At 35.3% G+C, this 245,067-nt stretch overlaps 12 protein-coding genes across 13 annotated transcripts in view; 7 read left to right on the forward strand and 5 right to left on the reverse strand.

Moving 5' to 3' along the window:
- Positions 1-6,179: 6,179 nt before the first annotated feature.
- Positions 6,180-19,692, reverse strand: ssh1b (slingshot protein phosphatase 1b). Its single transcript, XM_056457978.1, has 15 exons — positions 19,174-19,692; positions 17,677-17,714; positions 17,468-17,568; positions 15,080-15,144; positions 14,874-14,995; positions 14,724-14,792; positions 12,708-12,773; positions 12,373-12,567; positions 12,114-12,207; positions 11,892-12,020; positions 11,326-11,372; positions 11,080-11,226; positions 10,749-10,949; positions 9,781-10,408; positions 6,180-9,597 (listed from the first exon to the last, which is right to left on the reverse strand). Exons 1-15 carry the CDS (start codon positions 19,243-19,245, stop codon positions 8,683-8,685), a joined length of 2,889 nt encoding a protein of 962 aa, XP_056313953.1. The 5' UTR covers positions 19,246-19,692; the 3' UTR covers positions 6,180-8,682.
- Positions 19,693-26,124: 6,432 nt separating this feature from the next.
- svopb (SV2 related protein b) lies at positions 26,125-40,135 on the reverse strand. The gene is made up of 16 exons (XM_056456943.1): positions 40,006-40,135; positions 39,666-39,799; positions 38,783-38,868; positions 38,584-38,682; positions 37,351-37,422; positions 37,132-37,256; positions 35,473-35,536; positions 35,058-35,183; positions 34,178-34,306; positions 31,298-31,371; positions 31,131-31,207; positions 29,671-29,775; positions 29,452-29,563; positions 27,187-27,268; positions 27,002-27,091; positions 26,125-26,909 (listed from the first exon to the last, which is right to left on the reverse strand). Exons 1-16 carry the CDS (start codon positions 40,065-40,067, stop codon positions 26,700-26,702), a joined length of 1,647 nt encoding a protein of 548 aa, XP_056312918.1. The 5' UTR covers positions 40,068-40,135; the 3' UTR covers positions 26,125-26,699.
- A 1,655-nt stretch (positions 40,136-41,790) lies between these two features.
- ungb (uracil DNA glycosylase b) lies at positions 41,791-45,675 on the forward strand. The gene is made up of 7 exons (XM_056456944.1): positions 41,791-41,860; positions 42,097-42,266; positions 42,337-42,432; positions 42,510-42,607; positions 42,753-42,841; positions 44,760-44,938; positions 45,535-45,675. The coding sequence occupies exons 1-7, from the start codon at positions 41,851-41,853 to the stop codon at positions 45,673-45,675; spliced, it is 783 nt and encodes a 260-aa protein (XP_056312919.1). The 5' UTR covers positions 41,791-41,850.
- Positions 45,676-46,125: 450 nt separating this feature from the next.
- Positions 46,126-76,302, forward strand: myo1hb (myosin IHb). The gene is made up of 32 exons (XM_056457979.1): positions 46,126-46,447; positions 54,121-54,282; positions 55,009-55,124; positions 56,922-57,120; positions 57,203-57,283; positions 57,363-57,542; positions 57,646-57,744; positions 58,577-58,690; positions 58,804-58,875; positions 59,681-59,800; positions 59,903-59,970; positions 60,923-61,028; positions 61,157-61,237; positions 61,618-61,709; positions 62,552-62,646; positions 62,726-62,772; positions 62,855-62,935; positions 65,339-65,444; positions 65,542-65,659; positions 68,820-68,933; positions 69,045-69,121; positions 69,797-69,865; positions 69,941-70,025; positions 71,315-71,477; positions 71,568-71,651; positions 71,748-71,841; positions 71,970-72,025; positions 73,218-73,353; positions 74,151-74,221; positions 74,306-74,403; positions 74,500-74,599; positions 75,166-76,302. Exons 1-32 carry the CDS (start codon positions 46,199-46,201, stop codon positions 75,190-75,192), a joined length of 3,360 nt encoding a protein of 1,119 aa, XP_056313954.1. The 5' UTR covers positions 46,126-46,198; the 3' UTR covers positions 75,193-76,302.
- Positions 76,303-77,282: 980 nt separating this feature from the next.
- On the forward strand, positions 77,283-84,494 carry ppp6c (protein phosphatase 6, catalytic subunit). The gene is made up of 7 exons (XM_056457982.1): positions 77,283-77,396; positions 78,126-78,221; positions 78,336-78,401; positions 78,514-78,655; positions 78,739-78,818; positions 82,767-82,976; positions 83,573-84,494. Exons 1-7 carry the CDS (start codon positions 77,322-77,324, stop codon positions 83,819-83,821), a joined length of 918 nt encoding a protein of 305 aa, XP_056313957.1. The 5' UTR covers positions 77,283-77,321; the 3' UTR covers positions 83,822-84,494.
- Positions 84,495-84,753: 259 nt separating this feature from the next.
- scai (suppressor of cancer cell invasion) lies at positions 84,754-132,685 on the forward strand. The gene is made up of 17 exons (XM_056457980.1): positions 84,754-85,004; positions 99,762-99,876; positions 114,948-115,043; positions 115,251-115,337; positions 115,424-115,522; positions 115,611-115,707; positions 116,106-116,204; positions 119,578-119,730; positions 119,907-120,008; positions 120,196-120,297; positions 123,441-123,519; positions 125,374-125,473; positions 125,607-125,688; positions 128,064-128,136; positions 128,336-128,509; positions 129,579-129,679; positions 131,427-132,685. Exons 2-17 carry the CDS (start codon positions 99,770-99,772, stop codon positions 131,571-131,573), a joined length of 1,698 nt encoding a protein of 565 aa, XP_056313955.1. The 5' UTR covers positions 84,754-85,004; positions 99,762-99,769; the 3' UTR covers positions 131,574-132,685.
- Positions 132,686-148,003: 15,318 nt separating this feature from the next.
- arpc5lb (actin related protein 2/3 complex, subunit 5-like, b) lies at positions 148,004-159,860 on the reverse strand. The gene is made up of 4 exons (XM_056457990.1): positions 159,485-159,860; positions 151,875-151,946; positions 151,608-151,784; positions 148,004-148,652 (listed from the first exon to the last, which is right to left on the reverse strand). Exons 1-4 carry the CDS (start codon positions 159,623-159,625, stop codon positions 148,590-148,592), a joined length of 453 nt encoding a protein of 150 aa, XP_056313965.1. The 5' UTR covers positions 159,626-159,860; the 3' UTR covers positions 148,004-148,589.
- Positions 159,861-161,444: 1,584 nt separating this feature from the next.
- Positions 161,445-165,958, forward strand: zmat5 (zinc finger, matrin-type 5). Of its 2 annotated transcripts, none has more exons than XM_056457987.1 (5): positions 161,445-161,883; positions 161,973-162,035; positions 162,142-162,222; positions 164,208-164,316; positions 165,664-165,958. In XM_056457987.1, exons 1-5 carry the CDS (start codon positions 161,757-161,759, stop codon positions 165,875-165,877), a joined length of 594 nt encoding a protein of 197 aa, XP_056313962.1. In that variant the 5' UTR covers positions 161,445-161,756; the 3' UTR covers positions 165,878-165,958. The 2 variants fall into 2 exon arrangements, with proteins under 2 accessions (XP_056313962.1, XP_056313963.1); XM_056457988.1 differs by having other exon boundaries at positions 161,466-161,883; positions 165,593-165,837.
- Positions 165,959-170,654: 4,696 nt separating this feature from the next.
- cabp7b (calcium binding protein 7b) lies at positions 170,655-179,616 on the reverse strand. The gene is made up of 5 exons (XM_056457986.1): positions 178,662-179,616; positions 176,564-176,707; positions 176,072-176,184; positions 175,523-175,670; positions 170,655-172,829 (listed from the first exon to the last, which is right to left on the reverse strand). The coding sequence occupies exons 1-5, from the start codon at positions 178,768-178,770 to the stop codon at positions 172,702-172,704; spliced, it is 642 nt and encodes a 213-aa protein (XP_056313961.1). The 5' UTR covers positions 178,771-179,616; the 3' UTR covers positions 170,655-172,701.
- Positions 179,617-214,139: 34,523 nt separating this feature from the next.
- On the forward strand, positions 214,140-222,924 carry tescb (tescalcin b). The gene is made up of 8 exons (XM_056457985.1): positions 214,140-214,493; positions 215,651-215,720; positions 216,334-216,414; positions 218,200-218,339; positions 218,472-218,533; positions 218,643-218,750; positions 221,617-221,664; positions 221,833-222,924. Exons 1-8 carry the CDS (start codon positions 214,430-214,432, stop codon positions 221,908-221,910), a joined length of 651 nt encoding a protein of 216 aa, XP_056313960.1. The 5' UTR covers positions 214,140-214,429; the 3' UTR covers positions 221,911-222,924.
- Positions 222,925-227,436: 4,512 nt separating this feature from the next.
- On the reverse strand, positions 227,437-231,686 carry m17 (IL-6 subfamily cytokine M17). The gene is made up of 3 exons (XM_056457984.1): positions 231,359-231,686; positions 230,925-231,076; positions 227,437-228,738 (listed from the first exon to the last, which is right to left on the reverse strand). Exons 1-3 carry the CDS (start codon positions 231,414-231,416, stop codon positions 228,280-228,282), a joined length of 669 nt encoding a protein of 222 aa, XP_056313959.1. The 5' UTR covers positions 231,417-231,686; the 3' UTR covers positions 227,437-228,279.
- A 4,063-nt stretch (positions 231,687-235,749) lies between these two features.
- taok3b (TAO kinase 3b) overlaps positions 235,750-245,067 on the forward strand; it is an 18,484-nt gene continuing 9,166 nt past the window's right edge. Inside the window, exons 1-6 of the mRNA XM_056457983.1 lie at positions 235,750-235,937; positions 240,267-240,503; positions 242,026-242,154; positions 242,286-242,489; positions 243,691-243,930; positions 244,057-244,269. Coding sequence (XP_056313958.1) covers positions 240,318-240,503; positions 242,026-242,154; positions 242,286-242,489; positions 243,691-243,930; positions 244,057-244,269 — 972 coding nt within the window. The 5' untranslated portion in view covers positions 235,750-235,937; positions 240,267-240,317. The remainder of the gene's footprint in view (positions 235,938-240,266; positions 240,504-242,025; positions 242,155-242,285; positions 242,490-243,690; positions 243,931-244,056; positions 244,270-245,067) is intronic.

The following is a 245,067-nucleotide window of genomic DNA, read 5'->3' on the forward strand; positions in this document are numbered from 1 at the left end:
TTTATATTAGTTTGACGTATAATTTGATTGTTTATATTGTTTATAAAAAGCGCATAATTTAAGAATGTGGATATCTGTCTGTCTATCTAAATGCAGTATAGAAATTCTAAAATTAGCTTTAAAGCATGTGATTGATAACCCAGTTTACAGTATAAAAAGAACATTTTTGAAATGCTTAAATCTCCAAAATGTTAAACCCTTTTGTCATTCTGACCTTTGAGAATTCTCAAATCAACATGTGTTTACCATACAGCGTTTCATTATAATAAAATGGATTTACAGATCTACTAATCTGGCATCATATCAGGGTCATATGAACCCTGTGACCTTTGACTATAAGTGTCAGAGCTTTGTATCAGTGACCTTTTAAAACTTCCATTGCCCAGCCTGAGTGCTTGAGAGTGAGAAGTAACCCATAATGATCAGCTGACTGTAGTGTCACAATGTGTCTCATGGGAAGACTAGTCTAAAATAGGCTCTCACGTATAAGCGTATGATAAGGTGTAAACAGGTCCTTTGTCCTCTGCTGACAATGTTTTAGTAAAACATACAAAAATGACAAATAATGAGAATAATGTCACATTAATAAGGTTTGTGAGAAATCTTAATGGATTATGTTTATTTTGCTAGCAGATATTGTTATTCTTTAGATAAACAATTAGTCAGTGCAAATTAATCCACAGAAAAAATTGTTTTAGTAGTCTTAAATCAAAATATGCCTATTTTCTTTGGCGTTTGGAGTCACGGTTCTTCTTTGTTGACATCATTTATCCACAATACTGTTAACCACACCCCTTTTGCCATTAGTTTGCTATGAGGGAATGATGTGCAAAAAGAAAGCCCCGCCCCTACTTAATATTTTATTTCAGTTAGAAGTACATTAACACTGAAATAAAAGCAAATTTCAGTTCACCCTGGCTTTTAAAAGTGTAGTTCAGCTAAAGAGTAAGAAAGTGTCTGCAAATTTGCACTATAGACACTTTCTTAATCACTCCATGTCTCTTGGAAACATTGGGCATTTCAAATTGTGCTTCATTCAGGCGAGTGGGATTGACAAACCACCTGTAGAAACACTGTAGGAAACACTCTTCTCTATTTTGCACCTGTCACTTTATTTAAACTCCATCTTACATGCATGGACTCAATAAGGAAAGTGATGCCTACTATAAATGTCCCACAATCATGCTACTCTGCTTGCTTCATCCTTAAATAACTCTTGCACAATATTAAACCTTAAATACCTCTTTTGCACAATATTCACCTTTAATATCTCTCTTGCACAATATCCCGCACAACATTGTTCAGTCTCATGTAAAAGTACTTGTATAGCTTGTCTTATGTGTATAGTTAAGTATCTTATATGTATAGTTAAGTCTTATGTGTATAGTTAAGTATCTTATATGTATAGTTAAGTCATATGTGCATAGTTAAGTATCTTATATGTATAGTTAAATCGTATGTGTATAGTTAAGTATCTTATATGTATGGTTAAGTCTTATGTGTAAAGTTAAGTGTCTTATAGTATATGTTAGTTATGTATTTAAAATAGCTCTTATGACCAGTGTTGTGTTTGTATTTAAGATTAATTTATGTAGCATTGTTGTCCTACGAGACACGACGTTTCATTCTTCTGTACGTCAACACATGTAGCAGAATGACAATAAAGCTTGAGTTGACTTGACTTAAAAATGAAGGTTTACTCAACATTTACTCAAATGGTTCCAAAAGTTAATGACAATCTTTTTTAAGTTATGCTAAAAAGAGGCTATTTTGAAGAATGTTGGTAACTTATAGCCACTGGGTGAATCTCAATCAGCCCCCTAGCTCCTGAGGTTGGGTGGGTGATGTACACAAAATGTACCTCGTCTCACTACACATTGGGACACTGACAGTGACATGAGATCATCTGCGTTGTACATCATCAAAACTGAAATTTATGAATAACAGCAGAACTTATATTTTTGACATATGTTAATTTGATAAAGTTTTTAAAAAGTGCATTACAGATAAATAATTTCATCGTTTCATATACCAGCAACATTTCTACCATTAATCAGTTCTAAATATTTTCTGTTCTGTAGCTGTCTAATTAATGTTTGCTTATTCATTCATTCATTTTTCTTCGGCGTCCCTTTATTAATCAGAGGTCGCCAAAAATATATATAATTTTTGGGTGAACTATTTCTTCAAATGTATAGTTATCCCAAATAAATTACTAGCTATTTACTTAAATTAAAAATATCACTGTAGATATTTTGAAGAAAGCTGAAATCCTGTAACTTTCCACAGTCCGGAAAACAAATACTATGCAAGTCAGTGGTTTCCAGGTTTATTCAACATATCTTGCTCTTAGAAATGAAGTTAAACAGGTTTGGAACAAGAAAAGGATGAGTAAAAGATGACAACATTTTCAGTTTTGGGTAAACTATCCCTTTAGGTAGGTTAAGTGGACTAGTGATTAGCAATTTAAGATATATATATATATATCAATCAGGGGGCGACGCAATGGCGCAGTAGGTAGTGCTGTCGCCTCACAGCAAGAAGGTCGCTGATTCGAGCCTCAGCTGGGTCAGTTGGCGTTTCTGTGTGGAGTTTGCATGTTCTCCCTGCGTTCGCGTGGGTTTCCTCCGGGTGCTCCGGTTTCCCCCAAACACATGAGGTACAGAAGAATTGGGTAGGGTAAATTGTGTATGTGTGTGAATGAGTATGTTTGGATGTTTCCCAGAGATGGGTTGCAGCTGGAAGGGCTATCCTTTATCCGCTGCATAAAACATGTGCTGGATAAGTTGGCGGTTCATTCCGCTGTGGCGACCCCGGATTAATAAAGGGACTAAGCCAAAAAGAAAATGAAGGAATGAATGAATGAATATATATATCAAAGCTCATGAATGCGGGTTTGTAGATAAGCATGAAATAATACAGTGAATGTCTAATTTGTGCATGATGGGGTATTTTAAGGGTCCAGTGCTCTTGTGTTGACAGTTTACTCTGTCTGAGAATGTCAGCTGCAGATGTAAATGCTCAACTGACCAGTCTGCTGGATGAATGGTGAACTTATATTATGGTTATGTCATAGCACAGGCACTGCTGTAAATCTAATAGGCTATTTTGAGGCTCAGAGTATCCCAAGCAGCTGGGCTGGGCCATCCATAAAACCAGACTCTCTCTCTCCTTTTAACTTGAGTACAGATTTTAAGGCTTGAGGAAAGTAGACACACTCAGTATGAAGATGTGATTTTGTCAATGCAAAAGTGGATGAAGCTAAGCCTGTCACTATCAATTTACCAGCTTTCCGTGCAATACATGACCTCAATAATTTTTGGGTGACAGTACACACAGTATATAACCCATCACATTTAATGATCTATAATTTTAGCAGATTGCACAGCCTCTGTCATCTCATCTAAGTGATTTTTCACATTTTCCAGAAAACTACAGATGTTTAGAGAAGTTTTTCAAAGGAGCTCTGTTTCAAAGCTGCTGTCACTTCCACAAACGTGAGTGCAAAATGGCCCACATGCACCAGTAATGTTAAATTCATTTTACAGTGACGTTCTGTCTTCATCATTGCTTATATTAAGATTTACATTTAACTTTTAATTAACAAATTACAGAATCTAAATTACCATAATAATAAAAAGTTTTTGTTCCTTAAAAGTGTTTAAGCATGATTACGCAGTTGTATAATCATTATAAATTCAGTGGCCAAAAATATCTTGAGATGACACTAATGCGCACCTAAGATTTAAGATAAGTCTTTTGTGTGTCCAGAATGTGTCTGTAAAGTTTCAGCTCAAAACACCCATCAGATTATTTATTATACCTTTCAGATAATTGGATTTTCTTCTCTGAACACAATGTAGCTGTTGTGGCCTTTAAAGTTAGTTCTCCCCATCCACCGTTCCCACATGCCTGTCAGAGTGTGCCTCAATCTCTGGCTGCATCAGATAAACAGCACAGTGACAGACATGAAGTTAGCAGATCTCACGTAATGTTTGTGACAAATACTACAGTTAGAACTTTACCGATGATTATTTGATGTATTTGTTGTGAAGTTAATTCAAGCCTTTCTGCAACGATGAGTCACACACAACGACATTATAAAGTTAACGCACACACACAGACACACAGCAAATGTTACAGGATACACAATAATATCCACTGCTGTATGGATATCTGTTATGTTAATGTAAAAACAAACCTGATTTAACGTCCAAAAATGCACGTCCTGTCTTGTTGATTTGATTATATGTGTTACTATGGAGACATGTTATACGAGAGTGTCAATCAATTCAGTGGGCGGGGAAACCGCACTCCTACGTCACATTGCAGTGGGCCTTAAAATGTGAGGGATTTGGATTCTATTTTAACATCAGGAAATATAAAAAAAAGACTTTTGTCTTTATATCACCCCTATATGACTGTGGACACACTATACCAACACCCAGTTTTGTCCAAACAGCTTACAAAAGATGATTTTCATCATAGGTGCCCTTTATATCACTTATCACAATACATTTTGTGACACTAATCTATCACACATCAAAAATGTATAGCCATACCTAAATAAATACAGATGTAAACAAAGTATGAAATGTTTTGAGCTTTCAAACAGCTACTAAAAACCTCCCATTGACCTAAAAACAAAATGCTTTATCCTGATTCCTCACAACAGTTGTTCAGCCTATTTTTGACTGTGTTTTTCCATCACCCTGTATTAATGCTCATTTTAAAGTATCTGTTTCTATTAATAATAATTAGTGAGGAAACCTTTAGAGCTGAAATTCCTATCTAGCCTTATTGAAAATACGTGCCTATTTTTTTTTGCTAAATTAAAAATACGTTGCTCGTTTCAGATGTTTCAGATGACAGATCCACTAGAGGGCGATGTCTAAAGTCCAAACTACCCTTCCCTTGTTTCCTCTGGGAAATTCCTGCAGCCATTTTTAAGTGCGTTCCACTTCGTCAAGTGAACAAGGTAAGTTTACATAGACATACCCTAGATTCTTTAATTTTTTCAGCAAGTCGGCTTTATATAGCCACTCCAGCACCTATATGTTGCAGAATGCAATGCGATTGTGACATCACAACAGTGTAGTATTCAAGTGATAAAGAGTTTAGGGCATTCCATTTAAACTCATTTAGATGTTCAGCCAGTAGTCGACACTTTTGTAGCGTAATCAATGACGTACATCCAAGGAAAAGACAGAGGGAAGTTAGCAAGTGAAGGGCATAAAAAATGTTACTTTGACTACGTTGTTATACTAAAAACGCTGACCTTGTATGTATGTAGACCAATATAAACTAAAGTTAGGAACCTCTAACTATTTATAATTAATGGGACACTTTTAAGACACTTTCTGAAATTGTTCACCTTTTATTCAAATGACAACTATAACCATTTATCTTTTTATCTATGCAAATATAATCCACCGAGCGTTAAGGTTTAGTGAACACAGAGACCGGTGTTGTATTTAGAAAAGAAAAATGTTTTGAGTTTTTCTTTGGTGCATTTCTTTTTGTAAATGACTTTCTCTCCTAGGTTACTAATTTATATGAGCAAATAGTAAGAATATATTGTTACACAATAAAAATAATATGTATATTTACAACAAGCCTTCTATGATAAAATATTAAAGTACAGATCAGAATTATTTTGACATTTTATTTTCAGAAATGTCATTTGAAACACTTTATTTACATTTAATAAGCTTCCTATGTATACAAAATCACTTGTAAATGGAATTTAAAAGTGGACAGCAAAATGTCTGACCCATTTATGTCTTCAGCAGATGCTTTGTTTTACAACACAGCAGAAATCAATACTGGCAAATACATACGCATTAGAAATACAGCTGACAATCTCACCGTGTTCATGTATTCCAACAGAAGAACAAATCCTCAGCACTGAAACAGCAGAAACGTCTCAGAACGGCAGTAAACACACTAGCAGTAGCCTGTTGAACAGACTCCAGCCTCGGTCTTCTGAACTGCTTCAGTGTCTGGTCTTGTGATGTCAGAATCACATTTGCCTAATTCAATAAGAGTTCCTTCTGTGAGGTACTCAAAGGTCAGGAAACACAACCCTAATTCGTTATTTAGTCTACTTTATTCTCATTAAATAAATGAAGAAGTGTAGAACATATTTGTTTATTTTAATCATTGGTTATGGCTATAGTAAATGAATGAAAAAGCGGTCCATATCTGATGCAGACAATAATCAATTTATTTCTATAATTAACTGTACAGTACATTATAAAACAGTGCAGCACAACTTAAAATGGTCAAATGAAGTACAATATACAGACGGTGTATGTTCCAAGTCACTTTTAAGAGCTGTTAGGTTAGGGCTAAAGGCAATCCTCTAGTTTCTCCAGTTGATTTTATTGTTAGCCTATAGTAACATGTCAACATGACAGTAATTAAATGACTTTGGTCTCCTCGATTCAAATATGAAATGCAATATCAAAACCAAAAAGACAAACAGTCTTGAATAAGCCACGAATATGCATCTGTTTAAAATAAACTTTGCTCTATAAAGACCGCAACCAGGTGAAGACAAAACCTCAGCGAAATGAAAAAGCGGTTTTACCGAACAACCCTTAGACAACTGATTGCAAATGGCAACAGGTAAGGCACTTGCATGTCTGAAGAAACAAAACATCTAGTACTGAAATCAGCAGCAGGAGGAAGTATGACGAGCCATGAGCGAAAACAAAACAACAACTTTACTCTCTTTGGGAGTGATCCTTTTGGCAAATACTTTTATGACCACATTATATGTATTTTTGGATGTATTTTTGGAAATATAAGGGCAAAATTAATAAATAAATAAATATATAAATAAATAAAATGCTAATTTTAAGTTCCAAATAACTGACGATTTGAAAAACAAATTAAGTAGGTTTAAAACTAAACATCAGAATATCAATCCTTTAATACAGAAGTGACTCAGCCCATGAGGATCAGATAGAAAATAAAACATTTTCACTCAAATCTAGCTCATATCTGATTTTCATTCTTTCATTTTCTCACTGACTTTCGCTTTCATTCTTGAAATAAAACTAGTTACTTTTGACATTATTGTATAAATAAAAACTATTCTCTTCAAATTCTTGCGTACACTTATTGCACAGGCCACTTTGCATATTTTCATTTTTACCAACAAAGGAAAAACATAATAGACAACAAAGACAAATAACATTAATTATTCAATTACATAAATATATGAAAAAATAATTAAGGTCAAGTTTAACCAATACAAGTCATCTGCAACTTCTTTTATACATATCATACACCATCATGGTAAACTGAGCAAGTCCCTACACCCACAAGATAACACACTTCTCCAACTTTTATTACCTAAACTGTCATTATCAGATGCCAAGATGTCATTTCGTATAGGAGACGTTTTAAAAGGACCTTTTAAAGGACAATAGTGACTAATTTGAACATCTTCTGATCAACTTGAAGACTGCATTGTACTAATGTGTTGCTGCTAAAGCCTTTTTGCACATCACAGGCTACAATTTGTACAATAAACAGCTTAAGCTAAATTACATGACAGGAGCTATGCTCTATTAGCACATTTCAGATGGAACTGACCCTATAAACACCGGCTGAGAAGCAAATTAGAGAACTGCAAGACAAATAGCCAACCACATTCATGTCGCAATTTTTCTCTGGAAATAGACAATAATTTTGGGGCTTTGTTGATGTCATTTTTGCAAATGGCAACATTTAAGGATTTAGTAACTATCAAGGTGGAATAACACAGTAAACATAATCATGACTTTCAGACTAAACTTCCATGTTAAATTACTTTTTGTGGTGCGACAATTTACTGAAAATTTACTTTTAAAGGTCCCAAAGGCAAAACCGAATGAAAAATGTACTGAAATTTTCATGACTAGGGGGTTTCATTTTAACGGGAGCTAATTTATAGTTTTATGTGTGTATAAAGCTCAAAGTTTTGGCCTTTTTTGTATACATTTTAATTAAGCCACCGCTGAAATGGGCACATGTCAGAATCTAAATCTGGTTCGGTTTTTATGCGATTAACTAATAATTAGTAATAAAATTGCAAGCAGTTATTCTGCAAAACCTACTGATTTATTTGAATCATAATAATAATCTAAAATGACTCTTTTTTTCCCCCATCGAGTTATCAGATCTGATCTGCATGATTGGTTCAATTGCAATAGTGCACCAAATTAGCTAGTAAACTATTTGGCAGGCAAAATGTCATTAGTGATTGTGCTAATAAAAATACAAACCAAATGGCACAAAAATGTGTTTTAAATGGCAAGTAATTTAGCCATTGTTGAAAAAAGATGGCAGAAAATCATTACTAATTTAACTAGGTCTGATTATACAACCTATAAATGGGCCGCACTCATATTAAAACCTTAACAGGTGGGGCTTCCTTCAGCAAGACAAAGAAAAGCGGTATCTATCAACAAAGCCATTAATGAAGGTCCAAGCCAGAGCATGCTTTAATATATATGTTAGTTAAAGCACGGACAGACACATGAAGAATGCAGTGCAGTTATGTAAAGGGCTGCTGGAAGGACGTCCAAGCCTGGCCTGATTGTTCTCATGAGGTGACTTGCAGCATCAGCCTCCACAGTCGCTCTCGATGGCTGTAGGACTCACTGAGAAAGCATTTCTGACATCTTTGAGTCAGCTTTTCAGAGTTAAAGAGAGCTTTGGAGAGCAGGAGGACTGCACACACAGAGCAGGTTCTTGCTCATCATAGTCAGTGGAGACGGTGGCAGAAAGTGAGAGGTCCTCTGTGGAGATGGCCAAATCCCCAAGCTTGGCCAGCGAATTAGACCTTTTGAGTTGGGAGGACACCGTCAGTCCGGCGAGCCGCACACGGGTCTCAATCTCTCGGGTGCGCTGGCGTACCAAGCCCGGTTGAACTCTGCGAACTCTCTGAAGACTGTCACTGCTTGAGCTGCGCACCAGGGACAAGCCTGATAGAGGCGTTTGCTGGATTTCACTGAAGTCAGGGTGCACGTAGGGGACGACGTTCCCCTCATCAACCTCCATGTCCTCTGTGGTACTGTCCTCTACGCTCACATCCATCTGTTCGGACAGTTGCTCTGGTCTGTGCTGTGCCTCTAGATGTGGCCCCTGACTGAGCTCCACCGCAGGCCTCTCACCACCCAGGCTGAGCTTCAGGAGAGTGAGCTCTGCTGTAGGACTGCTGGAGCTCCCCTTGCTCCCCTCGTCCTCCCCCTCCATTTTGTCCTCAGTCTCCAAGGAATAAGGCAAAACCTGAGGAAGGTCTTTGCAGCTCCGCTGCTTCCGGTAAGTGTCCAAGCTGACCCACCTGGAGCAGCGAATGCATTGGCAGTGCCCGCTGCTCATGTGATGCAGAGGGGCAGGAGGAGGCACCTTGTTGATGGAGAGGGGACTGAATTTGAGTCCTCCAGGGGCCTGGATGGAGATACTGGGCAGGCCTGTGTGGCGTGGCAGGTTAAGGCGATGGTTGCGACGTTCGCAGCGGCGGCCACTGGGTAGGCGCAGGCAGTCTCGGCACGACTGATATGAGGGCTTCACTTTGAAGGGGTTTCCAATGCTAGCACTGTCCTAAACCGATGAATACACACAGGCAGGGAGAATGCATGGTTAGGTTTTTTAAAGGTGTAAGAGTACGGGATGCTTTAGAGAAAGTAAAGCGTTTAGGATGGATTCACAGAAAAGAGCTCTTTGAGCTATAAGCTTGCATACAAGCCAGGAGAGCTGCCGCTACAGCTAAGACGTCATACTCACGTCAAAGCCAGAAGGGCAGCTGCGCTTCCCAGCCAGCCTGTTGCTGTTGTTGGCGTTCTCGTTGTTAAAGCGGTTCGAGTTAGCCAGGCTCTCGTCTTCCCTCGGCGTCTCCTCACCGCGAGCTAAGGCCGCCATCTCCGCCTCCTCCTTTTGTGCTTCCTCCTCATCCTCCTCCTCCACCGTGCTAAACTCCAGCCGCAAGCGCATGTCCTCCAAAGGCTCCAATCGGCCACAGGTCTGAGCTGCTGTGCCCTCCCCAGGAAGGCCCAAGTGAGCCATGGGGAAACCTTCATCATCCAGCAACGCGTCCCTCTCCACGTCTTCAATCTCGATAAAGACTCGCTCCATGCCTAAAAGTGGAGGACCCCGGACCGGCGTGGAGGGTTCACTGTCCAGAGCGGTGTCTGAGAGACGCCGGAAGTAGTAGTTGTAATTGAGATGGTCTGTGGGCTCTTCTCCACAGCAAGGGGAAGCACTTGCTCCTCCGTGGCCCCAAACCCTCTCCTCCTGATCAGGGTGCAGCAACGAAAACTGAGGAGTCTGATCACCACTGGCAGCGGAAGCCTGGAGACCTTCTGGTGAACACTCATCCCCGTCTGGTTTCCAGAGTTTGTTGTGTCTTTGCTTGCTACAATGACAGAAAAACACAGGTACCTGGTCACCTCTTTATAACGCGAGAAGAAAACACACCATCAGAGAAAATTCTCAAAATGCAAATGCTATGTTTGCTCCATTATTACATTTCAATGACTGTACTGTCACTAACAATTGGTAAGTTGTTTGCTAGCGTCTTCAAATGAGCATAAACCAACCTGAACCGACAACAAAATGTATGGTCTTTTCACATTATTCCCGCAAATATTCACAAGGATTCAAAAATAGTCAAATACTCTGGATAAAATAAATGTAATGCAAATACAGCAAATGCAATGGAGGATTTTTAGGTAACATTATCTCAGTTTTCCCACCTGGCATCTAAAATCCCCTCGTACTCGGCCAGCTGTTTCATAAAAGCTGGATTTGGTTGTGCTATATTCCTCTTCTGTTTGACAAAATTGCATGCCTTCTCAAGTGACCATCCATACTCCTTCATAGCATATGCAATGACAGTAGATGCTGAGCGACTCACTCCCATCTTGCAGTGTACTAGGCATTTAGAGTCGTTTTTCCTATATGAAAGACAGAAAGCAACCATGTCAAAATAAATACTTAAGTGTCCAATAAAGGTTTACCATGTAAAGTGGCACAGGACATAAATAATAACATCTTTTTTTACCAATATCTTTAAAGGTAACTCACTTGGCTCTAACTATGAAGTTGTAGGTTTCGTTCCAGTGCGCCAGCAGATCAGTAGTCTCATCATCATAAACACGGACATTACAATAACAAAAGGTACCTGGGAAAAAGTTGTCAATTTCTCTTGTGACATTGAGGATATACCCAACCCTGCACAAAAATAAATGAATGTTAGACAGTTTACTGCCAATTTGTGTTAGATATACACAATCTTAATTCAGCACACAGTCGATAGGTATCAGCACTAACCCAGAGTCTTGAAGCTCCTCCAAGTTGGATGCATTCCACTCTGAGCCCTGAAATGAAAAACGAGTACAACAACCACAGCTGTATTAGCTTTAGAATCTTAACGCTTTGGTTGATTTTGTTGTAAATTTAGTTGGGTTTGTGGTGGAAGTAACTGAGAATGAGGGTGAGCCACTACAATATGATTTTGGTGTGAAATTGTTGTCCATTTAAAAAACAAATCAAATAACTATTGCAATCTAAGCTTTTAATTTTCATAGTATGCATAGTGTAAACGCTACAGAGGGGCTCTTAACTTGTGTGTTTATCTGCTTCTCTGTAATGTTTGGCTTTCACCACAATGCCGAATAATTAACTTTAAATTATGATCATTATTGGTTTTAGTGGATTAATCCAGAATCCTTTTGAAAAAGCGGCACATTGCATTAGCAAATCCTGGCAGGGTGTTCCCGTTAAAGCCTTATCTGTAAACTAGCAGTATCTGCTTTGCTTTTTAGGCAAGCGAACATCTTGAGAAAGCAAAAAAAAAAAAATCAAACATAGCAAAGAAATCTTCAAAGAAGCTTTACCAGGTACAGATGGTCAAATATGAGCGTAGCCTTGTCCATCTGGCCCAGGATAAGCAGCATCTCATTGTCAATAAACTCTTTATACTCCCTCAGGTTGCAGCTCATATGTTGTTCCAGCTCATTTCGGATCTACAGAAGTGAAAGGATTCCATTTAATGCTCTGTCCGTGGCTGAAGCACTCATGTAAACCACGGCATGAAAACCTCATTACATATACTGTACCTCCTTAGAAGTAATATTCTCCAGGTCCTGGAACATCATTATGTTTCGGAGTTTGGTTTTGATCATACACTCTGTTCTTTCTCTCTCTGTTGGCCTGGGCATGACACAAAAAGCAGTTAATGTACTCAAAATCATAATGATTCAATCTCTTATTAGAGTATTATATTTTATATTGCTATAATCAGTTCAAACTGTATTAATGTAGCCATGAAGATTTATAACATTATTTATTTTTACTATGCACTAATATACAACTCACTGATCAGAAAACATGACTGGAGAATCAGGCCGGGTCGTTTCCAGATCTGTCATTGCATTCCACTCATTGATGCAGCTCTGCTCTGAGGAGATACAGCTCTCGTAATAGCCCACCCACGTCAGTGCCATTCCTCCTGGGAAATAGTTGTACCTGCGGGACACCTCGCATGCTTTGTGCAACACCTGCAGCGCAGACCTAAAATAAACAGCAAGTCAAGCTTAATCGGTTTATCAACAGAAAATAATACAAAAACATATCAAAAACACAATATAACAAGGTATGTAATTGCTTGTATATTTAAACTTCCAAATAAAATATCACATAATTGAACGTACCACATGGCCTGCACTGACACCGGCTTAAAAATGTGTAGTCTTCCTGCTGTGCTCACGCTGAAACCCCTAAGAGAAGAGATGGAGGAGGTGAAGTGTTTATTATGCTACAATTTGTAATTATATGTAGGAATATATAAGCAGGCATCAGGATGATGCTGCTTTCTCAGTCAGTGGAACAATTTTACACTACAAACCAGTGGAAGATTCTCTCTGTGTCCCCTAGGTCACATGCACAGAGTGTAAACATGTCATTTCAAACTGAACCTGTAGAGGTCAATCTCCGTATGCACATAAGATTTATATATTAATTTAAAGGTGACTAAACATAAACAGGCTGACAGAGGGCACATCAAGTATATTTCCAAGTCTAAGGTGTGCTTATAAATGGGTAACATTATTTATTATTCATTATTATTATTCATTATTATTTTGATGGTCCATTTGAGTATTAGTAGACTGTCGGCTTAATATCTGTTGATATTGCTCCTTCAACAGACATTTAACTGACTATAAGAAACTTTGCAAGTACATGTCAACTTACACTAACCCTAACCCCAACCTAACAGTCTACATATAATCAAATGAGAATTAGTTGGCATGTAGATACAATGTCACTTTAATTAAAAAACGGACCATCAAAATACAGCGCAACTAAATAATGCATTGAAACTATCAGATAAGTAAAAATTGGATGGATGAAGGTCTTAGTTCGGCCAAATCTGAAAATTTGGTCGTTTACTCCTCCTTCACTTGTTCCAGACCTGTTTTAGTTTCTTTCTTCTGTTGAACACAAAAGGAGATATTTTGAAAGCAGGAAACCATTGATGTCCATTGTATTTGTTTCTCCTACTGTGGAAGTTAATGGTTACAGATTTCCAACATTCTTCAAAATATCTTCTTTTGTGTTTAACAGAATAAAGAAACTTTTTGGTTTGAAACTACATGAGAGAAAGTAAATAGTGCTTGCTTTTTTACTTTTACATACTTGTTTTTGGAGGAACTTAACTATCGCTTTAAAGCAAGTTTGCAATTGAAATTGAGTGCAAATATGAGGTTTAAATTATATAAGTTTTCTGAAAGAGATATGCCTCTTTGATTAATGACAAATGACAAGTAAAAATATATAAATAAATACAATTAAATAAAAACTGAAGACAAAAAGTACAGTGGCAGTGTTGCCAGATTGGACGGTTTTGAATTTGATTCTGCGGGTAAAAAAAAATGGAATGTGGGGGTCGACAAGATTTGTGTGGTTTTGAAACGTAAATTTTATATGCAACTTATTTAACAAAACATAACTGTGTGCTCCTACTCCATTCAGTTAATAGTGACCAGTGCATAGTGCAAACCACGTGGGCCCACCCGCAAGAGGAGGTGAAAGCTGTATCAAAATCTGATTCCCCTTCGTGTGCACGCGGATCACAGAGTGCCTGCATTTAAATTCACAGTGGTTCATCACAAACACTTTTATCGATCTTTTTTTTTCCGCAACTGACAGCAAGAACAAACATAGAAGCGTTGTCTGATCGACAAGCACCACCTAATTATGTTCAAAAGAATTTAAAAATGCCAAAGGAAACGAATTTATACCCCATTTCAAAAGTACAACATACTTGAATAGGTTGTGTAATCTACACAAGATTAAGTGCAGTGTGTGGGTTAGAGGGGGCAGTGTTTCAATGTGAACAGTTAAAAAACTTGGTTAATTTCATAAAATATTTCAAATTTAATAAAATATTAATCAATTTTGGACATTTTTTGTGCGTTTGGGTGGGTTTTGAACAGCTTTTGGGCTGTAAAAAGTCAGCTATATCTGGCAAGACTGTACAGTGGCATCAAATCATTTTGGTTCATACCTTTTGTAAAACCCTCAATAAAAGCATAAGTTTTTTCTTGATCATATTTTACTGGCCAAGTAATTGGCCATTAAATTATTCCTATGAGCTCAACTAAAGTCAACACACACACACTGAATTAGGATTTAACCTTTGCCTTCGAGTGAACTAGGATATTTACCCATCTCCATCCAGATGAATCTTGGTATCACTCCAAATCGGAAGAGCCATCCCAATGGAGCAACTTTTACTACAACACACAAACATTTCTGTCAATAAATAATTGTGACACAATATCTGCCATTAATTCCAAAAGGTACATGGTATTTACCTATCCTTATCTGTGAAGTCCATCCCAAGTAGAATGTTTTCTTCAGTGTCTTGACGGCCGTTTGTGTAGACGACCACCATGTACCGCACATGGTCCGTCCATCCACTTTCTAACCTAACAACCTGTTTATGAAGACAGAGTACATTGTTGTATGCACACTGAAAGCAGTAGCTCCTTCATGATGTTAGATAGTGTGCGTCACTTACTAATTTAATTCTATCCTCAGAGCGGAGGGTGTTTATCATTACTTGTAGATGCTGTGGAAGATCCCCTTTAACAACGACAAAAAATAACTGGATGTGAGAATCTGCAATACCCCACTGTTTTAAATTAACAATAACATCACACTGTAACAGAGGATAGCTGTCGCCTCACAGCAAGAAGGTCAGTGGTTCAAGCCTCGGCTAGGTCAGTTGGCATTTCTGTGTGGAGTTTGCATGTTCTCCCCATGTTCGCGTGGGTGTCCTCTGTGTGCTCCGGTTTCCCCCACAGTCCAAATACATGTGGTATAGGTAAACGTATGTAGTAGTATATGTGTAGTAGTGAATGAGAGTGCATAGGTTTTTCCCAGTGAGGGGTTACAGCTGGAAGGGCATCCGCTACGTAAAACATATGCTGAATAAGTTGGCGGTTCATTCCGCTGTGGCGACCCCTGATTAATGTAGGGACTAAGCTGGAACGAATGAATGAATGTAACAGAGAAGGTCAATAGTAACATTACATACAGTTGTGGCTTAACACCACTGACACTAAAGTCCTTTACAAATATTAAGAAATGGCCAAAATTCCCCCACCAAATTCTCCTATTCTTGATGCTGCTCTGTTGCACACTCAGTTATGCTCTGTTTGTTTTTACAATGGAAAAACAATGTTACATTTTTAGTTTGATCTGCCTCAGCAGTCTATTTGCACTTGTCAGTGCCAAAGTGATTAAGTTGGCCAATCAAATCACAGAAGAGGGCTTTACTGTTCACAGAAACCAAACTTGAACTCCAGAAACAGTTTAACAGTGAACAAAAGAATCAGTTACACATTTAATATTTCAATATGCAGTGATCCACTTGTCAACTCACTTTGTTTGTTTTGATTTATGAAATATTTAAATGATTGAAGTATTTCATAACCACATTTCACCAGACAGTAACATAGTTGGTCTTGACATATTATGCGGATTATTAAAGGGATGGTTAAGTCAAAAATACTAATTTGCTATTAATTTAATGACACTGACTTTTTTTCTTTAGTACAACATTAAAGCTAAACATCCGTACCTGGATGGGAAACCACATAGGAAAGCTAGGTTGCTGCCGGAAGTGGTGTTAGTGAGGCCAGCAGGGGGCACTCACCCTGCGGTCTGTGTGGGTCCTAACGCCCCAGTGTAGTTAAGGAGACAATATACTCCTCAGTAAGCACCGTCATTCGGATGAAACGTTAAACCGAGGTCCTGACTCTCTGTGGTTGTTAAAAATCTCAGGTTGTCCTTCGAAAAAGAGTAGGGGTTTAACCCCGGCATCGTGGCCTAAATCTGTTTATCATGGCCTTTTGACCATCCCCATATCATAATTGGCTTAATTATTCTGTCTCCTCTCCACCAATCAGCTGGTGTGTGGTGTGCGGTCTGGCACAATATGGCTGCCGTCGTGTCATCCAGGTGGATGCTGCACACTGGTAGTGGATGAGGAGATTCCCCCAATGTGTAAAGCACTTTGAGTGTCTAGAAAAGCGGTATATAAATGTAAGGAATTATTATTATCATTATTATTAAAGAATTTAGTGTAAACTGCGGTGCTTGTAAATAGCTTAATCTGATATTTAAATATGAAATGTTTAACTAATTATTTTATGTTGCATGTTTTTGCCATTTTCACTGTTAAAACTGTTGCTGGAGTTCATGCTTGGTTGGTGTGAACAGTAAAGTCCTCCATCTGTGATTGAACTGATCTTAATTTTGTGTTGGCTTAATGACATAGAAAGACTGCTGAGGCACACCTGCCAAAATGTGAGGGTTTTTTCCAGTTTACTTCATATCATTCCCTTATTAATACATTCAAGTAAGATTCAAGTTGTAGAAATAAACATGAATTCTAATAATTAAAGCAATTGTGAAATATGAAGAAACATTAATTAACAACTAACTATAGTAAATGTTATATATTCATATTTATCTAGAGTAATCAATTGTAGAATAATTCATTTTTATTTTTATTCAGCTTAGTCCCTTTATTCATCAGATGTTTCCACAGCGGAATGAACCACCAACTATTCCAGCATATGTATTACACAGCGGATGCCCTTTTAGCTGCAACCAAGTACTGGGAAACATCCATACACTCTCATACACACTCACGCACTACGGCCAATTTAGCTTCTTCAATTCACCTATAGCGCATATCTTTGAACTGTAGGGAAAACCGGAGCACTCAGCAGAAACCCACGCCAACATGGGGAGAACATGCAAACTCCACACAGAAATGTCAACTGACCCAGCCGGGACTCGAACTAAGCCACCGTGTCGCCCCTAAAGGAATGAAAAGTCAATCCTACAAACTAGTTCAGCTCAGTGTTGGAGACCTGGTTGTTTCCTTGTGGCTTACCTGCGTTTTTATGATGTGTGGGTGTTCTGGGCTCTTGTGCACTGCTGCCTTGTTGTAAAAACAGAGCTGCCCCTTTTACCATGAAGAAACTTTCACTCAGGCTGAAATGGGCCACACACACAATTATGCACACACTCCAAAGTCAAGATTAATTATCATTGTTAAAAAGGAGGAATGGATTAAATAAGACGACCAAAAATAGCACCGACCTTAGGTTTGCCTTTCGATCATCCTCACTGCCGACATCCTGAAAGATTAAACAGAAACAGAATTACAAAAACAGTCCTGGCAGAAAACATTTTGTATGAATTTACATGCATACGCCAACTCATCACCATCAACAGCAATAATGTCAGGCTGTTTGGATAGGATGGACCCTGAAATTCAAGCCCTAAACTGAAGACATGCAGGAACATGTAACATTTTACGCAAAACAAAAACAACTGGGATAGATTTAGGGCACATTAAAAGCTGAAAGCCCTAGGCATGTACATTACTGTGGGTTTATGCTATAGTAAGCTTGCTATCATTAGTGTGCTGTCTCTAAGAAACATGAACAGCAGAATCTTGGGGGAAGATATGACAATATTCTGGGTGCCATGATTGGTCACCAGGCAGAGTATCTATTCAATGACATCATTGCAGTGAGAGTACTGAGAATAGTGAAGATAAGACTCGGTTCCTTCGAACAGTTCGGTTCACAAAACGATTCAACCACCCTATTGGATCATAACGTCACTGCGTCATCACGTTGTTCTTGTTAAATACTTTAACCCTAACCCAAAACGTATGTAAACACATGACTGTTTTATTCTCATTACGTTTTATTAAAAAACCTGTTTATTGCCAATTTATGTGCCGTAGGTATAACTAATGATTTAGATTGATTAATTTAAATACAATATAGAATTTGCATTTACATTAAACAATATTATTAATTTGGCGGGGAACGTGTTTGCAAAGCAGGAAATGCTAATATTAACTCTGCTATGTTTAAGGTTAGGTGCTGTAAGACGCTTATAATATCGGAAATGTCCGATAATTATTTGTAATATCTACTCTTTAATAAACAGAGAACTTCTAATTCAAACTTACAATGCAATTCTAGATAACGCTCAGCTCCTTACGAATCGCATGCCCAGTTCGACTCCATGAACGATTCGTTTACGAGAACAGCCGAACCCTCAAGTGGTTAGAAGTATCCAATATTATACCAAGAAAGTGCTGTGATGCATGTAGGTGGTGCGGCTGAACCGACTTACAGCATTAAACAAGGTAGCCTATTTATTACCACTTTAATCCACGACATAAACAAGACGTTACCAAATGTAGGGCACGACAAACATTTCAATTTGAACCGCACCATGTGCATTTTAACCACATACTGTACAGATATACCATTTCAGTTGTGTATCGGCATGCTTTGTTTTGTTTGGTCAAATCAAGTTAATCTCCATCCTCGCGCGCGCTCTCTCTCTCATTCATTCACGCCGCCCGAAAACAAGCTCACGCCTAATGTGAGAAGTTCACCGTGCTCCTCTACACCGCCAGCTGAACTCGGTGACTCCTACAGCTGACATCGCATTCGCACATCCTCAGAAAAGAGAAATTACCCGAGGAGCAACAGGCCCGGCTAACATCAGCGGTTTATTTACACATGCATTTCCCCGGCCGGTGTAGTCAGCAGCCTCCTCTCTCTCACTCACCTCCCCCGCGGTGGTGCTGGCTGAGGATGCGGCGCTGGGTGTCGGGGAGCGCTGCAGAGTCACCAGAGCCATGGCTGCGCTGCGGAGCCTTCAGCAAAACCGCACAGGCGATCCGCTCCGGTCCCGTCCCCACAGCACACGCCGAGATCTCCTGTTCCGCGCCCGCCCGCTCGCCCGCCAGCCACGGGGTTAATGCATTCACAGGCGCATTAAATCTATTTAGCGGAGCGATAAACCCATCATCGGCTTTGTCATCCAACTCGGCGGTTCTGCAAATTCTCATTCACGCCGCGACGATGCCGATAAACAGCGGTATGCGCTCTATGTCTTCCCGGCTGGACCGTTGATTTAGTGGTCAGACATAATGGACCGTGATTCGGGACCGCCGTCAGTGGTTGGTGTAGTTGTGTGATCGTCTGCGTTAGATATGGGCTTGTGGGCCAACCGCGTGAAGGTGACTTGCACTTCTCCCTGACAACAGTGCATCCTATGCAGACTCAACACCCAATCATCCACATACTACTGGAGCCCTGTGATGTAGACTGACTCAAAACCAACGTAATGCTGCTGGATCGCGGGATTTTTCCCCCCTTCCTCTCTGTGACGAAGACAAATTTGTATGGTTCAGCAGTCAAAGATGGAGCTGAGTGTGTAAACCGTGTTTGTGTTGAATCTCTAGTCAAATTACCCATCAAATAAACAACGACTTATGTGTATCTTGGTCCATGTACCCTACTAGTTATAGTCTGTAATGTAACATTAATTGCTGACTTTAAGTTTACCAATTTAAATGTTTTTTATTTTATTTTTTATTTTAATAATATTTATATGTACAATCAAATACTGTATTATCTGGAGCAAGAAAGCTCCTCCCCCTGTAGTCTGTCAGTAAACACCAAAACATGGCAACTAAAGTGGAATCAGCGGGAATTGTGAGAAAACTAAACAAAATTTCATCACCCATTGTCTATATGGAATCTGATCCCTAATGTAATTTTTTTTAATTATGTGGATTAAAATTTTTTTTAATCTGTAATTATAATATTGTGAAAATCCCCATAAAATTGTCCCATTTTCATAGGCAAATGTTATTAGCTTGGTCCCTCATATTTAGACACAATTTTACATCTCATTCATATTATTTGGAATAATAAGAACATCTTGTATAAACAAATCTCTATTCTTCAATAACTGGTTTAAAAATTATATAAGTTTTGTGTCTCAACTTCTCAATGATAGTGGTTTACTTTGTAACTACTCTGAATTTTTAGTTAAGCATGGAATTCCTGTGAGCCCCAAAGACTTTGCTATTGTTGCTGATGCTATCTCACAAGGTGTTTTATGCTTTTTAAAGGACTTTCATATCCAATTACTTGTCATTCAGTGGACCTTTGGCAAACATTTATTGTTAAACACTGTCTGTCTTTATCTAAATCAAAATGCAATAAGAAAATAAGAGCCCTGTTTCAGGAAGATTCTGTTACTGTGCCTTATGTAATGTCATATTGCAATGGTTTTGTGAATGATATTTCCTGGAAAAAGCTTGGTCATTACCCCACAAATGTTTTATAAGAAACAAAATAAGAAAAGTTACCTTTAAACTGATTCATACTGTAGATGCTATCTAGACAAGTGTAATCTTAAAAGGCTTAAGAATGATATTTACACCAACTGTTCTTTTTGCTTAGTGAATCCTGAAACTTCTGTTCATTTATTTTGGAATTGCCTTCATTCAGTAACATTTTGGTGTGATGTTCTTGATTTTATAAGAGATTATGTGAAGGCAGATTTTGAGTTTATATATCAGAATGTTATCTTTGGTTTCCATGAACGTGAAAAGGAAAATAATACTTTTTTCATAAACCTTATTTTTATTGTTGGAAAATTTTCTTATTCACAAGAGCAAGTTTTGGAAGTGTAAACCCTTTGTTTCCTAAATTTAAAATCGAAATGAAAATGTATTTTGAGTGTATTGTGGGATCAACAAACTTAAAAGTAATACGAACAAAGACTTTGATGAAGGACTTGGCACTTATCTTAGACTAAATGACTGAAAACCCCTGGATTGTTGTTGTTTGATTGACATTTGTTGTTAATGTTTTTCAAGCATTAAATAATAAAAAATAAAAATAAATAAACAATTTAATCTTGAGGAGATGTCACATGACAGGACAAAGCTATATTCATATTTGAAATGCAGAGCTTCTCAAAATATAATTTTAATATAAAACTTTTTTGATTCTAGTAGTAAAATATACTATATTTGTTGCACAATGTATCGTTTCAGCGTTGTTATCGCAATGTGCACCTTGCAGATTTTGCTATATCATGCCCGTGGCTAGCCTAGTGAAAGGGGTGGGTTTTTTATTTCTCTCAAAATGTGAACCTTTTTGCAGTTATGCGCCTCATTTTCTTTTTAAGCACATTTTTTGCTGGATTAGCTTGTCTTATGGTCACACTTTTTGATGTACAAGAACATTTTCTAAAGATTTAGAATAAAGAAATATGAAGGCTACTTATTTTTAGGCTACTTTACAATGTATCACTAGGGGAAAAGTAGCAGTCTGTTAAAGTTTGAAATTTTAAACTGTAGTCTATTGTCATTTATTAGGCAAATAACAAACTGGCCAGCACATTCAACTTTCCTCAGTTTCAGAATTTGACCATTTGAATAATTTAAAAAAATCTAATAAATAAATATAATAATAATAATGGCAGCATGGTGGCGCAGTGGGTAACACGATCGCCTCACAGCAAGAAGGTAGCTGGTTCGAGCCCCGACTGGGTTAGTGTCATTTCTATGTGGAGTTTGCATGTTCTCCCTGTGTTCACATGGGTTTCCTCCGGGTGCTCCGGTTTCCCCCACAGTCCAAAGACATTTGGTGTAAGGGAATTGATAAAGCTAAATTGGCAGTAGTGAATGTATGTTGGTGTTTCTCAGTGTTGGGTTGCTGCTGGAAGGGCATCCGCTGCGTAAAACCAAGCGGCAACCTCCCGCTCTCCCTCGGGAAGCCAATACGGAAGTAACTAAAACTGCAATTCATCAAAATTCCGCTAGTCCTGGCTCCATAAAGGCCCGTTTCCACTGAGTGGTTTGGTACGGTACGGTTCGGTTACGGTACCAAAAGGCGGGGCTAGACGCGCAGCTGCACGCTATTGGTTTACAGAGATACGTCATTCGCTTACGCAACAAGCCAGAATGAAAACAAAAAAACCGCCATGTTTAAAATAAACAGCTGAGAGATTATAGCGGAATTATTTATACGTATAATAACAAGCCATGGTCGACCTGGGCTCAAACAAACCTTGTCGTCGTCTTGATAAACAGCCACAAAGCCATAGAGTAGAGCATATTTACCCTGTGCCCCGTAGTTTTTTACGAGCCAGTCTGAGGCGCGAGCGGTTTCGCTTTTTTGCTAGCGTTCGCCGCGCGTCTAACATTATATCTGAAATAACAAACTTCTTGAGCTGATGATAATAACGTGCGCTTGATTATTGACGTGCTTTTGGAACCCGATCCTGTCAGACACTGACAAACGCGAGAGTGAAGCGCGAAAAAACAAAGGAGAAGCCGGAAAAAAGGAGCACATTATTTTTTCAGCAAACATGAACAAAATGCGATGATTAACTAACTTATTATCTTCACATTTTGGACTAATATGAACCGGGAATGATGGAATTGCTCTCTAACAGAGGCTACATGTGCAGCTGAAGATTACAGACACAGATAAGAAGTTTTCGCTGACTGTAGGCTATATTTTGTGTTGTTTTGAACCTAAATAAGGACGAAAATTCTGTTGTGTGTAGTTCTTCTGTAGTTGGTAACATATCGGAGACTGTAAGGGGCTGTTTGTGTTTATATATGTTCATTTATTTAGTTATTTAATATAATTACAGACGTTACAGTAGGCTGTTTTGCACTGTCATTGATTTGCAGTTATAATCAACTCATGTTCATTGAAAAGTTAGTAATAAACATTTCTACACAAGTATTTATGTGTATGAAGACTCTGTTTTGTGAGAAGTGCTTCTCATATGATATGAAAGTGACCCATACAGCTTTATTGCAGACATTTCCTCGAGTGAGAATGACGTCGACTGAAACTTTCTGTTCTACACCACGCCCACCAAAAGGGTACCCTTGTTAGTGGAAACGCAAGCCTGATAAAGGTGACCCGTACCAAACCAAACCGTACTGTGCCAGTCAGTGGAAACGAGCCATAATAGAGCAAATTGCAATTGAGCTCACTGTTAGAATGGCCAACTTAACAGCAGAAAAAAAGGTGTTTACAGCCTGGTACAAAGAACGATTTTGGTTCATATAGCTATTAGTACCCTTCATGACAACTGGGGGGGGGGGGGCTCGCTGGTCTCGCTGGTCGCCGTCACTTCACCTCAGCTGAATCCGGCAGATTAGCCACTGATCTCGGCATATTCATCGTATTTTTGTTCTGTTTTATGTGGCTTTACACAGTCAGTTGCCTTTTGGACTTATTTCTTACAATTATCAGATGATATGGGATGCTGTGTGCACTTAATTGTGCTCACAAACCATTCGTGTGCCCTCGTTTCCCCTGTGAGTAAAGTTATATACTTGTATACCATCTCTATAAATGTATTTGTTTTATTTAAGATAATTTATCATTAATATTTTTCTTTAGACCCGTAAAGCACTCCAGAATGTGACAGATTGATTAGCTGTAGGCTCTAGAACAGTCATCTGAAGCGTTATCATACAGTGTTATGCTGGAGTTCATCAAGAGTCTTGCATTTACTAACACATACACTATATCTGAAGTGTTTGGAAGTAATTCGCGTTTTTCTCCTGTAGAAAAACATCATAAGAACAATGTTTAGTGGCTCAATGTGTTACAGCAGTGTTTTAAACATCTAAACACTTTATTGATATAGTGTACAGCCAAGCACATGTGGTCAGAACACAAACGAGTTGCAGGTAATAAAGTATTAAGTGTTTTTCCCAAAGTAAAGTCTGTCTGCCAGGTCTAAGCAAAGTGCCAGCAGGTGTCTATAGCTCTGCTCACTCTCCGCCTCTTTGCCCTTGTTTGGTATCCCGTCGTGGGTGCGATGACGCGCGAACAAAATTGCGACGGTTGGCCGCGCCTACTTGTAGCTTCTTTTGCAGTGTTCAGAAACCTATGGGTGACGTCACGGATACTACGTCCATATATTTTACAGTCTATGCGTAAAACATGTGCTGGATAAGTTGGCGGTTCATTCCGCTGTGGCGACCCCAGATTAATAAAGGTACTCAGCCGAAAAGAAAATGAATGAATAAGAACAATGTAACGTTTCACTATTTTTCTAGCTTTTCTTGAAGAGAAAAAGAACATTTGAAAATTCATGGATAACAACAATAGACAAATAAGTAATAATATGGGCCGCTTTTGGTGCTTCACAACTTTTTTTATTGGTCATTTTGTCTTTCAAGAATAAGGTCCAAGATTTAAAATAAAAATTACGTGTAAAATGTTTATTCTATAACAACAATAGAGTAAAAGTTGACTTGCATCAGATTCTGTTTGGTTTTAAAGACTTTTTCGTTGGGTTACTTTCATAACTTATGATGGCATGAAGTCAAAATAGGACAAATGAGTTTATGTATGGGACAAACTCTGGATCTTTGTCAGTGATGGGGTGGGATGGGTGCTTTAGCTACTAGCAGGTATATTAAGTTGAATTTATAATTGACCGGTTATTTTACATTTGATTATTGAATTTCTGTACATCAATACTATTAGACTTTACAGAAAACCATAAAGTGATGTTTATTCCTTTTTTTGTTTTCATCTGTGCTTTTATGTGTGTATTGTATATTTCCTAATTCTATATATTTTATGCAGATGAGCTTATCTACACAATTATCCTAACCAATGTAAAACTATGAATTCTTTCCAAATAGTTACTCAATCAAATTGTGAAATTATGTTTCATATTGTTGATCAAATCACAATATATATCAACTAAATATCGCAATATAAATTTTTTCCAATATCGTGCACCCCTTGAATGTAATATAATATGTGTTGTAATCAGTATTTATAGTCATTTGGGGAAAATATTTGCTACAACTGCAGTTTCCATACCTGAAGCATCCATAGCCCATTGGATTATCATTGTAATGTACACCCTTATCGAAAAACCATTTCATATTATTTCCACATGTGATCAGATGGCTTTCTCATACTCACAATTTCACAAGTTTATACCATTAATATTAATTAATTTATTATTTATTAATTACTAAAAAAAGTGTTCCTTATAAGGCCCGTAAGAAATTAGTAGAGAGTACATTCATGTCTATAATTGATTATGGTGATCATCTATTTATGCATGCAGCTGCTTTTCTGCTTTGAAAACTAAATTCTGTTTATCACACAGCAATACGCTTTTTTACAGGCGCAGACTCACAAACGCATCACTGTATTTAGTATGACTCCTTTGATTGGTTATCTTAATATCAAAGGAGAAAATGACATTTGTACTTATTTAGTTTAAAGGCTCTCTTAGGTAAACTACCATCCTATCGTTCTAATTTGCTAATATTTCACATAAATAACCAAACACTAGACTTGGTTCCTGCATTTGGGTAACAGAATCAAGGCTATTGTAAGAACTTGACGAATGTGCTTTTTCCTTTTATGCCCCTAGGGCTGATCTGATCTTTTTTTATACGAATGGTGATTTTTGTAATTTTGTGGTCTTGTTTTCTGTCTTGACCAGGTCTCACTGGAAGAAGGAAATAAAGAAAATAATAATAATTAAAATATTATTATTAAATATTAAAATATTAACAAAACCACACATAAATAGATAAATCATTCTTAATATTTTCCATCTATGATATATAATTTCAGAGACACACACACACAAACACGTTTATATTTACAGTGTATACAATACATTGTTCACCGTAATCTAACTCAAACATCAGAATTCAACAAAAATGAGCAGGAATGCTTTATTAGAACTAAATTCCTGTTGCTACGATGTGATTTCATCCTCTTAGTAGGGTCTTCAGGCTCAACATTCTAGTAAACAAGTCTCAAACTCTTAGTTTGTGTGTGTGTCTGTGTGCATTTATGGCAAACTCTTGATGTTTTGTAGAGTCAACCCTTTAAATGCTGTGTGCTCATGGCTGGTTGATAGAATAAGTGGCCATTACAAAAGTTTCTTTACGGCCATTTGTGCTTTTTCGTTATTTAAGTTTTATTAAGCACAGCAACACCAAAAAGTCAATAAATAAAATAAAACACACACAGTTTTGTAGCCTTTCAGTGAAGTAGTGATGTTTATACACTTGAAACTTAAATGAGACTTTCTTTTCTTCTATCAAAAATGAACAAACAAATCCAGGGGGTTAATGTAGCATAAAAAAAACTTAATATGGATAAATTATCCTAAGTATTTTAATATGTTGCATGATTTTTGAATATTTAGAACGGCAAGATCATATAGCTTTGGTAATCCTGACATATTTTCAGTTTTCTGTGTTGTTAAACGTCTGCTTATTCCCCATGTGCTGTGTTTCTGGATGATTCGGCAGTCTCAGAGTCATGTGTTTTTTCTGTGTGTTTTTGTTCCGTGGAGCGCTGTGTTGATTCCTGTAGGCTCCGACCTTCTGTTTCCATGGGTAAAGCCCAGCATGCTGCTGTGCCCAGCAAGCTAAATATTAAATACACAGACAGAGTCAGGTAAACCGATGACTTCAGAAGGACCTGAAGGGACACACACACAAACACAACCCAGCAAAGCATCAAAACATGTTCAATACACTTGATCGTCTCAGGAAACTAGAAGACGGCTGTACCTGAGCGATAAATGGTGTGACGAGAGCTCCAACACGAGACATCCCGCTGCTTGTACCAATGCCAATTGCCCGGATTGCTGTGGGGAAAACCTAAGGAGGCCAAGACAAGAGAAATGACATTTTAAATGAATTCTGCTGGGATTTACTGTTTAAGTATAATAAGCTGCTTTGTGATGAAGCCTCACCTCAGGTGTATAAACATATGCAATCTGCCAGCCTCCATTGATACTGGTTCGAGCAATGAAAATAAAGACTGTGAGAACTATCCTGGAAATAGTCAAGAGATAAACATGTTATGTCATTTTCAGGCACTTTACAAATATTTAGCTTTAAATTTGTGCCTTTTCTTTGCATGGAACATTGACGTTACAGTACAGAATAGCTCTTTCCGCATTATATTGAATGTGTTATTGCCATTCATTTCAACTTCACATCCTTTGCATTTTCTCTGCAAATATTTCCAGAGTCATTCACATAAACAACAGTCTAGACAACCTATGAAGTTGGGGAAAATCTCATTCTTTTGTCTTCAAATTTTATACAGTAACAAGATGTTTTGCATTGGCTGCAATAAAAATAGAGATTAATTCATGAATAATCACACTGTGAATACTGTATTTATACACTGTAAAAAGTAATTAGTTCACACAAACAATAGTAAACTCAATGCCTTATAATTATTAAGTAAATTATGTGCATATTTATTTAAAAAAAAGTCTTAGTTTCAATGTGTTTAGTCAGATTTTTAAAGTAAAGTCAAGTTTTTTTTTTCTTTTTTAAGTCACTTTTTAAGGAAGAGTTCACTCAAAAATTAAAATTACCTCATAATTTACTCACCCTCAAGGCATCCTTGGTGTATATGACTTATTACTTTCGGACAAATATAAAAAGAGTTGTTTAAAATGTTTTCAGCTCTTCAATTCAGTATATTGGTGTTGGATTGAGGCTTTTATTTTGAAAAATGTACTTTATTTTTATTTTAGTCTCAAACTCAATTCATGGAGGGTCACAGGTCTGCAGAGTCTAGCTTCAACCGCACCTGCTTAATAGTCTCTAGTAGTCTTGAACACCTTGATTAGTTGGATCAGCTGTGTTTGATTAGGGTTGTAGCAAAACTGTGCAGTGATGTGGCCCTCCAGGAATCAAGTTTAAGACCTATGACATAGACCCCTTCACAAGACGGTTAATGACACATTTAACGATCATCAGCATCTTAAATCATTAAAAACATTTAATATTTAAATAAAAAAATCATATGTACATTTATAAAGCCATTGTATTATTATCTTTGCATCAGATTTGAAAAACAAAAATGAAGTAGCACTTATGCGAGGTGTTTCTAATGCCATCTATGGGCGAGACAGTAAATTTGATCTTATTTTCTCTTCTGGCTGCTGTTATCAGTCTGTTATCTCTTAAATTATAAACTATCTCTGACTTCCAGTAGCTGCTGAATGCACATAATGTGTACTTGGCATTGTAAAAGCAATATACTGTATAACATTATACAGTCTTATATAAATTTGTAATGTTACATAAAAAACAGTTTCCCAGTACTGGGTTGCAGCTAGAAAGGCATCCACTGTGTAAAGCTTATGCTGGATAAGTTAGCAGCTCATTCCGCTGTGGCGATCCCTGATGAATAAAGGGACTTAGCCAAAGAAAAACGAGTGAATGAACATTAAAAAACATTGTGTATTTATGAAGTGTGCTTCACACAGGTGAGTGGGCTTGACAAACCACCTGTAGAAACTCTCTCTCTCTCTAAAAAAACACTCCCTCCTTCTTACTCTAGCACTAAATTCTCTGAGCACAAACAGTTCATGTGTATAGTTAGTTCATGTGTGTATTGCCTCTTCTTGTTGAGTCGCTGAATTCCTCATTAATTGTGAGCCACTTTGGACAAAAGCATCTGCTAAATGTAAATGCATTTTACAGCAATGCCAAGCCAGTTAGTTTTCTTGTTTGTCATCATGTATTGTGGTAAACAAACTGTGTGGCAAGTAATTCCTGCAAGATATTTATTTTGCAGAGCTATTTAGCTAAGAGCTAAGATATTTCATTTTTATTTCCAGAGCTTCAGCTTTAAATGCGTCTTCATGCATCATAAGTCGTATATATCAGTCGCAAAAAACATGCATTCGGCCGCCGCAAGAAGTCAGTTATTGGAGTTTATAATTAAAAATATGAAATGATACTTAATAGGATATGTGTTAACACCCTGGCAGCATTTGGGTTAGTTTGAAAAAAAATAAATGGCACTATCCAACGCCATACAGCATGGAGGAGTCAGGATAAAATTGAAAACTACACTGACTTTGTTTGTCTGCAGAAAAAATCATATACAACTAAGGCTTAAGGGTGAACTATTAACTAACTAAAGCAGCAGGTTTATTAAAGTAACTAATCTCTTTTTACAGTGACATATTTATTATCTTTAATAAACGTACCTGTGTGTGCAGGCGTATAGTGGTAAAATACACACAGTGAATAGTGAAAAACAAATCACCATGCTTTTTCTCCGGCTAGTTCTATTAACCATCCACAGTGCTACCAGGAGACCTATTATGACATCAAGACACAAGTTAGTTTATAGCTTATACGGCAATGTCTGCCTTTAGATTGATTAAGAACATTTGAGAGGAGAGAATATCCGGGAGTCACGTCACCTGGAAATTCAGCAAAGGTGGTCCACAGGAGGTCCAAATAATCATTAATAGTCAGATATTGGCACATCAAACTGCACTGATGCTCCATGTTTGAGTTTTCAGTGACTGGAATAAGACATTTTGACATTGAAGTTCACAATATACACACTGACCAAGCGTTTGAAATGGATGTGAAATTGAAATTAAGATTATTAAAATCATAAGAACACAGTAAAATACCACTATACCACTAACTGTACTCTCTCTATACCACTAACTGTACTTTCTCTCTCAAAAAAATAAAATAAAAATTTACTAATGCTTAGCTTCTTAGACTTTACACACCTGACATTTGTCTATAGCACTTGTTCACTGCTGCTCTTATAGTTGTGTAAATTGCTTCCTTGTCCTCATTTGTAAGTCGCTTTGGATAAAAGCGTCTGCTAAATGACTAAATGTAAAAAATATCTGTATTTTGTAATTTTTTTTCATTTATTATGCTTTTGAATTGAATCATATGATCTTGATCTTTGCTTCAACAAGTTTTGATGTTGAATAAAAAAAAAGACTTTTATTGACATTAATGAATAGTTTGAAGTGATACAGTTGAAGTCAGAATTATTAGCCCTCATTAGAATATAGATATTTTTTTTTTTCATTTTTAAATATTTCCCAAATGATGTTTAACAGAGCAAGGAAATTTTCACAGTATGTCTGATAATATTTTTTCTTATGGAGAAAGTCTTATTTGTTTTATTTTGGCTAGAATAAAAGTTTTAAATTTTTTAATAAACATTTTATGGTCAAAATTATTAGCCCCTTTAAGCTATATATATTTTCGATTGTCTGCAGAACAAACCATCCATATTCACCTCATTCTTCAAGTATGAGCGGACACAGCCATTTGAAGCTTTTTGACTGAGACTTCAGGTCCCATTCACTTCATTTTTAGACGTTAAAAACAGCTTGTTTTGCTGCTTGATGTTGCAAAGTGATATTTTCTTTTCATATTATTCTGCTTTGTCAGTATAGTCATGAACACACTTGTTTCTAGATCAAGTAGAATGACTGTTTTCTGCGGTTTATTATTCCTAGTCATTTCTCTCATAGGCAACTGAATCGGAAGTTCTAAAACAATCGCAAAAACGAGCACATTGAAGAATAAGGTCAATACAACGATTTGCCTAATTATCCTAACTTGCCTATGTAGCAGAGGCCAGCTAGTGAAGTGCTGTGCAGGTAAACCTCACTCCTCTGACCTCTAAAAAATGTGCTCTAGTGACAGACACTATGACCCATGACCCAGTATGCGATAATATTATTTCACAACATTTTTAAAAATCTCACTGACTCCAAACTTTAGTTTTGAAAAAAGTCTACATTAATTACATACAAAAACCTTCTTGTTAAAGTCTTGTTTTAAACGTGTTTGCACATTTCATGATGAGCTTAGCCACAAAAAGTGATTACACAGCACTCACCACCACATGCAGATCCTGCTTGGAACAGCTCAGTGGTCAGCAGCACAAGACCATAATATAAAAAAGCACTGAAAAACCTGCACATGGAAACATAAGTAAGTAGTCAGTCATATTTTCCCAAGGTTTATATGGAACAATTTGAAATCTTTTCAAAATAATCTCCATACCAGATACACCAAACTAAAAGTGTCGTCCTGCGGTATTCTGGAATAAACAGATCTTTAATTCTCCCACGTTCAGTCTAGAACACATAACACACATGTTGTAGTTTATTTCACGAGTTCACACTTGCAACAGTTTCAGAATAAAGCGTATTTGGCGTGCTGTCCGGAGAGAGGGCTCTGAGCTCAGGGAAGACACCCAAACTCGAGTTATTCCTCTTTTAGGAAACAGAGAGGAATTGGGATTTGAGCAAAGTATCTAGCCCGGCCCCAGAACGCTCCCCCTGAGATTGTAATGCTTAAGAGGTGAGGTGACGGGGTGGTGGAGGGATGCTAAAGTCGTAAGATGCTGCAGGTAAGACAGCTTTGGTATATATAGGGGTTTGGTCAAGAACTGATTGGATAATAGAATAATTGTCAATGACGTATTTGATACTGAAACTTCTGCGCGTGCTCCTCCCGAAATTTGTTTATAAAACATCACTAAATACAGCAAGGCAAGGTGACACACTACAGGCAAAATCAGTTTTCATGAAGTTTTTTTTTAATTAAGTAAAAATGTCTAAAATACACACTTTTTAAGTGTCAATATCAATGTCAATTTTATTTATATAGCACTGTTAAACACAACTAAAGGTTGACCAATGTGCTGCACAATACACATCACAAGAAAGAAAAATATTAAATTATAGATAAAACAGACAATTTTCATTGATAAAATGCCAAATCAAAGAGGGAAGTTTTCAACCTAGGTTTAAAAACAGACCTAATACAGAGGGGCAGAGCATTCCACAACCTAGGACCAGCTACTGCGAAAGCACGGTCACCCCTACATTTCAGCCTTGATTTAGGATTACATAATAAACTCTGGTTAGATGACAGAAGAAACCGACCAGGCTGAAGCTCAATTAACATGTCTGACAGATAAGAAGGTGCCAGACCATTTAGAGATTTAAAAACCAAGAGAAGAATCATTTAAAAGTGACTCGATAGTGCACAGGCAAACAGTGCAAGGAGCATAAAACTAGTGTAATGTGGTCATGTTACTTGGTAGCAGTTAAAAGACTTGCAGCAACGTTTTCAACTAATTGTAAATTAATTTTGTCACACTAATTAGCAATTGCATCACCTTAGAATTATAAGGTTCTACCTGACGTTTTTGTCAAAATTGAGTTATTCACATATTCTTATTAAATGACAGCTTGTTTACATTATGTGATGTTTAGTTGTTTATATTTTAAGACTTTTTATTTAAAAAACAAAAAAAAGGTTTTATTTACAAGGTTGAACTCTAGCTTGGCTCTAATGTTTTTTCTGTGAGCCAATCAGCATTTTGAATAGGACCAATCAGGATCAGCTTTCTTGTCATTTCGAGAAAGACCAGATAGAAACACAAAATGAGAGTTGATTAAATAATGCAGCACCACACAAAATTGAGAAGAAACCTGAAACTGAAAAGATGTGAGTAAATCTGATGATTTAGAAGCTTTTATTTGACATGAGATGAAATGTTAAATTTTACATTATTAAAATCATTTTATATATTACATGTGAAATATTTTATTTGTGTATATATAGTCAGTGAAACATTTTCAGTGTTTATTAAACTCATTTGCTCATTGTCTTTTTTTCTTTTAAAGTCTTTAAATTTGATATTAGGTCTTGAAGAACAAATACTAAATTTAATTCATGGGGCATATAGTTCAATAAATATAATTCAATAAATATTACCATATTAATTACCTAAAATTAACATCTGCACTTGACAAAACGTTTAGCACAGCCTTGTATGCTTAATTTGAACAAGAAAAAAATATTAATCCTAAAACATAAAAAAAATGTTTTAGAAAACAAAAATTTTACTTTCTCAAACATCATCATATTGTTACAACACTAATATATATATATATATATATATATATATATATATATATATATATATATATATATATATATATATATATATATATATATATATATATATATATATATATATATATATATTGTATTTGTTGAAAAGTAATGCTTCAATTAATGATCTGCCAGATAAAACCTTATAATTCCAAGTGGAAAAATACTTTTTAGAACTAGAAGGTTTTATCTGCATTTGCCCTGAATGTTTTACCCCAATTTGCAATCTTAAGAGAATTTTAAATTTACATTTAGAGTACATTTAGGGTCTCTGTCATGTTGTCATACACGCATATTGTTTGCGATATGTAATGCAAAAACTCAATATCTTAAAATCATTTAGAACGCAGATGAACCTTATAATTCCAAGGTGACGAATTGTGCCTCTAGATTCAATTACAATAAAAGGCTGTTTTTTTCTGCACTGAGCAATAAATCTCTCATTGTAAGCTGTTATATACCTATTCTGAAGGTTACACACTGCAAATTCCCACACACACTGCAGAAAAATGCTTCCCTTATTTTTGGTTTGAAAGAAGATTATTTTACTTGTCCCACTGCAGATAATTTAGCTGTTTTAAGAGGGAAACAAATAAAACTCAAACTCAAAAAATGTATTATTTCTGTAAAAAAACTTGTCTAGAAAATGCTTCTTGATTTAAGAGCTTTTAAATATTTGGACTACAAACAAGACTTTTTTCAGTGCATAATTTGCCTGATTATATGCAACACTTTATTCAACAGAAAGTCATGGTTATTTTTTTAATTTTTTGTCTGTTTGCAATATTATAGAGTGATAAAAATAATACACAAACCCAATTTGTAAAAACCTTTGACTGCAATCTTGAACCTAACATCATCAAAGTATGCAAATTAGCACACATCTTATCAAATTTTGCCTCAAAAAGTTGAATTTCTTTTATAAGATTTTCAATAAAAGATGTCATTGTAGTTTTGTAGTCATACTGTAAATACCTGTGTGTTTGCTATGAGTCTTCCTGCAGGCACTGAGCTCTTATTATCTGCTGCGATGCGTATCAGAGTGTTCAGGGCCTTGTCGCTTCGCCCTCTCAGTACATCAAATCTGGCGCTCTCTGGTAACCACTACACAATATATGCAAAATGTAGAATTAATACAGTTACTATATGAATATTAGACACTTTAAAGGAGACCTATTATGCAAAAATACCTTTAATAAGGGGTTAAAGCACAGTGGCAACAATGTGTGAACATAGTCAGCCTCTAATGCTAAAAATTAATTAATAATATTTTTATAATCACACTTGATAAAAACAGTCTGCAGAAACACTTTAGCTGACAATCTTTATTTGTACAGTACATGTCATCAGAGGGGCAAAGCCCTGCCCCTTAGTGATGATATCTCCCTCATTAGCATAGACAGCCCTGAGTGAGAAGGAGCTATCCACCATTAGAGTTTTGACCTACTGAAGATAATGTCAGCGACTAAGAGGCATTATAAATGTAAAGTTAAGATGCACAAATAAACACTGTATAGATGACCTTCTTCTGAGGCAGTTCTTTTCACATTTTCAGTTTTCACACAGATAGCGATAGTCATGTTTTGATTCTGCCACTTTGTTGACACATATGGATTTGTAGCTCCACCCTCTTTTTAAAAGAGCAAAATCTGATTTGAATTTAAAGTGACAGTCACTAAACTGCCACAGTTTGGATCAAAAACTAAAAATGGCAGTTTTAAAGAGTTATAAACAATTATTTGTGCTGAAATTTCACATTCATACTCTAGGAACATTGAACACTTATTTTACATGTTGTATAAAGCAGCATAATAGGTCTCTTTCAAGATAAAAGCCTTGTTACAGCCATACATACACAGCAGGAGGCAGCAAACACAAGCAGAGGAAGGTTGGAGAAAGCCAGCAGCCATTTCCAGCCTAATGTGGGCATGACCAGTAAAGCCAGAACCACCTCAAACACAGCGCCCACAGCCCAGAACACCTGGCAGAACACAGACCCATTCATTTGACAAACTCATTGTTATAAGTATGTCCTGTTTTCTTAGTAAAGTTGGTTTGACACAATTTACATATGGAAATAAAAGTGACTTAGCAATGTCTGTAAAAAAAATGATAATATTAATGTTTTAAGTGCATGTAAGGATGGTGATTATGATCTAAAACGTTTTTTAGGTCATTTAAAAAAACAATGAAAATTTCTTTTTTTTCAGTCAGGTACAGCATTAATCAAGTTAATCTAGTGTTGTAAAATAAACAGTTGTTGTAATTACCCCTAACAGTACTATGGCCGTCCCTCTGGATTTCACTGGGAGGAATTCAGTATATAAAGTCACTCTGTAAGGGAAGTAAAGAATAAATAATATGAAAGAATACAATTAAAATCAACTGAAATAGTAAGAAATAAAACAAATATTAGACTTTACATGATCAATGGATAATGAGGGATAAATGTTTAGGTTACTGCATGCATTAACATATAATGATGCAAAATCTTCAAAACATATGTAACCCTAGCCCACAAAATCAGTCATATGTGTCATTTTTTTCAATATTGGGACATCATCTGAAATATGAATGAATAAGCTTATGAGCAGTAAATAAATAAGCAGAAAAATCTTTGTTGTCCAAAGTTGTTCCAATAAAGTTCATTGCAATATACATTGCTTATCAACAATTTTTTTGAAAATGTTTTGAAGGAAATTGACAAAATATCTTCTTTGGATAACCGTTTATCAGGTTAAGAACCATATATGGTAACTTCAGTGTCATTGATTACAATATATGCAGGCCCTTAGCCAGCCTGGTGTAAGGGGTGGTTCTTTTTTTTCTCAAAATGTGGACCTTTTTGCTACAGTTATTTGCCTCATTTTCTATTTAATTATGAGATTTAAATACTGCATTTCAGTGATGTTTTAAGCACTATTTTAGCTGGATTAGCTAGTCACCATAACCACACTTTTTAATGTACCAAAATATTTCCTAAAGATTTAGAATAAAGAAATAGGAATCCGCTAAAGTTTTAGATAAAAACTGTAGTCTATTGTCATTTATTAGGCGAATAACAAACTAGCCAGCACATTCATTTTTCTTCTGTCAGAATTGGCCATTTGAATGATAAAAAATGAAAACATAATTCAAGCTTCTCTTGCAAAAAAGGGGACATTTGATTGAAAATTCACGGAGAACAACAACAGCCAAATAAATATTAATATGGGCCATTTTTGGTGCTTCACACCTTTTTATTGGTAATTTTTTGTTTCAAGAATAAGGTCCAAGATTTAGAATAAAAGTTACTTGTAAAACACTTTCTCTAATTATAAACAATACAGTAGTAAAAGATGACTTCACTTACATCCGATTGTATGCTTTCTTGCACAGCTGGATGTTGGACTCATGAAAAATAATTGTTTGCATTGGACAAAACTGAAGTCCCACCGAAGCGATTGCCAACAGAGGATTTTGCTTGGTTGTAAAGCCTTTTCAATGGGTTACTTTCACAATTTATGATTGTATAAAGTAGTATAAAGCTGTCAAAATAGGACAAATGAGCTCATGTATGGGACATATTCAAGACCTTTGTCATTGAGGAGTGGGTCTTTCGAACCACCCGAATCCCCCCTGGCTACGGGCCTGACATGTGTGTGTTTTTTGTCATTAAATGTCAAAAGTCCTTTAATAACCCCTAGTTACACTCCAGGGTTTTTCCAATGAGCATTTCAATGAGTGAGTGTTAATATTGTAATGAAATTTGTTAGAAGAGTAAAATCCGCAATTTTGACCGATATAATATAGGCAATTGCATACAACATAAGACTACTTTTGTGGTTTAGGGTCACAAATTGATTTTAATGAGTACAGAATCATATAACATGATTTAAAACAGCTTAATATGTACAAGACTAAGCTGAAACATAAATAGAAAGACTCACGACTGAGGGGCTCCTCCTAGCCCAAATCCCACAAGGCCTTGCAACACCAACATCCAGCCGTAAACAGGTGCAAAAGCACTGAGTAACCCAAAGTAAAGTGTCCACAGCATGCACAGTGTTAAACACTGAAAGAGAAAACAGCCAGGCAACAATGACTTTCTTATGAAGTTCTTATAGTATTAATTTACTCAGTTCACAACTGCTAGATATACTACATACCACTTTTCGGCCATATTTGTCTGAAATGTTTCCCCAAAACGTGGAACTGAGCATCATCCCAGAGAACACTACCTGAAAAGATATCAAATTAAAGTGTTCCACTTAAAGGTATATAGCTCACCTAAAAAATGAAACCATAAAATTCTTCATTCATTTACTCTTCATTCCAAATCCATTCGATTTTGCTTTTCAAATAATAACACAACACAATAATAATATTAATATATTTAATATAAAATAATAATATATTTTTTGTCTTTTTATTGAAAGTCTATTTACACAAAACCCGGATGCTTTAAAACATTCATAAAGAGAAACATCCTTATATGAATCAGGTAGTCTATTCTAAATGTTAAGAAATATGATGATAAACAAACACAAAAATTTAGTTTAGCATGAACATTGATGAGCTCAACTATATCTGGTCTGGTGAACACGTGAACACATGAACATACAGAAATGGACAGAAATCTCTCAAATATAATTTAAAATATCTTCATTTGTGTTCTGAAGATGATCTAATTTCTTATGGCTTTGGAATGCCTGCATAAATAATCACAGAGCATTTGGAATTCAAAATATTAAAAATAATAAAAGAGCCTAATTTTAACCTAAAAAATCAATATGTGACCCTGGCCAACAAGTAATAGTAATAGCCAAAAATACATTATATGGATCAAAATGACCAATTTTTCTATTGTTTTATGCCAAAAATCTAGAATAGATTCTTTAGAATATTAAGTAAGATATTTACAGCTGTATTTACAGTATTTTTCCATAAGTGAAATGCTAAAGTCTTCATTTGGACAACTTTAAAGGTGATTTTCTCAATATTTGGATTTTTCTGAAGTCTCAGGTTCCAAATGTTCATATTTATTTAGATTTCCAAAATGTTACACTTATGTCCAGGTTGATATATAAAATGTTATTAAACCCATTACTGTATCACATTTTTTAAATAAAATTTAGATATTTAAAGGGATAGTACACCAAAATGATTGGCCAAATTATTTACTTAACCTCAAGCGTTTCCAACCCCTTATGAACTTCTGTTGAACCCAAATGAAGATATTTTGAAGAAAGCTATCTTCAAGCTATTTTCGTATGTGTTCATCAAAAATAAAGAAAATCATATAGTTTTGAAACAAAGGGTGACTTAAATTATGACAGAATTTGCATTTTTGGGAGAACTGTTCTTTAACAGTGATAGTGCACATTAGTGAATGAACTGACCACTGCTATGAAAGCCTTCTTCCAGCTCAGGAGCCTCCATTCACAGTGCAGTTGAGGAGAAAGAACACTTATGAGCACCATTTCCATAGCATCCACCATCTTTACATACACAAGAGTTTTTGGAACGATCAGATAAAAGGATTTAAGTAAATGGAATGAACTCAACAAACTGAAGTTTGAAATTATAATTTATTCTCACCCATGCAATTCCAGTTAACAAAGTGAGCTTCCATTGAAATCTTCCAAAACCAATAGCCTCAACTGCTTCCTCAACAGTGAAGATTTCTGAGGAAAAACATACTCCTTGAATCATGAAAAGGTATTGATTATACTTTAAAAACAAAACATTAGATCAACTTTAAGCTGTTTTCTTAAAGGAACTCTCATCGTTTTGTGAAAATAGACTGATTTTATAAGTCTTCTAGAGTTAAGCCATCCGGGTCTGGCGTGATCTTAGCTTAGCAATCTGAATCGGATTAGACCATTAGCATAGCATCTCGCTTAAAAATGACCTAGAGATAATTTTCATTTTTAAAACTTGACTCTTATGCAGTTAGATTGTGTACTGATGCAAATGAAAGGCACTGTGTATTATCATTGTGCCTCCTGACCCATGGTATGGCACCAAAGTTTCTTGATAATTAAACCAGAATGAAAGTATAGTTCCTAGGCATATTGACCAGGAAAATAGGTCTTTTTTGGTCAACATAATTTGTCAATAGATCAACATTTTCCTTCGATCTTAGTACATAATGTAACAATAGAAAAGTCAAGTTTTAAATAGGAAAATTGTTTAAACTCTTTGGTAAACTTTGTGCAAGACGCTAATAATCTAATCTAACTCGATGATCTTTGCAAAGTTACGCTAAAAGTTCTCCCGCCAGACCTGGAGATCAACTGAAAGGCATCAAAATAGGAAAAACTCAGCTGTTTAAAAACTCTCAACTCCTTTAAGACTTAGCACTTTAATGAACTAAGATTTAGGATTTAGGCTTTAGGCTAGGCTTTAAACATATGGAATAGAGAAAGGTTTTGACCTGTCCATTTATCCTCAAATATAAACGTCTAATAGAGTTGCCAACCTGAGTTTTCAGAGCTTCTGGTCGTCCTGTTTCCCAAATCCTCTTGCTCCAGATCAGCACAAGCTCCTTCATCATTAGGCTCATTATTTTCAGATTTAAGAATGCTTTTATCACTTTTCCGAAATTTCCCAAAACTAAACAAAATTTTACATTTTAGTGTGTTTTTCAAAATACTATGCAAAATCTGATACAGATTTTTTTTTACTGAATATTGAGTAATTATCATGGCCTTTTAAAAAAATTATATAGTAATTTAATGCAGTAAATTTCCAGGCCACGATTTAAATTTTTTAGCCAATGAAAATTTCTATGAAACAAGTACAAGTTGAATCAGCATTACCTGAAACTGGAGTCTTTCCAGCGATTATAAGCCACTTGCACTGATCTTGTCAACCTACTCATTTCACCTGGTTATAACGAAAGACGACACAGGATTCCATCAAAGTATAGGACATGCTCCTGGATAAACATCTGTGTTGATCCTGGAACAACATTCCAATCAGCCAATCAGACTTAAGGGATACGTTTACAGTTTATGTTAAATTTAGTGTGTGCTCCTGATTGTTATCAAACTTATCATAGGATTTTTTAAAATAATTTAGAGTTAGGTTTAGGTTTAAGGGTAGGGATTAAGTATGGATTATATTTTCAAATAGGAATGATGTTCCAGGATCAACAAAGATGTTAATTTAAGATTACTCTGGGCCAAATTGCTCCCAGCTAGAACAGGTTTGACCAGTGTGCCACTCTTACATCAACACTTCCTCAGACTTGGTAAACTAAGTGAGGAGGTTTGGCCTCAAGCAGTTACACAGTCCTCCAGCAAATAACTAACATCACTGCATCATATCTTCCACAAACAGTGCTAACAGGAACTGATCCAGGTCAAAGTGATATGTAAGACTCTTTGTTTAATTAGAAAATTTGGTTACATAAATAGTATGTTTTACAGTAGGTATTATGGTATGTTAAAGTTGGAACGAAATCAAAATGTACTTTTTTAAATGTGGAGATTACAGACAGGAAAGTGAGGGGAGTAGAGAGAGGGGAAGGATTGGCAAAAGACCTCAAGCTGGGAATCGAACTCAGGTCGCCGTGAACACCTTGTTGCCATGTGTCGACGCACTAACCACTAGGCTTTTAGCACTGACCTTATTTTTTAGATGCATATAGTAGAGCTTGTTATAAAGGATGTATCTAAAACTTTTTATCACATATCATAATCTTCTCTCCCCACCCAAACTACTTTTCCCTACTACTCCCAACTACTTTTCTTTACTTTTTAGAAGGGGCTATCAGTATGGGTCTCGTTTCTGCTCTGCCTTCATCCATTCGTCAGTCTTCTTTCATTTTGTTAGCATCCCTAATCTTCCAATGATCCAGTTAGTTCTCAAAAGATGAAATCAAGCACAGCCCTACTTTTTAAAATCATTTCAGGACCATTTCAAGTGGATGTACATGACAATAGAGGTAAAACCATAACTTCCATTTAATGGCAACTTTAAGTCACAGTGATCATCAACTTGTTAACAAAGAACATGAACCGATCCTTGTGTGTTAAACAAGAGAGATATACAAAATAGGCCCGAGGACCGGAATTGAGAACCATTGTTAGAAACATACAGTATTTTAGTGAAGGCATTCACATCCTTTGTTGAATAAGTTAATGAGGGACATGCTTTGTTTGTTAGTCTATTTGTATTATTAAAGCAAATTTAATTTATTAAAAATATTTATTTAAATTTACAGAATCAAAGCTATATATAACCAAAACAACACTATGGAAGTCAATAAAGTTTAATACAATTCAATTCATACAGTTTTGGATCAACTTGAAAGTGATAAAAATGTCAGAATTCTCATTTTTTTTGATGAAATCTCTTTTTATTTTATATATTTTTTATATTTACTTTTAAAAAAAATAATTTGTTTATACAGGAAATATATCTGATATTTTGTCATATAGTCCCACCACACGATCTGTGATCTGTCACGTCTCTGCATGGTTAACAGTTACGGTCATGGTTTAGAAAGCACACTGTAGGTTTAAAGTTTCGCTTTCAGTTTTGCAAATGAAGAGAGGATCTGAATTTGCATGACATGGCAGCATAACGGTGAAGCAGCAGTTTCTGTGAAGGGGTCTCTGAGAAACAACAATAAGCTCATTCAAAGCTTGTTTCTGAACATGTCAGAAGGTAGGTTAAGCATCTTAATAAATCCAACAAACTCTGCATATATCTAATTATTTTAGGTAATTAATGTAAAAAAGCGTTTATCCCAAAAATTTCTTGTATTTTCTGGGCCTATACTGTGTTGTAAACCTAATACATTGGTAATACTGTCAATCTATTTCATAAACACTGCCTGCCACACAGGTGCAAGCTATTCTGATCATTTCTTGTTTGTATTCATTATGATGGATCCTCTAAAGAGCAAGCTAACGGTGAGAACTTGCAGCTCAGTGAGGAGCAGCTGTGTCAGATAGAAAAGAACAGACGTGCTGCACTGCAAAGACTGGCCAGCCGAAATGTACCTGTGCCTGTTGGAGAAAGCTGGAGAAGACACATTGGGACTGAATTTGCAAAACCATATTTTACAAAAGTGGGTGTTACTACTCAGTAGGAGACTTTATAGAGACTTTATTTTCCTAGTTTGGTTCTTGTTTTTACAGCTCATGTCTTTTGTTACAATGGAGAGGAAATGCTCTACTGTTTATCCCAGCCTTGAACATATGTTTTATTGGACAACTTTGTGCACAATTGAAGATGTAAGTTCCTTAATCAGTGTGAAAAAGAAGTATGAAAGGTTTTCTGTACACACTACTGATTGTATTTTGGTTGACAGGTAAAAGTTGTCATTCTCGGGCAAGACCCCTATCATCATCCAGGACAGGCCCATGGTTTGGCCTTCAGTGTGCTGAGGCCTAAATCACCTCCTCCCAGGTGACACACTGTACTGAGCAAATAATTATTTTCCTATCATCTACACACACACACGCACGCACGCACGCACGCACACACGCACACACACACACACACAAATAGATCATACAATACATTTATAAATGTTCTGTTTTGTTCATCGCAGTTTGGAAAACATATTCATGGAGCTAAAAGAAGATATTGTTGGATTCCAGCACCCAGGACATGGAGACCTGACAGAATGGGGTAAACAAGGTAATCTAAAAACTTTTGTTTATATATTTGATGCCAGCCAGATTTATATATGTATAATAAAATGTAAAATGTGGTCAGTAAACTGATCAAAATTGATTAGATCGGATTTCTGAATTATCATGTTACATTGAAGACTGGAGAATGGCTGTTAATGTTTCAGCTTTGACACAATAACATATATTTATATATATTTGAAATATTTTTACATTAAAAATAAGTTATTTTGAAATTGTTACAATGTTTACCAAGATTATATTTCCTTTTTGTCGTTCTAATCAAATAAATGCTACATTGGTGGGAAACTTTAAAGCATTAAAAATGCTTAAGGAGACATTTGTATGGTAGTGTAAACAGTATGTCCTTTTGTGTTTCACTGAGAACTATTTTTTTACACATTTGTAATATTATCAAACTTTAGAACAGTAGGTGTGTGAGCCTATATGACTAACACATCAAGCATTACAAGTGTTAGTATAATCTGTTTTCTTTCAGGGTCAGTTCACCCAAAAATGAAAATGATGTTATTAATTATTCATCCTTATGCTGTTCCAAACTCCTGAGACCTTCGTTCATCTTTGAAACACAAATTTAGATATTTTAAATTAAATATGAGAGCTTTCTCATGCTCCATAGACAACAATGCTCATGACTCTTTCAAAGTACAAAAGTCTAAACATTAAAACTATGCTTTCAGTCCTTCAGTTGAAATATTTTCATAATATTTTGAAATATTTTTGTGTTTTTTATATGAAAATGTTTCATTATATTTTCAAAAGAATACTTTTGTGTGCACATAAAACTAAAATAATTACTATAGGGTCAGTATAGGGTACATGTTCAGGACGGCGATGTGCTCTTTATGCATGTCGCACTTGGTTGCTGTGTTGACGTATAACCTCCGATGCCCTGCGCTTTATTTCAAACAGAGGAAGTCACATGCAAGCGTCTTGGGTATACATCAGTGCACAGCACTCTCATGAATGCACACCTAATATCGGGGGTGCCCAAAATTTTCAGAATGAAGGGGCAAAAATCAAATATCACTAAAAGCCGTGGGCCGATGATAAATATACTAAACTATTTTACATTAAAGTTGCCATGGGTCATTTTTTCATGTATCTCATAATATTAAAAATAAAAAGAACACATTACATTGAATTGTATTAACTAATGCAGTATAACTTTTGTAAGTATAAATGATTGCAATAGAAACAAGTAAACATTTATAACACTTACATTGAATACACAAGTCAAGCCTTTGCCTTGATTTGCTCACCAAAGTCTCTGCTTCTCCTCTATCAATCGGGAGACAATATTTTAAACTAAATCTGATTAGTTTACACCATTTAAATAGAATAATTTAATTTCAGTTGACTGTTTTGTAGCTCATCAATAATACAAACAAAGAAAAGGTTACATTAAATTTGAAATGACAATCTCTAAACCATTCTCCCTTTCTTCTCAGATGGGATGGCATGCAAAATCAAAGGTTACCATGGGCTAAATTTGGTCTACAGGCTCATGTTTGGGTATCTCTGCCATATACTGACACAGAGGAGAAGAAACAGTTGAATACAGCTATTTTTGTTTTATGTGCGCACAAAAGTATTTTGTAGCTTCATATTATATTCATATTATATTATTCAATATTTAAATTGAAGCACTGAATGCAGGTGACCTGTTTTTAGGATTTCTTTAGTATTTTTCTGGACTTTGAACGAGTGCTGTAAATGGAGTAAGAGGAAGCTCTAAGATTTAACCTAAAATAAAAATTTTAAATATCTTCATTTGCATTCTGAAGATGAACGAAGGTCTCATTGGTTTGGAACAACATGAGGGTGAGTAATTTATAACAGAATTTTCATTTTTGAATGAACTAACCCACTAAGTTGATTGTGGATGCTGTTCCCGTCATCAGGTGTTCTGCTGCTGAACTCTGTGCTGACAGTGAGGGCTCATCAACCCACCTCTCATGAGGGTCGAGGCTGGGAGATCTTCACAGATGCTGTGGTCCTGTGGCTCAGCAGGAACCTCAGAGGCCTGGTCTTCCTGCTTTGGGGTTCATATGCTCAGAAAAAAGGCAGAGTCATTGACAGGGTAAGTTAACATGAGCAGAAGTATGCTAATATACTGTGCTCAGCATAATTGAGTGCACCCCATTTTGAAAACGAATATTTATATCTATTTCTCAGTGAATATAGGCAATGTGTTTTTGTGCATTTAAACAAAACAGATTTATTAAACAGATATATTTATTAAAATAATATTTTAGTCACCAAACATGTTTATAAATTAAAAGATAATGCAATTAAATTCAAGCAAAATATCGCAAAAATAAATTACAAACTACAAAATTTCAACTAAATTCTTCATTTATTTTGCTTTTCTTGATTTTTCCTCTTTTTAAAATGTGTTTTTAATATTTTTCTCTTTAAGTGTACTAGTTTTTGGACCGTTATCATAAGTTATTTATAATCTCCATATTTGGCTTCAGTACTGACTAATCTAATGTATATGCACAAATATAATATTGTATAGCTTCCTATTAAAATATGAATTTGAAAAATAGATTTGTGAGGGGTGTACTTATATATGCTGAGTACTGTATTTATCAAGAATTTACAAATTTTAACTAATATAAGAGTATACACATTTAGAGATCAACTTTATTCTCATGGCTGTTTCTCCCCCAGAAACATCATCATGTTCTTGAGACTTCGCATCCATCACCGTACTCTGTACATTTAGGCTTTTCTGGATGTAGGCACTTCTCTAAAACTAATATGTTACTAAAAGCATCAGGAAAGAAGCCAGTTGAATGGACAGCTCTCTGAAGTAATATGCGGTTTGTTATTTAAAATCCTTTTTTTGTTGTTGTTAAACATATCACAGCTGCATACAGCTACTACAAAGTTGACATGTGATCATCATGATGTACTGAAATAATGACATAATTATATAAACACAATTAATGAATGTACTTACTGTACTTTGTCAAATTGAGCATAAGACCTGTAATTTTATGCACTCACCTGTAAATAAAATGCTATTTTGATAAAAAAAGATAAAAATATGAATTTAAAACAAATAGAGGTTTAGAGAAACATGTAACATTGTAATACACAACCCTCAAACACTGATGAAAACATTCACAACCTCAATTGCATTTCCATAAATAGATTTTAATTGACAGTTCAATACTGATTTCAATTACTTTATTCAAATTTTGTCAAAAAACCCTGAAATGTATATTTAGATCACAACACTGTGTAGTCCGCCTTGAGCATTTGGGAACGAGGCCAGTCTCACATTATAAAAAAGAAAAAAGGAAAGAAAAATAGGACACTACGACAACCCATGCAGGGCATGTTTCATAGCGGGTTGTCCATAAATCCAGGTGATGCAGCCATAATAAGCAGTGTCCCACTTCAACTCTTCCTGGACCTTTTTTCTTCCACTGGACGCCAGAACACATACATTACACCACTGCTCTCTGCACCACTGGCACTACTCCATTCCCTCACGAGACTCTCAACTGCAACAAATCCATCTGGACTTGTATTTTGTTTTATTATCATTAAAAACATGTACTGCCTGAACTCTAAGGTAAGACCTTCTTCACAACTGCTCACTGTAGCGTATGTAGCCAGAGATCTTATTCCTTGGCAATGGACTTTTGACCTTAACCTAAATTCAATGATATATAGAAATTGCATCACTGTGTGGTGTTCACTGTTCACACATATGTGCCTTTTGTAATGTTGTGCAGGAAATATAATCTTTGGCATCTACCGTCATGGTCATTTTAATCTCTTTGGATTTGAAGTGGGTTGTGTTTAGTTACAAGAAAGCATCGGTTTCAATACTGTAACAACAAACGTATAAATTAGGTCAAAGGTGGTTGGAGACACTAACTAGGGTTATAAATATTAATATTGGTCATCTTGTGCTCCTGTGGAATTTTCGATCCATGAATTACATGAATCATTTTACATCCATCCCATAATTGACATGTGTGTCTGGTTGATTTGCAAGACATTTAATGCATTTACTTGTTTTGAATGTACTTTTCATTCATTTAAAGGAAACATGTGGGTAAAAGGTACCCACATGAAAAAATACTGTAGTTATTTATAGTGAACCATACTTTAGTAAAGTAGTGTAATTAATTAGTTGTGGTAATTCTATAGTTGCTGTGCCACAACAGTAATATAAACAAATTCTAGTAATTTTTATACAATGTGGTATTTTATACTACACCACAGACAGTTTAATGTAGTAAAAACTAAAGTTTACTACAGTTTATCAGTTCACTATAGTTAATTCTACGATATGCAGTACCATTCATTGAAGTATATTCATATTTATTCAAGTATAAAACACATATATACACATATACGCTATAGTCCTAAACCACTAGGCATTTACTATAAATTATTATAGGATGGTTACTTTCCCTTTTATTGTTGTCTCTTTGAAATTATTGGACAATTCTAAGTAAAAATCAGAACTAACAATTTACCAATAAATGTTTCAAATCGGCTAAACGCAGCAAAATTAGCTGAACCAATGACGTGGGTTTGGGGGCGGGAAAATACTTTGGTCTGACCAATGACACAAGTGTCAAGTAGATAAAAGGAAACTTCTGCTTTACTTAGCCTGCTTTATTACGTGTGATTAGGATGGATCCATGCTTTCATGTTGTTGATGCCAAATTCTGACTCTACCATCCGAATGTTGCAACAGAAATCGAGACTCATCAGAGCAGGCAACGTTTTTCTAATCTTCTATTGTCCAATTATGGTGAGCCTGTGCGAATTGTAGCCTCAGTCTCAATTGTATGGCTTTTATAAAAAATACCAGTAGATCAGCAGTTTCTGAAATACTCAGCTGTCCGACCACAAACAAAGGTTTGTTGTCAAACTGGTCTAGGGCTGTACTATATTGGAAAATCAGAATTTCTTTTTTTATTCCAGCCAAACTAATTGTCTTGAAGAACAAATGTAATAGTAAAAATACTGTGAAGTTTCCTTAATCCATTAAACATTATTTTAATTTAGTTGTAAAATAATAAGGCTAATAATTTTGCCTTCATCTCTATGATAAACACATATATTGATGCTGAAACAATATATTGTGCAGCTTTAAACCTGGACAGTGTTTATGCCAAGACGTTTATAAATACACAATATGATTTGCAGTCACCTGATAAATAATGAAAACAAATATCTCAAGACATGAGGCTAAAAAGTGAAGTAGGGCAACTGAGCCATACATTACCTGAGAGAGGCCAGTACTTAAGCATACATTTACAGTAATAAGGTAAACATCCACTAACTCGGATTTCGTCTCAACTGACCATCCTACCATTACACCGCCATCATTTTGTAAACTTAAAAAATGAGCCAATTTGAAACCAAATGGGCAAGGAGCCACGGGCCACGTTTTGGTGAGTGGGTAGTAGTTAGCAGAAAGGGATCCATCTAATCAAAGATCAGTAACTAGACTCCATCAATGTAATTTTGTGCAGAAGAAGTCAGGTAGGAGGGGAGGGAGTATAGGGTGCGAGCTCAGGTTTCCACAGCCTTGTGTTACACATGGTGGGGCAGCGGCCACTAAGGAGAGGTGCTGAATGAGATCTTCTCTTGCTGCCCCTCCATGAATCATTCAGCATCTTGGAGCAGACCATGGACTGAGTTTATTAGAGCCGCTTAAACTGAAATCATTTCCTGAGAACCCTAACAAGGTATAAAAAGATGCGTGATAGAGAAAAGGGAAAAAGAGAGCAGAATTGATTAGGACCGAATGTGAAGTGGATCGCATGTCTGTTGCTGGTCTGAGTTTCCGTCATGTCAGGACAAACTTCACACTGAAAGCTCTTTAAATTGCTAAGGACGAATACTAGGAGAACAGAGAGTCATTTCTTCTGGGAAAAAAGCAATGGATACTGAGGTAATTCATATGTATTTGTTAATTTTGTTGTATTTGTTTGATGAAAACGCAGATTATATGTGGGGAAAATATGTAGAATTTTGCTTACTTAGTTATTTAGTTTTGCTAATTATTTGACAGATTTGGCTGCAGATTTATTTGTGATTCATATGAACAGAAAAAATAGAGCACTGTACTTGATTGATTTTGAATATTAAATAATAGCCTACATGAACTGAACCAAATAAAAAAAAATAAAAAATATTTTACACAAAATATTACAGTTATATATAATATATTCTCATTTGTTTATTATTTATACCATAAGTACCTCTGTTTATTTTATATCCATTTTAGAATTGCATGTGGCTGTACAAAAAGTAATTAACATTTTGTTTTTCACAAAAATCTTAAAACTTTCTTTAAAAAAAAAAACAAAAGTGAAAAAAGTGTAAAAGAAATTAAAAAAAAAACATTGAAGAGCGAAAAATTGTATTTTGACATTCAGTGTAATATATTTCTCATGTTTTTATGTGATGGCAGTAACATAACTATGTATGCTAGTGGCCTACAGTGAGCACTAGCTCTTTATGAAGTCTTAAGCCTTATTGTGAGCTGAGAACTGGGATCCTGTGACATACTGGAGTTTTGGGACAATAGAGTGGCCTCTCAGATGATGGTCAGTAAGTCAGATAGACTTTCCTTCAAAATCAGCTGTAATGTCACTCGGAAATGTAACAGTGACACCAAAATGGAAATTAAATTAAATTACCCTTTTGTTTTTTGATTCAGACCTGATCAGGTATGCAATTACAGCTGGAAAATATCAGTAAGCTCAACTTCCTCCAGTCTTAATAACATTGCATATACCTTAAATAGTGTATGTATATATTATTATAAAGAATTATATAGTATTATTTGGTAACACTTTTGATCTTTCTCTTAACTTAAGTAATTTAAGTGCTTTGAAGAAACTGCAACTGCTTGTCATTGAATTAGCAGTTTTTAGAGTATTATGGCCTTTTCATACACCCGGCATATAATGAGGTATCATTATCATGTTCTGCACCATGTTGCATTTTTGAGGCAACTGAAACAGATTGAGCCACTGACCAACGAAAAACTGGTCTAAAATCAATGGGGCAAATTTTTTTTGTTAGTGAGATGGGCCTATGCAGTAGGGCTGGGTGATTTGGCCTAAAATGTAAATCTAGATTAATTGAACATTTTAACTTGATTACTATTAATGAACGATTATTTTATTTATTTGTCAATTTTTTTGCCCTCGTAGTTCACATATGAGTTTTGTACAGTAAATATGCTTCACAATTTACAAGTGAGACATTTTTGCATTATTTGATTTTTAATTTAATTGAAGGAAACACACACTATCCATTATCTATGATTAGTTATTGAACAACTTCTCTAAACAAATATTTAATATAAATAATCATTTTAATGTAATGGAAAATATGCCATCTCAAGGCATCTCTGGCGCAGCTTCCAATCATCGTTAATGTAGTGCAAACGTGCAATGTGTAGTTAAATTTTTGGAGAGGTGCGGGGGTATGCAAGCTTGTGAATGGTGTGGCAGACCAATCCTGTGCGTTTAACGTGGAAGTTTAAATCAGCCTTAACAGAGCGGGGTCACATGACTCCACAGGCGGCAGGGAAAGTAATTGGAAAAATTGATCTGGAAAAATTTGATCGATTATAGGGTCTGAATGTCGATTTCGATTACTTTCGGATTAATTGCCCAGCCCTCCTATGCAGTTCCAAAACATGGACACATGTCACTTATTGATGCACAGCAGCACACAAATCTCTTTAAATAGGAAAAATGAAAGGATTAAAATGTAAAAAATTTGCGTTTTCTAAATACACCAGCTGCTACATCCTCCCATGCCTTCACCTCAGCGGGCTTTGGTCAAATCCGCCACAGATTTTGACCACATTTTGTTATTTTTGTTTAATAATTAATTTGCTGGAAATTAGATCTGAATTTCAAAATTGTTTTTAAACAAATCTTTGTACTTTATAAAAAAATTATATAATTCATTCATTCATTTTCTTTTTGGCTAAGTCCCTTTATTAATCTGGGGTTGCCACAGCAGAATGAACCGCCAACTTATCCAGCATTTGTTTTATGCAGCGGATGCCCTTTCAGCTGCATATAATACATATAAAACATAATAAATATAAACTTTATAAAAAATTATAATAAAATTACGAAATTAAATATGCATTGGAGTGGAGTGCGTCTAAAACAACCACCGTTTCCCAAATCCACGGCAATGGAAGAAGCCAAAACCTCTATAAGGACAATAAGGACAATTTCTCTGTCCTTAAAATAGCAAAAGTGGATTCGCACATGCCATAAGTACATCTGCACTGTGTGCTTTAGACTATGCGCTTAGATCGTTAAAATAGAGCCTTTAGACTGCTGGATATCTGCTTACACTTTCTTTTGTTGGTCCCCTTTATAATTTAATAAATACAAGTTACTGTGTATAACTTTGCAAGTATGACACTTTATTCCCCTAACTATAACCTAAACGTTTACAAATATTCTAATTAGCGGTAGTTGACATTTCGTTGAAGAGTTGCATATAGTCACCAAAAGGGCTAAAGGGGGCCATGATAATGTGAAACGTATTTATATTTAAATATTCAGATTAGTACAATCGACTAATGTTAAAGTAAAAGCAAAGTCTTTCATTTTGGAGATCTGAACCGAGAATGAAGAGTTTCCAACTGTAAATTTTAATCTATGATGGTCTTTTAAATAGATGCAGTACATGACAAGCTGAGTGTAATGAGAGAGGAATGCTGACAGACTGCCGGAGGCTTGGCTTCTTATTTTGGCTCTAGTCTGGGCGCTCTTTGCCAACTTATAGACAGGACTCGTGTGTGATGCCAGCTTTGTCTTTTGAAACATTTCCTGTCTCTTCACTTTCGCTTTTATGGTGTACAGTTGATTCATTGGGTTGACAGTGATAGTTCATCTAAAATGGAAATACACAGTTAGTTTACTCACCCTCAGGGCACTTATTTACTTGACTTTTTCAATAGAACATAAAGAGGATTTTTAGTAATGTAGTCAAGAACTGCTAAAAAATTACATGTTGACAGTTTCCAGAATGAAAACTGCTGTAATTTATTGTGTGTGTCTTGTGGTTTAAAATGTTTTCAGGTAGTGATTTGTGTGTGTGAGGGAGAGAGAATGCGTGTGTTCCATCTGAGGTAAATCAAGCATCAGTAGCATCAGACAGGAATAGTTCATTTATTGGGAGTTTGTGTATGTCCGTGACTGACCTTGGCCCAAAATCCATCCCATGATGGGAACAGAGTAATCTGGGACAGGAATAGTTTCGCCCTCAAGTTTAACGGAACCAAGATAGGACAAACCTGCGCTGAGCTGAGCTTTTCAGGATGCAAGGCAATAAATCCATAACGATTACTGTTTCAGACAGATGTTTCTTGACATACACGCAGACCCCCGCTTCCTTAGCAAACTTTTTATTAATGACTTCCCATGGTGGAAGTGGTGAGTGTGATATGACATTGTTTCCTGTCGTACTTGAAATAATCACAGATGCTCTTTACAAAACCGGTTAAGATCACACACGCAGTTCCCACATCACTAGACAGAGAAACGTTCACTGCACTTAAGGTAAGGGCTGCTACTGTACTTTACTCACTTTTTATTATTAAATACATTTATTAGATAAATAATGAAGATAAATCTGTAATACAGGAAAACCTAACAAGTAGTTAGTTTTTTTTAAATATTATACAGATGTATATTTTAATTAGTCTTTAAGTAAAACCATAATATGAACTGTGAAATTGTGTTAAAATAATAGTGATGCTAAGGATGTTTAATGCAGCAATTTTTAATTAGAAACAGAATTAAAAGTACTTTAAAAAAGTTACATTAAAAGTTATTTCCATGTTGAAACATTTGACATTTAGCAAATTTGTATGTTGCTAATACAAATCTTGTGTTTTCAACGCCATAGAGCTAACTTAAAGCCTCTCATAATTTTTTGTAGTTTCTCGCTCCAAAAATCAAATATTTGATCATTTTAGAGTGCACTTTTCACCACAGAAAACAGTAAGATAAAACTTATATTAAATTGGAGTTTCATATGGGCTTAATTGAAACTAAATCTACATTACCTTGCCTAAAATAGTTTTTTTTACTTAGAATATTTGTCTAGCTTCTAGTCCAAATACCTACATTTCAAAGTGAAAACAAGATTATTTTATTTACTCCACTGCCAGATAATTTGGCATGTTTTAAGAAAAAAAATCTTCGTTTTGACTTAATTCTTCTGAGGTTGACGGTTCATTACGCTGTGGTGACTCCTGATAAATAAGGCAAGTCAAGGCAAGTTTATTTATATAGCACATTTCATACACAGTGGCAATTCAAAACGCTTTACTTAAACAGGAATAAGAGAGACAAGTATAAGAAAAATAAAAACAAACATTAAAAGTGATTAAAAACAGGTACAAAAATTAAAATGTGTTCAACGTGTTATAAAAGAACGGAAATACGTAAAATAAGAGACTAAGCTGAAGTAAAATGAACAAATTAATCTTCTGAAGTTACTTAATCTAAAAATATTTGTATCTATTTGGACCAGAAACTAGACAAAGCAAAGTAAAAAAAACTAAACAATTTTTTTGCATATCTGACTACTGTTAGGCTCCCCAGAAAACTATCAAATAGTGTTATTCAAACCATTCTTGTGAAACTGTATTCATATCACAATATTTATCACAGAAAAATAAAATATCGCAATATCAGTCCAGTATCCTGCAGGCCTAATAAAATCCTCAGCCACCTGTGGACATTGTCATTGTGCCAACTGGGTGGACACTGCAAAATATACAAAAAGACATACCATTTATATATAGGGTCTTTTTAGAGGACATAATGTACGATTTTATCAACACAAAAACAGTATCCTGTTTGTCAGAAAACCAGGATGAACCCTGCTATTCTCAGCGTTGATTAATGAACTGTGCAGAAAGACATTTTAGATTAGATAAGTAAGACTGGGCTCTGATGCTGTATTGTTGACAGGATTAGTTCAAGGCCACATCAAATTCCGAACTGATATGTTACTTAATATTGGACTAATATAATAAAGCTGGAGTAAATAAAACCAGGTGAAGCTTCTTATTAATATTTATGTTGCAATATCTGCCATTCAGTGAAAGATCTGTTCAATATCTATTCAATATTATGGAGTTTAATCTTCAGCCCACCATAAGAACTAAGATGTTATACCATTTTTATAATAGCTGACCCATACCTGTTGTGCTATTTTAAACAGAGTTTAGAGGAGCGCTGTCAGCGGATCCTGCAGGAGATGGAGGGCTCTCTGACGGCCCGGGACCGGGTGGGGATTCAGGACTTTGTCCTTCTGGACGCCTACACCAGTGAAACAGCATTCATGGACAACCTCAAAAAACGGTTCAATGAGAATCTCATATATGTGAGTCCTCCACTCTCTCCAGCAGGTGCAATAGATCGTGATAAAGGCTGGCAATGCAATATCCAGTATCACGGTTACTCTCATTATTGAGATGGGGGAGAGAATAATGTGAACTCTCATGCTGAACACAGGTCACTGCACACAAGAAGTCTATTAAAGGAAAATGCTCTCTGTACATCTCATTTGGCTTTTTGCAGGCAATGGAAACTCACTTTGCTGATGATTCAGCATGGAGAATTTGTTTTAGGTTATAAAGGGCACCTTGAAAAACCTCACATACGAAACTGCTGAGAGAGTCATATTTACTTGTTGTTTATCTGTAACCAATGAAAGTTCACACATGCTTGCAGATTGTTTCATTAGAAAAAGTGTAAAGTCATATTCATCATATTTACTACATATTCATAAACTTCATAACAACTGAGGTAAAAGACTGGCTTTTAACCTTTGGTAACACTTTATTTTGATGCTCCATTTGAGTATTAGTAGACTGTCTGCTTAATATCTGTTAATATTGCTCCTCAACAGACATTTAACTGACTATAAGAAACTTTGCAAGTACGTCAACTTACACTAACCTTAACCCCAACCTAACATTCTACTTATAATCTAATGAGAATTAGTTGGCATGTCGATGCAATGTAACTTAATTCAACAAACAGACCATCAAAATAAAGTGTGACCTAACTTTTTCTTAAATGTGCTTGTTTTTCTCTTTTCTGTTAGACTTACATTGGGACCCTTCTGGTGTCGGTTAATCCATATAAAGAGTTGGGTATCTATACCAAGAAACAAATGGACATTTACATGGGAGTCAACTTTTTTGAGCTGCCACCTCATATGTAAGTTTTCATTTAATCAAAGGAAAGACATAAAACTGCTCAGAAAATAAAAAAAATAAAAATAAATGAATACTTGGCATTGATGTGTTAATACTGCCGAAGAATGAAAATCTGCATACGTTTGTAATGAGGCAGCAGAGACATGTAAACGGCTGAATTTATTTGTTCAATGCAGGTTTATGCATCATGTCATATGACTCAGCTCTTACTGAGATCTCTGTCACTTCAGTTGAAATGATTTAACAAGGCAACTTCTAAATTTGTTCCTATATTTGACAAAGAAAATGTTATTATTTTGTATTGTGTGTGTGTGTTTGAGAGAGAGCAGGCAGTAACACCAGCTGCCAGCTGCCAGTAAAATCAGACCAGAGCTCATTAATATTCACAACCTTTCCAAATATGGTCAATATTGAATTTCATTCAAGGGGTCATTTCTGGGGTTTTAGCATATAAATGCATTTCTGGAGAATTTTGTAACTTGACTAATGCTGCTTTCACACCAGATGCGGCTGAAGCATCAAGCGCTAGTGATTTACATGTTAAGTCAATGCAAAGATGCGAATAGACATCCTACGGTGCGATTTGTACGAATGAGGTGGCGAAAATTATGTGATTCATTCGGGTTAAGCGTTGACATTGGCACCGCTTTAACCAATCATAAGCTTGCTCTTGTAGGGGAGTGATTATGACGTAGTGCTTGTTGTTGGTGTCCTGAGGCGAAATCCTCTTGGCTGACAGAGGACAACAGTTCATCAAACTGGCCTTGACTCAGTCTGAAGCACCGCTGAAAGCCTCCATCATCCAGGTATAGTTTCTGGAGGAGTTAATTAACTTACATAGCTGGGTACACCTCTGAAAGGATCTAGTGGACTCAGACACGGCACCGAATGAATCTATGCAGTTTTTCAGCCTTCCTAAGCACATAAAGCACAGCTACTATCTCAATAAAAATCCATGTTAGCAATTTAGCAACAAAGCTAAAGTCACCAGGCAGACAGAAGCCCTGCCCATGACGCAAATCCGAGTCTATTGTGAAGTGAATTTGATGTGTGAATGAAGTGAATTTGACGCACAAATGAAGCGAGTAAACTAAAAATGTTCACACGTCTATTTACGCATGAATATCGTTATTTATTTGTGTGTTCCGCATCTGGTGTGAACACACCGTTAGACATATACCTACTATGTAGCTATCAGAAAACAATTTAACTTATTGAATCAATGCACTTTACGTCAACTTTAAATTGTGCTAAATAAAACAGTAAAGGTATTTAGTATGTCACAAAAGACTTCTATTTTAAATATTTGTATTCTTTTGATGTTTTTATTCATAACATTGTCAAAATAATGAAATATTGAACTCTTCTACACTCATTATAACTTTAACTGGAGCTTTTTGGTCTTTACAATTAATTAAAAGTTTAATGAACAGGAAAAATCAAGACAAACATAAATATAATAAATAAACGTAAATTAAACAATATAAAATTTAGTTAAAATTTGTTTTTTTTTTTTGCAAAAATTTATTATTTTTCTATTCCTAAAGATGTCAGGTGGCCAAACTTTTATTTTAATGGATGTAATTGTTTAATAAAACTGTTTAGTATAAATGTACCAAAATTTATTGGCTACATTCACTTGAAATGGAAAGAAATGGATAAGAATATTAATTTTCAAAAGGGCGTGTGCTCATTTATGGTGAGTACTGTATATATACCATGACTAACATGAATATTGACAGATTGTAGTTGAAACAGTGATGTTTATTTATCGCTTCTTTTTTTTTTGTCTTGTCAGCTTTGCACTGGCTGACAATGTTTACCGGACAATGATCAGTGAAACCAGCAACCACTTCATCCTCATCTCTGGTGAAAGTGGTGCAGGCAAGACTGAGGCCTCTAAGAAGGTCCTGCAGTTTTACGCTGTGAGCTGCCCGAGCACCAGACTCCTGGACAACGTCAGAGATCGCCTCCTTCTCTCCAACCCCGTCCTGGAGGTCAGAATTTTGTCTGTTGGTATATTCTCAATGCACATGCTCAAAGTATGAAGTACGAAGCACAATAATACTCTGTCTACAGGCTTTTGGAAATGCCAAAACCCTGAAAAACGACAACTCGAGTCGATTTGGAAAGTATATGGACATACAATTCGACCATCAGGTAAAAGTCAGATTCTGAAATATTGTAGAATAGGAGAAAGCGTTCACTAATTGTGTATTTTTTTACTATTTTCTTTCAGGGAGCAGCAGTTGGAGGCCACATCTTAAGTTATTTACTGGAGAAGTCAAGGGTAGTTCACCAAAATCATGGAGAAAGAAACTTCCATATCTTCTATCAGTTAGTTGAAGGAGGAGAGGATGAGCTTCTTCGCTGGCTTGGTTTGGAGCGAAACTGTCAGAACTACCGCTATCTTATTCAGGTGAGAAATGCAGATATAATTATGTGTTTGGAAATTAAAGAAGAATCAGGGATATATTATCAGAGCCATAACCAAAATACATTGATTTTGTTGTTTTTGACAGGGGGAATGTGCCAAAGTAAGCTCCATTAATGACAAGAGTGACTGGAAAACTGTACAGAAAGCACTTACTATCATTGAGTTTAGTGAAAAAGACATTGAGGTAAGATGATCTTTGTTATTAACATTTGAGTCACTGTATTAGGATGTTATGAGTAGGGCGGGATGTCAATGTCATTCCTACCAGCAAATGTGCGTTTCTGATCATTTGATAATGTTTCCATATTTTAAAATATTTTGTATTAGACCTGTTTTGTTCATTTCTGCACTAACACCTCTAAGGAAGATCAACATTGATCTGCTTCATGATCTGCTGCAGTCCCAGTGTTGTGCTGAGAAATGCACCCCTGCACCCACTTCATTGACTTTCATTCTCTGTCTATATTTAAAAAAAAATAAATCAAAGGCCATAACTGATTAAAACATAGGCTAATATGATTATTATTTTGATGAATCAAGCAAGAACAAGAAGTGAAATGCGATATAAAACTAGGTTTTACAAATTAATGAACAATAAAAATATTGACTGTCGTATAGAGTGATGTAATGAACCTGTTTCTAAAATTAGGCACTTTAGTGGGTTTTAAACAAATGAAAAACATCAAATTGTTGTAGTTTTCAACTAAACCACACATTAAACAATTCACTTTAGTTAATTTAATCAGTATTGTATTTAAATTCAATAATATCTTCTGTAAGGTAAGTGTTCCAATCCCTTCAATCACTGTCATTAGTTGTCAAAACTCTATTATTATTATTTCTTTAATCAATTTAAGTTAATTTATGCACATTTCAGAGGGGGTGCATTTTACAGCACAACACCAGTTCATCTGTTATTTCTCTCTGTAATTTAAGCCTATAATACATAATTCTAAGAAAAAACCCTTAGCATTGAACTCCGGAAATCATTGTTTAATATTTTGTTTTTGTTTCAGCATCTGTTTGCGATCATTGCCAGTGTTCTTCATCTTGGCAATGTTCACTTTGAGGCCACTTTTCAGGGTTATGCCAGACTGAACAGCAGTGGGGAAATACACTGGCTGTCCAAAGTATGTTTGACTGTCACTTATATCAAGATTTGGAATAATTATGCTCTAGATGTTTTATAGTTTACGCTGTAATACCAGTGTTGGCATCTTGCTTTGTCTTATTTTTCCTTCAGTTATTGGGCATCCCCTCAGACATGCTGCAGGAGGGTTTAACTCACAGGAAGATTGAAGCCAAAGCAGAAGAGGTGAGGCAGAATTCTGAACTGTGGCTTACTATGAATTTAGTACCTTTAACTTATTCAAAAAATACTTCAATACTAAATACTAGCATATTTACTTTGCATGTGCTTGTTAATATTATCTATTTCCTTGACTGCAACACAGTTATGTAGTTAAATGTATATTCAATGACACAGTAAGTGTTGCATAGCTGTTTTACCTTTTGTATTTCCACATAAACACAAAAAAGTGTTTTGAATTTAGCTGAAATGGTGTGGTTTAAAGGTCGCAACACCAACATCCCCTACATAAACAATATATATTTTGTGATGAACAGCTTTTCAATAAGTTTAAGTTGTTTGTTTTGTATTAGTTTTGTTTTGTTTCTGTTTTTGTTTTATTTGGTAACACTTTACAATAAGGTTATATTAGTTAATGTTAGTAAATGCGTTTACTAACATGAACTAGCAATTAACAATACATATTTTACAGTATTTATGTTAGCTAACATTCATTAATGAAAATACAGTTGTTCATAGTTCTTGTTAACTCACTGTGATTATCTAATGTTAATAAGCATGAATTTGGATGTTAATAATTCATTAGTGAAAAACTATGATTAATAAATGCTGTGAAAGCATTGTTCATTATTAGTTTATGTTAGTAAACACATTAGCTAATGGAACCTTATTGTAAAGCGTGACCCTTTTATTTCAAGTAACCAAAATGGGTTTAGTTTAGGTTTTAGTTGGCTATAAAAACCCTGGTATGATTATTAATATTACTGTATTTAAGAAATGCATGATTATGTAGTATTTTTTTTATTTTCAGGTACTAAGCCCTTTCACTGCTGAACATGCAAAGTATGCCCGGGACGCACTAGCCAAAGCCATCTACGGACGCACATTCTCATGGCTTGTAAATAAGATTAACGAATCATTGGCAAATAAGGTATGCTTGGTTTACATATTCAGCTTTTTACAGTAGTTTATTAAAATACGTTAATAAGTCAATGAATTATAAGTTTATCAATCTTTTTTATTATTAATGCAGGATTCAACCAGAAAGACAGTGATCGGATTGCTGGACATTTATGGATTTGAAGTGTTTGATGTGAACAGGTAAAACTTAAACACTGTAATCATACACATTCACTACATGAATTTATTTGTATGATTTCATTCAAGAATGCTCTTAAAAGGGGTTAATATGTTAACAAAATCAATTAATAACCTTTTCATCAGTACAGTGTCAGAACAGGCCCTCTAGACACAAATAAATGGGCCAACTCCAATGTAAAAAAACACTACGCTGATCACATTATTGCTGTTTCATGTTATAGATTGTCGGAATGTGAATTAAATATTTGTAAAGTACTAAATAGACATTTTGATTTATGTTTTGTCCTGTCAAATGACTAACCGCGATGAATCACATCCAACATTAAAGTACATGTATTTAAATAATATTTGTGCACACCTTTTTATATGCAAACAATAATTTACATATATATTATATTATATTATATTGTATTTGTGCCTATACGTTAGATTAATCAGTACTGAAGCCAGATTTGGAGCTAATCTAACAAAATAACTTATGACACTGGTCCCAAATGTATATGTTAGATAAAAATGACGAGAAACCAAAAAAATAATAATAACTAGTTGAAATTTTGTAGTTTGTATTTGTTTTGCAATATTTTGCATGTTTAAATGTATTATATTTCTATTTCTGATGATATTCAGTGACTAAAATATTATTTTAATAAATATATCTGTGTGTGTATATATCCTATCAAAATCAACACATCTGCCCCTAATTTTACATGTATTTACATGTATTCATGAGTGTTTTTCAATACAGTATAAACAATAAATACAATGCATTTTATTGTGAAATGGAATCTATAAACTTTACTATAAATAATTTATAAATCTATATACCTGCATGCCTGAATTTATATATACAAACTTAGAAACTTTTATTTTGAATGTGATTCATTGTGATTGATTGTTTAACAGCACTAATGTTTATCAAGTGTATGAATACCTACATGTGTTTGCACCTCAGTTTTGAACAGTTCTGCATAAACTTCTGCAACGAAAAGCTTCAGCAACTTTTCATACAGCTCACCCTCAAATCAGAGCAGGAGGAGTATGAGATGGAGGGGATTGAGGTGAAGTACATGCAACATTTGTTTGAAACCAACATGCCTTTATCTTCAGACAGTGATGCTATATAAAAATAGTTTGTGCCACAAATCTGCTTGACCATTTGTGCTTTCTTTCTGTTGACATATGTCAGTGGGAGCCTGTGCCATATTTCAACAATAAGATCATCTGTGACCTGGTGGAGGAAAAACACAGAGGCATCATATCAGTACTGGTGAGTGAAACAGGTTCAAGCTGAAACACATTAAAGGGTTAGTTCACCCAATAATGAAACTTTCCTCATCGTTTACTTACTGTATTACTCGCGTGGTTCAACGTTGTGTTCAACGTTGAACACAAAACAAGATATTTTGAACTATGTTGGAAATCTGCAGCCATTGACAACAATATTAGGAGCAAACATATAGGGAAGCCAATGGCTGCTGCTTTCCAACATTCTTCAGTATAGCTTTGTGTTCAATAGAAGAAAGAATCTCTAACTGGTTTGGTACAAGTAAATGACCAAATTTATATTTTAATGGGTGAACTATCCCTTTAAAGCATTATTAAAGCCAAATTATCACACCTGCCATGTAATGTGTCCCGCAAATAAAGGATGAAGAATGCCTGCGTCCTGGAGAAGCCACAGATTTTACATTCCTGGAGAAGTTAGAGGGAAAGATGAGCGGCCATCCTCATTTTGTCACGTGGGTAAACTTTGGAAATATCACTTAATGTTCACTTTAATGTTAGTCTTAAGTGCAATAACACACTGTCAATTTGATAACTTACTGTTTTTCGTTTTCTTTATAGTAGGGAAGTAGAAAAGGTCTCTAGGATAACTAGAAAATTCATTGAGTAGGATTTAATCTGTTAAATGGAGTTAACGTGTTAACTAAGGTTAATTTTTTCCCCCAATTTCTGTGTAACGGAGAGAATATTTTTTCAACACATTTCTAAACACAATAGTTTTAATAACTCATTTCTAATAACTGATTTATTTTGTCTTTGTCATGATGACAGTACATAATATTTTACTAGATATTTTTCAAGACACTTCTGTACAGCTTAAAGTGACATTTAAAGGCTTAACTAGGTTAACTAGGTTAACTAGGCAGGTTAGGGTAATTAGGCAAGTTGTTGTATAATGATGGTTTGTTCTGTAGATTATCAAAAAATAGCTTAATGGGGCTAATAATTTTGACCTTAAAATGGATTTTAAAAAATTAAAAACTGCTCTTATTCTAGCCGAAATAAAACAAATAAGACTTTCTCCAAAAGAAAAAAATATTATCAGACGTACTGTGAAAATTTCCTTGCTCTGTTAAACATCACTTAAATAAATAATTAAAATAATAATTAAAAGAAATAATTAAAAAAGAAAAAAATTCAAAGAGGGAGCTAATAACTCTGACTTCAACTGTATGTTAGTATTTACTTCACTGAATCTGCCTTTCTAATATGGGAATGTTTTGATCACAACAAGAGTTTAAACTGTGGTATCTGGTGGTATTAATGTAGTATTAATCTAGAATTCTCCAATTCTCAGGCACAAATTGGCTGACCAGAAAACACGCAAGACCCTGGAACGAGGGGACTTCAGACTCCTACACTATGCTGGAGAGGTTACTTACTCAGTTGTTGGTAAGTCTTTCAATGGAACCGGTTTTAAGTCTAACAAGTTTTTTCTCTTAACTTGATCTGTTTGATTTCCTCATGTCAGGATTTCTGGACAAAAATAATGATCTTCTGTACAGAAACATTAAAGAGGTAAGAAGCTCCACCACTGCATGCATTCACTCTTTGCTTCTCATCTCTTTGAAATGTTAAAGTTGTTTGTTATTTTGTCAAGGTCATGCGACAGTCTAAGAACAGCATTATTCAGCATTGCTTCCACACTATTGAGCCTGATGGCAAGAAAAGGCCAGAGACGGTACAGTGAAATACACAATTACAAAAATGAAATCAGTTTGACATGTGAATGCATTTTAATGATAATATTCTGGATATAAGAAAATAATTGGTTAACTACAGATTTAGTAAAGCTTATTACTAGTGCAGCATTTTAATGTACTTCGATCAAATGCACATTGCTAACCATTGTAAGAAAAAATCTATGCAGAGTTTATTGTTTATTGCAGCATAGCAATTACTAAGTACATAGTACATTCGCAATGAATCTTGAACATCCTTAGCTCAAACATTTCATAGAGGTTTAGTTTAGTACACTTAAAGTGTGCATTGCATCAAAATGTACAATGTTTATTTTACCACTGTACAGTCTTAAAACAAACAATTAATATGTGCAAGTTAATCCATTAAAATCTGTTCTGACCATTTGCTTCTGCTTTGGAATGACAGTCCTTGTCTAATGATGTCAGTTTGATGGCCTGGATAAAATATGCTTAGCCACGCCCCTCCATTGCTAACCGTTAATTTGCTGCAAGTGAAAGATGAAAGGAGGAGCACAAATAAACTCCACCACTACTCATTATAGAGACAGAGCACATCTGGCCACACCCACACAGAGGGGAAGGTGGTGATGGGGGACATTCTAACCTTCCCCATTGACTTTCTATTGAGGAAAGCTGCCTTCTTGTCATTTCTGACTTATAAGGAAAACAGAACAATATCTAAAAGCTGCTATGTGACAAGGTGTACAGTAAACAAGCTACAAAACCCAGGACTAAGTTTTAATGAACCATTGACTTCTAAAAAAAAAAAACTTTTTAAGGACTCAAAGCTAGAGTGCAGCTTGTCATATTAGAGAAATGATGATATGCTTGCTGCAGAGAAATGAAATCAGGAAACATTCATTATTTTTAACGATGTCAAATGATTATTTCAGCACCCCATGTGAACCTGAGATGAGGAGATATAAAGAGAAACTTAATTCTATTGGTCTATGTCAGTGTCCTTTTCCTTAGCTTCCTTTTGTGAGACAAATGTTCCAACAACAATGTGAAAATACTTTAATATTTGCAACTATACGTATTTTCTTTACTGTTGGAACAAAGCAAGCTGTTAGCTGTATTAGCCACTTTATCTACAGCACTTGCAACATAACATGGCAGCATGTTAAAAGTTGCACACTTCTATAATAGTAGGCTACAACTTATTTTACAGAAATATATAAAACTGACAATTGGCAATTTGATTCTCCATTGACAAAATGTTCACTGGATGTGTCTGGATCACACAATTTACCCATTCTTTCTGCTGAGACTTCACATTTTATTGCCTGCATCCATTTTTATGTCCTTAAAAACGTATTTTTTTGCAGTCAACAGCTTACAATAATTTAGTTCTGGGTTTTCTAGCTTGTTTACTGTAGACATAACAGCGTTAAGATGTTGTTCTATTTTTAGTTATAAGTCAGAAATGACAAGTATAGGCAGCTTGTAGCACACAATAGAAAGTCAGTGGAGCGGGGTTAATCTGTATGTTAATGATTTTTAGATACCCCTTAGTCTGAAATGGTTTTGTCTCTCAACTGTTCCCATTCCACAATTGATTACCAATGGTGTAGTAAACACAAAAGTTAATTTAGATCCTACACTGTATCTTTATATGAAGATGTATATATCTTAATATAAATTGATTGACAGTTTCCATATTTTGTGATTCATGATTTTTTTCCACTTATTTATGCTTTTGAATTGCATTGTGGGACTTTGATATTTCCTCCAAAAGCTTTCAATGCTAAAAAATGATGAAAATTTTATTTTATTGACATTTTTAATAGTTTGAAGTGATATATTGTCTGGTTTAGTGTAGTACAATGGTCTCAAACTCAATTCCTGGAGGGCCACAGCTCTACAGAGTTTAGCTCCAACCACTGAACACCTTGATTAGTTTGATCAGCTGTGTTTGATTAGGGTAAGAGCAAAACTGTGTAGAGCTGCGGCCCTACAGGAATCCAGTTTGAGACCTATGGTTTTATACATTACTGTACAAAAACTTGGTATTAAATGTTGGTATTAAGCTTTCAATACTATTTCTATTATTTTACTTAGTCCTCTATAAATTATATCTTGTCTCAAACTACTAAAATGTCAATAAAAGTCACTTTGTTAAACTGTAGAGTTGAATTTTCAACATCAAAACTCAACAGAGCAGAGATCAAACTCCCATAATGCAAGTCACAACAGTAAATAAACAGAAAACACTATGTAAATCACAAAATACGGAGACTGCTATTAACAGAAATTTTTACAGTGTATAAAACATAAAGCTCTTTTGCTTTGGGTTGATGCAGTTATTCTATTCAAATCGAGTAAAGTTGAATCACATATCAAGAAGGTGAATTCTTACACCATGTTTTTTTGCAAAACAGGTCGCCACCCAGTTTAAGAACAGCCTTGCAGGCCTGACTGAAATCCTGATGACGAAGGAGCCATGGTATGTGCGGTGCTTGAAACCCAACCACTGCAAACAGCCGGGTGAGCCTTTCACTTCACACTTCTGCTTAGTGGTTTTGTCTGCTGAATGTTTTACAAGATGGTGCTTGTGACCTGTCTCTCTCTCACCCGACCTCAGATCGCTTTGATGATGTCATGGTGAGACATCAAGTCAAGTATCTGGGGTTAATGGAGCACCTGAGAGTCAGACGGGCTGGGTTTGCTTATAGGAGAAGATATGAAGTCTTCCTCAAAAGGTGTGTTCGCAATGTGTGTGTGCGTGTGTTTTCAACAGCACATTATCAATAATTATATTCACCTTTATGTACTTTGCTGACAGATTTAATTTTTAATCTTAGACACTCATTTTTACTGTTTTATTTTTAACCACTGCTGGGACTTGATGATGATGATGATAATTATAATAACAATAATATTTATTAATAAATTAATTCATTTTCTTTTTGGCTTAGTCCCTTTATTAATCTGGGGTCGCCACAGCGGAATAAACCGTCAACTTATCCAGCATATGTTCTACGCAGCAGATGCCCTTCCAGCTGCAACCCATCACTGGGAAACATCCATACACATTCAAATTATAATGATAAACTTATTTTAATTTATCACCTTTAAAAGTAGCATCTCAAGACACTTTACAGACATAAAATATGGAGCAGTAAAAGACACAAGGATGAATGCAAAAACATGTAATGCTAAAAATAATAAACAACATATAAAATGATAATAATAGATTTAAAATTCTTAAAAAAGTCAAATTAAATCAAATAATTCTGATCTGATATCTATTTAATGCCGAATAGAACATCATAGAATCAGACACACATTTTTAATATTCAATAGTATCTCATAATCATATTTTAATAAATGATACAATTTTTATTAAAAAAGTAAATCAAAAAATGTAATTACTAAGTCCATTATGGTTTTACTAAATGGAACTAGGTTTTATATGGTTTTAAATGAGTCTTTTATAGTTTGTTAACTTGTTTCTCGACATGAAAAGGGCCAAGCAAGCTGGCATGGCATTAAAGTGCCTAATTGTAGTTTTTTTAGAGATTACTTTATTTAATATAGGGGAGGGCGAGGATGAAATTAGCGTTGGATTTTTTCAGAGCCCTGATAACATTTGCTTTTCAGTCTATAACAGCACAATCAGCATGCAACCCTTGATGGAGCTGCCAAATATCATGTGATTTCATTACTGTGTGCCACGGTTAGATCAGAATTTCAGTTTTTAAATGCAGAAAGTAAATTATTGTATCAGTACCCTTTTCCTTATTACAAGTTGTGTTTCTTTTTTCACGTGTCACAGGAATCTACAGATTATGAGCAGGGGCATTGTTAGACATAAACCTCTACCCCCTCAAAAATAAAAAATAAAACATATATATATAAACACACACATACATATATATATATATATATATATATATATATATATATATATATATATATATATATACACACAAATATTCATTATAAATAAAAGTATTATTGTTATTATACAATTAGTATTCTAAATAATCTTAAATGTAACTGGAAAACAATGTTAAGACACAACTGGAGTGATGCTAAGATCATTTAAGAAATATTTTGCATGAACGTTAATTTCATTTGACAATTCAATAGAATACAAAAAAAGGTGTTTTATAGAATTATTTGTTGTCTTAGACTTGACACATTAAGAATTAGGTCTTACCTCCCTGACTCGTTATCCCTCCTTTTTTAATTCATGCAAAAAATAAGGAGGCATGCTTAGTAAGATCACCATCAAATTGTTTAAACTTTAGCTTTGTCGACTTGCAAAACAAAAAAGGCTGTTACGCCGGTTTTACAATGCATGAGCAGCGCTTGAGCAGCAAGTTTTTTGGCGTGCATGTTAATTACCGGGACTCGAACCGGAGTTCTCTGCTCACACGTGGCGATGCGTCAGTTTGAGTTTTGATTAAACTACATTGCTTTCACCAGCGTTGGTTCGACTGCACATAGGGAATAACGTCTTTATTTCGGAATTATCATACTTATTAAATACACTTGCATATGAAGTAAATTATATCTCAAAGCATTTACTGGAGCACTGGCGATTTTTACTGGGGCACGTGCCCCAATAAATTGGGTCTAGTGACGCCCCTGCCCCTGAGCACTTTTTGTTTGATTTTGGATACTTTTTTTTTTTTTTTTGATGGAAATGAAATTGTACAAAATACTACCTGATATTGATAGACCACACTTATGAGTTAGTAACCACAGCACTGATATATATTTCTATTAAAACATTATCTTAAAAAAATATTTTTAATGAAAAATGGTTATTTTGTCCCCACTCTTCCCTACATGTTGTAAATGTAAAGGTCTGCAACATACCAAACATCAAAGTGTGTAATAAATTAAGTTATTGTTTGCCCAAAACAAGAACCAATTCAGCCTGAAACAAGTCATCAGTAACAAGTCATCAGTAATTCCAGTCTTGCATCCAGCCCAAACCTAAGTAAGTTTGTTATAAAAGTGCCCCCCCCCCCCCCCCTTTTTTTTAGCGAAGTTTTAAAAGAGTTTGGTTTGTGTAGTCGACATGTTAAGGTGATGTTTTCTGCACATTGAAAAAATGAGGTCTCTTGAATATGGTAAAGCAGAGTCCATCATTACTGCTCATGTCATAGGGTGACCAATGCCACATGTCCTCTTTTTTTCTAGACATGTCCTCTTTTCAGGACTAAAAAATGCCTCCAGCCATGATTTCTAAATCTCCTAAAATGTCCAGGATTCGACTTTTGTTTCCTATAGTCATCACTGTATGTCATTTTTGCATTACTTTTACCTTTCTCTTTAGGCCACACCATTTTTGTACACTACCATTGGTCGGTAATGTGCAAATATCAGCCAGTGCATCTCAATCTCTCAGCGCCCTCTTAAAAAAAATATATGATATGAGCTAAAACATGATAATGGGTATTTTGTTTCTGACAATCTGTAAGCTACTAGTTAGAACAGACTGTGCTGTCGGACCAGTTACAGCAGAGGTGTCAAACTGGAGGGCCACAGTTCTGCAGTTGAGTTACAACCTTAATTAAGCACACCTGATCAATCTAATTGAGTCCTCCAGGCTTGTTTGAAGCCTACAGGCAAGTGTGTTGAGGCAGGGTTGGAACTAAACTGTGTAGGGCTACGACCCTCCAGGAATTGAGTTTGACACCCATGAGTTACAGCAAAGTGGACTTATGGAAGGGCAGAAGTGACTAAATCTTTGAACAAAGCATTTTCATGAGAAAACTAAAGCAATATTAGATCTTGACTTCTGGTAAATCTGTTGTTCCTTTACTCTCATCTTTTTTTTATCAGCCTGTTGTTTTTTCTTCTCACCTGAAAACATTAATCTAATCTCCATGCTGATCTGCGCAGATACAAGGCTCTGTGTCCTGACACGTGGCCACACTGGAAGGGGACACCAGCAGAAGGAGTACAGCGGCTCATTAAACACCTAGGCTACAAAACAGATGAATACAAGATGGGAAGGTACAAACTGTGCAGGCTAATGCTACGATACTTTGTTTTGTTCTTCTTGAACCAAATTAATATCCAATGCCTTTTGATGCTTTTTGAAGTATTTATTTGCTTTTTTTTTAGGACAAAAATCTTTATTCGCCATCCCAGGACTCTGTTTGCCACCGAAGATGCATTTGAAGTCTGCAAGCATGAATTGGGTAAGACATCACCAATATCTGAAAAAAGAAGGCCAAAGCTTCAGTGATAGTTTTATATTCACATTCTTCAGATTAAGTCCAAAATAAAATTTAAGCAAGAAAAATTGATTTAAGAACATTTAATTAAATTAAAAATAAACAAATAAATATAGACGTATATTAATGTAATTTATTTATTTATTAAAATAAAATATGAAAATACAATAAACATGAATGTACAGATAATTTTGTATATGTACAGTCAATACCTCGGGTATGAATAATTTTGGCCTTGACATGCTAAGTGCATGATCATTCTTTAACCCATATGCAACTTTATAAACATAACATAACGTCAACCTACATAAAAACAAAATCTAAACTTGATCAACCTGAATAAATCTTAGGTACATTCTTAATGTTTACATTGCTATAAAGATTTGGTGAGTTCTGATTCTAACTTTAAATTGACAAGAGTAGTATTTCAGCTGTGAACCTTACACTAAAAAAGATGACTGACCCACAGTAGTTCTGCATCTGCATTCCCACTTACAGTCCCTCTAGTCTTTGCCCTATCACTACTGGATTTATATTTCAACTAACAGACATTTGGGACAAAACCATGTATACATGCAATGTTCCTGCTAATTCATCTATGACCAGATTGGTTACTATCTTAAATATCTTTTGATGTAGCCACAAGAATCCAGGCCAAATACAAGGGCTACAGGGTGAAAGGAGACTACCTGAGGCAGAGAGAAGCAGGTATTGAACCTCTCTGGTATAACAGTTACTTAGAAAATCTGTGTTTGTAACATCACTCTTAAATGATTTTAACAGCTACCAAGATTGAGACATGTTGGCGGGGCCTTCAAGCCAGACGTGAGAGGGAAAGAAGAGCCTGGGCCGTCAAAGTCATCAAAAAGTGAGAGAAATATTAGAAAAAGCTTTGTTGCGCAACGATGCATTCATTTGATCATAAAAATCCTTCTGTTGACCAAAACAGTAAATGCCCTGCAACAAATGATGTTTTCTAGACCAAATATCTAAAAATCCATAAATCAAGAAGCCTTTTCTAGACATGTAAAAATATTGCTTTGTTTTCAGTTTAAAAACTCAAAATTAAGTTCGTTTTTACTTTTACGTTAGTTTTAAGTTAGTTTTTACTTTGCTTAAAGTCACATTAATAATATTGCGTGTACTGCATATTTCCACCTGCGTAATATTACTCATCTCCGCCCTTCTCTTACAACCAATAACACAGCAGTTCTCATCCATGCATTAGTTACTTCACGTCTTGACTACTGTAATGCACTTCTCTTTGGGCTTCCTTCTAAACTTCTTCATAAACTCCAACTGGTTCTGAACCGAGCAGCTCGTGTCATCTCTAGGACTTCATTTCATGAGCACGTCACTCCACTTCTTTATCAGCTTCACTGGCTTCCGGTAAAGTTTTGTATTGATTTTAAAATACTACTTCTTACTTTCAAGGCACTTCATAATCTTGCTCCTCAATATCTCACCGAACTTCTCCATATTTATACCCCTTCTCGCGCTCTAAGATCAACCAACTCATTCTCCCTGGTGCCACCTCGCACTCGAATAAGCACAACGTGTGCCAGATCTTTTAGCTCCGCAGCTCCTCGACTATGGAACAGTCTTCACACTTTTACACACACTTCACATCTTTTTAAGCAGGCTTTCTGTTGACTATTTTTTTTTGTCATGTTATTTTGTACTCACAATGTGTTTGTACCTGCAACTCCTTACATGCATTTAAAATATTGTTTGACAACGTTTTATTCATTGTTTTAATTTGTTCTGGAATGGCTGTTGATGCTTGTTGTAATGCGACCTTGAGTGTCCACAAAGGCGCTATTTACAAATATTATATTATTAATATTATATAATAATATTATTATTATTATTTAAAAAATATGCAATGGTCCAAGTAAAATCTAAATAAAAAAAATGTTCTTGCCCCATTGGCAGGTTGTTTAGTTTTATTTTTAAAAAAATCCATTCATTTTGACATTTTATTTCTGAAAAATCAAACAAACAAACAAACAAACAAACAAACAAACAAACAAACAAAAACAATGTCTTTTACTTGTCTAGAATGTGCTTTTTTATTTCAGAGTTTTTAGATATTTGGACTAGAAACAATGTGCTAAGTCAGGTTTGAGCTGTAAGTGTTTTCTCCCAATCTTACAGATTTATTAAGGGCTTCATGAACAGGAATCAGCCTGTAAGCATGGACAACTCTGAATATCTGGCCTTTGTCAGACAGAGCTACCTCACTCGACTCAAAGAGAACCTGCCAAAATCAGTTTTGGACAAAACCATGTGGCTGACTCCTCCACCCATAATGCAGGAGGTAGATCCTTCATCTTTGAAATCAAGTCTTTTAAATAGTGATTCATAAGATTAGAATCACGAGATTTCTTCCCTATAAATGAATCTACAGGCCTCGGTTCTCTTGCGTAACCTGTACACACGCCTCCTTGTTCGGAAGTATGTTCGAGGGATCAGCGCACAGAGAAAGACACAGGTAAAATGTTGTTTTTCTCCTCTCATTTATCTGAACATTTATTATCCTACTTCATTCTCTGGTTGGATATGTTTAATACTACGATTTTATTTACAGCTGCAAACAAAAGCACTGACCAGTGAAATTTTCAGAGGCAGAAAGGAGAGCTACCCTCAGAGCGTATGCCAACCTTTCGCTGACACTAGGATAAGTAAGAATGTCATTTTTTTCTTAATTATTGCTATTATTTTTCTCAACTATTGCAAGCTGTTATTAACGTTTCAGTGCGTAAACCCAAAGGTTACAAATAAACAACATTGTTTTTTTGGCTGTCTTCAGGTGAACAGGACATAAACATCAAAGTCTTACAACTGATTTGTCCTGAAGGCATTAAGGTTAGTAAAACTATTTGCTGTTCAGCCACTTTCAACAATAAAGTCCTCATATATTTACACACAGTTCTGAAGTTTCCCAAGCACTGTTTAATGGAGAGAAGATTTTTTCCCACATTTATAATATTAATAACTAATTTCTAATAACTAATTTAGTTTGTCTTTTCCATGACAGTATATAATCTGTCTTTCGGAAGAGATGTTAAACCGAGGTCCTGATTTTGTGTGGTCATTAAAAATCCCATGGCACTTCTCATAAAGAGTAGGGGTGTAACTCCAGTGTCCTGGCCAAATTCCCTCCATCGGTTCTTACCCATCATGGCCTCCCAATCATCCCCATCCACCGAATCGGCTCTATCACTGTCTATCCACTCTACTAATAGCTAGCATGTGGTGAGCGCGCTGGAGCCGTTGTCCTGTGGCTATTTAAAGGCTTAACTGTGCAATTTAAAGCATAACTGTTTAATTTAAAGGCTTAGCTAGATTAATTCGGTTAACCAGGCAATTTATTAATTAATTAGACAAATTACTGGACAACATTGGTTTGTTTTATAGCAAAAACTTTAACAGTAACCTCAACCTTAGCAGTTTCTACATTTTTAAAAATACTTTTTTACATTCTAGCCAAAAAACAAACAAACAAACAAACAAACAAACAAACAAACAAACAAACAAAGACTTTATCCAGAAGAAAAATTTATAAGAAATACTGTGCAAAATGTACATGTTTTGTTCACTTGGGAATCTGTGTGAATGTAATATGCATTGTTGTAATTTTTCTAGAAAATGACAATTTGTCAGTTTGTTTTTATTTATTTTGATTGCAAATCAGGGTTATTCCACCAAATATAGATTTTCTGACACTTCTAGAGTTAAAGCATTTGTATTGTGTTGTCTAACGTTCAGTAATAAAGTTTGACTGTACCCTTGGTTGAACAACACTTGGTAAATATTTTAAAAATAATTAAAATTTCACAGTAGGGCTAATAATATCCATTAACCTGAATCCATTTGTTGGGTGTAAACATATTTCTGTTCTGTTCATGAATCATATTTCTGTTCTTGCTGCAAGAATTGGTAGTAGAATGACTGTGTGTTTAACTCAAAGTATAGTAGACACTGGAGTTTTTTTTTAGTTGACAGATGTTTATGTCACTGGTATGGGAAAGTGATTGTGTTATCTCCCCCTGTACAGTACAGTGTTCCAGTGATTAAATATGACAGGAATGGCTTTCGTCCACGTTTCAGACAGCTTATCTTCACTCAGGCCGCTGCATATCTGGTGGAGGAGGCCAAAATCAAACAGAGGGTGAATTACAGCTCACTAAAAGGTCAAATTTCAGTGTTCAACATCTCAAAATATGTGAAATGTGCCATTCATTCGTAATTGGTGTTTTTATTGATTAAAATATGATATTTCTATTTATGAACCTTAATATTAATAGCCAGCAATGTTTTTTCTTCTGTTTAATAGATGTCCAAGCATGGACATCTTGGCTACATCAAGGCAAAATTTGGGCTGTCAGTAAAAATTTAATAGACGTTGAACAATAGTCCAAAAATAGATTAGTCATCTATTAAATTTTCACTGACAGGCCAAATTTAGCCTTGTTTTAGCCAAGATGTCTGTTAAGTTGTTTGGCAGAATATACAACTAGAATTTTACATTTCTTTTAGAGATGTGTAAATATACCTCTTGATGTAGCTTTTGTTTTGTTCAGACCAGATGTTTATTCAGTCCTATTTTTAGTCCTTTTAACCGTTCTTTAACATGTCACTGCTAAATTAACCAGTACAGTGGACCAAGCATAATGCTAAAAATAAATCTAATTGTTGATAGTAATGAAAATGAGGCTGTGGGGGACGTGAGTTCAGTGGATTGTACTGTTATTTAACATACTGTACTGATTATTACGCTAACAATAAAAGTTTTCTAGAGAGTGGAAATCAATATAAAAATTAAAAACTATTTCTGATCATGGGCCTGGATGTAGTGCTTGTTATTGTGAAGACAGTGTCTAACTTTCAAAGTCGTGTTTTCCTTTAGGATAAATTAGGACAAGTCTGTAGTCAAGTTTATTTCCATATCAATAATTTTGTTTACATAATAAACATTTGCTTTTAACAGGGGTGTCTGTCAGCAATTTAAGTGACAACTTCCTGATTCTCCATGTCGCATGTGAAGACACAAAGCAAAAAGTGGGTGAACAACGATACTATATATATATATATATATATATATATATAACCTACAGTATCACTGAAATATAATGTATTTTTAAGGGAGACCTGGTCTTGCAGTGCAGTTATCTGTTTGAGGCTTTGACAAAAATCTGTGTAGTGACAAAGAACCGCAGCCTTATCAAAGTTGTACAAGAGAGGTGAGAGATATTTTGTCTGAACTGTTGAAATACACAGAGAAAGTAATTATTGTATTTAAAATATAAACAGTGAATTTTTTGTTGTTGTTTTTGTAGCGTGAGGTTTGACATCCAGCCTGGCAAAGAAGGCTTTGTTGATTTTAAGAGCAGCAGTGAATCCATGGTCTACAGAGCCAAGAACGGACACTTGATGGTGGTGGGTCTACATAATGCAATCTAAAAAACATAATAAACACAGTGGAAACATTCATTCGTTCGTTTTCTTTTCGTCTTAGTCTCATTATTAATATGGGGTCGTCACAGTGGAATGAACCACCAATTTATCCAGCATATCTTTTACACAGCGAATGCCCTTCCAGCTGCAACCCATCACTGGGAAACATCCATACACACTCATTCACACACATACACTACGGACAATTTAGTTTACCCAATTCACCAATACCACGTCTTTGGACTTGTGAGAGAAACCGGAGCACCCTGAGGAAACCCATGCAAACACTAGGAGAACATGCAAACTCCACACAGAAATGCCAACTGACCAGCGTCCTTCTTGCTGTGAGGCAATTGTGCTACCCACTGCGCCACCGAGCTGCCCCTCAGTGGAAACATAACATATTTAAAGTTTAGTTGTGACTGGGATTATTATTATCTACCTGTGTGATCGTATGTTATACTTAATAATTTAAAAAATAATAATAAAATAAATTGACATCTCTTTACAGAGATCATTTATAGATATTTACATGTTTTCTTTTGCAGGAATCCGCACGGACAAAATCTCGATGACAAAGTTTTTCCTCACAGACTTCTCCACAGTGAAACAATAATGCACAGAGACACACAAAGGAATTCATTCATCAGCTCATTAGGAAAAAAATAACATTCAGACCTAAACAAAACATGTGAATCACATGTATGAGGCATAATTGAGGATTCTCCAGGATCAGAGTTGGGAAAAACTGCACTAGAATATTAAAAAATGATTTTATTCTTCAAGGGACAAATGATGAAACTTTGTTCAACAATTTATTCAAGCTGGTGTATTAAAATTGCTGAACTTTTTATTTGTTTCGTTTGTATAATTTATAGTGTTTAAATGATGTGTTTTTAGTTGTAAGCTGTAGATTGTTTTGTTGTGTTTTTTTATAAACTCATATTTTGTCATAAATATCCAGCATTTCATGAAAAGGACTAATATTTCTCATCAAATGAAATTGAGTTTGTCTTTGAGCTTGCTAAACGGTGCACTTTTCTGATGGACAGAATGTTATGTGTTAATTGTTGCTTGAAAGCAGAACTTTTTATTTTTAATTGCTGTACAAATGAAGTTCTGCAGCCTACATGTTACTCTCGGAGAATCATAAAATCTTATTCATTAGTGATCATGACAGAAAAAAAAACATTTACATTGTTAATTTTTGTATTTGTATCTTGTTTTATTTCCCATACTGCCAAAACCTGACAACATGTAACATGCCAGCTTCATTGCATTGACAAACGTACACGTAAGCTGGTTATGCCCAGAACACATGAGGAAAAACAATCTATTTACATAATTTGTATAAACTTTCAAATACAAAATGCCATTTAATATGAGATACAGAACATATGTAAAATCTGTAGCCTTTATAGATTTGATAGTGTCATGGACAGCCAGTTATTGTCATGCTTTATCTGAACAATCCATTGAAATTTGTGTAGCTGTTGTGGTCTTAAAATGCAGCAAACATCTATATATAGCCTAATGAAATTTAGATGTTAGACTCAATTTTATAATAATGTATTGTACTTTTTTAATTTGTGATGTCTTTTTTTCTCTTGGTAATTCAGTTCATTCATTGTATAAACTATTTGCAGTGGTCATCACTTTGTGGACGGTTCCTGATGTTTCCAATTAAAGCATACAAATAAAAGCAATGTAATAAAAGGAATTTATGAGAACTCCTGAATCATTTTTTATTAATTAATTTATTATATATATATATATATATATATATATATATATATATATATATATATATATATATATATATATATATATATATATATATATATATATATATATTGCAATAACAACAGATAGAAATATCAACAGATAGAAGTATAGTACAAATAAAACAAAAAAATTAACAAGAAAAATTTGACAATTTTAAAGAAATAAAATAAAGGTGAAGCAAAAGAAAGACATCAAGAAAGAAAGAGAAGAAAAAAAAATAAATAGATGGGCACATGAAAAAAATAATACAAATTAATGCAGAATATTAAATAAAGCATTTTAAATAAAGCAATATTAAAGAGTTTTAACTGCTTTCTTGTTATGAGAGTCTGTAATGGCTTTCAAGTACACTTCCAATTCTCGTTTAAAAAATGTAAAATTTGGCTAACATTGAGTATATTTACATGTATGTATAAAACCTTTCCATAAATAATATGAGGTTTATACAACAGGTTGAATTAAGGATTTTTTTCTTTAAAATAAAACCCCAAAATAATATGTCTATAGCTTTAAAAAAAATCACCACAAACCTTTTGAACAATCAGAGAATTCACATCAGATCACAATGATACTCGTGAATCATATTTATATTACTTTCCTATAAGAAAGCTACGCGTCAAGCAAACCTCTGTTGCCACCTCGTGGTCAGTCAGTGACTGAGAATGTTTTTATTATGTTTTAATAAGCCGAATGGAAGCAACAGCAATTAAACCACTTATATAAAAACATTTGATTTAAATAAACACCAGCCCCTTGCTAAATGAGGTTTTCAAGTTTACTTTGAGAACGGGATGAACATCTTTGCAAGTCCCACATAAATTCCGGCTTGCGAATGGCTGATCCTCTTGTCAATCATCACCACTCTGTGTGACGTAGAAAGACTTCCTCTTCGCGTCTTCCATCGACTGTTGTTCTTAAAATGGCGCCGTTGGACCTGGATAAGTATGTTGAAATTGCGAGGCAGTGCAAATATCTCCCAGAGAACGACTTAAAGGTGACTGCTATGAGTAATTTTATTTTTTTTCTCAGAATATTGCACCTGTTAGCGATTGATGTATTTATAAGCTCCTGTTGGTTGTGGCGGAAGGTGATAAAATAGCAGTGTGTCAGTGCAATGCAGTCGCTGCGTATAGGTCCAGTCTGTTAGCTTATGTTCCGGGATTGATTTTATTCGTATCGTCAGAAATAATCGGATATAACGTTACGACCGTAAGGACAGTTGGGCTTAATAAAGTTGTGTGAGGGACTATTTTCTTGTGGGCAAATAGGGTGGCTAACTTCTGTTGCTATCATGCGAACTAATTTGAAACGCCCATTTTATGCTTCCCATCCTCAACCTTGTTAAATCTTATTTCAGGATATCTGCATTTTCGTTAGCAGGTTTCAGATTTGATTGAATAGTCCTCCATTCGTTTGTCTTAAAATAGAATTCTTGTACGTAAACAACTGGGCTTCTGAATCAGTTCATAATGATGCAATGCAACGTCTTACTAGTTTCATCCAGTACCGCCAAATATGACACACAAATAGCAACAGTGAGCAAACAAATGATTATACTATGTTGAGAAAATGTGTCTTGAGGAAAAAAAGCAAATTTTTAAATTCTTTTAATAAATGTGACCTTAATGCGATGCTAGATTTGCCGCTGTCATCATCATCTTTGGCGGCATTCACCTGACAAACTTGTTCAAATCTTCTGCCTTCTTTTCTATTGCTTTAACAGAGATTATGTGACTATGTATGTGACCTTCTGCTTGAGGAATCAAATGTACAGCCAGTATCCACTCCAGTCACTGTATGCGGGGACATTCATGGACAGGTGTGTGTGTGCAGGCCCCATTAATGCATCCCTGTTATGGATGTTGAGCTGATTTTTGTCCTGTTTTGTGAAAACATGCATACTGACTAAGCTTTTTTGTGTGTTTGTAAATAGTTTTATGACCTATGTGAACTATTTAGAACTGGGGGGCAAGTACCAGACACAAACTACATTTTCATGGTAAAGTATACTACAACAATAATGATAATTGATGTTTTGTGATTAGTGATGCATTGGAAATTGTTTCACCAGCATCTATTGAGGAGATATTGGTATGTTTTCTTTCATCCAGGGTGACTTTGTTGACCGAGGATATTACAGCTTAGAAACATTCACATATTTGCTAGCACTTAAAGCAAAATGGCCTGACCGCATCACACTGTTGCGTGGCAATCACGAGAGTAGGCAGATTACACAGGTCTATGGCTTTTATGGTAAGACTGCAGAAATAAGATTTATTTGAAATATTTTTTTGAATTTACTTTGGATTTTAATTGTTTTGGCTTTCTGTCTACAGATGAGTGCCAAACTAAATATGGAAATGCTAATGCCTGGCGATACTGCACTAAAGTATTTGACATGCTCACTGTTGCTGCCGTAAGTATTGATTTTGGTATCTATCTATCTGTCTGTCTGTGTGTCTGTCTTCTGACTAATGGGCCTCACTCAGGAAACATATGTTTTTGTGTAAATCATAAATAATTTTTGGATTCATGAAATGTTTATATTTCCAAATATGTATTGTTATGAAAGAAATGTAGGAAACTATACATCCATTCATTCTCTTCCGCTTATCCGGGGCTGGGCCATCAGGACAGCAGTCTCAGGAGAGAACCTCATACGTCCCTCTCTCCAGACAGTTTCCCCAGCTCCTCTGGGGGATCTCAAGGTATTCCCAGGCAAGCTGAATGACATAGTCCCTTCAGCGAGTCAATGGTCTTCCCTTGGGCCTCCTCCTGGTGGGACAAGTCCAGAACAGTTCCAGGAGGCATTCAAAATAGATGCCTAAGCCACGTCTCTCGATGTGGAGTACCGACTCTACTCTGAGTTCCTCCCATGTGATAGAGCTCCTCACCCAATCTATAAGGGTACCCCCTGCCTCCCTGTTGAGGAAATTCATTGGACCACTTGTATCCAAGACCACTTGTATCACTTTTTACCCAGCCACCCAATCCTTTGAGATGGGACGGTATAAATGTACTGACCTCACATATGGCCCGTTTTTACTGAGTGGTACAGTACGGTACGGTTGTCAAAAGGCATTCCGAACCCTACCGTACCACTTTTTCGGCACCCTTTCGAAAGGGTACCAAACATGAGAAAGGGTTCCAAAAGGCAGAGCTAGACCTGCAGCTGAACGCTATTGGTTTAGAGAGATGCGTCATTCGCTCACGCAACAAGCAAGAGTGAAAACAAAGGAACCGCCATGTTTTAAATACTCAGCCGAGAGGTTACAGCTTAATTATTTATACATATAATAACGAGCCATGCTCAACCCGGGCTCAAACAAACCATGTCGTTGTCTTGATGAACAACTTCTTGAGCTGATGATAATAATGTGCGCTTGATTATTGATGTGCGTTTGGAACCCGATCCTGTCAGAAACTGACAAACGCGAGGACAATGCCCTTTATCAGTGTCACTCATCGGTGAACTGCGCCTGAGCGTCATTGGTAAACAGTCAATTGCAGCCCTTTCTGTTAAGCATGTGATCAGTCATAGGGGTGTAAGAAAGAACTCGCTAGACAAGGCTCAGAAAGCGAGTGGGATATTTGTTTATTTGCTGTAAATGCTTATGTTGTTCTGTGCATGTACTTGAGTGTTTAAAGGTACAGTTCATATATCTGACTGTATTAAAGGACAAAATTGTATTACAAATAGTATATAAATATATTTATACCTTTTTAATTAGTGCTGTCAAAATTAGTGTTAACGCATGCGATTAATTTCAAATATTTAACGCCTTTAAAAAAATTAAACACAAATAATGCAGTTGCAGTTTTTTTTTTTTTTTCCTGTTGTTGTCGACGTGTGTTTAACGTGCAAAGAAATATGGACAAGACCAAGGAAGCACTTTTTGAAGGCAAGTTTCAGTATAAAACAATTAATGTCGCATTACCAGGCTATCCAACGTTTCCTCCAGAGTTTCATCTAATTTTGGGTGTTTAATTGTTAACTTTCGACTTTTGTTTTAATGAAATTTGATACCGCATGGCGAACGGAAAGAAAAACCTTCACATTTCATGACTCGATGGTCCGTTAAGGCAGGGGTCACCAAACTTGTTCCTGGAGGGCCGGTGTCCTGCAGATTTTAGCTCCAACCCTTATCAAGCACACCTGAACAAGCTAATCAAGGTCTTACTAGGTATATTTGAAACATCCAGGCAGGTGTGTTGAAGCAAGTTGTAGCTAAACCCTGCGTCTGTCTGTCTGTGTCTGTACGCGCGTCTTGGCAACAAACCTGCCTAAACATCATTGTCCATAGCCACCAAATCAAAAAGTTACGAATTGCCATGAGATTGCGTTGCACTCTCAGCTCACATCATTTAAAAGAAAAGGTCCACATCAGGGGCGTTGCTAGACATAAAGCTCTACTGGGGCACTTACCCCCCCCCCCCCCCCTTCAAAATAATAATAATTACATATATATATATATATATATATATATATATATATATATATATATATATATATATATATATATATATATATATATATATATATATATATTATAAATAAAAGTAGTCTTATAATTATACAATTATTCTTCTAAATAATCTTAAATGTAACTGGCAAACAATGTTAAGACAACTGGAGTGATATGCTAAGATCATTTAAGAAATTACTTTTGCATAAATATTAATTTCATTTGAATGAAATTCTTTAGACAATTCAATAAAATTCGAAAAAAGTGATGTGATTTTGCTTCATACAAAAAAATCTATCAAGAGGCATGCTTAGTAAGATGTATTTAGTTATATTATATTTTATAATTTGCATATTGTTTAAACTTTAGTTTTGTCGATTTGCAAAACAAAAAAGGCTGTTACGCCGGTTTTACAATGCATGAGCGGTGCGTAACAAGCAGGTAGCCTGCTTTTTTGGCGCGCATGTTAACTACTGGGATTCGCACCGGCAGAAGAGCAGCGCGTGCGAGAGCAGGGCGTGCCAGAGATGCGCGGGTTCTCTTTGCACACACGGAGGTGCGTCAGTTTGCTTTTTGATTACACTGCTTTCACTAGCGCTGGTTCAGTTGCCCATAGAGAATAACGTCTTTATAAATACACTTGCATATACAGTAAATCATATCTCAATGCATTTACTGAGGCACTGGAGATTTTTACTGGGGCACGTGCCCGAGTGAATTGGGTCTAGCGATGCCCCTGGTCCACATTGTCCCCTGATAATGTCTACAGACTAGGCAGTTTTAGCAACTGGCTAAATGTAAAGGGGGACGAAGCAAAATTGTTTCTACTTTATAATTAATGTTCTCAACTCACAGCAATACAACTTTACAATGAGTACAATTGTTTGTATTCATTACTTTATTGTTATTATAATAAAATTTCATATTTGCAATGCCTGTATTTTTTTGCAGTTTACTTGGAATCCAACTTGGAAATCATTGTTTTCTTTATTGGCATTGATTGTTTTGAAATTCAAATGGCGTTAACATGCCTGTGTTTTAATTTCTGTAATAAATATGGCTGTCAAGCCAGAATCTTGATGGTTTATTTTGGGTGTGTTGTTTACATGAAGAAATCTGTGTTACAATTTAAACAAAAATTCTAATAAACTTTTATATTTTGAATTTAAATGGTTTTTGTTTTGCGTTTACATAAATTTTTACATTTGAACAGCCAAAATTACAAGATTCAGTCTTTTAAATGTGATTAATCGCGATTTATTTTATTTTTTTTAAAAGTGTGATTAATTTGTTTTTTGTTTTTTTATCGATTGACAGCACTAATTTAAATACAAGAAATGTTGTGCTGTGAAGAAAATATAAAACTGTGTATGGAAAGCATCTACTGCATCGAACATCTAAACGTACAAAAGCAGCCTCTTACTTGACAGCAGGGAAAGGCACAGCCAATCACACTGTCCGTATGTTTTTGGGGGAGGTATAGAGCTCAAGTAGAGAACATATTACCCCATAGAGAACAACACAGTTGTTCGTAATAGTTGAGTCTATGTTTATTTAATAAATTAGGTAGCTTCTGTAGCATGTACATAGAATGGATTTGTTGATTATGCATGTTATTTCAAATCTCATTTGATACTATAAATCTGAATGATTTTTTTATTTTTAAATGGAAAGAAATGTCATTAGTAGTTTACAGAATTTAAAAAAACGAATCAATTGATATTTTCCAGTTATGTACATATACAGATTCAGGAAATTATTTAATGTTGCAATACATCATTGTTACAGAACTAGCATAATATGGTTAAAATATATTCAATGCTTCAAACTAAACATCGCATCGATTAAATGGTTTAACAGCTCAACAATCTGTCAAGTGTTGTTTGTTTCTCCCACAGTTGATAGATGAGCAGATCCTTTGTGTACATGGTGGCCTTTCACCTGACATCAAAACTCTGGACCAGATACGCACCATTGAACGCAATCAGGAGATCCCTCACAAGGGAGCATTTTGTGACCTTGTCTGGTCCGACCCAGAGGACGTGGACACCTGGGCTATCAGTCCAAGAGGAGCTGGCTGGCTGTTTGGTGCTAAGGTCACTAATGAGGTAAAATCATTCTCACAGTGAACAGTCTGCTTTGTTTTTGGTTTTATAACACTTCCCTATGGAAGATACCAATGCTCTGTAATTACAGATTGAGGTCTGCTAATTATTTGTTGATTCTAGGCATGGGCCGGTATAAGTTTCGGGTGGTATGATAAACTTGGATAAAAATACCACAGTTTTACGGTATTGCGTTTACTGCTCTAAAATAAGTTCTTTTTAAACATTTTTTTTACCGTATTAAACAGAATATATTTTATTTTGAGAAACATTTATAATATTTTGGAACAGTAAACATGTCAGGCTAAATGATTAAAATACATCATTGACTTCTGCTCTCTTCATTGGTTTCAAAAACACAGATTAATTTACAACACATAAAACCGATTATCGTCCCATGCCTAGTTGATTTGCTTTGAATTATGCAGAAACTGAGTTTTTGTGTGGCTCTTACTCACTGCCTAAGTAATAAAAATGGAGACTTAGTAGTTGGCATCTGCATGTACTTGATTTTAATGTACAGTGTCTGACAAGGTAGTAAAAGTAAAAACCTCACTTCATGCATAACGTGAATCTTTTCATTTTTTTTTCTGTTAAAGTTTGTTCATATCAACAACTTGAAGCTGATTTGCCGTGCACATCAATTGGTTCATGAGGGCTACAAATTTATGTTTGATGAGAAGCTGGTGACCGTCTGGTCGGCCCCAAACTACTGCTACCGCTGCGGTAACATTGCCTCCATCATGGTCTTCAAAGATGTCAACACACGGGAACCCAAGTTATTCCGGGCTGTTCCTGACTCAGAAAGAGTCATACCACCGAGAACGACAACACCCTATTTCCTCTGAGGTCTTCATTGTTGCCTATGTCTCGCCCTCTCCTTTTCATGGTTGTCATGAGCTCTTTTAATGTCTTTATTTTCTCTGTTGCTTTTTTTTTTTTTTTTTTTTTTTTTAACAAATATTTTTGTAAAGATGGAAGTGCTCTCAATATTACCAACAGAAAACTATGGTTACAGTTCTGAACCCTGTTGAAAATGTTTATAGTTGGTCATTATTTGGTCAGTATAATCTTGTTAATGTGAGCGTAATGAAGTGAACATCTCCATGCTGTTCTTACAGGCCTTTTAAACGTCGACCTAACAGCCGTTGACCATTTAATGACAAGCATTTATAGTGTAACACCTCACCTGATCAGAACAATGTGGTGTTTGTGTTTTTCAGAGCACAGACCGGAAAGAGAGTCACTAAAACAGCTATGTTCTGGTCAGTTTGCTCCCAGTTTCTCCAAGACAAAGACACTTTTTTTTTTTTTTTTCGTAGCTTTCAAGTGTAGAAAAGGGTCGAAGCAATGATTAGACAACAGGACAAAGAAGGCTGCGATTATTTTGTACATTAATATAAATTGTATTGATTTAATCAACTTTTTTTTTCTCAGATTTGTTGTATTTTATTATTGTAGAAAAACTGCAGCCCATTTACCAATTAAATATTGAAAATAAACGCCTTTATTATTAAGTTACATTTCTGGTGTTGTGTCCTAATCAATCAAAATATTTAATTACACACAAGACAAGATTAAAGGCACTACATTAACACACCATAGGGAGGCGCGCCTCCCTTTTCTATCCAACGGGCAGAACCGTGGAAGGCAGTACTACGCTAGTCCTGCCTCTAAGTGTAAATTGTACTCAGATTGACACCGCAGCCAACCAATCAAATGCCTTGAACGTCACTAACAGACCGGAGGGAATCTGACAAGCACGCTAGTTTGAGCGGGTTGCCACAAAACAGTCAATGAAAATTCAACTGGCCAGACTGAACCGTCGACGGCAGCAGATGCCGAATGGCAGATACTCCCTGCCTTTCCCTGGGAGGGTGATTTGAATGAGTTGGATGTAAATGACGGTGCGCCACCGCACTGGATGTCTAGATTTGTGTCGGGGCGAGATTTACAAGCGCGCGCTATCTGGAGACGCCGTTCTTGAGGAGCTGAAAGAGAAGAAGCTGCTCTGAACTACATCAGTCTCAGGTTGGCTCTCAAATCACTGACTTTTTGAGAGATGCTGCACTCAGATTAATACGCTAGGGAAAAAGACAAACACTGCTCAAGTTAACAGCTAAGATAAGTCAGACAAACTATCACTTAAAGATTTTATGAAGGTTTTAATGCTGTAGCTTTAAGTAAAAATTCACAAAAATATGCGTGTGTGTGTGTGTATGTATATATATATATTTATATATATGTATATATATATATATTTATATATATATATATATATATATATATATATATATATATATATATATATATATATATATGCTGTGAATGAATGCATCAATTCAGTCATCAGCGCAACATAATTCAGGTTGCCAGGAAACCGCAGTCACAGCATCTGCTAAAGCCACAGTTTTGTCAACTCTGATGGTCATTTTGAGGACAAAACGCCGCTGCTCCACGAGCGTATTAAACCATGTTAACACAGCTTCGTTGCTTCTGTAGCCGTTACACAAGTCACCCTACAGTTGCATCTTTGACAGAGTCACACAGAGTTGTCGTGTATTACCGCATTCTGATCTGAGAGAGACAGGCGTCGTGCGAGAGGTAAGTCGTTATATACAAGACGCAGGCTCGAGTAAACGTATTTAGACGGACTGAACGGCGTAAAGAGTCACAGATCTGACCGTTGTTCTTCCTCACACCGGTAACGTAATTGATGTAAAACAACAGTGATCAGTCAGTCAGTCGGCGTTCCCGGTCAATGAACGGAACGAGCGCAATTACGCAGAGATGCACGCTGCCAAACACTTCACGTTTTGCTTGAGATGTTCACCCTTTGTCTATTGTTGCTTTCAGTCCACCCATATATTCGAGCTGGGAGTGATGTTGTGAATGGAACCCGAGCCAATAAGCATCTCTGTATTATTATTGAATGAAGACGGTTGAAAAATCATTGGCTGTCGCAAGAATTACAGTATGTGCAGCCCGGGTTCATTCTGTCCTACAACCGCACGGGGTTGAATTTTGCGGAGCGCTCGCTGTCTGCTCGGTTTATTGTTCACGTTAAGGCTGCATCGGCCGCGCGTGCTTCATTTGCGAGTGCCGTTTGTACATTATAGTAAGCTCGTTACGACTGTGTCATGAATATGCATCGCATTTTCAGATGCGGTCTTATGATAGTTGTGCGAGAATAAATGTCATCAGATGACTGGAACAGAGAATAAAAAGAGATTTGTTGCATTACGAGCGTGTTTTCTCAGCATCAGCTCTTACACACATTATTTGTGAAAAGAGCTACCAGGTTGCTTAGCTGAAATGACGTCATTCCGACTTGACTTGTTATGGAAGAATGAGCTCGTGGATGAGGAGTCTTGTTCTGTTACTATAGGTGCTAGTGGGTGAGCATTTCCCTAGTTGGTTATGGATGATTACAGCTGCACTTTATCTAGAAATGATCCTTACACTCAAGCTCCTGTGTAAACCCTGCTTAGTTGCCTGATTGTATTTTGGTAGGTGTATCAGAGGTGTAGTACCACAGGTCGTGCTGACATTCAGTAGTGATATTTTTTAAGCCTGGATAAACTCATAATTTGTTAAATCATTAGCCTTGTGGTGATCAATTACTATGCAGGTCAACAAACAGCAATGAATTCTTTTATTTGTAATGTTAAAAAGGGGCGTTTGCTAAAAGTGAACACTAATTAGAAGCTAACAATGGTAATATTTTATTCATTTTGGTGATTTCCACGTACACGGCAGCATTTTGGGGCTATTGAAATGCAGTTCAAAAGTATATAGCCATATGCATGTAATTTACAAGAAAAACCATGCTAGTGGCCTTTTCACAGTGAAACATTTTCCTTTCTAGTTTCTAGAACTACCCACAGATGTACCCTGTTTTTGCCATGTTTGCATTGCACCAACTGGGAATGATTTTAGGTTTAGAAATCCCTTTTGTAGGGACTAAATTATCTCCTGACTTAGAATTCAAAACAACAGAAACTAGCAGTGACGTAAGTGTAAATTGATTGGATGAAGAAGACTTGGATGAAGGAACAGAAATATTAGTGATGTTTGCATGCATCCTTATATACAGCATTGTGTTCTTTTTTTTGTTGTTGCTTTGATGATACATAGCAAGTTGTTGGAGCTTCCATTTCGCTAAAGATAATGGCCTGAGGGAATTATTTAGTTCTTGAGGAACCAGCTTGGTTACTATCTGTTCCTATAATAACTACTTGGTGTGAAATCCCCTAATGGCTGACCACAGGACTGTATTGGCATAATGCAGTGATATTTGTTGTTTTTGTGGATCCATATGAACTTGTATAATTTTGAAAGTAGGAGTTTCGTTATGCAAAACTTTCTAAATGCAAAAAACAAAAAACAAAATCATTTTGTTGTTTTGTTAATGTTGTCTTAATCAGAAATCGAAGTGGTGTACTAAAATCAAACTCCACTCTGTTTATCCTTATTCAGTGCATACCTCACAACAATAATTTCACACTCAGTGTTGAAAAATTAAACACTGTTTCAGCAAAAAACAATCTGGCTATTTGTATATTTAGTATGTTTTTCCCACCAATGACTGAATGAAAATGGTTCTAAAATATCAAGTATTTTGTGTCTCAAAACAATGCAAATAGGTGGTGTGAAACAGTAAATAAAAGGAATGAAATGACAGAAATTTTACCCTATCTTACTACACATTTGTAGCAAAAGAAACCATTTTGTATATGTTTCATAGTATTATACACAGTAGCAAGGGCATTTATTATTATATACTTATTATAAAGTATAAGTAGAACTCAGATATAGGGCTGGGCGATTTGGCCTAAAATCAAAATCTCGATTATGTGAACATTTTAACCCGATTACGATTAACGAATAACGAATAATTCTTTTATTTGTTTATTTAATTTTTTGCCACCTCTGCGATGGAAACAGGAATATATAGTGTGCTTTAAAAACCTCGGCAGATTAATTTTTATCTGATGCAAATACAGACATGTAAATAAACTGATGATGATGATGGAAATGCATGTATTGAGTAATTTCATTGATGCATAAAAAACTTTTGTGTTTTGCTAGGGATGCGTGATTAATCGGAGATGATTGTCATGCACATTTTATCAGTAAAGCCTGGTTTACATTCTGTGGAACAACCGCACATGCTTTCAGATGGAACACCTCACAGACAAGCCAAGCTATAAATCACACAATGAAATCAAGAATAATCATTCAGCGGTAATGGCATCTGTTTTTATAGCTTCTCAGTGAACTACAGCTCTGAAATTCTGCTTTATTTGAAATTATGCTACAATACATATTTAATCATTTGAATTACAATCGCACTTCATGATTTGGCCAAAAATCAAAATCTCGATTAAGTGAACATTTTAACTCGATTGCGATTAACGAATGATTCTTTTATTTGTTTATTTAATTTGTTTGCCCCCTCTGCGCTGCCCACACTCTTCAACGCTACCAAGCTGACCAATCACAGAGCTTGCGCTATGTGTTGTCAAGACGTGTAGCTTAATTTGTTGAGAGGTCAGTGTCGGCGTCAGTTATGGCGAGGGATATGCGACCGTGTGAAGCCTGCGCCAGACCATACGCTGCGCTCGATGCAGAAGTGTAAACAGAGCGGGGTTACTTACCTCCACATAATTAGTAAATTTTTCAAAAAATATTGACCTGGAAAAATTTGGTCGATTATAGATTCTGAATGTCAATTTCGATTACTTTTCGCTTAATCACCCAGCCCTACTCTGATATCCAATATGTTTTAATAGTTGTGTTAATTAGTCACACGTTAAGCACCCTCTGGACTCTGAATAGAGATTTACTACTGATCACAGAACAGTGCTTCCCTTATAAGATATGTGTAACCCCGCCGGTCCTACGCCACCCAATCTGCTCCGAGCTGGGAACCTCACAGTTGTCATGGAGGGTACTAATAGCTATATGAACCAAAATCGTTCTTTGTACCAGGCTGTAAACACCTTTTTTTCTGTTGTAAAGTTGGCCATTCTAACAGTGGGCTCAATTGCAATTTGCTCTATTATGGAGCCAGGACTAGCGGAATTTTGATAAATTGCAGTTTCAGTTACTTCCGTTTGGCTTCCCGAGGGAGAGCGGGAGGTTGCCGCTTGGTCCAGAGACATTTAAAGTCTAGAAAAGGAACCAAAAGCATTGTTAAAACGTTCCATCTGACTTCAGTGGTTCAAGTTACTAAGCTCAGAGAACACTTTTGTGCAGCACAAAAAGGAAAAATTACTGTTTTTTTTTCAGTGCCCGATTGCCGGTAGTAAATGCACACTAGGATCTGATGCGGAAGATAAAAAAGTGTTTTTGGAGCTTTGCATTATTACAGTTAACTACTAAAGTCACACTGAATGATTGTGAACATTTGTGACCTTTGCTGTTATGGACAATGAGAAAGCTCTCTGATTTCATCAGAAATATTTAATTTGTTCTCCAAAATGAACTTAGGTCTAGGAAGATTGTATTGACATAAAAGTGAGTTTTTAATATGAATTTTTTCTGAATTAACTGGAGAATTTAAATGTTTTTGAGTGAACAATATCTTTAATCAAATTTGTGAACTGAAGCAAATTTTTGGATAAATCAAGTACAAAGACATTAAGTAAAAAAAGCACTGTCAAGATAGCAAGCTAGTTCATTATTATAGTGGAGGCTCTCTTCTCACTTCTTCTGTTTGTGTCCTGAGTTATATAGGACACCTGTCCTATTTTCCTCTGCTTTTACATCTTACCTCATTCCTGTGTGGATATAAATACTGTTAGACAGCCTTGCACTTTTTAAACCACCACCTTTTTTTCATTCCTATGTTCACTTTCTGTTCAGTCCTGATGTTTTAGTGACAATAATAATCAACATGAGCAGTCATATGGTGTTTTGCATTGGGGGTAGATGCATTAGTCAGCGTGCATGTTTTCGTGACCTCTTAAATAGATTACCTGATTGGTTATAATTGGTTTTAATGTCACACAATGGCCAAACTCTTGTGCTATTGTTTGTTGTCATCTGACTTTGCATATCTAAGCAACCAAAATCTAGTTTCTAATAGGTTTACCTCAGCTTGATGGACTATTTGGTATAAGTCTAGATGAGAGTGAATGTGATCAGTCAGTATGTCTAATAAAACATATTTGGCGATACATTAAACTGCTAGGTAATACGGTATTGATTTAAGCATTGACTTTCAGTTGCACGTCTATGTTACGTACAGGTCATAGTCACTGCCTCATCCTGCAGTTCTTTTGCTGCAGATGCATAGCTCATGCATTTTTATGGAAGGAAAGGATATGTGGGTCAAGCGCACATCTCTGTGCAGAAGCCTTTTACCACTGCTGGCTTTAGAAAGAGCATGCATTTGTTTCCTTCATGAGAAAAGCAGATCTCTTTATGCATACCTCATTTCCACATCTTATCATCAGTTCTCTAAAGCCCATCTGCCATTCATTCCTAGATTGCATCCATAGGGATCTAGTGGACAAGTCATTTGTTTCAGCGTAAGATCACACATGGCCACGCTTTAGCTCTCGGTTACCTCTGGTTACGACCAAATATTGAGCTAAGTATTGATTAACAAGTTATTTTAGGATACTTGCTCAATCGCTGTTTGCATGTTATGTGAATGTAGTGCACCCACTGAGCACCTTCTGACCAAGATCCTGCCTGACACATCCTGCCTGACTTCGCTATTAGACTTATGATTTAATTTGGATTTGTGGTTCAGGGTTGTAACTAGGGCTGCACAATTATGGCAAAAATGTGAATCACATTTTTTTTTTCTCATGATTTCTCATGATTTCTCATGATTCTGTAGATGTAAAATAAAGGTTAATATGATTAGCCTATAATTATTGTTAATTCTCAAACATATGGTAAAACAACAATAATAATATTAGGCCTGTGTGTAGGTCTACTGTTGCTTAAAATGCAAAAGTTTGTATAGACATTATGGTGGACTTGAACAGACTTTCAATATGTCCTGTTTGATATTTCACAGTAAAACGATGACATCAGAATATAACTATTCATAATTATAAAGTTGATTTATTATGTTTAAGACATGTGCTTGTCATTTGCCATTGACAACATTATTAGACCATTTGTTTTCACTGGTAAAATGAGACATTTGTCATTATCAGATTCCTTCTTGCATTATATTCAGCATTATATATAGGCTAGGGTTGTTATACTGACACAGTAAACATTTATTTTCAGGCACAACATGAAAAAAAAACATATCAAATGCTTGTCGTAATCAACTCTAAAATGCCATATGATCATTTAAATGTGCACACAGGTTTCACTTTCACTTCCTAGTGCGTCACTGTGAGAAAAAACACATACATACAAATCAAACCTCCCGCACGGCCCTCCCCCACGATCACTCTATGCAACAAACTGAACGTAATTTACAACTTTATTACCTGTTATTCAGTCTATGCAGCTTCTGTTCACTAAAGTAGGCGTCATAGACGGGCACACGTGAGTTCTCTGAAGTAAACAAAAAGCTTGCGGTCAGCTCACGTGTGATTTCGCGGCCGCGAAAACGTCATTACATAAAGACAGAAATGACATTTTTGGGTGAATTATACCTTATAAATACAGTACGTGACACTTTTAACGCCATTTGAAGGTGTCCATGTTGCTTTGAAGACTTGTGCGACTGCCTTGTTTTTCTCCTAACCTTGAAAATATAATAGGCTGAATCATAGAAAAAGCTGAATTAGGATCGTGTGCAGGGTCGAATCGAGATTGTGATCTTTTTTCTATTAATCATGGAGCCCTAATTGTAACTATTAATAATACTATACCAAAAATAATCAGTATAACATTTATTTATACCGGATGAAATGGTGTTTGATGATCAGATTTATGAATAAGATTTTTATTTTATGAGCATGTTCAGGTTTTAGATATTATATAATGCGCATAAGACTTGAATAATACTGAGGTCTACACATTCTTCTACAATGTGTCCTTGTTTTAAGCAGCTTGTATTTAATCAAGCTTGATTCTGACGGTGCCATGTGATCTTTCATTCACATAACACTAAATCTATTTGTTGCAGTTATTCTGTTATATATTAATTAATGACAAATGCTTGTTGACATTGCATGGTTATTGTTTCATCTGGTGGAGTTAGAGAAACGGAAGTTTGCGATTTTTGAAATTTTTGATGATAGACCTACAGAGGATTTTGAAGATAATAAGATATTAAAATACAATTTTAGAAATAACATTTATGCCTTCAAAGAACATTACTTTGTCAAAACTAATGACCACACAAATGTCCACTGTGCTTTTTAGAAGCAGATGGTGTAGTTACCAGCAGGAACACCTGCAGTGTTGTTCTTTTACTTTTGTCTTTGATAATTCAATGCTAGTGGATATTTGTTGGTAAAACGTTTAGTTTTTTTGGTTTTGTTTTGAGTTTGACACAGATTTTAATTATTCATTGAATCTGACTCAAGTTCTTTTCCCTCTTTGGTGTGGATTAGGGCTGTGCGATTAATCGAAATTGGATCGCAATCGTGATTTGAAACATTGCGAATAGCTAATCGCAAAAGGCTGCCATATGAAATATATCTGTATTATTTAATTTCCCCTGCCCAGAGCAAATACGTAACTGCTGTCTGTGATAGTCTTACTAGTCAATTGAGTGAGCACACATTCGTTCTGCCCAATAAGAATTGCGCAACAGAACTATGTGGAATGCCCACAATAAAAACAAGCAAACAGGAAAGCACAGATGAGTGACGAGTGCAGGATGATAACATTTGCTACTTCTGAAGCATTAACAGACAAATTAATATCAAAGAAAAATAAGACATTGGTAATATGGAAATATTTTGCTTTCAAAGTCACAGACATGAGCAAAAACTGGTTATTTGTAATAATTGTTGCCACAGCACGAGGAAATACAACAAACAGCACCTAAAAAAGCACCACAAGTGAGTATATGAGAAGTGTCTTTCTAAAAAGTCAACTGAAAGTATTGCCAGTGACACTCAATCTAGTAGCAAGCAACAGCAAAGTACAACTTCAGAGTTGTTTCAGCCATGTTAGTTTGCTGAGTGTTCTGTATTTTTATAATTATGATTTTTTGTTTGAATAAAAAGCTGCATTATCGCCCTAATTTGAGTTCAACTTGTTTAGAGAAAGGTAACGTCCCCAAATCGCTCAGCCCTGGGATCTTTTAGACTACAGCAATCTTAGTCTGGTGCAGACCAAACAAATGTTAAAACACTCTTTTTGAGTTATCAAGATCCTAAACATTACACACTCACACACTAGTATGTCCATGTGAATTTTTACTTCATTCATTCATTTATTCATTATCTTTTTGGCTTAGTCCCTTTATTAATCTGGGGTCACCACAGTGGAAGGAACGCCAACTTATACAGCATATGTTTTACACAGCGGATGCCCTTTCAGCTACAACTTATCACTGGGAAACACCCATACACACACATACACTACGGACAATTTAGTTTACCCAATTCACCTATAGCACATGTCTTTAAATTTGTGAGGGAAACCGGAGCCACACAAACACAGGGAGAACATGCACGTAGAAATGCCAACTGACTCAGCCGGGGCTCAAACCAGCGACCTTGTTGCTGTGAGGTGATTGTGCTACCCACTGCGCCACCGTGCTGCCCAATTTTTACTGCACATTATCAAAAATGATTTGCGACCATTTTGGTCACAGTCTGCAGTCCTGTTATATGGTTGTTACTAGATCAGATATGGTTGTGGCCGGAAGTTAACGAGAATTATTTATATTATTTATGTAAAAACAGTCGTTGTATCGAGTGTTATTTATGTTATTTATTAAATTTCCCAATAAATTATATTTTATTAACTCCTACCCCCACCCCAACCCTAAACCCAACCGCCACAGCACTGTGAAAATAATAATTATTGTTATACAGTGTTTCAAAAATGATGCTATATTGACGTGTGTATCCGCAGCTGTATTCTATCTAGACTTTACCTTGTTGTATCGCGAGAAGGCAGAATCATAAAAAACACACACGCATACTTGAGTATGTGTGTAGTCACGTGCTCATAATGGGATCTTCTGCATTGTGGAAATCACAGTCTGAGGCACTAGGATTCCAGCACCACAATTTTTTTCCACAACGGATGCAATACAACTACAAGAGGCAACATAATTATTAACAATTTATTGAATCTTTTTATTTCATTTTAAATTTGATAGATTTTTTTGGTATGTAAAAAAATCCTTGAGGTGTTATCTGAATCTGTTGATCGCTTTTGAAAGGTGGGCTGAAGTTGTCCATACGTTGACCATGGTGAGCCATCTGGAGGCTGAGCAGGGGTGATGGACGTGCCCAGGTCTTTTCCATTCAGGCCACCTTGGACTGACAGCTGAATGTTTTTCTTGCTACCCACTGGGCTGGACCACATGCATGCATGCACGTGTGCACACACACACACACACACACACACACACACACACACACACACACACACACACACACACACACACACACACAAGCTGACATTGTACACGGTTTCGGGCAATAAATGATGTTTTTCCCTGCAGTGGCTTCCAATGTCAGCACAATGCATCACACATTAGTTGCCCTTATTGGTGAGAACAGGCCTTCAACACAAAAGTTCCCCATTTATTTTCAGAGATCTGATGATGCTAGAGCTTTTCATGCTTATAGACCTCATACCTCATTCAAAACATCTGTAAACTTTATTTGTTAATTGCAACTTGTAAATTGAGTTTGTACATCTGAGCTTCTAGTTGCTTCACAAAGATACACTTGGCATTAAACTGTAACATGCATTGAAAGACATATGTAAATATTAAAAATTCCATACAAAACTGTCTTGATGCTTAAAAGCTGCTTATAGTAGGATGGACAGTTGTAGTAGTCAGATGCATTGTGGGTAATTTTAACGTGGGTCTCATCTTTTGTCTATTGGAAATCCATGCCTCTTTTCAAACCCACACATAGGGCGTACTCACATTAGGTACAGTTGCCTTGAACCGTGCCAAAGCGCGTTTGTCCACTATCCCCTCTCCCTCTCGGACCTGAGCACGCTTATATCATCAATGATGCTTTGTTCAGTTTAACAGAAAGAGAAGCGCTCCCGCTCAGCACAGTGGAGATTGCTTTTCTTATAAAATTTTGTATTTTTTTTGTCGTTTGGGATGCAGTGACACATAGTCAAACGCTTTGTGGAACAGATCCACCACTTTTGACGCTCATAAATGATCATAAAAGTCCTCGTGCTTCAGGTATTAGGAAGTTTCCTGTAGATGCAGCTGACGTGCAGCAGGGGGTTTGCGTCTTTAATAAACTACGACAGTTTGCGTTCAATAAAAATTAAGAATGAATAATAAGTCCACATGAAACAATCCCCTAAAAGTGACGTTGCGTCTTCAGTTTTGGCTCAGGCGGGCTTTGCATTCACATAACCAACGTACCGCGGCAAAGCCCAAGTGAACTGCGCTCTGGCAAACCTTTTCTAACCAGGCAACTGAACCGTGCCTGAGCCCGATTCAGAGCACTCACACTTCTCAAATGAATCGGGAAACGCGATTGGGCACGGTTCGGAGGGCATAGTGTTTAGGTTTCAACCTAAAGCAAACTTTAGCTTGCTGACACATAATGGAGACCAGTTGTCCGGAATCAGTTGAATGTAGAAAACCAATGTAGGGACAAAGAAACTCTTTTCTCCTCGAGAATTGGTGCACACAGTTGTGTGGTTTTGAAATAAAAATCAAGGACAAAGTAGATCCATTTATTCTTTGTGAAGAATGTGAATTTTCCTGAGCAGAATTATTAAAATATTGTGCTGGAAGATGAGATCCATCCATAAATCATGATAGAGAAGCCTCTTCATGGTGACATAAACATTTAGTGTCCTGATTGGCTAGTGATACAATCTGACTGAACAATTTCCAATTGTAAAAGCACGAAAATCTAACAGGAGCCATTTTGGCAGCTTGGTTTCAATAAAAACAGTGAATTTTTGATTTCTGAAACTTACAATGTTTTTACAGAAAAGTGACAAAAGATAAGAAATCAGTAGATGAAGGAACATCATTACATGAACATCAGATATAAAATTTTTCGCCTTAATCTGAATAAGACAATAATATGATAAAGTGTTTACATGAGTTGCTTTTTGAATGTTCCTTTCATGATCCCGTTTTACATGTTATAGCACATAATTCGATTAACGTCATTGCTTCACAGAGCAATCCATGTTTCGGGTGTTTAATTTTTAATTTGTCAACTTTTAACTGTAGTTTGGCACTTTCAATTTCATTCAGGAACATTTCATGCATGCCCCCGTGACAAACAAGATATTGGATGGCAGTATGAACTGCTGGAAGTGTACTGTTTTTAATGGAATTCGATACCGCACATCATATGGGGGAAAAAACTCTGCGTTTCACAGTGCAGATGTCTGTGGTCCTTCACTGACTTGGTAGGTGCAGAGAATAGTGTCAAACAGCCGTGTGTGTATATAGACTATCCTGTTGCATAATGCGGTAAAAATTCTTCATGACGGAAATAGTTTGATTGTAGTGTTTACATGTCTGTATTGCACTTCAATAATGCCACTAAAATCAGCGTACTCTACATGCCTTAAAGGTGTAGTATGTAAGTTTGACACCCAGTGGTTGAACTAGGTATTGCATTGCTAGATAAAAAACAAACGCAAGCACAGGTTGCCAGATGACCAACATGAGCGAGTCTCGAGCCTAAAGGCTGATTTAAACCGTGTTCTAAATAAAAGCAACATCACTTAATAGAAGGACTATTTTACATAATTAAAGGACTTTTTGTCCTAACCAACACCTCAAATTGATATACTAGTAACAGCTTCTATTTCTCACAAGTGAAAAGCACATAACAGACATTTTCAAAGCAGGATATCTCAGCATTGTTTTTCAGATAAACAAGAATGTTCACTTCTAAAAATATCTGCAAACATATTATGGTATTTTTATGCTTTAGAAGAGTCAAAAACTTACATATAGCACCTTTAATTCGATTTCTGTTTAGTTTGATTATGACTTTAGTCGGGTTAAGGTAATCAAAAATTGCTGGTCTACATGGTTGACTCTTAATCCGAGTATTGTATCAATCGTATTAAAATCAAATTATTGGTGTCCATGTAAACGTACTCATTGTGACGATAGCCTAGTGGGCAGTGTGAGTTCAAGCTGATCCCTTTCTGATCCCTTCCCTCTCTCCAACTTCACTTTCTGTCTAATATACTGTCCTGTAGGTCTGGCCGATGTAATCGAGGTGATTTTCGTGTGCATTTGTTTTAGTAAAACCAGTTCTAGAAATTATCCAGGACTGCATTTAGATGAAGTGGAGTTTACTACACAGAGTCATAGTATACTGATAAGCTTCGCAAGAATTTGTTTTAAATTCAAAAACAGTTTAATCTGTTTGAGATAATCATTCTGCCATAATCACAGCTGTTTGCATTACTCATAAATGAATTTCCTGGGTTTCTTTGTGTGTATTCGGACAGGTTTGTGGGTTTCCACAAGAGCGCCCAATGGCCTTAGAATGAGATTTACAACAAATCCCAACATGCTTACCTTTTTTCAAATTTCAGTTTGTTTAACCACCAAAGCCCTATTGTCCAATAATAATAAAGGCAAAAGCACCAAAAAATCTTTAAAGTTCACTCTTTACATATGTATTATAGATTTTTATCAATGTTCATTCTCTTATGTGGATCGCTCCCCGCTCTGTCTTCAGCTAGTCCAGTTTAACATCTGATCTGAGCAGTAAGCACTGCACATTCAGCCTTAGGCATATGTTTGTCACACTCTCTCTTTCTTACTTTCCTCTGTGGCATTGACATCCCTTGCTCTCTTTCCCCCCAATCCATCCCCCAGAGAGAGAGAAAGACACACACACACACACACACACACACAATGCTCAGTTCCTCTCGGTGTAGCCAGGAGAAGTCCACATGTCCTTCCTATGACACATCTACACCACACGATTTTATCTCCTGCCACCACAGAGAGGCCATGTGTGGTGCTGTTTGGTTTGGTTGACAACATCTAGTCTCACACAACCACACTCACCAAGCCATATTCATAAAACTGCTTAATAGCTAAATACACGTATGGAGATTATGACATTAATTTAGCATTTAGGAGTAAATGCAGTGAATTATTCTTTTGTTACAGTTTTTAGTAAACACATGCAGATTATTTGTCCCTCAATATGAGCTGACCTTCTTCCAACTTCACAAAATAGACTATGTGCCATCTTTATAGGTCATTAAAGCTTTGAGCTTGCTTCTGAACAGGAAGACTTTGAAATATCCTATTGTTCAGCCTGAAAAGATCAGTGGGTGATGGCATATGTAGTGGGCTGTTGGCAGAACCTAAACCTCCCCTGATCTTTAGCGGTCTACTTATTTATGGTGACAAGTAAATTAAATTAGGACATGAAATCAGAACGCAAATCAGTATTTGACCTGTGTTATTTGTATTGTACAAAGTATATTTGTAAGGTTTATGTGTGTATATATATATAATATATGTATTATGTAATATTTATATATATATATATATATATATATATATATATATATAGATAGATAGATAGATAGATAGATAGATAGATAGATAGATAGATAGATAGATAGATAGATAGATAGATAGATAGATAGATAGATAGATAGATAGATAGATAGATAGATAGATAGATAGATAGATAGATAGATAGATTTATAGATAGATAAATAGATACAGACACATACATACATACATACATATATATATATATATATATATATATATATATATATATATATATGCACAAAAACCTTACAAATATACTTTGTATAATACAAATAACACAGTTTTTAATATTAATTTCAGCAAATAAACACCCTTAATAGGTTTATGCCTTTATTAAGATTTTCATGTTAATGTTTACTTTCACTGTCTCATTTAGGGAAACTCTTGAGATAAGTAGGTTATAAATCTTAATAAGATGCTGCACTTTCCACCTCCTTTATTTAGTTGCAATGATTTTTGGGACTTCTAGAGCGAGTTCAGTGCTCAAGTCTGCATCGATGCATCCTTGATACCAAGAACACTCCGGAAACTTTCACGCGTCCTCAGTTCTTGCGGTCTTGAGTTTTGAAACTGAACTTTGGCGGTTGATAATGACGTTCACGAGAACACGAGGATACAAGATCACTGAAGAACGCATATTGAGAAATAGTCTCCCTCTGTCAAGATGTTTATCTCAATCTCACAAATAGGCAAAATACTACTGGCAATTTATAAAATGCGAGGAGCTGCTTTATTTATTTAGTCCTATGTTCATGTTTCTATAGAAATTACATGAATACACTGAATATTGACTGCCTTCACCTGTAAAGACTCAATATTAGTTCAATGTATTTTATTTCATTTGTTTATGAAGTTCATAGATGGTTTATTTAAAATTCCTTTCTGAAATTTTTCTAACTCTGGTGCAAATTTGTCAGAGCGTGTCAGTTGGTTTGGAGGCGGAATTAGTCAGTTTTCGTCAAAGCTGATTCAACATCTGCCCACGTCACTGATGCAGATTCCCGTTCCCACAATATGTCAGTTTAAAGTGTTGCTTTGCTTGTTTAACTGTGATTCATAAAAATTGCTTCAGCCAACAGCATTACTCTGTTGACGGGCTGTTTAGGATTGACTTTTTTGTGTTTTGTTTTCAGCAGCTGCCATGACAGGGGTGGGGGCAGAGGATGACATCCCTCTCTGTGAGAGGAAAACTGTCACTGACTTCTGCTATCTCCTGGACAAGTCCAAACAGCTTTTCAATGGCTTAAGGTCAGTCTCTTGTTGGTGTCTGAGCATTTTGCTGTTTACTTGTGGTCTTGTTTGCCTCCCAGATTTGCAGGTCTAGGTTTTTATATTGACCTTGCGTAAACTTTCTTTCAGCTTTCTTACTTTATTGCTTTCTTTCATTCTTTCGCTTTGTGCTATCTTTTATTTCATTTCAGTTTTTCTGTGTTTCACCCTAATTCATATTCCTTGCTTTCTTGCTTTCTTTCTTTCTTGCTTTCTTTCTTTGTTTTTCTTTTTAGGGCTGTGTTTTAATGATATAAGCGCAAAGTCTAAAGCGCATGGAGCAAAAGCATTAAAGGAGTGTTTTGAGCATAACGTTCATTAATCCACTGTCATCTCCCATTCCCTTTAAGAGTCAGTTGCGTTGCACCATGGTACATTTGCTATTTACATGGTGGACTTTGTAAGAGAAAAAACCTTTTGTCTAGCGAAAAAAAAAAACAAAAACAGAACAGTTAAACAGACCATCTGCAGTGTAAGGATAAAGAACGATCCTCCTCTATTCGGCCTCTTTACTCTCTCTTTACTTTACTTTTACTCTTTACTTGACTCCTTTTGTGGAAAAGGAAACAGTGGAAACTCACTCCACTGAAAACATCCATTAAACTACATATTTAATTTTGTTTATTAAGCGCAATTTTTAAATTCAGTTCTAAGTTATAGGCTATTCAAGCAGACATCCTATTCTTATGCCCCATATGATCCAAAACCCAACAGATGGACAAATCTAAACTTGTTTTTATTAAATATAAATATGCATATAATAAATACTACTACTAATAATAATAATATATAAATGCAAATCGTCATGAATAAACTGAAAAAAGCCCCCCGAGGTGAAGTAGCCATGGAGGTAGTGGTGTTATATTTGTGTAGATATTAGTAATTTTTGTAACATTTTAATCCTTTATTTTTTTCATATGTGAAGATATTTGTGTATTGCTGTATATCCTGTGTGTATTAAGCAATGTGTAAGCTTTTCAGTCTATTTCATTTTCTCAAAGCAACACGCCAACAATGCGCCTTAACACACCTCTTTTTTAGACCGGCACCCCCATGGGTCCGCAAAGTGGCGCAAATGGATTTGCTATTTAACCAATGTGGTGCAAAACATGAAAAATAGGGTTGCGCTGGACTGAAAATAATCGCGCAATAAATCGCGCCAAACACATCTTGCTTCTTATAGCGCTGGGTGTATAATAGGGCACTTAATGTTTTTAATGACATTTGCAAAATTGAGAAAACATATTTTTGTTTTGTATTGATGATGAAGAAGAACCTCTAATTATTCTTGTGTAAATGAATCTACTTTAATGCAAGGTAACGCTTTAGTTTAAGTAACAGTTCATACCCATTGCTATTAGTTTATTGCCTGCCTATTATTAAGATATTAACTGTTTATCAACACTTATACATTATGATCTACTGCCTTATATTAACTATTAATAAGCAGCTAATTAGTAGTTTATTGAGCTGAAAGTCTTTACATTAAAATAAAACGTGACCATAATTGATTTCATTTGTGTGTTTTGGAATGTACTGGATTATTAATTTATTTATATAAACTTTTTATAATTAAAATATTTAAAATGTATTTTTTAATTTTAAAAAGATGGAAAAGGGAAAGAAGTGGTTGAAATTGTTTTTAAAAATCAGAATGTGCTAAATAAAGGGATGTAAAAAAATCTTTCTTTTTAACTTATTCAGCAGTTGTTTGGATTTGACCCTTGAATTGCTCTTTTTGTACAGCTTGTTTTCTGTTCTTGCAGTTGCCCTAAAACAGTCCATTGACAGTATAGTGACAGTGACTAATGTATGCATCAAATATGGTGTCTTGACTAACATTAGAATGTCTTATCACAATTGAGACAACCTTATTTAATAACCAAGTCTAGTCGAGGCGGCCAAATCTTAATTAACCGACAGCAACTTCAAATGCATTTTAAATTTATGACAGCATTGAGCACATCGCTTGGGATGCATTCAGACCACAAAACTGATGAGAGCACCACTGTTAGAAGACAGCAACAGAATCTAAAACCTTTTGATGACTTGAAGCTTAGTCTGGCATCTTATATAAATGAAAAAACATTTCCTGCGCAAGCCCTTTCACACAGCACACGTTTATTGAAGTCTGTGTCAAAGGCCACACACACATACCATCACTGTGGCTTTGTTGAGTTTTCACTTCAACTTTAAGTACCTAATCCAATTCTGTACACACTTAGTTCAGTAACTTACAGGAGTGAGAACTACAGTCAACTATCAAATAAATTGCTAAATGACCAACGGTATCTCATGGCAATTCGTAAGTTTTTGATTTAGTGGCTAATTCTTATGAATTTGTACGATCGTATTCATACAACTTACTATGATCTGCTCATCCCCAATGAAGGTTTGGTTTAGGGGTGGGGTTGGATGCCAACCCTCCTTTTTAAAATTGTACATTTTCAAATGACTGAAGTTGTACAAATTCATATGAACAAACCTGATTCACACTACAAACGACTTGCAGTGGCTAAGCTACAAGCGACCGTTCATTTCAACAGTGAATGAACGACTTCGGACGACCTCCGTCTACACGAGTCACAGCAATTGTTGGCGACCAGGTGGGCGTTTTGAGCAATGCAACAAAGTTAAGAATCCTTCAACTTTATGCAAATTAAGAGAGATTTTATTGAGCGACAGCCAATAGGAGCACTAATAGAGCTCACATGATCCTCTCTCAGCTCGCTCAGAGGCTGGTTGTATTTCCGTGCTGTAGACCTACCCAGACATGCATTTGCAGCAGGTCGCCACCCAGAGCGACCGGCAGCTACAAAGTCGCTGCTAGTGTTAATGAGGCATTAGCCACTAAATTGACAAAGTGTAAAATAGTTACGTTTCCTCATCCGATCCGGCTGGAAAGACTGATATTGCTGCACACGTAATAGAAGTAATATTTGAAGTATTGTCACTTAGAAATGCATTACAGAGTGAGTAGAGTGAGTTTAGATATCAATGTAAATGTATATTTATTAGCAATCCAGACCGTCTGTTGAAATTTACAACAGCCTCATTTTATATGTTTGTTTATCATGAAAAATCACAGTATAACAATGATACTGGCAAAATATGCAATATGAGATTTTATTGTTGAGTGTTGTGATAACAATATTTCTTATGATATAACTAACTGACAAAATGCTATTTTATCAGCAATTTTTTTTAAATAGTTTGTTTATATTAATATCGTATTAAAATAAACAGGTAATCGATATTTTCTGAGCTAATTAAATCTAAAAAAGAGACTTTGTTAAAGTGGAAACATTTAAGCTTTAAAACACCACAAATGACCGAACACCTGATTCTTATTGGCTTTTGTCATTTTCCTCTCTTGTCTCCCAGCATTAGTATTTATTTTAAGCTCTAACTGCACCAAACTGGAGAGGCAGGGATAGAGATAGTAAAGATGGGAAAGGCATCATCTGATTGGTCAGATTTGGATAAACAACCTATTCAATCAGCACATAAATGTTCAGCACATAAAAATGTACTTAATTTATTGCACTTCTCTACAGTATGGATATTGGAAATAGCATTATTGCGATAACAATTTCTTTTCTATGTATTGTACAGCTCTACTCACCATCAAAAGTAGCTTAACTTTTAGTCTTTTTTGACATTTGTTATGAAAAACCAAACCTAAAAACAATCCCACAACTAATGTAACATAAATCCTTTAAAATATGTAATAGATCAATAACACGGTAAATTTTAATATGTATATTCCAAATTTTTGATCTAAAACTCTAAAAGCTTAAAAAAGAAAATTTCGAAGTGCCTGTGATGTCAATATTGTCCATGATCAATATAACTGTATAATGAATTACTAAATATCAGCATATGTCTACACAGAACACACCAAAAGTGGAACAAAACAGTGCTAATTGTTTGAACTGTGCACCACAAGAAATGCGGTGACTTGCTTATAATATTTGGCAAGCCTTCTACCAACATTATGTTTAACGTGAAAATCTTTCAAACCTGATCATTATTGCACAGTGTTTGTGCAGAAAGACAAATGCTGTTTCATTTGACTTTAGGCTAGTTTAATTTGTAGTTTGTACCAAAGAGCTCTGCAACCAAGTCAGACAGCATTGTTTAGTGATCATCTGGTCCAGCGAAACACAATCTCTTGTGCAGTACTGTTTTCTTTTGAATCGAGCTGATAAATGGTGTGGTGCACAGTTTAAATAATTAGCACTGTTTTGTCCCACTTTTGGTGTGTTCTGTGTAGACATATGCTGATATTCAGTAATTCAACACATCGTTATAAGGATCATGCTCATTATTGATATCACTGACACTTCAAAATACAGTGAACAATGATTATTTACGCTTTGTGTCATTTAAGAATATTTAGATTGTTGTATTAGTGATTGTTCGCAACAGCACCAAATGCGTAAATACTTAGACAATTTATTTTCAAACAGTACCGATTTCACATGTTAATCTGGCCTACAACATTGAAAATTCTGTCACTTTTTATAGGCCTTTTGTTCATTAACTCTATACAATAAGGTTGAATTTAACTAAAGTCAAAGTAATCAAAACTACAAAAGCGTTTTATTATTTTTAGCTAATTTGAATTTCTTAGTGAATGCCTTAAGTCATTATATTAAGTAAATGTTTAATTTCATTAAATGGAGTTAATAACTAATAAAATTCAGTTGTATTTTTTTTATCAACTTATAATAAAACTATTTCTCAATACGGATTTGAATGCATTAACTAAAGTTCACTAATTAGAACTATTATACTTTATCATCCTTTTGCGCTTTAATTTGGTTGAAACATTTATTTAATCAGAACATGTTTATACAAGAAATCAATACACACCAAGTAATTTTTGCTTATTACACCTGTTAACATCTGATCAATATCATGACCATAATTCTGCATATTGTGATAAAAGCTTCAGCAATTAATCGCAACAAGAAAATTAGATTCTGGTAGAAATCCTATCTGTGATGTATTTTACGTAATTAAGTGACGTTAAGCAAGTTAAGTTATGGTTATTTACTAATAGTCTGGCGCCCTGCAAATTGTTTTTAGAAAATATATTCTCAGCCTCAGATGGTATGCTAAGCACTGCCATTCTAAATGTCAGAACATCTAAACGTTTGAGACGTATAGTACACTTTTTTTGTGTTTGGTTCAAATATACAAGATTCCCGGGAGTCAAGTGTGCAGCAATTTTAACCAGTCTGCCTGGAAACAAGTCTGATTGGATAACAAAGACTGCAATTTTTATCTACATGCATCCTACCATTTTTTCTTTTCTTTTCTTTTCTTTGTTTTGCTGACAGATCATTAAGGATATGACCCTTTTCACAAGCCAGTTATGATGTGTTTAACGGTCATCAGCATTTTGAATCCTTGAAAGTTTTAATGTTGTGAATTTTATTTATTTTTTTATTATTATTATTTTTTAAATGTATGAACACATATGTATATATGGATGTGGTGTATCATATTTGCTTCAAATGACAAAAAAAACAAACTTCTGCTTGTGCGAGGCTTTTCTAATGCAGCGTCTATGGTGCAGGACAGTAAATTTGACGCTATTTTCTCCTCTGGCTATTTTTTACTATTTTTTCCTTTTTCTAAAAGTCTTTATAACATTATTGTGGAGTTTTCTTTTATTGTTTGAGCAATTAAGATTGTAATAAATTATTTGTTGTATTCTCCCATTCACTGCGCACTAAGTTTTCCCAACTATGACGACTTGCGCTACTGAGAAACCTGGAAATGTGAAAAGGGTCTATTAGTGTTTTTTTGAAAGGCATTGGTTGATGAATGGTGCAGGGTCTCGTGCTGGCTGGGCTGTTTTTCTGTGGACATTTCCACACTCCTAAACATGATGCAGCACAAAATGAAAGGTGATTGGTTGGTTAACCTGTCAGTCAAGCATTGTGTTCCTTGGCCATTCAAAGTGGCCAGAGTTCGTGGTAGGCGTGGAACAATAACCGTTTTCAAGGTATACCGCGGTTTAGAAAAGTAAAGGTTTTAAAACTGTCAACATTTTCTGCTATACCATTCCTAAGGTATGTGTAATTTTTTTTTTTATTTATATTTTTTTTAATGTAGTTTATGACAGCAGTATCTCTAGCAGAAAAGATATACAACGATGCAATTTTAAATGGTTAAATAAATCAGTGATTTTGAAACAATTGAAGACAGAAGTCAACGATTCAGCCTGACATGTTTACTGTATACTTCCAAAATATTTAAAGTGTTTCTCAAAATAAAATGTATTGTGTTCAAAGCGGAAAAAAGTTTTTGTTTTTTTACCCAAACATTTAAAAAGAATAGATTTTAAAGCAGTAATCACAATACCGTATTACTGTAAAACCTTGAAACCGTTATATTTTTATCCAAGGTTATCTCAGTACCGTCAGAATATTATACCAGCCCATGCCTAGTGTAACACAACACGTAACATAACATATAATATAAAACATAACATAGCATATAACATAACATTTAACATAACACATAACATAACAGCATATAACATGTAACATAACATCGCATATAATATAACATAGCATATAACATCACATATAAAATAACATAACAATCATGAGGAGGGGGGGTCCCTCCACTCCACCACCAGTATGCAGCATACACTTGTATGATGCAACGGCAGCCACAGGACGACAGCGCCAGTGCGCTCACCACACACCTATAGATGGAGTGGAGAGACAGTGATGGAGCCAAATCGGTGGATGGGGATGATTGGGAGACCATGATGGCTAAGGGCAGATGGAGAGAATTTGGCCAGGACACCGAGGTTACACCCCTACTCTTTATGAGAAGAGCTATAGGATTTTTAGTGACCACAGAGAGTCAGGTTATTTGTTATGTTCGTCTCATCCGAATATAACATAACATGTAAAATAACACAACATAACATAAAGGGTCTATTATCGTTTTGTAAACCTCATGTTGTTTCAGATTGTTATGTTGAACGCAAAGACTTTTGTCTCCTTGGTTTTGCATACAATGTTGGTGAGGTTGATTAAATGAATGCAGATTTTCATATTTGGGTGATCTATACCTTTTATAGAAGTTGGTTTCTAGAATTTAAGTCTCGCTCTCATTTTTAGCTGAACTCTGCATGAACGTGACCGTATTTAGCGTTCTAAAACAGGTCTGACAATTATATTTTGAAGAGCATGAGCGTAACCTATTTCGTGGCTGTGGTTGATTTATTTATTTCTTTTCTCTGCAAACTTTAGATGAGCAGGTTCTAATGTCTCTTCTTTGCATTTGCTTTATGTATGTGTTGATGTTTGCCTGTTCATCCGTAGGGAGCTGAGAGCCCTTTATATTTTCCAATGTCTGCGTGAAGTGAGCTCAGTTTTACATCTGAATGAATCTTCAGCGCTCCTCTTCCACCCCCTCATATCTGCCAGCGTTTGTCTCTGCATTACACTCACTCTTAAAAAAACCCAATCACGTCACTCCGTGTTTATCACCATTTCTCAGTGGCCAGTAGGTTGCGTTTGAGTTAATCAGTCATTTTTAGCTAAGACTATTTATAGGACAAGTATGTCAGTAGCTGTGGGCTCTCTCTCTCTCTTTCTCTTTTAGCCTTCTCTCTCTCTTCTTCTTTTTTCTCTCTTTGCTTCTTGTCTTCACAATCTGTATTCCTTCTCTCGTCTCTTATCTCTGTATCCAGGCCCTGCGCTTATGTACAGGGTATGTTTGCTTTATTTATATTGCATACGCGACTAAGACTTCTACAGTCTAAGAGGTGGGTTTATAAAGTAACCAACCCGATATAAAAAATATAAATATTGTAAAAAAAATTTAGCATGTATCCATAGCAAAACATTGCTGAAGTTGTGTTTTTTTGCTATTAAGAGTAAACTAATGCTGTCAGATTTCATCCTTGGTTAATTTTAAGAAAACTTTAAGTATAAAATTTGGATTGCTGTGTTTGTGCTGCAAGACATGAATTATACCTCAAATTAGGGGTGAGTGATATGACCAAAATCTATGCTGTGAAAAATTTATTTTCATGATAATGATATGTAAATAGGAAATAGGATGTAAAAATGATATATTTGTAGGATCAATATAAAATATTTAGTTTTTAGACATTAGATATTGGACAGTATGCATATAAGTGTGTATATGTAAAGCAGTATACATAATTTTCCAATATTCAAGGTCTGAAGATGAATAGTCTGAACACAGACTTTTTCTGCTAATAAATGCTTTAAATGAGGGGTTCCCAAAATGTTCAGCCCGCGACCCCCCCAAAAAAACAATGGTAGTGACTCATGACCCCCTCATTCATTGGAGGTGGTTATAAATATACAAACGTTGTATGAGGAGCCGAAATGGACAAAAGTTTACGAATTTGTTTCCTTGGGTTCTATTCAATGCTATTTATTACTTGCGTGTGTCCTAAAAATTCTAAAAGTGATCATGGAATTTTTTTATTTCTAAATAGAAAAAAATGGGTTAATATCTTGAAAAATGCATTTATACTTTGTGTACTAAACTTTGAGCAGATATGTTTACACCATTAAATATGGCCACTATTATATTTTAATATGTAATAATTCATTAGGCCTGTAATATCCTTTCTTTATATGGGTTCAATTAAAGGCTATGGAATACTATAAAGGGACTTTGGTTTTATTCAGAGTTTAAAAAAGTGTATTTTGTTTTTTTTTAATCATCCAATTACTAAACAATTGCAACAGAAGAGGAAATTCTGTGAACTCACTGATGTGATGACAGCTCTAATCATTTTTATTGCAGCGCTTTCGCCATAGGCCACTGCAGTGCAACACAATAATGAAACTTAATATTAGATGTCCCCTAAACATGTAGGTAAATTAAAGCTTGAACAAAAGCTCTCTGTCTTTCTTGCGCGCCAGCACTCGATCTCTCGCGCGCGCCAATACTGGATCTCTCTTCCGCGCCTATACTCAGTCTCTCTCACGTGCACTCGGCCTCTCACATGTACATTCGGTTTCTCGCGCGCGTACTCAGTCTTTCTGCGTTCGCTTGACTTTTTTTTTTTTTTTCTCCTCTCCGGCACCTCATAACTTTGTGCACACATCAATAGGCCTATATAAACACGGGCATATTGACAACAAAAAAAAGTGCAACAGTCTAACAAACCTATCATTTTTGTTAAAGAGACTGGTGGACACAATGTTTTCAGTCTATTCGCCACTCAGAGATCATCTTCAATGTTCAGTTGTGACCTGTATTTATTTTGAATGTATTTGATTGCCATAAAGGTGTCTAAGTTTAACCTGGTGGTATAAAATCATAAAACCATGGTATAAAATCATGGTATTGCTGTGTTGTTAATCACCATATATGAAAAAAAATTAAAAGGCTGATGGCTTTTTATTTACATTTTGTGTGTGTTTTTTTTTTTTTTTAATGTAACCATTTACAACTATTTTTTCTTTTGTGGGTTTTTGGATAAAATATGATAATTCTAATAGTTTAATAACAATTATTTGACTTTTGGAAATCAAGTGATTCCTTGTCATTGTACCCCGACCCCCAGTTTGGGACCCACTGCTCTAAATCACAGGTGTCAACTCAGTTCCAGGAGGGCCGCAGCTCTGCACAGTTTAGTTTCAACTCCAAATAAACACAACTGATCAACTAATGAAGTGCTTTAGGCTTGTTTGAAACCTACAGGTAATGCCGCGGTCACACCAGAGTTTGAGCATGCAAAATTCTGTTGTACAGCGCTATGAAAGGGGCAGGATTAAACAAGATGATTAGACATTTTAAAAACCAAGCGATTACTTTATATTTAAAATTTCTGTCGTGGTTTGATCTTCGATTGGTCTCATACAGTCACGCCATGCGATTTCGCAGGTCCAGGTGCGTTTCCGGTCTGTCGCATTCGCATGCGCATGAATGGAAGTCTATGGGGAGAAAAGTCCAGTGTGACTGTGGCTTACAGTAAGTGTGTTAGAGAAGAGTTGGAACTAAACTGTGAAGGGCTACGGCTCTCCAGGAACCGAGTTTGACACCCCTGCTATAAATTATCGTATTTATGTTATATTTTGAAAACACATTGTCAGTAATGCATAAAATGAAACTAAATCTCTGATGATAGATCATACCGTTGTCACAGTATATTGTCATACAACCCCTGTTTAAACAGGTATGCTGTTACTTTTGTAAACAATCAAAAATATGATTTTTAGCAATTGGACCATAAACAAAAAAAAAAAAAAAAACACCCGCATGTTTGCATTTGAGGAAGGATTTTGCCTATATTGTCTCCATTTCTAGCTATTTTTATTTTAAAGGGTGATCATGGTAGAATCTTCTAATACTATAAGTAAAAAAAACCCTTTCACTTTTCTGAGCTGATGTCAGCGTTAGCATTGTAGCACCAGTCCAGGCTTTACTTTGCATTTAGTTCTTATTTTCTCGTTACTCCTGCATGAAATAATTTTGTGTAATGCTTAGTACAACAATTATGGTACATGTGTATGCATTTGTAAGTTTCATAACTTAATAAGCATTTGTCAACTATAAATATAGGACTGCATACTTGTTATGAGGCCACGCCCCTGTGCCCTGTTTCTCCATGCTAATTAGGCTGTCTAACCAGTGACGGCCTACTTCTGTATTTGATGCTTAGCAACACCCTGAAGTATTCAGTAATGAAACAGCTATTATTAATTGGGCCCATTTCCTTACCTAATGCTTCCACTACTTGATGGCTCTCACTATCTCTCACCTTTTTGGCATGTCTTTATTAAGCAAGCATGACTCAAATTAAGTGGCTTTGATATATTCAAGTTCAAATATTTGTATTCTTCTTTCTCTGGTCTAACGGGCATTCTCTGGATTTACTGGACTGGGTGTGGGTTTGAGTAACATAGTAATATTTATTTTATTTATATAATACACTGTTAACAGCGACGCGGTGGCAGAGTGGGTAGCGCAGTCACCTCACAGCAAGAAGATCGCTAGTTCAAGCCCTGGCTGGGTCAGTTGGCATTTCTATGTGGAGTTTGCATGTTCTCTCCATGTTGGCATGGGTTTCCTCTGGGTGCTCTTGTTTCCCCCACAGTTCAAAGACATGCGCTATAGGTGAATTGAATAAACTAAATTGGCTGTATGTGTAGGTATGAATGCAAGTATGTATGGATGTTTCCCAGTGCTGGGTTGCGTCTGAAAGAGCATCGTCTGTGTAAAACATATACTGGATAAGTTGATGGTTCATTCCGCTGTGGCAACCCCTGATTACCTTGCTAAAAAATCCAGCTTAAACCAGCCTAGGCTGGTTGACTGGTTTTAGCTGGTTGACCAGCCTGGTTTCCAGCCATTTCCAGCCTGGTCTTAGCTGATCAGGCTGGAAAATGACCAGCTAAATCCAGCTAAAACCAGCTTGACCAGCCTGTTTTAAGTTGGACATAGCTGGTTTTGGTTGGGCTCTCAGCTTGGCTAGGCTGGTCAAGCTGGTAATTTTCCAGCCTAACCAGCTAAGACCAGGCTGGAAATGGCTGGAAACCAGCCTGGAAATGGCCAAAACCCCTCTAAAACCAGGCTGGTTGATCAGCTAAAACCAGCCAATCAGCCTCGGCTGGTTCAAGCTGTTTTTTTTAAATAGGGTAATAAAGGCACTTAGCCAAAATGAATGAATGAACTCTGATAACATTTGACGTTTCTTAATAAAATGTTGTCATTTAGAAAAAATGGCAGTTGGTCTAAATAACAAATGTTTTCAATTGTTGCGATTTAAAAGGCATGGTTAATCAACAACCAAACGTTGATTTTCTTACATATCGCTATAACAGTATAATAAAATAGTATGAAGATGTAATCAGTTATATCAACATACTACTTGGCCTTTAGAGAAGTACTTTCTATCATAGTCCCTTTAAGGCAAGTCATTTCACTCGGCGGCCATCATTGAAATGCCAGTTCTCTAAAACTACTTGCCAAGCTTACGATTATATTATATATTAGAAATAACCAATACAATTTAAACAACAACTGTCTATTTAGTTTCATTTCTAAATGTTCATATCACACAAAATCTGCAGAAACTCATGTCTGGTCTGAACCCCTCCCTCGGAGAGTTGTCATTCTATAGCGATCGCTGATTGGCTCCTGTACTAGAAGGCAGGCTTTATTCTCCATATAGCGATCGCTGATTGGCTCTTATACTAAAAGGCGGGGCTTCAATTGCCATCATGACAGTTACACATTTCCCCATTCAAAAGTATACGTGTGACATGACTTGTGTATTCTATAAGCTGTGTCTTATTTCAGAGGCTGCATCCTCTGAAGGTTGAACACAGGTTGAACCGAGCATTTTATAATGAGACTATCTACACACTACAGAGGACAGACCTCATCACCAGGCGACCGTAACAGCTGCTGTTAATAAGCGCTGATAAAATTTGTATTTACTTTTTTTCAAAGTGATTTTAAAACTTATTTTAAGTGATCTGAAGGCAAAACAAGGTATACAGAAGCTGGAAATATATTTTCTTTGATCCATACATGTACACATAATAATGTAAAATAATGTTTTTTTAACGTGTTTAGATATCCAAGTAAAATAAACTTAATTCATACATTTAAACCGGAGTTTTCTTTTAAAAAAGTTCTGCTGTTATCAGCACGCAATGAATCTTGGGACGTTCAAGGCTGCGAAGGATCCACCGGTTGTGTCCTTTATTACCTGGGAAACGAAGGGCGCATTTGGAGGCTTCGTTTGATGGAACCTTCAAATTTTTTAAAATGAGACAGCCTTCGTCGTGCCGCGATGACACGGCATGGAAAGATACTCTCACGCAGCATTCTCGATTCAGTCAGCTGTTGTTCATTCAGTATGTTCACTAGCAGCTTTTTGGTCCAGACAGCATTAGACATCGCCACTACTTCTGTGATGTTGGCTTGGTGTGTCCCGGGCTTTACTCAACCATACCACATCTGACCCCATCTGCACACACAGCGTCCAATCTCCCTCCTTTCCTGCCGTCCCTAATTTACAGGTCCGTCCCTGGCTGAGCTCTGACAGTGAATCTGTCTTGCGGGTATTAATACTGTCAGAGAGGATGGGAAATTAATGGTGCATGTAGTGAAATTAAAGCCCTGCCTAATGACTGCACCTATCTCCTTTCTGACCTTGTCTCTCTCAGCCCACAAGGGCAACGAGGTGAACCATAACTCTCACAGATCTACCTCTTATAACCTCACAGCGCTTAGAAATGCATGTTATGAATGAAAGCTCTGGAAATCAAATGCACACAAGCTCTGCCGTATTGAACCGAATCGACATGAATGAAAGGAGGTGTGTTTGTGCGCAAGCGTTTAATTGACATTTGTGCCATCGTGAATTTACTTGAGGGCATTCTTGGACACAATTTATTTTTTGTTCCCTCGCCTTTCCCTGAATGACCCGTTACAGGTTTAACTGTAATCATGTAGGAGCATGTGTAAATGAGGGATTTTTGCATTACCTGCTACATTCGCAACCCCCCTCCCTTCTCCAGTCCTCGCTTCTGTTGTCATAGCAACCCTCTGATGATAACAATAGGGCCTAGAGGTGTTTTGGGAGGGTTCGGGGTGGGGGGGTGGGGGTGGTTGACGAAAGAAAGAGCGAGCAGAGGCGACGGAGCTAAAAGAGCTACTTCTCCAGCTGATTGCCATAGCTCATCAAATTCCTTCACATCATCAGTAGCACTATGACTCACCACAGCCCTGCCCAAACACTCGCACTTTCTGACTCTCTCTGATTGCTGTTTTTGCTCTCCCCCACCACCCATGTCCTCTTATCATCACTGCAATGATGTTAATTATAAGTCCATGACAGCCATGACCACTTGTGTGTTTGAAAGGCTCTTCTGCTGTTGTTTTGGATTATGAGTGTCAAGGTAGAAATGGTTTATACGTGGGTTTTAATACAACTGTTTGTAAAACAAACCAGTCATTAAAGCAATGAGTCATAGGACCTCGATCATATTCAAAAAGCAGGTTCTATTGTGTATTGTGTGGTGATAGAAGGGAAACAGCATTATCTGATTCTCCATGCTTTATTTTTTGTTCTCTAAATAAACTGATACACCAGTATTGTATGGATAGTCCATGTTCATTCATCCATTCATTTCTTTTCGGCTTAGTCCATTTATTAATCTGGGGTCGTCACAGCGGAATGAACCGCCAACTTATCTAGCATATGTTTTACACCGCGAATGCCCTTCCAGCCGCGCAACCCAACACTGGGAAACACACATACACTCTTGCATTCACACACATACTTAACTACGGCCCTCAATACACATATAGCACATATCTTTGGATTGTGGGGGAAACCGGAGCACCCGGAGGAAACCCATGCGAACACGGGGAGAACATGCAAACTCCACACAGAAATGCCAACTGACCCAGCTGGGGCTCAAACCAGCAACCTTTTTGCTGTGAGGTGATTGTGCTACCCACTGCACCACCGTGATGCCAAAGTCCATGTTAAATGGCATATTAGTAAGCAGGAAAGCAATCAAATGGAGGGAAAAAAAAAGAATATGATCAACTATGATTTTAATTAGTAATCCGTAATGTTTTGGTGCGATTTCTCAGAACACTACCCATGAAAATTACATGCTGGCTCAGTAAAGGGATAGTGGTCAGTCTTTTGTGACTGTTTGAATGCATTCAACCCTATGAGTGTTTGTGAAATGTTTGGGAAATGGACGTTTTTAAAATTCCAGTATCGATTGGTATCGAATTCCAGTATCGTGACAACCCTTATTTCCTATTTCCCAAAATTATGGTATCAAGCAATTCTTACTATATTTATAATTCCAGAGGCACATCTTTCTGTCCAAATACTGACTGTGTAAACACAAGAACTTGATCATTTAATTGGTAATTTAATGTCAAAAATTCCTAAAAGCATTACACCGATGCTTGAGTAGCAGCAGTTGAGGAGAACGTATCATTATACTGAATTTGGCTTCGTTTCTCTTGTTTGTTCTCTCTCACTCCTGCAGGGATCTGCCTCAATATGGACACAAGCAGTGGCAGTCCTATTTTGGCCGAACGTTTGACGTCTACACCAAGCTGTGGAAGTTTCAGCAGCAGCACAGGTCAGCCCTCTAGATAGAGCTATTTTTGAAACAGAAAGACCTGTTTTTTTTATCAGAAGCTCAGAAATAAAGTTGATTCTTTGGCTTGTAGATCTACTAAAGATTTAACGTGCATGGTCAGACTTGATCTGATTGTTCTTCTGCACCAATGATGTCAACATTAATAACAGATGATTTCTTTTTTGGCTTTGCATTACTGGAGAATAGACAAGTCTTGGACAACCGGTATGGTCTCAAGAGGTGGCAGATAGGTGAAGTGGCCTCAAAAATTGGCCAGTTGTACTACCATTACTAGTAAGGAGCCTTTTTAGCACAACTGTTTATTCTGCATGTTTCTTTTTTGGTGTTGTTGGTTTTAATATATTCTTCTTCTTCTTCAGCCTCCGCACTTCAGAAACAAGCTACCTAAATGAAGCCTTTTCTTTCTATTCAGCAATTCGCCAACGGTCATATTACCACCAGGTCAACAAAGAAGACAGGTGAAAAGAAGCTAAAAAAAATGTTATGAACAATCTTACATTTCTGTCTTATACAGTTGATTAATCTTGTACCGTTTCCTTTGAACAGGCCAGAGCTGGTTGTAAAAAAGCTGAGGTATTACGCTCGGTTTATCGTTGTTTGTCTGTTGCTCAACAAGATGGACCTGGTTAAAGTGTTGGTGAAGGTAAGTAAAGGAGAGCAGGTCAAATAGACCAGTTTTACACTGTTTTTTTGTCTATGGCTTACTATAGATTTTGATTTGAACGGAGGTTCTTGCCAAAGAAATCATTCAGCACAGTCTGTTGGCCACTTATGCTGCTGGAATAAAGACAAAATTCATGCCTCATCAATTTTGGCACTGTCAAATTACGTACTGTTTATTCATTAATCGTATACTTTTTGTAAAAATTGTAGCATTTAAAAAAAGTTGATTAATTTAGTATTTGTTATTATTATTTTTGTTTTATATTTGCCTTTACAAAGGAATAATTGCTATACCCACATTAAACTGTTTACTTTTAAGAAAAAGCACGATATGGTGTTTATTATTGTGTCTGAGAGCACTTGCGGTGAATTCTACAGGAACTTTCGGAGGAGATTGAGGACTACACCCAACGATTCAACACTGAGGACCAGTTAGAGTGGAATCTGGTGCTGCAGGAAGTAGCAGCTTTTGTGGAGGTGGGCTTTTGGATTTTTTTTAAGTATACATAAAAGTGGGATCAGTACAACTGCGTACAGGTCACCTGGAGATATTATTCAGAATCTATATTACTTTCATAATATAGTAACTTATCATGTGAAGTAGGATATGTAATGTAGTGTCCGTTTTTCTATTGTTAATGTTTAGAGGAAAATAAACTAATTTAGTATAATATTATTTTTTGACCCACTTAACCTTCTGTGAATGTCAGAAATTTTCAATTCAATGGCAGCTATAGGGAAATAACAAAAGGAATAACAGTTTGGATACTTGGCAGTTTGATATTTGGGCAGCATGATGGCTAAGTAGTTAGCACTGTTACCTCAACGCAAGAGGGCTGCTGGTTTTAGTCCCGGCTGAACCAGGCGGCCTTTCTGTGTCTGTGTGAGTTTCCTCTGAGTGGTCCCATTTTCCCCACAGTCCAAAGGCATGTGGTGTAGGTGAATTGGACAAACTAAATTGGCTACAGTGTATGAGAGAGTTATGGGTGTTTCCCAGCACTGGGGGTCATGCTCTCAGTGTTGAGATTGCATCTGGAAGTAATGCTTGGTTCATTCTGCTGTTTACCAATACCTTTAAGTCCTAATTCATAGTGACTGAATTTTTATTTTTGATTGAGCAAACCCTTTAACGTAAAGTAAAAATTCACCCCAAAATAAAAATTCTGTCATCAATTACTCACTGTTCTATTTGGGTTTCGTCTACTGTTGAACACAAAAGAAGATGGTTCAAAGAAAGCTGGAAAACTGTAGCCATTGACTTTCATAGAATAAGTTTTTCCTATTATGGAAGTCGATGGTTTTCCACTTTCTTCAGAATATCTTCTTTTGTGTTCAACAGAAGAAAGAAACTCATAAACGTTTGGAACCACTTGAGGGAGAGTAAATAGTAAGTAAATCTTCATTTTTGTGTAAACTATGCCTTAACAATACTAACAAAACATGTCAACAAGTCAAACATTCGACCACTATATCTGAAATGTTTTAAACTCCCATTCTTACACTGTAAAAATGATATAACAAAAAGTCATGACAACAAATGTTTTTTTTGTTGTCATGCGTGCGGCCGTGAGGGGAAATTTTTTTTTTTAGAACTTTAGAAATTCAGAACGGTTTAATTAGGGATGCTCAAAATAATCAATTAACCGTTAACCGAAAGGGTGCGTTTGTAACCGAATAATGGTATCAGTTAAACGATTCCAAAATATTAATTTATATATTTTTAAAGTTTGGCTGCATAAGGGGCCGATCACAGCGAACACGCTTTTTGTGTTGAGAGGGGCATCTGTTGAATGGTTTACTAACAGCTGTGAGTGTTTTACGCGCTGCTTATGCGCCCTGGGCGCCTCACATTTTGCTGTTGCGCACTGTGTGCTCAAACGGAAAAAGCATGTTACGTCAGTTGTGTCTTTTTCAATTTTCAATCAAATGAAAGCACTGCAGGGTTTCTGTTGAGGCGATATCAGTGTGTGGGTTGTCAAGTCGACTACGGCAAACTTTTAATGATGGAGGAGAGACTTGTGGTCGCTGTTTCAAGTTATCCAGAGCTGTATTACTTTACAGATCTTGAATATCACAATATAATTAAAAATTACAATTATAACATCGACAGCAACACGACTCGTGCACAATACGGGTCAGCTGATTCAGCTGTTTCCTAGTGACATACTAAAGGGCACCGCACTTTTTTTTTGTCAACATAAAAGGCAGTGCGGTGCGCCTCGTGTTTTTGGAAAGGAAAGGCATGCTCTTTGTGATCGGCCCCTAAATGTTCAACAAATATTTGGTAACTCGTGTCTACAGACGTATTTTGCCAAAGAAGTAAAATGAAAGTAGTATATTTCTGGTCACAGTTTGACACAGGCGAGTTGACCTAAACCAGCGCTGATGCTGATGGCCTCTGTGCTGCATGGAGCCGTGTCATAAACTTAACAAACAGGCTACTGATGATTCAGTGTACAACCAACAAACCAACCTTTTTTCCATTTGGAAAATTACAGTTTTTAATAGTTCTTGTATAATATCAGTTTTTAAAATAGCCTGCATAATCTACGAATCAAACAAATCCAAAGATTTTCTTGATTTTTGTATAATGATAACTCCGCACCCAACTGAAGCTTTCATTTTACAGCTTATAAAACATGTATGCAAATTAGTGCAATATCATATGTAAACAACAAAATTGTTATACAAAAAGTCAACATATGAGCCTTGAGGTTTATTGTCATTTTCTTTCATCTCACGCGGTACACGCACACATGAACCGCGAGTGAGACGAAAGTAAATAAGTCATAATCACAAGACATAATCTTTAATCTAATGACTTTTATTAAAAATGTTGACAGAGGTTTTGTGAAATAATAATAACAGCAGAGCATTAATTAAATGCATATTTCCTGTGAAGCGATCGATTTGAGGTAGCTTGACAATTTTATTTGACCGAAGAAAAAACATGATTGGACAAACAGCAGACCCTCAGCCTCCTCCACTGTACCGGCTCCATCTTCTGGTCCAAATGTCTTAAAAAGAAAGAGTTTGCAGGACTTTGCTTACAACCTAGAAAAAATGAGAAAAAAAGTGATAATGGCCTTGATTTCACTTCTTATCTTCAGTTTAGCAGTTCAGTTCTTTAGCACTTTGAACACTTGTTATTTAAGCACTTTAAGCTTTATTTGACATAGTATTAAATGGTGCAAAGCATAATCACTGAAGAGAGTCTATTTCAGTCTCAGTTTACCAGTTTAAGCACTTTTAAGCTCTTGTTAATTTATTTTTGTTATTATCGTCAATATTTGAAGTAAGTCCTTCTGTGCAGTTTCTCTCCAAACCCAACCCCTTATTTTAATAAGTTTAACATTATATTTTTAGTCAGTTTGACTAATGTAAGTTGAGATTACAACAAAATTTCATTTCATTCAACTAAACATGAGTAAGGAGTAAGATTTTTTTTCCAGTGTACATGATCTTGACTGTTACCTGAAGGCTGTTTAGTGCCTCCTGTTAGACTGTAAATAACTTACATTTTTGTTTTTCAAATATGTTTTTACCTTTCCACAAATGTACACATTTTACTGGGCTGTCCTGCTTTTAATGATTCCAGAAGACTTTTTTTGAAAGGAACTCTCTCAAGGACATTTTTAACAAAGTGACACCAGGAAAATTTTTTAGAATTCTTCTCATGTATTAACACTAAAAATCTTATTTAATTTATGTATTCGTTTGTTTGTTGTTTTTAATTGTATATGTATTATTGAAATGTTCTTGCCATGAAAATAGCCTTGGTTGCTGACATGGCAATAAATAAAAAATACATTATATTACATATCCACAAATGTACTATTTATCTACACAGGCCGATCCTCTGATGATCCTGAATGATGACAATGCTGTGGTGGTCCTTTCCAATCGGCTGCAGGAGGGAGGTGTGCCCCCTCTGGAGCAGGGCATGGTGGTTGGCCAGCTCACCTTGGCAGATGCTCTCATCGTTGGCAACTGTAATAACCAGGTGGGAGTACAGTACAGCAAAACACCTAACAAGTTACATAATATGTCAAATTCAAGCAGTTCTTTCTTATGTAAATGATTAGATACTTCAAATTTGTGGTGTAGGTTGTATCTAAAGTGTTTTATCATGTCATTTTTTTTTGCTATTGCAATGATTGGGTTTCTTTTGGTTTGCAGGTGAAGTTCAGCGAACTGACCATCGATATGTTTCGAATGCTTCAAGCGCTTGAGAGGGAACCGGTGAACCTGGCCACGCAAAGCTCCAAACCAGGGACACTTGTAAGAGAAGACTCTTACACTCTCCCTGTCACTCTCTATGTTGAGTGTTTCTGAGTATTTTCACCCTTTCTCCCTCGCTATTTCAGTACTTCACCTTTCTCGGTGTCTCTCTCACTGTTGTTTCTCGCTCCACCTGCTCTCTGTTTCTCTCGATTCCTCTCTCACTCATTTATCTCTCTCATTATAGGAGCCCAATGAAAAGCCGGCCAAGAGAGAGAACCCTCATAAATATCTCCTCTACAAACCAACCTTCAGCCAGCTCTACACTTTCCTGTCTGCCTCCTTCAAGGTTTGGCTGATGTCTTTGCTCTTTTTAGCACCTGTCAGTTCATTATTAATTATCCATGCTGTCATTTATGTCCATATTTGAGTTGATTCATTTCAATTCACCTTTATTTGTATAGCGCTTTTACAACGTAGATTGTGTTAAAGCAGCTTCACATAAAAGGTCATAGTAAATTGGAACAGTGTACAGTTGAGACTTAAAGTTGTGCCATGTAATGACCAGATGTAAGGTTTTTAAATAATAATAAGTTATAATAATGATTAAACATAATTTTATTCAGCAATGATACATTAAATAAAAAAAGACTTTTAGATTTTAAAAGATTTAAATTAAAAAATATTTTTCTTTCAAGTAAATGCTTTCTTTTTCAAAATGTAATTTTTTTTCACCAAAAATTGTAGAACTGCTTTCAGGATCACAATATTGAATGATTTCTGAATTTACCACATAAATTATTACAATGAATAAATATGTTTTTATGGTTTAATATAAAGAAAATTGTAAACAGTTACTATAAATTTAAATTATACTTCACAATATAACACAGCTCTAATAAGAAATGGTAAGAATAAATATGGTAAATATTTATATTTAATATAACACTTAAAACTTAAAACCCATAGGCCAGGGGTGTCCTAACCCAGTCCTGGAGGGCTGTTGCCCTGCAAAGTTTAGTTCCAACCCCAATCAGACACACCTGTGCTAGCTAATCAAGCTCTTACTAGGCCTTCTAGAAACAGTGGCTGCGTCTGAAACCGCCTACTACTCAGTAGGTACTGCATTTGAGTTTAAATGTAATACTCGGTCGTTAGAAAAGTACGTTCTATACAGTATGAACGTAAGAAGTATGAATGGAATTCAGAGAGTACTACATCCGCCATTTTGTCATGGTCACGTGACCTACCTGCGACAATTGCGGGGCATCATGGGATAGTGCAGCGTGCATGAAATGTGCACTTCAGAATCTCACCGAAAGTAGTTAGTCATCCGGGTACTTCTCGCATACTGATTTTCGAATTCTATGAATTTGGACATACTACTCGGCTTGCATACTGATTTTAGCGTACTGTATAGTATGGAAGTATGCAGTTTCGGAGGCAGTCATTTTTGCAGGTGTGTTGAGGCAATTTGGAGCTGGACACCGGCCCTCCGGGACCGAGTCTGGACACTTCTGCCATAGACAGACTGATGTCTGTTGTGAGGAACACTTCAATGGGGCACAACAGTCAAGTTCCAGAAGTAAAAAGCTGTTTGGACAGAACAAACTGCATGTATAGTGTGTCCACTGTCATATTGGACTGATATAAACACAACAAGTGTCTTTTTTTTCTCTTTTTTTTAAATTTCTTGACGTTAAAATAGGACCCAAATCCCAGTGATTTTGAGGCCCACCACAACATGACGTAGGAGTGTGGTTTTCCCCGCCCACCAAATTGATTGACGGGTGCCATGTTTCTATATTAACATGTATACACGTGTCCACAGAACCTTTTTTTTGCAAAGAAACTGGCATTCAAATATTTGTTACAACTCTGTGATTTTTATAAAAATTATAAGATTATAAAGTTTTTAAAACAGAGCATGTTTGTAATCAAGACAGTAAAATGTCTATGTAATTCTTAACCGATATAATCACCATGACTTCAGTAAACGTGTGTGTGTGTGTGTGTGTGTGTGTGTGTGTGTGTGTACTGCAAGGCATTTGTGTGAATCTCATCATTTCAGAAAGGCTTGAATAAACTCCACAACAAATACATCAAATAAACTTACTTGGCATTTTTGACTAATAAGCTGTATTTCAGCTTCATCCTTGTATCTGTCACTGTGCCGTTTATCTGACGTATCATTTGCATTTAAAGACACAGGCTACAAAAACAGCTACAATGTATTCATACACCAAAATGGACAAATTCTGGAGGCTAGAATAAATAATCTGATGGGTATTGTGAGCTGAAACTTTAGAGACACATTCTGGAGACACCAAAGGCTTATCTTACATCTTGTAAAAGGGGTAAAATAGGTGCCCTTTAAATGTTTGTTAAACCCATCTGCAAAGCACACACATAAACACACACACACACACACACACACACACACACACACACACACACACACACACACACACACACACACACACACACACACACACACACACACACACAAACGATCTTTAAATCTTGTTGCTAAATGATTTGATTGTCCTCTTACTCTTTAAACATACTAAAATACTTCATCTTTGCATCTCTGCACTTGCAGTTCAGTATTTATTTATTTTTCCCATAAATGCATTTGCTTCAAATCAAATGTTTTGTTTCAACTTATAGCTATGTGATTCGGTTCATGAGTTTTAAAAGTTATGTTTAAAAAAAATCCCTGTGTAAAATATACCTCTAAAACTAAAGCTACTGAAAAAGAACAGATTTTTCACAAGTTCCGAAGACCTCTTTCAGTACAAAACACATGAACACAGCCCCAGTAGCTCATTATAATCTCTAAAATATAAGACAAAGATAAAAAGATGTTGAAAGATGTTTTAAAAGCTGTGTTTGTTGTATTATCAGTGAATTATGGTTGACGTTGGAGTTGTGTTGTCTTGAGTGTTGCCTCATGTGTGATTGTGCGAGTGGCAGCATGGCATGCTACAGGGGTGTTGGCGTGTTACTATCAGCTCTGCCTGTTGCTCTGCTGAAGCGTAGCACCTCAGGAGTGTGAGGAAAACCCACACGCACACATGACTCAGATCTTACATGCTTGTGCAGTGTTCATTTTTAACACTCAGACGCCACTATTTTTAGACTCTTCTTTTTCTTGCATCATGTTTTGTTTAGATAAATAATTGTCACAGGATCTTGCATGTGCTTCAGTAAACATTTCCTATTATTATCTGTGGGTGTGTGTCTGCATGCAAAGATGGGTTCTTAAATGTTGCATTTGAAATATATTTTGTCTTAAGGGCTGCACTGAGATGCTCTGGCAGTGTAGCACTTGGCATGCCACTAAACTTAGTAATTATGCTTGCTGGGACTTTGCTATACTGTTTGTAGTATTGTAAACGTTCTCATTTAATTAGCTGATTAAATGGATTTACTTTTTTGTTCTAGTCATTAAAGGTTTTCTTTTTTTCTCACCGATTCTTTCATTGCTAGGAGCTGCCAGCCAATAGTGTCCTGCTGGTGTATCTCTCGGCCACTGGAGTTTTCCCCACTGGACGCTCTGAGAGTGAAGGTACACTAACCTGTTTTTAGCACATTGCTCTTCAGGTTGGACAATGTTTACAGACATGTCTTTCCTGCAATATATACAGTTGAAGTCAAAATTATTAGCCCCGTTTATTTTTTCCCCAATTTCTGTTTAACAGAGAGCAGATTTTTTCAACATTTTTCTAAACATAATAGTTTTAATAACTCATTTTTAATAACTGATTTATTTTATCTTTGCCATGATGACAATAAATAATATTTGACTAGATATTTTTCAAGACATTTCTATACAGCTTAAGTTTAAGCTTAAGTTAAGTTTGTATAACAATGATTTGTTCTGTAGACTATCGAAAACAAATATAGCTTAAAGGGGCTAATAATTTTGACCTTAAAATGATTTTTAAAAAAATTAAAAACTGCTTTCATTCTAGCTAAAATAAAAAGAATAAGACTTTCTCTAGAAGAAAAAACATTATCTGACATACTGTGAAAATTTCCATGCTCTGTTAAACATTATTTGGGAAATATTTAAAGAAAAGAAAAAAAATCAAAGGGGGGCTAATAATTCTGACTTGTATATAAATTAAATTATATAAAAAAAATTATATAAAAATTAAATATAAATAATCTAGATTAAAATGGCTCATTTGAATTCTGCCAAAGGCATTCATAATATGTGTGCTACCAAAATAATAAATCTTTGAGAACGGGTTTCTCGAGCCAGGCGGCGCAGTAGACCAGGGGCTCATCTCCTATTTCCAAAATGCATCACAAACTGCTTGAGAAACTGATCTACTATAATTGGTGATGAAAATAAATGATGTTCAATAAGATGTACTTGTGTTTACTGACTGTTTATTCAGTTAAACATGAATTTTGAACTGTAGGCCTATATAAGCTCCAAACAGCAATTTCAAAATACTTGCTTTTGTACGTACATACAGAAAATGCTGCTTCTCAATGCCAAGTTCACAGAGCCCTGGCGTTGTGTCAAACATTGAGATGTTTACATGGGCAACAATACTTTAATACGATTTTAAAATGAATACTCTGATTAAGAGTCTACTATGTTAACAGAGATTTTTGATTACCTTAATGCGACTAAAGTCATAACTGAACTAAACAGAAATGGAATTAAGGCATGTGGAGTATGCAGATATTAGTGGCATTACTGAAGTAAACACTGCAATCAAACTATTACCATCATGTAGGACTTTTCGCCATATTTTCCGACAAGATCCAAGACACAGGCGGTTGTCAGTAAAGGACCACACACAAAACACACACACACACACAAAACATGCACATGCACGCACACACACACCCCGAAATGCGGATGTTTTTTTTCTTTACGTTTGGCGAGCGTTATTACATTCTATAACACTCTCACTAGTCCTTGCTCATTATTTGAGTCTAATATACCAGTTTGTCACGGTGTATGAATGAAATGTTCATGAGTTAAAGTGAAACTGCTGAACTGCAGCTAAAGTCAGGCATCCTGGTGATTTGATTCAGAAGGGCACTTTTTTGTCTGACGGCTCACTGGTCAGGTAAACATCCGCGCTAAACTATCAAGGTAAAAGTCATCATAGCTTGCGTAGAATAGACCCAGCTTCCAACCCAACTTTGAGAATAGATTAACGGCGACATTTTTTTTTATCGCACGATAAGAGTCTCGTGTTAACGCAGCACATTAACGCCGATAACGACCCAGCACTAATATATATATATATATTACATATACAATATATTTGAATTATATACACAATTAAAAGAAAATCATATACATTTATCTAATTACACAGAAGACATTCATTATTTTTATTTGGGAGACTAATCCAATTAAATATAAACACTCAATGTTTCTCTTCATGTACAGGACCTTATGACTTTGGAGGTGTCCTGACCAATACTAACCGTGATGTGGTGAACGGTGAGACGGCGCAGAAGAGAAACCAGGCACAAAAAGAGATGCACTGGTGAGCCTTCATTGACACCCATTCTATGCCAACCAAGCTGACTGTACATAGAAACTACAATGTGCTTACTACGCGTATGAGACACTGAGCTGTTTTTTAAACACTTATACATGCGCAAATGTGTGTTTTTCAGCCTCCACCCAGGAGACCTTTTCCCCTTCACTAGGAAACCTCTGTTTATCATTGTCGACTCCTCCAACAGCACAGCTTATAAGGTGAGACTTCAGCTCTCCATCTCTTTTCTTTTCTGTCACACGCTCACATTTCATCCATCATTGCAGCATCTGTGACATCATGAGGCCATTCATTATTCAAGAGCTGCCATGTGGTTGCTCTATAAATAAGGTGATCTGAGATCTTCACGAGAAGTAGAGTAAGAACAGTCAACAGTAGGACACTTTTAACATAGAAATGTAATACAGCACTCTTGTAGGTTTTTGTTTAACCCACAGACTGATTTGATCACCCTTTGTTTCCAGTTTTTCCTCCTCAACTGATTTTCTATAGATGGCTGCTTAGTTTAGTAATGCAGCGCCCTCTTGTGTACATTTATAACACATTCACCATATGTGGAGCAAATTTACTCTTTAAAAATTTAACAAGCTTTTTAATCTAGTTCCAAATTTGTTAGATGGTTAGAATTTTTAAAAGACAGTTAACAAAGTTAAAGCTCAGTAGGAGTAACTAAAAAACACACAACTAATAAAAATAGAAATGCTCGTAATAAAATTATTCATTCATTCATTTTCTTTTTGGCCCTTCATTAACCAGGGGTCACCACAGCGGAATGAACCGCCAACTTATCCATGATATTTTTTACGCAGCTGATGCCCTTCCAGCTGCAACCCAACTCTGGGAAACACCCATACACTCTCATTCACACACATACACTACAAACAGTTTTAGCTTACCCAATTCACCTATAGCGCATGTCTTTGAATTGTGGGGGAAACTGGAGCACCTGTAGGAAACTCATGCCAACACGGGGAGAACATGCAAACTCCACACAAAATGCCAACTGACCCAGCCGGGACTGGAACCAGCAATCTTCTTGCAGTGAGGTGACAGCGCTACCCACTGCGCCACCGCGCCGCCTAAAATTATTAAAATGTAAACTAAAATAAATAAATAAGCTGACTATAAACATGAGCAGTATTTATGATGCAAGTATTTCAAATACAGATTTTAAATACAAAATAGTATTTTGTAATAGTTTAAGAGTTTAAGAAAATGGGTTTATATTTTGTAGCAAAATACTTAAGGGTCTTGTATTTTTGTGTGTTTAAAATATTGTAAAATACTTTGTAAGAATTCTACAGTACATAATGACATCATAAAAATGCGGCCTCCAATTGATGCTTTCTGAGTTGTTTGCCTAAGCTTGAGGTCAGAACAGAAAATTATCACAAAGGTGGTCAACGCTTGTAGTATGGATGGAAATTATGCATCTTTGCTTAAGAAATGGGATGGAATAAAATATCAGTTCTTAACAGGTTATGGAGCCTTCAGCACGTAATCATTCTCAGTCTCAGTGCTGCAGGTGGAAATTCAGACGAACTTAAATAATAAAACACCTAAAGATGGTGTACTAGTGCTCACTAAGGGGGTAAACTGAGACTTTTCCAGTTAATGGAGAACTAAAAAAATCTTCTGTAGCCAATTAAAACAAATTTTATAAGAAAGCTAACAATGCTGATCGTAAAAATCATTAATATAAATGTAAAACTGAATTTATTTAAGCCAAACTAAAATAAGGGAAAAAAATGTATATTTTATATATATATATATATATATATATATATATATATATATATAATAGGAAATACTTTAAAATATTTCTTGCTCTGTTAATAATCACTTGAGAAATTGTAAAATTTCACAGCAGGGCTAATAATATTGTCTTTAACTAGCTTATATTACTATTTTCACTAGCCAGTGTCACTTGTTTTTATTTATACTTTTGTTTTATTAAAAGTATAAATAAAGTATATATTTTATTTTTATTTTATTATTTTTAATATATATTCTGTCAATGTCTTGATATTTTTTTATCTCTTAATGCCATGTGTATACTGCTTGTCTTCTACTTTACCTGCTAAAATACTGTACATTATATTTATATATTTTGGTTCGAGTTCTGGCTTGGTCAGTTGCCATTTTTGTGAGTTTGCATGTTCTCCCCGCGTTGGCATAAATTTCCTTTGGGTGCTCCGGTGTCCCCCACAGTCCAAACACATGGGCTATAGGTGAATTGAATAAACTAAATTGGCCTTAGTGTGTGTGTGTGTGTGTGTGTAAGTGTGAATGAGTGTGTATGGGTGTTTCCCAGTACTGGGTTGCAGCTGGAAGGGCATCTGCTGTGTAAAACATTTGCTGGATAAGTTGGCGGTTCATTCCGCTGTGGCGATCCCTGATGAATAAAGGGACTAAGCCAAAGGAAAATGAATGAATGAATATATTAAAATCTAGGAGTCATAAAAATCATTTTATTACGTGCTGTACTGTCTGTGTATGATTATGTATGTGACAAAATTACTATTGAAATGTAAAATTATTTGTCATGTAACTCTTTTTATCTGTCTCACCACAGAATTTCTCCAATCTGTTCGGCCAGCCTCTTGTTTGCCTGCTTTCTCCAACAGTATATCCGAAGAGCATGCAAGGTCTCCTTTTTTTGTTGTGCTAATGTGTTGAGACATCAAACATTTCAATATTTGCTAAGCTTTTCTTTCTTTCTTTCTTTCTTTCTTTCTTTCTTTCTTTCTTTCTTTCTTTCTTTCTTTAAAGTAGTATTCTATTATTATGCTGCTCTTCTATTGTATTTTTTAACACTGTTGTTGACTTTTCTTGGCTCGCTCATAGACCAGTCTCAGCGTGGGAGTCTGTTTACTCTCTTCCTCTACAACCCCCTCATGGGCTTCCTATCTGTCTGTGGACTGAGCAGCATGCGTTATGGATTGTGGGAAAAAGCCCAGGAACTCCTGCGGAAGGTTTTCCATGACATTGGCCAGATGATCACAAGTTCACGAGTTATAGGTAAAGCTTATGTACACCTTGTTTTTGTTTTGTTCTAGCTGTAATGATAACTTTATGCTCAAACCATTTACTGTTATATAAAAAGCAGGTTGGCTTATTAAGATAATCAGCATAACAACTTTTTTTTATATATACACTACTTGATTAAAGTCTTGTCGTCGATCCCAGTTGTAAGAGCAGCAAATAATAACTAGACTTCTAGTTGATCATTTGGAAAAGTGGCAGAAGATAGATGTTTCTGATGAATCATCAGAAGACCTATTGGGACCCGCATGAATCAAAGATTGTGAGTCAAGTTTGGTGAGGGAAAATCATGGTTTGGGGTGTGCAAGAGATCTGCAGAGTGGGTGGTAACATCAACAGCCTGAGGTGTCAAGACATTTGTGCTGCCCATTACATTACAAACCCCAGGAGAAGGCAAATTCTTCAGCAGATAGCGCTCCTCATACTTCAGCCTGCACATCAAAGTTCCTGAAAGCAAAGAAGGTCAAGGTGCTCCAGGATTGGCCTGCCCAGTCACTAGACATGAACATTATTGAGCATGTCTAGGTAGGATGGAGGAGGCATTAGAGATGAATCCAAAGAATCTCTGGGAGTCCTGCAAGAAAGCTTTCTTTGCCATTCCAGATGACTTTATTAGTAAGTGACTTGAGTCATTGCAGAGATGTATGGATGCAGTCCTCCAAGCTCATACACAATATTAATTCTTTTTCCACTGCACCATGACTTTATATTCTATACTATACATTATTTCTGTTAAAAATAATGCATAATCTAGAGGCTTTTGCCTTTTCATATAAGCCACATGATCAACTAGAATTCAAGTTATTTTAGATCATCAAGCAACTTTAAATATTAATCAAACATAACACAAGTAAACACATCATGCAGTTTATAAATGAAGGTTTTTATTAAGGCAAAACAAAATCCAAAACTACAAAGCCCTGTGTAGAAAAATTGTTTGCTTAACCCATATTTAAACACACCACTTTTCCACACACCTGCATGTGATACATTAGACCATAGGACAGATTTATGTTTCATAACTTTCCCATTGACTGTCTTCCAGATCAGGCGTATCTGCAGTTTTATGGTGACGAGTTTCTGCGTCTGCTCATGATCCGCTTTGTGTTCTGCTCCTCCACGCTCCGGTTACACAAGCTCTTCCGGGTGAGGCTCAACTCCAGGAATATTAGACACGATCATATTAAAAAACACACAATCTGATTAGTAATGATGATCAGTAAGATGATAGTCATATTTGTCTCATGAAGCTTATATTAAATAACAAATAATGTATTATGACCATTTAGACCAATACAAATGTGTAGCACAGTTCAAATGCATATATAAATGTATTTTCATATATTCGAGAATATGCAGTAGATGTTCAAATTTCATTTTAAAACAGTGCTTTATCTTACCAAAAGACAGCTATTATGAAAATTGAGAATTGAAATCTTACCTTCAGGAAATTGACGTATCCCAACGCTGATATCAATCAGCATCCATTTGCACATAGTGTTGTTGTTGTTGTTGTTCTCTAAAACTAAAATTATTAAGTTATTGTCTTTATTTAAATTAGTTAGCAAAATTAAAAAAAACTAAATCGCATATTTTAATTTTACTTCAAGTTTTAAAATTTTGAAAATGTATAAAAATGACTGGATGGCACGGTGGCTCAGTGGTTAGCACTGTCACCTCACAGCAAGAAGGCAGCTGGTTCGAGTTCCAGCTTGGCCAGTTGTTTTTTTTTTGTGTGGAGTTTGCATGTTCGCTCCGTGTTCGCGTGGGTTCCATGCAAGTGCTCCAGTGTCCCCAAAAGCCCAAAGACATTTGCTGTAGGTGAATTGAATGAACTAAATTGGCCATAGTGTATAAGTGTGTGTCTGAATGAGTGTATGGGAGTTTCCCAGTACTGGGTGGCTGCTGGAAGGGGATTCACTGTTTAAAACGTATGCTGGAATAGTTGGCGGTTTATTTCGCTGTGGCTACCTCTGAAATAGAGACTAACCTGAAGGAAAATAAATGAATAAAATTAATGAAAATGACTTAAGCACATAAATTAAAGCTGAAAAAAATGTAACACTTCAACATATGAAATAAATATTAAAATGTCTAACATATCAAAATAATAAAGTTTCAATTTTTAATTAAATATAAACATAAAAAACAATTAGTTGTATGTGCTTTTGTCATTTTATAAAAGCCGAAATAAAATCTAAATATTGGAAAACTTTACATGGAATAGTGCTGTGGTATGGTTAGGTTAGACCCTTTATTGGGTGAAGAACAATCACTGTACTTTCATTGACGCTGATAACTGTATAATTTACATTTTTGTTTAATAATGTGACAATTTTTATGTCACAAAAGTTCAAATGTCTTGTAATAACCACAGTAACTCCAGGGTTTTTCCCATGTGTATTTCAACGAACCTAAAAAGGGTTAAGGGCTGATTTTAAGTAGGGTCAGAGTCTACTAGTGTAATCATAGATGTACTGTTTACTCTAATTACTAAATACAATGTTCTTTTGTTAGTGTGAGTAAAAGGAAATTCTGAATTAACATCCTGAAATGCAGATATGCAGTGGAGTCTTGCACATAAAATATACATTGCACTTCTAAATAAATTAAATGATCATTTTTCAGTATTAAATCTAGACTGCTAATAATTGTGAGTGTGACTCATGTTGTACACCACCTGGTGGCGCTGTTTACACCACATTTTGATGATCACTGAAAACTTCAGCTACATTTGCAAAACTAAAGAACAAATGCAGGTCTTCTCCGTGTAGAAAAAAGTGATCTTTATTGTCATATTTTTATAAGACTACATCTTTAAAGCAATGCTTTGTTCACAATATTGCCACCAAAATCAGCTGGATGAGGATGCCATTTCTGTCATGTGTTACAGGAAGCAAGGAGTTTTCCAGAATCGTATCCCCCTCTGCCAAAACAGGAGATGGTGGAGAGCAGCCTTCTACAGAAACATGTGCTGGAGCTGGCGGCCATTCTGGACGTGCAAAACCTCTTCTCTGATGGGATGCTGGATAACTATTGACCACATGGTGGCACCGTGCCAACTTACAGACACACGCACACAACACGCTTATGCCCATAAACACAATCATATACAAGTTGGTAGGTAGGTTCTTTTGAATAAGCTGAATCTAAGCATTTAGATCTAGGTAGATATTAACTGTTCAAGAGAAAATATCTCATCTTCATGGGCAGATATTTCACATGTATTTCTAGATTTTAAGGAACTACATACACCCAGATGTGAAAGCGTTGCTCCCAATATACAGCAATTTACCGCATGCATGTACCGTATGAGTGTACTGTACGCGCGCAGGCACATGGGCCTGTTGAGGGCAGCTATCGCCTTTCCTGAAGGTGTTCAGAGAGCACAAGATAACCATCTAGAGCGATCGAGAAACATTTTATATGTCAATTGGTATATTTCCAGAGAGATTCTTCCAAAAAGATGAGCCTAAGGCTTTGGCAAAACACGTTTTGGGGAAGGAAGTCTATTTTTTTCTTCTCAACACTTTGCCTCTGCAACGTTTACACAACTCTTTCTGTAGGGAGCGTGCTGCATGTTTGCATTTATTTGCTCTGTCTTGCCTTTTTTTTGTTGTTGTTTTGTTCTGTTTGTGTTTGCTTTTGTGTCTTGACACAAACTTTGCGGACTTTAGCCTGACCTTTTGAAGGAGGTCCACCGCGCTGTGCCTATTTTGGGTTATTTTGGTCATCAAGAACCAGTTAAGAACACTAACCAGTTCTTAAAAAGGATACCGTAGTTCATCCAAAAGATAACATCTGCAGTTTAATTACTCACCCACAAACATCCAGGATGCAAGTGACTTTTTTTCCTTCTGGAAAATATTACAATTTCATAAAATAAAGTTAAAACCCACCAGCATTTAGACTTGAAAAAATCATATAAAGGCCAAACTAAATTAATACCAGTGCCTTCAGATGACACATTGTGTTAGTTCACCCAAAAATGCAAATTCATTCATTCTTTTTCCTTTGGCTTGGTCTCTATTTCAGAGGTCGCCACAATGGAATAAACCACCAGCTTTTCCAGCTAGGGCTGCTCTATAATGGAAAAATTAAATATTGCAATATTTTTTTATTTGTTTATTCTCTATCTATCTATCTATCTATCTATCTATCTATCTATCTATCTATCTATCTATCTATCTATCTATCTATCTATCTATCTATCTATCTATCTATCTATCTATCTATCTATCTATCTATCTATCTATCTATCTATCTATCTATCTATCTATCTATCTATCTATCTATCTATCTATCTATCTATATATAGTGATATAAATACAATTTCACTAGATGAGATTGAATGGGAAGATTCTGTAGGGGAGTGCATAGAATATAATAAACAATCCACAAGATTAGATAAATTCACTGAAGAAAAATATGCAAATCAATTAAACAGCATTATATTGTTTTGCAAAGAGTCGAAATGTATTTACTGTATGTATACAGTGATTGAATAATCAAATGTAAAACAATTCTGCTTAGTCTTTATTTTATAAACCATTCCCTAAAATTAATTGTAATAAGCTTTTCAGTGTTACAAACGATACATTTTCTTATGCCTGAATGCTTTTAAAACCTTCACACAGCTACAGGCCTCAAAAAACACTTGTGAAATTATAAATTCATTTCAGCATTGAAAATAATTCCAGAATTTGTTTTACACGAGAATGCCCTTCCAGCCGCAACCCAGTACTGGGAAACACCCATACACACAAATTTGTTTATTCAATTCACCTATAGCGCATGTGTTTGGACTGAAGGAGAAACCAGAGCCCCCGGAGGAAACTCCACGCAAACACGGGGAGAACATGCAAATTCCAACTCTTAGCCACCATGCTGCCTAAAATGCAAACAACATTAATTAATTATTCATCCTCATGTTTACCTTCATTCATTATCAGAATGCAAATTGAAATCTGAGAGCTCCCTCTTCCTCTATAAACAGTGAGGTTTTTGACTTCAGAAAAGTACCAAAAATTCTAATAACAGACCATATACCTTCAGTGCTTCAGTCGGAATATTATCAAGCTAAGCTACACAAATACTGTCAGACTAATGACTTTATTCAACAGTTTCTTCTTCTTATTGTCAATATATTAAGCACTGTGCATCCCCCCCTGGATGCAACTACCTTTGGTTGAAACAAAGCACATGTGCATCAGAGGTGATACATCAGCAGCGTTCTCATGAACATGCACAATATACTTGCACAATGGAAAAAAACGTTAAATAAACTTATTTTGTATGTGTGCAGACAAGTACTTAATAATAGTCGACTGAACAATTGAATAAATTTGAGGATGTTTTTTGGTACCTTTTTGGGCTCTGAACGAGATCTTGATGTCTTTTGGAGGATGAGAGAGCTCTCAGATTTCACCTAAAATATATTGATTTGATTTCTTAAGACGAATGAAGGTCTCGGAGGTTTGGATTAATTAAAATAATTTTCGTTTTTGTGTGAACTAACACTCTAAGATCTTATAGAATGAAACAATCAGTTTGTGCGAGAAACGTAATACAGTTTAAAACAAAATGCTAAACTTTTAATCCACAATCTCAGCAAACAATTACGACAATATGAAGTGCGAGCTTCCTGTTGCATAAAGTATAGAATGTTTTTACGAAATAAGGGGAAGTGCGTATTCTGTTGTTCAACAGATTTCTCCTTGAGCTTATCCGATGTGCTGAAATCTATATTTAAAAAAGTATGATTATATTTGTGTATGCAGTTACAATTGAACAGATTTAAACTAAATATATTCCAGATCTCTGCAGCTCTCACATGATTGCCCCCTGAAGCCAAGCAGGGCTGCGCCTGGTCAGTGCCTCGATGGGAGACCACATGGGAAAGCTAGGTTGCTGCTGGAAGTGGTGTTAGCGAGACCAGCAGGGGGCACTCAACCGGCAGACTGTGTGGGTCCTAACGCCCAATTATATTGTTGGGGACTATATGCTCAGTGAGCGCTGTCTTTCGGATGAGATGTTAAACCGAGGTCCTGACACTCTGTGGTTAGTGTGACCAGCGGGGGTGCTTAGTCTGCAGTTTTTGTGGGTCCTAATGCCCCAGTATATTCATAGGAACTTTATACTGCTCATTGGGCGCTGTCTTTTGAATGTGACGTTAAACCAAGGTCCCGACTCTCTGTGGTTAATAAGACCAGCAGGGGGCGCTCAACCTGCGGTCTGTGTGGGTCCTAATTCCCTAGTATAATGCCTTCATCACTCGGTCTCCTCTCCACCAATCAGCTGGTGTGTGGTATGTGGTCTGGTCAGTGGCGGATTTAGGCATGGGCAATATGGGTGATCGCCCAAGGTGGCATCTTGCTGGGGGCAACACAGGAGACGGTGCAAAACAAACAAAAAAACGCCCCCCAGTAGAAGCATTGAGATATGATTTACTTTATGCAAGTGTGTTCATTTAAAGTGGTAATCCAAGAAAGACGATGGGGCCATTCACATTCGGCATCTTTTGCATGCGCAAGTTTGTTACTCTCTATGTGCAACCGTAACAATGCTGGTGAAAGCAAACTGATGCACAGATGCGCAGAAAACCGTTCCCGCGCCTCACACGCTCCTGTGTGAATCCTGGTTGTTTGCATACACGCCGCTAAAATATGTGCCGTTCATGCGCCGTGAAACCAGAGTAACAGCCTTTTGCGCAGAGGTGTTGGCATGCAGTGAGTTTTACAAGTCCACAAAACTAAAAGTGGGGTGGTTCATTTAAACTAGAACCGCCACTGGGTCCGGTCCAATATGGCTGCCATCTCATCATCTACATGGATGCTGCACACTGGTGGTGGATGAGGAGATTTCCCACCAAAAATGTGTAACATACTTTGAGTGTCTAGAAAAGCTTAAATGTTAGGAGTTTTATTACTATTATTTATTATTATTATATTCCCAATGTTTGACATACATCGTTTATGCAACAGAATGGTTCCACTCCAAACTGTTATGATTGCAGTCAAAACTGGCCAAAGTTGTGAGTTAAGGAGAATATTATTGTAAATAATGTCTGTTTCTTTCACAGACTGATCGCTTTGCTTCGTAAGCCATCAGTGTATCATGAGAAGCCATTAGTACTAATGAATTTTTTCTTCTGTATTTATTTTAGTTTTTTTTACTGGCTGGTAGCCTTGTTATATTTTCAGCTAAACAGTCTTCTTTAACGTTCCACTAAAGAAAAAAGCCACTTACATCTTGCATAGCCTAAGGGTCAGTAAATTCACAGCGAACTAAAATATTTGGCTGAACGATCTCTATAATAAATTGCTACACAGACACCAGAATCTCCATTTTGAATGGATCTCACTTCGGAAGAGATTCTTTTTAGCATGCCTCCAGTAGTGTGGTAAACCCATACTCGCATAGCTGATGTAATAACCTAACGTCTTACTCCATGTGTGCAGTGGACGCCATTAGCCAACAAGAGTTCTCTTTTGTATCGTCACAAGAGACCCACAGGCGTACTCCTGTATATAAGTACAAATCTGTGTACATATCTATATATAAATCTATAAATATATGTATAGTTCTATAAGAAGTCAATGTGATGCAGAGAAGTGTGTCCGTCTGGGTTGTTCGTCGTGGCAGATCTGTGAAAAGATGACCCTCTGCATGTGACAGGGGCAGTGTATTTTTAATTTTTCCTTCTTTCTTTTGTCTAATCTGTGAATGGACCATGCCACTGTCTCAGCCGCGCCGTCCCGCTATTTCAACTCACATTCCAGAGATCACGGCATTAAGAGCGTCCCTCCTTCATCTGTTTCAAGGACAAGTGCACTGCGTCGGTCTAATACCAAGTGATGTGATCTGTGTTTAGCTTTTTTATTTCGTCACAACGATGTTGATACTTACGATGATAACGGTTACAATAATAGCCTTGCACTTTACTTGCACTATTTAAGTTTGATTCCGATGTTATTTATTGTGCTGTTGGCAAGAGGCATGTCTGATCATTCCGTTATGTCAGGTTTTCGCTAATTGATCATCCCTTTTTAGTCGGTGATCTCAACAATGTTTTTTTTTCCCCTTGAAATGTGCGGACCAAAAGATTTCTTGCATGTGGAGAGCACAAGGTCCCATTCGATTCTACAACTTGTCATATTTCTCTCGTTCCTCATTTCTTTTAGCACGTTTTCAAGCATAGCTACTTGCTTATTTCTTTAAATAATCCTCTCATATTAAAAGAGAGATGTTTGCTAACGAACAAATCACTGCCAAACTGAATCAACCTTCTCATGAAATATCCACTGCCTGATTTATGCGGACAAGCGAGTTTGTCTGTGCTCTCGCAGGCACAAATGGTTTTCATGGCCTAGCTTTTTTCCTCTTTCTTTTTATTATGCTGTTTTAGTTTGCCAAAAAATGAGGAGGGCTGGACGGAGATGAAGAGGGAAACAGATGGTGGATGTCACCGTTTCCTCTCTGTCTGCTCGTCTGACCTTCACTGCTGGAGTGTCCCATGTTTTTGCCTTATTTAATTTGGCTAAGTGTGTTCGTTTAAGTGTTTCAACTTGAAATGAGCTCGTATGTGTGCTTCAGATTGTACCTGATATAGTGCTGTATTCACGCTAAACTATTCAAGCTGAGAGCACAGGGCTGAATACAGACGTTAAGCACTTAGACACTACCGTTTGGAAAAAAAAAAGCTGTAAATAAGATTTGTTTTAAAAGAGATGCTTCTACAGCTAACCAAAGGCTATATTTATTTGACCAAAACTGCAATGTAAGCTGTAATAAAATGTTTTCCATGTAGATATGCTTAATATAACTAATTTGATTCCAATTTCAAGTAGACTTAAAGGGACAGTTTACCTAAAACTCTGAAAACTCCTTTCACAAACTTGTTTGTTTTTCATTCTTCTGTTGAACACAAAGGAAGATATTTGGAAAAATGTTGGAAAACTGTAAGTGACTTCCTTAGGGCTCTATTTTAACAATCTAGGTGCAAAGTCTAAAAAAAATACGCTGCAGCGCATGGTCTAACAAGGTTGTTCTTATTCTCCTAATGAGTTATGGGTGTGTTTTGAGCATAACATGCATTAAACCAATCACATCTCCCCTTCCCTAAAAGAGTCAGTTGCATAATGCCATGGCGCATTTGCTATTTACATGGCGGACTTTGTAAGAGGAAAATCTGAACACTTCACTAACGAGAAAACCGTTAAACAGACCATCTGCAGTGCAAGGATAGAGAATGAGTCCTCTCCATTCGGCCTCTTTACTTTCTCTTTACTTTCATCGATAAGGAAAAGGTGTTGTACGCACTCCGCTGAAGACATCCATTAGCCTACACGTTTAATTTAGTTTATGCGCAAAGATTTTTTCAAAACTATTTCTAAATTCAGTTCTGATCTCCAGCAAAGGAATAAATGAACAATAATAATGAAGTGTGGTTGGAGTTATATCCAAACACACGTCCTATTCTTATGCCCCATGTGGTGATGCAGACTTTTCCAAAACCCTGTTGACATACTTGACAGATGACAGACTCATTTTTATTAAAACAATTATAAATATGCATATAATAAATAACACTATTAATACTAATAATAACATTATAATAAAATTGATAATTGTCATGAATAAACTGGAAAAGCCCCGCGGACAGGAAGAAGGCATGGAGGTAGTTTTTTTTTGTATTTAATAATCATTTTTTGTAACATTTTAATCCTTTATTTTTTCATATGTAAAGATATCTGTGTATTGCTGTACATCTTGTGTGTATTAAGCATTTGGAACTGCATAGGCGCAAAACAAACGTGCTTTGCGCTGGACTTCAGACCTGCTTTTACCTGGTCAATGGCGCAGTCTATTCCAGTTTTTCAGAATAGCAATGCGCCTTAACACACGTCCTTTATAAACCGACACACCCATGAGTCCACAAAGTGTCGCAAATGGATTTGCTATTTAAACCAAACCTGGCGAAAAACGTGAAAATTAGGGTTGCGCTGCTCTGAAAATAGCAACAAATTGCTCCAAACACATCTTGCGCCTTATTGCACCGGATGTATGATAGGGCCCATAGTGTTTGTTTTTACTACTATAGGAAGTCAATGGTTTTTCAGTCATTTCTAAATATCTTATTTTGCGTATAACAGAATAAAGAAACTCATAAATGTTTGGAACCACTTAGTTGGGAGTGAATTGTAAGTTATCATTTTATGTGAACTATCCCTTTAAATCGTGTCTTTAGTGTCACATGATCCTTCAGAAATAGTTTTAATATGCTGATTTGCAGCTAAAGAAATGTTTCTTGATATTAGTGATAATTATTTACTGCTTCAAATTAGTTTTTTAAATCTGCAAGACATTTATGATGATTAATGCTGTCATTCTAGCATGATCGCCTCACAGCAAGAAGGTCGCTGGTTCGAGCCCCGGCTGGGTCAGTTGGCATTTCTGTGTGGAGTTTGCATGTTCTCCCCGTGTTCGCGTGGGTTTCCTCCGGGAGCTCCGGTTTCCAAAGTCCAAAGACATGCGGTATAGGTGAATTGGGTAAGCTAAATTGTCCGTATTGTATGCGTGTGAATGAGTGTTTATGGATGTTTCCCAGTGATGGGTTGCAGCTGGAAGGACATCCACTGCGTAAAACATATGCTGGATAAGTTGGCGGTTCATTCCACTGTGGCGACCCCAGATTAATAAAGGTACTAAGCCAAAATGAAAATGAATGAATGAATGAATGAATGAATGCTGTCATTCTTTAATGAATATAATGACTGAAACTGTATGGTTTTCAATAATATATAAAGTAGAAACGTTTTCCTAATAATGATAACATTTGTGATGATTTCTGAAGGATCATGTGACAAGACTGGAGCGATGATGCTTAAAACTCAGCTTGGATTCACAGGAATAAATTCAATTTAAAACTTTCAGTGCTCAGCATAACTGAGTACACCCCATTTTGAAAATGGATATTTGTATCAATTCTCAGTGAATATAGGGAGTGTATATTGGTGCATTTAAACAAAACATGTTTATTAAACGGAAATATTTATTAAAATAATATTTTTGTCACCAAACATGTTTATAAATTAAAAGATAATACAATTAAATTCAAGCTAAATATTGCAAAAATAAAAAATTACAAACTACTTAATTTCAATTAAATGTTTCTACTTTTTTTTTTTTTGCTTCTCTTGATTTTTCCTCTTTTTTAAAATTTTGTATTTAATATTTTTCTATAACATAAATTTGGGTGTACTAGTTTTTGAACCATTATCGTAAGTTATTTTGTTAGATAAGCTCCAGATTTGGCTTCAGTACTGACTGATGATGTGTGCACAAATATAATATTGTATAGCTTTTTATTAAAATATGAATTTAAAAGATAGATTTGTGAGGGGTGTACTTATATATGCTGAGCACTGTAAAATAATATAGAAGACAGTTATTATTTGAAATAATAATTCAAAATATTACAGTTTTTATTGCATCTTTGATTAAATGCCACGTAAGCAGGCAGAAGAGACAAATGTCAGCATTGCTAAACTTAAAACCGGTAGTGTACATAAAATGTACAGCAACGGAAAACTACCAAGCTAAATGAAGGGGAAAATGCAATACACTTTTTAAACGATTTTATCAAAGTATTTTCTTACCAATTGCCCAAATTTCTGTAGTAGATGCACGTTGCAACAGCAAATCTGTTAAATATTGATGCCCTGTTTTTTTATTTTATTGCGTTGGCGGCCATGATTTGAAAGAACCAAAAGAAAACTGCGTTCATTATGTTTTTTTTGTATTGTAAACATGGGGCCAGATCTAAGGTGTATGGGTGATTTCTACCAGTTCCTACTGTTGTGGGAGGGAACATTTTCAGAAGTGATGTTATGGTCGGAATACTCTTTCTTTATAAGTTAAGGGGTTCTAGAGTTGCTAGTTGAACATACTTGCATTGTCCGATTGTCATGTGTTTTTAATCACTTAACTGTTTTGTCTTATCTGTTGCCAAATTATATTTGATGTTTGTTGTTAAATGCTGGAAAAAAAAAAGAATACGGAAAAAAATGTGATGATACCAAAACATGCAAGCGTTTTGTTTTTAAGAATGCTATTTAAGAACATTAAAAAAAAGTTTATGACTGTTTTGCTTAATTCGTGGTGTTCCTTCACCCATTCTAGAAATGGTACTGATGCAATAAATAAATAAATATATATATATATATATATAATTTAACACTCACTGAACATCTTTAAAATGCTATATTATGTAAAATTTAATACGAGTTTAAATCAAGTATCTATTATATTGTAATGACAAAAATATTATTTAAATAAGACACACTATCTGTTAGTTTTAAAAGTCTTCATTTCACAAATTATGACCATAACACTAAACAAAACAAAAAATGTTCATTAACAATCTTCATCTTCCTCCAGTAATTAGTATATTGTTGCTTTTGTTTAAGTCTAAAAGATAGAATTAATTAAAATGCAAATTGAAGATATACACTCACCAGCCACTTTATTAGGTACACCTTATTGTACCTGGTTGAGACCCCCTTTTGCTTTCAGAACTGCCTTAATCCGTTCGTGGCATAGATTTAACAAGGTACTGGAAATATTCCTCAGGGAGTTTGGTCCATATTGACATGATAGCATCATGCAGTTGCTGCGAACGTCCTGTTCCACCACATCCCAGAGGTGCTCTATAGGATTGAGATCTGGTGACTGTGGAGGCTATCTGAGTGCAGTGAACTAATTGTCATGTTCAAGAAACCAGTCTGAGATGATTTCCAAAGTGTGCCAAGAAAACATCCCCCACACTATTACACCACCACAACCAGCCGTTCAGAGATGCTCTTCTGCATGTCTCAGTTGTAACAAGTGACTATTTTAGTTACTGTTGCCTTTCTAGCCGCTAGAACCAGTCTGGCCATTCTCCTCTGACCTCTGGCATCAACAAGGCATTTGTGCCCACAGAACTGCCATTCACTGGAAATTTTCTTTTTGTTGGAACATTCTCTGTCAACCCTAGTGTTGGTTGTGCATGAAAATCCCAGTAGATCAGCAGTTTCTGAAATACTCAGACCAGCCTGTCTGGCACCAACAATCATTCCATGTTCAAAGTCACCTAAATCACGTTTGTTCCCCATTCTGATACTCAGTTTGAACTGCAGCAGATCGTCTTGACCATGTCTACATGCGTAAATGCATTGAGTTGCTGCCATGTGATTGGCTGAATACAAATTTGCATTAACGAGCAGTTTGACAGGTGTACCTAATAAAGTGGCCGGTGAGTGTTGTCATCGCATGAAGTTTCTGAAAAACTGGACAAAGTAATTTATTTTTATAACAAAAACATATAGCTGTCAATAGAAAATGGATTGAATTTGGTTAAATCTTTCTTTAAGGCAGATTATTATTATTTTACTCATTTGTAAAACATTACATTTTAAAGGGGACCTATTATGCCCATTTTAAAAGATATAAAATAATGCCCCTGGATTGTGTATGTGAATTTCTGCTCAAAATACCCCACAAGTGATGTTTCATAGCTCTTTGAAAGTGCCCCTTTTAGGCTTTGATCCTCACTGTGCCATTTTGTTGACTGCTGCTTTAATTTCAAATGAGATTGTACTCTTTTTCAAAAGAGGGCGGAGCTACAAATGCCTATGTGTCAGCATAGTGGCAGTTTTAAAAAACAAGACTAATGACTAATGCCTCCTCTGATGACAAAGGGAGAATGTCAATCAAAATGTTTCTGCTGACAGTTTTTATCAAGTGTGATTATATAAAAAATATAACGCATACATTTTTACTGTTAGAGGCTGGCTATATTCATATACTGTTGCCACACAACTTTGTTTAAACATTTTTCTTCAGCCTTTTTATGTTATATGTGTAGCTTTTCAAGGAAATGTATGTTGTGTTAAGAATCCACACCGGAAGACGATACATATTGACTGAAAAAAATCAGTTTTTGCAGTGTGGTCAGAAGATACTGGAACAGTAATTTTCTTATTCTAGTCACTGAGAGAGAGAGAGAGAGAGAGAGAGAGAGAGAGAGAGAGAGAGAGAGAGAGAGAGAGAGAGAACAGAGAGAGATAAACTCAGTCCTTAAGCTACATTTTTGGTCAAATTAAAGTAAAGGAGAGCTGATCAAAGTTGTATTTATAAGCTTTACTGTGTTGCTAATTGCTAAGACATTTACATTCAGGCCAAATGGATGCATCATATTACATTTAATTAATTATTTTATTCTTTCCTTAGTCTTAAAAGTCTTACATTTTATTTGCAGAAACACTAAAGTGCAATTTCATAAACCATTTCATCAGTTAAAAATAAGAATAATAATATTACAATCAGAAACAAAACTCCTCATAGACTTTGAAATCTTGGAACAAGTCTAAAACCCTTGACATTGAGATGTGTCGCCGTGTCCTGCAGCACTGGGATTATTACAGCTCTCTGTTCTTCAATGATCTTAGCATGATAGAAGTTATCAGTAACAGCACTCCTGATACTTTGAAGACCCTTTTATCTTCATTTCCTGATATGTATTATCTTAATTACTGTGCCCTTCCTGCTTCTGTAGGTTACTGCCCCGATAGAGCCGTCCAACAGGTTATGCGTGACTGTGCTACACTATTACCCTTTCATCACAGGGCCATAATATTATAACATGTTCACATGAAGGTTATTTTTGTAAACGAAAACTGAAACTAAGGCTAAAACTATTATTAAAAAACATTTTCATAACTGAAATTATACATAAATAATTAGGTAAATGAATGAATAAATATAAATAAATGAATAATGAAACAAACAACGGTTATTAAAAAACTGGTAACACTGTAATAACTACACACTATGAATCATCTATTAAGCATTAGCAAATACTACTTCAGTATCTGTAAATAACTATAACTACATTTATACATGCATTTAATAATTGTGTTTTCATACATTGGTGTTTATTAATTTTTCATTATTAATCTAAGTATTGCATTATTTACACATCATTTGTATTTAAGATTAGTTGGTGGCTTTTAGAATAGTTCAGATGAATTAGTAAACGATTAATAAAATATTCAAATCAATATTTATATATTTTGTTATTCAGGCATGTAGTAATGGCTACTATGTATGTTAATAAATGCTTTATTAACTCTGCTTCATGCAGTTTTGTGACCTTATCTAAAGTGAAGACTATTTAAGCTTTGTAAATCCCTTATAAATGACAATCAAAGGCTCAGTATCAAATGAACAATACATGTTTGCAATCTTATCTAAAAAATAAAATGACTGTAAACTTTAAACATTGCCGAATAACAGGAGTGTCAAAATAATAAAATACAATTGGATAAAACAACAATATAATAATTTAACAATATATAATGACACAACATTTCAATGTTGTTTAGCGAAGTTTAAACAGTGCAGTAATTTTATTTTAGATAAGATTGCAAAGATTTATTTTTCATTTGATACAGTGTGTATCTTTAAATAAATAGAAATTAATAAAGTCATTTTTCTCCTGTTTAGATTATAAGTGAGCCTTTAATAGTCATTTATAAGGGATTTTTACAAAGCATAAGTAGTCCTCACTTTAGATTAGGTCACAAAACTGGATTAAACTGACTTAAAGCATTTATTAACATACAAATTAACCATTATATGCCTGAAAAAGATATAGAAATATCAATTTGAATAGTTTATTAATCATATGCATTCTAATAGCACTAACTATTCTTAAATAACTAGTTTGTAATTGATGCAGTACTTAATAAATGAAAAAATAATCTGCAACAAAGTATGAAAATACAATCATTAAGCACATTATAAATGTCAAGAACACAGCATTAGTAGCTGAAGTTATAAACTGCTTACTAACGTCTTATATTGTAGAGTTCATGCTTAATAGAATAATGAATTAAATATTTGCTGATGCTTAATAGATGATTCATAGTGTGTAGTAATTATAAAGTGTTACCAAAAAACATTTATCAATTAAAGTAGTTATCAGCACATATACAGTAAATAATTGTTTACAGAGTTAATAAGCACTCAACCTGCTGTGGAAAATCTGACCTGTAGCTATTTAAAGAAATATGGAGTTTACCCATAACATGCTCCTGGAGCTTCTACAGCTAAAAAAAACAACCAAATGTTTATGTAGTCAAAAATTGCCTGACAATAAATGCAAATTAGATATGCTGAACTATATGTCATGTCATGAAATCAAATAGGACTATAATTTTCTATTATATGACTTTTTCTGAATGTTTTTATAATATGTATTTTACTTCTATATTTTTAAACGTTGTTTATAAAGTTTAGATTTGGATTCAAACTATTATTATTTTTCATTTATTGCTAAAAGAGTTAATGTAAAGTTTAAACTGTGCAAACACTAAGCATAATGGTTTCCACTTTATATTAGGGGACCTTAACTACTATGTCCTTGCATCAAAAAATAAATAAATGTACTTAATGTGTTCTTAATGTATTGCAGAACACTTCTGGTGCTTTTGAGGTGGGATAGGGGTTGGGTTAGGGATAGGGTTGTCATGATACCATTAATTTATGTTACAATACATACCATCTGAAGTATCGTGATACCAAGTAGTATTGCAATACTGTCGTTCATAACCCAAATCTATGGTATAAAAAAATGGTCATAAATACTACATTTTAAAATGTTATAATAGGCCTACTTGAATTCTTAATTCCCTTATTATTGAAAAAAGTATTATTTGCACGTCACTTCAGCTAAAATGTATTCGTTCCTTTAGTTTATTTTGTAGATAACTGACCAGCAAAAAACACATTAAAAGAAAGATACAAATTATACCAAACGAATTTAGTTACAAAAAAAGCATTATTCCCAAAAAAATTAGGCGATATGAAGTGGTAAAAAAAAGATTCAACGTTTCCTGTTGCTGTTTTGGGTTTTTCATCTATTGGATTTTTTGTCTTATCAGGTAAGAACCCAAAGTAATTAAAAAATTTAAAAAATAGAAAATAGATTCCTTTTAAAATAGATTGTTGCAGTTGTAGCTATTAAACCATATTGACAGGAACAGAAATGAACTGATTCAGATTTGAACTGAAGCGTCAGAAAACGTGCAAAATGTGAATTATACAGTTTTGCAACCTTAAAGGGCTCCACAGACTATTAAAATGAAATTGTTTGTTGCACAAATGTGTGAGCATTTTAGTGACTTTTCATGCAACATTACGGTATGTATTTTAGATAAACCGTTAATTTTGATACTACCATTTACAAACTACAGTAGCATCGCCAGTATTTTGGAACCATAGTATCACGATACTACCATAGTACCGGTAAACCTAGCAACCCTAGTAGGTTTAAAGGTGGGTTAGGGTGTAAGAGATGGTCAGCAGTGTAATCAGCAGAGATAGGAGATAACGAAGTATTCAAATACTTTCTTACTGTACTTAAGGAGATTTTTCTGGTATCAGTACTTTACTCCACGATTTATTTTTCTGACTACTTTCTACTTTTCACTCCTAACAATTTTACACAAATATCTGTACTTCATACTTCTTACATTTTTAAATCCGGCTTGTTACTTTTGTTTGGTGGCGTGATGGATATTATTTCTTGTCACTGCACAATTTGAACACCTTTTTGATTCAATCAATATATTTCTAGTAGTTGCGCGCCTGTGTGCTGCAGTGCGCAGCTTTTTCAACCTCTGAACACGCACCATAAGTAGGCTTGTTAATTAAGCTCACCATGAGAATGGCAAGAATGATGAACATGGATGAGACAGAGGGAATCAGCGTTGTAAACATAGTGGGTAATTAGATGCGTTTTGGTCGATCGGATCACAAGGTAACAAGAGACACTTTCTGTTCAAACCAGGCATTTAAATAGTATTAAAAAGTGTTTTGTCCACTTCCAAACATAATGAACTGCAGGCCTCTGACCTTTCAATCTATTACGCAAAAACAAAACAAAAAGTTTGTCAATGTTTGTACAGTTAGTACTAAAGCAATTTAATACTTTATGAATACGTTGTGCATTGGGATTTATGCCCTTTATTTTTAACAAGTTCATAGTTCCTAGTGTAAAATTTATATTGTTTTATAGTTTTAACATGTATATTATATACATTGCAGTCTTATTTAAATTTGTTAGATTGGTAATTAAGTATTTTAGAACATCAAAAGTATTTATAATGGGTGATTTATGAATAAAATTGTAATGCCAAGGATCAGGAATTTATCTTTTTTTAAAAGATGATGCTAAAATGATTTAACAGCATTAATAACTTAATCCGTTAAATAAAATATTCACAATACTCTAAAAAAACAAACAAAACGTGAAATAACATGAGCTGCAAGTGTTGCTGTTTCATAAAATGAAGCAGGTTTACCATAACGCAAAAATTATGTGTAGTCAAATATGTTAAGGTTTTTTTTTTTTTTTATAAAATATTTTTTGGAGAAAATTAAGAGTTAAATTTAAGACATTTATTAATTATTAAAATATAGGCAGCCTACAGAATTATGTTTTAAAAAAAGAGCATGGCAGCTGTTGTCTTTAACAGTCATATAGTTAAGTTGGGTTGTTGGACAGTATTGTAGAACAATGTTGCTTGGTTAATTTACTGCTGAAAAAGTTATAAATGTAAGTTATTTTGTATAGATGTATACATGAAACAGTATGACACTAAAACAGGTAGTGGGAATGGATACTTTTTACTTATTTCAGGCTGTACTTCTTTATTTTTACTTGAGTACAAAAGTGTAGTCAGTACTTTAACTTTTACCAAAGTCATTTTAAACATGAGTATCCAGCCTGATCTCACGAGAAAACGTAAGTATTTTACATTTTGTCAGTTTAGTGGCTAATTCGTACGAGTTGAGTCATACGAAATTGGACGATTTTAAAAAGGAGGCATGGCACCTAACTCCACCCCTAAACCCAACTGTCATTGGGGGATGAGCAAATCATACTAAAATGTACGAATTGGATCGTAAAAATTAGCCACTAAATCAAAAAGTTACGAATTGCCGTGAGATTGTGTTGGAGTATCTGTACTTGAGTAAAGGATGTTTGTACTTTTGCCATCTCTGGTAATCAGTTGTAAATCCACGCAGGTGTTGAATCAATCATAAGTACAATGTAAAAACATGTATTTCCACAATGATTCATTTCAATGTAAGCACATATTATTTAAGGTCACCTCATTTAAAGTGGGACCGCATTATGCTTTGCTACATACTGGAAGGGTCCTGTTCACTCTGATGGACTATAATCAAAATAACTAAATAGAAATACAATCACAAAATAAAACCTACACTTAAAACTAACAAAACATCAATGAAACTAAACTGAAATATATATTTTTTAAAGTACAAACAAAACTATAATAATCTCGCCTCATACTTGCACATTAAAATGAACTCATGAAAGACGAGTGACAACGTAAAGGAGATCCATTTACTTTATTGTAGCAGGCACTTTACAATGATCCCCATGTTTCCCCTTTGGTGTACATCACTGGTTCCATTATTAAATCTCTGCACAAAAATCAAGAGTATGGGACCAAAGATGTGAAATAAAATAAGAAAATAAAATGGATTAATTCAAACTTTTTTTTTTGAGCACAGAAAACACTTCAAACCAAACAACAACCGCATGTCTCACATTCACCTGACTGTAAAAGTGTTGCTCTCAGCGCGCACACACGCACTTCTTTCCCCCCCACCCCACACACACAAAACCACTGACTGAAATCTTTTTGTTTTTTTTTGACGCCAGTATATCATAGATTAATTTATGATGTATTGGCATATGAACGTCACTTCACTTTTACACAAGCATTAATATATATTTTTTTCAGTTTGAAACGAGTGCTTCGGTCTTTCTCTACCATTTGCAGTTCATTTTGTTCCTCATCAAGACAGCAGCATTCAAAACAGTGCTCTCTTCTTATTCTTCTGTCCTGTAACAGGCAAACCTGCCTTTTGTCCTCTGGGTCTCTGGGCGACATTATTTCCAGGTCTGGTCGGGTGGTCATACGGACTTTCTAGCTGTCATAACGCGAACTATACAGCCGAGTCCTCCAGCAGCAAATGCCTGATGTTCAAGACAGGAAAATTTTCAATAACTAAGATTTGTTTTTACACATCTGCATTGATTTTTCCAAAGTACAGTGTAAACAGTAATTCTGTGAAATATTATTTACGATTTAAAGAACTGATCTGGCAACACAAATACAAACTGTTCTCTTAATATAACTTAAACATATTACGATTTTAAATATAGTCTTGTTCCACAGAATGGAATATAGTCTTTGTTAGTAAATGCAAGGCTATTTATGAAATCCAGGCATAACACTGTATGACAACTTAATATAACTTCATAAAAAGGATATGGATGAGTTATAAAAAAATTCACCCCCTCACAGTTGTCATGAAGGGTAATATTTGGTTGTAAACATGTTTTTATCAACTGTAAAATTGGCCAATTTAGCATTGCAGTCAGAGAACATCTGGAGTTCCTGGAGCCAGCCCCCAAAGGCGAGTTGATGAACTGCAGCTTTAGTTAATTCTGTATTGGCTTCACGAGGGAGTGCAGGAGGTTGCCGCTTGGTTTCAACCAGTAACATTGCCAACATTTTAACTTGCAGTATATTTACTAAATACTGATTGCAAGACACAAATCCTAAACTAAAACTGTATTTATATACTAAATGAAAATGTTAATACAGCAGGTGGCGCCTTTACAGCAGCAGGAATAACAGTGTTTTCCTGGTTACTGCAGTAAACAAAGCAGCATGATGTCAAATCTAGCAGGATTTGTTTGATTTCATAAACTACAAAACATCCCAATATTCAAAGATTAAATTCAGATATACTTTAGCATACTGCTACTGAATTTAATACCTTGTAAAATAGCATTTAAGACTTTTTAAATACTTTTTAAGGCCCTTAAATTTCTCAAAGTTGATTTATTAATTTAATACTTTTTAAGACCCGCGGACACCCTGCTTACGATACGGTAATGAGCTAGTTCGCTTTTTTTTTTTTAATAATTTTTTTTTAAAACGTCTGAAATAATTAGTATTAATAATGTAATACATCTTTATATCAAGTTATATTATTATATCATTTTACTTCTATACTTTTACGTTGCATTAGCTCTTTCTCGTATTTCTTCATATGTAAATTTAGTGAGCTTATTTTCTCAATATTAGATTGAAAGTAAAAAGGCTCAATCATAAACAGGCACTTACACACTCCCCACAGAAATATCAGGACAGTGTTCGAATGTGGACAAAACAAACAATTTAACGCTCCAGGTGCAAAGTGAAATGTGACCCTGGATCACAAGACCAGTCATACTGTAAGTGTCAGATTTTGAAGTCATCTGAAAGCGGAATAAATAATTTTCCATTGATGTATGGATTTCAGGACAAGATGCATCTATATTCCTGACAATCTGAATTTTGAGAATTAAAAAGAAGCAAAACATTGAGAAAAATCATCGAAAACAAATGTTCAAATTAGGTTCTTATCAATCCACATTACTAATAAAAAATTGAGTTGATACATTTACAGTTGGACATTTTAAAGGGCACCTATTTTCCCCCTTTTTTAAAGATTTAAAATAAGTCTTTTATGTCTCCAGAATGTGTCTGTAAGGTTTAAGCTCATAACACTCATCAGATTATTTATTATACCTTTGTGTATATTGGTAATTTGAGCTGTTTTGACTTTGTAGCTGTTTTTGTTGCCTGTGCCTTTAATGAAAATGAGCTGGTTCTCCCCGCCCACTGATCCCATGTGCGTGTTAGAGCCAAAGAGATGGGTGTAGCTTCTCTTGCTGCATCTCACGCATAAGCAGCACAGTGACAGACAAGAATAAACCAGATATCCCTTACTACAGTAAGAACTTTACCAATGGTTATTTGATGTATTTGTATGGACATCCGTTGTGTTAATGTACAAAACAAACCTGATTTAAGTCTGTAAACTGGGATTGACGCTTCGTCTTTTATAATTGTACTCGCATGCGGCTGTGGTGAAGAATTATGAAGCGATTTTACTGTCTTTATAACAAACATGCACTGTTTTAGAAACATTTTAAACTTGTAAAACTCATTCTTTAGGTGCTGATGATCACAGAGAGCAGAACAGATCTTTAATCTCAGTTGCTTTGCGCACGCCCTGTCTTGTTGATATGATTATACGCGTTACTATGGAGACATGTTAATACGTGGCTGTCAATCAATTTGGTGAGCGGGGAAACCGCACTTCTACGTCATGTTGTGTGGGCCTCAAAATGGGAGGGATTTAGATTCTATTTTAACATCAGGAAATTAAAAAAGACTTGTTGTCTTTATATCACTCCAGTATAACAGTGGACAATATACCTACACACAGTTCTGTCCAAACAGCTTACAAAAGATGATTTTCGTCATAGGTGCCCTTTAAAAATGTCTTTATGAAACATGATCTTTACTTGATATTCTAATTTTTAAAAATATATATAATTTTGACTCATACAATGCATTTCTGACTATTCCCACAAATATATCTGTGAAACATAAGACTGCTTTTGTGGTCCCGGGTCACAAATGCACCTCTGTTGTCCACTTGTCATCTGACTGATCATAACGCATCTTATTAGGAAGAGTTTCTTCAATTTATTACAGATATTTTCATTAATTTGCCAAAAAGGTCTTCATTGGCAGATCTAGAGAAAAATTTACACATTATTACTCATTCTTTTGTGGTTTCACACCTTTATGAGTTCCGTTTTCTGTTGACCATAAAAGAAGATATTTTGAAGAATGTTGGTACCAATTGACTTCCATGGAAGATCAAAAATGATCTTATTCTTTGGTGTTCAACAAAAGAAAGAAACCCATATAGATTTTAAACAAATATAAGATAAATAATAACTGAATTTTCATGTTTGGGTGAACTATCCCTTTAATACATCCTGCAGAAACCCTGTTTAAAATAATAATAATAATAATAGTAATAAAATACAGCTAATACAGCTAACTCGATAGCTGGGATTTACCTTTTCGTGCCACTGCAACAATATGGCACTGCTATTGTCTGTAGGCCTCTCAAAGCCTTTGTAGATGTACTTCATGAGAAGATCAACGGCGTTCTTGTCGAGAGATTTAACAGCGGGTTCAATATCACTGCTCTTAAATGACGTCAGAACCCTCAATACCACAGTCTGTGCTCTTTCCTGAGAAAAAAAAATAACACAGGAGAGAAGCTGTATTTTAAGCAGCTGTGCAATCTGAGAATGACACACTTCATGCAGTAGAGAAGTTACCTTTATTGCTGGGTTCTTGCTGTTGATTGGAGGATTCCTAAGAGCAATGTGAAGTGCTGACATTGTGTCCCCTGTGCATTACAGATGGTTAAGGCAGACATTGATAGTTTAAGTTACCGTCATACCTACAACTACTGGTAAAAAATGGGATTAGTAAGATTTGGTAATGTTTTCAAGAGAAGTCTATTCTGCTTAGCAAGGCTGCATTTATTTGATCAAAAATACAAGTAAAATTGTGAAATATTAATTAAAAATAAAATTTCTTACTGATTTTAGCTTAAAATTTTTATTTATTCCTGTGATTTGATGAATTTTGAGAATCATTCCTACAGTCTTCAATGTCCCTTCAAACTCATTGTAACGTGATGATCTGCTGCTCAAGACTAAACTTCTATTATTATTATTATTTTAAGTATTTTAAGGGCCGGTTCATATTTTTTGTGGAAGCTGTGATATGGTGACATTAGAATGTTTTCACTTTTTTTTTTTATCAAGGACACATTAAAAGAGTGGACATAAAAACTAGGGCTGCAGAATTTATCATTTCAGCATCGATATCGCAATGTGTGCATCTACAATAGTCACATCACAAGATATGCAATGTTGAGTCTGGATTATAGTTGACCAGCAGCTAAAGAATTGTATTTAATTACTGTATTAATACGGAATTTATATGATTTATGCAAAAGAAAAAAAAAGGTTTTCATACTTAGAACTGTCTTGTTTCCAGTCCAAATATGTATATTTTAAAGCGAAAACAAGATTATTTCACCCCACTGGCAGATAATTTTACTTGTTTTAAGGAAAAACTCTTAATTTTGCCTCATTTCTTCTGAAGTTGAAAACAAATCCTTATTTTTACTTGATCTAGGATTTTTTTTTGATATTTAAACTAGAAACGAGACAAAGCAAAGTAAGAAAAGCATTTTTGCATTGAGTATTCAATTTCTGTACCTAAATACTATTAGACTCCCCAGAAAACCCTCAAATAGTGCTATTCAAACTTGTGAAACAGTATTCATATTGAAATATTTATCGCAGAGTTGCAATATCAGATTTTTCCAATATCATGCAGCCCCAGAAAATCAAGTCATGTTTAAATATTAATAAATACAAAAATCAGTATTAATGACTGAGTAATAATAACTGATTATAACAGCACCTCAAACCAGCATATCATAATCATTTCTGAGGGATCACGTGAAGAATGAAGTAAATCCAGCTTTTAATTAGAGAAATAAATTACATTTTAAAATTAAAAGTGATTTTAAATGTAAATAATATTGCACAATATTACTCTTTTTATAGTGTTTGTGATCAAATAATTGGCGATGAGAAGAGACTTTTTCAAAATAACAGAAAATAAATTCCTAATTCCACTGTTTTGATTGGTGGTGTACGGTATATCATACCAAGGAAGTTTTAAACTTCACATGAACGGACATTTGGAGGAAATATAAAATAAGAAGTCTCAAACACACACACACAAGCCCAAGTAGAAATATCTCGAAACAAATGATTCTCTCAGACGGGCCTCAACTGTAAGGAACGTGGATGATTGATTGTTTGTTATGCTGCAGCTGCTCGCCACTACATTCTCCAACAACCGAATTGACCCACTGTGTTAATACAGAGACAGAGATGGCTTAGCGCTGGTTTCATTTCAGGCTTGGAATTAGATGTCACATTAATATCAACTTTTAATACAACTATTCAAATTTTAGATGCCCTGACCTCAATATTAAAAATAGAAGGCCTCAAAACAAAAGCAAAACAGAAACGGAGTCTCAAGACAGTCATTTTCGGTGCCCTTGTGTTTCTAAATATTTTGAGCTTCTTGTCCTCAGACGTCCTTATCTCAAGCTGTGCTGAGGATAGTACACTTATTTTTGGGATCCTACATAAATTTAGTTTCCTTAATGAAAGCATTGTGATAAGAGTATTGTAATAACTTACTCTCAGGTAACATTTCACATCCTAATATAACCAGCCTTGAAGGACACTTTTTTTTTTTTAATGGTCGAAATATGGTTGATTCAATATTGAGTGAATCATATCTTTTTCATATTCTAGATTTCAAAGTTTTGATTCACACATGACCACAGGATATTTACCTGAGATACTAAAATTGAGGTCTGTGGCTCCTGAAGTTTACATAAAAATCAAAATTGACAATGTTTATTTTGCCAGCACACATTGTTAGTCTTTTGGTTAGTCTTTTCAGTAATCTGTGCAAGTTAATCCTAAAAAAAAAAGAAAAAAGTTTGTTTTGGTAATCTTCAATCAAAATCTAACCATTTGCTTCTGCTCTGAGATGGCAATCCTTCTCTGATGATGTCAGTTTGACAAACCATTAGTCTGCTGCAAGCAAAATATTAGAAGTTGAGCAAACTCCGCCCCCTACTTAATATTCAATTTCAGTTAATATTCATTTTCTAGTTTAGTCATACAGAAATAAAATTTGCAGCAACTTTCGGTTCTTTTGTGTTTTCAGGAATTTCCTTTTTTAAACCGGTCTTTACTGTCTGATTATAGAAATAATAGTAGCATTTGTTTCAGCATTTGGGGGAGGGGAGTGAGGGGTTTGGAAAGAGTTGGGGTGGCTCTGTGTGTTTGTCTGATTAACACAGTTGAGAACCGGGTTAGTAATTGTTTTGCAGTGTTAGTAATGCCGAGTTCAGACTGCAGGATTTTCAAAGTAGTCGCGTCACAGAAATTTTTTTTTTACACTGCATGACTATCTGAGCTAGTGTTTTGTCGCTGCTTTGTTCACACAATGCAAGATGGATCGGCAACAGGGGGTTTCACCGACAACTTTGTCCACAAACTACGTTTCATAACCAAACACACGGGAAGTATATATTTTGTTATTAACTACATAATGAGAAAGAAACCTTTAGTGAGGTAGAAAACGTACTTATTTTGCTCCCCTGGCTTTCGAATGGAATAACCAATTTCTCTTAAACTTTTTTTCTCTTTCCAGCTGGTTGTAGTATTACTCAGATGACATGTCAAACAGACAAGGATGCTCCTGACAAATTAACACTAGTTTGTCCTCCATTTCTGGCTTCCAAGGCAGAAAAAAAGCCCTTTTAACTTCTCCCCTATCCTGCCGCTGGCCTGCAGGTACCCACACTAGTGAATGCTGCTCTCTCATTGGCTGTAGGTAACCGCTGATGTTATTTTCAATCTGAACACATTTCACAAGGCTTGATTTGTATTGCCGACAGGTCCAGATATTTAGCTTACCAAATATCTTACGGGTGTCGGTGACTTTGGGGGGAGGAGTTTCCCGGGAGAAATAATATGGTGGCGGGAGATGGGTCTGAAATACAGGAGACTCCCGGGAAAAACGGGAATGTTGACAGGTATAATCTAAAGTAATTTCACTGTATTTCAAGACATTTGTTGATAAAATGTTATAGACACATTTTGAAGCCTGGAAAATAGAAGCTGAAAATCTCCATCACCTCTATCACAGCACAAATTTAATTACATTTTAATATATATTCGCTTGAAAAAAACAGTTACTTAAAATGGTCAAAACATTGCGCAATATGTTTATCCTTCCTTCTATCCCATAGTGTGGTAAACTCAACAAACTCCACGGAGAGCATGTATATCTCCCGAGGGGCTTCTTGTTTTTCAAAATGCTGCTTAGTGCCCTGTAATAACACTTCAGCAAGATCAAGCTATATGCATCTGCTTCACTGCACAGAAGAGCTGCTAAACAAGTCATATACTTAATTCCCACCACTGCTGCATATTCAGCCCTCTCATTACAAAGCCTTCACTGGAAACCCCACTGTCCATACACAAGGTTAATGAGGACTCGTTACAGGCTTGACACGTTCAAATGAGAAATACTGAAACAGTAAATCTCCCAATTTTAGTCAGCTGCTGTACCAAATCAATTCAACATATGATAAGCAGGAACATACTGAACCTGGTGCCACGGTAGAGCAAAGAGGAAGAGGAAGCCCCATGCAAATCAAAGGTCTGTGGGCACAATAGGGGTGAAAATGCTTGAGGTGACTGGCCTCAAATATGGAAGTCAAATATTTAATTTCACATCCTGTCAGAGCCAAATCGCAAACTTTTACACCACACAGAAAGAGCAGTAACAACAAAACTGTTATTAGCAATAGCCCTTCATCCTAAAGTCGGAGTTTATATTGAGACATATTTTACCTGTGCTCACCATGGAGACAATAAACAAATACATATACCACTGAGACAATCATACCATTGTGCTCCTCCACCTATATGGTACAAGGAAACGAGAGTGAAAACATGACAATAGCGTGTGGATTCACATCCCTCCTTAACAGGTTTATTACGGTGAGACAATGCAGGCGACTGTTTGATTCAAATGACTATTACAATGAGCGCAGTGTAACCTAATTGGAAAACTGTGACAAAACAAAGTAGCAGAAATGTCAGGCTGCTCTAGCTCTCAGCAAATGCTCTTGGGAAAAAATGAGTTCATTATATAAAACAAAAGTTGATGCTTGGTTAGTTTGGGTTGGGTTAGACTCACCCTCTTTTACTTTCTCACCCTCAGGCCTTTCAAGTTCTTCAGCTGAACATTAAGGACGTTTTTTTTTTACTGAAACTGGTCCTTGGTGATTCATAAAATACAAGTTATGCATACATTAGGCATAGGACTATAATCGTTTTCAAGGCATACCGCGGTTTGGAAAGTCAAGGTTTTAAAACTGCCAAAATTTTCTGCTATCTGCGTTCTTATGAGATATATATATATATATATATATATATATATATATATATATATATATATATATATATATATATATATATATATATACATATAGATGTACTTTTTTTAGGACAAGTGTATCTCCAGCAGAAAAACTATCCAAAAATGCCATTTTAAATGGAAATCAGTGTCTTTAAAACTATTGAAGACAGCAAAAGTCACAGATTTATTTGAATTATTTAGCATGACATGTTTACTGCTCCAAAATACTTTAAAATGTTTCTCAAAATAAAATATTCTGTGTTCAAAGGGGTAAAAAGGTGTTGTTTTTTACCCAGACATTTAAAAAGAATAAATATTTTAATGTAGTAATCATAATACTGTGAAACCGTGCTATTTTTATCCAGGGTTATCACAATCTTATAGCGGCCCATGCCTAGCATACAATAAGTGGTATTAAAATATACACATAAAAAATCTATCCCTGTGGCTCCTGATATAATATTGAAGGCTTATTAAGTTAATTTATTAGAGTGTTGAAAAAACTGGAGAATATTTACAAAAAATTAAACTGGATCAACTCAACTGTATAGTTCAGTTGTGTTCAATGTATCATCAGGACCAGCTGCATTAATTTTTAATTAATTAATAATTTTAATTATTTAAAATTTAATTTTAAATAAAGTATATTCTCTGACTTTCAAAGTGCAGGCAACTATTTTATGAACCACCAAGAGTCACAGTTAGGCATGGAACGATAACCGTTTTCATGATATATCATGGTTTGCAAAAGTCAAGGTTTTAAAAGCACCAAATTTTCTGCTATACCGGTCCTAAGGTTTATGTAAGATATTTATTTACGTTTTTTTTTTTTTTCAAAAAACATCTCCAAAGATGCCATTTAAATTGTAAAGAAATCTGTGTTTTTGAAACTAATGAAGACAGCAAAAGTTAATAACTCATTTGAATTATTTAGCCTGACATGTTTATCGATAGATTGTTATAATATCTGCATATTTGTAGTTCTTTGCTATAGAAACACTTCAATCACATGTACCGAATACAGGAGCATTCGGGTTTTCCTATCTACGGTTTCCTCGACGCTCCCTTCATCATTCCAGCTATTTCCTCCAGCGAATTCTTGCAACTCTTAACGAACGTTTTGCTATTTTTATTTCAAAATAAACTATGAAAATAAAACACATTAAAGTGAATGTGGCATTAACTACATCATACATTTATGACAGGATTGAACACAGTGACAGAAGCACTCAGTGAAACATGAGTGAAACGTGTTGTATCGTATTAAAATTTATTTCCTAATATGACATATTGTGATAGTGAAATATGTAAATTACCATGTACGTTTTTTTATATGATTATATTTATGCCATTTTTAATTTTAAAAAGTTGCAATTTTGTTTGTTTAATCCATGGAAAAAAATTACTTGAGTATAGCATTTGGGTTTTTGAAGTGTGCTTTGCTTTTGTTTTCATGATTTTTAAAAAATATATACATGTAATTTAAAGTTTGTTAACAACATACAATACTGGATATTTTTGTACAGTATTAAAATAAATACATTTTGTTAATAGGCTCATTTTACAAGTCCCCTAAAGTTTAACTGTTGGGTTTTACCACAGCTTAATATACTTAAACTCCGGGTCTGCTGGAGGCACTATTAGCTAAGTATAAATCATTGAATAGGATTAGACTATTAGCATCTCCCTTTAAAATGAACAAATTTGTTTAAATGATTTTCCTTTTTAAATGGATAATTCACCCCAAATAAAATTGTCATAATTTACTCAACCTTTACTTGTTTCAAACCAGCCTGTCTTTTTTTCCCATTGAACACAAAAGATTTTTTGAAGAAAGCTAACTACCTGTAACCATCGACTTCCATAGTATTTGTTTTTCCTTCTGAGGAAGTCAATAGTTACAGGTATATATATATATATATATATATATATATATATATATATATATATATATATATATATATATATATATATAGCTAATGACTGAAATAAACATTGACTTTCGTTGTTTCTTTGCCTACTTTTAAAATTTGGGTTGGGTGGGTAATAATACACCACTTTTTTTAGGACTACACCACTGGTTCAGTTGTGTTCAATGTATCATCAGGACCAGCTGTATAAATGTTATGTTACCTGTATATTATGTGACTCTAAAAGTGATGGTGACTATTATGAATCACCAATGGCCACAGTTTCAGCTGAAAATCTGAAGATTGAAAGTGACCTACATCACGAATGACCTTGGGTGAGTAAATATGTATTTTTGCGCAGTATCCCTTTAAAATTATTTTAAAACAGATTTCAATCATCTTAAAACCTTGTAACAGCAATCATTTATAGATCTCAAGTAAAGTTATCAGTGCAGAGTTTCATAAAAATTACGATCACATGTGATATGACAAAAAATTGTGACCAAATTTTGAATAAGTAACTTATTGAATCGAATGAAATTACAGAAGGCAAAGTCCTGCTATGTAATATGAATTAAATTAGCGTTTAACGTACTTGTAGGCTACATTTGGACAATTAACGCTAAATGTATTGCATCATTTTTAATACGCCAATTGTTGCTCAATGAACAATTCTGTAAATATAAATTTTGAAAACACCATTACTTAATTATACTTGTAGAAATCTTAATAACTTTGTAGAAATCATATAACAGCTTATAAACTTCAGCACTGAGGCGCTTTTAAAAAACAATGCGCTTTTAACTTTTGTAAACAAAGCAGCGCAACCATCACGTCATCAAGCTGTGATACTGTACGGAGCGGGGTGCGCGCTCATGTCACCCAGGCTCGCGATCGCAGCTCAATCCCCGTTACCGCCGCGCTCACAGTGAAGGATATTGCCTGAGAAGGTTGTTGACTTCCAGCGCATCAGGTCCTTGCTGGTCGGCAGCCTCATCGTGATCGTCCACGAATTTATTCTCGTCGAATTCATCAATGTCCACCTTTCTGAAGCGCGAAGACAGCGTGTTCTTGGCCATCGGGGCCAGTGTCACTCCGCCGCGGTCCCGTGCCGTGTGTCTCTGCTCCGGGGCGGGATTTCAGCCTCTGCTGCTCTCGTCCGCGTCAGGGACACCACACTGAGTACATCCACAGACGGAAGACTAGATTATTCAAAGGCGGCTGTGTGTTCAGTGTGTTATTCTGGCACTCACGAGCACATGAGCTGTTCCAGTGTACCGATGCAGAGCCGCATATTTATTATGAAAGGTGCGATGGCAAAGCTTGAGTACTACTGCCACCTGCTGAGTGGGAGTCTGTGAAGGGCTTTACAGTTAAAGAAACAGTGCATGTCAAATTAAAATTCGGTCAGTATGTAAGAGGCCAAAAACTAACGCCAGTTTACCTTTACATTCACAATCAAGCCATAATTCAACTTATGGGCCTTTTACATTTAGATATTTAGCAGACGCTTTTATCCAAAGCGAATTACAAATGAGGACAAGGAAGCAATTTACACAACAAGTTACACAACTATAAGAGCAATTTATAACTATAAGCAATTTACAAAACTATAAGAGCTTTTTTGACGAAGCTGTCATTTCACTCCTTTATAATTGTAAAACACTTTAGTATGGAGCTAGATCAGTCTCAAAAATAGAACATTTACAAGATAAAATGTAGACATGCACAGCAGAATTCACGTTTACAAAATCAAATTTGTAATTTTAAAACACAAGTCATAAATACAACACACAATTTGTGAATTCAAAAGTAAAAATCATAAATATTTTCACCAGATGAATTAGATTTGAGTATTTATGAATCGTGTTTTGAACTTACGAATTGAATTTGTGTAATTTTTAATTCAATCATTAATCCTTTATTAATCAGAGGTCGCCACAGAGGAGTGAACCACCAACTTATCCAGCATACAGTAAGTTGTATGCAGCGATTCCCTTCCAGCCGCAACCCAAGTATTTTTAAATTATGTTTTGTATTTATGAACTGATTTGTGTATTTACGAATCATGTTTTGAACTAATGAATTGGATTTTGTAAATGTGAATTTTGTTGTGGATGTAGGAATTATATTTTGCAAATGTATAATTTTTGAGACTGATCTGGCTCCATATTTTGGGTGTACAGCAATATAATTTTTTCAGCAATATAGCCTACTGTAAAAGTGCCAAATAGACATTCATTCGTTCGTTCGTTCATTTATTCATTCATTCATTCAACTGTCTCTTTAGAGCAATACTATAAAAATAATATCATACTAAATAAATCTTTTTCATTTAACGCTACAACACTTCAAAATTTGAATAACAATATAAAAATTTAATGATTGTATAGCTAGTTTTACTTAAAAAACGATCTCTGTGTTTTATTCTGTGAATATCTGAAAAATATTTTATGATAATCAAAGCTTTCAGATAATCTTTTAAATGTAATCATAATACACATGTAAGTTTATTATTAAAGGGATTGTTCATCCAAAAATGAAATTTAGTCATCATTTACTCCTTTTACCTCTACTTGTTCCAAACATGTTTGAGTTCACAACAGAAGATATTTTGAAGAGTGTTGGAAAGCAGCAGCCGTTGGCTTCCATAGTATTTGTGTTCCTGCTATAGTTGTCAATGGCTGCCGGCTTCCAACGTTCTATCAGAATGCCCTGTTTAGTGTTCAATGAAATACATTTTAGAACCACTTGTGTTGTGTGTGAGTAAAGGGTGAGGAAATGTTCATTTTTATGAACTATTCCTTTAGGAAAGAATTTATCTTTTTTACAGTCTTTCCATTTCCTTTCCGAATCGGAGCTTATTTCCAAATACATGTAATAATTAATTAATTTATACTTCAGAACACTGTGTAGTAGGCTATACAACAAAAAGTTGCCTTTTCAAACGACTTCAGTCAGTCTCAAATGTAAACTTTCTTGAAAAGGTGCAAACTAGGCAGGTAAGGTAAAGGTGTGGAAGTGTATTTGTCCGCTAGAGGCCGCTGCACGTCAGTTAATTCTGAGTCTGCGCAGTCGGCGTATTTTCACCGCCATGTTGAACTAGCAAACAGAAGAAACATGCCTGTTTTGCTAGACGCCTAACAAAACGTATATTGATTTCTCCTTAATTAAACTAAAGCCCAGATTAAATTTTAAGTTTGAAAAACAATGGGGAAACGATATTACTGTGACTACTGTGACCGCAGCTTTCAGGACAACCTCCACAACAGAAAGAAGCACCTGAACGGCGTCCAGCATCACCGGGCGAAGAAAGCCTGGTTTGACAACTTCAGAGGTAACGTTACTGCAGACAGCAACAGAAGGAAAGTGAAGCAATATCTCCAGATAAAACACGTTTAAATGGTTTTATTTCATTTTATTCAGACGCTGCCACACTTTTAAACGACGAACGAGCGAAAGAAGTCTGTAGAAAGTTTCTTCAGACAGGTAATAAATCTGACAGAAGTTAACAGTTACTGCTTATGCTTATTTAGATGAAACATTTTCCAAGTTATGAAGCAGACAAGGTAACTTTATTGTTAATGCATCCCAGGACAATGTGTGTTTGGCACGAGCTGTCGTTTTTCACACATGTCTGAGAAGCAAATGAAGATGCTGGAACAAAAGATTGACGGTGAGGATGATCAGAACTTCATGCATTTTTGAACTATCACTGATATGTAAATGAATAGTTAATTCAAACATTTAAAAAATAATTTTTCACATTCCACTTGCTCCAAACCTGTTTCGGTTTCTTTTGTCTGTGGAACACAAAAGAAGATATTTAGAAGAATGTTGGAAACTGGTAACTATTGACATCAATAGTATTTTTCATTGAGGTAAAGTTGGTTTTAAATTTACACATTCATACATTCTCCTTAATAATAATAATAATAATAAAAAAAGTATTGTTTAAAAGTTCTAAATGTTGAAATCACTTTAGCAGCTATCAAAGTAGGTGTCCACAGTCAAATAAATAGTGCTCATAGATCTATACTCTAGATATCGCATACGGACCCTGAGCATGCGTCATTAGCACAGCCACATTTGTACAGTGCTCCCAGAACAAGTGTCATTCAACTGCATTAGTCAAGACTAAAGCCAATGTGAAGTTGCTGTACTTTAGCGCTGTGTACGGGTCTAGTAACGAGCAAACAAAGAAAACAAAGCACTAAGGCAGAACATTTCATAGACAAGATTTCCTTTTTTTTTTTTTTTTTTTTTTTACGTTTTTCTATGTTATGAACTTTTGTTCTAAACAAGTATTGATGATAATACAGTCACTTACTGCACTGACCATAAGGCAAAGTAGCACCAGCTCGCACTAAATTCTAGGCTTATGCTAGTTTTGTTGGATAAATTCAGCAAACAATGTAAATGAAATATGACAGCGACGCTGCCTTGCCAGAAACTTGTATTATTAAGTGAACGCGTCGTTCATAACGGAGATTCATTCATAAACAAATCGCTTTCTCTGGTAGAATGAGAAGTGAAGGCAGGAGAGGGGGTGTGTTTCAGGACATGGATTAGATAAAATTTACAGGGAGGAAGGATAGTACGTTAGAGTTAGGGGATACATCTGTTTAGCTGTGCCTTTACTGAATGAGCACTGTGCTACGTCCGACAGATCGAACTACTATGTTTTTCTCTTTTTTTAAATTCTTTTATAACACATTTTATCAGCTTTTATTTTATTTTTATTTCTACCATTTCTATTATTTGTTTTTATTTCTCTTATACTTGTTTCTTTTATTCCTGTTTGTGTAAAGCACTTTGAATTGCCACTGTGTATGAAATGTGCTATATAAATAAACTTGCCTTGCCTTGCCTTACGTTTCCATCCACACAAACACATGCTCTTTGTTGGCAATGCAAGTGCGGTCACTTATCAATCGATGTAGAAGAGTGATGTAAAATGATCATTTTCTTAATTAAAAAAAAAAAAATTTGCATACTGACCACTGGGAAAACTCCCGATCATAGATATATGTGTATATTTATCTCTGGCTCTGGATGGTCAGTCCTACTCTGCACCTTGGTCCCACATTCATTTCAATGAAGCGCTGCCCTGTACTAAAATGGCAGCTCTATTGATGCATTCCTTCCAATAGACAACAACAGAGTAGGCGACATCTAATGTAAATATTTATGAATAGTGCTAATGTTGATTTCAAGTCATGCGTGCGTGAGATTTCATGCCGAATATTTAAATTACCATAGTAGTTAATGCAAGAAGCATGTCACAAATTGTGACTAAATATATAGTGTGAATATAAAACAACATTTCCTCAATTTAAAGTACGACATTGTTCACAGTCAAATAAATATAAGGGGCATGTCACAAGATGTCACTGAACGAATGTGCTAGTATAAAACCAACTTTACCTCATTGAATTTTTCCACTTTCTATGAATGTCAATTGCTAGCTTTTTCAACATTTTTCTAAACATCTTCTTTTGTGTTGAACAGAAAAAAGAAACTAATGATGATGGAAAACATATTTACATTTTAAAGGTGAATTCTCCCTATAAGTTTATTGAAAAGCAATATTTAATGCTGACGGCTGTTGGTGCACACTTGTTTAGTTAACCGAGAACTTTGTGGCGATTTTCCTATCAGATGAAAAGCGTCAGAAGGAAGATCCTGACCAGGATGGATCATCTGAGCGTAGCGTTGATGAATGGCTCTCCAGAAGAGAGAAGAAACTGGCTGCTTTGACATCAGGAAGGTACTTATGGCAGGATACTGCACAGAATGGTGATTTAGGAAGGCTGGAGTGTTTCCAATAAGTGTCTTGTTCACTGTGGATGCCTCAGTTCTCAATTACTTTGACTTTGATGTTGACAAACGATCACTTTTCACTCTCACACGGAGCTCACAATTCACATTCAGCTATGAAAGAATTTGCTTATGCCAGGAGTTTTGTCCACAGACCATTAAATAAAACCATCCTTGCGTGAGGGACCCTGATCATAAAATGCAAAAGGTGCCTGTATAATTTGTTGTACATGAAACTAGTTTATACAGTGCAGGTTTAATATTATTACAAATGGCTCTGAAATATGAGTTTGAAAGTATTTGGATTCTATTTAGTACCATTATTACACCATGTTCTATTCATTATAGTAGTTTGTTTGCATTAATTAAATGTATTTATTTATTTACTTTATTATTTATTTTAGTGTAATATTAGATGATTTATCAAATTCAATTTAATCATATTTTGTATTTAAAATTATTCAAATTTATTTACTCTTTTAATAATTTTTATCTTAATTAAATATTTAATTATTATTTATATTAGTCCTTTTATTTGAAGAATTCAGTTCTGTATAGGATATAATTTTTCTCTCTAAACTTTCCCCGCACCCAATCATTCTCGCTTGTGCCCTCGGACCCCCGTTTTAAAAATGCTGGCTTATGCTATAGCAAATCCAAAGACTTGTTTGTCTCTCAAAAGCAGCAGTCTTATGTTATGATTGAACATGCGGCTGATGTTAATAGGAGAGGAATTCCAGCTGCTTTGGTGCGAGTGTGCTTCAGAGCATTCAAAATACATGAAACATCTTGTTTTTGAGGTCACCCTGACACATGAAAATGAGACGCCTGCAGCTGTGCCATTTGCATAATTACCTGCATGTAGGATCCAATGCTAGAGAACACACACGCACGCTATTCAGATCAGCTTTAAAGGGATAGTTCACCCAAAAAATTGCCATTTATTCACCCTTCACTTGTTACAAACCCCTTAGAGTTTCTTTTTATTGTTGAACACGAAGGAACATATACAGAAGAATTTGGGAGGGGGACAGCCATCGACTGAAACTGTTTTTACTTTACCAGGGAAATAAATGGCTGCTTTTTCCCCAACATTCTTCTGAATGTCTTGTTTTGTGTTCAAAAGAAGCCAGAAACTCCTAAAGTTTAGAACCATTTGAGTGTGATGAAATGTTCCTTTTTGGGTGAACTGTCTATTTAACATGTTAATTCCTTTTTATTTGCAGAGTTTTAAGGATGGAAGAGGAAGAATGCACAGAAAACATTGAGATACCTCCTTATTTGCTATCTATTCCAGATCTTCCTCCATCTCTACATCCTCCACCTGCTGGTGGTTGGAGAGTGACGAAGCACAACGAATGGGGTTGAAATGGAATTTAAATTCCTTTTATTTAATGATTTTTCCCCCAGACCATGCCGCTGACTGTAATATTTACAAAGGCTTTTTTAAATCAAAAACAATGTACGTATTTCTGTCAGAAAAGAATTGCGTGCAGAATATAATTGTATAATAGGAAACATGTCTGCATGACTGAATAAGTTTACATTTTATATAAACACTCTCAATAAAATCAGTGCATTTAACTTCATAATGCAGAGTCAGTAATTTTGTGTTTCCTGAATGGAACAATATGTTATTTCTAGGGATGTCCCGATCAAGTTTTTTTGCCCTCAAGTCTGAGTCATTTGATTTTGAGTATCTGCCGATACTGAAACCCGATCCGATACTTAAAAAAATAATAAAGAAGAGCGAAGAAGCAGATCCAAGATGTTCCTTATTTGTTATTTAATTCATTTTATTTTAACATTTAACAACTCTGTTAACAAACAGAGCACTTCTGTGAGGTCGCTTGAACAATCAAGTAATAAATAACATAAATTCTTTACTTCTGGACTTTAGTAGCACCTCAATTTACAATACCCGGCAGGCAATCCCAAGTTTACATATCTCACAGTTTGCTAGGTCAATATTGTCGTCATCAACTTTATAATACCTTCAGACCGCAGACATGCTCACGCTTTCCACTTCAAGCTGCTTTCATGTTCACTTTGCCGCCATTTAACCTGATGGGGAGGTAACGTTAGATTCCGATCGAGTCTGAAACCGCGTGATCGGATCTGGACATCCCTAGTTATTTTCCCTTAAAAGGTAAGAGTTAACTTTATTGGTTGATTTTATTTGCTATATATCAAGAAGTTGACAATGTTCCCAAGCTGATTCTTTTGGTTGCCTTGTGTCAGTGGTTTAGATTGAAATTCAGATGAGGGAAGCACTTTCAATTCAGCCCTGATTGCTTGTCGCAGGAATGTTTTGTACTGTTAGCTTGCATGGCATTGGTGAATTCCTCTTGTCTGCACTGATGAATGTTACTCTTGACTGGGACGCACTGCATTTACAATCCTGCTGATGAAAGGTACTATTGGCGATGTGTTGAAGCAAAGATAAAGTAAATTAGTTGTTAAAAGCTTTGCTCTCATTCTTAAATGCATTCGTAATGAAACACCAGTATATCAAGAAGAAATTGTCCTATTTTGCTGTCTACATTGATTTACAACATTGATTTGATAAACATAGCATATTAATTTAAATAAAGTGTCTAGCATTTCAAATAATTAAAAAATTAAAAACACAACATAGTGAAAGATTGCTCCATGGTCATTCAGAGTAATATGTATTTAAGAAAATTGAAGTGCACTGGAGATCACAATTATAGAATAACTAAATTACTAAGGTCACCTCTTAATCCTATTTGAAGTCATCCTAAAAGGATTAGAATATCAGTTTTAAGCATGTTTCATGTGTTAAATTTATTCTGAAGCACAGTATAAAAAACGTAAATGACATTAGAAAATGAACACTGATCACAATTGTAGAACACTTTCAGATACCTCCCAGATATTATTAATCTGGCACCAAGTGATCATTTTTTTATTATTATTTTTAACTATTTAATTTGCAGCAAGATGGTGAGCCCTTATAGTGTGATCGAAACCCAAGTTGTCCAGATGAATGCCAAGCAGAGCTTTCAGCAATAGCAATAGAAGCTGGTTGGTTCAAGTCTATAATTTCTTCTAGAATATTGTGACTGACTCGTTCAAGCCTTCTGAAAGGCTGAGTGTCCACAAGAGGACAGAATTATGCAGAGGATCTCTGTGGACAATTGATTCAACACTGCAGCAGGAAGTGCTCTCCAGTTCAGCTCTGAACAGGCTTAAGATCTTTCTCTGCATGCAGTGTCTCCATGTTTAAGAGAGTTTGGACTGAAAGGCACTCTGCAGCGACCAAACCTCTCATCAGCAGAACAAATCAAAATGCTAGAATAACCTTTGTAGAAGAGCAAATTTGTGGAAGGAGAACCAATATAATCTTTATAAAGTTCATTTAATTAATAAATCCAACCCAGCAAGCATGTTCAAAATGCTGCTTTCTGTAGTATAATCTTTATAGAGTATTTTTTCTTCAGTCGACCATATTGGAAGCACAGAATGTAAGCCTAACCTTAAGCCTAATCCTAGACTAAACTCCAAGTCTGAGCTGTTTCAACTGAAAGAAACTAAGACAATGGCTAAGCTTAAAAATATATCAGTGCTTTTGTTTTGTCTTAAGATGGACACCAGTAAGGATTTTTCTGAGACACATTTACAAAAATGATGTTTGGAATTGAACTTTGGCCCATAACTGCTTTTGTCTCAGAAATGCCTGTAAAAAAAGACAAAATTGAGGAACAATAGGTGTTTGTGTTGGCTAAACTGAACCAGGACTTCCAGGGCAATAATCATGATTGCATACATGTGTATTCTTATCATTTAAAAATAGAAAATGTGACCCTATGTCATCTTGAGTTGATATCCGTTATCTTTTATGACATGCTCAAGAGTGCACAATTATCATTTCATTACACTGATTTGCCATAAAATGTAAGCTCTTACTCAACGATTAGAGAATCATATATGAAAATGTTTTCTTGTGTCTACTCATTGATACCCTGACACTTACAGATAAGCTGGTTCATTTGTTTGATCCCCTCCCTCACCCTCTCTGCTCAGCTTCATAGTTCCACGTAAGTGCTGGAGACAGAATATTATCTAATACATTTTTTCAGCTTCTCAAACATATTTATTAATTTTTTAAATATCTAAACATTAGTCAATTTTATAGTGTTTATAAGATGTTTTTCACAAAGAATTACCATGAAACGTTTGACTATTCTGTGGCCGTTGGCTTTGGATTGTACATCAATGGGATCTACTGTAGGAACCTTTGTCTCAAATTCCCAGGATGCATAGTGTTGTGATGACATGTTTTATTTCTTTATTGGGGTAATATTTTATTCAATACTGAATAAAAATATCTTTTTAATTATTTTTTTGCCATGGCACTACTATCAATGCACTGCACACACATACTTCTTTTTTAACCATCTAAGAAATTCAGTTTGTCAAAATATTGCAGCCGTTTCTGTTTACTACATCCTACTCTATATGATTAGCAGCTTCCACACATTTTTCACTGTGCTTGGACAAAACAACATATTCCACTGTAAAGGATTATTTGACAAAGTCATGGCAACAATAGTTTTTGTAACTTTAACTTAATTTAATAAGTTAATCAGGTTTTAACAAAACAAAATAAAACAAAAACATTTTACCCATACAAAGTTTAAGATAGTATTAGTCAGTTCGACTGATTCAAGTTGTGATGACTGGAAAATTTCTCTTGATTCAACCCAAAAAATATGGCAGAATTTTTTTACAGTGTACATTAGGGCTGCACAATATATTATTTCAACATCGATAGAGCTATGTGTTCATTCATAATAGTCACATCGCAAGATATGCAATGCTGACTCTGGATTATAATTTATCATTTGCATGTGTTTTTGAAGCCTGTTGACTGTATTATGATTTTAAAAGCATTCAAGTGTAAAAAAAAGTCCTGTATCATTTGTAACTTTAATAACGATGAGTTTTATTGAATTATTTGTATTTTTATTATTCAATTACTGCACCTGAATATTGTTAGACTCAGAAAATGCTAAAACACAGTTTTGTTTTGTTTTTTTTTTCAGAATAATCAGCAAAAATTTGTCCAAGGCACTCAAAAAATGTGAAAAAAAAATATAAAAAGCCTTTATTGACATGGCTATTCCTTAACTGCACCTATGTGTTTCGGCAAATAACTGCCTTCATTAGGGTAACAGTGATCAGGTGCATCTGGAGTTTCTTTTAAACGCTATGGTCTCATGACTCATTAGAATATCTAAACAGTACTAACATAATATTTCGAACACAAGGTCAACTCAACAATCATCATTCAGCGTTAAGAGAGGGAGAAAAAAAACACTTAATAGAAAAAAATTAAAAAGATGATGCATGTTATAGACCAGTGTTTCCCAACCCTGTTCCTGGAGGCACACCAACAGTACATATTTTGGATGTCTCCCTTTTCTGACCCATTAACTTCAGGTGTTGGAGTCTCTTCTGATGTTATGATAAGTTGATTCAGGTGTGTTTGATTAGGGAGAGGTTGAAAATGTGTACTGTTGGTGTGGCTTCAGGAACAGGGTTGGGAAACACTGTTATAGACAAATAAACTAGTATAGTGTACAAATAAATGTAAATAAATATATCTTTTTCTTTATTGTATTCTGTGCTTGTAGATTGTTTATTAGATTTTTTTGCATATACGCTTCCCTACAACATCACCTAATCAATCTAAAATGATCAATTCTGTCCAAATAGACATCATCGAGTCACCTGGTGGAATTGTATTCATATTGCAATATATAATCGCGGCATAACAAAATATCGCAATACTAGATTTTTCCAATATCGTGCAGCGCTAGTGTACATTAACTGTGCAATCCGGGCTGAGTATGGCCGGGCATACAGGTAACTAAAGAATGTAAATGCAAATCTTCTATTGTCTGTGTAGTAATGTCTCCGATATTGTACCTTTTAATGCAAAAATGATAATGAGAAATACACAATGAAAAAGACCAAAGAAGAAGCACCACCGTTTTAATTCAGTTGCTCACATTGAAATGTAACATCAGCACATTTTGGCACATCATAGATTCAAGGTTGTTTTCTACAGCTACATTGATGCAATATAAAGTTACATACATCAGTTGTATATATTAACGTTACGTCACTACATTAATATAATTATGTATGCTAAATTGTAACTGCCATTATCATGTATCAGCCATTATGTAGTCAAATATAACAGATGTCATTTAAATATATTTGCTGTAATATTCCCATGTAGAGTAAGATGATCTTATATTAAAGAAATATTGGAAAAATACAAAAATAAAACTATATTTCTTATAATCCTATAGGTTTTACCCATTTATTACTCCGATTGAAAAACATATTGCCATGTTAAATAATAACAGTAGCCTTATTAGTGTGTAAAAACAATTTGCACAGATCACATGCTCAAGCTTTGGAAATTGAAAGCATGATATGTTTCCGATGTCCTGAAATCAGTGTATCTCAGTTTGTATATGCATGTGTATGTGTGTGTGTATATAAAGAAACTGTAACTTTAAATCACAGTAAATTGTCATCAAATAAGCATAGATTGCATATTTTGAGAACAAAGGCTGACTTTAACATTGCACAATACAACATGTCAGAAAATTACAAATACATGCAACTGCAAAAGGAATGTCATTGCTTTTGTATTTTGCTCAACGATTATGTCGGCATTCACGGATCACTCAGAATATCTGAGTTTGCTGATTACACATAAAATAAATCCCTTTTTCTAATGTATAATATTAATCTGAAATAAGCATTTCGTTGTACATTGATATGTCTCTCTGCAGCCTCTTTAAACTAATATAATATTAGTCTCACTACAATTATCATCATATGCTTAGACTTAACTTGCATTATTGTTAAGCAAGGAAAATGTTAACTCATTCATATCAGTTATCTGTAATAGAACACATGTGAATTAACTACTGGCACAAGTGCACAAAAAATATAGACTTTGGACACACAGAGAACAACACCATCCAACTTACTGTTTAGGCACTGAGATTACTGACGAATGCATAAATTACAGATAGATGCTGGATGCATACGTTTATTTCAGAGTATGCATAAGCCAAATATTGCTTGTTACCATTACCACCAACCTAAAGCTATTAAGTTAACTTCGAAATATTAATTTGGATTAATGTGCACTATTTCATTACCTTTGAATAATGCTCTGTATCCATAAATGTGTACGAAATAAAAGCCTTAAACGTGACCTGTAGTTTTCCAGTTGACAGAGATATTGCGGAGACAAATTAGATAGAAAGACGAGATCACAACATCCCAGAAAAAATGAAAACCACAAGTTATTAAAGAATAGTACTTATACAGACTGGTTATTCGTTGACAACGTTGATGTTGTCAGCACTAAGAAACATTTCATGCAAATATGTAATTGTATGTATTAACACTTAGAACAGTTATATTGCAGGATATCGACAAAAACATTTAGTCTTACATGTGTGCACAATACGAATAGCCTGTTATATTTAGTCATTTATCACACAACCAGTAGACAAATTAATAAAAGACCTGTCGACAAACAATCCTGAGAGTCAAGACTGGAAGAAATATTGTTTTTGCAAGTTAAACAAAAGACAATTGCACAGGTTCCATTCAGTAACACTTTGGATTGTCACCAAATGTACTCTACTTTCCATCACAGTTTAGTACTGGTAAGTTTCTAGTACCTTACATTCATTTTCTTTTTAAATTGCTCTGAGCCTAACATTTGGTGACTTTAAGTGGATCATTTTAATCCCTCTTTTCATTCTGAAATCTCAAATTTCCCATTTTACAGTAGACATCGATCAAACCGGTGATGTTTGGTAAAATATATGATCCGGTGACTCGATGTTGTTGCAAAAAGGGGGAATATTTCTGTCATAATGTTATATAATGACCCTGACAGGGTATTGATATGAAGGGGATTACAATCGTACAATACAATCTAATATTTTAAGTATGAAGTGCTACATTATAATAGATCTCTACTCTGTCCCATGAGCCAAGAAACATTTAATATCTTATAGGACAATGATCATTACTTAGTGCTACACAATAAAGACCGTGACACCTTTAAACTATTACTCTGGGGTACATTGTTTCCTCATTTAACAACAGTCTGACTTTACCTTGAGTTTATAGTAGAATGAAAGAGCAGCCTTTGGTGTTTCTGTAAAATTGATCATTATAAACTAGTGAAATTAGTGGACTTTTTTTTTTTGCATTTTTACCTTGTTTTCCTCTTGTCAGTTATTCGTTGTATTAGAAAAAGAGCTGTTCATTTCATTCCTCTTCGAAGCATCTGATTGGCTGCGATGAGCATGACGCTGATGATGAACGCAATGGCGAAGGCACAAATCAAGCTCTTTCGCACACAGGTGTGCTTGACTTGTTGCATGGGACTTTCTTTGGAGACAAGTTGAAGAAAATGGAAGATAAAAGGTTATTATTAATCTTGCTACATTTTTCAGCCAAACATTTATACCAACCCAGACTCATTGGAAATACATGCCTCGGCCTACATTTTTTGCGATATGTAAAATAAAAAAAAAGAAAATGCATTGCTCCAGGTACATTTTGTTGTACGTTTCAGATAAAAAATTCAGTAGAGGGCGCTTCACTCTATTTTTGTGAATTTGAAATGTGCTAATTTGGGTACGTTTTGTTGTACTGTATATATCAGATACACAACCTCCTTGTACACATATTAAAATATTACTCCGCCTCAACTCAACTTTTGCTCTAAATTTCATGTTGTTGGACACAGAGAACCATCTCATACAATAAGATGTTTAAGCTGCATAACATACAGAGCACTGCTTTGATGACAGCCAAGAGAAACTTCATTTACATTTAAAGGCAGTAAATTAAAACTGTATAAATGGTTTGAGTTTAAGAATGTTCTGAGTTAATTTTGACTCCCAAGGGTAATGCCTTGTACTTTGAGACTGCTTTGCTGAATAAACATCTTCATTGAGATCTTCTACTTCCTCAATTTATTTTAACATCCACTAGAAGACTTCTAGGCCTTATACAGATCGCCTTGCAAACCCTTCCCTAAACCCACTGACCACTTCAGAAAAGTTGTCAATATGCTGATAGATAGGTGAGGCAAAATTATTCAATTACAAATTCAACATAAACACCATTAAGTTGTGTTGTGCTATTTATTTGGTGTTGGACAATCAACTTCATGAAAATAATCATTTAATTGTTGATTATATCAATAGTGTGAAAAGGAACAAAAGTTGATTGTGTTGTACTGACCCGTAGCATTCATTTATCTAGAAAATGTAGCCAAGCGTATGTTTAAGTACATTTTTCTTTTGGTTTTACAAATAGAGATGGAATGGAAAATCAAGGTTTTAAAACCGCCTACATTTTCTGTAAAAGCGTTCCTAAGGTATGTGTGGGATTTTTTTAATTAGGTTTTTCTTTTTGTTTTGTTTTTAGGACAACAGTATCTTCAGCAAAAAAGATATCAAAGATGCTGTTTTAAATTCTAATGGAATCTGTGTTTTGGAACCTAATGAAAACAGCACAAGTCAATGATTCATTAGAATTATTTAGCCTGACATGTTTACTGCTCCAAAATATTATAAAAGTTTCTCAAAATAAAAGCCATATTGTTCAAAGGGGAAAAAGTTGTTGTTGTTTACCCAAACATTTTAAAAGAATATATTTTAGAGAAGTAATCACAATACCGTAAAACCGTGCAACAGTGATTATTTTTATTCAAGGTTATCATAGCGTCAGAATCTTATACCGGCCCATGTCGATTCAAGGCTGAAGCACATATTCCAATGAGCCTGTGTTGATTTATGTAACAACTAATTTCAGCTTTAAATTTGATTGCTCAGGCAACTTTCCACTTTTTAGTGTTTGTATGACTCTGACTTCTCTCTTTTTGAGTACTCCAGTCTGTGCGTTTTGTTTCAGTGGCCCTTTCTGTTATACATTTTCAAGTGACTGTGTTTATGAGTGCACTGATTCAATCAATAATAAAACCGATTCCTTTGAGTGATTCACTGAATCATTCCTTTAACCAATTCGCTCAAAAGCACAGATACAGTCCATAACAAAACAAACAACCATATTAATTAATAAACAATAAATTATCAATCAATTTATATGAATCAATAACTAAACAAGCGACTGTCTGTATGAGGGTGTTATCACCAGATACAGATAACTGCCATGTTGTATCTAAAATGTAAGTTTAAACTTATTTATTAAAGGGGTAGTTCACTCAATATTTTTCATCATTTACTCACCATTTACTTATTTTAAATCTTTATGAGTTTCTGTTTAACACTAAAGAAGATATTTTTAAGAATGCTGGAAACCTTTAACCATTGATTTTAATAGTATTTGTTTTTTTCTACTATGGAAGTTGATGAGCTTTTTTCAAAATATCTTCTTTTGTGTTTATCATAAGACACTTGTGAGGGTTTATAACCACTTGAGGGAGAGTAAATAGTAAGTAAATTAGAATGTTTGGGTGAACTGTCCTTTTAAGCCATTGTAAGCAATTAATTTTTAATTTAAGTAACTACGCTTGCGATTATACTGTACTATTTTCTGAATTGCTGGCAGAACAACAGCATTTTTTTTTTTTTGGAAAGACGTTTCTTAACTTCCCCACAGTTTAACTAGATACAATATGTATAAAAGCTTATGAGAGGAATAAAAACACGCCAGCAGCTGGTATTTATTAAAAAGATATTTTATACCAAAGAGTACGAGGTGTTGAAGTGCTCATCAGTATTGCAGATGCACTCCCCACTGTCCTGCTTCAAACAGATTCATGAGCTCCTTTATTTCCCCGGGACTATCAACAGAATATGTTTCAGCTAAAAATAGGCCGTTTCCTACACTGCAGCGATGGCCTCTGTGTCTTGCGTTTTTAATGGAGTTGACAGACAAATTTGATTGACACGATAATGCCCAGACACTTCATAATGAAACGGATGCGCGGGCTCACATGGGGGCAGCGAATATGATGGAGACAAACAGCCAAGGTCATTGTATCATGTTCGCTGTTATCATGTTTTGTTGCTTCGCTATTGAGAATTGTTAGTGTAAAAAAAAATACTTACTGTCAATATCTACTTGGCACTCCGGGCTGTTTAAGTGACTTTCCTCTGTCATGATGATGTTCTCGATGTCTTTCATAGTCAAATGGTCACAGAAGGTCTCATACAGGAGTCTCTTCAGCTCATCCACAGTCAGCTTTTGCATGTCACACTAATCACAAAAAGAGAAAGGAGAGTAAAATTGATCTTTTGGTTAAAAGGAACAATGTTCAAAACGTCAAATGTTCCCTCAGATGATGATATAACTGCTATAAATGATCAGCGGCTAATGCTCAGATGAGTTATACTAAATAGCACATTTAAGAGAATATTGCCTTCTAATGGACTGAAGCGCCGCTTTCAACATTAATTTTAATTCAATGCTATTACCACCAAAGAAATGTCAGCAAGTTAATTGCAGAGTGTGAATAATGTATGAATAATCTCCTTTTCCACCAGTAATCGCAGAGAGTCGCAGAACAATGGGACGAAGTAAAGCCCAAGCCAGACAGAACTAATCACAGAGACCATAGGGCCAAATAATTGAGATCATTTCAAAGAAAACCTCCACACCTTCCAGAATATGGAGTCAAACTCGGCTCCGTGGAAGCGGTCGGGCATACCAGCCGAAGACAGCTTTGGTCCGAGGAGCGCTACAAACTCTTCAAAGTCAACCTGACCGTCACCTGCAAAATGAAAAGGTACAAAAACACAGGCCAGCTTCACTCTAACCTTTTTTTTTTTTTTTAATTCTGTGAGATTTAATCTCACGCTGATCCAGCAGAACTGACAAACTCTTATCTTCTGAATTGTTATCAGAAACATCAATCTTTTGTTCAGTGATTCACAATAGCCATTACCATATTGAATTGTTTTGCTGTTGCAGTTGTTTTATATCGAATTCGCTATTCCACTGTACCTCTCTGATAAATATTCCTGCAAAAAACATCTTTGATCTAATCAAAATAAGACAAATGATCAAATATCACACAGTTGATCAATGCATATGCTCAAATACAGAGCTTGTGTGTTTAAATAGTGTAATTTTTGTGAGGGATGATATACCGTCCATGTCCAGTCTCTGAATGATCACCTCCAGCTCCACTTCATTTGGCATGTAGCCAAGAGACCGCATGGCCACTCCTAGCTCCTGTTTGGAGATGAATCCGTTCCCATCACGGTCAAACACCTTAAAGGCTTCACGGATCTCTGCAGATGAGCCACGTACATTGACATGTCACAATATACAACCATTCAAACTTTTCCGTTGTTTTTGTAGCCTGATTGAAAAGCCAGACCACTTTGTTACTTCCTTCAGATTAATTAGAGGAAAGCAAATTAGAATAAATAAGTGCTTTGATTCATTGCCTTTTGAATATCAGGAGACAGTCAAACCACACATTATTGATAGCTGCTATTAATGGTTATGACAAGGAAATTCTGGACATATTTTAATTCACTAAGCTGTATTATTATTTCCTGTTACTTCATCATGGTGGATGTGATAAATGTAATGCAAAATTGCATGTAATTATTTGTGAGAGTCGGTTAACTTTAATTTATTAGAACAATAGAATACTTAATTATCATCATTTATTAAAAAAAAGACAAAAAACTTACAAATAAAATTCAACCAGGACATGATTCAATAGTTTTACAGATACTTCCTTTAACCTGAAATACATCACAACGTAAAGCAGATTTTTAAATACAGGTAAAACACCAAAACAGAAGTGAAATTCTTAAGTAAAATAATCATATTGATAAAAACCGTCCATTATTTTTGAGTATCTCTTTTTGATCTACCATGGCATAACATAAAACCCTATGGCCAAAGCACACAATATCATAATAGTAGCTAAAGAATAGACATTATATTTAAAATTCTGATGTTTGTGTGACTTTACAATGCTAAAATGCAATAATTTAATTGCCCACATCATTTTATACAGTAATAATTGAGTACACCCCATTTTGAGTACATCCATTTCTCAGTCAATATACTGTAGGCAATGTATTTTGGTGCATTCAAACAAAACAGATTTATTAAACAGATATATTTATGAAAATAATATTTTAGTCACCAAACATATTTAAATATTGAAAGATAATACGATTTAATTGCAAAATATTGCAAAAATAAATTTTAAACTATTACATTTTAACTAAAGTTTTCAAATTTTTCTGCTTCTCTTGATTTTTTTCTCATTTTTAAATTTGTGTTTAATATTTTTCCATAACATATAAATTTGAGTGTACTAGTTTTTGGACCGTTATCATAAGTTATTTTGTTACATAAGCTCCAGATTTGTTCCCAGTGATGGGTTGCAGCTGGAAGGGCATCCGTTGCATAAAACATATGCTGGACAAGTTGGCGGTTCATTCCTCTGTGGCAACCCCAGATTAAAAAAGAGACAGTCAAAAAGAAAATGAATGAATGAAGGAAGCTCCAGATTTGGCTTCAGTACTGACTAATTTAATGTATATGCTCAAATATAATATTGTATAGCTTCCTATTAAAAATATGAATTTAAAAGATAGATTTGTGAGGGGTGTGCTTGTATATGCTGAGCACTGTAATTTAGATAACATCAAAAGGCAGGCCTCTGTCTTTGAAACCCGAATGAGCTAGATCTGTGTATCACATGCTGGAAGCCTGTGCACAAAAACAATGTAAATAAAATGAAAATGAAAAGAACATAAGTACATGTTCTTGCACATTTATTTATCTGAGGACACTTGGATGGAAAAAAAATACAAGTTTAAAGGTTTAGGTAATTAATTTAGATGTCATATGATATGTGCGTCTTATGAAATCAATTTGTTTAAATGTGCATTTTTCGAAAAAGGCATTAACTGAAATAAGTGTTAAAATACTACATAGATTTTCGTCTGTATGTATGTTTTAGGTATGAAAGCCCACATTTACCTATCATATTGCAAGCTTTTACTATATATTTAATACGTGTATACGTTTGTCATGATTCTAACAATGCGTGTGTACATAGAGCCTAGGTGAAAAAACTAGCACTTTATTGAATGTGGACAGTAGAAGCTGCTGCAGGGCGCTCTCCATGGTGCTGAAATCCCACATTCACAAAGTACTGGCAGCGTTATCACCAAGATAACGTCTCTCTTCAACTCAAAATGAAATATCACTCACCCTCCACTTCATCCTCGGGGAGGCTGACGGGAGCCCTGTAGGAAAGGATATCTGGAATTGAGCAAAGTCCCCTGTACATGAACCTGGAAGTCACAGCACGCACTGGCATCTCTGCGAAGGCAAACCGACGCTTTTATCCTGATCTTCATAAAGCACCTGTAGTCCGGCCACTGCAACTTTACTACAGAGCGCTTTCTGAAAGCCCGAAGCCAGCCATCAAAACGCGTGTCTCCATCCTGATTACTGTGGTCCAGATGCGATTAGTCACTCTGCACACTCATGCGGGAATGATCGTTCATTCGATCGATTGCGGATTGCCTTGCATCAGGTGCGAAAACTATTGCCTTGTGATTTCACCAAATCGCACATTCAAGTATTGCCATTCAGATGGAGCTTGTGTGGCACAGGAACGCGTATGCTGCTGGAAATGTCCCCGCGTTCTGTACATCTTCAACTGGCTTTGAAGGATAAACGCAGAGCATCCCTGTTCAAAAACAACGTGCTGTCAGCTCTCCTTGAGATTACGGTGGTTCCATTAGCTTATGTTCATCGTTTGTACACGATGTTTCACCGATCGAGTGAAAAAAAACCCGAATTGTGTCACGTTATACTAATGCGCATTACCTCCCGGGCATCACCGCCTCCCTCACGCGCTTGATGCAATCCTACAGGTAGTCGAACGGTCTCGAGTTACACAGATTAGAATATGTTGAAGCGTTCCAATTTCTAACATTTCAGTCAATTTTAGTTGTTAATTTGATCCTTTAGAGAGATATCGAAGAAAATAACACGTTCTTAAGTAAGTGACTAATCACACGAGAAAAAGAAATCCTCCATTACAGAACGATTAATAATGTGCACATTTGCTAGAAACGATGATGGCAATTATTTTGCGGAAGCTCGAGATGAAAGACAGAAATCCAAGAAATGTTTGCTCGTCTGTGTCCTCGGTGAGCTCTGATCCACGAATGCGCGAGCGCTTGATGCTTGTCCCTTCAGCCAAAGTCACTCGCCCACTGTGCGCGCACGCTCTAACGCGCTTAGATACAAAGGGGCCACTGTGAATGAAACTCTTTCAGTTTCACCGAAAGCTTTTATCTTTTTTATTTGTCGGTAACTGGTTTACGGTGTGCTTGCTGAATAAGTGCTTCAATATGGTCCGTATAAATTCAAATCGTATTGTATCTAGCATATCCCTTACGGAAATAAACTATAAAGAAAAACTAAAAACAATCAATCATGGTTGTAGTAACCACAAATTAACTGTACTTTTGCTCCAGTAACCATAGTTTATATATGGCATTTATAAAACTGATGTAGTCTATGATGTTGAAAAGACATGGAATTGACAGTAAACAGTGATGTACAAACAGGTTAAATATGTAAATCACACACAGTTGTCCACCAATAATAATAAAAAAAACAACCTAATAATATTTGTATAAGTGTTTTATTCATCAAACGTCGTTTAAAATGCTTATTTTAATCGTATTTTGTATCCCATGTAAAGTGTAGAAAGCAATACTATGGCTAAGTGAGTGACTACTGTGAAGCCCATACTTGCAGACAGGTGTTGATTGCACATCAGTTGTGAGTATTAAAGTGAGGGTGTGGAAAACCTTCATTCGTTAATTCACTCCCTCCACTATCATGAGTCTTTTAGTACTGGGAAAGCATTAGGCCACCAACAATAGGTTAATGTAGCAGCCCACATGCATAAAGCCAATGGCAACACACAGATCAAAAGGACCTCAGTTAGGAAAACAATGCAATGTATGCTTAATCGAGCTCAAATCATTAATATTACACTATAAATCATTGATGTCAGCATGGCATCAGTAAGGCATCCAAAAATGGTGATTTGAATGTCAAACATAGGAACAGTGTTAACAGCTTGGATTAACTTATATTCATCCAAATGGATTTATACAGAAATCATACAGCAACTTAAAGTCTCTGACATCAAACAAAACCGCATAAAAACGTGGTTACTGTACACTTAATAAAACCATGGTTCATTTCTGTAAGAGATCACATATAGGACACTTTATAACACAATTTATAGCACATCTGATTTTAATGCCTGTATTTTAAAATGAGGTATGGGTAAAACAAATGTCCATCTCTGCTGTCCATCGTTCAGCTGGCACTGCGTACAGGTGTGAATTATTTAATGATCTAGAACAGGGGTCACCAACCCTGTTCCTGGAGAGCTACCTTCCTGAAGATTTCAGTCGCAGCCCTGACCAAACACACCTGTCTGTAATTATCAAGTGCTGCTTCAGGTCATAATTAATTGGTTCAGGTGTGTTTCATCAGCTGAATTCTGCAGGCTGCGTCCCAAATCGCAAACTATCCATCCTAAATAGTATTCAAAAATAGAATTAGTATGTCCCAAACCATAGTATGTTGAAAAGAGTATGCCAAAGGTTCCCGGAGGGTCAACTATTTCCAGTAAAAACTCAGTGTAGAAGCATCCATACTCTAACTGCTAATATTGCCCACAATTCATTGCACGTTGGACGTGAATTTGATTAGAACTACAAGCTCAGATGAAAAGTGTAAACAAACTACAAACATGACGTACAACCGAGACCAACCGTCGAGTAGAGAGGCTTCAGTAAAGTTGATTGAATTGGTATTAATTAATATCTAACCCACTGGAACATGTTTAAATCACGTTTTCCATGTAAAAAGAAAGTGATAGAAAGTGACCAAAATCCAACGTCAAGCCAACATCTTAAACCAACATCATATTGATGTCAAATACTGACATTTATTCATCAGGTATGGCAACCAAAATCCAACGTCTGATAGACGCCATAGGGGTAACATCAACACAACGTCAAGCTGTAACATCATTAGACGTTGATATTTGGTTGATTTTAGGTTGGACATTGATGCTGATGTTGGGTTCTGACATTAACCCAATTTTAATTTCCAAACAAAATGCACACGTCCCCACGTTGGAGTATAACGTCAATTTGACATCATGTTGACGTCTTGTGCCTACTGGTTGTTTAAGGCTGTTTCAGTCAACATAAAGTTAACATCTATCATCTTTTCGTCAGTGACATGCATCCAAACAGTCTCTGGGTCATTGCGTGTAAAGATTTTGGGCATCTTCTTCTGGACACTTTTAATGTTTCCAAACAGTTTGCTGAAATTATAAATCGCCAATGTCTTGAGGTAGTTCATTATGGTGCAATTTACCTTCTATGTGCGATCTGATTGGACAGGAATCACAGGACTGATTTTTCTAATCCCCATAGACAAGTAAAAATAAAACAGTGACTGCAGGTGGAAGGAAAGTAGTGGAGTAAAAGTACTGATACTGCACTAAAAATGTACTCAAGGGAAAGTAAAAGTATATTTTTAAAACTACTTAGTAAATAACAATTTCTGAGAAAAAAGTACTCAATTACAGTAGTTTGAGTATTTGTAATTAGTTACTTTACACCACTGGTAACCCCTGATCTAGACTGATTCAACCAAAAATCTCTTCAGATAGTGTTAACAGCAGGTTAAATTGATGGTGTTCTTTTGTGTGTAATTTTAAGGTAAGCTGCTTTCAGCTCTTTATATTGTTGCATTTTAAACAATATAATTTCCAAATGTAAGATTAGTTTGTTGTTATTTCAGTGAAGGACATCGATTTTGCATGCTCATCTTTAGACGTGAAATAAAACAGTTTCTTTTGACAGACCTCAAAACGATAAAACAGTAGTTTTTGTGCTTAAGCATATTGTCTCTGCGTTTAATTTTAGTCCAAAAGCTGTCAATATCCACTGCTGAAGTAGAAAAAATAATGTTGCTATGGCTTTGCCAAAATGTATTGGTCTGTTTTCAGAGTTATGCCTCTGAAATATGAAATTGATAGATCTTGCATCTGGATGAGCCAAAGTCAACAAAGTTTTTCCATTTTCAGAATCAGAATCAGATTTTTTTTAGTCAGTGTTACTTTCAATAAACAAAAAGATCAGTTTGAGCCAGAATAAATGACTAGAGGTTATACAAATAGTTAAAAAGGGGCTTGCAAACCTAAATCTAATTTGTAGAGCAGAACTGCAGTGCAGCCTCGAATGATTTCAAGTGAAAGGCATGAAAATTAACAGGCCTGAAAACAGACAATAAAGGCCCTCCTAGCACTGCCCTTGAGAAGTGCAGTATTTCTTTTATTTTCCCGCAAAAAGTCATATTTTACAATACGTGTTGTCTTGTATATTTATTTATTATGACTTTAAATCCAGATTTTGAAATGGAAATGCAAGTCATCTTTCCAGTGTAGGCTATACATGATTTTTTTGCGAGTGTTGAGGGCATACAGCAGCTCATTATTCTGGCCCAAAATGTGCCGTCCTGTCTCAGCTTTCAGCTTGTGGTGTTGAACTGTTTGACAGCTTGTCTCAGCATTGGTCTCTCTCTACTGCACCTTACTCTTTCCCTGTTTCTCTCAAATGTTCGTCTGACAACTGCCATCAATACGTCTGGAAGCAGTTAGCATGCATTAAAATATGGTAGAGAATTCCTCGTCTGTCCTATGTAACCTAAATGCACTAACATGTTCAAGCTTTTCATTTAACTATAATATTCTTTACTTGGTTACTTTTTTTAAATAATTTAGATCAGTTTGTAATATAATGACCTGAGCTGCAGTCGAGAGCATAGTAATAGTGTGAATACTGATGTTGGCTGCTTTCTGTATGGGGGAAATAGTTTAAAGATAACAAAGTGTTCCAAGTTTCATGAGCAGAGAGCTCTTATATTCCTCTTCAGTCCTAGTAGAGATGCATGTATTGATTTAGTTTAATTGCCTGTGACGTGGATGGTTTTTTAATTCGCAACCTCTTTGAAAAACTCTTTAAGCCTATACTCTTTAGTCCTGGCTTATATAGCAAACATTATCAAGTGACTAGATACTGTTCTTGATAATGCTCTGCAAATGTTTTTGGGGGGAGTGTACTGAAATGTTGTAGTTTTTTTTTTTGATGGATCGGTACTTGTTGACAATTTTGCTTGCATCAGGGTAAAAACATCATTGATAAAACAACGCAGTACTGACTTTCACAGCATGAAAAATGTAATCTGTTAAACTAACAGAGCATAGAAAGATACTTCAGAAGCTCATAAATGCAACCTGTATCGCATTGTAACCATTTACTGTCCCAAACGCTATTGGGAATATTGATTGCCTCTGTAATTGCCTAGAGAGGCATTTACACGGATGACTGTTCATTGGGGCTTTTTCTTTTTTTTAATAGAAATCCACATGTGTTCAGAATACAATCAGTTTATCGGTAGAAAAACAGCTTAGGTTTTACTAAGCAGAATGTGTTCATGGTGAATGATAAAACTTGACTAATTGGTATTTGCACGATAATACATACAGCATCATGCAAATTTTTAAATAACCTGAGTTTTAACATTTTGAGCAATTGCATTTCATATGAAAATGAAAAGCATAATTGCGATATAAGCATTTTGTGTGGGGTGGCCAGATTTCTCAAAGTGAATAAGAATAAGAAATTGATATATTCTTCGATCGTGTGTGTGTTTTCTCCCCCAAGGAATTCATTCAAACAGTAAATGACATCACTAACATGTTGGGTTAAGAAAACCAATGTATAATGTAATGCATTAGCTAATTATTTCTCAAGTTATTTGTCTTTATTAACAAATCGTTACCTTAGAATTATAAGGTTCTATCTGACATTTTTGTCAAAACTGAGTCATTCACATATTCTTATTGATGTGATGTGTTTTTATAAGTTGTTTACATTTTAAGATTTTTTAATTAAAAACAAAAAAGGTTTTATCTACAAGGTCGAACTCTAGCTTGGCTCTATCATAGATAAGCGACATTAGATGTCGCCTACGCTATTGTTGTCTATTGGAATGGGTCAATAGAGCTGCCGTTTTAGTACAGGGTAGCGCTCCTTTGAAATGAATGTGGGACGAAGGTGCAGAATAGGACTGGCCATCCAGAGCCAGAGATATATAAACACATATATCTATGATCAGGAGTTTTCCAGGTGGTCAGTATGCAATTTATTTATTTTTTTTTCTGAAAATGATAATTTTACATCACTCTTCTACATCGATTGATAAGTGACCGCACTGGCATTGCCAACAAAGAGCATGTGTTTGTGTGCATGGAAATGTACTATCCTTCCTCCTTGTTAAATTTGATCTGATCCATTTCCTGAAACACACCCCTTCTCTTGCTTTCATCTCTAATGCTAACGGAGAGAGCGATTCGTTTGTGAATGAATCTCCGTTATGAACGACTCATTCAATTAGCCGACAAGAATAGTTTCTGGCACCGCTGCGTCTTGTTGTCATATTTCATTTACATTGTTTGCTGCTTTTATTCAACAAAACTAGCATAAGCCTAGAATTTAATGCGAGTTAGTGCTACTTTGCCTTATGGTCAGTGCAGTAAGTGACTGTATTATCATCAATAACATTACTTGTTTAGCCCAAAAGTTTGTAACATACAAAAACGTAAAAAACTAAATCTTGCCTATGAAATGTTCTGCCTTTATGCTTTGTTTCTTTGTTTGCTCGTTACAATACCCGTACACAGCGCTGAAGTCCAGCAACTTCACATTGGCTTTAGTCTTGACTAGTGCAGTTGAATGACACTTGTCCTGGTAGCACTGTACAAATGTGGCGGCGCTATTGACGCATGCTTAGGGTCCGTATGCGATATCTAGTGTATGTATCTATGTGGCTCTATAGGGTTCTTTCTGTGAGCAAATCACCATTTCGAATGCACGCAGGAGATCATCAGGATCAGCTTTCTTTGTCATTGCTCTGGATTTGCTCTGTGACAGCAGGAAAGACCAGAAAGAAACACAAAATCAGAGTTGACTAAATAATGCAGCACCACACAAAATTGAGGAAAAACCTGAAACTGAAAAGATGTGTAAATGTGAGGATTTAGAAGCATTTTTCCACATTAAGATGAAATGTTAAATTTTACATTGTTGAAAAAGAAACAGTTATTAAAAATGTTAATATATGAAATGTGAAATATTTTTATTTGTGTAAATATAGTCAGTGAAATTGTTTTTCAGTGTTTATTAAACTTTGTTAAATAACTCATTTGCTCATTGTCTGCTTCCTTTTAAAGACTAAGTCTAAATTTGATATTAAATCCTTGAAGGGCAAATACTTAATTTAATTAATGTGACATAATTCAATAATTTATACAAAGCTTATAATTCAATAAATATTACCATATTAATTACATAAAATTAACATCTGCACTGGACAAAATATTTAGCACAGCCTTGTATGCTTACTTTGAACAAGAAGTGAAGTTTCACAAACTAATTTGGAGAGGAGCACGTGATATGATCGACTACAGCTGATCCTTATCGCTAATAATTAGCTAGCCTATCAGATCATTCTAAAACCACTATAAATATCCTGCCTAAACTTCATCCCCCTCTCCCCCCCATGATTGAGTGCCACGGCAGCTCAGTGGCTGGTGCGGGAGGGCCAAAGGTTCAAGTTCTAATTGAGCCAGTTGGCACTCTCTGCACGGAGTTTGCATGTTCTCCCCGTGTTCGCGTGGGTTTTCCCCTGGTACTCCGGTTTCCTCCCACAGTCTAAAAACTTGTACATAAGCGAATTGTAATAACAGCCACAAGCACGTAATGCATATATACTTAATCAATCAGAACCACCATATTAGCCAAAGTGTAGAACTGGTGACTATTGAGAAATACCTGATCTCGTATCCCTCTTAATGCTCATTGACCAGGCTGGAACCTTGGGCCCATCTATCTCCGAGCTCAGGGTTCTCTCCCGGGACAGCATGCCAAACCTGATAACATAGTCGAACATTATCTGAACTCTTGAAAATTTCATCCTAAAACATCAATAAATAAATGCTATAAAAAGCAAAAATGTAACTTTCTCAAACATCAACATATTGTTACAACACCAATTTTATTTTTTAAAATTAAATTAATAAGCAGACTGATTGTATTTGTTGAAAAGTAATGCTTCAATTTATGATCTGCCAGATAGAACCTTAGAATTCCAAGCACAAAATGACTTTTCAGAATTAGAAGGTTCTTAGCATTTGCCCTGTTTGTTTTACCACAATTTACAAATGTAAGATAATTTTGATCATTTACATTTAGAGTACATTTAGGGTCTGTGTCATGTTAATGTATAAAAGAAAACTGTTACACACATATTGTTTGCTATATGGAAATCAAAAACTCTGCAGCTCAATATCTCAAAATCATTTAGAATGCAGATAGAACCTTATAATTCCAAGGCGACAAATGAGTCTTGAACACTAAATGCTTTCTAGTAACACTTCTTTTATGTCTAAAGTTTTTTCTTATGTTTTGTTGCTTTTATTTCTGACGATGTTTTGTTTTAGTTTTATTACTCATTATAAATTTTATACAGCACATTGGTCAACATTAGTTGTGTTTGTGCCTATAAATAAATTGAATTTAAAACATTCCTAGGGCAAACTTGTCTTTATTTTCAAGTTGTTTTACAGTTTTCTTCCCCATACACCTCAATTGAGCATCAATTAAGTCTTAGAAAATACTTTCTAACGTTTATTAAATTGTAAGTTGTAAAATCAAAGTTTTGTTGTAAATCACTCACCATCAGGGGGTATTTTTACTCAATTTCATGAGGTAATTAAGTTTGTCTATTTTCTAGATTTTGGACGAGTGCAGTCAATGGAGTATGAGGGAGCTCTCAGATATCATTTAATACCTTATTTTGTATTCAGAAGATGAATGAAGGACACAGGGCTTTGGATGACATGAGGGTGAGTAATTAATAGTGTTATTTTAGGTTTTGGGTAAACTAACCCAGGTTGAGGTTTTTATGTTGTTATAACTAGCAGTAACCACCTTTGCATTCAACTTGATCTCCTCCACACTCTATCTATTTGATGTCTCTCGCTTTCTTCAACTGCTATTAAATTGAGAGAATATTGGGTCATGGATGATCATTTTGTTTTTTGTGTGACAGAAGATAATACTTGTTTCATTACTTGACAGTAAATAGATTTTAAGAAAGAATTCTCTGAGCACTACAGGTCATTTTGTATAATTAGCACTTACTGCATTGTGTGTATAGGCTCTTCTTGTTGAATTGCTAAATGCCTCTTTAATTGTAAGTCGCTTTGGACAAAAGCATCTGCTAAATGACTTACTGTAATGTCAATGTATTTTTTAAGCTGCCTGTATTAAGATTTTTTCATAATAATTGGGACACACACATACACACACAAACCAAAAAAAAGAAAACTGAAATATCTAACTGTCTAAGAAAAACCAGAGTGCTTGGTCACCTTAATTATTTAACGCACAGCCACTAGACTCCTTGTACCTCCCATTCTGGTTTAATGTCTATTGTCAACAAAATTTTAATGTATTACTCTAAATTAAATTTCCTACTACAAATGGCTCCACAAAAGCATATTTGCTTGAGATTTATGACTCGGATGGTGTCGTATAGAGGGCAATGATTCATTTCAGCTCGGTAATGATTTGGGTTCTATCAAACAAAGGCAACTCAGATAAATTAACCCATTAAAGAGCTCAGCCAGTCTAGATAATGTAAAATAGGTGCTAATAATTTAACCGGCGTGATCGTCTGACCTGATTCTTCTGGATCTCAAATTGCTAAGCCTCGCTAGTTGGGTCTTAGTATAATTATCGTTGTAAAATCTGTTGATACACTGATTCGAATGAATTGAGTACACATATTTTATCCTGTTTTGTGGATGCTGTAACACATTTCTGTTCCAATGATATGAATAATAAGAGCATTTGCATTGTTTTAAGTGTGCAGATATCGCTTAAGGAGGTCAGGTGTTTTATTTAAGAATGTATTTTGCATGAGATTCCTGTTGAATGCATAAATCTTCCACCTAATGTGCTCGGCTAAAGAATTTTTTGCCTCCCAGGAGAGCAGAACTATGACATAATGCAAATAAGTCTCCAATCAGTCAAAGCATGAAATCAGTCTGACATATTGAAATAAGAAATTTTCGTCATGTCTCTAAACGTCCCTTTATCTTCAGGACACTGTTGTGAATATTTTATTAAAGGTCAGTCCGGTCAAACATTAATGACTTCAGTCTTCAACAAAAGTAACCTTCTTTGTATTGCACTGTCAGTATCATTGTATAGGGAAAGTGGAAAAACATGTGAATGTAGCTTCATTATTATCATTACTGCTTTTATTTTTTCACTAAATGTATTTATTTCCTGACATGGACATCTCAATTACACTGGATATACCTTTCCACCTCAAACCATGCATTTGCTTAAGTGTTATGGCAGACATTTTCAACATGCATTTCATATTCATAATTTTCAACACCTGGGAGGCTTGTTGGTTAAACTAAATAAATAAACATAATTAATTACTGTACAGTAAAAAAGATAAACAATATACATACATGCATAATTATCATTTACATACATGCATAATTATCAATTATCATTATCACCTAATTTATTAGGTACACCTGTCCAACTGCTTGTTAACGCAAATTTTTGTTCAGTCAATCACATGGCAGCAACTCAATGCATTTAGGCATGTAGACATGGTCAAGATAATCTGCTACAGTTCAAACCAAGCATCAGAATGGGGAAGAAAGGGGATTTAGGTGACTGAATGTTTCTAGATGGGCTGGTCTGAGTATTGCAGAAACTGGATTTTACTGGATTTTCACGCACAGCCATCTCTAGGGTTTACAGAGAATGGTCTGAAAAAGAGAAAATATCCAGTGAGCGGCAATTCTTTGGGTGCAAATGCATTGTTGATGCCAGACATCAGAGGAGAATGGCCAGACTGATTCCAGCTGATAGAAAGGCAACAGTAACTCAAATCAGGGCCGTGCACAGGGGTTGGCCCGGTGGCTAGAGCCACTGCCTCTTTGCCCTCATTGGCTGAAGTGCCCCTCTTGCTCAATCGCCACCGCCCCCATCCCCCTTAACTTTGTAACTTTTTAATTTAATGTCTAATTAGTACGATTTGCTTATCTCCCCATTGACGGTTGGGCTTAGGGGTGGGGTTGGGTGCCATGTCTCCTTTTTAAAATCATACATATTCTTACTTCTGACCTAAACAAATTTGTACGAAGTAGCCACTAAACTGAAAAACCTAAAATAGTCAGGTTTCCTCATGAGATCAGGCTGGCTAATAATAGAATATTTATGTAAACACTTGTTTTGTATTTAACCAGTGCTAGATTTACATTATTTTCTCATTTTAGGTTAGCAGGTAAAGCATTCTAGGTTTTGTTCCCTTCTCAGAGAAGACCGATTGAACAAAGGAGGTTTTACACTTTGGAAGGAGACAATTACCACTAGTGTTGCTTGTTTACTGATTACGTTTATATTTACTCATCCAATAGATTACCTACTGTTTAGCTCAGAAAACAGCAATGGTATATGATTGTTCAAACATTTAAAAACCAGTTTACAATAATTAAAATTAGTGAAACTATCAAAACTAAAAGCTTTTGCTTGAGTAGAACAGCCCATCGATGTCATCACATAAGCTTCAGATCCATAAAATGATTGTGTATTTGCTTTATTGTTTTTGAAATACAAAGAAAAGCACAGCCATACTGAGCACTGCTGCTATTGGCTGGACTAATCTCAACCTTAGGGGGATTTGTATATGAGGTTTTCCTTATTTACAGTAGTTCGTATTGAAGACAACATCAAGAAAAGCATAAGCAGATTGTGCTGGTTGGCGGAATTGTTTTCTGTCGTCATTATGAGCACTGCTGCCTCATTGCAGATATCACAGCTTGGATGTTGCCCTTGACTGTCCTTGTTTACTGTCAGCTCTGTGTTTTGCTCACATGAGTTCTGAAGTCCTACAGGACCCCCACAGTCTCTAAATGCCCTCATGATGCAATTAGAGCACTTCAACTGTTACAATAATTTACTTAGAGATGCTCTGGAATGACGGCGCCGGTGTACAGTTCTCATCAAGCTCATCAGATCAGATCGGCCGCTACTTTTCATTCAGGCTCTTCTAATCTCTTCTCACATCTGGTATAACCCCTCTCCGCTGGCATCGCTATTTTACTTCATTAGTGCCAACTCATTTACATGGCCATAGGCAACTAACCTTTTGGAATTTACTGTATTTTCTGGAATTATTCACAAGTTTAAAGTGTTTTGTAAATTATGTGATGCGTTTATTGTCAAGCATGCCTGCATTTGAATTGGTGCTGATTGAGAGACACAATACAGTGCTCAGCATATATAAGTACACCCCCTCACAAATCTATCTTTTAAATTCATATTTTTTATACGAAGCTATACAATATTATATTTGTGCATATACATTAGATTAGTCAGTACTGAAGCTTATCTAACATAATAATTAATGATAACAGTCCAAAAACTAATACAGCTAAATTTCTATGTTATAAAAATAATATTGAATACAATTTTGTATAATATTGAAGTATTATCTTTCAATTTCTAAATATGTTTGGTGACTAAAATACTATTTTAATAAATATATCTGTTAAAATAAATGTGTTTTCTTTAAATGCACCAAAATACATTGCCTAAATTCTCAAAAAAATGGATAAAAATATAAATTTTCAAAATGGGGAAAACATAATTATGCTGAACACTGTATGTACAGTATATAGCACGTTTACCACGTTGTTAGTTTTGCTTTGAATTTGTTTAGCATAGTTTGGCATTTAAATGCCACTATAATTTATTTTTAATTAAATGTTATGCTTATATTTTTAATTAGCTTTCCTCTCCCCAAATCTGAATACTGTTAAATTTAAATAATTTCATGTGATGAGACCGTGCTAAATGCATGTTTTTAATGTTTGCACAATAAATCTGTTCTGTTTTTAATATAATAATTTTTTTTTAGCGTCACTGGCTTTATTATTTTAAAATGTGAGCTGCACACCAACTATATATATATATATATATATATATATATATATATATATATATATATATATATATATATATATATATATATATATATATATATATATATATATATATATATATATATATATATATATAGAGCCCAAGCACTGTAGAGCAAATCCAATGATTGTATTATACAGTGCTCAGCATAATGAGTACACCCCATTTTGGAAATGAATATTTGTATAAATTTTTCAGTGAATATCGGTCATATATTTTGGTGCATTTGAAGCAGATTTATGAAATGAATATATTTATTACAATAATATTTTACTCACATAACATCTTTGGAAATAGAAAGATAATACATTTCAATTTATGCAAAATATTGGAAAAAAACTAATTACAACTACAAAATTTCAACTAAATTTTATAAATGTTTTGATTCTCTTGAATTTTTTTATTTAATGTTTTTCTATAACATGTACATTTGGATGTACTAGTTTTGAACCGTTATTTTGTTCGATTATCTCCAGATTTGGGTTTATTACTGACCAATCTAATGTATCCTATAGAAAATATCAATTTAAGTGAGAGATTTGTGAGCGGTGTACTAATATATACTGAGCACTGTATATTATGAAGAATATAATTTTCAAAATAAAAAACTACTTTGAAATTCTTTTAAAATTGTAAATGCAAAACTGCATTTTCAGACCCACAAAAACAACATTTTAATGTAAATGAAAATGTACCCTAAATGACACAGAGAAGTCAATGAAGATAATTGATACAGAAATAAACTGTACTCTGTAAAATCAAGCTGTTGTTATTTATTCATTAGGATAAACCTCTTGAGATGTACAGTGCCATCTCATTTTCAAGGGGGTTCCGAGATTAATTGCAATCATAAAATAATAACAACAAAAGACAAAAACAAAACATAAAATTACACAACATCCAAAACACAGACACACACACAAAAAAACCCATTACCAAAAGAGGAAGTAGTATACATACATACATATACAGTTGAAGTCAGAATTATTAGCCCCCCTTGAATTTTTTTTCTTTTTTAAATATTTCCCAAATAATGTTTAACAAAGCAAGGACATTTTCACAGTATGTCTGATAATATTTTTTCTTCTGGAGAAAGCCTTATTTGTTTTATTTCGGCTAGAATAAAAGCAGTTTTAAATTTTTTAAAAAACATTTTAAGGTCAAAATTATTAGCCCCTTTAGGCTGTATTTTTTTTCTATAGTCTACAGAACAAACCATCTTTATACAGTAACTTGCCTAATTACCCTAACCTTCCTAGCTAACCTAATTAACCTAGTTAAGCCTTTAAATGTCACGTTAAGCTATATAGAAGTGTCTTGAAAAATATCTAGTCAAATATTATTTACTATCATCATGGTTGTTAGAAATGAGTTATTAAAACTGTTGTTTAGAAATGTGTTGGAAAAATATCTCTGTTAAACAGAAAATGGGCAAAAAAATAAACAGGAGGGCTAATAATTCTGACAATATATACAGATCAGTGAATCAAATCACCACATAAATAATAACATCATCAGTTGTGCTGTTGCACTGATTTTATTTTGTAAAATAAATTAAATCTTGCACATTTATGTGTAAGATAAACAAGTCACAGGGGATTAGCGATGCTTAAAACTGCCACTATATAAGCCGTCCATTGTTTATAGAGTGAAGACTTGTATATACTGGATGTGGCATTGGTGATGAATGACACGGTGTCCTCCACAAATGAATCACTTCAAAGCAATTCACTCCTCATGCTCCTCTGGTGTCCTATCAGGACGGCATAAAATACCATGCCCTAAAAGTCCTCAGTGTCCCTCAGTTCAATTAATGTTGGATGAGAGATGTACCAGACAGGCACAATACATGCCGCCCTGGAGAGGACTGGACGTATTGACCGTTATGTGTGTGCTTAAGTGATATGAAAGGAATTTTAAAAACAACAACAACAACATATAACCTCAAACTATTTATTGTGCACTTGCGTGTGCAGCAGAATTTGACCTGTAAACATTCAAGGCCAAAACACTGTGGATGGGCTGAATTGCACAATAATCGTATCAGTGTCTCTGCATTTTGCCGTATCTGTTGGCTAATGGCATTTAAGGGAAGTGGTGCATTTCCCAGAGTCTGAGGGCTGCTGATCCGCTTCTCATGGAGAGATCTCACATGGAAAGGACAACTGCAGCTTGACCCTATTACTCACATTCCTCTAAAGTGGCGAGTGATCATTTCAAAGACGAGATGAAAAACAGGGTCATTTTCGAGGTTCTTCATCTGCTGAATTTAGATGTGTCCCAAAAGGAATGTACTGATGTTCAATTTCTGATGTCAGTATCATTCATAGAGTCTTTTGAAAAATTGTGGAGCCGTAATGTCAAACTGCATAATGCCTTTTATGCATAGTCAGTTGTGAATGTGTGCAAGGGCTGAATGGAACAAAGAATTAAAGCGAGAGTAGTTTTCTCATAACTGCTATCTACTGCAAAAGGTCAGTGGTGTTCTCTGTGGTGACATTATATGCTCACAGGTCATAAGAGATACCGCTTCATAACGGATATCTCTGAAGACCTGCTGCACAAGCTTGTGTCATTAGTGATCAAAACTGGAGTTTGTTATTTAGAAAATAACGGGTCAAGTAAAAAACAATATCAACAGACCGGACTGAAACCTATATAGTGTACAGGTGATCACATTTGCCTGTAAGATATGGTTTATGGGGACATGGTGGCTCAGTGGTTAGCACTGTCATCTCACAGCAAGAAGGTCGCTGGTTCGAGCCTCGGCTGGGTCAGTTGGCGTTTCTGTGTGGAGTTTGCATGTTCTTCCCGTGTTCGCGTGGGTTTCCACCGGGTGCTCCAGTTTTCAGTATAGGTGAACTGAATAACTGAACCAACAAACTTCTGTGAATTAAACTGCACAACCCAAAAGAATTTATGCTAACCAAAAAGGATAAAAGTTGGCTCATTACAGAAAAAAAATTATTGATTTTATTTGATTTAACATTTTTGCAGTATGAGGACCAATTATGGATGTGACATATCTTCATTTTGAATGTGACAGATATGAACTAGCCACTTTTGACTTTAGTACATTAAATATAACTGTTTAAAAACACTGACAGAGACATTTGTACAGATGGCCGAGAGAGCTTAACGTGCTGCAATTTAAGAAAACATATGCAATTACAAAAACACCAGCAAAGTAAGAATAGATCTTCATCCGATTGACAACACACGTGCTGCAAATCCTCACAACGCAAACACATAAAACAAATGCTGCAAACAAATTAATTAAATGCGCTACATTTTCTCACAGAGCAAAAAACATAACACAACGGAAATGTGTCAAGCAGACCCAAAAACGAGACAAACGCCGCTGTGCTATGACTATTGCTCAGTGAAGTTGTAGGTGATCTTTGAAAGGTGAGTTTCTTTGTTTGTTTATTTTAACATCCTGATTCACTTGTCTTTTGTATTTTATTAACCTTAATAACCATAACCTAAATAGCCAGGTCCGTCACATTTTAGGATCCTTTTAAAACATTTCCAAGTTGTTTCAAGCAATTTGAAAGTGTTGTGAAAAATGCAGCACATTTTTGAAAAATATATGTTTGCGTTGTGAGGATTTGCAGCACGTGTGCTGTCAAACGGATGAACATCTTTTCTCAGTTTGCAGGCATTTTAAGTAATTGCATGTGTTTTCTTAAATTTGCAGCACGTTAAGCTCTCTCGGCCACCATACATTTGGCTATTTTTAAAGTATTGTAAAATACTTGCTTACACAAAAAACATTTTTTAAAGCTATTTTGGTGAAAACTTTTTTTTTTTATGGCAAGTTTGACATTTGCATTGAAATTGCTCTGAACAATTTTCTCCACAGAAGTTATAATGAATTATATTTCTCATTTTCACATATTCTGGTTTTCTAATTTTCAATTTTGACATTGCTATCTTAAAATCTGAAAAATTCAAGTCACAAAGTTGTCTTTTATTTATAAAGCTTTATATTGTTTTCATGATATGTCAATGCTTTAATATGTGCACTAATTGAGTATTAGCTTGCATAGTGACTGTTAATTAATAATGCCTTCAACTGCATGGCCACCATATTACACACCATATTCATTCCCTAAATCTACCCCATACCTTAACATAACAGCTGCACTATTATTATACTAATAATGACCAGTATATATAAGAGGGTTTTAGCAGCAAAAGTCAGAGCTAATCATGAATACTACTTTCCTGTTCTAAATGGTTACACATAAGATTTAAAAGAGACCTTTGTCTGTTTTAAGTAATAAAGTTGTTGTTTTAAACTGCTATAAGATATTAGGCATTATAATTGCTTTGAGAAAACCTTTATAAAGCATTATTCATACTGGTTTTATATAAACAAATATTAAACTTTGGTGAATATTCAGCTAAAAACTGTGTGTGTTTATATTGTAGGCTTATTGCCATGCCTGTATGTTGTATACATTTTCAATACATTTGATATGGTCTTTTAATAGCACTGTCTTGGTACAATAATCCACTTTTTGAATAACTGAAATACTACAGCAGGTACTTTATATTGCAAGTGACCAAAATGTGCTGTTTTTCTACAATTATTTGTTGTGCTTTCTTTGAGAGGTAATCTAAATACTTGTGGCCTGAAACTGATAGAAACTTGACAGGTCTGTGTTTTGTATTCCCTGGATGTGTTTCCCTCCAGATATCTGTGCCTGTCAGGTGATTTAATACCCATCTTAAACTTGCATCCAGTTTAGCTGAAATATAGGCTGTTCATATGTAAAATTGTACAACCTTCTCGATTGGACAGTATGTGTCTAAATGCTAAAAAAGTTTTACTTAAGAAAAGAATTGAAATTCAGCAATTTATTGAGCATAAGTCTTTTGGAAGAGCTCAGCAGCATCTGTCTAATTCACTTTGTTTGTTCTTTCAGACATCTTTGGCACAAATCCACTTATGGCTCGCCGGTATAATAGAAAATTCTCACCACTCAGAGAAAAGAAGCCATTTTAGATTCTGCTCTCGTTCCTGTCTGAGGTTTCCAAAACCTGACGGGAGTTTCTCCCAAGCCTCTCATGTAGTGAGAGAGGTGATATCTTAGCACACCCACAGGAATCATGTTGCCGAACTGTCTTGACTATATGTCCTTTTCAAGTTCTCTTGACCCTACACTGCCAAACAGATTTTTTTTCCCCACTGCTAAACAGACACACACATACACAAATATGCTTAAATGAACTTTTATATAGCATGCAATAACAAACGTTTGCCTGTTAAGTATTGTAATTGAGTATTGTGGTCTATTCTAGAGTATTAATAGAGAGTTGTCCAGTATTGGTTGAGTATTATAGAGTATACAATGTGAAAATCAAGGGTCCAAGAGCCGAGCCTTGTGGTATCCCATAATGTACTTTCCATCAGTATAATGTCTCTTAATTGACTGCTCCAATCCAGTAGGATTCAAACCATGCTAATGCTGTCCCATTAATAGCAACATAATTTTCAAGTCTCTCCAGGAGAATGCTTAGAAAAATTGCTTAAATACTTATATAATAACATAAACGTATAAAATTGTGTTAGTTTGACATAGCATTTTACCCTCTCATGTTTCCATCTTTACATCCTGCACTGAGCAAATAATGTTTGAATGCATGCATGTAATTAAGATGTTCTTTAGGGTTTGACCAGAGTGCCTTGTGGGCTTTGAAAACACAATTAACAAAACACTGTTGCATTTGGTAACTGAATGCCTGAAACCTTGATGGCTGTATTTGGATGTACTGCCTCCACATGCCTCAATACACTTTACCTTTTAAGCAGACTCAATTATCTGCCTTTAAAAGGATTCTGGATGACTTTGTTGACAGATTAGGTCGACCGAAATGGATAAATGGTTTTTATGAAATGGCTGTTGATGTCAGTGTCCACAAGTCACCCTCATGGAGGGTGACTCATCCTTCAGGTGTTTTTATGAATGAGCTGATGTTGAATTTGATGATTTCTGTTCTGGAACATTCTTTAGTTTTACTAAATATTAGAAATGTTGGTTACACTTTAGAGACTCTGTTGAATGTCAGGGTGTAATATCTGCTACCTTTAATTGATGGACAGAGTAATTTTATTGTAATTTATTGCAGAGTGTTAGAATTGGTGAGGTAGTATTGTAGATCCTTTAGCTCATTGTAGCATTGCAACATCTGTGTACCACTTATTGGAGTATTAGTTTTGAAAAATATTAAAAATATTTATGCAGTATTGGTGGATTACAGTAATCAACATTTGAAGTGGATCCAATTTCTTTGTCAAAGTTGCCCTTAAACAAGAAGGGTCATTGTTCGGTAGTTTTAGGACAGCTTTAAAAGGTTTTAATGCACTTCAAATGTAGACTACAGTATACTGGAGTTAGGTGCTGGGTGATTTAATCAAAATAGAATTGCAAAGCTGCAATTGTCATGCATGTCTTGTCAAGTAAGCAGAATTTTGTGATCAGTATTAAAGGGCACCTATGATGAAAATCATCTTTTATAAGCTGTTTGGACAGAACTGTGTCTAGGCATAGTGTCCACGTTCATATTGGGGTTATATAAAGTAAAAGTCTCTTTTTAAAAATTTCTGATGTTAAAATAGGATCCAAATCCCTCCCATTTTGAGGCCCACCACAATGTGAAGTAGTAGTGCAGTTTCCCCACCCACCGAATTGATTGGCAGCCGCTTATTAGCATGTTTTCATACTGACCGCATAATCATATCAACAAGACAGGACGTGTGCAAAGCAACAAGGATTAAACCATCTATTCAGCTATCTGTGATCATCAATCATCATCAAATGTGATCAAGAATGAGGTTTACAAGTCGTTTTTAAAATGCATTAAAGTGCAAATTTGTAATGAATTACAGTGATTTTACAGTCTTTATCACCACAGCCGAATGTCAATACAATTCTAAAAGACGCTTTTGTGGACGTTAAATCAGGTTTATTTTGTGCATTAACATAACGAATATTCATACAACAGTGTATTTTAACGTGTATCCTGTCACATTTGCCGTGCAAAAACAGTGCAAAGTTAAACATGTTGTAAATGTCTGGTTTGTGTGCGCGTGTGTGCACGTGTGTGAAATTGTGTGTGACTCATTGTTGCAGAAAGGCTTGAATAAACTCCACAACGAACACATCAAATAATCCCCGGTAAAGTTTATACTGTAGTATTTCACACAAACGTTATGTGAGATCTGATTCCTTCATGTCTGTCACTGTGCTGTTTATCTGATGCAGCCAAGGCAGAGATTGATGCACACTCTGACAGACACAGGCATCAAAAACAGCTACATTGTGTTCAGAGCAGAAAATCCCAAAATTCTGAAAGTTATAATAAATAATTAATAAATAATTTAAATAAATAAATATGTTATAATAAATAATTAATCTGATGGGTGTTTGAGCTGACACTTTACAGACACATTCTGGAGACACAAAAGACTTATATTAAATCTTGAAAAAGGGGTAAAATAGGTGCCCTTTAAATCTTTTCTGAATGCCAGAGGGTTCTCACATGCAGGGGCGGACTTAACCAATAAGCGAGGTAAGCAGTGGCTTAGGACCCCAGGAAATTAGAGGCCCCCGACCAATGCCAAGAAGCCTACATTAATCATATAGCTATTGCATAAATTTTCCATCATATGTCGTAAAATCTGTCTATAACCATTAAGATTTTAATGTTATTCTTTTCAAATGGGGGGCCCCTATGAAAAGTGGAATGTTTTTTTTTCATACTGCACATGCAAATATTAAAATTTAACCACAAATATGGCTATTTAACTGCACATAGTTTGCTTATGAACTTGTTTTTATTTGTTAATTTATTGTATTTAATTTTACATTAAGAAGATAAAGGTTCCACTTGAAATATATTTGTTGCATGCAGTTGGTTTACAAAAAACATAATAGAGATAAAAAATATCTATCAAGAAAGAAAAAGTTTTAAGTTTCAGTGCTTGGGCCCCATACTAGGAATTGCTTAGGACCTCCTCTGAAATCACTAAGTCCGCCTCTGCTCTCATGGAATCTCCAATACCCACGACCTAGAGAATCCCTATAGCATTACATTATAAACTGAAGATTTAACTACTATAAATAATAATAATATACAAGACAAATTAATTATCTCACAAAATGATACATTCAAACGAAAGTTATAAAGTGAGGTCAAATAAAGGCTTTAACTAGTGTTGGGAAAGGATTACAGAATCAGAATCAGAAAGAGCTTTATTGCCAGATATGTTCACACATACGAGGAATTTGTTTTCGTGACAGAGCTTCTACAGTGCAACAGAATTACAGAGAAGGGACAAAAAACAGATAATAAATATATTTTAAAAAATAGAAGTAAGTAATGAATGCAAATATACAAATTGACAAGTGTATGTAGAGCTATATTACAGATTTTTGTCTCATACAATTCAACAATGAATTCACCAGGAGTGTCATTGTGGAATATTAAAATTGTGAAGCAATATTATGGAATATTTGTAAAGCATTACTATTGCAGGGTACTGTGGAGTATTAATACAGTGTCTTAAGTCCTGAAAATATCAGAAATATTTTGTAAGGTGCCCTTTAGACTTGCTGTTTTTTGACATTGTAACATTTGCAACCTTTCATTGGGGAGAATTGTAGGGTATTAATAATAGTATAAATAAAATATTTGTAAAGCAGAGGTTTGGAGTACTATATTATTAATATTATAGGTTTCTACAGCATTAGTAGTTAAGTGTTGGTATAATAAATTGACATGCTGGCAAAGATACTTAAATTCAGTACTGTATAATATCTGTTGGTGACTATCAAAAATCAAAATAAATGCTATAGACTAATACTAGTTTCCAACATTCTTTAGATGTATGTTTATGTTTAACAGACAAAAAAATCTGAAGAAGTTTTGAAACAAGTGGAGGATGAGTACATTATGACAATAATTATCCAGGCAGTCTATTAATAATCTAATCCTAGTGTACGTGTCATTGTAAAGTTACTTACAGTTAATAGAATGTCAACAGAAAGTGTTTAGATAGCAGATTCAAAGATTATCATCGAATAATTGCACTTTAAAAACGTGCTGGGCTGTATTTTAACCAAATTTGGGTCAAATTGGGACAAACTTATCCATTTGGTTACATTTTCAAAATATTTTAAATATACATTTTTTTTTTTTGCTGGGCTTGCATGATTTACCCAAATTTGATTAAACCAACCTGGCAATTTTAGAGCCTATAATTTAAAAAAATCTAAACAATATCATAGACTTATGATGGAATATAGAAGCAAATATTAATGAGAGTTCTCAGTAGCCTAGTATTTTTCATCACTGTGAACAATGCTAGATGATATGCAGCACAAGACTCGCACAGTTATAATTTGCAATCAGTTGCTCTGTTCTTTCCCATTGCAAGGTTATTTGTGTAATTGTCCAGACGTTTTTCAGACGCTCCTTTTTCTTTCGGGTAGGCAATTCGGTTCCATTTTAGATGCTCTTATACGCAGACACTGCCACCATAAAACCTTGACCTAATGGACAGAAAGTAAGCCCTTCAGACTCCCTTCTGTCACGGGCTAAATTGCACTGCGCTATTCTATTATCCGGGCTTGAAACTTTTGCTAATTCATTGTCTACAAGGATCCACTATGCTACCCATTGTCTGAGCAGATTCAGCCCATCCTTCTCAACCTGGAGTTTATGCAGGCAGCCTGACCATTATTGTTTCCTGCAAGGTGACCCTGGGGACAAACCTCATGCTTTATTCAGAGTGCTGCTGGACGGAGCTCTTTGGGTTGTTCTACAGTCTCGTAGCGATTACAGTTTGGGGAAAAAAAGCAACCTTAAATTGCCTATTTAATTTTTCTTGCTTATGTTATAGATGAATGCTCTTATTATAGTGCCGAACAACACAGAGGATTTAATTAAGCGATTCATTGATATTTTATGGGCTTTGACCTTGAATTAAACAGGTGGAGGAGACGACTGCGTGCACTGATTAATCATTCTTATGATATTAATGAAAGCCTGTCTTTACTACTGTTTGTTTGTACAACACTTTCTGTCATCCGCCTTCCCTGTTTCATCCATCGTCTCTCTCTCTGAAGATGCCATTTGGGAAATATTAAAGCAGAAAGACAGATCAATTGCCACAAAGGCATCATAAAAGAAACCCCCGGCTGCCTCAAAGATCACCAACAGTGGGACAATATTCTTTTATTATCTCTGCAAACGTACTAAGGAAATTCCCCAAGGTCAAATGTTATCCCTGATGTCCAGTTGACTTCCACCAAACACAGGCAAGGGTGCTTGTCTCCTGCTGTGTGCGTCATAACCCACCGAAAAAATCAGGCTAAATGTGAGTTTCTTCGGGAAGCAGACGTTTGTCAGGGATTACCGTGAGAGAACAGCCGGAGGAAGCTTCCTCTGTATGCGAGTCACAAATGCTTGATTCATGGCACGCAGGGACTGAGCAGATGAGCTCCCTGCTGAAGAATGAAAAGAGCGGGGAGATTAATATGGCAATCCCTAGGAAAGACCAGTTTGAAAGGGGTGTTTCAAGAGCCCTGATATATCTAATTCAAGAAGCTACTGTCGCACGATTAATCTTGTTGTCGCCACGGAACAATGTCACACTTTAATTGGGGGAGCGGCAAGCTCTGAATGTGAACTTACTCAGGTTGAAAGGTGGAAATGTTCTGCTCGCTGCAAGTAACTTAATGTGTTTGTGTTGTACTCATGAATACGTAAGGTGGTTGGAAACACTTTAGAGAGGCATGTGGCATTTAACATCGCTGTCTGATGCAATGCCTGAATACAGGAAAAGAGAGCAGCGAAACATTAAAAAAGGACGTAATAAAGGAACATTCTATTACATTTAAAATACAGTGCTCAGCATGTACACCCCTCACAAATCTATCTTTTAAATTCATATTTTAATAGCAAGCTATACAATATTGTTTTTGTGTACATTAGATTAGTCAGTACTGAAGCCAAATCTGGATCTTATCTAACAAAATAACTTACGATGACGGTAAAATATGTTATAGAAAAATGTATATATATATATAATAAAAATTTATAATAAATACAAATTTAAAAAAGAGGAAAAATCTAAAGAAGCTAATTTATATATATATATATATATATATATATATATATATATATATATATATATATATATATATATATATATATATATATATATATATATATATATATATATATATCAATTTCTAAGTATGTTTGGTGACTAAAATATTATTTAAATAAATATATCTGTTTAATAAATTTGTTTTGTTTAATGCACCAAAATACATTGCCTATATTCACTGAGAAATATAGAAAAATATAAATTTTCAAAGTGGGGTGTACTCAATTATGCTGAGCAGCACTGTACTTAGGTAAATGCTATACCATTAAACTTTAAAGGGATTGTTCACCAAAAACAAACAAACAAAAAATCTGCATCATTTACTCACCCTTCACCTAATTAAAACCTATTTGAATTTCTTTGATGATGATATACTGAAAAAATGCTGGTGACTTGCACCAATTGACTTTCATATTATTTTTTCTATTATGAATGTTTATAGGTACTGTTGGAATAATTAATCAACTCCATGCGTGTTTAATAAAAAAGGTCAGGAGCGGGTTTTCTTCAATGTCAAAAATTTTAATAATTTACTGGATACAAATGAATAATTTGATTTACAGAATTCTATTATCCTTAATGCAATGCAAGAGTTACATTCAGGATGTGCGCAACAATTTTCATTTCCTGACATTTCCAACTTTTATAGGCAGCTGATATTAACAGGTGGAGTTTAGTGAAATTCGTCACTTGTCAATCATTCTCCAGTCCTCCATTGGCCGCACCCATATATACGTCCTCTTTTTATACGAATTCTCTGCACAATATTAAAAGCATAAGACTTCTCAACTCACATATTCTGTTTCAACCCATCTCTGCTCACTGGAAGTTTAGCTGCAGAGCTCAAGTTAATTCTAGACAACCAGGCCTTTGCATTTCTATCAGCTTCATCTACTTCTGCAAAAATGCTTCATTAGTATGCAAAGCATATCACACTCAAGATAAGTTTAGTTAATATATCACCTTCAAGCAATACAAATACCATTGTTTAATGAAAAGAAAAAGAGACAGAAATAATAAAAATATATATTCCTTTTTCACAGCAGTGCATTCTTTGAAATATCTTCTTTTGCGTTCAACAGAAATAAAAGATGAGGTATTGTTCATCTTTGTGTAAAGTAGATATTTGGATGTCTGAGAACATGAAATGTCAAATGAATGTTTAAACGGGGCTGTCAGTTTAATGTGTTAATTGAGTTATGTTAAATAAAAAATGCATTACATATTTTATTGCAGTTAATGCACTCATCTCCAGACCTGTGTAAGACATTTTGCATTTCATATAGAAGATTGGTGATGAACATGATGCTGGAGAATTGCTCACTGGATGGCAAAGCCTTTGGGAGGAAGATATTTGCCCCGTTAAAATTCAATAGAATTCAAAGTACTAGGGCTCTTAATTGTATTGTTTCACATGAGTGAAGCTTATGTCCTAAATAACCATGAGACGATAACCACGGTTTGGAAATGTCAAGATTTTAAAACCACTAAAATGTTCTGCTTTACTGTTCCTACAGAATATGTACGATTTTTTTTTTAGGACAACAGTATCCCCATCAAAACCCTATTTTAAAGAGTAAAGAAATCTGTGTTTTTGAAACTAGTGAAGACAGCAGAAGTCAGTAATTCATTTGAATTATTTAGCCTGACACTGTTCCAAAATGTGTTATGTTTCTCAAAATGAAATGTATATTGGCTCTGTCGAAATCACCTACTACTCGTACTGCATTTGAATTTGAATTTAATGCTCAACCGATAGAAAAGTATGCTCTATATTGTATGGATGCCATTTTGTCATCACGTGACCTACCCGCTTCACCCCCATTCATGAATTCTCTCGCAGTGCATCATAGGATAGTGTAGCATCCATAGAATGCGCACTTCTGTATCTCACCGGAAGTAGTAGGTCATCTGGGTGGTACTTGCACAATGTTTTTTGAACTCTATGAATTCGAACATACTACTCGGCTCGCATACTGTTTTTAGTGTACTATATAGTATGGAAATATGTGATTTCAGACTCAGCTGTTGTGTTCAAAGCGGAAAAAGTTCTTGTTTTTTACCCAAACATTTAAAAAGGATATATTTTAGAGCAGTGATCACAATATTCGAAACAGTGATTTTTTTTATCTAAAGTTACCAAACAGTTAGGGCCTACTCACACTATGCTATCCGAACCATGCCCAGGCCCATTTCCTGGATCGTTTGAGAAGTGTGAGTGGGCTGAATCGGGCTCAGGCACGTCGGGGGAGACGGGAGTGGGGACAAGCGTGCTTTGGCCCGGTTCAAGTCAAATGTACATAGTGTGAGTACGCCCTTAGAATCTTATACTGGCCCATGCCTAGTCCTGAATAGCAGAAGTGCAAATTCAACGCTTCAGTAAATAATAATTTTCATCAGTTTTTCAGCAAAAAATATAACCTATAACCAGCCCATTCGTAAAAGAGCCATAAGGTGGCTTCGACTTCATGCAGCGATGCACAGACAGATCGAAATCTGTCTTAAAGCGGTGCATGCCAGTGAGAAATTTTGTCCGGATTGATGCAATGGGACTGTAAAATGTGGCATCAAAGTACCGCGACAGTGCTCTGAGATCAGATGGCTGATTCAGCTGGTGCAGCATCTGAAGAGCGACTGCAGGAGCTAAGATGACGACATTGATATTACATGATTGGCTGCATGACAGCAACCACGTGTGTTTTAGGTTTATTATTGGACAAATTCTGATTCACAAATTTTAAAACAAACAATTAACTTTTCATCCAATCTCTATCCTGTATATACCATGCTTATTAAAAGACTACAGATGTTTTACTGCAGTATCATCTTTTGTTAAATAATTTGTTCATAATGACTAGATTGTTTGCATAGGTTTATTATCGACCTTTTTTGTACTGTATTCAGCTATATAAACGATTTAAATGAAATATTTAAGTGAATAACCGTAATAATATCTCAAATAAGTCTTACAGACTTATAATAAAATAATAAACATCATTGATCCTACCACCCTAAAGGTTTCTTAACAAATTAAGTTAAAAAATATTTTATTAAATAATTATAAAATGATTTATATGATTATATATTTTTTTCTGTCTAGCCGTTTATGCACAAGTTTTAAAAATGACATTGATGTACCTTGCTCTTTCTGGGCAATTTCTACTTAAAGTGTATCACACTTATTTTGGGAATGTCCTTTTGTTCAATCTTTTTGGATTAAAGTGCTTTTTTGAAAATGCTTTCATTATCCAAAATAATCTTAATCATTGTTTAAAACGTAATTAAAATGTAATCAAAACACCTTGTTTGGGCTTTTAGGCTAATATATATTGGAAAGTTTTATATCTATAATTGTAAATAAATGTAAACCCCTTTTTAGCATATTCAAACAAGAAGTATTAGCCTAAAGACTGATTTTTCAACTCCTAGAATGTATGCTTTTTGCTTTGTATTTAATAGGCCTATTCATTTCTATGGTTATATTGCCCTTTGTTTCCACTTATTTCTCTCATGTGTTTGTTATATATTTAATTCATGATTCCTTTTTGTTTAAAAATGAGCTAGTTTGTAGAGACATTCTGTTTTATTTGTACTGTAAATCTGTTGTTGTTATAAATAAAAAAATATAAATGATGATGATGCCATGTGATCGGTCATCATGACTGCCGCAACATTGAGCCTTTAAATGTCCTGCTGTCCGGCTTGACAGCTCAGTTTTCAACTCCGACCCCGCCTCAGCTTGGCTAATCTCGAATATCATTGGCTGCAGCCATGGTTCAAGTCAAATGCACCTATTAACTTCATTCTGAATGAATCAGCCATTTGAATGAATTTAATAAATAACTGACTGATAAAGTTTCAATGATAGTAATTTGTCAGCTAAATGTGCTATGCAATATGCAATTAATTTAATTAAATAATCACCACATTTTTCTAATTCAATAAAATTAAAATCCATTGAAAGCCCTAGTAAAGATGTATTGTTTAGGAAATTTAGGTTTGAATTTATATTTTCCACTGGCATGTCAGCTGTTCAGTCACTAAAAGCCATCATAATCATCTGTACATTTAACTGCAGTTGCAACATGGATCTGATTATTAATTTTGCTTCCTTTCTTATGACACATACAATCTGCTCTTAAAAATGTATGAAATTTGGAGTATACATGTCCCCCAAACTAATGGGATTTATAGAGGAGTTCCTATCTGAAACTACACTTAATATAAAAAAATGTGTGACATGCCCTTATCTCAAAGCCCGCATTTGACCTTTAGTGTCGCACGCGTTAAAAAAATTCAAAATGTCACAGGAAAATGGCTTACACTACAAGAATATACATCAATCATGCTTTTGCTATACTTTATTGTACTGTATGGATTGCCATTGTCAAATCTTAAATGATGCATTCAAGTTGGCACTAATAAAATTCAGTTCCATTCCAGATTGTTAGTGATGTCTCCATAAACTCCATCACTTCTTGCAGATGTCCTAATACACAACATTGTTTCAAGGTATCATGGTTTTCTGCTGTGTAAAGAAGGCATTTTCACTCCTGCAAAACGTCTGTGTAAGATGTGTAGAGCTGCTTAATGGTATATTGTTTATGTAAATCTCAATTATCCTGTTCTGAACTGCAGTGCTCTCAGTTTTGCACTTTCTACCCAGTGTGGTTTAAATATTTATCTGGTGTGAGCTGTCACCGTAGGCAGCCTCAGAGACTGCTCATTTAGATACGACCTATAATGGCTCTCACAAATCCTGTGGACTTCCTTTGGGAACAAAAATGCATTAGTAAGTCTTCTTCTTAAACTTCTTTAAGCGCTGTTTTGGAAAGGAATGTAAATTCTTTTTCAAACTTTCTCATTTCTCTAAGTGGAAGTTTTCAAGAGTGAAACTGGACTGGCAGGGGAGAGTTGACTTGGCATGCTCAAAGCAAAACAATTTCCCCATATTTGAGATTAAACTGATGTGATGGGCTCCAGATGCTGCAGTAAAGGTTGCAGACATTGTAAACATTGAAACCATGTATCAATTGGATTGAAATGTTCTGCAGTTTAAACTCGCTGGAGTTACTGTCGTACTGTCAAACAAGTGACTTACGACAAACACATAATGTTTTAATTACGTAAATTTTAACTAAACATAACGCAACGTTTGGACTTTTGGGCAACCTCTTGTAAAATTTTTGAACTTAGCTTGAATTTAGCCTTTTTTTTAAGCAAGTATAAGATGCTAAATAGGGCTTGCTTGGCATGTAAATTTTAATTAAAAAATAAACTAGTTAATTACTTGTATCTGGAATAAGCACAGTCATTTTAATACACTGTAGATTTAATTTATGGTTAGGCTTCATGTTCTATTCATGCTGTATCTTAAGCACAACTACAAAAACAACTGCAGTATATTCTGAGAGCAACAGTATAGTTCTACAGTCAAATTTCCAAAGCAATCAAGACAATTAATAGTTTAATAATATATTAAAAATCATTTAATTATAATTTAATAGTATTTAAAAGTAAATAAATGAATTAATAAATAAAAATGAACACATGCTTGGTTTTTTCAATCCAGATTTAGGTCAGATTTTGGCAATTTTTTAAGCCAACCCTTGGGTTTGTCTATATTTAACCCAAGTTTGGATTGAAACAATTATGCATTTTGCAAACAGTCTTGGGTTAATAAGATGATAATCAGTATTATTCCAACAAATGATATCAAAAACATTTTGCAACAGCATTTAAATAAAAGTGGACATTTTACTTAGTGTTGTACCAAAGCTACTCTTGCATTATGAGTTCACTTTTATGCATACAGTATACACAGAGGCTTAAATAACTGCTTAAGTGCTTGAACAACGCCAGTATATAAGTTAGAGTAATCAATTAAATAATTTATTAAAATACAGTTCAGATTAAATGAAAGATTGTTTTGGTCAGACTTTATTTTAGGCTACAATTCTCAATTAACAAATCATTGACTTTCAGCTCAAACTAGTCATTTGTTGCTTATTCATTTTGGTTTGATTAAGGAGGCAGAGAAAGATCATGAGGCATAAGTACATTACAGTACTAATAAACAGCCAATATATTAATCAGAGATGCCCAAACTAGGGTCTGCGGGCCAAAGTTGGCCCATGGTAAATTTTGATTTGGCCTGCCATCCCATCTGAGGGAGAGAGAGAATGATGGGGATTGTTTGGAGATTGTCATTTCAAACTTTACGTAACCTTTTATTGGTTTGTTTTATAGTTAATCTACTAACATTAAATCTTTCAATTTTAATGGTTTGAATTATTCAGATTTAGTTTAAAATGTACATAATGTATCCCGACGGACCGAGGACAATGCAGAGACTTTGAAGAGGTAATCAAGGCAAAGGCAGATTCTTTCTGAATCAGAATCAGAATCAGTTTTATTGCCAAGTGTGCTTCACACACACAAGGAATTTGTTTTGGCTAGAGAAGCTTCCAAGTGACAACAAAATAAATATGAAAGAAAAATAAATAAATAAATAAATAAAAATGATAAACATTAAACAGATGCGGTTAGTCAAGAAACCTGGATGTTGAGTTGTATGTACAGATTGTTATAAATATACAGGTTATAAGGTGCTGTGTACAAGTGCGAATGTAGAAAATATTGCATTGTATATTGATATAAGGTGCTGTATACAAATGCGTATGAGAAAGTATTGCACATATTTATTGCACAGTAGGGGAATATTTAACTGTTCATAAGGTAGACAGCCTGAGGAAAGAAACTTTTCCTGTGTCTGGCTGTTTTTGTGCTTGGTGCTCTGAAGCGCCGACCAGACGGTAACAGTTCAAACAGGTAGTGTGCTGGGTGTGAGGCGTCCAGAGTGCTTTTGCGAGCCCTTTTACTCACTCTGGAAGAGTACAGTTCTTGAAGTGTAGGAAGGGTTGTGCCAGTGATTCGTTCAGCAGTCTGGACTATTGGCTGTAGTCTACGGAGTTCTGCTTGACTATAATGTATTTAGCATTGAACTACACCATGTTATAAATGTGAGTGTTTGTTTTATTGCAATAAGTTAAAATTAAAAACATTATATGGCATTAATATGATTCGAAGTAATGTTTTCTATTTCTTTATGAATATTATTAAATGAATTAGGAAAATACCCAAGGCCAAGGCTAATGTAAAATATTTTGGCATATTTTAATGGCTCTCAAATGATATTTGGTTTCTGGCTCTTATTGCCAAAAAGTTTGGGCACCCCTGATCTTAATAAAAAAAAATTGTGAGAATTGGTCCCTAAACTAATGTGTTACCTTTATCAGTATTATTAAATGCGTTTTCTTTGTAGCAAAGCAAGACTCCAGTGATCGTTTGATGGAATCTGTCCCCCGTCTCATGAGCTTTAAAACACAGCACTCTGTTTACCAAAGAAGTAGCCTGTCTGCTCGGAGGTGTAATGAATTTCTTTTTCTTTGAACTGCGGCTTCGCTATAAAGCTCAAGGACATGATGTCCACTCCTATCCTCCAGAAGTTGACATAACTGACAATGAAAGAAGGCCGCGCTCTGCCTCCCGAATAATAACCGAGCTTCGAATAAAAACAATTCGGATTTTTCGACATCGCACACCTAATGCGGCCTGACAGATCAAACAGCGGGGGTCATCGCGCAATCCCATGCCTTCAGTGCGCTTGTGTGGTGTCTTAATTGAAGATGTTTGCTTTTAATGAAAGCATGAGAACGTGAGGACGCGTGGCCTGTTTGGCATTCAGAGGAGAGTGTGACGGAGTGTCAGAGATGTGCCTCCAGCTCTCAGACAACAGCTGCTCTGAATGAGAGGGCGTCCTGGGGCTGCTGAGACACAGACAGTGACTCTCTCTGCTGGTGGGGGCGCGAGAGGCGTGAGGAGCATCAGAAGCTGGACGACAGCCAGAGCATGGGATTTACACTGGAATTCTTTCTTTTGCTTTTGCTCAACTAATATTAATATTTGTTCTTTAAGGTGTGTTGAATGGATCTGGTGTTGATAGCGGATTTGCTGGTTAATACCAATGGGAAAATATTACGCACGCAAACAGCTGTGGTTTAGTTGTAAGCTTAAAGTAAATAAAGGAAAGCTGCTGTAGACATTAAACCTTTCTATTTTGGTGTTCAGTTTGTTTTTTAATCCTCTGGACATAATGCTTGTTAATGCAAGCATGGCTTCGTGTTAATTAAAGCAAAAAGAGCAGGTGCTGCTATATGTAATTTGATTGTGCAGAGCTTCCATTGTCAAAAACTGTTTATGTGCTGACTTATATTATGAGCAGCACTTGCTACTTTTTTGTTATTTGCCTATATGACAGAAGTGAAAGTCTTGCGCAAAAAAGATGGAATTAAAAATAAATGAATGGAAATCTGCATTGCAAAAAGTTGGATACAGTAAATGAAGTATTCATGAGGTTATTATATTAAATTTAAACATAATGTTTTGCTAAAAACATGTTAACTGTTCAAAAGTTGTACGTTTCCTTACCATATATGATGGGAAACTGCGATACTTTATCGTTTTTTTTTTTCAGAAGAAAAATGAATATTTTTGTGTGAGCTTTAATACTAACCCTTTGACTGCTCGCTCTACCAAATGGTTGACCACGTTTTTACTCTTTTAAATGAAAATGTTAAAGTCATTTAAAGAATGACTGTTTTAAATAATGGTTTATACACAGCATTGTTGGTTTACAAAAAATCAGACAAACATGATCCTGTTCTACACTTGATTTTGGTTTTATTGTAAAAAACATAAGGCTGATATCTTTAAAATTATGGGATGTGTTGAAAATAAATTGAGTGTGTTAACTATAGCAACATTAGGAGTTAGGAAATCCAATGCAAACAATTTTTTCTTGGTGGGGTATTTAAAGGGTTAAGATTATATTACATAATATAATAATAATATTTAGTGTTCATTTGTTGCAATTTTTCTCAAACTGTACATATCAAATATATTTTTTTAAATATGTGTTTATTCATTTGCATGAGCTGTTATATTTAAAAAATCCCCTTGTTCAAGCTAGCACTGAGTGAATTAATTTTTTTTGTAGCATTTAAGCCTATATTTTATTCATGAACTTTTATGCAGCTCATATTAATACACTAGATGTACTGTTTCATTATCTAAATGACATTTACAGAATGTAATTTTATGGTTGTTTTAGGAAGTTTTTAGAGATTTAACACAAATGAACTTGCATTTTGCAATTTTAATAGCTCTGAAGTATAAACTGAAGCAGTTCACTATTTCCCAATGGGAAAAACACACAAGAAATGTATCACCAGCACTAGCCAACAAATGAAGATGACAAATTCTACATTTTCTAGGTCACATAAAGAAATATTCTTCAAAGAAATGATTCAGAACATCAGTTGTAATGTGGATGTTGTGTTAGTCTTAGGTCAGCATCATTCAAAATGTTCAAGATCTTTATGGAGATTATTTAAAAATACTTTGTAGAGAATTTACAATGAAACAATACAATTAAAAACATTTCAATCTACTTAAAAATCTACTTAAGGTCTATAATTCAATTTTTATGTAAATGATTAAAAGAGGTTCATTGCAGCTCATGCATTGCGTATTTTACAGCCTATATTACACTTTTATTATAATAATGTTTTTAATAATAATCTTTCTATAAAGTTATCTTTGAATTAGTTTTCCTTGTATTCTGTTACATTTTGAGACCATAAAAATGATAGAGAAATTCAGTTCACACAAACAGTTTTTGACAGTTTGTGTGTTCTGTCTCAGGTGGTCATAAATGTTCAGCTCAGCTAGACCAGGTCAAGACATGTGGTCCTCTGCTGAATTAAAGTTTCTTCAGTGTTTGTTGTTTTGACCGGCTGTTCTCCACACCTCAAGTCTGAACTGGGTCACACTGTCAGCTTTATTCATGACAGACTGTCAGGTCTCCTATGTCTTCAGTGTATGAGCTCAAGAACAATTTAGGTTCTTAAGCTCTTAATAACTAGGTACTGTATGTATGTATGTATGTATATATGGTTTAATGAACATGAAAGTGAAGTTGAACATCTCCCATGGCCTGCACAGTCACCAGAACTAAATATTATTGAGACACTTTGTGGTCAGTGAACGTTTTTCTCCGCCACCAGCATGAGGTGACCTGGTGTGACCACTATTCTGCAAGAAGAATAGGTCAAAATCCCTCTGGCCACTGTGCAGGATTTCTGTCTGACATTACCAAGACGAAATAATGCTGTGGCCACCAAAGGGAGAAAGGAGGCCCTACACAATACTAATTAATTACTGTGGTCTAAGGGCAGCACAGTGGGGTAGAGCTGTCACCTCGTAGCAAAAAGGTCGCTGGTTCAATCCTCAGCTAGGTCAGTTGGCATTTCTGTGTGAAGTTTGCATATTCTCCCCGTGTTGGCGTGGGTTTCCTCCGGGTGCTCCGGTTTCCCCCACAAGTCCAAAGACATGCGGTACAGGTGAATTGGGTAAGCTGGATAAGTGCTGGATAAGTTGGTGGTTCATTCCGCTGTGGCGCCCCCTGATGAATAAAGGGACTAAGCAGAAGGAAAATGAATGAATGAATGAATGAATGAATGAATGAATATTGTGGTCTAAAACCAGGCATTTCAGTTTCATTGTCCAACCCCTATATGTTTATGCTATGTACACACACGCACACGCACGCACGCACGCACACACACACACATCTTAAGATATCAAAGTAAAGAAAATGGTGCAGCTACCAAGCAAAATCTTCATAGGTCGATGTCATGATCTTTACTGCCATCGTGTGGTAGATTGACACATTACAAAACTACATGGATTTAACTCACCTGTGCACTGTTTTTCAGCTACTGTATGCTGCAGAGTTAATATGAGATCATTTTTTAAGTCAAAAGGCTTTAAATAAAAGCAATTTGCGATGTATATTTATATTGCAGTAGAAATAAAAGCAGACCAATAACGTTAGGTGTTTGATATTAAACGAATGACCTTTTAGATTTTGTAAAGTTAATGCAGTTACGGGTTCACTCTGTGCTCATCTATTACCGCCTAATGCTGAAAACAAATATATCATCCTGAGTGAAGGCTGGACTATTTTGTTTATTGTTCCACTGAAAGCAGACGACACAATATCAACTGCTCGGGGCAATAATAAACTCAACGTTAGACGCGACAGTAGATCTCTCTCCATTGATAATATCTCGTCTGTTTGTTACAGCAGCTTCTCTGTGGCCTCAGACATGTCGTTTCATTTCTGTGTTCCAGAAAGAGCTGCTGTTGTCACGGTGACATGCATTATAAATGAATGTGGCCGAGACTCGGTTCAGGCTACATTGTGTAGACGCCACGTTTGAATACTATATTTTCATATCTGTTCTGGCGAGATAGACGTTCAGAAACTGGATTAGTCGAGGCGTTAATTCGCAGAACATCAGTTCATGCAGAGGCTGTTTATGCGGCGTTAGGACCCTGGGGACTCGATCACAGCCACGGAGCAATTTGCATGCGTTTGTTCTGCAAGGCAAACACTGGTGTATGAGTGAAATCTAAACCACCGGAAGATCGAGGAACAGAGTCGCACACAAGCTTTTTGGTGTAGGATCGTTATCGTGATGGGAAGCTTTCAGTCTTTGCCGGATGACCATCAATATCATACCTTGTCACAGAAGACAGGATGTAAGTTTAAACCTCTTGGTTACTGTAGATGTCATAAGATCCAATTACACTTATTATGTGCCACGTTTGACAGGCGCAACACCATTTAATGAGGAAGCGTCATGTGTCATGGTGTAGTGACATGTAGTGTAAATATCTTGTCAGAACTTGCACATTTATGTGGTACTGGTAGAGTTGACAGCTACTGTACTGCCTAATGTATGTATGAACATTTAGACTATTTATTGGAAGCCAGCAAGTTCATAATGTTTCTCTTTGGATATTGGTATTCATAATTGGGGGGGAAAATGATAACGAAACTGAATGTTTGTAAAATGTGCTAAACCTTCTTTCACCTCTACAGACCAGTTTTGTGACCATGGACCACAAAACCATGTTGCACCTATATATTTTAGCAATAAAGTTAGCCAAAAAACATTGTATGGGTTCAAATGATTTTTCTTTTATGGTCAAAATTAATAAAATATTAATTAAAGTTCAGTTTCCATGAAGAAATGTTGTAAATGACCTACAGTAAGTATATCTAAACTCAATATTTTGTTCGCAATATACATTGCTAAGCACTTAATTTAGATAACTTTAACGGTGATTATATCTGTATTAGATTAATTTCTTTGAATCATTCTGTTTTTATCATATAGTTGTATCTCAGCCATATATCCTAACCTAACAAACACATCAATGGAAAGCCTATTTATTCATCTCACGATAACGCATATATTTAAATTCCCCCAAATTATGCTTATGACTGGTTTTGTGGTCACAATTAGTTAGACAATAGGTATTGATTCCACCCATCATCTTTTACACACTCATGTTGTTCCAAACCCATACGACAGAAGGTATTATCAGTCTCTAATGTCACCTTCTGGGTTCCACAGAAGAAAGCATGTCATTTGGGATTGGAGCAGCATGATGGTGAGTTAATGATGACAGAATGTTGTATTTTTGGGTGATGCCTTCAAGATTGCTGCATCGCTCACAATCATTCATAATTTAGTTAGAATAGTCATACACAATAGCTATGTGTTTGTGTGTGTATGTGTGTGTGTGAAGCATCTTGGAGAAGTTTCAGCTGTTGTTTCACTTCACACATTGTGCATGCATGGTGCCAGCTGGTGAGTCATATCACCTCCATTCTTCATGTTCTCTTTCAGTTTCACTGGAGCAGATCGGAATCCTCCACAATCGCTTTAAGCAGCTCAGCCAAAATGAGGAAACACTACGGTAATCTTCAAGAGGTTGTTTTTTGTTTGGGAGATGATTCTGCACAACGGTTTTTAAGAAACAGATCTAATCAGTTATTGTGGCGTCTGAAGTCTACAAATATTTCTTATGCTTGTTTAATGGGTCTGCTTGGGTACTTTGTTTAGCTTTTCAACATTTTACGTAAATATATGAAAGAATGAAAGACTAATGTGTATTTATATCTATATATATGCATAGTTAATGTCAGAATTATTAGCCCCTCTTAGATTTTTTATGTTTTAAATATTTCCCAAATGATGTTTAACAGAGCAAGGAAATGTTCATAGTATGTCTGATTATATTTTTTCTACTGGAGAAAGTCTTATTTGTTTTATTTCGGCTAGAATAAAAGCAGTTTTTAATTTTTTAAAAGCCGTTTTAAGGTAAAAATTATTAGCCCCTTTAAGATTTTAGTATACAGAACAAACCATCATTATACAATAACTAGCCTAATTACCCTAACCTGCCTAGTTAGTCTAATTAAGCATTTAAATGTCACTTTAAGCTGAATATAAGTGTCTTAAAATATCTAGTTAAATACAATGTGCTTGTCCTTTGTGTGTTAACCTTAATTTTTTGTTTTCATTTGAAGGAGAGATGATCTTAAAACAATTCAAGACCTTGAAAGCAACCCAATTCGGTCCCAGATTATAGAGGCTTTCTTTGATAAAAGGTAATTTTTTTAGATGCTGTGTTGAGGTCAATAAATATATCTTTTTGGTGTCTATTTATATTACATCTACAAAAGGGATTTTACTAGTAAATTTATATAGAGTGTAATTGTATTATAAAAGTATCTAATTTAATAACCTTTGTTGATATTTGTCAAATTATGAGATAATACTTTACAATAAGGTTGTATTAGTTAATGTTATGCAATGCATTTATTAGTTAATGAAAATACAGTTGTTCATTGTTAATTCTTGTTAACGCACAGTTCATTAAAGTTAACAAGTAGGAATTTAGATGTCATTATGCATTAGTAAATGTTGAACTATGATTAATAAATGCTGTACAAATACAAGTATTTTCATGCTTAGTTCATGTTAGTAAAGTGATAAACTATTAAAACCCTATTGTAAAGTGTGACCAATAATGTTCAGTTCAGTTACTTTAAAATGAGTCTGCATATTTTGGCCTGCTCATATTAAAAGATAGAAGAGAATAAGTGATCATGCTAAAGTGTATTCTACTTTAAATTACTGAAATATCTTGCTGACAGATTGGTAAAACTTGAAAGATTGTGTCAAAGTTTAAAGATTAAAAATGTCAATAATTAGTATTTTATGCTTAAATAGCATGTTATATTTCATCAAACGATTCTTGTTCTAAATATGCTTGACAAGATTTTTTGTACATAGATTATTGTTACATTGAATGATATTTCAGTGCAAATCGATTGTAAATCTTGGTTAAAAAGAAAAAAAAAATAAATGAACAGGACACTTTCAAGTGTCAGTGTAGGTGGCTAAGACTCCATTTAAAGGATGCGAAACTACACCCTCACAGTGAAGGGAAGCTTTTCACTGTCTGTGTCTGTGTTTTTTACCCTGTGTGATGCGGCTAGCATCATTAGGAAAGGTGGTTTAGGTCAGGGATTCCTAAAATTTTCAGGCCACAACCCCCAAAATAACAATACCAGTGACACGTGAACCCCAATTTTTTTGAGGTGGTTATAAATATATAAACTTTGCACACAACAGTGCACACATACCAATAGGCCCAATATTCATTGTTTGATTTTGGAGAACGCCACTCGGAGACCATCCTCCATGCTCATTTGTGGCCTATATTTATTTTTAATGTATGTGCAGTAAAGGTGTAAGAAAGCTTAACCTGGTGTCATAAAATCAATCTGCTGCATCTGGCGCTATTGCTGTGTATTTAATATAACATAATCACCCCAGGGGTAACAAAAAAATCAAAGGCTGATGGCTTTTTATTTGCATGTTGATTTTTACTGTTTCTTATTAACATGTTAACAATGTTACTATTAACTACCATTTTATTCTTCAGGATAAAATATGGTAATTCTAACAGTTTAAAAAATAAATTCGATTATCGTCCCACGACCCCCCGTGGGATCCCGACCCTCACTTTGGGAACCACTGGTTTAGGTGGCCATCTTATAGAGTTACATTTATATAGCTAATCATTTCTTTAATTATAAAATTACTGATTTGACTGACGGAATGCTTTATGTAATTTATAAATCAAACATTAAAGTTCTCAGGAAAGTGTTGCAAGCTATGAAATTGTATTATTAGTACTATTATTATCAGTATTAGCAGTGTTAGTAATAATATTATTATTGATAATAATAATAATAATAATAACAATAAGTCAAGTCATTAAAATTTATCTAAAAACCACAAAACTAAATAATAACAGGGAAGTTTAACTTTCTGGACTCAACAAAGGAGCAGTAACACCTTGTTTACCTACATGTTCTTCACAGGAACTTCCAGAACGATGCAACAGGATCTGTGCAAGAAATTGGCTTTGAGGAATTCCTTACAGTCATGTCGTATTTCAGAGCACCAGCTCATCATATCACAGAGGAGCAGAGAGAAGAGATCAGGAGAGCCAAACTGCGCTGTAAGTGCATGCAGAATACACTATTGACATTCAAAACATTCTCTGGAAACAAGGATGATAGAGATAAAATGCCAAGGAAGAGAGTTATGAATTCAAAATGTCATTGATTCTGTCCTGTCTTTTCTTCAATAGTTCTGTTCAACATGCATGACACTGACAATGATGGAACCATAACACTGGAGGAATACAGACATGTAGGAGTTGTTTTCGTATGGTTGCATCTTTCTGAGTAAATCCTGACATGTGGATAGTTCACTGTTATATCCAGAAACGATCAGCAGTGTTGTGATGTCTACTGTTCAGGTAGTGGAGGAGTTGTTGTCCCGGAGTGGAGCTCTTGGCAGAGAGACAGCAAAGGGCATTGCAGATGCTGCAATGCTGGAGGTTGCCAGTATCACCGTAGGTCCCATGGTACGTTAACTAGAGACTGGATTACTAAATCAGACATGTTTTTTCCCTTGAACTAGCACTTAATGACTTTTTTGATTTTGTAAAGTCAGGTTATCAGATTTACAAATCTAGTAAATGCTGTTAGTAAAACTTTTATTATATTATACAGTTTATATTTTACAGTGTTTGATGCACATACGTGAAACAGCACAAAAAAGTACATTACAAATAATTACCCTAAACCAAACAGTAAAATTAGTTAAATTACTCACTGCAACAAGTGTATGCACCCTCTGAACAAAACAGCTAGCGATGCAACTGAACTGAATTTCTGGAGTGAACATTCTAAAATCACTTGGCCGAAAACCAAAACAAAAGAATTTTTTGTAATAATTATTTATTATTTTGTTAAATAATATACACACATTTTGATTATGAAGTATTAAATTATACTGATTAAACAAAAACGCAAGCTAACAAAATCACCACATTTAATTGACAGTAAAATTATATTAAAATTGTAGTTGAATGACGTTGAATGAAATTTTGTTGACGTTGAACGAGTCGAGAGTCGTATTTTACCAGTGTTGCCTTGACAGCACTGTAGAGATTGTGCAAGCAGCAGTAACAAGTATACTATATAGAAATGTCTTGTTGTCATGCTATTTGGCTGAACTTGCTTTTTCAGTAATCATATGTGGTTCGTGCATATATTCGCATACTGGAACATGAGCAGAATATACACAGAGCTGAATATCAAGCTAGTTGACAGCAGTGACTTTTCTTTTCAGCCATTACTGAAAATACCATTTTTGTGCATAAAAAATTTAGTATTTGAAAATTTGATCCATCACCAATCACTATTCACTAATCAACTCTGAAAACTGGACTGACAGTTTCAATGTACCAGAACTTCTATGATAAGCTGCTTTGACGCAATCTACATTGTAAAAGCGCTATATATAAATAAACCTGAATTGAACTATTCATTAATGTATACAATAGGGCTGCACAATATATCCCTTCAACATCGATATCTCAATGTGATTATTCGCAATAGTCACATCGCAGGATATGCAATGTTGAGTTTGGGTTATAATTTGTCATTTGCGTGTGTTCTGTGTTGCATGAGGCCTGTGATTGTATGAGGATTTAAAAGCCTTCAGGCCTGAAAAATTGTACCTTTTGCAACTATAAATTTTATTGAATTATTAATAAAATTAAGACTAAACTGTATTATTTTACATTGCTTATTACACACACCAATTAACCCAGGGATTGCAGTATTTATGATACAAGTATTTCAAATAGGTATTTTGAATGCAAAATAGTATTTTGTAATTTGTATTTGATAAGATTTATGGAAATGGCTTAATATTTTGTATCCTTGTAAACTTTTGTGTCTTGTATTTTAGTATTTTTAAAATACGGTAAAATACTTTGTAAGAAGTCTACATGGTGACATCATATAGATGAACCATCTGAACCTTCTGCTTTGGACATTTATTAACTTTTTCATTTAAAGTAAAAACTAAAAAAAATATATAAAATTTGTAAAGTATACTGTACAAATAATAGTAGTTTTGGATGGATTGCCAAATGTTTGTCTTTTAAACAAGAAATATAAAATTAAGTCCTACAGTGGCAATTCCTTCAATACTTTTTTGGCTGTTTTAAATGCCAGTATTTGAACATCTGGTATAGTTGCAATGCATAGTAAATGAAGAGGAAAGATGAATGCCTAAAGATGTCAAAGTGACAACATATGAAACACATATTTTATAATCTCCTAAAAATGGACAGGTTAAACAGCAGGAGCAGGATATAGTATATAAAGAGTTTATTGACAAAAATAGATAACAATTTTTTAGACATTTACATTTATATAGCTAATCATTTCTTTAATTATAAATTTGTGATTGACTGACTGAATGCTTTATGTAATTTGGAAATCAAACATTAAAGTTCTCAGGAAAGTTTTGCAAGCTATGAAATTGTATTATTAGTACTATTAATAATAATAATAATAATAATAATAATAATAATAATAATAATAATAATAATAATAGTAATAATAATAATAATAATAATAATAATAATAATAATAATAATAATAATAATAGTAATAAGTCCAGTCATTAAAATTGATCTAAAAACCACATATAAAATACATATAAAATACACATATAAAAAGCTGGAGCAGGATATAGTATATAAAGAGTTTATTGACAAAAATAGATAACAATTTTTTAGAAGTTTTCAGAAATCATGTTTTTACATTGAGTATTGAAGAGTCAGTTTAATGGTAAAGGGACTGAAGTCATGCTACTTTTTAAACGTATTTTGTAGTATTTTTAAAATACAAAAATACTGTATTTTATTTCGATACATTTTGTGACCACTGTATTTTGTATTATATTTTAATACACTTAAACTTAAGGTATTTGGTATTTTATTTTAAAATACATTTCAATGTATCTTTGCCCAACCCTGAATCAACCTACATTTATAAATTCTTTCCAAATAGAGTTATTAAGGCATCTGGTGAAATTGTACACATATTGCAATATATATCACAGAAAAACAGCATATAGTAACTTCAGATTTTTCCAATATCGTGCAGCCCTAATATACAATGAAATGTGGGATTGCACATTTGCAACAAATTCACAATGCACAAATATCTTAATATCTCAATAGTAAATAGAACCCCAGATGTAAGTAAATAGAAATAAATATGTGTGTTTGTGTGTGTGTGTTTGATGAAGTCAATCAATTTAACTTTTTATATTTGCATTTTCTCATGTAGTATTTTACTATTTGTCCCCAAAGTATTAGACAAACCCACAATTCACAATCTCACGCTAATCTGTTTGTTTTCTTCAAGGCACCTGATGAGTTCTATGAAGGAATAACATTTGAGCAGTTTCTGAAGGTTTGTAAATTAGTCATTTTTTTTAATGCACAAGCCAGATTGTCCAATTTACTATTTTCTATTAGTCAAATACAGTACTTTGTATTATATTTCTTCACATCAACTCAAAAGATTTGTCTCACTGTCATAATCTGCATTGACTTTGTTTTTCTGTGTCCCACTCAATAGATTCTTAAAGGAGTTGAAATTGAGACGAGGATGCACATTCGCTTCCTAAACATGGACACAACCGTTCTATGCAAGTAACGATCTGTCTAAATACTGCCAGTTAAATATTTATCTTTGTTGAAAAAGCACTTTAGCAGATGCGATTGTTTTTATTTGTAGGAATCTCAGTATGTGTGTGTGTGTAAGTTAGTTAAAAAGCAATAACAAAAAGAATCTTGATATATTCAATCTCCTTGCTTTGCATGTTCATATTATAAAATTATTATTATTAATACAATACAATTAAAGCTATGCAGGCATATATTTATTTATTTATTTTTCTTAAATTATCTTTTCTAAATGTGTCTTTACGCTAATATGATCTTATTAAAACCAAATGAAATCATCTACTGTATATTTTCACATTACTATATGAATATTAAATAGATAAATCAAATTATTAACACTGTGATGTAGTTATATACGAGTACTATTTTATATGCTGATGATCTGTCTGTAATACTTATAAATTAAAAGTAGTTGAATGTAGTCTGAATTAAAGAACTGCAGTTCCTCCAGTCAGCCAGCAGATATTGCTAATGCCACGGCTTTGTTTGTGTCAGTGGACATAGATTTACTCAGGTACCTGTACAACCAATAAGCATGCTTCAGCATGTTCGTATAGGGGCAACTATAAGTGTATTAACAAGCATTATTTTGTAAACAATAGAAGATATTCTAAAATAACTATTAACACCATTACAATGATAATCCGCACTTGCTAGTGGACACCAAAGACCTTTAATCATTAATATCAGAAGCCACGTATCAACTTTGATACAAAGAGCTCAATGTGTTGTGTCAGCATGGATTGTACACATGTAGGTTTGATGCCGGGAAAATACTTTGCATAATGCATTTTTACTTGCAAAAATGAAACTACTGTAGCATTTAATCTGTGAAAGGGTAAAAATGTCTCAAAATGAAGAAGTGAACAATTGTTTCTTCTCTTAACCTAAAAAAGGAGAAAAGACGGTATATGCACCCACTGTGTATTGAATCCGCAACTTGCATTTACCACAATAAAACGGCATTTTTGCCACACTGAAAACTTTTTGTAATGCACTGGTGTTTTTCTTTCCATGAAACAATCAGCATTTCTCAGATCTCTTCTGTATTTGATGGTAAAAAGATGATGATCGCTTTCATATTTCGTGTGAAAATGTCACCTGAGGTTGCCAAGCTAGACAGGAAAAAGGTTCTCACACAAGCACCTGTTTTGATTGTATGTAATTTGATTTGGGGGTCTTCCCCACCACACACTACCTCTGAACGTATCTTCGATCCACTACCCTCTTTTTCTGTGCCACTCCCTTGGTTTTCTAAGCAGGGCACCGCTACAAAACCCCCTTGTGTGTTTCTACAGAAATCAAAAATGTCAGACTTCAGGAAGTTTGATGTCTATGACTGATGTCAGAATTTACTAGAGCTGTTTCTTCAGCTGTTTTGCTTAACAAAATGCAACCTTTGTTTTGCACAACAGAAGTTTCCAGCACTGTTAAGCTACTAATAAAGTAAAGGTGACAGGAAGAACATTTTTTTCAGATCTCTTCTCATAATGTGATGAAAACTAAGAACCATTTTCTACTTTGAAAAACCTTTTGTAGAAAGAGAAGTTTTCAAGGATGTTAAAGGTTTTTCAATAATGACAAAAAACAGCCTTTATTTGATATAAATGTTGTTAAAATCTCCAGCTATCTAGTTTTAAAGGTGGTGGAAATGCTATCAGGTGATCTGGCTATTTGATTTAATAGTTTGGTGGATCCCAAAATAATGCAAAGAACATGTATCTCATCTGATTTTAAAGGGGTGGTTCACTACAATATCATATTTTAAACTTTAGTTCATGTGTAAAGTAGCTGTATGAACATAAACAACATCTCTGAATGTAAAATGCTAAAAATTCACTGCAAAGGGAGACATTGGCTTTTACAGAGTTAGCAAAGCCTACAGCGAACGAAATTTGGGGTCTACAAAAAAAAAAAAATACATCTGGGTTAATGAGATCATAAACCCTTTAAGTTATGTGCATTCACCAAGTTCAAACACCCATGTGCAGTGAAGGGGCGTGGCCAGAGGTGCTGTAATGTTATAACAAAGAAAGCTTAAATGCCGTCCAAACGCTGCTATTTCCACAGAGCTCATTCTGTTTTTTTGTATTTGGGCATTTCTAAAGGACACGACACAAAGAGAGAAGTGATTGCATTTTAATTTTAATTATGTTGCAGAGAATTATAAAAAAGATATAGCTAGCATTTGACAAAGGACAGCTTCCACAATCTCTCCCAGTTCAGTGCTGGATTCGGCTCCTACCATAATAGACGAAGCTGTTGATTGTGAACCACACCTGTGAGTATCTTTATTTGTCAAAATCGATCAATTACATGCACAGTTTCTAGCGTTAATGGTATGTTGCAGTGAGGAAATAAACATGGATGTAAACAACGGGAAATGCTGTTTGGCACTGTTAACAATTTAGCTACAAATTCATATTTATCTGTCAAACCACTGTAAACACCCAAAATCTTAACCAGCGCATACGGTGTCTCTCTATGCTGCCGCTTTCCCTGCGATCTACATCTCAAATAACGAACTCCTAAAATATATGTGAACGTTTCATATTACTTATACATGCTTATAACCCAAATATATGTGAAAGACACTTGTCAGATGTTATTTTAGAGAGCAGGCATGAGGTTTATCTGTGTCCTCTGTGTCATTTTCTGTCTGATTCAGGCACAAACTGATATGGCTAACAGCTACTCTGACTGACAATTTTTACACAGCAGAGGCAAAGCGCATGCTAGTAGAGGCCTGGTGACATGGAACCGAACCACGAATCACAGCACACTATGTTAGCTGACCAATCAGAGCCTCTTGAAGGCGTGCTTTTAGAGAACTAGGAAATATGACATTTTTGTTTGTTAGTTATGTAATTGTTAATTACCTTATTTATGCATTCTTCAACACAAGTTTGCTTATTAGAACTCTTTTCAGCCCTTTCATCATCTGACCAGGGGAAGTTTACCTGAATGAAGAGTATGAAAGCAGGGACACAATATTTTCCAATACCTCATCATTATTAGTGTAGACCTCATGTGATATCAGAAAGATGTACTGGATGTTTGCTCTGCTGCTAAAGGCTGCTTCTCAAGCAGAAGGCTGCATCTTAAATCAAACTTGCCACAGGACGTTTAGACATTTTATTTGGTTAAACTTAGAAACAAAACTTTACCTGCTGAAAGTGAAGATATTTTAGATGAAATCCAAGAGCTCTGTGACCCTTTATAGACAGCAAAGTTCCTAAAACATTCAAAGGCCAGAAAAGGAACAAAACGTTTGTCAAAGCAGCAGTTTATGTGACCTCAGTGGTTCAACTGTAATCATATGAAGCTCCAAGAACACTTGTGTGCAGCAAAAAACTGTACAAAGTTTGTTCGGCAGTGTTTTCTTGGTCAGATTATGGTGTGTTTACTACACAGAATAAGATGCTTGTGTGTTGTCATATTTCTCATAGTTAATGTGCAGTCTGAGGACCTGACGATGATGAGAAGACATTGGCAAATAAAGTCCTATTTGCAGCTTTTTGTAGCACAAAAGTTTTATTGGAGCCTTGTGTGATTACATTTGAACCATTGAAAGTCACATGTGTTACAATGTTTTTGTTCCTTATCTGGACTTTTAAAATTCTTGGAACTGTTGCTATTTATGGAGGAAGGGGGAGCTCTCAAATTGAGATAATGTAATATATAATATATATAATATAATATAATCTAATATATCTCAATTTGAGCTCTGAAGATGAATGAAGATTTTAAGGTATTAAAACGACATGAAGGCAAGTAATTAATACTGACGTTTAAATAAACTAAAGTTTTCATTTTGGGTGATCTAATCCTTTAGTGGACAAACTGAAATAAATACAAGTAAACTCTAAGTGATGATAATATTTGTTTCTGAAATACTTCAGGTTTCAAAAATGTGCATTTAAAAAAATCATTGGATCAGTCTATTTTCCCAACTTTTCAAATGTATTTATATAATCTCTACAAAGTTAACAACTTACATTTTTTGTTGTAACAAGTTTGGGTCGGTTGTTTAAATTTTCACTTTTTACAGTGCATAAACTTGAGTTCAAAATCCCAAACTTATTGCCAAACATAAATACTATAAGTTGAAATAACTTAATTGGACTATTAACCCAACTGTTTTGGTCATCTCTTGGCATATTGTACAACACAATGCTGACAAGACATGCATGTCTGCACATGTATGAATGCTCTGCAACAAATGATTTTGCTAAATAACACAATACAAGAAGACAAGGGCATCAGCTAACACGTTTAAAAAAAAAAAGTTGTTTACGTTAAGAATAATTGACGACAGGCAGTTGAATTCTTAGATGTTAATGCACATCTGATGCGGTGATGCAGCCACATTGTGAAGCAGATTTCAGAGTCGATTATTCCGCTTCTACTATGATGACTACACCTGAAGACAATGTCCTGAACTTGTATCAAGACATTTGTCAGGTTGACTCCAGTCTGTTATGAAGGTGCTCAGGACAGTTTGCAAAAGCTGTGACCTAAAGGTAAGGATGTTGTAATAAGTTCAGCTTTTTTGCATAGACTTATCATTTTATAGTATTTTGTTACATGGTTACATGTTTGTTTTTTACTCTCAAGGGGATGTTTAGCATTGACATGCATTATATGAATCATCAAGGATGACAGTTTCAACCTATCAGCTAAACATCTAAAGTTCTACTGAAGAAAAACGTCACACACATCTTGGATGGCGTAAGGGTGAGTAAATGATTTTAGAGAAAAACATTTTTAGCCGTCTTTTTAATAGAAGACTGACTGACAACCATCTGATTCTCAAAACTCTACATTAGCCACAGTTTAGCATTATGGAGTTAATATACAACAAACACGAAAGAAAAGTCTTCATTTCTTAACATTTTTGACTTGCATTACATAATCAAATTATTGCAGCATTCTTTGACACCTATGACCCTGTTAAACTTCTGACAATGTAAAACTGTACTGGGAAGAATCTCCAATAGATCAGCATGAGTAATAATTTATTTAGAAGAGTCAAAAACAAAACACAGTTGAATATTATAATAGACAACACAGTCAAACATGCTTAGCAAAATGGGTGGAAATGCTGATAGAGCTTTTTTATTTTCCCTGTTTTTCCTGAAGAACGTTGCCATGCAGAACTTGACCTATAATGAGTCTTCCTACTTCTATTTCCACAGAAGCGTGTGACTAGGGCAAAGTGCCTGAGATGGCGATTTTTTTTTTTTACATGCCAAAACTCACTAACAGCATATAATAAATCAGATGTAACATTACTTATACCATGTCTGTTGTTGTTTTTGTATGTTGTTTGGTATAACTTGTAATTTTTCCATTAACATCATAACAATGTTTGTGCTGTTTTGATGTCATGCACAGTGTTTGCAATGCACTAAATGAAAAAGAAAGTAGTTTTGAATGTCTATTAATGCAAAAGTTTCTTCTAGGTTTTGTTTATTTTGAAGTAATGAATGCACAGTAATTTAGATCATAAAATACATTATATAAATAAGTATCAAAATATACACTTACATTCATAATCACAACATTCTCATTCAGCATTATTACAGTAGTTGTGCTGAGTGAATCTTCAAATCCAAGTCTGTTCATTGTAAAGGGAGATTCACTCAAATGGACACAAATGCACACTCATACCTTGTGACAATGGAGACGGCTAGTCAGTTTTTTTTTTTTTTTCCACTTTCTGATGTGGTGAAATGAATGCGTCATTATGGGCTGATATCAGTCTCTTATGCTTCCTGCCTTCTAAAATGGTCTCAAGTGAAGTCTGCGTCTGAGATGGTATACATTTTAACTGTTTTTTTTAGGTCATGCTAGACTGCAAAAGCCAATGTGTGACATCACAGTTTTCAAAATAAGATTTTTTTATAATCCAAACAATTGTCTGTGATGACATGATAAACCTCATAGAATCCTGAGCAACTGATTAGAGTGGATTTGAGCTTTTGTTCTTGAAAGAGAAAAAGGCATCACATCCAGTCGTGCACAGTTTTGATGACAACTGATGCTACATGAGAAAATCAAAACAAAGTATTTTAACTGTCATATAATGAAAGGAAACATGGCAGTCAATGATGGTCAAAATGTTCTGCGAACTAGTCCAAGTCTGAGTTTCTAAAATCAGTTTGTATAACTATTTGGTCCACATATATAAATGCGACATTTAGGACAGAAATAAATTATATAAATAAACATATCCTCATCAAACACATACTACTACACACATCTCATAAACAGTTATTGAAGTACAAAAATAAATATTAATAATAAATTACATCATCTTAAATCACAATTGAGTTTGTCAAGAATAATTTTTTTTTGTCCTCCTGCAGGTTTTTCCCTTGAGAGACTTCTGTTCTTGAACTGCTCGACTAAGGAGCTGCTGAAGCCGAGTTAGGACGATGCATCCATAGGCCTTCTGCTGGAAAATATTCTGTGCTGGGGGAATTCCCGTTGGCCTTTCAGCTGGCTCAGGAATGGGTATATTTGGCAGCAGGATTTGTAAGAGACAGTTCACCCTTACAGCCATGTGGCGAATGTGTGTAATCACGCTGTTAATTCCCTCTGTCAGGGGGTTGGTTGGAGGATCGAGGTCCTGCTGCTGCTCCATCACTGTCTTCAGGTGCGGCAGAAACGCCTTCAGGTGGGAATAAATGCTCAAGATGCGCTCTGATTCAGTCTGACCGGAGATTGTAGATACTGGAACATTGTCCATTTGCATTTCACAGATCAGGTCTGTAGAGTCTCCTTGACTGGCTTTCTGAATGAGAGAAAACAAAGAGCCTGTAAGATCTAAAGTCCAGAAATGATACAATAGTTTGTGCTTTTGGAAGTTTGCACATTTACAGAAGTTTTTGTTTTGGGGAAATTTTATTGTGACTACTATCTTTTTTTTCTCGAGGAAAATAACAGTAGACATTTTCAGTAGCTTTTTTTAGGGCAAGAAATATATACACAGTAAAACCCCAAAAGTTAAGGGAACTCAAACCATTTAAGGAAACCGATTGCAACAAACACTTTGAGTTCAAAAACTAATCCTAATGAGTACTGTGAACTTAATCCATTTGAGTAAACGAAGCGATTTGAGCACAGTAAAACCCAGTAAACAAGGAGAACTTAAACCAACAGTACTGTAAAACCCAATAAGGTAAGGCAACTCAAACTGTTTGAGGAAACCAATTACTACAATCCATTTGAGTTAGAACACTAATATATTTGAGTACTGTGAACTTCCTCAATTTAAGCTGAAGTAATGAGGTATTTAATTTTAACTCATTACCTTCAACACTGAGTTCAAATTTTTTTTCAAATGAGTAGAAGTAATTTTCAGTAAGTGTTAGTTAACTACACTCATTTCATTTGATAAAGTTGACTGTTGGGTTTTACAGTGTGTGTGTGTGTGTGTGTGTGCAAATATATATATATATATATATATATATATATATATATATATATATATATATATATATATATATATATATATATATATATATATATATATATATATATATATATATATATATATATGCATGTAATATTCTACAATATCAGAACTTGTACAGGCTCCTCACCCTTGTGTATTACTCCGCCCACATAGAGTGACAACAGATAATAAAGAGACAATAAACTCACTACATTTTGACAAATATTGCAGCTGTTGGACAACATCTTTTGAGGCTTTTTTAGGCGACAATGTAAGTGTTTAGATTGCAGTTTATTTATAAGGACAGTGCCTATTTTAGATATTTATAATTTCGGAGATACAGCGCGTCGGCATCCATCAGCCTGTCATCAGAAAGGCAGTCTGGCAGAAAGGCATTAAGAATAACCAAATATGTGTCCCAAATTGCATACTTATTCACTATTCTACGTCTTTTTGTAGTATAAATAGTGTACTAAAAATTATTTTTGTTCTAAAAACAATACGTGCACTTTAAATACCTGCATAATGCACTTACTCAACTGGCCATTAAAATTAAGTTTGGAATGTTGGACGAAAGTGGCTGATATTTGTTTGCAAATATCAGTCACAGTTCCAACATTCATGTTAAAAATTGTATTTTCCAGATCTGAGGTAAACTATCGCTGCTGTCGCTATGGCAATAAATGTCATGTAAATTGCCATTTAGATTAATAGTGGTAACATTTAACACTGAAAAAAGCACTAAAATCAGTACCTGAGGCCATCATTGTCATAGTAGTTTATGCCACAACATCACATAAATGGAAATCATTTCTACGATATAAACTTTGCATGTCGCTGCTGCCAATAGTTAGAACTAAATCTCCATTTAACATGGAAAATATATCTTATATCTCATTACAGTGTCCCATCGCATGGTATAAGGCTTTTTAAATATATTCGTAATGAGAACTCGAAATCAAAACATGCTTAGAGTTTAACCTAACTACACAATTGTGTATGCATTTAAAAATGTCACTCACATTTTTAATTTACACAGTATATGTTATATCTATAATAATGGAGGAATCCTGATTCTTCGCAAAAATGATAAGACATATCTTTTTTATTATAGGTTGCATGTATCAATCTTTTTAAAGAGACAGTTCATGTTTTGTCATTGATTCCTATTCATCGTCATGACTATTTTCTGCATGACCCACACATGAACCACATTTACATTGAGCTATGCCTTTGTGCGACTCATTTCAACACTTTGTCTAGTCAGTACAGTACATATACAGCCAAAGAGCTAAATTTACAGTTCCCACAAACTCCCACCCACTCTCAAAACAACCCAATTTTATCAATGGAAGGAGTCGCCTCATTGGACGTGGAAACCACCCATGCATCTGTTGACCATATTAGGATTATATTGTCAGAGCATTTCTCCTTTCATTTACCAATCACGACTGATTTAGGACCACTGACGTAAACACCATTTGCAAAGTTTTTAAAAAAGTAACTATAGAAAAAGCACTTACATATGTTTCCAAGAGCTTCAATGTCATCTTGTTTGTAAACTTGTTGAGCTTCAGACTTCGGTGAAGACGCTGGCTGCAATTTTCAGTCTTGCATGACATTGTTGGCTGCACTAACTGAACGGCAATCAAGATTATGATAGCGAAGTACGCTCCTGTAATTAAAAAAATGATTCAGAAATTAACTAAGCTCAAGTTAAAACGCATTCATATTTTAAAGAGCAGCCATTCATAAATGTCTAGTTTCAAATTCACTGAAATTCTTTAATGCACAAATATAATCAACACAAGTAAATCAATGTGCATATGTATATTATGTGTATTGTAATTGAGTTATTGATCAAATGAATTAACATTAGCAATCTATACATGTTTGACAATAGTTAAGCATGACTGTGAGCATATTGTTGAGTGTGCAGTGAGGCGGTAATACTTACTGAATTTAACTTGCAATCTCTGAGAAAGGCAAAGCATGTTCCTGACATGACAGTTCATTCTCCGTTCACAGACAAAGTTTCAAACTGGTCATGATCACAACTCTGAAAAAGTTTTTAAAGACTGAAACCACACATTTGTCATTGGAAGGAAATGACGCGGCCAGCTTTCTGAGGCAACAAGAGTTCCCAGAATTTATTTTTTCTTTTTGCGTCTTCATTATCACATGTACTATGTGTAATGTTCCCTCCTCCTTTTGTTGCCGCCCAGGTTTGTGTGAATGCTTGCCTATGGGTGGATTGAGCAATGCTGTCTCTTTGTCATAGCTAATTGCCGTCTGATATCACATTAGATTAGAAAAAATTCCATATAATTTGATAATTTCTAAAATCTAAATATCTAAAATGAAGAGATTTTTGGTGTTTTATTTAACACCATTAGCATTAGCAAGATCAGTTGATTACTTTTTCATTGTCATTTATATACAAGTATACATTTATCATCATTCATTAACATTGCTCTAAATTTTACAATGCCATACATATAGCAATTCAAATTAGAATAATACATCATCCACCATAGCACTCTTTCCATCCTTACTCTGAACTTTGTGCCCATTGGTTCAACAGGAAGTGGTCTTGCACCGTCATAAGGAAGGTAGTTTCTCAATTCTAGATTTTCAGTACCTTTTAAATCTTCCGACGCAAAAAAACAAACAAACAAAAAAAAAACAACAACATTGGGAATTTCAGTCACCTATCAGACGAGGAAGGAAGATGACAGATCTTGCTGTGCTTACATTTGCTGTGCTTTTGTCCAACTTCTGCGTGACGTCATTGCATGTTGCATGCAGGATGACTAAAGTGGACAAAAACTGAGCTAAGCTTTATTTTGACCCTTTATGACTGCAAGGGAAACCCCAAAGCCGAAAGTTTAGGTCTTAGCACATATTTACCATAGTGTACCAAAGAAAGGCTGATCTCACAGCCACATTTGTAAAAATACATCCGTGTGCTTAGACAAATAAACGTACTTTCTTGGGTAAGGCGTTTGTCTTTTCATGCACAAGCGTGACACTGATGTGGTAAGCTGTGCCACAGGGGAAATCGGTGTCTTCTCAGCAAAACACAGGTAATAGTAGTTCAGTACCTGGTACTTTCCACAATCCTTACCAAAAGTATGCCCTTTAAGGGTGAAGAAAATGAGGATATACTAAGAGTGTATCATTTGCCCCTTTATGCAGATTGTGGTCACTTTCCCTGTAATTTTTTTATTTATTGCTTAACATCCAGGGTCAACACAATCTCATGGCAATTCGTAACTTTTTGATTTAGTGGCTAATTCGTATCAAGTCGTACAATCTAATTAGTAAAATTTTGTATGATTTGCTCATCACCCAATGGGGGTTGGGTTTAGGGGTGGGGTTGGGTGCCACGCCTCCTTTTTAAAATCATACCATTGTCGTATGACTGAACTTGTACAAATTAGCCACTAAACTGACAAAACGTAAAATACTTAAGTTTTCTCGTGAGATCAGGCTGCCAGGGTTGTGGATGTGGATGTTGATGTGACAGCCAAGCCTTGAAAACAGTACCTAATACACCTCTATCTGATCTTTATCAACTTCAGCCAACTCTTTGGAAGTGTGTCTGCGTTAATTCAGCAGCATTTACGCAGACAGGACAGGGTTTTATATTTGGGTCAGGAAGATCAAAGATAATTTCTCTTAACCTCTAAACCACACAGGAAATGCTTTACTTGAGAGTTTGAGGAAATCCCCCGGTCTCCTTCATGTATTTCTCATAATTACCAATTTAGAGCTTAAAGTTTAAACTCACCTCAAAATTTTTTGTGAACCATGCAACAAACAAAAGAGAGGCATAGCTCTCATAATTTTTGAGACTTAATCTAAATTCATAAAGTCAATCTTGGTGATTATAGTTGACACAATGTTGACATGGGTGTTTAAATGTGCATCTTATTATGTTTAGTTCTTATTTTCTGCTGTTGGATGAATTTTGCTGAGAAGCTGTAATCCACTTGGCAATGCTGCAATATTTCCTTCAAATGTATGAGAGGAGTCATTGCTGTTTCATTTCCTTATACAGTATAACCCAATGCACAATATCACTCAGTCAATTGCATGAAACAACCAACCATGTGACCATCAAGGGACCTGCTCTATGCCAGCTAACATAAATGCATCTTAAGGATGGAAGGTTTTTATAAACAAATGCTACTGCTGGATGTTTAGGATGTCAACATTTCTCCTGCAGTATTTGTGATGATTTGGATGCAGTTCAACAGATGATTCTGCCTACTGCCACTTTTCCAATTGATCAACTAGAAGTCTAGTTATTATTTGTTGCTCTTACAACTGGGATCGACGACAAGACTTTAGTCAGGTAGTGTACATCATTAAAGGAACAATAATCAGTTAATTTGATTGAAATACATAGTGGTGTAAAGGAACAAATTACAAATTATCAAGTTACTGTAATTTAATAGTTTTTCCGTAGGAATAAAAAAAAGTTTTAAAATGTGCACTTTAACTTAAATACGTTTTTTAGTTCTGTATAAGTACTTATGCTGTGCTATTTTGCAGTCACTGCAGTCACTAATATGTGTATTTTTTTGTTGTTTACAGTGAAATAGTCTTGTTAAAGTCGCACATGCACTAAATTAAAATTAATTTTATTAATTCTTTCTGTAGAATGCTGGTGTCATTCCATTGGCATTCCCATATGTTGAATGCTTGATTCTGATTGGCTGATGAGTATTTTGTTGTTCAATTATTTTCATAGAAATGCTTTATTAGTCTGCTATCCACTTCTAGCTCTAATTGGCATTTTGGGCACTAAGGCATCAGATAAGATATGTAAGAAACTAGTCCTACACAAAAGATTTGATGATAAGAACTTGATTGATGTGTAAAAATTCCACATCTAAACTAAAACTAAACATCTTTAGTTGTGGTAATTGTGGTATAAACAGAATAATTGAGTCTGGTCTGTTTAAATAGTAGTGCACCCCTATGTTGTAATATAAATGGCTCTGCATTATTTTCTAATAATTCAACAGATCATCATCAATTCTCTTTTACAACATGGCTGTTCAGTTGTCAAGTGAATAATTAACTCACTTTAACAAATTGAATGATTTTTAAGGCATGACAAAATTTGATCGTATTTGTAAGGAGAATTTAATGTTTCCCCATTCAAACAGAATGCCCAAGCATACTGCCCGAGAGGTGTTTCAAAGATGGTCACCGGGTGAAATGACTTGCCTTAAAGGGACTTTGACTAACTTAATCACAGCTCAGCTTAATTTTAAACTTGAATGAGCAGTTTAAAGTCAGTTTATTTTCATTTAATCTAAAATGACTCAAAGGTTTGTTTGAACTTAAAAATTTAAGGAAGCTATGTAATTTTTACAGTGCTCTGATTAAGAACATTCTAAGACAGTTCAGTTGTTTTCAGATAACCACACAGCTGAAGTACAGTAGTTCAAGATTTCATCATACTTCCACCACTTTGCTGAAGGATTTCAGTTACTTCAAATGATGTCACATCCAACAACAGAAAAAAGCTAAACAAAAGGCTTCGTATGAGATATGTAAACTAGTCCTATGCACAGCAAAGGTTTGAGGACAAAAACGTGCCTTGAAATACAACATCTGAACATTAGGTGTGTTAAGTGGAATAATCAAAACTCCAGGCCTTTGATTATCAGAAAATACGTGAGGTCGAACGTATTTTTTGCTTTGCACGACTTCTAATAATCGATTTATGGCCCATCTTAAATCTGCATATGAACGTTTTATTAATTCTAAGTTTCTTTGATGAACGCCTGGACCTCAGCCAAGAGGACTTCCTCTTAGCAGTGATGTGAAATATAATAGACTGAAATGACATGTCGTTTTGAGTGTAGCTCCGCATATTTCCACAAGCTATACTGATTTCTTAACACAATTTTTATGCAGCAAGAAAAATCACGCTAGTGCACCTTTAAGGGTGTAGTGCTGGAAACGTTTAAAGTTTAAGACGCGTGCACGCGCACACACTCCTTTCTGCCGCTTGCCCGTGGTAGGCATTGCGTAACTCACTCTATCCCACCGGATCTGTTCGCTTCCTCCTCCTCCTCCTCCTCCTCCTCGTCCTCCTCCTTCTCAGGAAGTGCAGCCGCTGGTCTAAAGAGAGGCTCTGGACTCCCGCTCTCCAGCGACTCGATCGCGCGTCATCCATCGCGATGCCCTGCCTGCTTCTGCGGGCACCTGTGAGCGACGCACGCCAGTAACCGATGAAGGGTGAAGAGGATGCGCTGGAAGCAGCAGGGAGACGCAGCGGCATCATCCTCATCCTCAGCATCAGCAGCAGGGCGCTCGGTTAGCGCCCACCCCCACTCACTTCGTCTTTTCCTCCCCCCCTGCAGAAGCATGCTTGCGTGAGGGATGAGGCTGGAGACAGGGACATCAGGCCAGAGCTGCGGCCTTCTTCTTTTCACAAGAGCCGGGCTCGCCATCATCGCAGCAGCAGCAGCAGCATCCGCCAACGCTTTGCCATCATCACACCAGCATCTTTGGTAGGCAGCCTGTCTCTCCTCTTCCGCTCGCCGTTTTTGCATAAGAAATGCAGGCCTGCCATGGTCATCCACTCAACCCCACATCAGTAGCCATGGCAACCACATCCTGTTAATAAGCGCTTTTTCATCCCCCCCATGTCTTTCTGTCTCCGGAGCGCAGGCTTATTTTACGCTTCAGTTTTTTTTGGTTGTAGTAAAGATATTTATTTTGTTCTCATTTAGAAATCTTTTTAGGAAGCTGTACATGATGTACTGTACAGTGTCTTTTCTCTCTCTCACACGTATTTCCAGAACGCAAAATGACACGGTTTCTTAATAGTTGCAGGTTCTAATTCGCAATGGAATAATGTTTGCTTTTGCAATATTTGCATTTTGATTCAGTCACTGACATTATCACAGGCATTATATTTCACTCAGGCAGTGTGTTCAACCCATCAAGACGAAGCTGATGATTCTGAAATATATAAATATATTTTAATCTAAAATGAAATAAAGCCAAATATGAATGATAAAAGCAGAAATAGATGCCTGTTTTCAAACATAACATGGCCTTTCCCTTTTATCAGATTTTATACTCTTGACAGTCTCTAAACGTGTTTGATTTGTGCACCTGTGTTGCTCAGTGATATGTGTAAGAACATTATAAAATCTGACGTGCTGTAGTGTAAGATGCATCTAAAATTATTTTGATGACAATATTTAGATATTTTTTTTGCATGCAGTGCTTGTGCTCTCAAAACCATATCAAATTAACTAACCCATGTGATTAAAAATAACAAAATAATTCGATTTTCTGATGCATCTACATCTAATTTTAAAACTAAAAACTGATATTTATGCACATTTAATTATACATTATACATTGACAATTCATGTGTATAGTAGCTCCTTTTGTCCCAAATGTTATGTGGGCTTTTTACTCACTGTCTTCGGGTTATTCCTTTCTTTATAAGGAGTAGCCACAGCAGAATGAACCACCAATTACTCTGGCTTATGTTTTTATACTGCAGATACCCTTCCTGTCACAACCTAGCATTGAGAGTACAACTATACTAATAGTACAACCCTCAATGCTGTGAAACACCCACACACTCTCCCATTAACAGTTTAGTTTATCCAATTCACCTATACCACATGTCTTTGGACTGTGGGGGAAACCGGAGCACCCAGAGAAAACCGGCACACACAGGTACCGGGGGAACATGCAAACTCCACATAGAAAGGCCTCCTGTTCCAGCAGGGACTAAAACCAGCAACCTTCTTGCTGTGAGACAACCATGCTAACTACTGAGTAACCCCTTTGCCCATGTGCACTTTTCTTTTTTATAACTTTATTAGTCTCTTCACTCTCTTTTTTTCTGTTTTCATATATATATACAGTTGAAGTCAGAATTATTAGCCCCCCTGAATTATTGCCCCGTTTTTTTTTTTGTTTTTTTTTGGAGAGAAGATTTTTTCAGCACATTTCTAAACTTAATAGTTTTTAATAACTCATTTCTAATAACTGATTTGTTTTATCTTTGACATGATGACAGTACATAATGTTTTACTAGATAGACACTTCTATACAGCTTAAAGTGACATTTAAAGGTTTGACTAGGTTAATTAGGTTAACAAGGCAGTATAGGGTAAGTAGGCAAGTTATTGTATAACGATGGTTTGTTTTGTAGACTATCAAAAAATATATAGCTTAAAGGGGCTAATAATTTTGACCTTAAAATGTTTTTAAAAAATTTAAAACTGCTTTTATTCTAGTCGAAATAAAACAAATTGGACTTTCTCCAGAAGAAAAAATATTATCAGACATACTGTGAAAATGTCCTTGCTCTGTTAAACATCATTTTGGAAATATTTAAAAAAGAAAAAAAAAAATCAAAGAGGGGCTAATAATTCTGGCATCAACTATATCAGAACATACAAATGTAGCATTGAAAATGATGAGGTTTGCCTAATTTTGTATTGGTTAAATAGTAATTTGTATGCATAATAATTAATATACAATAATTATTATTCATTGACATTGATTGTACCATCAGTACGACCCTTTGACATCCACAAAAGCTTAAAGTGCACAAAAAATGTCTTTTAATTATTAAAACATACTTTAACACTAAGTAAAATGGTTCTTTTAAAACTGTGCACTGAATGGCATACATTTGGAATCTTTATGTTTTATGAATATTTATTTATTTATTTTATTTTGAAAGCTATTAATTAGCCATATTACAGAAATGACATGACAACCACTTAACTGAATTGGTCATGATGTTGACTGCTAACTTAAATAGCATTAACGCACATTATACAAATTTACATATACCTTAAAGAGATAGATCATTAAAAGTTACTCACTGGGCGTCATGGTGGCGCAGTGGGTAGCACAATTGCAAGAAGCAAGAAGGCAAAAAGGTTGCTGGTTCGAGCCTCGGCTGGGTCAGTTGGCATTTCTTTGTGAGGTTTGCATGTTCTCCCCGTGTTCGCGTGGGTTTCCTACAGGTGAATTGGGTAGGCTAAATTGTCCGTTTAGTGTATGTGTGTGAATGAGTGTATATGGATGTTTCCCAGTGACGGGTTGCAGCTGGAAGAGCATTTGCTGCGGAAAACATATGCTGGATAAATTGCCAGTTCATTCCACTGTGGCGTCCCCAGATTAATAAAGGGAGAAGCTGAAAAGAAAATGAATGAATGAAAGTAACTCACTTTTTACTTTCCGTCCAATGGTTTCAAACCTTTAAATGTTTCTTTATTCGGTTGAACACTAAAGAGGTTATTTTGAAGTAAGCTGGAAACCAGAAACCCTTAACCTTCCATAGTATTTGTTATTCCTACTATGATTTTTCAGCATTTTCTTCGAAAATCTTCTTTAGTGTTCAACCGAAGAAAGAAACTCATAAAGGTTTGGAGTAAACAGTGAGTAAATCTTCATTTTGGGGTGAACTACCCCCTTAACCCTTTAATTGCCTGCTCTGCTAAATGGTTGACCATCTTTTGACTGTTTTAAATAATGACTCTTAAATTCATTTAAAGAATGACTTATTTAAATAATGGTTTACACACAGCATTGTTGGTTTACAAAAAATTAAACAAACATAATCCTGTTGCACTACTACACTTGAATTTGGTTTCACTGTAAAAAAACAAAAAACAAAACAAGAGAACATGTTAAATGAGAATCTGAAATATTTGATGTCATCCTTAATGAGGATGATTTAGTATTCAAAAATGTTTTATTTTGATTATGTTTTTAAATAAATTGGTCTTACACTTCACATTTTCAGATTTTTCATAGTATATGTATTAATTCTGGTACTTTTACCATAACCGACATATCAACCATTTCGTAAAGGCTGATATTTTAAAAATTATGGGGTGTGTTGAATAAAAATGCATTAAAATGTTAACTAGGGACATTCGGAGTTAAGAAATGCAATCCAAAATTTTTTCTTGGTTGGGCAATTAATGAAATAAAGAGATAGATCATTTAAAAATGAAAAGGTACTCACTTTTTACTCTCCCTCCAGTGGTTCCAAACCTTTATATCTTTCTTTATTCAGTTGAATCCTAAAGAGGATATTTTGAAGAAAGCTGGAAACCAGAAACTATTGACCTTCATAGTATTTGTTATTCCTACTATGGTTTTTAAGCATTTTCTTCAAAAATCTTCTTTAGAGTTCAACAGAAGAAAGAAACTCATAAAGGTTTGGAGTAAATACTGAGTACACCTTCATTTTTGGGTGAACTACCCCCTTAACCCTTTAATTGCCTGCTCTGCTAAATGGTTGACCATCTTTTGACTGTTTTAAATAATGACTCTTAAAGTCATTTAAAGAATGACTGATTTAAATAATGGTTTACACACACAGCATTGTTGTAATCCCGTTGCACTACACTTGATTTTGGTTTTATTGTAAAAAACAAGAGAACGTGTTAAATGAGAATCTGAAGTATTTAATGGCATACTTCAAAAAAATAAAGATGATCTAGTATTCAAAAAGGTTTTATTTTGATTGTTTTTTAAATAAATTGAACTTACACTTCATATTTTCTGATTTTCATAGCATATGTATAAATTCCGGTACTTTTACCGTAAATCGATATGATATTTTAGCTAATAAAAGCTGATATTTTAGAAATTATGGGTTGTGTTGAAAAAATATGCATTGAGTGTGTTAACTAGTGACATTAGGAGTTAAGAAATGCAATCCAATTTTTTTTTTCTTTATGTGGCAGTTACAGTGTTAAGATAATGTAGGCTAGATGATCAGAAAGGTAAATAATCTTCCTTGGCTTCCCTGACCTTTGACCCAGAAATGCACTGTGTGCCTGCAGGTCTGTGAGCAGATCCAGGAGCATGAGCAGGAAGCTGTGTGGCGCGAGCAGATGTCAGGGTATAAGCGCATGCGGCGGCAGCACCAGAAGCAGCTGATCGCTCTGGAGAACAGGCTAAAGGCCGAGATGGATGAGCACAAGCTCCGGCTGCAGAAGGAAGTTGAGACCCAGGCCAATAACACCTACATCGAACTGGAACGACTAGCCAAAAAGCAAGCTACACAACTGGACAAGGAGGTTTGTAACTCTTTCTGCTGTAACTGACACACTTTTTTAAAACTTTTTTTTGTTATTCAGTTATATATACAATATATATAATATACAATGTTTAAAATCAGATTGAAAAATACTTCTAACAGCTATTACCCCATATATATCCATCACCACTCCAACCCATTATTTGCACATCAGAAAACACAGAATAACTGTAGTTTAGACCAAACTATTAGATAAATTACATTAAATTTGACATTTGTTGTGTCAGATGAGGGTTAAGTGTTCAAGATTTCTTTGAAGTTGCTCATATAGATTTTCCACACCGTCAGAATGCCCAGTTTAGCATCTGTGCTGATGACAGTTCCAGGTACAGTATTTCCAATAGTGAATGCCACCCGTGCTTAACAGAAAGATCATGAAGAGGTTTCTACCTCTGTACCATACTTGACACAGTGTTGAGTAAGTTAAGCAAGGTATACAAGAGGTCACATTTTTAGTAAGTTCGCATAAAACATTAATTGCAACATCTGAATTGAACCTCTTAAGCCAGAAGTTTTAGACTTTTACTTAAATTTATTTTAAAGCATTTTTAGTATTATCAAATCTGCAACAATGATCAGTTCTTTTTCAGATGGTAAATACTCTTTAAAATAAGTATTCAAAGTTAATGTATGTATAAAGAAATTCTATTTGAATTATTATGGCAAATAGAAGGATTTTCACAGGATTTTCAAAGTTTAAGGTATACAGAAGAAGGAACTGACCACCTTCTTGGACACCCAGAAAAAGCAGTAGACTATGCAGAGAAAGAATGAAAGAGGTGTGATCAGAACAGTCTAATTCTGCAGGCTTTTATATCCACTTGAACAAGACCGCCTTGTTTAAAACCGCCTAAGGTATATGTAAGTTTTTTTTTTTTACAACTATTTAATTTAGTTTTTAGTGCAACGGTATATTCAGCAGAACCTATACATCAAAAGCTACTGCTCCAAAATATTTTAAATGTTTCCTAAAATAAAATATATTGTGTTCAATGGGGGAAAAGTGTTTGTTTTTTACCCAGACATTTAAAAAGCAGTAATTACAACACCATGATGCTGTGTTATTTTTATCCACACTGAAAAAAGTGTTGCATGCAAAACTGTTGCAAATAATTTACTTGTGTTGAATTTAAACAAATAAATTAAATTTAATAATGTTCAACTTAATTTGTTTGTTTAAATTCAGCCCAAATAAATTGTTTACAACCACTTAACATTAAAAAATTGAGTAAATCCAAGGAATCATCTTTGAATAATTTTTTTCAGTGCAAGGTTATCATACCGTCAGAATCTTACCCTGGCCATGCCTAATATTAAATCAATTAGTTCAATAAGCTTATTCAGTATAGCAAACCATTAATGATGACAAAGCGGTTACTGATGCACATCTAAACCACAGTGGACTTTTTCCGTGATGCTTATCCTCCCTTGGGCTTTTGTGATTAATTTGTATGTGGTTAATGTTGCAAACCCAGAAGTTATTTGATTCTGTCTCTCAAAAGATAAAGGCCACAGCAGCTGAGGAGAAAAGAATCCAGCAACAGATCTTGGTCCAGCAGAAGAAGGAACTGACCACCTTCTTGGACACCCAGAAAAAGCAGTACAGACTATGCAGAGAAAGAATGAAAGAGGTGTGATCAGAACAGTCTAATTCTGCAGGCTTTTATATCCACTTGAACAAGGCAGTTGCAATGATATTGTACTATATTTTACAGTCATATTTTGCAATAAAGCGCTGTACTTTTTTGTCTGTATGTAATAGGAAATGAACGAAGACTTCGATACACCAAAAGAGGAGAAACAAGAGCGCTTGTCACGGCATAAGGAAACAATGCAGCGCTCCCAGGCTGAGGAGGAGGCCCAGCTGTTGAACCAGCAAAGACTGGTTTACGAAAGGAGCTGCCGTGCTCTAAAAAGAAGAAGCCTTATCAAAAAGCACGAGTTTGAACAAGAGCAAATACGGGAGGCAAGAAATAATATTAGTCATCATAATGAATGTCTCAAGTCGATTGCTTTGTTCCTGACTATTTTGATTTAGTAATTAATTCATAGTGCTTTTTAAGTTAAGGGTAGAACAAGATTTTTTTTGGTGTTGTTGTTTTTGAAAGTAGTTTCATGTTCACCAAGGCTGTTTTTTTTTAAAAAAAACAACAGTTTTTAATGAAAAAGTTCAACATTCAGGTTACGGATGCAAAACCTTTATTTAGGTTTTTCTATAGGGAAACCCTTCAAACACTCAGCTTGGAAGTTGTTAATACATTCTAAATGCTTTTGACAAACTCATTTGTACTCTATAATATACCTTTTTAATGTGTTTAATAGCTAAATCTGTGCTAAAAAAAAGCACTGCCCATGGCTCCATATAGAAAATCACAGTACATCCTAAAGGAGACCTTCAGTCTCAATACAATTTTTGCAATACTTTTTTGTATATATGCATATCTAGTAATACATTTGAAATATACTCTTTCCACTGATGCAACCAACATCTTACCAGATAAAAATTATTTATTAATTCCTTACATTTATATAGCACTTTTCTGAACATTCAAAGCGCTTTACACGTGTTTTTTTTGGAGTGAATCTCTTCATCCACCACCAGTGTGCAGCATCCACCTGGATGACAAGACAGCAGCCATATTGCGCCAGACCGCACAAATTTTTAGTGTTGTGATTTACCTAGTAGCTTGTTGATTTGCTTATGATTTACAATGCATTAAAATAACATAAAAAAATTCCTTGTGAGAAACAAATTGGACAAATCTACAGTGCTGATGAATAAGTGGGTGGGCACGAATGCACTCTTGTTTAATATATTGTAAAGCGCAGTTTATGTCTATGATAGCAAATCTGGATGTTCACCATCATTACTTCAGTTTTCAGTGTCACATGTCGATTGGTTCCTAAGCCACATTTCGTATTATCAAGTTAATAACAATTGTTCCATTTTTCTGTGGAAACCACATTTTTTTCAGCATTCCATGTTAAATAGAAAGCTCATAAGAACAGTATTTATATGAAATGTGTTTATTTTTTGCTACTTAATGTTTTGGAAGCCAAATACAGTTTTTGCATTTACACTTATCCTTTTCTTGAAAACTAATCCTATTTTATGTCACACGGCCATGAAAATATTATTCACACATGACTTGCTTTTTGTATTGAAGGAGCTTAACAAGAAGAAGATGCAAAAAGAAATGGAGCATGCATTGATGATCAGACAGGATGAGTCCACGCAAGAGCTGGAACAGCGGCAACTACAAACCTTACAAAGGCTACGCTTCGAGCTGATGCGGCACCAGCATCAAACTGAGCTGGAGAACCAGGAGGAGTACAACAGTCGACGGCAGAGGGAGCTACACAGGAAGCATGCACTGGAACGCCGACAGCAGCCCCGGAACCTGAAGGTAAATATATTCAACTGTATATTCATTTATATATATTTATTGGAAAATAATGTAAAATAAAAGTAAAAGCACAGACAATAGCTCAGACAATACAGATGCATTACAAAAATGTCCAATGTGTTCCAGACACTGGAGATGCAGATCAAAAAGCAATTCCAAGATACATGTAAGGTGCAAAACAAGCAGTACAAAGCTCTGAGGAACCATCAGCTGGAGGTCTCCCCGAAGGGTGACCACAAAGCCATCCTGAAGTCTCTGAAGGAGGAACAGACCCGCAAGCTTGCACAGCTGGCAGAACAATACGAGCAAAGCATCAATGAGATGATGGCTTCACAATCGGTAAAGTACACAAGCACCAGAGGAAAATGATGTTGTGGCGATCAAATTAAATTAGGGCTGAATGGCATCTTAGGTTGTAAACAAAAACCACCCATCAAGCATTTTTTGGTGACAAAATTTTGGCCAAAACAAGGCTCAATTTGGGCTGTCAGTGAAAATCTAATAGACATCTAGCAATAGACCAAAAATAGACTAGCCATTAAATAGACAGTTTCGACTTCACACGTGTAGTCATCAGTGGTGTTAAGTAACTAATCAAAAATACTCAAATTACTGTAATCGGGTAGTTATTCTCAGGAATTGTAATTTACTAAGTAGTTTTAAAAATGTGTACTCTTACTTTCCCTTGAGTACATTTTTTGTGCAGTATCAGTACTTTTACTCCACTACTTTCCTTCAACCTGCAGCCACTTTATTTTTTCATGTCTATGGGGATTATAAAAATCAGTCCTGTGATTTTTGTCCAATCAAATCACACATAGAAGGTAAATTGCATCATAATGAACAACCTCAAGACATAGGTGATTTATAATTTCAGCAAACTGTATGGAAGCATGTCACTGATGAGAAGATGACAAATGTTTACTGTATGATGACCGAAACGGCCTTAAACACCCAGTAGGCACAAGACGTCAACATGACATCAAATTGTCGTTGTACCCTAACTTCATGGACGTTGCAGTTTTTTTGGAAATGAAAATAGGGCTGATGTCAGAACTTATTGTCAGGCCAAAGTCAATGTCCAATGTCCAACCTAAAACCAACCAAATATCAACGTCTAATGATGATACAGCTTGA

The sequence above is a fragment of the Danio aesculapii genome, chromosome 5 (genome assembly GCF_903798145.1).
Source record: "Danio aesculapii chromosome 5, fDanAes4.1, whole genome shotgun sequence".
NCBI classification, from domain to species: Eukaryota; Metazoa; Chordata; class Actinopteri; order Cypriniformes; family Danionidae; genus Danio; species Danio aesculapii.

Bases quoted from the DNA above. Each gene is read 5' to 3' on its own strand.
- ssh1b (XM_056457978.1), bottom strand. From the start codon at position 19,245: ATGGCTCTGGTGACTCTGCAGCGCTCCCCGACACCCAGCGCCGCATCC. The intron at 12,208-12,372 runs GTGAGTTGTATA...TGTCATGCCCAG, and splicing joins CCAGTCATGTTTTCTGATCA to GCCAACAGAGAGAGAAAGAA. The intron at 10,950-11,079 runs GTGAGTTACCTT...TCTTTCATATAG, and splicing joins AACTTCATAGTTAGAGCCAA to GAAAAACGACTCTAAATGCC.
- svopb (XM_056456943.1), bottom strand. From the start codon at position 40,067: ATGAGTAGGTTGACAAGATCAGTGCAAGTGGCTTATAATCGCTGGAAA. The intron at 35,184-35,472 runs GTAATTACAACA...GTGTTCTGCCAG, and splicing joins CGGCCATAGTACTGTTAGGG to GTGTTCTGGGCTGTGGGCGC. The intron at 26,910-27,001 runs GTACAGCCGTCT...GTGTCCCTTCAG, and splicing joins TCACACCATTTATCGCTCAG to GTCCTTCTGAAGTCATCGGT.
- ungb (XM_056456944.1), top strand. The intron at 42,267-42,336 runs GTGGGTGTTACT...TTGTTTTTACAG, and splicing joins CAAAACCATATTTTACAAAA to CTCATGTCTTTTGTTACAAT. The intron at 42,433-42,509 runs GTAAGTTCCTTA...TTTGGTTGACAG, and splicing joins CTTTGTGCACAATTGAAGAT to GTAAAAGTTGTCATTCTCGG.
- myo1hb (XM_056457979.1), top strand. From the start codon at position 46,199: ATGCAGGGCATGTTTCATAGCGGGTTGTCCATAAATCCAGGTGATGCA. The intron at 65,445-65,541 runs GTGAGCCTTTCA...ACCCGACCTCAG, and splicing joins CAACCACTGCAAACAGCCGG to ATCGCTTTGATGATGTCATG. The intron at 74,600-75,165 runs GTGGGTCTACAT...TTTCTTTTGCAG, and splicing joins AGAACGGACACTTGATGGTG to GAATCCGCACGGACAAAATC.
- ppp6c (XM_056457982.1), top strand. From the start codon at position 77,322: ATGGCGCCGTTGGACCTGGATAAGTATGTTGAAATTGCGAGGCAGTGC. The intron at 78,402-78,513 runs GTAAAGTATACT...TCTTTCATCCAG, and splicing joins ACACAAACTACATTTTCATG to GGTGACTTTGTTGACCGAGG. The intron at 82,977-83,572 runs GTAAAATCATTC...TTTCTGTTAAAG, and splicing joins GTGCTAAGGTCACTAATGAG to TTTGTTCATATCAACAACTT.
- scai (XM_056457980.1), top strand. From the start codon at position 99,770: ATGACAGGGGTGGGGGCAGAGGATGACATCCCTCTCTGTGAGAGGAAA. The intron at 116,205-119,577 runs GTGGGCTTTTGG...TTATCTACACAG, and splicing joins AAGTAGCAGCTTTTGTGGAG to GCCGATCCTCTGATGATCCT. The intron at 120,009-120,195 runs GTAAGAGAAGAC...CTCTCATTATAG, and splicing joins GCTCCAAACCAGGGACACTT to GAGCCCAATGAAAAGCCGGC.
- arpc5lb (XM_056457990.1), bottom strand. From the start codon at position 159,625: ATGGCCAAGAACACGCTGTCTTCGCGCTTCAGAAAGGTGGACATTGAT. The intron at 151,785-151,874 runs GTAACTTCTCTA...TTTTTTTCTCAG, and splicing joins GCAAGAACCCAGCAATAAAG to GAAAGAGCACAGACTGTGGT. The intron at 148,653-151,607 runs GTAAATCCCAGC...CTTGAACATCAG, and splicing joins TGTTGCAGTGGCACGAAAAG to GCATTTGCTGCTGGAGGACT.
- zmat5 (XM_056457987.1), top strand. From the start codon at position 161,757: ATGGGGAAACGATATTACTGTGACTACTGTGACCGCAGCTTTCAGGAC. The intron at 162,036-162,141 runs GTAATAAATCTG...AATGCATCCCAG, and splicing joins TAGAAAGTTTCTTCAGACAG to GACAATGTGTGTTTGGCACG. The intron at 164,317-165,663 runs GTACTTATGGCA...TATCTATTCCAG, and splicing joins GCTGCTTTGACATCAGGAAG to ATCTTCCTCCATCTCTACAT.
- cabp7b (XM_056457986.1), bottom strand. From the start codon at position 178,770: ATGCCAGTGCGTGCTGTGACTTCCAGGTTCATGTACAGGGGACTTTGC. The intron at 176,708-178,661 runs GTGAGTGATATT...GCTCATCTGCAG, and splicing joins CCCCGAGGATGAAGTGGAGG to AGATCCGTGAAGCCTTTAAG. The intron at 172,830-175,522 runs GTAAGTATTTTT...TTGTCTCCAAAG, and splicing joins GTGCCAAGTAGATATTGACA to AAAGTCCCATGCAACAAGTC.
- tescb (XM_056457985.1), top strand. From the start codon at position 214,430: ATGGGAAGCTTTCAGTCTTTGCCGGATGACCATCAATATCATACCTTG. The intron at 214,494-215,650 runs GTAAGTTTAAAC...GTTCTCTTTCAG, and splicing joins CTTGTCACAGAAGACAGGAT to TTTCACTGGAGCAGATCGGA. The intron at 216,415-218,199 runs GTAATTTTTTTA...TGTTCTTCACAG, and splicing joins GAGGCTTTCTTTGATAAAAG to GAACTTCCAGAACGATGCAA.
- m17 (XM_056457984.1), bottom strand. From the start codon at position 231,416: ATGAACTGTCATGTCAGGAACATGCTTTGCCTTTCTCAGAGATTGCAA. The intron at 231,077-231,358 runs GTAAGTATTACC...TTTTAATTACAG, and splicing joins GAGATTGCAAGTTAAATTCA to GAGCGTACTTCGCTATCATA. The intron at 228,739-230,924 runs GTAAGTGCTTTT...TCTCTCATTCAG, and splicing joins TGAAGCTCTTGGAAACATAT to AAAGCCAGTCAAGGAGACTC.